Source organism: Carcharhinus amblyrhynchos, chromosome 6 (genome assembly GCF_965287045.1).
Source record: "Carcharhinus amblyrhynchos chromosome 6, sCarAmb.v2.hapA, whole genome shotgun sequence".
NCBI lineage: Eukaryota > Metazoa > Chordata > Chondrichthyes > Carcharhiniformes > Carcharhinidae > Carcharhinus > Carcharhinus amblyrhynchos.
In genome coordinates this window covers 6402700-6691057 of record NC_137329.1, presented here as the reverse complement: position 1 = coordinate 6691057, position 288358 = coordinate 6402700, and the positions used below count along the sequence as shown (strand labels likewise).

General features: G+C 43.3%; 2 protein-coding genes and 1 non-coding gene across 7 annotated transcripts in view; all 3 read right to left on the bottom strand.

Annotated features, from left to right (window-relative positions):
* Nucleotides 1-69554: 69554 nt before the first annotated feature.
* Nucleotides 69555-201496, bottom strand: ckap5 (cytoskeleton associated protein 5). 3 transcript variants are annotated; one of them, XM_080189866.1, is made up of 45 exons: nt 201366-201496; nt 173598-173687; nt 160039-160232; nt 157540-157746; nt 157060-157231; nt 156838-156967; nt 154328-154425; nt 153147-153260; nt 152019-152123; nt 149415-149504; nt 148742-148906; nt 148447-148575; nt 146763-146939; nt 146224-146322; nt 144543-144653; nt 143342-143434; nt 142231-142416; nt 141567-141661; nt 141210-141267; nt 141000-141125; nt 140012-140145; nt 135308-135482; nt 133806-133919; nt 129581-129709; nt 129311-129505; nt 128690-128810; nt 127585-127691; nt 125495-125620; nt 125136-125285; nt 122912-123115; nt 120583-120718; nt 118799-118992; nt 116542-116708; nt 104117-104140; nt 103145-103324; nt 101805-101925; nt 99917-100096; nt 95874-96061; nt 93102-93180; nt 92810-92998; nt 85920-86057; nt 79507-79590; nt 77654-77819; nt 74263-74420; nt 69555-70680 (listed from the first exon to the last, which is right to left on the bottom strand). In XM_080189866.1, the coding sequence occupies exons 2-45, from the start codon at nt 173652-173654 to the stop codon at nt 70447-70449; spliced, it is 6099 nt and encodes a 2032-aa protein (XP_080045992.1). In that variant the 5' UTR covers nt 173655-173687; nt 201366-201496; the 3' UTR covers nt 69555-70446. The 3 variants fall into 3 exon arrangements, with proteins under 3 accessions (XP_080045992.1, XP_080045994.1, XP_080045995.1); XM_080189868.1 differs by having other exon boundaries at nt 74263-74417; XM_080189869.1 differs by lacking the exon at nt 104117-104140 and having other exon boundaries at nt 201366-201495.
* On the bottom strand, nt 99418-99526 carry LOC145344636 (small nucleolar RNA SNORD67). The gene has a single exon (XR_013886932.1). It is a non-coding gene; the product is annotated as a small nucleolar RNA SNORD67 (small nucleolar RNA).
* Nucleotides 201497-220238: 18742 nt separating the features above from the next.
* The window catches only part of lrp4 (low density lipoprotein receptor-related protein 4), a 397853-nt gene continuing 329733 nt past the window's right edge, over nt 220239-288358 (bottom strand). For 2 of the 3 annotated variants that reach the window (XM_080189863.1, XM_080189864.1), the window contains exons 18-38: nt 288017-288098; nt 286968-287073; nt 286406-286607; nt 285114-285303; nt 284207-284338; nt 281609-281749; nt 280133-280219; nt 278487-278658; nt 276902-277064; nt 275094-275319; nt 272753-273056; nt 270045-270263; nt 268374-268508; nt 266149-266257; nt 261413-261557; nt 260109-260222; nt 257997-258111; nt 253744-253814; nt 248658-248745; nt 243506-243647; nt 220239-224566 (exon numbers count right to left, since the gene is read on the bottom strand). In XM_080189863.1, the coding sequence (XP_080045989.1) occupies nt 224231-224566; nt 243506-243647; nt 248658-248745; nt 253744-253814; nt 257997-258111; nt 260109-260222; nt 261413-261557; nt 266149-266257; nt 268374-268508; nt 270045-270263; nt 272753-273056; nt 275094-275319; nt 276902-277064; nt 278487-278658; nt 280133-280219; nt 281609-281749; nt 284207-284338; nt 285114-285303; nt 286406-286607; nt 286968-287073; nt 288017-288098 (3279 nt within the window). In that variant the 3' untranslated portion in view covers nt 220239-224230. Of the gene's footprint in view, nt 224567-239680; nt 239747-243505; nt 243648-248657; nt 248746-253743; nt 253815-257996; nt 258112-260108; nt 260223-261412; nt 261558-266148; nt 266258-268373; nt 268509-270044; nt 270264-272752; nt 273057-275093; nt 275320-276901; nt 277065-278486; nt 278659-280132; nt 280220-281608; nt 281750-284206; nt 284339-285113; nt 285304-286405; nt 286608-286967; nt 287074-288016; nt 288099-288358 lie in introns of all 3 variants that reach the window. The other variant, XM_080189865.1, reaches the window with a different exon arrangement.

The window sequence follows — 288358 nt, the reverse complement described above, 5'->3', positions numbered from 1 at the left end:
ATTAAAAAGGTTAAAACTGGCAGCGAGACTTACAGGAAGGAGACGTTACCATGATGACAAGTTGGCACTCCACGCGATGTCTTCAGCTGTACCTTGGATGACAGAAAAGCCACTGGAGACCATTCACAGAAAGGTTGAAGTGTGAAATTAGTTTGGCAAACTTTGAGCATTGACAATGTCATTCCGACAGGCCTCAGGATGTTTGGTATGAGAAGACAATGGCCGAGTGGTATTATCACTTAGATTATGGATGGCGCAGTGGTTAGCACTGTTGCCTCACAGTGCCAGGGATCTGGGTTCAATTCCAGCCTTGGGTGTCTGTCTATGTGGAAATTGCACATTCTCCCCTTGTCAACATGGGTTTCTTGTGGATGTGCTGGATTTCTCCCACATTCCAAAGATGTGTGGGTTAGGTTGATTGGCCATGCTAAATTGCCCTTGAGTGTCAGGAGGATTAGTAGGTAAATAAATGGGTTATGGGGATAGGGCCTGGGTGGGATTGTTGTTGGTGCAGACTTGATGGGTCAAGTAGCCTCCTTCTGCACAGTAGGGTCTCTATGATTTCTATGACTATTAACCCAAAATGTCAGCTTACGTTCTGGGGTCCTGGGTTCGAATCCCGCCACGGCAGATGGTGGAATTTGAATTCAAGACAAAATATCTGAAATTAAGAATCTACTGATGATCATGAAACCATTGTCGGAAAAACCCATTTGTTGCACCAGTGTCCTTTAGGGAAGGAAATCTGCCATCCTTATCTGGTCTGGCCTACATGTGACTCCAGAGCCATAGCAATGTGGTTGACTCTCAACTGTCCTCGGACAACTTGGGATGGGCAATAAATGCTGGCCAGCCAGCGTTGTCCATGTCCCATGAACTTTGGAAGTTGAGATTGGAGTTTGTTGTTAGAACAGAGTATCAGGGGCGTGCTCTACAGTAACTGGAGACCACTGCAATAAAAGTAAAATACCGTGGATACTGGAAATCTGAAATAAGGACAAACGGTGCTGGAAGTGTCCTGAATCAGAATCACATTGAACTCAAAACATTGGCTGGAATTCTCCAACCTTGCCTGCTGCTGGGATTCTCCAGTCCCGCTGCAGTGGATGGAGATTTGGCTGAGCGCTGGCAGTGATGGCAGGCTGTGTGAGGCCACTAACTCTATTTCTCTCTCCACAGGTCCTGATAGCCCTGCTAGGTATTTCCGTCTTTTTTCTGCTTTTGTTTGGAGACTCCACCAATAGATGAATGAAATTCAAACTATTCCACCCCCTAATGTTCAAATCCTTTATTATAATGATCACAAAAAATTAGAGAACAGAAGAAATCTTATCAGTTGAGCAAGTTCAAATTATAAGAATTAATGGGTGTGGGAACAAAGATCAAAGAACAGTACAGCACAGGAACAAGACCCTTCGGCCCATCAACCTGCACTGGTCACATTGTCTTTCTAGACCGATCACCCATATCCCTCTATTCCCTGTCTATCCAGATAAGTCTTAAATGTCACTAATGTATCTGCCTCAACCACCTCACTTGGCAGTGCATTCCAGGTCCCCACCACCCTCTGTGTAAAAATCTTCCCCTGCACATCTCCACTGAACCTTTCCCCCCTTACCTTGAACTTGTGTCTCCTTGTAATTGTCATTTCTGCCCTGGGAAAAAAAGCTTCCAACCACTTACTTTATCTATGTCCCTCATAATTTTATAAACTTCCACTAGGTCACTCCTTAACCTCCATCTTCCCAGGGAAATCAATCTCTCCTATTAATTAATACCCTCCATATCAGGCAACGTCCTGGTAAACATTTTCTTTACTCCTTCCAAAGTCACCATATCCTTCTGGTAGTGTGGAGACCAGAATTGGACACAGTATTCCAAATGCCGCCTAACCAACATTTTATACAACTGCAATATAATTTACCAACTTTTATGTACTCGATACCCTGACCAATGAAGGCTAGCAGGCCATATGCTTTCTTCACCATCTTTCCCACCTGTGCTGCCACTTTTAAGGATCTGTGGACCTGTACTTCGGGATCTCTCTGCGTCTCTATACTCCTGATGGTTCTGCCGTTTGTTTTCTACTCTCACTTGAATTGGATCTACCAAAATGCATCACCTCACATTCGTCTGAATTAAATTCTCTCTGATGTGGGTATGCCGGCGTTGGACTCACATTATCAGCCACTTCAGGTCTTGAACAGCAGGTTAGGTGTAAGGATTCGCATTCTAATCAGTAATCTCTAAACTGTCTGTGCTTTATATGCTCTGTCTGAGGCCAGAACTCTCCATTCACCTGACGAAGGGGCTAACCCGAAAGCTTGCGAGTATATTATCAAATAAATAGGTTGGACTAAAACCTGGTGTTGTCAGACTTTTTACTGTTATTAAATTCTCTCTGCCATTTCACTGCTCAATTTTCCAGCCTATCTCTGCCCTGCTGTATTCCCTGACAATCTTCATCACCATCTGCAACTCCTGCAATCTTAATGTCATCCACAAACTTACTAATCAGACCAGCTATGCTTTCTTCCGAGTCACTTATGTATATGACAAACAACAGATGTATTCTTTGGAACCCTGCTCAATATAATACATTTTTAAGAGAGAATGATGAGTTTGGGGGAGGGCATATTGGTGCATTTTAGCACAGGATATTAAGCATTCTCTCTTATCTTAAACTGGTGGGAGCTCTGCTAAATTGGGTACAAGGCATTGGGGTGTAGGTATTTGCGATCCCATGCCAATGTGGGACAGTACATGAATTGGGCAACTAATCTCGAAATCGCAAGTGTGTAGTTCAGGATGTTCTGATAAACCGTCCACTGAATTCAAAGCCCCTCTAAGGGTGCTTAGCCGCAGGAAATTTCTCCAAAGAACCTCTAAAAACCACAGCTGCAGTCAGGACCGAGTCCCTGATCTAACTCAAGGCAGATGTCCCTTGTTCGCTGTCTCCAAAAGCTGTAGGGAGGAGCCAAACCACATTCAAATGAAACACAGGGCAAAGTGATTTGCTTGTTTAATTGCAAGCTACTTTCAAATGTAGCTCCAGCATTCAATGACAGGTCACTAAAGGGGGAAACTTTAATCCTCTCGAGGATACTGAGAAACTGTAACTCTGCAACGCTCTGATTGGAGTCAACTGGAACGTTCAAAATCAGTGTTCACTGCGGCAAGTGGAAGGAGATATTCGACATGCGTTGAAGCTAACTACAAAATCACACAAACATCCAGTTACAGAGTGCCTTCAGTTTCACTTAATCCTTCGAGGATCGAAAGCAAACAAAATTTGACACTAAACCACGTCTTGAGAAATGCGTGCAGGCAAGAAAAAGGAGTGGGTGTGAGCAGGGTCTTAAAGGAGAAGAAAGAGGTGGAGAATGTTGTCATTTAGAACAGGTTAGAACAGGTCCAGAAGGTGGTCACTCAGTCTGTAGGGTCTATCCATCCTCTGAGAGAGCGATACCGTTAATCACCCCACCCCGCCATTTTCCAAATAACCCGATTAACGTTATCTCTTCAACCGCTTATCCTTTTTGCATTTCTTGCATTTGTCCTGATGAGTGCAAGTCAAAAAAGTTTCAGCAACATATCTCCCATTTCAGCAATATTCATTCGCTGTGATTTGATTGGCTCTGCCTCCGCTCTCAGGCTTTACAATCCAGATTCCCCGCAGGGAGGTATCTTCCCAAAACACGACACAGGGCTGGTTCCGGTGAGAAAAATGGTGTGGTTCTCGCCAGAGGGAGGCACATTTCACACCATCAAGTGGGTGGGGAGGATGGGGAAGGAGGGGATGGGGGTGGGGGGATGCGGGGGGTTTATGTATGTGTGGCATCAACACGCTGGCACAGCCCGGCTGCACTGAGATCGAGCTGCCATGTTTGAAGGGTGCCTTGATCGGAGCAAACGATCCCACCCCCCCCCCCCCCCGGCCCCACCACGGAGGTCTGAGGGGCTCCCCTCAACCAGTGCTCCCCCCTGTCTCCCCCAACCTCCTCTCCCCCTGACCCCCACCAATTGCAGACGCATCCTCCCCGCACCACCTCCCCCGCCGCACCCCCTCCCCCGCCGCGCCGCACCCCCCCCCCCCCCCCCCCCCCCCCCCCCCGCCTCCCTACCTCCGATACATTCACTCCTTCCTGCGGCATTTTTCCCTCCACTCCCACAAATCAGCTTCACGCCCGTGCCGGCCAGATCCACGGTGACTAGAGGTTCCACCGAATCTTGAAACTCCACCACCGTTCCCGCAGACACCGAGGGCAGCCTCAAGATCACCTCCCTACCCTCCCCCCCCCATTCCCAGCCCCCCGCAACCATGTCAAAATGTTTGTCCTCAAGACACAATTGACCCTTTGCTAAACACCTTAACTCTTGGCCTCTGGTTCTTTGAGAATTCCAACATTGGGAATGCTTTCTCTCCATCTCCTCTGTCTCGACCTCCCCCCCTATATTTTAACCTCGCTGGTAAATCTCCTCTCAACCTTTCCTTCTCTGGGGAACAGAACCCCAGCTTCTCCATGATTCGATGGGCCGAATTCTGCTCCTATATTTTATATCTCTTATGGTCTTCTCCTGTGTATCCTCATAACCAAAATCCCTCATCTCCTCAACTATTCTCATCAATCATTTCTGTCCCTTTCTAAACCTTCCAGCTCCCTCCTAAAGCATGATGCCCAGAATTGGACTCAACGGGGTGGATTTTGATGGAGCCGTGGGCTTTCGGCAACCTTTAAAACTGGCAAGTGGGATCCGATTCTGGGATTGCTGCCCCCGAGCCTGGCTCAGAAGCAGGGTGGTTGGCACTGAGCCTGAACCCAACCCTCCTGATCTGGCCAGCCCCATTGTAGGGGTGGCAGATCCTTGGCATATTCTTGGCCACCATAACTGTAGTGAAGTTAGGCCATCTTCCCAAGGACTCATGGTTTACTGCCCTTCAGAGGATTCACATAAAATAGTCTGGATGTGGGAACCTTTTTAACATTTTACACATGCCCCCATGCCAACTCATGGCCCACAGATCCATAATGGCCTCTCATATTCCCCATGGCAACACATGCCTCCCACAGTTCCCGGCGGGGCAGCACAGTAGCACAGTGGTTAGCACTGCTGCCTCACTCCTCCAGGGGTCCAGGTTCGATTCCCGGCTTGGGTCACTGTCTGTGTGGAGTTTACACATTCTCCCCATGTCTGCGTGGGTTTCCTCTGGGTGGTCGGATTTCCTCCCACAATCCAAAGATGTGCGGCTTAAGTGGATTAGCTGTGCTATATTTCCCCTTAGAGTCCTGGGATGCTTAGGTTAGAGGGATTAATGGGGTAAATATGTGGAGTTACAGGGATGGCTTCCTTCTGCAATGTAGGCTTTCTATGATTTCTATGACCTGTCATACTCTCCCTACACCAACTCAAGAATTTTTCTATGCCATTAACCAAGGCTACACTCTGTACAGCGCCAGTGAATCCAATAGTAACAATGCCATGTGTTGAAATACTTTAAAAAGGCCATGCATAATTTTCTTTTGAACAAAACTGCTGTTGCAACAATGATATAAAACTGTTGACCAACTGGATCTTTCAAGTATGAATAACATAAATTATAAGCATTTGATGCCTTTCTGTCTTGTGGAAATAAACATGAACCAGTGACCAAATAAATCACTGAACAAAATGCTTATCAATCAAACAATCGCTTTCCTTCTGTGCATTTGTTTCAACAAATTAAAGCATTAATGGAAGTATGGGCTCTCAGCCAAACCTCATTATGTATGCTTGCATTACTATTCCATTGTTCATAATAGGCAGACTACAGGCTGTACTCAACCAGCTCATGTTTGCAAAACCCAAAATGAAACATCTACGCTTAAATGTGATTCCACAATTGGAGAGCATTTTCTGTGTAATCCTGAATGCACCATTCACTACACAAACAAGCAGTCCAGTTTGTAATGTGGCTTATTTACACTTATTAGGAGCAACATGCATTCATATACAAGGACTTGTTCTCTCCAAACAAAAGGTATATGTTCATGGTTGTGCCTATTGCTCCCAATTGCTTTCTCCATAATATACCCTGTAATACCTTGGCCAATCAAGGTTGATTTGTTAACCAATCAATGCCCTTTTCTACTGTAGCATAGAATGTCACGATCATTTGAAATTTGGCATTCTTGCATTTGTCCCGATGAATGCGAGACAAAAAAGTTTCAGCAACATATCTCCCATTTCAGCAATATTCATTTACTCTGTATGTTATGTACTATATTTTACTGTACCACATCATTTATATTGACTATCTTTTGCTCAATAAATTAGCTTGCTAGTAAAGTTTAAATTGAGATCAGATGTTGTGGGGCTTTGTTGCTTTTTTAATTAGCAAGAAAGATTTCGTAAAAGCACAAGTTAGCTCTAGTAGCTAAAATGCTTTACTGAATTGTGTTTGTAATTTTTGCCTCCTTATTGTAAATTTACTGAGATAACTGGTCCAGTTCAGACACTATTGAGGCAGAGGGAACTTTAATTAGAATGGAAAACTCTAATTTAAATGGAACCTTCCACAAACTCGCCGGAGTTTTCCGGCCCTTCATGCGGTGGGATTTTCCAGACCTGCCGACGGCGCACCTCTGCTGCGGGTTTCCCAATGGTGAGGGTTGCATTCATCGGGAAACCCCATTGACAATGGCAGAATGAGAAGATCTCACTGTCAGTGGCAGCCACCTCCCACTGCCACAAAACACACAGCGGGTTACACGGTAAATCCTGCCCAGGATGTGCCAATGCGCCCGATAGCCAATGAATTGCTTTTCGAAATGTATTCTCTGAGATAATATAGGGAACGCAGAAGCCAATCTACATGCAGCAAGATCCCACAAACAAAAATATGACCATGGCCAGTTAATCAGTTATCAGACACTGATCACAGGACTGGATGAGTAATCCAGAGACCCAGGATCAGGTGTTGAAGAGCTGAGTTTGAATCCCACCATGTCAAATGGTGGAATTTGAATTCAACAGAAAATCTGGAATTAAAAGTCTGATGATGACCCTGGTTTATAAAATAATCATAGAATCATAGAAACCCCAAGTGCAGAAAGAGCCACTCGGCCCATCGAGTCCGCAAAATGGGCAATTTTAAGTTTGGCCAATCAACCTAACCCGCCACATCTTTGGACTGACTTTGGACAGTGTTCCCAGGTATCCACGCTGCCCTTGTTCTGCATGACTGTTGAAGCACCTTCACATTTATAACATTGTCTCAGTCCTCAATGTGTTGCCACAGTCTTGTCACTTTTCTGTAAGGCACATTACTCTCTATATAATGATGTGATCAATTTCAGACAAAAATGGCAACTTTCCAAATAATTCTGCACAGATTATAACGGTAGTGTACAGAGTAATCCTGGCACACATGAAAGAAATCCAATGCTTGAGACACGCTGAATCATCCTATGCAGATTAATGTCATGTAAAACGAAGGAGATTGTCATAGACTTTGGGAAGCGTAGTGGGGGACATGCCCCTGTCTACATCAACAGGGGTAAAGTGGAAAAGGTCAAGAGCTTCAAGTTTCTTGGTATCCATATCACTAACAGGCTGTCATGGTCCCTCCACACTGACACTATAGTTAAAATAGCACACTGATGCCTCTACTATCTCAGGAGGCTAAGGAAATTTAACATTTCAGCTACAATTCTCACCAACTTTCACAGATGCGCCATAAAAAGCATTTTTTCTGGTTATCACAGCCTGATAAGGCCCCTGCCCTGCCCTAGACTGCAATAAACTACAATGGGTCATGAACGAACGCCAGTCCATCACACAAACCAGCCTCCCGTCCACTGACTCCATCTACACCTCCCGCTGCTTTGGAAAAGTGGCCAGCATAATCAAGGATCACATGCACTCTGGACATTCTCTCCTCCACCTTCTTCCATCGGAAAAAGATACAAAAGCCTGAGATCACATCAATCAGGAACAGCTTCTTCCCTGCTGCCATCAGGCTTTTGAATGGACCGACCTTATATTACATTGATCTTTCTCTACACCCTAGCTATGACTGTATCACTACTTTCTGCACCCTCTCCTTTCTTTGTCTATGAATGGTATGCTTTGTCTGTACAGCGGGCAAGAAACAATACCGCTCGCTGTATGTTAATACATGTGACGATAATAAATCAAATCAAAAAAAAGCATTGGTAACTATATTTCACATATGCCTCTAGGTTCTATCACCTGAGGAAGGTTGTTGTAACTCAAAATGTTTGCTCCCTCCTCCCTATCGCATGTCATCTGCAAATGTAAACAGCCCTTCCTTCTCCACATGGTAAGCATTCAAATATGTTCCATCTTTACTGTGTGAACATCCTTAATCTTGTCAGAAGTACAGCCAAAGGAGCAGAAGGATTGGCTGTAAATCAAATGTTTACTGCTCTGAACATTCCTGCTGGCCTACTAGGTTTGATCGGTAGTTGGGAAAGTCCCCAGTCGCTCACGCTCCATTTTGAACTCATCTGCAGTGCAGTAGTTTGGCACACTGACTGATTGGTGTGGAGATGCCGGCGTTGGACTGGGGTAGAACAGAAAGAAATCCCACAACACGGGTTTAAAGTCCAAACAGGGTTATTTGTAGCAAAAGCCACAAGCTTTCGGGAGTTCAGAACTCCCAGCCACCTGACGAAGGGACAGGCTGTCCCGAAAGCTTGTGGCTCTTGCTACAAATAAACCTGTTTGGACTTTAACCTGGTGTTGTGGGATTTCTTTCCGTTTTACACTGACTGGTTACCAGGCCATCTTTGACCCATCTGATCTGACAATGGTCCCTTGACGATAGGGAGAGGAAAAATCCATTGGGCTTTTGGGGATTCATAAATAAAATTTTGAGGTGGCACGGGTGGCAGAGAGGTTAGCACTGCTGCCTCACAGTGCCAGGAATCCATGTTCAATTCCGGCCTCGGGTCACTGTCTGTGTGGAATCTGCACATTCTCCCTGTGTCTGCGTGGGTTTTCTCCGGGTGCTTCAGTTTCCTCTCACAGTCCAAAGAAATGCTGGTTAGGTGGATTGGGCAGTGCTAAATTCACCGTTGTGGCAGAGGGACTAGGAGGGTAAATCTGTAGGGTTATGGGAGTAGGATTGAGGTGAGTGTAGATGGGCCAAATGGCCTCCTTTTGCACTGTCGGGATTCTATGAATTTCAGAAACATTTTGCTCGGCATAATGGTCATGTTTTGTTATGCAGCCAGCTTCTATCTTGACCAACTTCAGTTGTTTTGCGATGTTTGTCTCCATCTTGCTCAGGCCTATCCTTCTTGAATACTACAAAACGAAGCTCAGACTTTACCTTTGACAGATTTCGCCAAACTGCTGCCTCCCACAGGACACCGAGCAAAACAAAACACCACCTATCTCTGTCACCGAGCCTAATCTCAGTTTCCCTTTATCACTACGGCCTTGTTCAGCTTGCTGCCATAGCAACCAAGCAAGCGTCTGCTCATCGCAATGGACACTTCACCAAGTGGAACACAAACCAATTCAGTTGTGTAACTCAGACACAGTTTGAGTGGAACAAGCAACAGTATATTAAAAGGTCAAAATCAAACTCACATACATTGAAAACTTGGATTGATTACAGGAGTTTATCTATAAATTATCCAGGAGACTTTTAAATACGCTAACTTGATGGCATTCCAAATTTCTAATTGCCAGATTAATGGTGATTAAAGATTAATCATAGAATCCTACAGTGCAGAAGGAGGCCATTCAGCCCATCGAGTCTGCACTAACCACAATCCCACCCAGGCCCTATCCCCATAACCCCATGCATTTACCCTAGCCAGTCCCCATGACACTAAGGGGCAAATTAGCATGGCCAATCCACCTTTCCTTCTCGATGAACAGTATGCTTTGTTTGTATAGTGCGCAAGAAACAATATTTTTCACTGTATACTAATACATGTGACAATAATAAATCAAATAAAACCTAATAACTCACACATCTTGGGAGGAAACCAGAGCACCCAGGGGGAAACCCAAGCAGACATGGGGAGAATTTGCAAGCTCCACACAGGCAGTGACCCGAGCTGGGAATTGAACCCCGGTCCCTGGTGCTGTGAGGCAGCAGTGCTAACCACTGTGCCACTGTGCCACCCCAATGTTTAATTTATTTGATGAAATATTCTGTTTTGGGTTTCACTTGACAAATTATTAGCATTATCAGAAAAGGTGGACCAATTAACACCAAAAGTACTCCAATATAGACAATGTATTGCTACGCAGACAGTCATAATTTAGTCAAGCATACAGAGTTTGCACATTCTCTCCATGTCTGCATGGGTTTCCTCCGGTACTCCCACATTCCAAAGGTCAGCTTTGACAAAGGGTTGAAACATCAGCTCTTTTCTCTCCTTACAGATGCTGCCAGACCTGCTGAGATTTTCCAGCATTTTCTTATTTGGTTTCAGAGTCCAGCATTAGCAGTAATTTGTTTTTATCAAAGGTTAGGTGGATTGGCCACGATAAATTGTCCTTTAGTGTCCAAAGGTGTGCAGGTGAGGGAGATTAACGGAGTGAATATATGAGGTTCCAGGCCTGGGTTGTATGCACTGCTGGAGAGTTGGCATAGCCTCGATGGGCCGAATGGCTTCCTTCTGCACTGTAGAGATTCTGTGATTCCATCAATGCCTTGATGAAATTACGCATGGGGAATAAAATTGAAAAATTAATTCTTAATTCTCACTTGACCATGAGCAGGGGTCATTAAAATGCCTAGGAATCATTTGAGGTAAGTGCGGAGACGTTCATTATCGTCCTCTGCTGTTTTTGTTGAATTATATTGCACCAAAAACCCAGCTCATGCAAACTGGTGCAAGCTGGAAATGTCCTCTCTTAGATCACGCGGAAAGGTGAGTTCGGAAATGATAGCTTATCAAAGAAACTCCACCACATTGAAGCCTTTGCTGACTGTTGGCTTTCCAAAGACAAGCTTCGTGGTGATGGGGGAGGGAGTGTTGGCGTCTCCTCAGCAAGCGTGAAGTGTGGCCTGAGAGGGCTGTGGGAGAAGACAAGTCAAACTCATTGCTCTCCCCCTGAGATCGTAAAAGGGTGCTGTTTCATAGCCCCGAGGGGGACCGTCCTTTTGTCCTTAAGAAAATATTTACACGCGCCACCAAGAGTGAGAAAAAAACAGTCTGAAGTTGGGATTCACGCTAAGCCTCCTGCGTCCGCAGTTTTTAACCCTGTAGCAATCTTTCAGACTGCACTGGAGAAACTCACAACTGGCAGGGTACAAGTTAATTCAAACACTCCATAAGTAAAGAGTTTTACAGATATAGCTCCTACATATAGCGTTAGCCTGTGTTAAAATACAACATAAGGGAATGGCATGTCAAGTAAGCATTCACCCGTTAACACAACAATAATAATTTCTAGGATTGTGTGTCCACCTCCAATTAAAGTATTGCAAAAAGGAATTCCACTCTTTCTGCACGATATAGAGAGATGCAGAAACTGACAATAGGTGCAGGAGTAGGCCATTTGGCCCTTCAATCCTGCACCACCATTCAATATGATCATGGCTAATCATGCACTTTGAGTATTTCATTCCCACTTTCTCTCCAAACCCCTTGATCCCATTAGCCAAGAGGGGCCATGTCCAGCTCTCTCTTGAACAAACTGGCCCCAACAGCTTTCTGTTGTAGAGAATTCCACAGGTTCACAACTCTCTGAGTGAAGAAGTTCTTCCCCATCTCAGTGCTGAGCGGTCTATCCCTTAGTCACAGACTGTGACCCGCTTGTTCTGCACTTCCCCAACATCAGGAATATTCTTCCCACATCTGGCCTGCCCAGTCCCAACAGGATTTTATATGTTTCTATGAGATTGCCTCTCTTTCTTCTAAATTCCAGTGAGTACAAGCCCAGTTGATCCATTCTCTCTTACTGTGTCAGCTCCGTCATGATGTTCCCTTACGTTACACCTTTATTGTGGAGCCCAAGAGGCGTGGGCAAAAGTCATAGGTAGAAGAAGGATTGGAATCAGGCACTCGCTGAGTGTTAAAATGGGCGACGCGGGCTTGTAGGGCCAAAGGGTCTGTTTCCTGTGCTGTGTTGTTCTCTGTTCTTTGTATTAAATCCATTGAAGGTAGATTCAACTCGAGAAAGGAGAAGTTGGAAATATTGCACATTTATTGATATATTTGGCAGCCAAAAAGCCTTGGAAATGACACCTCTGCCTCCAAATTAAGTTAGATATTTTACCATTGAATACATACACATTCAAATCATAGAGACATAGAGGTTTACAGCATGGAAACAGACCCAACTTGTCCATGCTGTCCATTCTTTTTAAACCACTAAGCAATTCCCAATAGCCTGTGTTTGGTCCATATCCCTCTATCTTACCCATGTAACTGCCTAAATGACTTTTAAAAGACAAAATTGTACTCGCCTCTACTACTACCCCTGGCAGCTCGTTCCAGACACTCACCACCCTCTATGTGAAAAAATTGTCCCTCTGGACATTTTTGTATCTCTCCCCTCTCACCTTAAACCTACGCCCTCTAGTTTTAGACTCCCCTACCTTTGGGAAAAGTTGTTGACTCTCTAGCTGATCTGTGCCACTCATCATTTTATAGGCCTCTATAAAGTCACCCCCCAGCCTTCTACGCTCCAGAGGAAAAAGTCTCAGTCTACCCAGTCTCTCCTTGTAACTCAAACATTGAGGTCTTTGAAGTTACAAAATTACCAGTATAATAAATGGGCGCGGCAAATGATAATTGTGAATTAGGTTCCTTCCAAGCAATGTTGGTTTATTGTTGAAAGATCTGCAGACTCACGAGTGGAACTTTTAACCAGATTCCCCAACAAAAATGCTAAAATTACAACATTACCAATGTAATCCCACATGGCTGTGTGAGGCAGAAAAATGCAAGTGTTGAAACAGACAGGTAAACATTATGGACATCTCAAATGTTTATTTACCTATTCCCAGTTCAAAGGAACCTCACTTAAGATCAAATTGAAATACCATCCTTTTGGAATGTACTACACTTTAACCAAATAAGGTCAAAGTAACATATGTATCCTTCTAATATCCTAAAACACACATGCATTACCCAGTTTCAATTCCTTCTATTATAGAAATTGGATACGATGGAAAATGTCCCCCGCCGGGAACCATACCCACTACAGTTAGGTTCCGAATTCACTGGCCTCAGTTTGGGTTTCACATGTCCTGATATGAACTGTGACAGTGCCCTTCTGGAAATTAGTTTGAAACTGAGTAGAGTTCGTCTCTGCAAAAAAATCTGTTATAAATAAATGGATTAATACCCAGTTAAGTATCACAGAGACAGAATGAGTTCCAACTCTCTGTCTCACGGCTGGGAGTTCCGTTCACAAAGAGCAGAATTTTTAATGCTGTTTCAAATAAATACCCATTCATTTGATGCCATCAGCACAAACCAGAGACGTTCTGACCGTCACCCAAGGGAGGAATGTTCTGTGTGAATTTTAGTGTTGGCACGTTGGCTGTGTGTCCCATCGATTGGCTGGTCGAATCGAAAAACATGATCCTCTGGATGTTCGTTGCAGTCAGAGTGCAGACCAAGCCTGCAAATTCCAAACCAAAACAGCTGCTTTTTAGATGTCATTCTGCGACTGGGGAGCACTAGCTAAACAACCTGAGAGTGCTAATCGTTATAACCAATAGTTGCAACCAGCTTAAGTCAAGCTCATAGTCTGGCTCATTTCATAAGAACATAAGAAATAGAAGCAGGAGTAGGCCATCTAGTCCCTCGAGCCTGGCCCGCCATTCAATAAGATCATGGCTGATCTGATAGTGGTTTGGTCCCACTTACCCGCCTGCTCCCCATAACTCTTAATTCCCTTATTGGTCAGAAATCTATCTGCCTGTGACTTAAACTCAGAAACCTATCTACCTGCGACTTCATAGAATCATAAGGCACTGAGGGAGGCCATTTGGCCCATTGAGTATGCACCAACTCTCTGATACAGTATCTACCCGAGCTCCTATCCCAATAATTTCACATATTTACCCCACTACTCCCCCTAGCCTGCACATCTTGGGACACCAAGGGGCAATTTATCCTGGCCAATCCACCTAACCTGCACATTTTTGGAATGTGGGAGGAAACCGGAGCACCCAGAGGAAACCCATGCAGACATGGGGAGAACATGCATATTCCACACAGACAGTTACTTAAGGCCGGAATCAAACCCGGGTCCCTGGCACTGTGAGGCAGCAGTGCTATCCACTCTGCCACTGTGCCACTCTGTTATTACCAGAAGCAACATACATTCATACACTAAGTCTTTTCCTCTGCAAACAAAAAGAATATGGTCAAATTTGTGATTTCTTGAATTACCCAGAAGCATGGGCAGCCTAAAGATGCCCATTGCTTTCTCGAGGACAATGTTTCATCCAATTAAAGCTGATTTCTCAAACAACCAGCAACCTTACTTCCTTTGGTACAAATTTGATTTGATTTATTGCGGATTCGCTAGGGTCTTTTAAGAGACTTTTGGATAAGTACATGGAACTTAGTAAGATAGAGGGTTATAGGTAAGCCTAGTAGGCAGGGACATGTTCAGCGCAACTTGTGGGCCGAAGGGCCTGTTTTGTGCTGTAGCTTTTCTATGTTTCTATTATTGCGACATGTATTGGTATACAGTGAAAAGTATTATTCCTTGCGTGCTATACAGACAAAGCATACCGTTCATGGAGTACATGGGGAGAAGGAAAGGAGAGAGTGCAGAAAGTAGTGTTCCAGACATCACTAGGGTGTAGCGAAAGATCAGCTTAATATAAATTAGATCCATTTAAAAGCCTGACAGCAGCATAGAAGAAGCTGTTCTTGAGTCAGTTGACCCATGACCTCAGACTTTTGTATCTTTTTCCCGATGAAAGAAAGTGGGAGAGAATGGACAGGATTCGATTTGATTTGGTTTATTATTGTCACATGTATTAGTATACAGTGAAAAGTATTGCTACTTGCATGCTATACAGGCAAAGCATGTCATACATAGAGAAGGAAATGAGAGAGTGCAGAATGTAGTGTTACAGTCAGAGCTAAGGTGTAGAGAAAGATCAACTTAATGTGAGGTAGGTCCATTCAAAAGTCTGACAGCAGCAGGGAAGAAGCTGTTCTTGAATCAGTTGGTACATGATCTCAAACTTTTATATCTTTTTCCTGATAGAAGAAGGTGGAAGAGAGAATGTACAGGGTGCGTGGGATCCTTAATTATACTGGCTGCTTTGCCAAGGCAGCGGGAAGTGTAGACAGAGTCAATGGATGGGAAGCTGATTTGTGTGGTGGATTGGGTAAAACATTCATAGTTCCTTGTGGTCTTGGTTAGAGAAGGAGCCATATCAAGCTGTGATACAACCAGAAAGAATGCTTTCTATGGTACATCTGTAACAGTTGGTGAGAGTCATAGCTGACATGCCAAATTTCCTTAGTCTTCTGAGAAAGTAGAGGCGTTGGTGGGCTTTCTTAATTATAGTGTCGGCATGCACAGCTGTTCATAGCTTTTTCAGCGGAAAAACCTTGGAAACAACCCTTGTGTCAAAAAAAGGATTATTTATTTTGCCCTCAAATATATTGTCATCTTGGAAATATAAGACAATCTCATTGCCACTGTGATAGACAATGACAGCAAACAATAATAGTGAGTTTGTTGCCTTTCTAAGAAAACGATTTCTGCTATTTACTCATTGCATCTCTTAAAGATATGGAAAATAGAATGTGCAAACAAGCTGGCCAATCAACATTGCACTGCTGCTTACACTTAGCACCAATTTTAGCAGCACAAGTTCTTATTTAAGACAGCTGTACTTACACAGCATTAACATTTAGCTAACCTCCACAGAATACTATTATATACTCCATAGAGCGGAGTTATTTTAAAATTATCCCCAAAGGATCGTTAGATATTAAGGTTATTGTGAATTCACATTGCGAGTTGTCCTCTTCTCAGCTGAATAAACCTCTCCTGGCCAATCAACCTTTTGGTAAAGGAATTCAAGGTACAAGTATAGGCGGCATGATGGCACAGTGGTTGGCACTGCTGCCTCACAGTGCCAGGGACCTGGGTTCGATTCCGGCCTTTGGTCACTGTCTGCGTGGAGTTTGCACATTCTCCGCATGGGTCTCCTCCCGTTCCCTCCCACACTCCAAAGAGATGTGCAGGTTAGATGGATTGGCCACGTTAAATTTCCCCTTAGTGCCCCGAGATGAGTGGGTTCGGCGAATTAAATGTGTGAGTTGGCGAGGGTGGGCTTGGGTAAGGTGCTCTGTTGGTGAGTCGGTGCAGACTTAATGGGCTGAATGGCCTGCTCCTGCTCTTTCGGAATTCTATGCTAAGCCTGTCCATATGATGCTGTATTCATAGTCAATAAAGCATGATTATAAATCATCTCCTACTCATCTAGTTAAAATATACTGCGGTGTGATATACAGACAGATCTGATTTCCTTATGGAGCATTGTAAACGCACCACTATAGTGTTCCCTCTATCTGGCAGTTAGTTACACCTCCACCTGCCCTGCTGTCAAGAGCAGATGAGGGTTTAAGCTAAGAATAAAAAAGAAAAACACAATCTCTCAATTTTCCAAAATATAATCGCAGGGTGAGTGCCTGACTTTCTCCCGCAATGAGGAAGAACAGTGCAGGACCAGCGTTGTGGGTGTGTGGCATGTTTGCAGTTGGTCTGCATTGAAATACAGCCTGCCATTCTGGGTAAAACTGAACTAAATCTGCAGGTTGGGGGCTAACACTTGTTCCATTTGTTCACAGCTGACTGCAACCTAGGATTCACTTTAATGATCATCTGGGATTCACTTCAATAAGGGGGTAGCACGTTGGCACAGTGGTCAGCACTGCTGCCTCACAGAACCAGAGACCAGGTTCGATCCCTGGCTTGTCTGTATGGAGGTTGCACGTTCTCCCCGTGCCTGCATGGGTTTCCTCCGGGTGCTCTGACTTCCTCCCACAGTCCAAAGATGTGCAGGTTAGGTGGACTGACCATGCTAAATTTCCCCTTTAGTGTCAAGGGGATTAACTAGGGTAAATGCATGGGATTCTGGGGATAGATCCTGGGGGGATGGGCCAAATGGCCTCCTTCTGCACGGTAAGGTTCTATGATCAGTTGAAACTTGTTTCCAGCATTTATTGGAACAATATAAATTGAAATGTAACTCCATTTTGGTAACACATTTTATTTAGATTTTTAAATCGACTGTTCTTGATGACAGAAGTGAAATCATAAGTCATCATACACTATTATACTGTATAATTAATCAGTGTACATATTCTATTCAAAAGAACAGTTAACAAATTAACAGGCACAGATTGAGCTCTTATACCATCATGTATAGAGTTCCAATACCCTACACTGGGTATTGTGTTACTGAGGGGGGGCAGAGAATGCTCGTTACCAGGTTTCTGCTTATAGTCAGAAAGAAGTTGATAATTTCTAAAGAAAATGGCCATTGAATCAGGAAATTCCTTCTCCATGTTGATCGCAGATATATCAAATCCATTACTTTGACAACATTGTAAATGGGGAGGCGATGGCCTAATGATATTATCTCTAGACTATTAATCCAGGAACTCAGCTAATGTTCTGGGGACCTGGGTTCAAATTCCACTTCAGTAGATTGTGGAATTTGAATTCAAAAACGACATCTGGAATTAAGAATTTACTGATACCACAAAATCATTTTCGATTGTTGTAGAAACCCATCTGGTTCACTAATGTCCTTCAGGGAAGGAAATTTTACCTGGTCTGGCCTATATGTGACTCTCAACTGCCCTTGGGCAACCAGGGTTGGGCAATGAATGTTGGTCAGCTGGTGATACCCATGTCCCACAAATGAATAAAAACTATATCCTCTAAAAGGAACTGAGGATTACTAGCAAATATCAAATTTCTATAGTAAGATCTATCTTGACAAACCTAAATTTGCTGGGTGGATTTAAGCAAGATCATAGAAAATAGGAACAGGAGGAGGCCATTTGGCCCTTCAAGCCTGCTCTGCCATTCACTATGATCATGGCTGATCATCCAACTCAATTGCCTGATCTTGCCTTTCCCCCACATCGTTTGATCCCCTTCACCTCGAGCGATTTAGAACCAGGAAGATAAAATGCTCAAGCGTCATTTCTGGAACGGCAGGTGAGTTTTCCATCATGTTATGAGCTCCTGCCTTTGGCCAGTCCTTGCTCAACCACAACAGGTTTTTTGTGTGATAGGAAGGCCCTTGCCAAGTTAATGTTCCATCACCCAAACCATCCCCGTCATTAAAATTTGATCTATCTGTTTTCAATGGGCATTGTATATGAAATTTCCAGTTCAGTGTCATCCCAAGACTCTAGATCCTTAATCCTTGGAGAGCACAAGGCAGTATAGAGCAATGTGTTGAATTGGTGTCCACTGCAAATGTACAACATGGGCTTGATCTGGTCATACATTGGGCCACTTATCAATAGTTACGAGGGCTTATTTCCAAATATAGTGATCATGAAGTTTTATTCAGCAACCTTCCAGTTCAGTATGCTTCTCTGAGCAGATAGGAAAGACCCCACACAAAAAAAACATTTTTATATAGGCACATCAGGCCTCCATGATGTCAATAGGACATAGAGGTTTACAGCTTGGAAACAGGCCCCTCAGCCTGGCGTGTCCATGCTGCTACTTTAACCATTGGCCTGAATGGGGAAACGGCACTAGTTTTCCAACCAAGGTAATTTCATGGAACTAAACAGTTGGGACCAGTTGCGCAGCACGGTGGCACAGTGGTTAGCACTGCTGCCTCAAATAAACTTGTTGGACGTTAAGCTGGTGTTGTGGGATTTCTTCCTGCCTTACAGCGCCAAGGACCCGGGTTCGATTCCCGCCTTGGGTCACTGTCTGTGTGGAGTTTGCATGTTCTCCCTGTATCTGCATGGGTTTCCTCCAGATGCCCCGGTTTCCTCCCACACTCCAAAGGTGTGCAGGTTAGGTGGATTGGCCATGGCCTCAGTATCAGGGGAACTGGCTAAGGTAAATACATGGAGTTACGGGGATAGGGCCTGGGTGTGATTGTGGTCGGTGAAGACTCGATGAGCTGAATGGCCTCCTTCGGCATTGTAGGGATTCTATGATTCAGATGCGGCCCAAACAGGCCAATTAGTAAGTTTTTTTTTGTTGAAAACTTGGCTTGCACATGCAGAGAGAGCAGCAATGGCCCTCAGGCCTTCTCAGCCCTCCCCGGTTGCCCTCACCCTGATTGTGAGGCTCCACAGAAATAGGCGGAGGATTATTCTTTGAGGCCTTGCCAGCAGCCTCCCTGTTGCCAAACCATCTGCTCCCAGTCCCTTGCCCTTTCTCCGATGCCCGTGTGTTTTCTCTCAGTAAGCTGCCAGTTCCAGCCGTTACAGGCCGGGTAACTGACTGGGGTCAGACAATCAATGGTAAGGAGTTACGTTTACCCATGGCCCCTTACATTGCCGAGGTCAGGAGAGTTTACCACTTGCCTGCCCGTCTGATTAGTGCAGAATTGAATTTGAGCCTGTGGTATTTTCAACATTTTCCTTCTGTAACCTTTCCTCTCTCTTTCTCTCTCTATTTCTGTACGACTGCCAGAGTCTAATCTCTCATTACTGGTACTCAGTCCTTTGGTCTCTCTATTTGTCTTAAATTCTCTCATCCAGTCTTGTTGACATTGCAGCGGGGCCTGACCCGAAACCACAGCAAACTGAGCGCTACAAAGTAGTTTGGCTTTCAACCTTTGACCATTGCAGGATATGAAATTGTACGTTGCATGTTATGAATTTACCATTCACGTCGCACTCACATCCAGTGTGGGTATGAAAAGAGATGTCATTATACCTTGTTTTCTTTGGGTCAGCTCGGTTTATAGTTTGCTTGTTCTTACCAACAGCTATTATTGGACTAGCTCAGTTGACTTGTCTGTCACTGAAAGCAGTCTGTCTTTAAGCAGCGCTGTGTGTAACTTCCACTTGCTTTGGGGAACTTCAAAAGCACGTTTTAAGCTTGGCATGCCTGGGAAAAATGAGAACGTTCGCTGCCCTGGACAAACAGACTAAAAATAGCCACAGGTAAAATGAAACTTGGAACTTGGGAAAGTCTCCAGAAAATGCACATTCCAGGGTTTGCACGGGGCCTCAGTGGATATCCTTCCCCAGTTTCACTGTGACTGATTAAAGGTGCCTACTTCAGTTTAGAAAATGCACAGCGGTCTACTTCAAGTGTTGTATATACAACATCTGGGGCCTCGACTCCAGTTTCCTTAAGATGTCAGTCAAAGCAAACTCCCTCTGAAGTTGCGCATGATCATGTGGAGGTAGTTCTAGCCATGGCTTTCCTCCAAAAGGAATCCCGAGAGTTTGGCTGTGATTCCATCTATACGAGCCTGCCACACTATAACTCCTGCCCTCCGAGCAGAGATACCACCTAACATCGGAACACAGGCCACGAAAGGAATGTAAGATGAAATTCTAATATTTCACAGTGTAATTCATTCTTCAGCCACCACCTCTCCACTGCCAACAATGAGATTGAGATAGTACAAACCTCTCTGTTGCTATCAATGTTGCACTGTTATTAATCTATCTACTACTACATATAATGGGTTCTGACAACTTTTCTTCCTTGAGATATGCTGCACCAGTGCAGAAAGTGCTCCATCTAATGGATACTCAAGATTCAACAAAAGGCCTCCTATTACAACAACTTAGCCAAGGATTGTATTTTACCTTTTCGCTTTTTGATTTAATTTGAAATATTACACCACAATCTTTTTTAATGGGAACCCATCTAGATTAAAAATAGGAAATGAAAAACTATCTCTTACTATTAGTGACTTTGTTTTAGTTAAGTCTTACAGTAGATTTGTATATAGCCAGCCACACTGAATAGGAAGTGTAGTGTCCCTGTCTACATCAACTGGGATGAGGTGGAGATGGTTGAGAGCTTCAGGGTTTCTAGGTGTCCAGGTCACCAACAACGTGTCCTGGTCCCCCTCCCCCCAATGCTGACACTATAGTTAAGAAAGCTTACGAATGCCTCTACTTTCTCAGAAGACTAAGGAAATTTGGCATGTCAGCTACAACTTTCACCAACTTTTACAGATGCCCCATAGAAAGCAATATTTCTGATTGTATCACAGCTTGGTATGGGCTCCTGCTCTGACAAGACTGCAAAAAACTACAAAGGGTCGTGAACGAACCCCAATCCACCAAGCAAACCAGCCTCCTATCCATTGACTCTGTCCACACTTCCTGCTGCCTCAGAAAAGCAGTCAGCGTAATCAAGGACCCCACGCACTCCAGACATTCTCTCTTCCACCTTAATCCATTGGGAAAAAGATACTAAAATCTGAGGTCATGTACCAACCAACTCGAGAATAGCTTCTTCCCTGCTGCTGACAGACTTTTGAATGGACTTACCCTGCATTGAGTTGATTGTTCTCTAGATCTTAGCTGTGACTGTAACACTACATTCTGCATCCTTTTGTTGCCTTCTCTATGAACAGTATGCTTTGTCTGTATAACACACAAGAAACAAAACTTTTCACTGTGTACTAATACATGTGACAATAATAAGCCAAATCAAATATTGGAGACCTCCTTAACGGTGATTTGATTATTGACAGACAAATGCCTTTTCTGGAGGTAGAAATGTGAGCCTTCGATTTTTGGTGTGGTAGTCACAGCACATTTCACCATCAACACTTCCGCTTCATGAAATAAAAAGCAAAAATGTTGGAAATCATCAGTACTGGACAGCAGCTGTTAGATAAGACTACAAGACCATAAGATATAAGAGCAGAATTACATTGGTGATTTTCCAGTCCTCTGATTCCAGTGAATCTTGAAAGATCAACACCAGTGCCTCCACTATCTCTTCAGCTATCTCCTTCAGAACTCTGCGTAGAAACATAGAATCTACAGTGCAGAAAGAGGCCATCTGGCCCATCGAGCCTTCATCAACACCAATCCTACCCAGGACATATCCCTGTAACCCCATTTATTTACCCTCCTAGTCCCCCTGACTCTAAGGGGCAACTTAGCCATGGCCAATCAGTCTAACCCACAAATCTTTGGGCTGTAGGAGGAAACCAGAGAACCCAGGGGAAAATTCACGCAGACACTTGAAAACTCCACATAGGCAGTGACCCGAGGGTGGAATCAAACCTGGGACCCTGGCGCTGTGAGGCAGCAGTGCCAACCACTGTGCCACCGTGCCACCTGGGTGATTCAACAGGATACAAAAGCAACATCATCTGGGCAAGTCTGTCACACATAACAAGGACAGTTTTATGCAGCAACAGAGTTGTACAGATTACGTGCTACATTTTCACCCAAAGCAAGACAGCAGAGTATTTTCATCTGCTATGTATTTATCATACCATTTCTCATCACACTGTGAATGTTACAATTTAATTTAAAGCACTATTGTGTCAGTGATTTATAAAATACCTGGTGTAAACATTGTAATTACCATAAAATCCAGCTGATAAGTTACACTGCTGGACAGGTTTTTGCCCTGGAGACTCAGAGGTATATCCCCTGTGTAATTGGCTAATTGTTGCTCCTTTCCATCACTATTTAATTGCCCAGTGTAATTTTGAAACCAGCATAACCAAAAGTAGTAAACAGGCATAAATTAATTTAGCTTAAATTTGTACTGTAGAGTTTAACCTCACATCAAGCCGCAGGGTTTTAAAGATTGCTGTTCTGCCATCACAGCTGACCTTTTTTTTATTCATTCATGGGACATGGGTGTCGCTGGCTGGCCAGCATTTATTGCCCATCCCTAGTTGCCCTTGTTCAGAGGGCAGTTGAGAGTCAACCACATTGCCGTGGGCCTGGAGTCACATGTAGACCAGACCAGGCTAAGGAGGGAAGATTTTCTTCCCTAAAGGGCATTAGTGAACCAGATGGGTTTTTCCAACATCCGACAATGGTTTCATGGTCATCGATAGATTCTCAATTCCAGATATATTTTATTGAATTCAAATTCCACTATTTGCTGTGGTAGGATTCGAACCTGGGTCCCCAGAACATTAGCTGAGTTTCTGGATTAATAGTGAGAAAAACCACTAGGCCATCATCTCCTCTTTGTCCTTCTTGATGTGCATGCAACCTCTGACATGACTGAACGCACTGTCCTCCTACAGTACCTCTCCATCAGCTGGATGTGACCATTCTAACCTGCTTTGTTCTCATTCATCGAATCATAGCTGGAGAATCAGCCACAATGGCCCCTCTAACCCATCTCATACCTTCCATATGGCTCACAGGCCCCGCTGCCAAGTTCAACTCCGACAGGATCGGGAGACCCCATCAACAAGTGGGCCGGAAAATCCCACCCACTGGATGGAATTTTCCTGTCCCGCCCACCATGGGAATTGTAGCGGGTGAAGGGAAGAATGATATGGATCAAAGTGGAGTCACCAGTGGACAGAGTGGTGAAGAAGGCATTCGGCATGCTTGGTTTCATCAGTCAGAACATTGAATACAGGAGTTGGGACGTCTTGTTGATGCTGTACAAGACATTGGTAAGGCCACACTTGGAAGACTGTGTGCAATTCTAGTCACCCTATTAGAGAAAGGATATTATTAAACTAGAAAGAGTGCAGAAAAGATTTACTAGGATGCTACCGGGACTTGATGGATTGAGTTATAAGGAGAGGCTGAATAGACTGGGACTTTTTTCTCTGGAGCGTAGGAGGCTGAAGGGTGACCTTATAAAATAATGAGGAATGTAGACAAGATAGATAATCAATATCTTTTCCCAAAGGTAGGGGAGTCTAAAACTAGAGGGCATAGGTTTAAAGTGAGAGGGGAGAGATACAAAAGTGTCCAGAGGAGCAATTATTTCACACAGAGGGTGGTGAGTGTCTGGAACAAGCTGCCAGTAGTAGTAAAGGCGGGTACAATTTTATCTTTTAAAAGGCATTTAGATAGTTACATGGGTATGATGGGTATAGAGGGATATGGGCCAAATGCGGGCAATTGGGATTAGCTTCGGAGTTTAAAATAAAGGATAGCATGGACAAGTTGGACCAAAGGGCCTGTTTCCATGCTGTAAATCTCTATGACTCTATGGCTCTATGTAAAGGCCTGTTGATCTCGGGTGGGATTTTCCAGCTTTGGGGCAAGAGCGGCTGGAAAACTTCACCCATTGCCTTCAATCCCCACCATAAACTTTGTTCCAAAACTATCAAAAGCGTAGACCGGGTGATCACTTTGCTGAGCACCTTCAGTCTGTGTGCAATCAGGACCCCGACATTCCGGTTACTTGCCATTTTAACACACGATCCTGCTCCCATGCCCACATGTCTGTCCCTGGCCTGCTGCAACGTTCCAGAGAAGTGCAACACAAACTGGAGGAAGAGCATCTCGTCTTCCACCGAGTCACTTTACAGCCTTCCAATCTCAACATCGAATCTAACAACTTCAGACAATTTGCTCTGTCCCACTTCCACCCCTTTGTTTTCATTCCATTTTGTTTAGTTGTTTACTCTTCTCTACCTTTTATTTCTTTATTGTCTTTCTTCATTTTTCTTCCCCCCCCCCACTCTTTCCCCTACTTCACCCCCCTTCCCTTAGCTTTCCCCCCGCTTCTCCTTTTCTACATTCTACCCATTCCACCCCCGCCCCCCACCCCCACCCCCACCCCCCCCCCCCCCCCCCCCCCACCTCCCAACATCTCCATCTGCCACAGTTTGCAGCTTCTCTGCCACTTGGCCATTCACACCCTTTATTCTCGCTGTGGACAGCTATTAGCAGTCTTTTCCTCTTGTATTTGTACCTATGACTCATCTTTCATTCCCTCAGACTGCAGTATAAATATCTCACACTTTCTCTGCCTTTTAGCTTTGTCCAAAGGTTCACCTGGACTTGAAACCTCAGGTCTTTTCTCCCCTTACAGATGCTGCCAGACCTGCTGAGATTTTCCAGCATTTTCTCTTTTGGTTCCAAAGATATCAAACTCTCTCTCCTGGAAAATGTCTGAGGTTGAACTGGATAGTTGGTAAACATGATGTCAACTATGATCCCAAGATTAAATTCTGTCCATAAAGCCCTACTACCACTAAAACAAACTATTTCCACCTCTATAATATCATCCAACTCTAATCCTGCCTCAGATCTGAAACCTTCAGGCCTTTGATACCTCTTAGATTTAACTATTCCAAGACTGGACGGTTAGAGGAATTCAACTAAAACACATACAGAGATTAGTAAAACAGAGTGGATTAATTTAGGGTAAGAACCATATATATTTTACAGAGGTATTGTCTGCATAGAAACAAATATAACCACAGTTAGAAAATGTAAACATGTATTTCTGAAACGTGTGCTACAGCTTGGCTAATCACACAGAATAATAAGGCATCATGGGAAAATAATCCGGTAAAGTGAATGACATTCTTTATAACAATACACTCACAGAATTAACTCTTATTGGCATGGAGTCCAGACAGTCCTTATAAATAGAAAACTCATAAGCCAAGAGCAAGGCTGGCAATCTCAGATGGCCTAATGAATAGAGAAAGCCTTCAACTAGGTAAGAGAGTCTGGAACAGGCAACAGAAGGCCATGGGAGAAATAGGCAGAAATCATTTGGATTCATTACCCCCATGCTGTCAGAGTATAATTGTAATTGGCCAAGGTATATGGCCTGTACTGATGATGATTGGTTCATGATGAGCCAGTGGGTGGGTTAAATGATTTTTAGGAATTGTATTATTGTATTGCCGATGTGACGTAAGTTCAGAGGAATGATCACTTACCCAGCCCTTCTCCCCCACCGTGTGTGGGTCAATAAAGGAATATCTTTCACCAGGGCACCGCGTTGTGAATTTTTGTATTAGTTAAAGTTAAGCTCAATATTTAGCCTCTGAAAAGACCCCCAACAACTGGTTTCTCACATTCTACAATATATAAACTCGAGGTTACAAAACTTTCCAAAACTTTCTACAAATATTGTAGAAATGCCAAATACTGATCACTTATCACCCTCCCCCATGGGGACAGTGGTACAGCGGTTAGCACTGCTGGCTCGCAGTGCCAGGGATCCGGGTTCTGTCTGCATACAGTTATGTCGATATGTTCAGTGGAACTAAGATCTGAATCCTGCTCAGTCACTGAAAGCACAGCTGACTGCTCTGAAAGGACAACACAGACCTCAGAAAGTGCACCCATCAATGACAAAGATTAATCATTCTCAACCTCAGCACAGTAGCACAATGGTTAGCATTGCTGTCTCACAGTGCCAGGTTCGATTCCAGCCTCGGGTCACTGTCTGTGTGTTGTTTGCATGTTCTCCCCGTGTTTGCGTGGGTTTCCTCTGGGTGCTCCAGTTTCCTCCCAGTCTAAAGATGTGTAGGCTAGGTGGATTGGCCATACTAAATTACCCCTTAGTGTCCAAAGACGTTGATGGGGTAAATATATGGGGTTATGGCGGTAGGGTCTGGGTAAGATGTACTATCGGAGAGAGTCAATGCAGACTCAAAGGGTGGAATGGCACTGTAGGGATTCTATGTTCTCTATGTAACTCCATAAACCTTCTGAGATATTTGCACTCCTGGAATCCTAATCTCTTGAACATCCCTCATTTTAATTCCTCCACCATTGATGGCTGTACTTTCAGACTAAACTCTGGGATTCTGTCCCTGAACCTTTCCCTCTCTAGATCCCAATTCTCCTTTAAGGAACTTCTTCAAATACTTCTCCTTTCGGCTGATCTTGCCAAATGTTTTCTTCCGTGGTTTAGTGACAAATTTTGTTTCTGGAAGATCTGACAAAGCACTTTGAGGCATTTCATTATGTGAAATGTGGTCCGTAAATCCAAGCTGTGGTTATTATGCTGACTTCAGTGTTTTAGTTTTTATATCCGAATGTCTGACGCTGGGAACACCTCTCCTTATATAAACATGCAAGACCAAAGAGTGGCTGAAAGAAAGGTGATGAAGTAGGAAGAGCAGAGAATTAACCCTGCAGAGGCAGCAAAGGAATGGGAAGTGCTTTCAGGGACACCAGGCCGGAGTGAAGACAGGGTGAAGCAAAGCCAAGGATTTTCTTAAGAGGGTGAGGATTTTATGATGAACCCATTTGGCTCGAGGAAGCCAGTGGAAATTGGCAAGGACTGAATGATGGAAATGTATGAACGGATGTCAGCTTAGGACTGGGGAGACATGGAGGGCAGCAAGTTGAGTTGAGAAACTCAAGCCTTGAGGTGATAAAGACACAAGGACAAATTTCCTTGCTGGATCAGGAGACGGATGCTGGGAACAAATGTCCTGGATCCCAAAGGGATGAAGTAAAGTTTAAAGTTTATTTATTAGTCACAAGTAGGTTTACATTAACACTGCAGTGAAGTTACTGTGAAAATCCCCTAGTCACCACAATCCGGTGCCTGTTCACTGAGGGATAATTTGGCATTGCCAGTGCACCTAACTAGCACATCTTTCGGACTGTGGGAGTGAACCGGAGAAAACCCACACAGGCACGGGGAGAAGGTGCAAACTCCACACAGTGACCCAAGCCCGGATTTGAACCCAGATTCCTGGTGCTCTGGATTGCTAACCACTGTGTCACCCCACTTCACAGAACTCAGAGGCTCTGAATTTTCACCAGGTCCCTGGCGCTGTGAGGTAGCAGGGCTAACCACTGTGTCACCGTGCCAGTTGAGTTTGATAACAGGATATAGTCCATCATGAAATGGGGTAAAAATGGTTTTCTAATAAAAAGGCACTAAATTGCTGTCCTTTGATCGTTACCAAGGATCAGGTACGACTCTAACCGAAGTACATCTTGCAACGTGTAAGAATGGTAAAGACAGCAACTACATCCCAATTTTCATATTGTACTTCTGAAAAAAAATCCTATAACATTTTGAGAGGTTGAAAATGTGCCGAATACATATCCAAACTGGAAAGCAATGGTGTCCAACTTATATGGTTTTCAAATAAAATTTGACAAAAAATATTCCTTCCTCAAAATTTAAAGAAGGAATATTATTGCCCCGTTCACCAGGCTTTGCTGGATTTTTTGTTCCCCATTGTCTGTCTTCAGATGGCGATACCCCAGGTGTAGACTGAAAGGGTGCTGGGTCCCTACAATTCTCCTCAAACACACAGAGGATAGAGAGAATCAATAAACTGTCAGCCCTCGTGGTGAAGAGGGGCTGTGACCCTGCCTTTGGTTGGAAGCTGTATGCCAGCTGGACCTTGTAACTTGATTTCTGATGGATAAAGGGTCATTGGCTGAAGCCAGTTGAGGTCAGCTGTTAATCTGTTAACAGCAGCTCCAGATCAATGTTAAAAAGCAACATCCATTGTTTGGACTGTAACTGCTCAATAGGAAGAAGTCTCACAAAACCAGGTTAAAGTCCAACAGGTTTATTTGGTAGCACGAGCTTTTGGAGTGTCGCTCCTTCATCAGTTCACTCACCTGAAGAAGGAGCGATACTCCAAAAGCTAGTGCAACCAAATAAACCTGTTAGACTTTAACCTGATGTTGCAAGATTTCTTACTGTGTTTACCCCAGTCCAACACCGGCATCTCCACATCATGACTGACCAATAGCCCAGACTCTCAGCTTCTCCTAGCAACTCTGGAATGTTGGCTTTTTCTTAACCTTCTGTTTCTTGGATAGAATGTGTTTCATAAATATCTCCTTGCCTTTGACTTTGAATACGATTGGTAGGCTTACAGAAATGTTTCAAATGTCCAGCTCTGCCTCACGGAAACATATCTCGCCCCCTGCTGGGCAGTCCTGGAGTTTACGTTGGATTTTCTTTCCTGCCCCTTTTTTTCCCAGTTTGGTGAGCATTCGTGAGCCCACGGACGGTGGCCCCACTCAGTCAATGGAACCGTGCGAACCCTCAAAGTCACATTGAGTTACAGGCTGATCCAGCATCCAACCTTCAGCCTGTGTCACAAACTGAACCAGTTGATTCTTTATGGGGTTCTGTGGAAAGCTGGAATATGTGTACAAGGCTTTATAAAGAGACTGAAAGTCAACAGTGCCCTCCTGAACTTAGAAAATGTTGTCTGTTGCTGGAGTGACTGTGGAAAGAAAGGAACTAATTTGAAGCTTGGTTCCTCTTTGTAAAGAACTGACGGTACTGGGGGAAAAGGTGTTTCCATAACTCCCACTGGCCCCACTGGCCCTTCAGTCACACATCCATGGGCAGAGTAAAGGCAGCGACACCTTGTTGGGTATGGTTATCATTCGTTACCTCTCTCCAGCATGGCCCCATCTCCCGCTGACTTTTTTCAAACTACTTTCAAAGGTTTCTTCCCTCTGTGGCTCCTTCAACAACACAGCTGTGTTTTTTTCACACTGATATCTCCACTGCTGGCACTGTGTCCTTCTTTCTTAGAATCTAGGCCTGGGACTTTGTCCTTAGGCAGACCATTGCTGTATCTGTTTAACACTTTAACACTCCTAAACTTGGGTCCAGCCTCTCTCAAGACAGTCTAACACATGACTGACTGGTGTCAATGCACATTATTCAGTCCAGGGACCTGGATTTCACTGACTAGACCAGCATCCATTGCCAATCCTTAACTGGTTCATACTCGATGGAGTTTAGACGAATGGGGGAGAGGGATCTCTTTGAGACTGGAACTCGAGGGCACAACCTCAGAGCTCCTTCAAAACTGAGATGAGGAGGAATTTCTTCAGCCAGGGAGGTGGCCTCAGAAGGCTGTGGAGGCCAAGTCATTGAGTGTCTTTAAGATAGAGATAGATAGGTTCTTGATCAATAAGCGTATAGGTTACAGGCAGGAGAATGGGGATGAGAATCATATCAGCCATGATTGAAAGGTGGAGCAGACTCGATGGGCCGAATGGCCCAATTCTGCTCTTATAGCTTCTGGTCTTATGATTATCATCTTTATCATCCATTTGTCTATCTCATCTACGAATGCAGTTTGTCCTCCGGTTAACATCAAGGCTGAATGCTGAATTTACTTTCTGTTCTTGAATTTGATTTGTCATTTGAAATTTGAATTCTATCCATGGTTACCCCAAGCAATAGACACCCAACAAAGAGGCAGCAAACTAAAGACAGGTTTAACAGCGATTCCAGGATCCTTCCATCATTAAAATGGACATCACCGGGGAGGCTGGTGCCTCTATTGATAGAAGCATGCCCCCTGCTGGCCAATCAAGAAGTTGCACAAGAAATTATCCAGAGGCCTCAAGTTGAAAACCATTGGACATTGGAGCAGAATTGGACTATTCTCATCTCATTCAATTAAAACAACTGTAAAGAACTTAAACAAGAAATGCCAATTCAAGATAATAATTAAAAATGAAGTCTACTTATTTGTCACAAGTGGGCTTACTTTAACATTGCAATGGAGTTACTGTGAAAATTGCGAAGGGAGTTATAAGCTGAAATACGGAGACTGGAGCTGGGATTTTGCAGTCTCACTGGGGTGAAACTGGAAATTTCCACCCGAGGCCAACAGAGATTTCCACTGTCGGACCCTCGCCGATTCCGTGAGGGGCAAGGTGGGAGCATTCTGGTCTATGTTTCAGTTAGACAGAGTATTGATGAGACTTGGAGTACTGTGCGCAGTTTTGGTCGCCTCATTACAAGAAGGATGTGGAAGCTATTGAGAGGGTGCAGAGGAGATTTACAAGGATGTTGCCTGGATTGGGAGGCATGCCTTATGAAGATAAGTTGAGGGAGCTCGGTCTCTTCTCCCTGGAGAGAGAGGAAGGATGAGAGGCGACCTGAAAAAGGTTTATAAGATGTTGAGAGGAATAGATAGGGCGGATTCTCGGAGGCTATTTCCCAGGGCTGAAATGGTCGCTATGAGAGGACACAGGTTTAAGGTGCTGGGGAGCAGGTACAGAGGAGATGTTAGGGGTAAGTTTTTCACTCAGAGGGTGGTGAGTGAGTGGAATCGGCTGCTGTCGGTGGTGGTAGAGGTGAACTCGCTGGGGTCTTTCAAGAGACTTCTGAATGAGTACATGGGATTTAATGAGATTGAGGGTTATAGATAGGCCTGGTAGGTAGGGATATGATCAGTGCAACTTGTGGGCCGAAGGGCCTGTTTGTGCTGTAGTGTTCTATGTTCTATGAGACACATCAGACACCGTGTACAGTATTGGACTCATTATATAAGATAATGAAGGGGATGGATAGGGTAGAGGTAGAGAGATTCTTCCAGCTTACAAAGGACAGCAGGACTAGAGGGCACAGCCTCAAAATAAGGGAGGGCCAGTTTAGATCGGAGTTGAAGAGGAACTTCTTCAGTCAAAGGGTGGCGAATCTCTGAAATTCTCTGCCCGTTGAAGTGGTGGAGGCTGCCTCGCTAAATAAATTTAAGACACAGGTAGATAGGTTTTTGATAGACAAGGGAATTAAGGGTTATGGGGAGAAAGCGGGAAAGTGGAACTGATCCACTTCAGATCAGCCATGATCTTATTGAATGGCGGGGCAGGCTCGAAGGGCTAGATGGCCTACTCCTGCTCCTATTTCTTATGTTCTTATTCAGATTCGAGGGGCTGCTCTTCATTCGTATGTTCCGATGTCCATGTCCTTGTACAAAATTTCCAACACTCAATTGAAAAGCAATGAACCTCCTACTTGGGTTTACTGGGTCCCAACAATTCCGCAAGCTGCATTTTCTGGATTTCAGCATCTATGATCCAGATATTAAAATGAACCTTGTTGGAGGCACTGAAACCTCCACTGTGCGAGTGCGTGAGCTCTGTCTGACCTGAAGGTGAATTTCACGTGAAGCTCAACTTCTAAATACACCACCTACAATTCATGTCCTTTGGGTAACAACTGACAGAGAGCATTGATTAGTTCAGAGACAGGGAGCACGATAGCAACTTCACGGCAGCAGAGTGAGCTGAGGAACCATTGTTCTCATTCGTATCCAAAACTGGGACCTGGTTAGTGTTTGAGATAGACTGAACAGGTTCCTGCACCGCCTGCCTCATGCTCTTAAACTGTCTGATATCATCCATTCCCTCTCAGCCCGTGTGTTCCTAACCTGCTGCATGACCACAGATCCATAGCAAGGCTGCAGCACAGAAGGAGGCCATTCAGCCCAACATGTCCATGCCAGCCCGAAGACATCCAGATGCTCTTTCTAATCTCACCTTCCCGCAGCCAGCCCATTGCCCTGTAACTTACAGCACTGAAGGTGCTGATCCAGGTACTTTTTCAACAGATTTCGGGTCTCTGCCTCCACCACAACTCGAATTCCAGACACCCACCGCCCTCTGTGTAAAAAGGATCTTTCCCTAAGCCCACTATTGGGGATGCAGTGCCAAAATTTAAGGTTGGGGGTTCTAAGACATTGGCCAGATCATTCCTAAATTGACTATGATGCTCTCCTGTGTCCAAATGAAGGTCACAGTGAGGAGCATCACAAAACCAGGTTAAAGTCCAACAGGTTTATTTGGAATCACGAGCTTTCGGAGCGCTGCTCCTTCATCAGGTGAGTATTCTGAAAACTTGCGATTCCAAATAAACCTGTTGGACTTTAACCTGGTGTTGTGAGGCTTCTGACTGTGCCTACCCCAGTCCAACACCGGCATCTCCACATCATAAACGAAAGTCAGTAAAACTGTGCTTTTTAAGTGAAAAATATTGACGCATTTTAGTTGAGTAGCATTTTGGAAATCAGTCTTTAGCAGAGTTTTATTGTGCAACTGTTTAATTATTTAAAAACACAAATTACAGAAAATGTTACTTACTTCCAGGGGTTGCTATCTCAAGGGAACCCTGATCTCCTGCTTTTAGATTTATTACCCAGACCCAGACATACAAGACACAATTTCAAAAACTGCAGATGATGCAAGTGTTGGGAGCACTGCGAACTGTGAGGAGAATATTGATTGGCTTTGAGCCGATGTAGACAGACTGGTGGAATGGGCAGACACATTGAAGATTAAATTTAATACAAGGAAGTGTGAAGTGATACATTTTGGTCAGAAGATAGAAAAGAGGTGACATAAGATAAAGGATGCAATTCAAAAGGAGTGTAGGAGCAGGGGGACATGTGTGTATAAATCATTGAAGGCGAGAGGGCACGTTGGAAAAGCACTCAATAAATTACTCCGGGTTTTATGCGTGGGGGCACAGAGTATAAAAAAAAAAGTTATGATCCTTCGAAAAGACCTGCTTGGGAAGTATGGGAAGGTTTTAGAAAGGGTGCGGGAAACATTCGTGAGACTGGTTCCAAGGGTGGGAGAATTCAGTAATGTGGATAGATTGGCTGGGGCTGTTCTCCTTGGGGAGGAAAGGTTGAGGGGAGATTTGTTAGAAATGTTCAAAATCATCAGAGAGTAAATGGAGAGAAACTGCTCCCACCAGCAGAGGTTCAAGAGTCCTGAAATGATTAACAAAAGAACCAGAGGCCACATACGGAAAAACTTCTTCACCCACGGAGTGGTTTGGGTTTGGGATGCACTGCCCGAGTGGGTGGTGGAGACAGATACAATTGAATCCTTTCTGTTTGATAACTTGTTCTGTGTCTTGATTCGGTTTAGAAAGAGTTATTTGTTAACTTTGTTAAAATAGCAGCCAGAGACATTACAGGAACAAGCATACATTACATTATATTACAAGCACATCAATGATTTGTCGACCATGTCTTTTGTTCCATTTATTTTGTCGTGGAACCATAATGGATAATCCTGGCCATTGGCCAATGGCAGATTGCTGCAGTATATTAAGTTTAACTGTTCAATATGGGAACCAGATACTGGAGACATTATCACAGGGAGTGATGTTATCTGATATGATCAAATCTCTTGTTACGTACCTGTTAAGTTCCTGTGTTATATACCTCTGTAGGCTTATTATATATTCCATTTTCATCAAGCAATAACAAGATTATTACATTCGGCAGAGCATGAAAGGCAGTTATAGAAATGTCTCTACCTTTGAGAATGTCACAGTCAGAACTGTTGTGATAGATTTCCACTAACTAGCCACAGGAGACTCAGTTGCGAATCAGAATTGTCTGTTCATGATTACAGCATGAGATCACAACCCCAGAGAAACCTCCGAAGAAACACCCTCCACCAGTACATTACCCTGCAAAATCGTAGCTACCAACCAACTCAAGACCAGCTTCTTCCCCTCTGCCCTCAGACTTTTGAATAGACCTACCTCGCATTAAGTTGGTCTTTCTCTACACCCTAGCTATGGCTGTGATACTACATTCTGATACAAACAACCAAGGCTGCACTGGAAAGTTCTTGCTGATCCCAAACCCAAGTGTGTGAATTCACTTAGGGCACATGTATTTGACTGGCATGTTATTACTTGGATTCAGGGCTGTTAGCTCTCACCACCCCCCCTTTTTTTTTACTAAATGTACCTTGTATGAATAAGATATAATGATCTTATTAATCATCATAATAAGATGACTATGGACCGAATCATCTTCTTCTGGACTGGAGAGATTCTGCGGTAACTCGATAATGTCGAGGACTGCCTGTGTATCAAACATATAAAAGGGAAATGGTTGTCAAAAAGCAAAGCGAACAGAAAGAGCATCCAGTGTCAGTCCCAGCTCGCTGGAATTGGGGCAGCAGGGAAAACCACAGATGTAAAAACTACCCTGCCAAAGAGACTGAATGCCATTTATTCATAAAGGTGGGCCCCTCCCAGGTCATACGCCCCCCCAGTGAGAAACCTGTACAGAACACAAAGGGAAGGAAGACTTCAATAGGTGCCGTGAGCCGTGAAGTAAATCCATGATATTGAGTTACCTTTCCTTGGGGAGATCCAGGAATCCAGATCAAACTCCTATAAGGCCATTAGATACAGGAACAGGAAGAGGCCATTCAGCCCCTTGTAGCTGTTCCGCCATTCAATAGGATCACAACTGCTCCGACATTCACTTTCCTGTAACTCTTGATTACTTTACTGATCAAAAAACTATCACAGCCTTAGATATAGAATCATAGAATTCCCACAGTGCAGAAGGAGGCCATTTGGCCCATCAAGCCTACACCAACACCCAGGTCCTATCCCTGGAAGTCCACTTATTTACCCTGCTGATCCCACTGATGCTAAGGGGCAATTTAGCATGGCCAATCAATGTGTCTAATGCGCACGTTTTCGGATGCCCCGGCAACTCTCTGTGGCACGCCGTTCCAAAGACTCAACCTTCTGGGAGAAGAAATTCCTCTTCATTTCAGTCTTATATTGGCTCTCCTTTATTCTGAGACTGTGCCCTCTGATCCCAGACTGTCCCATGAGGGAAAACAACCTCTCACATTTACCCTGAGAAGCCCCTTACAAATCCCCCGGGGGCGATTCTCCCCAAAAAAATTAAGTGTCTAATGAGTTGAAATGTGAGAGTTCAGTGGAATGACTCTCTGACACTCTGTGTATCACACAGTCAATAAAGCAATTCACCCAGTAAAGGGGGCAGGGCCTAATCCTGCCTGAGACGCCGGCTGAGTGGGCCATTACGCATGGGTTGATCTGTCAGAGGGGAGATCTGCGCATGTGCATTGGCTCCCCCCCCCATCGCCAACCTCCCAGCCACTGGCCTCCCAGTGTCTTCCCCGATTCCCACCACAACCGCCGACCTGTTAACCCACCCCTGCTCGCTGACCTCCATGACTCCCCACACCCATGTCCAGCCCGACCCCTCCTCCATGGCCAGCCCCACCCACCTCCCTCCCTCACAACCTCACCGATCCCTAATGCAGAGTGTGCTGTGGGTCTGCCCCCCCCCAAACAACCACTATCAATTGATGCCGGTTTCCTGAAGCCCTTCCCCCTTGGCACTGCCTAGTACCTGGTGGACTGTGCTAAGCTGGCAGTGCCAGGGTGCCAGGTTGACAGTGCCAAGATGACAGTCCCAAGGGGCACCCTCCCTGTCCCCGACCCCCTGGGGCTTCAATTGCCCATCAGTGGGGTGATCACACTTGTTGCCCTTAGATGGGGACCAGCCTTAATCCTCGCTGGTGGGGTGGGAGACACTAGCGAGCCTGGAGGATCCTGTTCCAGGTGCGTTAATGATATTGAATAAAATTTCAATACGGTAATTAGCCTCGCGCTGATTTCCAGCAAGAGACTGACAATGTTAAAAGAAATGGCCTGGGGAAGTCACGCTCGGCCGGATGCCTGTCACAAATCCCTTTACCCCCCCGCCCCACCCCCGCCCCCGCTGCTGTCTCCTGACCCACTGCGTTACTCGAGCAGCGGAACGGGCTGGGAGAATCACCCCCAATATGTTCCAATCAGATGCCCTCCCATCCTTCTAAATCCCAATGAATAGATTCCCCTTAGTGGAAGGGCTAAAAAAAAGTTGGAAAGAATTAGAAACTGTAGCTCATTTGCTCCCAATTACAGGCGGCACAGTGGCACAGTGGGTTAGCACTGCTGCCTCACAGCGCCAGGCACCCGGGTTCAATTCCCGCGTCAGGTCACTGCCTGTGTGGAGTTTGCACGTTCTCCCCGTGTCTGCGTGGGTTTCCTCCGGGTGCTCTGGCTTCCTCCCACAGGCTGAAAGATGGGTGGGTTAGGTGGATTGGCCATTGCTAACTTGCCCCTTTCGTAACCTGGGATTAGGGGGATTAAGATGTGGGGCTAAAGGGATAGGATAGGGCCTGGGTGGGACGCTCCAATGGAAAGTTGGTGCAGACTCGATGGGCCTCCTTCTGCCCTGTGAGGATTCTAAAACATCTGTAACTCTGAAGGAGCAGAAATTTTCACCTTGACCTGAACTGAAGTCAGGAATAGAGACTAGCTGTTTGATGCTATTAATCAATTTCCTGGCTGACATGTATGCCCCAGAGAAATCATTTGAGTGCAGTGTGTAAAACATGTCGAAGGAACACTGGAGAGTTAAGCGATTTCATAAGAACATACAAGAGCAGTGACAGGGATGAACGTACTGGACAGCCTGCAGTCCATGTGAGGACCAGCAAGAGCTGACTACTCTCTCCTGAGGGAAAGGAATATTCTTCTTTAAATTCAAATAACTCAACTCGCTGGCACCAAAAGTGACTTCACTCTTGTAGTAAGATCAACCATGGCTGAGACTATTGGAAAACAGATGATGAGTTCAAACCATGAAAGATTCTCACCTTCCGACTGAAACCACAACTCAGAAAGTTCATTTCACTGTTACTTGACGTAATAGCTTCAAAATAACTGAATCGGCCTCTTTGTAGCTTGGGGTAACCTTTCAATATGGCGATTGGATAAATATGAGCTGGAATTACACTTTCAATAAAAGCATTGCCTTACGCCAGTGGTAATCAGTATTCGAGTCAGAGGTATCACGCAGGTGAATTTAAGAAACAGATTGTGAACTCTACATAATATTTTATGGATCAGTATATCCAACTGCCAATATGTATCACTGAACTTCACTAATATTAGGGTGGCACAGTGGTTAGCACTGCCGCCTCGCAGCACCAGGGTCCCAGGTTCGATTCCCGGCTCAGGTCACTGCCTGTGTGGAGTTTGCACATTCTCCTCATGTCTGCATGGGTTTCCCCCGGGTGCTCCAGTTTCCTCCCACAGTCTGAAAAATGTGCTAGTTAGGCGGATTGGCCGTGCTAAATTCTCCCTCAGTGTACCGGAACAGGTGGCAACTGGGGGGACTTCCACGGTAACTTCATTGCAATGTTAATGTAAGCCTACTTGTGACAATAATAAATAAACTTAAGGTTTAATTGCTTCACAGACCCCAAGGATTTGACAACCCCCCCCAACCCCCATGACTGGGTCACAACCTCTTATTCTGCAAAAGATATCGTGAGTTTTCACAAGGTTAATAATCTCAAAGCATTTGCTGAAGTGTCCTTGTGAGTAAACAAGCAGGATTTTACAGCCTCGCTCGACCTGAGACTGGAAAATCCCCCTTCAGTTCAGTGGACCTTCTCATTGTCCGTCCCTCAGCCACTCCGATTCCCGAGGCAGGAGAATTCTGGCGACGGTATTTGTGACAAATGCTCAGTATTGGACAAAACTGCAGGACACATTACTGGGGTATATTTGGAGAAGATTCGTTCTTGCAAGAGGGAAATGTCTACCGAAGGCTAATTGTTCAAAAACTCCAAAGGTGTTTCTTCTCTCGGGCGAAGAATAGTAAGTAAGGGATACGGCAGAGAAACCGATCACCGTTCTGTTTTACAAACTGTCACTTGTTTTTATCCATTCATGGGATGTGGGCATCGCTGGCCAGGCCTTGAGAAGGTGCTGGTGAGCTGCCTTCTTGAACCACTGCAGTCCCTGTGGTGTAGGTACACCCACAGTGCTGTTAGGGAGGGAGGTCTTAGCAATATAGAACATGAATCTTGCTGAGAAGTTAGATGTGTCGCTGAGGTTTTTCATCTTGCACTCATCAGGGCAAATACAAGAATACAATCAAAACAATTTATACTACAGGAGAAATGGTGGCTGATTGTTTAGCAAGTCAACTCTGATTGGCTAGGACTTGCCATGGAGAAAGTAATGGGGAACTATAGGATTGAACTTATAAAGTGACTCATTTATACTTGCTTGAAGTGACACATGTTCATAGACGGGGATCTCTGCAACTTGAAGGAATATGTCCAAGTCTTGCCACTTCTTGTATTACCTGAGAGTTTGGGAGCCTATAGATTCCCCTTTGATTTCCCCACGGCAACACCTTGGCCACGCAGAGCCCACAAAACAGCCAATCAGCACCCTTTTCTCCTGGAGTATAAGTTGTTTTGCTTGTTTGAAATTTGGCATTCTGGTGCTTGTCCTGATGAGTGGAGGGTGAAAAGCTTCAGCGACACATCTCTCTTTCCTTCCAATCCTTCTGTTTTTGATGTGGTTAACCTGGACTAAGCTTTCTCCATGGCAATACCTAGCCAATCAGAGTTGACTTGCTAAACAATCAGCCACCATTTCTCCTGCAGTATAAATTGTTCTGGTTGTTTGAAATTTGGCATTCTTGTATTTGTCCTGCTATATGGTGGAACTGTAAAAGTCTGCAAGCGGGACCAGCTCATGCTCCAAAAAATACAGTTCTGAGTGTGTGGATTCTCATAATCACCTGGAACAGATAGTGGACACTCTCAGAGCAATCTGACAATTCAAGTGGTTTACTCACCAAAGCGTGACTCCCATCATGTACATTAGATGCTGTGTACGAGTCCCCTTTTTAACCTCTGTCATGGTAAACAAGTGGTGACTTGATCCAAGTAGCAGCAAGTGGTGCTCCAGGGGTGTGTAATAGAATCTCCCAGAAAGAATAGATTAAACAGTGGGAAGATTCATTGGATTTAACAATCCTCGGGTTAATTAGTACTCCCACAGAACTGCTGTGCCTCTTTGTTAATTTATGCTGATGTGTAAACCAAACACTGGCTGGTGGGTTGTACATTGTAGGGAGCAGGGTGAGAGAAAGCATAATAACAGAATTTCTTTTCTCCGTATTTAGACAGGTTAAATAATCAGGCAAAGATCTGGTGGAGGAAGTATAATGAGGAATAAAATGTGAGGTTGTGGGGAAAATAGGCAGATTATTTCAATGGAGACAGAGAGATAGACTGCAGAAATTTACAACACAGAAGCATCTGGGTGTCCTCATACATAAATCACAAAAAATCAAAATGTAAATGCAGCAGGTGAATGGATTGTTAACTGTGAGGGTGAGGGAGGGTAAAAGCAGTGATGGCTTGCTGCACCTGTACAGGGCACTGTAGTGAGACTGCATCTGCCTTGCTGTGTACAGATTGGTCTCCTTAGTTAAAGAGGGATATACAAGCAGTGGAGGCAGTGGTGTTGTCGCTGACCTCATAACCCAGAGCTTCAGGGCAGTGATCTGGGGGCACGGGTTCGAATCCCGCCGTGGCAAATAGTGGAATTTGAATTTTAAAAATAATCTGGAATTGTGAGGATGGTGTACTGGTATTATCGCTAGACAAATAATCCAGAGACCCAGGGCAAGATCTGAGGGCCTGGGTTCGAATCCCACCACGGCAGGTGAATTCAATAAAAATCTAGAATTAAAAATCCAGTGGTGACCATGAAACTATTGTCAATTGTTGCAAAATCTTATCTGGTTCACTAAGGCACTTTAAAGAGGGGAAATCTGTCCATCCTCACCTGGCCTGGCCATCATGAGACTTGACACTCAAATGCTTCTGAAATGGAGGGCAGTTAGTGGGGGGGGAGTGCTGGGCCCAGCCAGTGATACACACGCCCTGTAAATCAATAAAGAAAATAAAAATTCAGAGAGGCTGGTTCCTGGTCTTTTAGGGAAGGGTTGAGTAGGTTGGGCCTACACTCACTGGAGTTTAGAAGAGCAAGTGGTGATCTTATTGAAACACGGAAGGATGATTAACAGGATAGATGCTGAGGGAATGTTTCCCCTCGTGTGGGAACTTAGCACTAGGGAGCACAGTTTCGATACAAGGTTTCTCCCACTTAAGATGGAGATTAGGAGGAATTTCTTCTCTCGGTGGGTCACCAGCCTTTGGAATTCTCTTTCCCAGAGAGCTGTGGAGGATGGGTAATCGAAAGCTGAGTTTGACAGATCTTTCGATGTGTGAGGGAGTCAAGGGGCAGGATTTTCCAGCCTCACTTGCCACCTGGATTGCCCAGTCCCGCTGGAAACCAACATACTTGAGGCTGAGCCCCCCCTATCTCCACGATAGGACTGGGAACTCCGAGGCAAAGGTGATGACAGGGGTGGGCAGGGAAGTGGAATTAAGGTCATCATCCGGTCATCCATGATCTTACAAAATGGTGGGCCAGGCTCAAAGCGACCAATGGGCTACTACTGTCCCAATTCTTACATATCAGTGTCTTCGCTGTAGCTTCACTCAATCACAAAGCGTCAAGAAGTACCTTACATCAGGTTCTTTCAGGCATGGTTTGTGATTGGGTGATCATTATTCACATTGTTGCCTCCACTGAAAGTCTGACACATTTCCACAGCAGACAGCCTCATTGCGAAATGTACAACATACCGGCAAAACGATACAGACTTCCCCTTCCCTACATCGCAATACTTTACCAGATGTGTCAAGACATCAAAAGCATTCTTTTGCGAGGTTAAATGTCCTTTCAATAGCACATGTGCTGGTGAAATGTGAATGGTTGTAGCTGATTTGTACAGGGCTTTACGGATCTCCTCAAGGAATCCTCAGGCAGATTGTCAGTCTTCACCTGAAGAAGGAAAGGCCAGTCAGTCTCATTCAATCACATTGTTTGAGTTAACAGCCAAGAACACATTCCCAGAAATTCATAATAATTCCACTCACGTGACGTACTATTGTACATAGAACATAGAACACTACAGCACAAACAGGCCCTTCGGCCCACAAGTTGCACCGATCATATCCCTACCTACCAGGCCTATCTATAACCCTCAATCCCATTAGATCCCATATACTCATCCAGAAGTCTCTTAAAAGACCCCAGCGAGTTCGCCTCCACCACATAAGAACATAAGAACATAAGAAATAGGAGCAGGAGTAGGCCATCTAGCCCTTCGAGCCTGCCCCGCCATTCAATAAGATCATGGCTGATCTGTTGTGGCTCAGTTCCACTTTCCCGCCCTCTCCCCATAACCCTTAATCCCCTCTCTTATCAAGAACCCATCAACCCGCTTCTTAAAAATATTTAGCGAGGCAGCCTCCACCACTTCAACGGGCAGAGAATTCCAGAGATTCACCACCCTTTGAGTGAAGAAGTTCCTCCTCAACTCCGTTCTAAACCGCCTCCCCTTTATCTTGAGGCTGTGCCCCCTAGTCCTACTGTCTTTTTTGAGCGGGAAGAGTCTCTCCACCTCTATCCTATCCATCCCATTCATCATCTTATACGTCTCAATGAGATCTCCCCTCATTCTTCTAAACTCTAATGAGTACAAGCCTAGTTTATTCAGCCTCTCCTCATAGCTCAATCCCCTCAACTCCGGTATCAGCCTAGTAAACCTCCTCTGCACTCCCTCCAGGGCCAAAATATCCTTGCGCAGGTGCGGCGCCCAAAACTGCACACAGTACTCCAGCTGCGGCCTCACCAATGCCCTATACAGCTGCAGCAAGACCTCCCTACTTTTATATTCAATCCCCCTCGCTATGAAGGCCAGCATCCCATTCGCCTTCCTGACCACCTGCTGCACCTGCAAGCTGGGTTTTTGCGACTCATGCACAAGGACCCCGAGGTCCCTCTGCACCGTCGCCTGCTGCAGTTTTTCGCCACGTAAGTAATAGTCCTTCCTACCATTCTTCCTACCAAAGTGGACCACCTCACACTTGCCAACATTAAATTCCACCACCGACGGCAGCCGATTCCACTCACTCACCACCCTCTGAGTGAAAAACTTACCTCTAACATCTCCTCTGTACCTGCTCCCCAGCACCTTAAACCTGTGTCCTCTCATAGTGACCATTTCAGCCCTGGGAAATAGCCTCTGAGAATCCACCCTATCTATTCCTCTCAACATTTTATAAACCTCTATCAGGTCGCCTCTCAACCTTCGTCTCTCCAGGGAGAAGAGTCCCAGCTCCCTCAACCTATCTTCATAAGGCATGCCTCCCAATCCAGGCAACATCCTTGTAAATCTCCTCTGCACCCTCTCAATAGCTTCCACATATAAACCTCAGAATTGGTAATTAAAGCTTTTCCGTCCATGACAAATGTTCTCGAGGCAAATCGGATATATGTCTGTCTGTAGTGTACTGAACAAGAACAAAGAACAAAGAAAATAGCACAGGAACTGGCCCTTCAGCTCTCCAAGCCTACACCGACCATACTGCCTGTCTGAACTAAAACCCTTCTGGGGACTGTATCCCTCTATTCCCAACCTATTCATATATTTGCTCAGACACCCCTTAAAACTCACTGTCATATCTGCTTCCACTACTTCTCCTGGCAGCAGGTTCCAGGCACCCACCACCCTCTATGCAAAAAACTTGCCTCGTACATCTCCTTTAAACCTTGCCCCTCACACCATAAACCCATGCCCCCTAACATTGACTCTTCCATCCTGGGAAATTGGCCAGGATATGGAGCGTAAACGTGTTGGGTTCTGACAATAGGGACTGATAACGAAGGGTAGTTTATTCACGAGATTCACAGCTACTACATCCTGCACTCTCCCCATGTTCTCCGAGGATAGATCCGGCACTTCCACTACCTGACTTCTTTTGTAGCCACATCATCACATGACCACTCTGACTACATCTTAGTTGGAATGATGGGTGATGTGGGAATGTGACAGTGTGCGTAACCGGAAGCTGTGTACACACCATTTTGTAACATACAAATTAAACAGGTTAGCTACACACAATTACATACACAAGGAGGTACAGATTAAGCTGTTGCAGTTGGTGCAAAGCTCATCGTGTCTCCTTCCATCTCCCCCACCCCCCTTTACACTGTAGAAAAGTGAGATTCGAAAACCAGCTCTGGGCTGATTGGTAATGTAGTCCTGGAACCTTGTATTTGGTTTTTTTCAGGCACCCTGAGTGTGTGGTTATGCTGGTTGGTGGTTGTAGTCTCTGTCCATCCAGTGTATTCAGTGTGGAGATTCTGGAACATTCCGCCAGTGTCTTGTAGTCTTTCTCAGGCCAGAGTATAACAGTTGGCGTATGATGTTGCAGCTGTATAGAACGTTGGTTAGGCCACATTTGGAATACTGCGTCCAGTTCTGGTCGCCGCACCACCAGAAGGACATGGAGGCTTTGGACAGAGTGCAGAGGAGGTTTACCAGGATGCTGCCTGGTATGGAGGGTCTTAGCTATGAGGAAAGATTGGGTAGACTGGGGCTTTTCTCCCTGGAAAGACGGAGAATGAGGGGCAACTTAATAGAGGTGTATAAAATTATGAAGGGCATAGATAGGGTGAATAGTGGGAAACTTTTTCTCAGGTCGGAGATGACAGACACAAGGGGTCACAGGTTCAAGGTGAGAGGGGCAAGGTTTAACACAGATGTCAGAGGGACGTATTTTACACAGATTGTGGTGGGGGCCTGGAATGCACTGCCAAGCAAGGTGATAGAGGCGGACACACTGGGATCGTTTAAGACTTATCCGGATAGTCACAGACTGGGAATGGAGGGTTACAAACGAGTAGTCTAATTGGAAGCATGAGCGGTGCAGGCTTGGAGGGCCGAAGGGCCTGTTTCCTGTGCTATAATGTTCTTTGTTCTTTCGTGTCCTCAGTGTGGATAACTGAGAGTGTTCTGTCAGCTCTGTGGGTGAAAGGCTCACTTTGTTGGCTCCTGGAATGTTCTACATGTCCACTGGCATAGAGGGTCCCGTGCCAGCTGTTGGTGCTTGTTGTGGGAGTTGATAGCGGCTGTATACATGGGAGCACCATCTGAGGCTACCGTGTAACTGGTAAAAAAAATTGCAACAATTCCTCTCTGTATCGCCCTGACGTACTGAACTTCTGACAACAAGCTTTTCTCGTTGAGAAACTAAATAAAAGCCCCCTTAAATCACAACAGCTTTTAAAATATTCCTCCAATGTGATTGAATGTCTGCTGTATTTTAATCTTTTAGAACATTACTTTCTTTCCCTGTCACCATCTGGGTAGCTGCGATAATCCCATCGCCCGAACAATGGCTTGCAATGAACATAAGAAAATGGCTTTGGAAATATTGCAGACTGTTTGAATTAGAACAAGGTCTAGCTAAAGAAAAAGTCAGCAGGTTAACATTACACTACAATTCAATTACTGTTATTCTTTTATCGATGTATTTGCTCAGTAAAATTAAACTTGTACTCATGTTTAAAGCACCCTGAAGAGCAGCTGGTCAAACCTTCTACACGATCAGAACCGGCTATCTTACTGTTCTGTCCTCGGTCTCTCATCCACCTCGACCTCCCTGCAATATAAAAAAAACTACAGGAACAGTATTGGATTGCTGCAGCGGTGAAAGGTAATATTTGTTGCTTTATCAGTTGCAGGCTGTCACCATGTGGAATATTTCAGAAGGATATTTAACCTTCAATGTCAAATAATACAGTCTGAGCGCAGTGGCTATAGTGAGATGATCTGAGGTATGAACCTTCAATATCACGGCTCAGAAATCGGTACCTGTTGCCCCCGTTTTTCGGACATAACATGAGTGCAAAGCAGGTTGATTTAGCACTGGGCCTGCAACCAGTCTGTGCAGTGTTGGCCCCACTGCCAAACTTTGCGGCCTACTTTACTGAGGCATCCTGCCTAATAGGCCTCATAATCTTTCAGTCAGTAAATCAGGAGCCTCATGTCGGTAAAGGGTCAGTGGAATCATAGAAACTCTACAGCACAGAAGGCCATTTGGCCCATCGAGTCTGCACTGAAAAGGTATCTTATCCAGGCCCTTTCTCCTGCTCCATCACCATAACCCCATGCATTCATCACCGCTAATCCATCTAACCTATAAATCTTTTGACACTAAAGGGTAAGGTACCATGGTCAATCCACATCACCAATACATCTTTGGACACAAAGGGGCATTTTAGCATGGCAATCCACCTAACCTGCACATCTTTGGACACAAAGGGGCAACTTAGTATGGCCAATTCCCCTAACCTACATATCTTGGGACACTAAGGGGCAATTTAGCATGGCCAATCCATCTAACACGCACATCTTTGGACACGAAGGGGCAATTAGGCATGGCCGATTCACTTAGCTTGCACATCTCTGGATATTAGGGGACAATTTAGCATGGCCAACCCCCAAACTTACACATCGTGGGACATTAAGGGACAGTTTATCATTGTCGATCCCCCTAACCTACACATCTTTGGACACTTATCATGGTCGATCCCCCTAACCTACACATCTTTGGACACTTATCATGGTCGATCCCCCTAAACTACGCATCTTTGGACACTAGGGGACAATTTGGCATGGACAATCCACCCTAACCTACACATCCCTGCACACCAATGGGCAAGCTACCATGGCCGATCTCCCAACATGCACATCGTTGGATCCCTTGGGGAGATTTGATTGCTCAGGGTCTGACCCTGTGGCTCGCAATCAGAAGGTGTTTAAAGTATCCAGGATCCAGGGGGAGCAATGGATCTCTGTCAAATCCATCGGGAGTTGCACTCTCCCTTCTCGCCCAGGCCTCTGAAGCTTGTCAAACATGACTTCCTGAGACTGAGCTGAGGACCAGTGCTGTCCAGGTGTCTGCAGCTTGGGTATTCCCTGGGGAAGCTGCCTGGGGATGTGTAGCTGCGTCGGCAATTTCCTCAAAGGCCCGAGCCATTTTTATCCTGCCTCAGGAACCTTCTTTACAGCTTGATCAGGGTCACCAACAACCAAAGGATTATCCTGAGCTTTCCATAAATGGAAAACTGACATCTAGGAAACTGCCAAATTCAGGAGGAAAACTTTCGGGACAATAAAATCTTACCTTTACAATTTTTGAAGACTTTTGTTTGCTAGATTTAAGGATATTGGACAGGAGTTGGGCAGTTTGGGATGATAATGGGTGATAAAAGCAGGCCAGAACCATCCAATCAGTTTGATGAAGAATCTTTGCTTCATGAAGCTTTACGATTGGTCAAGAATGGGGATGGACACAATGGTGAACCAATGGTGGACGTGTGGGTGCCATGGCAACAGAACAAAGAACAAAGAACAATACAGCACAGGAAATAGGCCCTTCGGCCCTCCAAGCCAAGGAGGTAAAGGATTCAAGACGGCGCTGGAGTGAGACAACCTTTTGGTGAGCTGTCCCCAGCATAGCCTCAAATTCGATCTTTTACACTTGTTCTATGCTTTTAAAACTCTAACTGTCATAAAATCTCTCATACTCTTCTTTCTCTTCACCTGACCTATGATTGTGACACTGAATTCTGCACCGTCTCCTTTCCTTCTCCCCGATGTACACCAACACCACAAGAAACTACAAAAGGTCATGACTGTAGCCCAATCCATCACACAAACCAGCCTCCCATCCATTGACTCTGTCTACACTTCCCACTGCCTTGGAAAAGCAGCCGGTATAATTAACGACCCGGACATTCTCCCTTCCACCTTCCGTCGGGAAAAGTCTGAGTCTCACATCAACCGACTCAAGAACAGCTTCATCCCTGCTGCTGTCACACTTTTGATTGGACCTACCTTGCACTAAGTTGACCTTTCTCTACACCCTCGCTGTAACAGTACATTCTGCACTCTCTGCTTTCCTTCTCTATGTACGGTATGCTTTGTCTGTATAGTGCGCAAGAAATAATACTTTTCACTGTACACCGACATATGTGACAATACAAACTAAATCGAATCAAATCAGAATCAATGAACGGTGTGTTTTGTCTGTATAGCGCGTAAGAAATGATACTTATCACTGTATCCCAATACAGGTGACAATAATAAATCAAATAAAGAAACTGAAGAAAAGGAGATCATGTGACAATAATTTCAGGAATATGCCCAAAGTTCGTAGCCCTACCCGTGAATCCGGTAAGATTCATTTCTAATCCCCAGATTTTAGAAATGAGAAAGAAAATAGTATCGAAGGAATAAATAGTTTTTTGCTGCGTTTGAGTTAATGGCATGACAGAGTTTTGTTTCAATGAAATTCACAACATTCGCATGAAACTAGCGTTTAACTAGCCTTTAATTTGGACTTTCAAAAGGCTTTTGATAATATCCCACACAAGAGATTAGTGAGGAAAATTAAAGCTCGTGGCACTGGGGATAATGTGTTGAAATGTGTTGACGTGGGTAGAAAACTGGTTAGCAGGCAGAAAGCAGAGAGTGGGAAATAACAGATCCTTTTCAGAGTGGCAGGCAGTGACTAGTGGGTTACCACAGTGTTCAGTGCTGGGTCCCCAGCTATTCATAACATACATGAATGATTTGGACCAAGGAATTGAAAGCAATATCTCCAAATTTACAGATGACACTAAGCTGGGTGTCAGTGTGTGTGGTGAGGAGGATGTTAAGAGGCTGCAGGGTAACTTGGACAGGCTGGCTGAGTGGGCAAATACTTGGCAAATGCAATATAATGTGGATCAATGTGAGGTTATCCAATTTGGTGGCAAAAACAGGAAGGAAATTTTTCCCCATAACCCTTAATTCCCCTGTCTATCAGAAACCTATCTACCTGTGACTTATATATATTTAGCGAGGTAGCCTCCACCACTTCAACGGGCAGAGAATTCCAGAGATTCACCACCCTTTGAGTGAAGAAGTCCCTCCTCAACTCCGATCTAATCTGCCACCCCCTCTTATCTTGAGGCTGTGCCCCCTAGTCCTGCTGTCCTTTCTAAGCGGGGAGAATCTCTCTACCTCTACCCTATCCATCCCCTTCATTATCTTATACGTCTCTATAAGGTCCCCCCTCATCCTTCTAAACTCCAACGAGTACAGACCCAGTCTATTTAGTCTCTCTTCATAGGCCAACCCCCTCATCTCCGGTATCAGCCTAGTAAACCTCCTCTGCACTCCCTCCAAGGCCAATATATCCTTGCGCAAGTGCGGCGACCAAAACTGCACACAGTACTGCAGCTGCGGCCTCACCAGTGCCCTGTACAGTTGCAGCAAGACCTCCCTGCTTTTATATTCTATCCCCCTCGCTATAAAGGCCAGCATCCCATTCGCCTTCTTGATCACCTGCCGCACCTGCAGACTGGGTTTTTGCAACTCGTGCACAAGGACGCCCAGGTCCCTCTGCACCGTAGCATGTTGCAGCTTTTCGCCTTTTAAATAATAATCCCTCCTACTATTATTTCTGCCAAAGTGGATAACCTCACACTCGCTAACATTATACTCCAGTCGGTGAAGGTTGTCATGCAGGTGCAGCAGGCGGTGAGGAAAGCTAATGGCATGCTGGCCTTCATAGCAAGAGAAGTTGAGTGTCGGAGTTAGGATCTCTTGCTGCAGTTATACAGGGCAATGGTGAGGCCGCACCTTGAGTATTGTGTGCAGTTTTGTTCTCCGAGTCTGAGGAATGACATTCTTGCTATTGAGGAAATCCAGCGAAGGTTCACCAGACTGATTCCCGGAATGGCATCAGGCTGAAATGAAGAGAGACTGGGTCGACTGGGCTTGTACTGAGTGGAAAATAGAAGAATGAGAGGGGATCTCATAGAAACAAACAAAATCCTGACGAACTGGACAGGTTAGGTGTGGGAAGAATGTTTCTGATGTTGGGGAAGTGCTAAACTAGGGGGTCACAGTCTGTGAATAAGGGGGTAAGCCATTCAGGACCGAGATGAGGAAGAACTTTTTCACTCAGAGAGTTGTGAACCTGTGGAATTCTCCACCACAGAAAGCTGTTGGGGCCAGTTTGTTCACCAGGGAGCTGGACGTGGCTCTTGTGGCTAAAGGGATCAAGGGGTTTGGAGAGAAAGCAGGAGTGGGACACTGAAAATGCACGATTAGCCTTTATCATACTGAATGATGGTACAGGCTCGAAGGGCTGAATGGCCTACTCCTGCACCTATTTTCAGGGTTTCTATGTAAATCCAGCTGTGACACACATGACACAATGGACTGACATAGAAATGCCAACAATTAGACTTATTGCTGGACTTTCAAAACATGCGAGTCGAGATAATTAAGGCCAAATTAAAAAAAATCAATGTCAAAATAAATGAGGAATATAAAGTGTAATTTGAATAGCGCTTCCTTTTTTGCTTCTTCAAAGTGCATAAGACACACCAATTTAAAAATAAGCTATTGAAGAGAACAAAGATATTTTGGCCTTGGAGGGAGTGCAGAGGAGGTTTACTAGGCTGATACTGGAGTTGAGGGGGTTGAGCTATGAGGAGAGGCTGAATAAACTGGGCTTGTACTCGTTAGAGTTTAGAAGAATGAGGGGAGATCTCATTGAGACGTATAAGATGATGAATGGGATGGATAGGATAGAGGTGGAGAGACTCTTCCCGCTCAAAAAAGACAGTAGGACTAGAGGGCACAGCCTCAAGATAAAGGGGGGGTGGTTTAGAACGGAGTTGAGGAGGAACTTCTTCACTCAAAGGGTGGTGAATCTCTGGAATTCTCTGCCCGTTGAAGTGGTGGAGGCTGCCTCGCTAAATATTTTTAAGACGCGGGTTGATGGGTTTTTGATAAGAGAGGGGATTAAGGGTTATGGGGAGAGGACGGGAAAGTGGAACTGAGCCGTGACAGATCAGCCATGATCTTATTGAATGGCGGGGCAGGCTTGAAGGGCTAGATGGCCTACTCCTGCTCCTATTTCTTATGTTCTTATGTTCTTATTTATGTGAACTGATTGTAAAATAACAAAACTGTGTGTGTTTCATATGTGCTGACGTCTTTGAAATGCAATGGTCCCCAAGATAGTCTTATATCTAGACTTGTGTTTGAGATCTTATCCCTTGTCGCTCGTTAAGTGCCACATGAAACTACGTCTTTGATTATCTGAGTAACATTCAAAATCAATTACTATCTCCGCTCATAAAAACTGGAGACAGTCAAAATATTTGGTGCCATTGTACAACATCTAATGTGTAAGGACTTGAGCCAATAGTTCTCAGAAATTCATAACAGGACCAAGAGTAGGCCATTTGGCCCATCGAGCCTGCTCTGCTATTTAAGAAGAAACGTTAACTGATTTAACTTGATTTGATTTATTATTGTAGCATGTATTAATATACAGTGAGAAGTATTATTTCCTGCACGCTATACAGATAAAGCATTCTGTTCAGAGAGAAGGAAAGGAGAGAGTGCAGAATGTAGTGTTACAGTCACAGCGAGGGTGTAGAGAAAGATCAACTTAATGCGAGGTAGGTCCATTCAAAAGTTTGATGGCAGCGGGGAAGAAGCTGTTCTTGAGTCAGTTGGTACGTGATCTCAGACTTTTGTATCTTTTTCCTAAAAGGTGGAAGAGAGAATGGTCAGGGTGTGTGGAGTCCTTGATTATACTGGCTACTTCTCCGAAGCAGCAGGAAGTGTAGACGGGGTGAATGGATGGGGGGCTGGTTTGCGTGATGGACTGGGGACATTTACGATCTTTTCTAGTTTCTTGCAGCCTTAGATAGAGCAGGAGCCCATACCAAGCTGCGATAGAACCAGAAAGAAACTCCATGTTCCTGTCTGCTCTCCAGAATCCTCCACTCCTTTGCCCATCAGAAAAATTTCTAACTCAGCTTTCAGGGGAAGAGAATTCCACAGGCGAGCCTCTCAGAGTGGAAATTCTTCCACAGCTTTGTCTTAAATGGGAGATTCCTTGTTTTGAAAGCGTTTTTGATTCCCTAACAAGAGGAAGCATCTTCTCAGCATTTACCCAGCCGAGCCCCATCGCAATTTAATCTGTTTCAATAAGATCTCCCCTCGTCTGCTAAACTCCAGTGAATGTGGGCCCAACCTGTTCAACCTTTCCTCATAAGTCAAATCCCTCATCCCAGGAATCAGTGGAGTAAATCTTCTCTGAACTGCTGTGTGTAATGTAAGCATATTCCCTCCCTTAAGTTAGGAGACTAGAGTCATAGAGGTTTCCAGCATGGAAACAGGCCCTTTGGCCTAACTTGTCCATGCTGCCCTTTTCTTTTAAGCCACTAAGCTAATCCCAATTGCCCGCATTTGGCCCACATCCCTCTATAACCATCTTACTCATGTAACTGTCTAAAGGTCTTTTAAGAGTCAAAATTGTACCCACCTCTACTACTGCCTCTGGCAGCTTGTTCTGTGTGAAAAAATTGCCCCTCTCTCTCTGAGAATTAAAACGATATAAAATACAGTTATAGCAAGATTTGTCTACTCTGATGCTTTCATTTCATAGCAATACAGACCAACATTTAATTTGCCTTCCTAATCATTTGCTGTAATTGTAAGCTGACTCTTTGTTACAAAGCCACCCAGATCGCACTGTCCTGTCGCATTCGGATCATAGAATTCCTGCATTGCAGAAAGGAGGCCATTTGGCCCATCGCGCTGGCAACAATCCCATCCAGGGCCTATTCCTGTAACCCTACACATTTACTCTGCTAATGCCCCCGACACTGGGGCCAATAACCCACACACCTTTGGGCATTCTGCAGCCTCTCTCCATTCAGACAATGACCTGCTTTCCTCTTCTTTCTGCCAAAACGGACAACTTCACATTTTTACAAGAATGAGACAAATAATTTTCCCAAGTTATCCACTGTCTGTCAATATTTTCTCGCTCATTAAATCTACCGGGGGGTTGTGGGGGGAAATGAGGGCCTGCTGCAGACCGCAGAGTGCCTGCAGGAAGAACACAATTGTTTGCCAGGTGGTTTTGCCACATGGCAATCGGTCAACCTATTATCTGTAAAAGATGCCAGCATTGGCAAAAAAGGATCTTCAATTGGCACAATTGGCTTCTGGGCAGGTCCTCCACTTTGCCTCTGGCTGAATACATTGTTTCTTGGGATAGACCAGTTGAAATGTTGGCCGGATTCTCCAACCTCGCCCGTGGTGGGGATTCTCCAGTCCCGCTGCACCGGATGGAGTTTTGGCAACGCACCAAATTCTCCATTCCCGCCGGCAGTGTACAAGACTGGAGAACTCCGGCTGCCGTTAAACACAGCTGGTGTGAATTGTTCTTTTACTGAACGGCACCTCGCCATTTCATTGTTATAACTTTTATTCCGTCCTCTGATTTTATCACGTGGTAAAGTCGGGCGTGAGGCCATTAACACGATCCACGCCCGCGCAGATTGCCACTTTACCGAAAGCCAGGAATGGCCCCGATTCAATTTGCGCCCAAAACAGGCACAACGGTGATTTAAATGTACTTGCATGTATTTAAATTGAATTTAATGAACTGCTCGCCCAACTTTATCAGTATTTCACCCTTCACTGCTGCTTAGATAAGGGTCATGGGTGGAGGAGGGGGACCGGTAATGTTAAAATGGCGGCGCGGGCTCGTTGGGCCGAAGGGCCTGTTTCCCAGGCTGTTCTTGTTCTTTATCTGCCAATCCGGAATGGACCTGCTGAGTAAAAGTCTGAATCGGGCGCTCCAGCCGCTGAAGAGCGAGTTCAGAGCTTCCATCGGCTCCCTGGCTCAGATCGGTGATGGTGGGGGGGGGAGAAGAGGGAGGCGGGTCAGATCATGCTCTGGTTGCGGGGGGGAGGGAGGGGTGGGGGGCAGGAGGGGAGTGAGGCCAGATCGATGTCTGGTTGTGGGGGTGGGGGGGGAGGAGGAGGAGGAGGCAGGTCAGATGTTCCTCCGGGGGTGTGGTGAGGCCAGACCATTCTCTGGACGGGGATGGGCGGGGGGGGGGGGGGGGGGGGGGGTGATAAGTGAGGCCAGACCCTGGGGGGTTGGGGGGGGTGGATAAGTGCGATCGCTGTCTGGTGGGGGGAGGAGGAGATGGAGGCGGGTAAGGTGTATCTCTGGCGGTGGGGAGGGGGGAGGAGACCCGATCGCTCACTGGTGGGGAGGGGTCAGGTGGATCTCTGGTGGGGGCGTGGGGGGGGGGGCGGGGCGTCCGCTGCCATTCTGCGGGTGATCGGTGTGGGGGGGGGGGGGCAGGGGGCAGGGAGTCGCGACCGGTCTGGGTAGCAAGGGGAGGGTTTGATAAGGGGGACAGTGATGTCTGTGGGGACCATCACTCCCGCTTGTCGCTCTCAGGCCACTTTCTCCAATTTCTGTGGCTGGGAGCGATCCCACACGGGCTTTTTTGAATCCTTTTCTAACTGCGCATGCGCAGTTCACAGCCCCAATCATTTCGGCCGCACTGAGACCCAACCACAGCGCGAATGGAACCCACAATCTTTTTTTCAGGCTGAGTGCATATGGGGGGGTGCCTGAGAGCAGATTCCCAAGTCGGATCTGAATTACGCCCAGGTTCAGCACTTAGAATGAAAATGGTAAAATCAGGCCCAGTGACTGGTCTCCCAACTCCAGATTAAAGCCCAACAGGTTTATTTGGTAGCACGAGCTTTCGGAGCGCTGCCCCTTCATCTGGCGAGCGAAGGAGTGGATTCACAAACAGGGCATAGATAGACCCAGAAGGTGGGATTGTGGACGGCGCAGACTCGACGGGCTGAATGGCCTCCTTCTGCACTGTGGGGACTCTGTGATTCTTTACACGCAGGTTGAAAAAAATTGTTTTTTCAGCGTGCAAAGTCCACTTGAAACTGCAAATCTTTAGAGTTTTTTACTGTGCCAGGAATAAGCAAATTATTGGAGAAGTGCGTGGGGCAGGGGTGTGGGGGTGTGGGGGGGGGGGGAGCAGCGGGGAGGGGGTGCTTTTCCTTCCAAGAAGTTCAGTTCAAACCCAAAGGAATTTTTTTACACAAGATCTACACATGTACTTCCTCCATTTTGCCGGGATAAAGTTGGATGATGTAAGGTTGAGTATAAAGACTGTCAGCCTCTCTTTTCCCCTGCTCCGCAAAGGGTAGACAGATTTTTTCAATATCATCAGTTGACAAAGAAGTCAGAATAATGCTCAGATCTTTGCAATAAAAGTTGACCCATGTTCCAGTTCCAAGAACAAAATGGTCACGTTGGCAGATGTACCATTCCTTAACTTTTCCATTTGGTGATTGGGATTTTGCTTCATTTTTCCCTTTCCCCTTCTATCTTTCTCCCCCACGCTTACACTGCCAGGACGACGAACGTATCTTTAAGCAACTTTGGGTCTGCAGTTGTCAGGAAGGGAATAGCCACTAAGAGCTTTATCTCTCAGAGATTTTTATTTTAAAAAAGAGAAACCACTTCAGCGTGGTGGAAGTTATTTCCCACAGAATGTTTCCCTCAATGAATTAGTCACAAAACCCACAACGCAACTGCACAGAGCCGGCCTCTTTGAAGTAAAATCATCAAAAGAAGCAGTAGCGTCATCAGTAGGCTTGCATTAACACTGCAATGAAGTTACTGTGAAAAATCCCCTTGTCGCCACGGTCCGGCGCCTGTTGAGGATGAATTTAGCAAGGCCGTTGAACCTAACCTATACATTTTCCGGACTGTGGAGGAAGCAGGAGCACCCACAGGAAACCCACACAGACATGGGGGAAACATTGCAGACTCCGCACAGGTAGGGACCCAAGCTCGGAGCTGAACCCAGGCGCTGTGAGGCAGCAGTGAAAATCACTGTGCCGCCCAAAACAGCTTAAAACAGCCAACGTGGAACTGCCACCAGTTCTCCAGCCAGAGACAGAGACCCCTGAAATTCATCTAAATGGGGGAGACGATGGCAGAGGGGTAATATCGCTGGAAATCCAGAGATTCAGACTAATGGGACACGGGTTCAAATCTCTGCCTGACTTAAATTCAGTTAATTTTGATTTGATTTATTATTGTCGCACATATTTACAGTGAGAAAGTATTGTTTCTTGCTCACGATACAGGCTAAGCATACCGTTCATAGAGAAGGAAAGGAGAGAGTGTAGAATGTAGTGTTACAGTCATAGCTAGGGCGTAGAGAAAGATCAACTTAATGCGAGGCAGGCACATTCAAAAGTCTAATGGCAGCAGGGAAGAAGCTGTTCCTGAGTCGGTCAGTACGTGACCTCAAACGTTTGTATCTTTTCCCAGACAGAAGAAGGTGGAAGAGAGAATATCTGGGATGCGTGGGGTCCTTAATTATACTGGCTGCTTTTCCCCGAGGCAGCGGGAAGTGTAGACAGAGTCAATGGATGGGAGGCTGATTTGCGTGATGGATTGGGCTGCATTCACAGCCTTTTGTATTTCCTTGTGGTCTTGGGCAGAGCAGGAGCCCAGACCGAGCTGTGATACAACCAGAAAGAATGCTTTCTATGGTGCATCTGTAAAAGTTGGTGAGAGTCGTAGCTGACGTGCCAAATTTCCTCAGTCTTTTGAGAAAGTAGAGGCATTGGTAACAATAGTGTCGGCATGGAGGGATCAGGACAAGTTGTTGGTGACCTAGACACCTAAAACCTTGAATCTCTCAACCCTTTCTACTTCATCCCCGTTGATGTAGACAGGGGCATGTTCTCCTCTGCGCTTTCTGAAGTAGATGACAGTCTCCTTTGTTTTGTTGACATTGAGGGAGAGATTATTGTCGCCGCACCAGTTCACCAGATTCTCGATCTCAGTCCTGGACTCTGTCTTGTCATTGCTTGAGATCCGACCCACTACAGTGGTGTCATCAGCAAACTTGAAAATCGAATTGGAGGGAATTTGGCCGCACAGTCATAGACGTATAAAGAGAATAGTAGGGGGCTGAGAACACAGCCTTGTGGGGCACCGGTGTTGAGGATGATCGCAGAGGAGGAGTTGTTGCCTATCCTTACTGATTGTAGTCTGTGATTTAGGAAGTTCAGGATCCAGTCACAGAGGGAGGTGCCGAGACCCAGGCCATGGAGTTTGGAGGTGAGTTTCGTGGGAATAATAGTGTTGAAGGCTGAGCTGTAGTCAGTAAATAGGAGCCTGATGTAGGTGTCTTTGCTATCTTGGTGTTCCAGGGTTGAGTGCAGGGCCAGGGAAATGGACCTGTTGCGGCAATAGGCAAACTGCAGTGGATCCAGGTAGTCTGGGAGACTAGAATTGATCGTACCATGACTAACCTTTTGAGGCACTTCATAATGATGGATATCAGAGCCACCATTACTCAATGAATAAATCTGGAATATAAAGCTGGTCTCAGTAATGGTGACCATAACAGCTGTCAATGATTGTTGTAAAAATCCATCTGGTTCACTAATGTCCTTTAGGGAAGGAAATCTGCCGTCCTTTCCTGGTCCGGCCTACATGCGACTCCACAGCATATCTTTGGACCGTGGGAGGAAACCGGAGCACCCGGAGGAAATCCACACAGACACGAGGAGAATGTGCAAACTCCACACAGACAGTGACCCAAGCCGGGAATCGAACTCAGGTCACTAGCGCTGTGAAGCAGCAGTGCTAACCACTGTACTACCGCGCCATCCAGAGAAACAAGAACCAAGCAGTAGGCAAAAGCAGACATGTGCTGGTCACAGGTAGCACCTGCTGTGTGTCATCTCTGCATATCTCCAAGGCACAAGGCACTGCTGCTGCCATTGAGCCCATTTTACATCCACTTCACCACTTCTTGGACACCGTGGGTTTTTACCCTCCTGATAATCGCAAAGGAATCAACACCAAGTAATTAACTGAATGAATCTGATCCAATCTCACAGCCTGACAAGAGAGAGGAAACAGATGTTGTCAGTTTAGTCAGCTGACAGTTCCAGTTTCTTTCACATGAATGAAAACATTGTGAATTAAGAGTGAGGGGGAACAGGGATCGGAACAGAATCGCATCAACCGGATTGAGTCTGATGAATGTGTGTATTGATAGAAATTACAGAGACTTCCAGTGGGCTAGGGAAATAGCGGAATGGTAATGTGTTGCAAGAATGGAATACATTCAAGTGATTCAGATGACATCAAAAGCAGCGAGAACTTTGGTCTTATGATTTGTTAATCTAATCTGGACAAAATGATACTTCAGCTCACGGCACGGTGGACCAGTGGTTAGCACTGCTGCCTCACTGCTCCAGGACCTGGGTTCAGTTCTTGCCTCGGGTCACTGTCTGTGGAGCCTGCACGTTCTCTCCGTGTCTGCGTGGGTTTCCTCTCGGTGATCTGGTTGCCTGCTCAGGTGGATGTAAAAGGCCCCAGGGCACTAATCTGAAGAAGAGGCGGGGAGCTGTTTCCCTTGCTCTGGTCAACATTTATTGGCAAAGTGGTTAGCACTGCTGCTTCATAGTGCCAGGGACCTGGGTTCAATTCCAGCCTCGGGCCACTGTCTGTGTGAAGTCTGCACATTTACCCCGTGTCTGTGTGAGTTTCCACTGAGTGCTCCAGTTCCCTCCCAACGATGTGTGGGTTAGGTTGGTTGGCCATGTTAAATTGAGCCTAGTGTCAGGAGGAATTAGAAGGGTAAATGTGTGGGGTTATGTGAATAGGGACTGGATGGGATTGTGGTCAGTGCAGGCTCGATGGGCTGGATGGCCACCTTCTGCCCTGTAGGATTTACAGTGACCCCATTCTGCTGAACTTGGTGATCGGTGTTCAGTTCATTGCAATTGACTCCCACTCATTTCCATTCTCAATGTTGTGATCTTAAATACACATTGCAATGACATAGCAACTTCTTATTTGTTATTCTAACGATGGAAAATAGAATGGATATTGAATACTAAACAACGGTGGGTTTCAACCCATAAACAAACTAAAGCTTTGTATATTTTTCTGATTTAGCTTTACAATACAATGTTCTTGAGAGATTCGTAGGTTTGAATATTCCTAATGGTCTATTAGAGTAATCGTGGAAACTCTCTCACTGCCAACATAAACCAATATAGCAGCACCTCACTGGCCAGTTTGTCATATTGTAGTTATTTGCCTCCATCATGTCAAGTTAGATTGCTGAAGTCTTGCTTCAGTGTCCAAAGATGTGCAGGTTAGGTAGATCAGCCAAGATAAATTGCCCCTTAGGGACCCAGGATGCGCAGGTTAGGCGTATTAGCCATGGTAAATGTGCAGGGCTGCAACAGTGGGTGGATGGGCCTGGTTAAGATGCTCTTTCAAAGTGTTGATGCAGACTCGATGGGCTGAATGGCCTCCTTCCACACTGTAGGGATTCTATGGGATTCTGTATTAGTTCTTGTCAGAACCTGAGACCTGCACCATTCACAGCGACCCAAGGGTTCATAAAACAAAAGTCAGTCTATTGCTCATGCTAATGAGGGAAATCACACTTAGTTTCATCAATCATTCCAAATCCCCTGGATATAGCCAAGTGTCCCTCTAACCTGACCTCATTGCTCTGGTTTTACACATGTAAAATTGAGGCAACAAGGTTCAATTAACATTCTGTTAATTTGAATGGCTAGCAATGATCGTCATTGGTGTATAAACCACTGAAGATCTACATTCAATTACTCGGCGTAAATTGATGCTTTGCTTATAGGAAAATCTAAATGAGAATTTAGATATCTTTGTAATCAAATTGTTTGAGCCATAAAGCTGGTCAGTATCATCCAACTAGCTTGTCACTGTTCACATTAGATTCTCATCTATTCTCTCTGCCATGACAATGATGTTATGGTTTGTGTCCCATGTCTCGGAATCTTTATCTGACGCTCATTCGAACAAAACTCTTCCCCCTTTTCCTTTTGTTGCTGTTAATAGCTCCCCCTGCTGGCTCATCCCACTCATATCTTTTGCCAAATGCCAAGAATGAGTGAGCGAATGAATGCTTTTAATGTCCTCACGCCATCCCAAAATACTTCATAGAATTGTCTTTGAAATGTGACCACCATTACTACATGGGCAAACATTGCAGGTATTTGGCACATACACAAGGAGATAAATTACTTTTTTTTTAATTCATTCATGGGACATGGGCATCGCCGATTGGCCAGCATTTATTGCCCATCCCTAGTTGCCCTTGAGAAGGTGGTGGTGAGCTGCTTTCTTGAATCACTGCAGACCATGTCTTGTGGATTGATCCACAATGTCATTAGGGAAGGAATTCCAGGGTTTTGACCCAGTGACTGTGAAAGATTGGCGATATATTTCCAAGTCAGGATGGTGAGTGGCTTGGAGGGGAACGTGCAGGTGGTGGTGTTCCCCATGTATCTGCTGCCTTTGCCCTTCTAAATGGAAGCGGTCATGGGTTTGGAAGGTGCTGTCTAAGGATCTTTGGTGAATTGCTGCAGTGCATCTTGTAGATGGTACACATTGCTGCCACTGAGTGTCGATGTTAGAGAGATTGAATGTTTGTGGATGTGGTGCTAATCAAGCGGGCTGCTTTGTCCTGGATGGTGTTGAGCTTCTTGAATGTTGTTGGAACTGCACCAATCCAGACAAGTGGAGAGGATTCCATCACACTCCTGACTTGTGCCTTGTAGCTGGTGGACAGGCTCTGGGGAGTCAGGAGGTGATTTTGACCCCAGAATAGCTAGTAGATATTTATGATCTGTTATGAGCGTGAAGTTTCTATCTATTGAAGATGCTGAAATCTTTTTTGAAGCTATGAACGTATTGACATCTCTCACTGTGACAATGGGTAATGAGGGACTTTCCCTCACATTGAGCTCCTGCATGATTCTAATAATAGCAGATTTTCACTGAATCTACTCTCAGATTCCCATCACTGAGTTTGCTCTTGTATGTGCCTCCATTCATCATGGAACAATCCACAGCTGTACCAATGTGCCTGTATTGCTGATTTATCAACATCTTTGTGGGAGTCTGCGTCACTTGAGTGATTGCTAGTGGTATAAATACCACACAGGCCTAACCCTTCTTTGATTAGAAAACTGGATTCACTGCAAGATTGTAAACTCCGCCTTTGTTTCATCAATAGGACAGCACAGTGGTACAGTGGTTAGCACTGCTACCTCATAGTGCCAGGGACCAGGGTTCGATTCCTGGCTCGGGTCACTGCCTGTGTGGAGTTTGCACGTTTCCCCCATGTCTGCATGGGTTTTGTCCGGGTGCTCCGGTTTCCTCCCACATTCTGAAAGACGTGCTGGTTAGGCGCACTGACCTGAACAAGTGCCGGAGTGTGGCGACTAGGGGAATTCTGCAGTAATTTCATTGCAATGTTAATGTAAGCCTTACTTGTGACTAATATAAATAAATAAATCACTGCTTTCCATGAGAAAGAGCTCTTTTCCTGCTTTGCCCTTTGCTCAGCAGGCAACAGCAATATGGCCTTTTGTTTGGCATTAAAGGGTTTGGCATGTCTGGACTAACATGCCTTTGACCTTGTGGATTGATAACACGTCACTAAACTGCCAACACCTACACCTCTTCTAACGGTGTCTCTCCATCTTAGATGTGAGGAAAGCCTCCCAAGTGGACAGAAGCCACTCGCAGAGGAAGAAATCCTGAGTATTCTTTGATGGATTCTTTGATCCACCAATCCACACACAGAAATGTCTCACAAAGCAGGGTCTAAGACTGTGTCAAACATGCAACGGAGTGAGAAATTCTTCAATGTTGCAGTGCACTCATCATCTGTTCCACTGCTTTACTCACTTCTGGTTCCAAATTTATAGCTTTCTGCTATGTCTCATGGATTAGGGTTAAAATATCCCTCCAACCTTGTGCGGATTGTTTCGATTGGTGTATCTGACTTTGTTATTCGACTGTAAGCTTAAACCTATTTCCAGGTAAATGAAGGCCAGGAGTTGACTCAAATTCACTTAAATGAACTTTTGTTTATTTAACACTTCAGGTACCAAACTCAAACTTACACCAGTTGCAGCACAACGCATACACTTTCACTCTTAACACTAACTCTTGACTATTAAACTGAAATGATTAACCCTTTAACTGAAAACAGATACTACCACGGGTTTTGTAAAAACTGGCCAGGTTTGTTCCCAATATCAGTTCCTTAATGTGGTTGTTTTCTCTGGAGATGTTCCTTCAGGGCACACTTGTGATGGTTGCTCTCGTCATCACTGGAAACAAAGATTGAAACAAACCTCTTTGTCTCCAAATTTTACCAATCTTCCAGAAAGTTCTCTGGCACTCAGCCAATGGTATTTTTGCAAACTAATCACATTGTTCGATCCCAGCCCGAAAGTTACTCGTAAACAATAATTCACATCCCAAACTGCACGAAGGTCACGCAGTCTCAATCATATATGGACATGGCGAGAGATCTTGGTGCTAAGGAGTCTAGCATAACCAAAATACCTATCCATATTTGGTCAACACAGGAAGCATCAGGTCACAGTCCACATGACAGGTCACGACTTGCAGCAACTATCTGCAAAGCTGCATCTGTGTTTAATTATAACTTGATCAAAGTTCCCAACTTGCTTGCCTTTCATTGTCACAATTGCTTTTACAGCCAATATTTCCATTGCTGTTATTGTTAGGGGCGGCACGGTGACACAATGGTTAGCACTGCTGCCTCACAGCGCCAGGGATCCTGGTCCGATTCCCGGATGAGTCACTGTCTGTACGGAATCTAAACGTGCTCCCCCTCTGTCTGCATGGGTTTTCTTTGGGTGCTCCGGTTTCCTCCCACAGTCCAAAAGATGTGCTGATTAGGTGAAATGAGTTGCTAAACTCTCCCTCAGTGTAGCTGAACAGGCTCCAGAGGGTGGCAACTAGGAGATAGAACATAGAACATAGAACATTCCAGCGCAGTACAGGCCCTTCGGCCCTCGATGTTGCGCCGACCAGTGGAACCAATCTAATGACCCTCTAACTTAACTATTCCAATGTTATCCATATGCCTATCCACTGACCATTTGAATGCCCTTAAAGTTGACTAGTCCACAACTGCTGCAGGCAGGGCATTCCACGCCCTTACTACCCTCTGAGTAAAGACCTTCACAGTAACTTCATTGCAGTGTTAATATAAGCCTACTTGCGACACTAATGAATAAACTTTAAGCTTTTGCAATCAGTGTTGCAGTTGGCCCTCTGACCCCCACCTTGTTGGGAGCAAAAATGTTTATTAGTGTGTCACACACATCTGAGCCAATGTCCAGTAGCAAAATTATTTCCTGGCCCTCAGAAATTGCCTTACTCAAAGTGTGGGCCTCTTAACTTACACCTTCAAGTTCAAAGTATTACCAGTTCTGAAAAAAAAAATATGCCTATGTTTTCAATGTGCAAACTAAATGGTTCTCCAGCTCTCTCATCTGTTTCTAACCTTCAGTATGCAATGGGAAAATTCAGCAGGGACATACAAAAACATTTACCCCGGCCAGTGGGTGGTTGAAAATGTCCTCTTAACCAGATGAAGCATTTTAATTGGATGCACATTAGGACCCTGCAGCTATCCATTCACCAGAGGAGAGAGTTCCAAACTCTGATAAATGTACTTCTATCATTGTATACACATGTTCTTGCATTATGTCACTGATCTCCAGTTGGAAAATACTTGTCAGAGTTGTTCTTTAAATCCCTCACTGCACCTCTTTCCCAATCCCGCCCCTCTTGCCCCCTCCCCCACACTTCAGTTCTACCTGCTGAAGAATTCTGTTGACTATTGGAGAATTCTTGCCGCTTTGGGCTTGGCTAGGTTCTGCCCCAGCCTCCAGAGGACTGGCAACAGCACAGCTCCAATCACTCTCACACTTCCAGTCCGTGATGGTGCAGGCCATATCCTGGACACAAAGAAAAACATACCCGCGGCTAACCAAACTTTCCAGGCGTTTGATCAATCCTGGATAAAAGCAAATTACTGCGGATGCTGGAATCTGAAACCAGAAGAGAAAATGCTGGAAAATCTCAGCAGGTCTGGCAACATCTGTAAGGAGAGAAAAGAGCTGAAATTTCGAGTCTAGATGACCCTTTGTCAAAGCTCTAGCTTTGGATCAATCCTGGACCTGGTGACTTCAGCACATCTGTCCTTGTCGCCAATTTTGTGGCATGTCACAAGTGAAGTTGGACCATAACCAAATCACAAAAGCACGTTTATTGTACCATCAGTAGTGTGCATATTCCGAGGTCATATCACATCATGGTAATCTATAGATATATTACAGTCTTGTGTCTGAAGTTGGAACAGCGTACAAAAAAGTGTGAAATATTTTATAAAATCATAGCATTGTTGTACAACAGGGCAGCACAGTGGCACAGTGGTTAGCACTGTTGTCTCACAGTACCAGCGACCCAAGTTCGATTCCCAGGTCACTGTCTGTGTGGACTCTGCACATTCACCCTGTGTCTGCATGGGTTTCTTCTGGGTGCTTTTGTTTCCTCCCACAGTGCGAAGACATGCAGGTTAGGTGGATTGGCTATGCTAAATTGTCCCTTAGTGTTAGGGGAGCTAGTTGGAGTAAATGCATGGGGTTATGGGGATTAGGGCTATGGGGAATAGGCCTGGTAGGATTATGCTCGGTGCAGATTTGATGGGCTGAATGGCCTCTTTTTGTATTGTAGGAATTTATGACAACAATCATTGAGGTCCCATGCAATCTCTCTGCCAAAAATTTAGCTAATTTCACTTCCTCATCCTTTCCCCATAATTCTGGGAGCATTCTGGAAGGGAGGCTGTATATCCATGATTAACTAAATTGGGGGAAGGTTGATAAAGACAGCTGATCTGAGAGAGCTCGGGGATGAATAAACATACAAGATGCATGCATTTGTAATGAGAGGCTATGGTAAGTGGATTTACAAGTAAACAGGTTGAGTTTTAAAAATCTGCATTAGGAGATAGATAGGAATTTGGCTTTTCAGCTGTTAAATTTCAAAGAGGAGTTTGAGATTTTTTTTCCAATTTAAAAGTTGCACAAGTCAAAAAGGGAATGGTGTTAAATTTCATTTGACCTACAATTGGAGGCAATAGGGAAACATGAACAATTTTTATATTTTGCAAAAGTTGAAGTGCTGAGAATGATGAATTCTGAGATGAAAGGGGTAAAGGGTATTTAAGAACATAAGAACACAAGAAATAGGAGCAGGAGTAGGCCATCTAGCCCTTCAAGCCTGCCCCGCCATTCAATAAGATCATGGCTGATCTGTTGTGGCTCAGTTCCACATTCCCACCCTCTCCCCATAACCCTTAATCCCCTCTCTTATCAAAAACCCATCAACCCGTGTCTTAAAAATATTTAGCGAGGTAGCCTCCACCACTTCAACGGGCAGAGAATTCCAGAGATTCACCACCCTTTGAGTGAAGAAGTTCCTCCTCAACTCCGTTCTAAACCGCCCCCCCCCCCCTTTATCTTGAGGCTGTGCCCCCTAGTCCTACTGTCTTTTTTGAGCGGGAAGAGTCTCTCCACCTCTATCCCATTCATCATCTTATTTAAGATGCTGAGTTGAGCTGTGTGGCTATGGAGTGGGGGAGATGTCCTGAGGCCAGCTCTGGGCTGAGAGCAGGAATGAAATCTGAAACAGCTCTTCCAGTGCAATCAGGAAAGTCTTTGCTTTGGAAAACAATGTGTTTCTGAACTTTCTTCAATTACCACAGCAGAGTGCAAGGGCAGTAACAGTTCTCCTTTGGGGTAATATTACTGGATTCTTATAGTTAAAAATATAAGGGAGTTGCTGCCAAAAAGTTTCTTTGTGTGTTCTGACCGAGTGCTTTTTTGAGTGGTGGTGAGGTTTGGATGGAGAGGAGGTGATACGTTGTAAGACTGTTTTAACTGTATAATTTTAATCTTGCGTGCTTAAGGTTTTTCTCTTCTTGTTAATAAAACTTTTAGAGTTCCATGCTTTTGTGATCGATGTATTTTGAAAATGAGGAGAAATCTAAGAAAAAGGTTATGATCTTTAAGCTCCCCTCTGGGATTTGTCTTGCTTAGCAGATAACTTCTGCTGTGGTTGTAACACTTTTGAAGGCCACAATTGAATGCATCTCCGGTACATTCTCAGGCAGAGCATTCCAGACTCTAATCATGCACTGAGTAAAACAGGTTGCCTTTGGCCCTTTTGTCAATCAACTTCAATTGGCCTTCTCTGGTTCTCAACGCCAATACCAATGGGAACAATTTCTTGCTATCCATTCTGTCCAAATCGCTCATGTTTTTGAACATTTTCACCAAATTGCCTCTTAACCTTCTCTTTTCTCCAGAGCAGAACCTCAGGTCCCCCAGTCCATCTGGGTATCTGAAGTCCCATGAGCTTGGAGCTATACTTGTACAACCTTCACATTGCAACCAATTCTGGGCTACCAATTTAGAAACAATCTTTCAGTGAAGGCTCATTCAATATTTTACAAAAGGTTCAACATAACTTTCTTGTTTTTCTGTTCTGTGCTTCTATTTATAAAGTTCAAGACTATGTCTACACTTTAATTACATTCACAACATGCCCTGCCATCATCAGTAATGTATGCACATATAACCTGTTCTTTCTATTCCTGCTAACTCTTTAGAATTGTACTTTCATTGTATATCTTCTCTCTTCATTTTTCCTACCAAAATATATCAAGCCACATTTCTGTGTTTAAATTTAATCTGTCCATGTCTTTTTGAAGTCCATCACTATCCTCTGTACAAATCACAATACTTCTAAATTTTATGTCATCTGCAAAGTACACAGACAGTTTCTTTTAAAGCTCATTTAAGTTTTGATGTTGAGGGCAAAGTTGGTTACCTCTAGCCTTTCAACACTTAGGATCAGAATTTTACAGCAAGGAAGGAGGTTATTGTGCTTAAGCCATCTCTTTGAAAGAGCTATCCAATAATCTGTCCTATTGACCAGAAAATCTTCCATATCAAGTATTTATACTTTATAAAAGTTATAATTAGCCAAAGTCAACATAGAAAAAGGGGAAATCATGCTTGATGAATCTATTGGAATTCTCTAACGATGTAACTAGTTGAGTTGACCGAGGAGAGCCAGTGGATGTGGTTTATTTAGACTTTCAGATGACTTTCCACAAGGTCTCACATAACAGACTGCCACGTAGAGATAATGTCTTGAGATGGATAGAAAGTTGGGTGGCAGATAGGAAGCAAAACATTGGCACAAATGGGTCTTTTTCTCATTGGCAGTCAATGACTTGTGGGGTTCTGCAGGGATCTGTGCTAAAACCTCAAAATATTCACATTATATATTAACGATCTGAAAAAGGGAATGGGCAGCACAGTGATCAGCGCTGCTGTCTCAACGCCAGGGGCCCAGGTATGATTCGGGCTTCGGGTCACTGCCTGTGTGGAATTTGTACATTCCGTATCTGGGTTTCCTCCAGGCACTCCAATTTCCTTCGACACTCCAAAGATATGCAGATTGAGTTGATTGCTAGTCCTCCTGATGTTTAGCATAGCCAGAACAAAATAAGTAGGGTTAAGGGGATAGGGCTTGGGCAGGACTGTTGTTAGCACAGGCTTGATGGGGCAAATGGCCCCTTTCTACATTGTAAGAGATTCTATGAACTAAATGCATTATCTCCAAATTTGCAGATGATATACAGTTGAATAGGAGGGGGAGTTGTCAGGAGAATGTCATGATACTGCAGCATGATTTGGATAGGTTGCATGGTCATCTGCATGTATAATGATTTGATTTATTGTAACACACATAGTGAAAAGTATTGTTTCTGGCACCCTATACAAAACATACCATTCTGCACTCTCTTGTTTCCTTCTCCATGAATGTAGTGTTACATTCATAGCTAGGGTTTAGAGAAAGATCAACTTACTGGGAGGTAGATCCATTCAAAAGTCTGACAGTAGCAGGGAAGAAACTGTTCTTGAGTCAGTTGGTACATGACCTCAGACTTTTAAATCTTTTCCCTGACAGAAGGTGGTGGAAGAATGTGTCTGGGATGCATGGGGTCTTTTATAATGTGCATACATGAGAGATTATCACATTGTCACAATAATAGGAAGACAGATTAATATTTGAATGGGTGTAAAATTAAGCAAAATGTATACTCAGCAAGACCTTGGTGTCCTCGTGCATTAGTTGCTATAGTAAGTGTGCAAGTACAGCACACAGTAAAAGCACATGCTATGTTGGTCTGCATAAACTTATACAATTCTAACAGGGTTAGACAGGATAGATTCAGATTGAGAACAATTATGTTGGGGGAGGCCAGAATTAGGGGTCAGAGTTTGAGGGTAAAAAGGTAAACCTTTCAGAATTGAGGTAAAGAGAAATTTCTTAACCCAGTGGTGAACATGTGGAATTTTCCACTGAGGCTGAGGCCAAAATGTTGACTGATTTCAAGAAATTAGATATGGTACTGGGGACTAAAGGAATATGGGAGGGAAGGGCAGGGAAATAAACAGGATATTAATTTGATGATCAGCCATGATCAAAATGAATGGTGAAGGCTCAAACAGCATACTCCTTTTCTATTATTGAATCCATTTCTGTCACACAAACAGCACATCCTAGATCATATATCCCCATCTCACCTGTTATGTTGTTTGGCAATTACCTTGAATCTGAGTCCTCCTCTTAAGTTTCCACAGGTAGAAAAAGTCACTTCCTCACTTACTCTATCCCGAATGCCTCGATCAAGTCTCATTTCAACTTTCCATGCTCCAAGATCTAGTCACTTCAACTGAGTGCAAATGGAGGGATACTTCAGATACAAATGTAAACAAAGGACTAAACTAGTGATTTAACAGGTGGTTTAAAGGGCAAGATGATCTGCATTGTTCTGGGAAGGTAGGTTGTAGTGAATTTGATGGAATGGGAAAACACAAGGGAATGATGCACAAGAGCAAGAACAGGAACAAAATGTGTACCAATGCCTAGCAGCCAAAGACTTACTCCCACGTGGAAGCCAATAAGACATCAATCACTAAGATCTTAATACAAGCTAGGGTTTATGATGAACTGGGTAATACAAACAATGCTTATACTGCAGGTTATAACATAAAAGTGAAAAACGTCAAGGCAAATGTTAATGGATTCCAAAAACATGTTTGGAGGGATGGGCATCTTTCAGACAACTTGGTAACATTTCAAACATTAGTGGAAAAACCTTAATTTGCAAGAGAGGGCTGTAGTGACTCTCAAACTAGCATCCCGACTCCAGTGGATCTGTGGCGATTTTCTCAGGGCCCACAAAATAATCAGAAGACTGAAATTCTGACACCAAGGGTAGAAGACTATTCAATGTTATTGGGTGCATCAAGAAAACCGACAATGCTGCTTCTATCTTCTTGTGGCCATTCATTAAAGTTAGTGAATGAGCGACAGCAAAGGCAGGCTGGTGTGAGGTAGAAGTAGTGTGCATCCTCCATACAAGGAAGAATGTGTACATGGAAAAGCAACACAGAGTGCAATGACAATTTACAATGTGAATAAATCATTGGGCTTTTGATTTCTGCTGACTGCGTTAAACACTGGAACTGAATTCAATGACCTAGTTTGGAAGTGTCAGCAAGCACGGTGGTATTATATACTGCACCTATTATTTTCATTGATCTGAGATTCAGCGAGCATTCATTAGTAATCTATTCGGAAAAGTCCTTCAACCAAAAACGTTGAGAGCCACTGGGTTAGACAACTAAACAGTGCAAGTGACACTGGTGGGCATATTGCCAGAAAATCCCATTGGCAACACAAGATTCAGTGGTTGTTGACAGCAAAGGAGTTGTTGATTATTCGAGCAGCGTTCAATTGAATCCCTTATGTAGAACTACTAAACTGGTGTAAACAGAAGGAAAAGGAACCAGGCACAATTGGAACAAAGTCCCCAGTGTGGAGCAGGCTGACAGATTTTTTACATACATCATGCGAAAGGATGAATCATATTCGTTTCCCCTTGCTACTCATATATGGAATAATATATGTGCCATTCATTTTCAGGTGGATAAACACAACTTATTGGAAATCTTAAGACTTTTAAACAAGTGCCCACACAATCTAAAAGAAAATAAACAGCCATATTTTTGTCTTGTGACATTTAAGGACTTCACTGAAGTCCCCATGTTTCCACTAATCCATCTTTCCCAGTAGATTTTGGTACACATGCCTTAAAATCTAAGTCTGGGAAATCAATTCCCCAAAGCCATATTAGATATATATATGTCCAATTAAAAACCTTTGCTTAAAAAGGTCTGGTCCAATGCAACTCAGATTCACAAATTATTAAAAGCATGAACCCTACTTGTAAAACACCAATTTGCCTGACCTTACCTTGAATTTCACTGTTGATGCAATTTTTGTCATTCTTTGCAGATAATGTTCAGTTGAGTAATGCAAATTAATCCAAATCCGCTGAAATTAAATCTAATCAGGTTTGTGGGAAAACAATGAGTGGAACCCAAGCAGATTTAAATATTTATCATTTATTATGTTATGCTTCCCCAGTGCTTTGGGAGAGAAAAAAAAAGCATCTTCCAATGGTGAAATCTCTCTGGTCACGTTCCTTCCATGAAATCTATAAAAAGTGAGACTTACACAGCGCCCTAGCTATAAAAGTACCAAGTTAACAGCTACAACTATCCACAAGTTATTGCTTTAAAAATTCTTGAAATTATAATACAGTTTAATTTGGTTAACTTGTAACACAGATCTTTGTTTTAATTGTCTTTATTAAAAAAACACTTAAATATTCATAACCTCATGCCATGCTTCATGATTCCATACAGAATCAACACATTTCAAGTTGAGCTGATCACAGGGAATGAAAAACACAACAAGCAACAGTCAGAACTTTCTAAAAGGAACTAAACAGACAGATCTAGTCAGATAACAGACTTTCATCTCAATATTTAATAGATGGTGCTGCATTAGTCAAAATGAAAGTACAGGCAGCAAGGTCCGAAGTAAATGATCGGAGCCTCAATCTTATCACCTGATGCAATTAAAGTTTCAATTGGAGACATGAGCAATACACAGTAGCCAACAAGTTACTCTGATACTACCCAGATGTTCTTCAGTTTTTGAATGCGAGTGAGAACGTTAGAGAAGCTAACTGAATTATAGAAGTTTAACTGGTTCTAGAAGTCAGTGCGAATGTCACAAGTGCACAACAGTTCAGTATTTGTTGTTAATGCAGTCCAGAAGCCTATATACAGAAATGAATTATGTCACAATACATAGTTATCACTGTATTGTACATAAACCAAAAAAATTATACATACTAGGTCAATGGGAGGCCAATAGCTAGGAAGAGGCCGATGTCAAACTTCATGATTGCACCATTATTATAGACTATTTATTTACGACTGCTTTTTATTCGTTCCAGTCTTTTCTTCAGATCATCGAGGTTAGCTGCTGAAGTCGTGTTGCTGTTGGTCTGCACCGGTGGATGGTGAGATTCTGGTTCTTGGTTATATTCTCGAGAATCTCGAAGGTGGGCGAGTTTATTGTGTAGCAGCTCAGAGGATGATGCAACTGTGGGTACTGTGGGTTTGGACAGAAGTGAGGTTGCAGGCTGTCTTTCTTCAAGCTGTATCAAGATGGAAAAAGATGGTAGTCAGTTAATGCCATTCTGGGATACAAGTAAACAAACTCTAAACTAGCAAGTTATATTTTTGATGGGGAAGTGTAGCAATTATATTTTACAATAAATCCCAAAGCTGAAAGCACAGCTCCCTCATCACTGCCTGTGATTTTGCTGTAGCTCAGAGTTTTTGCTGTATACAGTGCATTAGGCAATTGTGTTATCACATGGACTAAATCAAATTGACCGAAAGCTACATTTGGGGATCTCAAAGATGATGGTGAAACAGATCATCCACCAGACACTTTTGGTTAAAGATGGTTACTAACACTTCAGCCTTGTCTTTTGCACTGACATGCTGGATTCTACCATTATGCAAGGTGGGGGTATTTGTCAAGCCTCTTCTTGTTATTTAATAGCCCAGCAGTCATGACAGCATCTGGCAGGACTGTAGAGCTTTGATCTGACCCACTGGTAATGGGATCACTAAGCTGCATCTTGTTTTTACAACAATTGATGATAATGTCTATGATCCAGACTCAGATGAATTTCAATTCCACCTGCATTGCCGTGACTGTCACTTGGGCCTGTGTTGTAGCTTAAACAGTTTGACAGCTCATTTTTATATACCTGATGCTTCTCCTGACAAGCCCTTCTACACACTGTTGAACGAGGGATGACCCCTGGATGTTTGATAATGTCAGAGTGAGGGATTTGACAGAGATTGTGATAGAATATAATTCTGCTGATTCCACATTGTCTAGTTGTGAGCTGCTGTATCTGTTCAGAATCTATCCCATTCAGAATGGTGGTGATGCCACACAACATGGAGCAGGTTGCTTCCACAAGGATAATCACCCCTAACAACGCTGGCACGGAAGTTGTATAGGCAACAGGAGGTTAAGTCAGTTTTGCCCTCCATCCCCGACGATCTGCCAGATATTTTCTTTAGGACTCAGCTAGCTTGGACAGTGCGAGCATACCACTCAATGACGGAAGGCTAAAAAGAATCACGAAAAGTCATTGGCCAGCAGGATTAAAGGAAAATCCTGCTTTTTATACATACATAAAAAGAGCAAGAGGGTAGCCAGGGAGAGGGCTGGCCCAGTCAAGGACAGGAGAGGGAATCTATGCATGGAGCAAGAGGAAATGGGCGAGATATTAAATGAGTACTCTGCGCCAGTATTCACCAAACAGAACTTAGTGGATGATGAGTCTGGGAAAGGATGGGTAGACAGTTTGAGTCATGTTGAGATCAGAAAGGTGGTGGCATTGAGGTATGTGAGAAATATTAAGGTAGACAAGTCCCCAGGGGCTGATGGGATATACCCCAGAATTCTGAGAGGGGCAAGGGAAGAAACTGCTGGGGCCTTGAGAGAAATCTTTGTATCCTCACTGGCAACAGGAGAGGTCCCAGAAGATTGCAGAATAGGCAATGTTGTTCCTTTAAGAAAGGTAGCAAGAATAATCCAGGTAATTACAGGCTGGTGTGTCTTACGTCAGTGGTAGGGAAATTATTGGAGAGAATTCTTTGAGACAGGATTTACTCCCACTTGGGAGTAACTGGACATATTAGTGAGAGGCAACATGGTTTTGTGAAGGGGAAGTCATGTCTCACGAACTTGATCAAGTTTTTCCAAGAAGCGATGAAGATGATTGATGAGGATAGGGTAGTGGATGTGTCTACATGGGTTTCAGTTAGGCTTTTGACAAGGTCTCTCATGGCAGACTGGTACACAAGATGAAGTCACATGGGATCAAAGGTGAGCTGGCAGGGTAGATACAGAACTGGCTCAGTCACTAAACAGAGAGGGTAGTAGTGGAAGGGTGTGTTTCTGAATGGAGGGCTGTGACAAGTGGTGTTCCTCAGGAATCAGTGCTGGGACCTTTGCTGCTTATATATATATATAATATATATATATATATATATATATATTATATATATATATATAAATAAATGATTTTTAGGAAAATGTAACTGGTTTGATTAGCAAGTTTGCTGACGACACCAACACTGGTGGATCTGTGAATAGTGATGAGGACCAGCAGAGGATAAAGCAGGATATAGCTTGGTTGGAGACTTGGCCGGAGAGATGGCAGATGGAGTTTAATCCGGACAAATGTGAGGTAATGCATTTTGGAAGGTCTAATACAGATAAGAAATATACAGTAAATGGCAGAAGGATCTGGGTGTATAGGTACACAGGTCACTGAAAGTGGTAATGCAGGTGGAGAAGGTAGTCAAGGAGGCATGTGGCCTTCATCGGCCGGGGCATTGAGTTTAAAAATTGTCAAGTCATGTTGTAGTTTTATGGAACATTATATTCCAAGTGTGGCATAACTAGTGTTCAATTCTGGTCACTACACCACCAGAAAGGTGTGGAGGCTTTGGAGAGCATACAGAAAAGATTTATCAGGTTGCTACCTGGTATGGAGGGCATTAGCTATGAGGAGAGGTTGGAAAAACTTGAGTTCGTTCTCACTGGAACGAGAGGTTGAGGTTGCAGGGCGAAGTCTAAACGTTTGAGGGGCATGGGCAGAGTGGATAGTCAAAAGCTTTCTCCCAGGGTGGAAGTCAATTAGTAGGGGGCATAGGTTTAAGGTGCAAGATTTAAAAGGAGATGTACGAGGCAATTTTTTTTTGAGTGGAAGCTGCTGGAACCTGCTGTCAGGGGAGGTAGTGGATACAATAGTGGCTTTTAAGGGGCGGGGGGTGGATCTTGACAAATACATGAAAAGGATGGGAATGGAGGGATATGGTCCCCGAAGGGTAGGGGGTTTTAGTTCAGTTGGGCAGCATGGTCAGCGTAGGCTTGGAGGGCCGAAGGGCCTGTTCCTATGCTGTCATTTTCTTTGTTCCCCAAATCAGAGTACATTCCATACCCCTGATGTGCGCAATGTTTCTTCCATGCAGTGTTCAATATGGAGAAGTACTAATTCATCAGCCAGGGAGGGAGGTTGGTCGGTCACATCAGGAAGTTCTGGATGCCATGAGACCTCATGGGGTCTCGAGGTCTATGTTGACGATTGCCCAGGCCATGTATGCAAATGGAACTGGAATCATATTGGCTATATGCTCCACACAGTATTAGAGGACCAGCTTGCAGCAGAACAAGCTATCCTACAAGATAGGCTATAGCTTTGCTCCAGTAGCCTGTGATATATTCTATAGCAGCAATTTGACATCAAATTCACAATGTTGCATTAATTTTGTATGTACAAAGTGATTAAGGCATGGAATGCCTTGGTGAAATGGAGCCACAAGAGTCTTGATTTCTTTATTCTTTTATGGGATGTGATGTCAGATGTGTTTTTACGACAAAAATAGTTTCTATGATCCAGACTCATTAGTTGAAAGTAAATTCCACTAAATGCCATGGTGTGATTGAACCCACATCCTTGGCCTCTGGATCGCTAATCTAGTGACATCTCCCCTTGCAATCTTGACAATATCGATAAATCATTTTGAATATTGAGTATCGTTTTGTGCTAATTGGGTAAAAAAAATTTCTGGAACCAACACTGACATTATTCTACCAAACACTAGTATTAGAACACCTTAAGACATTAGTCAAAAAGACTTGTTACCTTTGAATTATTTTCCAAGCCACAACGCTGCCGCAGAATTTTTAATCTTTCCAGGTACACAGCTGGACCAACTTCTTCTCCATTTGTGCTTCCTGCAGAAGGGATGGAAGTGGAACTTGCCACATACGGTGACTCATCTGGTGGTGATGAAAACCCTGCTAAATACAGAAATCAAGCACCCATTAAGGATCAAAAGCAAATGAGATTTTTGCATTGTCCATTCTCAATTTATGAGTAGAACTCCTTCCCAGCAAACCCTGTCAGTAACGCACTTGGTGAGCATGACAACTGGACTGTTGCTCTACTCCTTAATGCCTCTTCTGGTTGGCATGTTACCACCCCTCCATTTTTGGATGTGTTGCAGTGCTGCCATTGAATAAGCTCAGGCCTTACAATGGCAGCAAGTATGACTCAAGAGCTGCAGTGGTAACTTTATATACAAGCTGACACCAAACAAATAAAGAAGAGCGCTTCTCTGAACAAGGGACAAACACAGGTCTCAATTGGGGAAGAAAATTATGATCCTGGAGGGTCGAGAATTAACCACGCATCAACAACAGGATGGGCAGCTGCCTGGCTTCCTGGAAACAATTAGCCAGTTAACCCACTGAAACAACTTTGAAGCTTCTCAAGTGAAAATCATCAAGGGGAGACCAATCAGCTGATTGAGGGGCTACATGTATTGGCCAATTAATAGCCACAGAAATAACTGCATCACCCCAATGACATGAACCTTAATCAGATCATCTCACTGGAAGAGCGACATTCCAAAGCATTTTTGAACACTGACATTGTCCATGTGGCATTCTGCTTCAACCCAAACAGCAGAAAATTGTATTTAAATGTTTGAGTGTGGACTGATGGGGTGATAATTGGTCAGGTTAGATTTGTCCTACTATGTCCTGTACAGTACATACTGTGCAATTTGTCAGAGCTTAAGAATCAGGGGGCACAGGTGAATGTAGTGGCCATCACTAAGGAGAAGGTTCCGGTGAAACTGAAAGGCCCGAAAGTCAATAAATCACCTGGACCCAGATGGACTACATCCCCGTGTTCTAAAAGAGATAGCTGAGGAAATTGTGGAGGCGTTGATGGTGATCTTTCAGGAATCACTGGAGGCCGGGAGACTCCCAGAGGACTGGAAAGTAGTTATTGTAACACTGCTTTTTAAGAAGGGAGGGAGACAGCAGGCAGGAAATTATAGGCCGGCCAGCCTGACTTCAGTCATTGGCAAGATTTTAGACAGTCCATTATTAAAGGTGAGACGGTGGAATATTTGGAAGTGCATGATAAAGTAGGACTGAGTCAGCACGGCTTCATCAAGGGGAGGTCATGTCTAACAAATCTGTTAGAGTTCTTTGAGGAAGTAAGAAAGTTAGATGAAAGGAGAACCACTGGATGTGATTTATTTAAATTTCCAGAAGGCCTTTGACAAGGTGCTGCGTAGGAGACTGTTAAATAAGTTGCGTCCATGGTGTTAAGGACACAATCCTGGCCTGGACAAAGGATTGGTGACTGGTAGAAGGTGGAGTGGGGATGAAGGTCCTTTTCAGGATGGCAGCCAATGACTAGTGGTGTGCCTCAGGGGTCAGAGCTGGGACCACAACTTTTCACAATATACATTAACAATTTGTAAGAAGGAATTGAAGGCAGTGTTGCTAATTTTGCAGATGATACAAAGGTATGCAGCGGGACAATTGTATTGAGGAAACGGGGGGTTTGGACAGATTTGTACAGTGGGTAAAGACATGGCAGATGGGACACAACATGGAGAAGTGAGGTTATGCACTTTGGAAGGAGGAATGGAGGCAAAGACTATTTTCTAAATGGGGAGATACTTAGGAAATCAGAAGCACAAAGGGGCTTGGGAGTCACTGTTCCAGTGATTGATGTGCAGGTTCAGTCAGCAGTTTGGGAGGCAATGTTAGCATTCATGACAAGAAGGATAGAATACAAGAGTAGGGATGTACTTCTGGGGCTGTACAAGGCTTGGTCAAAACCAGCTGGAGTATTGTGAGCAGTTTTGGGCCATATCTAAGGAAAGATGTGCTGGCCTTGGAAAAGGATCCAGAGGAGGTTCACAAGAATGATCCCTGGAATGAACAGATTGTCTTATGAGGAACAGTTGAGGACTCTGGGTCTGTATTTGGAGTTTAGAAGGATGAGAGGGAATCTTATTGAAACTTACAGGATATTGCAAGTCCTGGATAGAACAGACGTGGAGAAGATTTAGTAGAAAGAGCACGACTTCAGGCTAAAGGGACAGCTTTTTAAAATAAGAACACAAGAAATAGGAGCAGGAGTAGGCCATCTAGCCCTTCGAGCCTGCCCCACCATTCAATAAGATCATGGCTGATCTGAAGTGGATCAGTTCCACTTTCCCACTTTCTCCCCATAACCCTTAATTCCCTTGTCTGTCAAAAACCTATCTACCCGTGACTTAAATATATTTAGCGAGGTAGCCTCCACCACTTCAATGGGCAGAGAATTCCAGAGATTCACCACCCTTTGAGTGAAGAAGTTCCTCCTCAACTCCGTTCTAAACTGCCTCCTCCCTTATTGAGGCAGTGCCCTCTAGTCCTGCTGTCCTTTGAGGAAGAATCTCTCTACCTCTACCCTATCCATCCTTTTCATTATCTTATACATCTCTATAAGATCCCCCCCATATCTTTCTAAACTCCAACGAGTAGACCCAGTCTATTTAATCTCTCTTCATAGTCTAACCCCCTCATCTCCAATATCAGCCTAGTGAACCTCCTCTGCACTCCCTCCAAGGCCAAAATATCCTTGCGCAAGTGCGGCGACCAAAACTGCACAGTACTCCAGCTGTGGACTCACCAGTGCCCTGTACAGTTGCAGCAAGATCTCCCTGCTTTTATATTCTATCCCCCTTGCTATAAAGGCCAGCATCCCATTCGCCTTCTTGATCACCTGCTGCACCTGCAGACTGGGTTTTTGCGACTCATGCACAAGGACCCCCAGTTCCCTCTGCACCGTAGCATGCTGCAGCTTTTCGCCCTTTAAATAGTAATCCCTCCTACTATTATTTATCCACTTTGGCAGAAATAGAGATGAGGAAGAATTTCTTCAGCCAGAGTGGTGAATCCGTGGAACTCTTTGCTGCAAAAGGCTGCAGAGGCTGGGTCATTGAGGGGCTTTAAGACAGAAATAGATAGGTTCTTGATTAATAAGGGGATCAGGGGCTATAGGGAAAAAGCATGAAAATGGGGATGAGAATAATATCAGCCATGATTGAATGGCAGAGCAGACTCAATGAGTCGAGTGGCCTAATTCTGCACCTATGTCTTATGGTCTTATTTTCCACTGGGTAGATGCCAACGCTGCGGCTGTTCTGAAACAATTTGTATAGTGGTGCAGCATTTACTCTTACCAGAACTGGATGACGAAGATATCCTTCCTTTCCCTTCTCTTTCATTCTCCACAAGCCGCAGACCTCTTTCAATGTAATTCTGAAAAAACTGAGATGATTTCCTTAAGAATGGCTCAATGTCCGCATCTGAATATTTTTTTCTGTACTCATAAAGTTCCGCTAATCCCTATGGAGAGAGAAGAATAAGGTTAGCTGTAGGGTAGAATTTAAAAGGTGATTAAAAACTAAAAAAAAACTCAAGTTAGGCAGCACTTGTGGGGAGAAACAAAATTAACGTTTCAGGTCTGCGGCCATTTCATCAGAATTGAGAAATTTTCAATCTTGTAAAAAAAGGGAATTGATAAGGTAAATGTAGTGAAGACACTGCCATTTGAGGGGAGACCATAATTAAGCTAATTAAATAGAAAACAATTACCAATAATTCCAATAGAAAATTCAGGAGAAATATATTTTTAGCTAAGATGGTGACTTAGTGGTGATGTCACTTGACTAATAATCTAGAGGCCAGGTTAATACCCGAGGACACGGGTTAAATCAGTTCCAAAAAGCCACATGGACACAAAACATTACTTTTTTGCCAGAGGTGCTGTCAGACTTGCTAGATTTTTCCGAAACTCTTTATTGCAATCCAACCATGGTAGTTAGTGGAATTTAAAATCAAATCAATAAAAATCTGGAATTGAAAGCTAGCCTCAGTAATTGTGACCATCATACTATAGATTGTCATAAAAACTCACTAATGTCCTCTGGAGAGGCGGCCTGCCTGGTCCAGCCTATATATCACTCCAGAACTACAGCAATGCGGTCGATCCTTAAATTAGCAAGCTGCCCAGCTGTACTAAACCACCACAGAAAAGTTCCCAGATGGACTACAGCGGTTCAAAATGGCACACCACCATCTTCAAGAACAATTAGGGATGGGCAACAAATGCTGGTCTATTCAGCAATGCCCACATCCCATGAATAACTTTTTTTTAAAATTACTCAACATGTGGTTAGAATGTGTCACCTTTTACCACTTGGAGCAGCAAGATGACTAGCAAAAGTACAGAGGACGAGCCTCAAAACATGCAGGAGAAAGGAACAGAAAAATGCTTCAATGAAGCAGGGTTGGAGGCAACCTGTGTGAATCACTGACCTACTGGTCTGAATGGTTTGTTTCTGAATTGTGAACAGGGGAGGGAGAAGGATGGGAGAGTTCTGCACCTGAACATGAATACTTTATTATTCACTACACAGGAGATAGGTGGGTGCTTGTGCTCAGATTGAAGATATCAAATCTGAAGATTTAAACGAGGCTGGAAGATTAGTCTAACTTTAGCTAGAGGTAGGAACCTCCAGGGTAACATCACGAAACTCAGTCCTAGAACTCTCAAGTCACTCAGCTGGGAAAGGAAATGCTGCTAGAAGCAGAGAATAGCTTTAGACTGGTTTGAAGAGAGTAAAGTGTCCAATTAAGGGACAAGTATAATTGCACTGGGAATTTTCAGTTGTTTATAAAGTTAACTGGGTGAGCACTTCTGTAATCTGGGGTTTAAGTTGCCCACAGAACCAGTGTGTTTTTAGTCAATGTTGCGTTTTGTTTGGTGCACTAAGTTTTAGAACTTAAAAATCTTGTCATTTGATCCTTTCAGTCAGTTACTGCCCTTTGAAAATTATTGGTCCCTGTAGGGAACACATCAGATGGCAAAGATCAAAGGTGGTTTAGTCACAAGTACAGAACTGAACTGAAATATTTCAGTAGTGGCACAGACATTGTTCATGACACAGGTCCATGGCATGTGAAATCCAACTCCAGCATTAAATGCACAAATCTGACGGTTTTTTTGAATGTTCAGAAAAATTCAACTTGCCTCCCTTGTGTTTTCTTTGGATCCAATCTTCTTGAATATTTCTGCCAAGGTTTCACTTATCTTTGCTTTTGATTCTTTATCTTCCTACAAGAAATATATGAATTTACAATACTGACAACATAAAAATCTAAACTGATGCTTGTTGTACCCAGAAATTTCAGTAGCTGTGGAATTTACACAAGATAATTCTGTAGAAACAGATCATCCCAATTCCAAGAAAATTGTTTTCGGCATTTGGTAGATCAACTCCTCTCTTAAAATCAATTAGATTGTGTAAACTTTGATCAGCATGTAGTTGGTTTGATAAGGTACCTCACAAGAGGTTACTGCAGAAGGTCAGAGGACATGGAGTTGGGGGTAGGGTGTTAGCGTGGATAGAGGATTGGTTGTCAAATAGGAGGCAGAGAGTGGGGGTCAATGGGTGCTATTCGGATTGGCGGTTGGTGACTAGTGGAGTGCCCCAGGGGTCGGTGCTGGGGCCTCAGCTATTTACCATTTATATAGATGATCTGGAGGAGGGAACCGAGTGTAGGGTGTCGAAATTTGCTGATGACACCAAGATTGGGGGAAAGGCAAATTGTGCGGAGGGTGTGGAGAGTCTGCAGAAGGATCTAGATAGGCTGGGCGAATGGGCCAGGAAATGGCAAATGGAATTTAATGTTGGCAAGTGTGAGGTGGTCCACTTTGGTAGGAAGAATGGTAGGAAGGACTATTACTTACGTGGCGAAAAACTGCAGCAGGCGACGGTGCAAAGGGACCTCGGGGTCCTTGTGCATGAGTCGCAAAAACCCAGCCTGCAGGTGCAGCAGGTGGTCAGGAAGGCGAATGGGATGCTGGCCTTCATAGCGAGGGGGATTGAATATAAAAGTAGGGAGGTCTTGCTGCAGCTGTATAGGGCATTGGTGAGGCCGCAGCTGGAGTACTGTGTGCAGTTTTGGGCGCCGCACCTGCGCAAGGATATTTTGGCCTTGGAGGGAGTGCAGAGGAGGTTTACTAGGCTGATACCGGAGTTGAGGGGGTTGAGCTATGAGGAGAGGCTGAATAAACTAGGCTTGTACTCGTTAGAGTTTAGAAGAATGAGGGGAGATCTCATTGAGACGTATAAGATGATGAATGGGATGGATAGGATAGAGGTGGACAGACTCTTCCCGCTCAAAAAAGACAGTAGGACTAGGGGGCACAGCCTCAAGATAAAGGGGGGGCAGTTCAGAACGGAGTTGAGGAGGAACTTCTTCACTCAAAGGGTGGTGAATCTCTGGAATTCTCTGCCCGTTGAAGTGGTGGAGGGTGCCTCGCTAAATATTTTTAAGAAGCGGGTTGATGGGTTTTTGATAAGAGAGGGGATTAAGGGTTATGGGGAGAGGGCGGGAAAGTGGAACTGAGCCACGACAGATCAGCCATGATCTTATTGAATGGCGGGGCAGGCTCGAAGGGCCAGATGGCCTACTCCTGCTCCTATTTCTTATGTTCTTATGTTCTTATGATTAGAAATTGAACATTATTCACTCCTTGACTGCTCTTCTCAATAAATTAGAAAATAAAAGGACCACGTTGTAGATATATGCAACACGGCTGAATCATACAACAATACTTATCAGCAGAAACATCTTCCTCATTCTGAAAGTTCAACCTCCACACATTCCTCCATGGTAAAATCTTCCTCAATTATGGGTGAGCAGCAAACTATAATGACATACTGCTATTTTGGCAAGTTGACTCTTTCTCTCTTTTGCTAAAGTTCATTCGGAAATGTAAGCCAAATCAACAAAGGAAAGGGAATATGTTCAGGGGTATTGTGCACATGATTTGCTCTCTCCCCACCCTCACCCATTTTTATATACCCTTTAAGGGGATGCTGCCACATTAATAAATTAACATTAATTTTCTCCACATACAGATGCTTCCCAAAGAGGTCAGAACCCTAAAGATTTTCCCCTCCCTCACATGAGGGTTAACCACACCACCTGGATTGGAATCAGCTAACTCAGTACATCTAAATGATTAAGCTAATGTTCTCTGATCTCATTTTTCTTAATTCTTTGGGAAGCCACGGAATACCCCAAAATAAGACAGACACACAATAAATTTGCATCTCTCTATTCGTGTGTCTTGACTATTGACTGATACAGGCTCTTAGTCACACCTATTGGGAAAGGAGAATTGTTCAACATAAAAACAAGTTTAGCCAAAAAAAGGAATGTGGACTATTGGATAGAAATAATTCAGACCCCTGTTCACAAAGCAACTGAAGGTCCCCAGACTATCATGGTCAGGGATAGATTGTGAAGGGAATGGATGCCAACCAATATCTATTACAGACAATGATTTTCTGCAGATTCATTGAACATTCTTTCTGTAAAGACGCTATTCCATTCTCCTAGTTTCTCCATCTCATCTCAGTGTCACTTATATTTTCTGCGAAGGTCGCCCACCATACTTGAGGCAGTCCTTGATCCATTGCATTGTGTTCTCATTTCTCCCCACCTCTCCCAGAACCACTATAAAAAGGTTCTCTGTGTCTTCAATCTACCTCCCAAGGAGCCTCCACATTCAAGGGATTTCTCCCCTCCTAGCATTCCAAAGGGAACATCCCCGTGACACCCAGGTCCATTCTTCAATCACACGCAAGGCATGTGCAGGAAAGAATGTGCCCTTTTACCTCCTGACTTCCCAATATCCAGAGTCTCAAACACTCCTTCCCAGGTGAAGCAATGATTTATTTGCACTTTCAATTGAAAACTTCTTTCAATTTAGTATATCGTATTCACAACTCAATGCAGTCTCACAGTGGTGAGATCACAGCCTGAGTGATAATTTTGAACACCTCTGTTCAGTCCACTACCATAAGATAAATAGGAGTAAGCCATTCAGCCCCTCAAACCTACTCTGCCATTCAATATCACAGCTGATTGAATTGGTTCTAGACTCCACCTCATTGCCTGCTCCCCCATAATAATTAAGTCTTTAGAGAATGAGAAAGGGGAGCTAGTGGTAGGGGATGGGGATGGGGATATGGCTAAGGTCTTGAATAACTTTTTTGTTTCTGTCTTCACGGAAGAGGACGTGAATAATTTGCCGGGTGTTAGCGATGGAAAGGTGGTAGGAATGGAGGGTCTTAATGACATTACTGTTACTAGAGAGGTGGTGCTCGACAGACTGGAGGGGCTGATTGTGGACAAGTCCCCAGGACCGGATGGAATGCATCCGAGGGTTCTGAAAGAAATGGCGGAGGTTATAGTGGATGCCTTGGTGGTTATTTTCCAGACGTCGCTGGATTCCGGGGAAGTGCCGGAAGATTGGAAAACGGCTAATGTTACGCCGTTGTTTAAGAAGGGTGCCAGGCAAAAGGCGGGGAATTATAGGCCGGTTAGTTTAACGTCTGTGGTAGGTAAAATGTTAGAATCCGTCATTAAGCAGGAAATTGCGAGGCATCTTGAAGGGAATTGCTTGATTGGGCGGACGCAACACGGTTTCATTAAAGGGAAGTCGTGTCTGACAAATTTACTGGAGTTCTATGAGGATGTGTCTAGGGCAGTGGATAGAGGAGAGCCGGTGGATGTGGCCTTTCTGGATTTTCAGAAGGCGTTTGACAAGGTACCTCACAAGAGGTTATTGCAGAAGGTCAGGGGACATGGAGTTGGGGGTAGGGTGTTAGCGTGGATAGAGGATTGGTTGTCAAATAGGAGGCAGAGAGTGGGGGTCAATGGGTGCTATTCGGATTGGCGGTTGGTGACTAGTGGGGTGCCCCAGGGGTCGGTGCTGGGGCCTCAGCTATTTACCATTTATATAGATGATCTGGAGGAGGGAACCGAGTGCAGGGTGTCGAAATTTGCTGATGACACCAAGATTGGGGGAAAGGCAAATTGTGCGGAGGGTGTGGAGAGTCTGCAGAAGGATCTAGATAGGCTGGACGAATGGGCCAGGAACTGGCAAATGGAATTTAATGTTGGCAAGTGTGAGGTGGTCCACTTTGGTAGGAATAATGGTAGGAAGGACTATTACTTACGTGGCGAAAAACTGCAGCAGGCGACGGTGCAGAGGGACCTCGGGGTCCTTGTGCATGAGTCGCAAAAACCCAGCTTGCAGGTGCAGCAGGTGGTCAGGAAGGCGAATGGGATGCTGGCCTTCATAGCGAGGGGGATTGAATATAAAAGTAGGGAGGTCTTGCTGCAGCTGTATAGGGCATTGGTGAGGCCGCAGCTGGAGTACTGTGTGCAGTTTTGGGCGCCGCACCTGCGCAAGGATATTTTGGCCCTGGAGGGAGTGCAGAGGAGGTTTACTAGGCTGATACCGGAGTTGAGGGGGTTGAGCTATGAGGAGAGGCTGAATAAACTAGGCTTGTACTCGCTAGAGTTTAGAAGAATGAGGGGAGATCTCATTGAGACGTATAAGATGATGAATGGGATGGATAGGATAGAGGTGGAGAGACTCTTCCCGCTCAAAAAAGACAGTAAGACTAGGGGGCACAGCCTCAAGATAAAGGGGAGGCGGTTTAGAACGGAGTTGAGGAGGAACTTCTTCACTCAAAGGGTGGTGAATCTCTGGAATTCTCTGCCCGTTGAAGTGGTGGAGGCTGCCTCGCTAAATATTTTTAAGAAGCGGGTTGATGGGTTTTTGATAAGAGAGGGGATTAAGGGTTATGGGGAGAGGGCGGGAAAGTGGAACTGAGCCACGACAGATCAGCCATGATCTTATTGAATGGCGGGGCAGGCTCGAAGGGCTAGATGGCCTACTCCTGCTCCTATTTCTTATGTTATGATGAAATCTGCCTAATTCAGCCCTAATATATTCAAATGAGTCAGCCTCCACTGCTCTCTGGAGGAGAGAATTCTACCTCAGGGGGAAAAAAAAAGAATCCTTTTCATCTTGGTCTTAAGTGGGAGAGCTCTTATTTTTAAGCTTTCTCCCCCACAAGGGGAAACATCCTCGCAGCACTCAGTCAAGCTCCTTTAATCTTACGTTTTAATAAGATTGCCTCACATTCTTCTAAACTCCAAGCCACAATGAGTATAAGCATATTCTGCATCAGCCTAATGAACTTTTTCTGAACTGTTCTTAAAGCAATTATATCCTTTTTCAAATGAGACTAAAACTGTACACAGTACTTCAGATGAGGTCACAAAGGCCTTGTACAATTGAGCAACATTTGCTTGTTTATATTGCATTATTCCTCTTGCAATAAAGGACAACATTCCAGTTGCCTTTCCAATGACTTGCTGTATCTGCATGTTAATGCTGTGATTCAGACAGTATGAATGAGCTTCTGGTTCCTTGCTATGATAATTCTCCATCCCCAGCCCTGATCTCTGCATTCCCAGCCATCTACCAAATAAACCAATGTGTTTTCCTCCAATTAAACTAAACAGAGACTAGAAAAAGTTTAGTTATTTGATTGAACAGCCTCCTTCTGGATTCAGTACTGAATTTAACAATTTCAGATGAAACGCTCCCATTCTTTCCTAATAGCAGTGCCGATGATTCTAGACATTGTTTCATTCTTTCCTGTCTCATTTCCATCTGCATTGCTTTCTCGTCATTAAACTACACCCACCTACCACCACATCAATGACCTCCCCCTCTGTTCTTTCCTCCATTCTTCATTCCCTACCTCTCCATCTGCTTTTTCTGATAGAAGGATAAAGATTACAAACATTAACTTACTTTCTTCTCAGATGTTACCCAACCTGAATAGTTACAGCATTATATGTTTATATGTCTAGAGAACCACATTTCAGTTCATGAGATGCTTACCCAGTAGGATACGTAGAACAGCACAGAAGAAGATGCGATGCTGATTAACCAGTGTAATACTGGAGCTAAAATAGTTAAATTATGTTTGCATTTGTTTAAGTACATAGAAAGTTAAGGGAGGAACCAACTGTGTTCAAAAAAAAAACAATCTTATAAAACTGATGAGAGAGAGAAAAACTATTTCCTTTTCTGAGAAAATCCAGAATGAAATCCGAATTGGAACTAGGTTCTCCTGGGGTGAGGTTAAAAAGCACGTGTCCATTAGGAATTAGAGATTTGGAAATACTTGCCACAAAAGGCTGTTGTGGCTAGACAAATGGATAATTTTCGAACTTGCTATAGTTAGGCAAGGATAATGGGGAGAGGTGGTGGTGGTGAAGATAATTTTCAAAACAAGGCCTTGGATAGTGAAGTTGTACCGCTTGGCCAAAATGGCAAAGGAAAGAAACAAACTTCTTTGATGTTTATGGCTTTACTTCCAACCCTCCCTCATTCCAAGGTAACAGCAACTCCAATTTACATACAATAGGTAACTGACGGTGGAAGAATTCAAATATTCTACTTTGCAGCTACATTAATGTTCTTACACATGCAAATATAGCTGCCATGGCTCAAAACTGCGATCAAGTTTTAGTTGCTCAAGTTTCCAGTTTGATACATACTATTGTAGAACCACCCTTTTCTGTTTCTGAATCAATCTTTCCACCTGACAAAGCCATGGAGTGTTTAGTGACACGTCGAAGATAGGCCTCCAGTTCCGATTCATTCTTGTTCTCAATCAGCACTAGATGATCCATAATCTGGTATAAAAGAGTAGTTGAGAAAGTTAAGCATCACACAGCATTTTAATTTGCCTGTTTCCAATTGTATTTAGAGGTGCAAATATCACATAACTGTTGCAATTTGTAATAACAATGAAATATTGAAATTATTCCTTCAACTTGTTCATTCTAACATTGCTTGGATTGAGAGAATGCATGAATATTGGCCATTTTTGAATTTTAAAACTTATTCAGAGACTATTAGCACTATTGCTCTTTCAATGCAGGCACTGAGAAGGAAAAAACATAACTCAACTTGGTGCCAGAGCACAAAAGGTTAACTAGTTCACAAAATAAGAAAGGAAATTCTTCACTTTCAGGTATAGTCTTGCTGTGAATGAATACTGGAGCTAAATAACATATACTTTGGGGAAGCAACTTTTCAAGAGATCTTTCAGCTGCAATTCATGCATTAACTACTCACAAAAAGTGGCATTTTGCTCTGGGTGATATTTGCCAGACTTCCGATCAAATAACAACTATGAAAGTCCACAGAAGTATAACATAGGAAACCTCATTGCTCCACAGCCTACGTACAAGCGATACTGCCCAATACATTGGGGCAAAATTCTGTGGATTCTTCCTTGACATCTGCAAAGAAAGTGAAATACCACAAAACACCAGCCCAGATTGGCATTTTGGAAGGATAGATAGGGAGGAAAAGGAGGTGGGATAGGTCTGTTAATTAAGGATAACATCAGAGCACTAGTGAGAGACAATATAGACACTAAGGAGCAAAATGTGGCGTTGTTGTGGGTGGAGATAAGAAATAGTAAGGGGAAAAAGTCACTGGTGGGCATGGTCTATAGGCCCCCAAATAATAACTTGAGGTGGGGTGGGCTATAAACAAGCAAACAACAGATGCGCGTAAAAAAAAGAACAGCAATAGTCATGGGGGATTTTAACCTACATATTGATTGGTCGACTCAAGTCGGACGCGGTGGACTTGAGGAAGAGTTCTTAGAGTGCTGTCGGGATAGTTTCCTGAAACAGTATGTTACAGAACCTACGAGGGAGCGAGCGAGCTATCTTGGATCTGGTCCTGTATAGTGAGACAGGTAAAATTAATGATCTTCTTGTGAGGGATCCTCTTGGAATGAGTGATCACAATATGGTTGAATTTCTAATACAGATGGAGGGTGAGAAAGTAGGGTCCCAAATCAGTGTCCTCTGCTTGAGCAAAGGGGAGTACGATAGGGTGTAGTTGGCTAATGTAGACTGGGAGCGCAGGCTAGTTGGTGGGACAGTTGAGGAAAAGTGGAGGATTTTTAAGGGGAACTTTTCTCAGTACTCAGCAAAAATATATTCCAGTGAATAAGGAGGAATGTAAGAAAAGGGATAACCAGCTGTGGATACCTAAGGAAATAAAAGAGTATCAAATCAAAAACCATTGCATACAGAGTGGCCAAAATTAGTGGGGAACTAGAAGATTGGGAAAGCTTCAAAAAAAACAAAAGAACTACTAAGAAAGCAATAAAGAAAGGAAAGCTAGATTATGAAACTACACTAACAAAATATAAAAATTGATAGTAAAGGTTTACAAACATATAAAACGGAAAAGAGTGGCTAAAGTAAATGTTGGATCCTTAGAAGATGAGAAGGGGGTTTAATACTGGGAAACGAGGAAATGGCCGAGGCCTTAAACAAGTTTTTTTGTATCAGTCTTCACAGTAGAGGACACAAATTGCGTACCAATAATTGATGGTCACGGGACTATAGGGGGCGAAGACCTTAAACCGATTACTAAAGAGATAGTGCTTGGTAGGCTAATGGGACTAAATTCAAAAATGGCCAATATTCATGCATTCTCTCAATCCAAGCAATGTTAGAATGAACAAGTTGAAGGAATAATTTCAATATTTCATTGTTATTACAAATTGCAAAGTGCTGGAATCCATCATTAAGGAAGAAATAGGAGGACACCTGGAAAAGGATGGTTGAATCAAGCAGATGCAGCATGGATTCACGAAGGGAAAGTCACATTTGACGAATTTACTGGATTTTTATGAAGATGTAACGAGTGCAGTTGACAGAGGGGAACCGGTGGATGTGCTGTTTTTAAGATTTCCAGAAGGCCTTCGATAAGGCGCCTTACAAAAGGGTGCTGCATAAGATTAAGGTACACGGAGTTAGGGGTAAAGTGCTAGCATGGATTGAGGATTGGCTATCTAACAAAGCATAGAGTTGGAATAAATGGGTGCTTTTCTGGTTGGCAATTGGTGACTAGTAGCGTGCCGCAGGGATCAGTGCTGGGGCTTCAACTGTTTACCATATACACAGACGATCTGGAGGAGGGGATCGAGTGTGGGATAAAGTTTGCAGATGACACAAAGATGAATGGGAAAGCAAATTGCTCGGAGGATGCGGAAAGTCTGCACAGAGGTTTCACAGGCTAAGTGAGTGGGCGAGGATCTGGCAGATGGAGTATAAAGTTGGCAAATGTGAGGTTGTCCACTTTGGAAGGAGTAATTATTTAAATGGTGAAAAATTACAACATGCTACTGTGCAGAGAGATTCGGGGGTTCTTGTGCATGAATCGCAAAAAAACTCAATTTGCAGGTGCAGCAGGTGATCAAGGCGGCAAATGGAATGTTGGCCTTTATCGCGAGAGGATTGGAGTATAAAAGCAGGGAGGTCTTGCTGCAATTGTACAAGATACTGGTGAGGCTGCAACTAGAGTACTGTGCACAATTTTGGTCCCCTTATTTGCGAAAGGATATATTGGCTTTGGAGGGAGTGCAGAGAAGGTTCACCAGATTGATTCTGGAGATGAGGGTGTTAGCTTATGAAGAGAGATTGAGTAGACTGGGCCTGTACTTGGAGTTTAGAAGGCTGAGGGGAGATCTTATAGAGACATACAAGATAATGAAGGCGGTAGAAGCAGAGAGATTATTTCCACTTAGAAAGGAATCAAGAACTAGAAGGCACAGCCTCAAAATAAGGGGGAGTCAGGAACAGAGTTGAGGAGGAACTTCTCCCAGAGGGTAGTGAATCTTTGGAATTCTCTGCCCATTGAAGCATTTACCTCGTTAAATGTGTTTAAGTCACAGATAGATTTTTTTACCAATAAGAGAATTAAGGCTTATGGGGAGCAGGTGAGTAAATGAACTGAACCACAATCAGATCAGCCATGATCTTATTGAATGGTGGGGCAGGCTTGAGGGGTAGATGGCCTACTCCTATTTCTTATGTTCAGATGCCTTGCTTGACATGGTATTCCCATGACGCCATCAGTTCAAGAAATAAATTTCCAGCATGTCAAAGTTATGATGAATATTTAGCTCTCATCAGGGTGCATGATGAATGGAAACTACATTTAAAGGCAGTCACAAAAATAGCAGAGTTTGCAATTACACAATAAGCCACATTCCTATCTCCATCTCAACACAACGCAGCCTGCTAAATGCTTAGCAACCCAAGTCAAGTGTATTTCAGGAATTCCACAAAGCTGTTTAAGAGCTGTCATCTGACATGTAGCTCAAACCGGTGTTAGTCCACGTCGATGGAAATCAACAGTCTGAATTTCTGACAGACTGTCAGTTTAGTGCAAATTATGGGTAGCTTGTTCTAAGACATCTTAATGCATCTATGCTGCATTAAGATACCTTAAAAGTAATTTTATATCAGATCCTTCCAGCTGCTAGATTTGCAAAGCATCCCTCTAGGTTGCAGCAAAACATTACTGGGAGATATCCAGCATTTCAAATTTTGCAATTATGGGGGACAGGGATTTTTCCATTTATCACAGATGATTAACACACCACTGACAAAGTGAAAGGGTCCTTTTTGTTAAAAAAGTAGCAAAAACTATTTTTTATTCATTCATGGAACATGGGCGTTGCTGGCTGGCCAGCATTTATTGCTCATCCCTAGTTGCCCTTGGAGGGTTGAGAGTTAACCACATTGCTGTGGCGCTGGAGTCACATGTAAGGGCAGTAGATTTCCTTCCCTAAAAGGGCATTATTGAACCAGATGGATTTTTCTGACAATCGACAATGGTTTCATGGTCATAAGATTCTTAATTCCAGATTTTTTTTTTAAATCTGCCGTGGTGGGACTCAAGCCCAGGTTCCCAGAACATAGGTTGAGTTTCTGGATTAATAGTTTAGCAATAATACCACTAGGCCATTGCCTTCCCAACTGTCCCTCAAAGGTGTTGAGCTGCCGCCTTGAATTGCTGCAGACCACGTGCTGTAGGTACAGCCACAGGGCTGTTAGATATTCAAGGATTTTTGACCCAGTGAAGGAACAGCAGTTATTTCCAAGTTCGGATGGTGAAAGGGTTGGAGAAGAACTTCCTGGTAGTGGTATTCCCACGTATCTGCTGCCCTTGTCTTTCAAGGTGATAGCGGCCATGGGTTTGGAAGGTGCTGTCTCAGGAGGCTCGGTGAGTTCTCACAGTGCATCTTGTAAACAGTACACACTGCTGCCACTGTGTGGTGTTGTGGATGTGATGCCAATCAAGTGGGCTGCTTTGCCCTGGATAACATTAAGCTTCTTGGAGTTTTTGGAGCTGCACTCATCCAAGTAGAGTATTCCATCACACTCCTGACATGTGCCTTATGAAATTGTGGATAGGCTTTGGGAGTCAGGAGATGAGTTACTCACTCATCGGCAGGATTCTGAACCTCTGATCTGCTCTTGTAGCTACAATATTTATGTGCCTAGTCCAATTCAGCTTCTAGTCAAAGATAACCCCTAGGATGGTGATGTTGGAGAACTCAGCAATGGTAATGCCATTGAATGTTATCGGGGATGGCTAGATTCTGTCATTGGAGATGATTATTGCCAAGCACAGATGTTACTAACCACCATCGGCCTCTGTCCAAGCCTCACTGCATTTGGACATGCATTGCTTCAGTATCCAGGGAGTTGTAAATGCTGCTAAACACAGTGATCATTCTACTTCTGACCTTATGAGGAAACATCATTGATGGAACAGCTGAAGATGGTTGGACCTAGGACACTAACCTGAGGAAGGCCAACAGTGATGTCCTAGAGCTGGAGGTGATTAATCTCCAACAACCACAACCTTTACGCCAGGTACGACTCCATTCATTAGAACTCAAACTGAGCATTTGTGGGCAGGTTGTTAAGCAAGTGCTACCTGATAGCATTGGTGACAACCCCCTCCATTATTTTACACATGATTGAGAACAGACCCATGGTGCAGTAATTGGCTGGGTTGGATTTGTCCTGTTTTTTGTGTAAAGGACATACTGGGCCAGTTTTCCAAATTGCTGGATAGATGCCAATGTTATAACTGTACTGGATCAGCTTGACTGGTCATGCAGCAGGACAAATCCAACCCAGCTAATTGCTGCTCCATTGGTCTACTCTCAATCAGCAGAGGAGCACTGGGTAAAATAGACACGATCCATGTTAGAGCAGAGTTTCTGATGACTGTTTACAATTGTTAGAGAGTGAGAAATTGGTAATACATATACTGGAATAATTTAGTCTAGAGGTAATGAAGGCTGACTTGAGGCAACAGCTGTCAAGGCAACATTATGGAAATTGAACCAGGTAGGCTAAATTATGAATTTGATACTTGCTCAGAGGCTGATTACAGGGGCAAGTGAGACACCAAGGTTGCAAAAGATTTGTTTCAGCCTCAGATTGAAGAAAACAGTTTGAGACAAGGACCAAAGGATCATGACCTCTGTCAGAAAAATTCTACTCGTCCAGTACGGCGTATCAGTCTAATGATTTAGTGACAGTGGAGGTATGCCACTTGGATCAATGTGTTCACCTATCACCCGTGTTCATTGACTGAGCAAGCTTTCATCCTCGCTTTGAAATTTCTCCTTCACCTTGCCCCTCCGTACTCCTCCAATTCTGGTATCTTGCACACCACTAATTCTTGATGGCTGGGGCACTGGCAGCTGATGGCACCTCAGCCTCCCTAAATTCTCTTCCTTCTGGATGCTCTTTAATGCCTACCTATAATCTAGTTTCTGCTCATCTGTTCCATTATCTACTTATGAGATTGTGTCAAATTTTGTTTGATACTGCTCCTGTGAATCACCTTGCAGCATTTTACTACATTAAAGGCACTATATAAATGCAAGTCTTTCCAAGTCCGATGGTGGATACAATTATATTACTGCTTCGAGAGAAATGAAGTGAAATCCAAACTCAAGGTATCTCATTTCTGGAAAGCATTTACCCTCATTTAGGCAACTGACCATCACAGACCTTTGTGCACATCTAAATTTAGCTATGTGAAGTGCAAGCCACAATTGTCGATTCAGGAGAAACAGCGGGGCATAAAAAGAGCACCCTCTCATTGGAGAGCAAACTGAAGACGAAGAGGCTCAATTTCCAAATGTAAAATCGTTAAAACCTGTTTCTCAATGAACATGTAAACTTTTCTTTATGGTATTTCTTATTCTGTGGGCAAAGAGTTCAACTGAGAAACTAGCACACCTACTGCAAGCAAGGTACCTAAGGCTTGGCGAGCACAACTATAATTTACTCTTTTCCAGATCTGGTGTCTAATGCAACAGTCGATCATTAAATACCTGGATAAATATAATAGAGGAAAAATCTGAAGATAGAAATTTACATAGAACCACAAAATCCTTTGTTTATTTTTCATCTTACTCTCGTTATGTCATACAACTAAAGAGACCGGCTTGGATACGACCTCCTGAAAACGCGCCCTCTTAACAGAGGCATCAATGACTGTATTGCTCATTCAACAATAAATAACAAATTAGTCGTCTAACCTTCGGTCCTAATAGCTTGCAAAGCGTATGAAGCAATGTTTTTTGTGTCCTCGTGGGAAGATCACACTTCATTTGTTTTAATCTCTCCCTTGGGAAAATCCGCATAAAGTTGTGTATGTCCAAAAGAATTCTGTCAACGTTGATAATATTCACAATATTTGGGAGAAGACGTATCATGCGCCACAAACACTAAAAATATAATGAACAAAAAACTTAACCAATTTGAATGCACAGAATTTTAGAAGCAAAAAAAAAGTTAAAATTCTATGTTTCAAGTGTTACGGCACATTACCTTCATAACCAGCTCAGAAAACTTTGGAGTGTTATTTGTTGTAGCCAGAAGACTATCCTGTAGAAGTACAATCAAGGAACTGCAAAGCAAAGATCATCTTTAGACAATGTAGATAAAGAATGCATGATAATTATAAAACTATACTACATTGGATAAAAAGTGATGATTTTTGATAAAGAAATATGTAACTGAATGGAGCGCCATACTTTAGTTTTTTTCTTCCATCTTCAGCCTCCAATGAATGTCTCATTAATGATCATTAGGCTGCTTATTATTTAGCTGCTCTCATCATGGGAGCTTTTTTCTCTCCAACCCTGGCTCACTCATGTCCTTCAGGGGAGGAAATCTGTTGTCCTTACTCGGTCTGGCCAACATGCGACTCCAAACAATCTTCTAGTTTTTCACATGAAAAAGTGATTCTTTATTCCAATAAATAACAGCCTCAAACAATACATCAGAACTAGATAACCATTGGAAAGTAAGCTCTAAAAAGAGATTACTTCCAAATTAAGACCACCATGAACCAAGAATAACTGCTATTTCTTCAGGAACAAAGTTAAACTCGTGAATTTGAGAGTTTCCAGTGGTTCGGGTCTGGGAAAAGAGAACATCCATTTAAGGTTAAACATAAAGATTAAAGCTGAGGTGACAATTTATTTGAAAGCGTGCTGAAAGCTGTGGAATTCCGTGATGTTTGAAGCCCACATCATGTCAACAGGAATAATTTACATCTGGCTGATAGCAAGTTAAAGAACTTGGACACTCAGAGGCTCCTTCAACAGCAGGGATGAAATGAATAAATGGCAAATCTAGCCATTTTCTCAAAATCTGCTTCCAGCCCAACAAACCTGCTCCAATCTGATTCAGTGACACTTTCCCCTGCCATCTCCAAATTCCTTGCTGTCACGTGTCTCCAGAAATTGCTGAACAATCGAGCTTTCATGACCCTATGGTCAAAAATTCCAAAAGGTTCACAATATCCACTCAGTGAAGAAATTTGTCCTCAGCTTAGTCTTAATTAGCTTACCCCTTAGTCCACAATTAAACAAATAAAATTACAGCACAAGAACAGGCCCTTTGGCCCTCCACCAGCCATACTGCCTGACTCAACTAAAACCACTTACCTTTCCAGGGACCATATCCCTCTATTCCCATCCTATTCATGTACTTGTCAAGACGACCCTTAAAAGTCACTACCGTATCTGCTTCCACTACCTCCCCTGGCAACAAGTTCCAGGCAGCCACTACTCAAAAAAAAATCTGCCTCGTACATCTCCTTTAAACCTTGCTCCTCACACCTTAAACCTATGCCCCCTAGTAATTGGTTCTTCCACCCTGGGGAAAAGCTTGTGACTATCCACTCTGTCCATGCCTCTCAATCTTGTAGACTTCTAATCAGGTGTCCCCTCAACCTCTGTCGCTCCAGTGAGAACAAACCAAGTTTCTCCAAGCTCTCCTCATAGCTAATACCCTCCATACCAGGCAACATCCTGGTAAATCTTTTCTGTACCCTCTCCAAAGTCTCCACATCCTTCTGGTAGCATGGAGACTATATTCCAAGTGCGGCCTAACTAAGGAGAATCTCTTCTTTTAAGACAATCCTGCCTTATCAGGAATTTGTTTGCGGAATCTCTGCTGCACTCCCCATACCTTTGTTTAGATAATGAGACCAAAGCTGTGCACAATACTCCAGGTGCAGTCTTACCAAGTTGTAGCAGGACATCTTTACTTCTGTACTCAGTTTAATAAAATCTTATGTAGTGCCAGATAGCAAGCTCAAGAAGCCGTAAAACTCGTGGACTTTGGAGGCAACGTATGTACGGAACAGGCATCTTGTACATTCTCTAGTGATTATTAGAAATTGGGATTAAACGGTAGACTTCATTCCACTGGTGCAGCCATGGCACAGAACAGTGCATGGGAGGCTTCCTTGATGGCAACTGCCTTGGAAAACGTTGGGAAAATATTATAAGAACCATGCTCTTAGTAAATAGTGAATGTCGTGGAGCAAAATGGACAGCATACTCAAACACTTGCATGCAATTAACTTAGTGACTGATGTAATTGTTGCTATTTTATGAGAAATGGACAGTAGACAGTGAATTTGGTCCATTTGATTAATCGAAAGATTGAATTGTGAAATCCAGCTTTCAAAACTGCTTTCATTAAGCTGCATCATTGAAAAGTGTCTCATGTCTGATTCAGAACAATCTTGCTTTCCTAGGGGCCAAATAAGGCATCGTTCCGGTCTGTTGACCTGTAACTGACCTTATTTTCCTGCCTTCTCTACAAGGAAGCATGTGGTACTCGTCTAGAATCTTGCCTTCATGTTGTGGCCCAGATCAGGTTTTAATCCAACCGATTTAATCGGCTGGATTAAAACCTGGTGTTGTCAGACTTTTTACTGTGTTTACGCCAGTCCAACGCCAGCATACCCACATCGTGGCCCAGATCAACAGAAGTAACGTGAATTAGTACGAATCAATTTTTTTTTAATGTTTCTATCCTGTTCCAGAAAGGCTCCCACTAATATTCACAAACACTTAAAATTTCAATACTCCACAGATACTGGTTGTCCTTAGTATTGCCACCATTTGCTTTTCTTGTTAAAACTTCAAATAGCATATTTTGAACCACAATGGGGTGCTTTTCAAATGTTGATGGCACTTGACTGAAATAATAGTTCTTAAACCAAGTTCCAAAGGAGACAAATTTCAAGAGCCTGTATATGTCCATGATCAAATATAGCTCAGCTCAGTTTTCCCCTTTTACCTCAAGATGTTGGTTGGGTCTGATTTTTCCAGAACTTTAACCATCAGCAGATTGACTGATCGTATAACTTGTGGACCTTCATCCAAGTCATCTAAACGGGAATCTAGCATCAATAATATTAATCCATGCATCAGATCTTTCAGAACTCCCATAGAAGCCTCCTTGGCCAACGTTTCCACTTGGAACAACTAAATAAAGACAAAAAATTTCTTAGCGGATCAAGGGAAAGAAAGTGATTATGTAAAAGCAATTTGTTTCTTTGATGTACTGGAGGCCAGCCAAGTGAACAAATCATTATAGTGAACTGCCTTATATGCAAAGGATTCTGCAATTAATAAATGTCATTTCAATAAATTACAAAATGGTCTGCTCCTCAAAAACACTTGGTACATTTCTTGATCACAATACAGAAAGAAAAAGATTCTTGTAATTCTCAGAGGCCTAGACCAACTAAATTAACCAAACCGTTACATCTGTACTCAATGCACAACAAGGGATTAACTAAACATACTAAGTCACAGAAGTTGCAATCTAAATCCAAACTGTCGCTATCGAACGCAGGAATGTTTTCCTAAGGCTCATCTTTTGCAGGCAGAGAACCATTTGAACTATCAAGCTACACTGCAATTCTTTTAGAAGCTACAGTAATGCTTTTCTAAACCCCATATTTTCACTTCTGAATACAACCATAACCTCCCTATGCTTAATTCAAAGGTGTTCAATTTTATTTATATAAAATGCTGGAAAATCTCAGCAGGTCTCGGTTTTACTTTTTACAATTATGTTGAGTTGAAATCACAAAAGCCTCCAGTGTCATTTCCTTATTTGAATTACTGAATAATTTAACCTTTATTTGAATGTTAGGATAACACGATATGGTGGCCTGGATTTCTCAATTGCCACTGACAGCAAATGTGATTTGGTAAAGCAAAGCCTATTAACTTCTTTGTATATCTGAGCTGATTTTGTATCTGTGAACCATTTTGTAAGGAAACCAAAGGTTTAAGGGATTTATATTTGTATGGGTAAACATTAGAAATAATATATAGCTGTTTCTGTGCCTGGAAGAAACCTATAGCTAGATTTTATGCTGGACAAAGGTGTTTTTTGTGCGGGGGATGGTTTTGATTCCAACTGGGATTCTATTGTGTTCAGAGAGCACTACAGCATGAAGAATAAATAAAAGGCATAAGTATAGAATGCCAACAGTGCACAAAGCTGCTATTCAGCCCATCCAGTCTGCATTGTTTGTCCAAAAGAGCATCGTACTCAGGCTTCCCCCCCCCCCGCTTACATTTAGCATGACTAATCCACCTAATCGACACATCTTTGGACACTATAGGGCAAATTTGCATGACAAATCCATCTAACCTGCATATCTTTGAACTGAGAGGAAACCCACACAGACATGGGGAGAGTATGCAGGCATTGCTGAGCAACTAAAGGCTCCACGGGAAAAAAGCTTTTCCTTTGTTCTTTTGAGAGGAGTTTCCAGGAAATCTCAAGTTAAAAGGAACAAGAGGAACTGGGTACAAAGGATACTGCCATTTCAAGTCACAAAACTGAAATGGAACTGGATAGTGAGAAGTCAGAAAAATATTTGAAGTGGTTCCCAGGTTTGAGATATCTTACTACAATTTGAGACATTAATTGAAATAACTGTGCAAGAATTGGTGCCCGAATAATAAGGGTGTGTGTGTAAAAGCTGTCAAGACAAAAATCCAAAAGGGATTGGTGCAAAATCCTGCAGTGGATTTGCTGAGCAGAAAATGGCCATTTGTAAAATCTGGGCTGGATGTTTGGAATGCAAACCATTATGTGAAAGTATTATTATATGTGAAGGCATGTTTTGGAAACAGAGTTTGGAAAATCATATGACAATCACCTGAGGGGGCATTCGGGGGAGAAATCCATGGGAGATTAATTTGTGTTCAAAGGAGTGTATCTTTTCCCACAACCAATTTGTGTACTTTAAAAAAGGTACATGCGTGTGAGTTAATGAGGCCATTGTAGATTCAATGTATTGTGTTATCCGCATTAAATCTTAAAACCTGCATGTATTTGTTAAACTAAAAGGGAGTAAAGGAGTATGGTATTATAATCCAACATTTATAGGTTTAATTAAAAAAATGTTATTAAACCTAATTAGCAGTGCTGTGACACTGTCTGCCCTTGAAAGAAAAAGTAAAAGTTACAGTTTTTGGAGTCAGAGTTCCATTCTAGGATCTTCCTGTCCAGTTATATCAACTGGAATTGTAACACTATTATGAAGTTTCACTGGATTCATTTTCCACCAGCTTAAATCTCACATGATAGCGTGTTCAAAGTTCGTATTCAAGAAAAAAGTTACTCCTGTGGACACAGCAAGCAGGTGGGTAACTGACACCTATTATTTTGTCTTATGTTTCTGTTAGCCTAATGAAATACACATTCTCCCACCCACTTTTCAGGGCACAGGCAATTTAGTCCAGAAAGTTTAATACAGATTAGCCGAGCCATACCATGTATATTGAGAAGTAATTTAACTGCTATCAGCACGGAAAATTAAAGTGATAAACTAAAATCACTCCTAATCAGACAGCAGTTTTCCTTTTTTTGTTGCCATTAGGAAGCAAAACTGAACCACAGGATGTGGGACACCTGCCCGGCTTAGGCAACAGGGCATCAATTCACCAAAGCCACTGACAGGAAACTGACAACTGTCTCAATAAAAGGCTGCAGTGTGGGAGACTGACCCAATCCAGATGGGTTAGGTGAAAATTACATCTATAGGTTAACATTTCCATTTCCAAGCACGTCACTTCAATGCCTTCCTTCCTCCCAATGCAGGAAGGCCACCATTAGTCATTAAACACTACAAGTATTGGTTTGAGTCCTCACTCAGCAAGAAGCAGATAATAAGATTTCCTCACTGACAGAGTGGTAAGCTGAAAAATGTATGAATCTTTCTTTGAATTCATCTTTTGATCCAATTCCTTTCCAGAGGATGCCTGAAAGGAATGGAATCCTGACTCCAAAAACTGTAACTATTACTTTGTATCATGTTCAGCATACCTCACTTCACAGCAGCAATCCCCACACACTGCCTATCTTTTTCCTTTGGCTACTTAAATATGCTGGTACCTTTTTTATTTTAGAAGTCTTCTAAAAGCATTATGTCACATTTTCATTTCAACAGCATTTATCAAAACTAATACTTTTCAGAGACTAACATTCTTGTTGCATATTGTCAGGGTTTTCTAATTTATTTCATTTTTGTTTTCTCGCATTGCTGTTTAAATTGCAGCTCTGCTTATGCTATATTTTGAATGCTTCAACTTCCCTTTGGATCCCAAGTCTAATTTTAGATCAAGTATAATTTTTAGTCAAGTCATACTAATGCTAAATGTGCATTTTTGCCTAGATATGTTAACAATGGTGTTGCTTCCCACCCCACCCCCCCCAACAGCTCCCAAATTGTTAATGGCTCGAGTGAAAAAGTCTCTCTTACATAAATTTAAGATGTTTCGCTTACATACCCTACTACTTGCGGCAACTGCACTGACGTGAGTCAGATGGCCCCTGTGCACATTGTTTAATCCTCAGGGTTCAGAGAGGACCAGCCATGTCACTGCACAACTGTTCCTTCATTAGTGCAACTCATCACTCTCACATGCTTGCCAGCAAAGACTACAGAAAACATTCAGATTTTCCCTCAATTGAACAGACATTTTTTAGACAAACGTTAGGCCCAGATTCATTTAAGCTTTAAAATACAGGTTAATACACTCAGTGGAATATTCTTTCTATTGAAATTTTAAGAATTACGGTTTATAAATTTAATAATGCCCACTACATTACTGATTGTTTAAAATTTAATGATTTGAATACTTGCCCATTTCTCTTAGTTGTTACATGTATTATGCCCACTGTTGTCAAATAGGCATCTATTTTGTCAGCTAAAAATTCATGCAGTATAAATTCAGAATAAGATTTTCCAAGTTCTAGCGTAGTAACATCTTACACAACGATAATAATTCAAAATAGCACATTAGAAACTATACCGTAATCATATTCCCGATGATACAGCTATAGAGTTTCAGGATTTCAGACTTGTTGAGTTTTTCATCAGCCATATGCGTGTTATAAATTAACCGAAGTTGCATGAAAGTTGCAATGAGAAATTGGTCAATGTGACCAGACATGGTATCAGCTTTATCCTCCTGTCGCAAAACTTCATCAATCTGAAAACCAAGCAAGATTACTTCATTTGCTACAATTCATGCAAGAGACATTGAATACCACTTAGACAACGGATTCTCATTGTACGAGCACAAGGGGCTGCCATTCAGCCAGTCTTGCCTGTGCCAGCTTTATTATTTTACATCCATAGCATCTGGTTACCAGCCTATTTGCCAGTGAAAGTATTCTCCCCAGTTTGATTAAAGCCTTTTATTATGAATAGTTTAAGTCTCCCTTAATTTTCTCAACTTGAAGAACGATCCCAGCTTTAGTCTCTACATATAGCTTGAAGCCAGTCATCCAATTATTTTAATTAATTTGTGGGATGCTAGCATCACTGCTAAGACGACCAGCGGTGTCCATTCCCAATTACCCCCAAGGAGGTAAGATAGTGAGCCGCTTTTTTGAACCACTAATTCATATGGTGTAGATACATCCACAGTTCAGTGAGGTAGGGAGTTCCAAGATTTTTGACCCAGCAACAAGAGAGCTGCATGCTATATTTCCAGGTCAGGTTGATGTATGTACAACTGCAGGAGAACTTGTAGTGCAACTGCTCCCATCTCTCTGCTGCCCTTTTTCTGCTAGCTGATAGAGGCCATGGTTTCAAAGAAGTCTTGATAAATTGCTGCAACGCATTCTGCTGATGGTACATACTGTTGCTACTATGTGTTAGTGGTGGAGGAAGTGAACATTTAAGATGGCAGACAGGCTACCAATCAAGTGGGCTATTTTGGTGTTAAGCTTCTTGAATGTTGTTGGAACAGAACTCATCCAAGCAAGTGGACAGCATTTCATCACAATCCTGACCTGTGCCTCAATGATAGTTAAAAAGGTTTTGGGGAAATCAGGGGTTGAGTTGATCCTGACCTGCTCATGTAATTGCTGTATTTATTTGATTGGTTCAGTTAAGTTTCAGGTCAACAGTGACCCCTGCAACATTAATGCCGATTTGCCCTGCCTTTGATTTCTTAGTAAGAAGTCTCACAACATCAGGTTAAAGTCCAACAGGTTTCTTTGGTAGCACAAGCCATTGCTCCAAAAGCTTGTGGCTCATGTTACCAAATAAATCTGTTGGACTTTAACCTGGTGCTGAGAGACTTCTTACTGTGCTTACCCAAGTCCAACGCCAGCATCTCCACATCACTGATTTCTTAAGCATCTGCTTTAATACAGTACCCCAGCATGACATCAATTCCTTAACAGCCATAATTTCCTCTTGCACTTAATACTCTATGCACTTGCCAATACTGTGCCCTGAGCTTATCTTTCTTGCTCAAGGATTTCTGCAAAACAAGCACCGACATCAGTTTGGTGTTATCAGTCCAAAAGAGCCAAGCATATTGCTCTTTAATTTGTTTGGACTGAGTTACTAGACTTGAGAAACAGGCAGGCAATCAGGTTTGCAGTTAATGAGAGTCCAGAAGTTTGAGTGCTGCAAGATTTGTCATCATTTGACTTGCTGAAAAAAAAAGTATCTTAGCCAAAGGCGTTATTTTCAGATTTCAGACTTCAAAAGGTACAAAATTCTTTGAGTCATGTCATTTACGAAGGCCAATGATTTGATGACAATTCCCAGTTTTTCAGCCCAAATGGGGAAGTAGGACATTAATACTTTGCCCAAAAGCTCAGATAGTAATAAAAAACCAGTAATAAAGTGTTAGAAATTCAGTTACATAGCCAACCTCTCAGAAAACACCAATTTCTTACCTGGGCAAGAGCCTGGATGCTGGTGTTAATATCACTACTTGCCACCTGCGACACAACAAAATTGATAGTAGAATCAGTGCTGCCATGTATCTCATCAAAGTGGGGAGAAACTGAACGATTTCTGAAAACATTTAAAGGAAATTAAAGAAGCTTAAAACTTCATATCAAAATTTCATCTCATACATCAACCTCAAAATAAGATTGCACATTTACAAATATTTAACATTCAGGATGTTTCTTGTGGCCGCCAGTTGCACTAATCCACTGTTTCAGTGGGGTTAATGTGGATGAAGTTTTAAAGTAAAGTTTATTAGTCACAAGTAAGGCTTACATTAACACTACAACAAAGTTAGTGAAATTCCCCTAAATGCCACATTCCAGCACCTGTTCGGATCAATGCATCTAACCAGCAAGTCTTTCAGACCATGGGGGGAATCCCAAAGCACGTGGAGGAAACCCTCGCAGACATGGGGATAACGTGCAAACTCCACACAGGCAGTGAACCAAGCCAGGAATCAAACCCAGATTCCTGGTGCTGAGAAGCAACAACACTAACCATTGTGCCACCCCTTTTAATTTTTAAATTATAGTTACCCCATACTTTAAATTCTATTGGCAGGGCTATTGGTACTAAGGTACCAAGGGTTCTGCCTCTCAAAAGGGTTTTCATATTTTAGCATTAATTTCCTAACAATTTTCTATGACGTGCAATGAAATTTGTAAAGCAACAGCATGAAGAAAACCAAAAGGAAATCAATGGCACAATGACATTTTACAGCATTTCCAACAGCTAGCTGTTGGCTGTGATTTACTTTCAATTAAACTATTTCTAAATGGACAGCTTTAAATGAAATTACCACTGACATAGTAAAGTGTCTCTTGTTGGCAACAATACTCAACTTGCAGGTCAAGTCAACCATTAAGACTTAGCAGAATGTATGAATTGATTTCGTAGATAGAGATGGAAAGATTGCATCACCAGAGTAATACATAACTATAGCTGTTACAATTGGAAAGAATTCACTTGTCAGGATCCTTGCTCTTCAATTCATACTTTATCCATAACGCAGTAGGATCATAATTTGATATATACTGGGAAATCACATGCAAAGTGCACAAAATAGCACTGCTTCCATTTCAATTGCCAGTTACGGGAAATATTGTTAAACTCCGCATAGACTCTGGTTTTCACCACATTCTAATGCATCATATTCATTTTATCCTCCATAAATTTAGAACAAAGGGATATAATGGACGGAGTACAGATACCAATAAAATTTTAAGCACGACTTTTCCTTTCAAAAGATCTTTCAATTCCGTTCAACATATCAGTGACTTACTTTGGTTCTGGAATGCAAACTGGCTCATAGAGCTCATCCAGTTTGTGCTGCACCAGATCCGGTAATTCACATCCGCCAGCGTTATTGTCATTTTCAATTTCATCGAGATCCAACTGGAACTCTCTTGGAATCATGGGCGCAGATTCAGATGTGGAATGCGAATTATTGGAACGTGCTTGACTGCAAAAAAAAAAGTGAACAAGTGTTAATAAATCAATATTTTTCTTTACAATGGGAAACACCTCCAATTGCTCCAAGTGGTACGCATCGCAAGGTCTGCAACTGATTGGGAACATGGTTCATTTCTTTTATTACATTATTTCCACCTCTCCCCATGCCACTCAAATGTTAACTCCTACTGAGCTAGGGTTCAACAAGCTCAGATACCTTTCTAATACTTTGGCCAAGACATTATTTTGAGCGAATTTCCTTCAGCAAATGCACATGAACAGAAATCAGCAAAACCACCCGCCAATTTTCCTCCTCCCTTGGCCAGGGGACATGGAAGCAAATTTTAACTTGCAACACCTGGTTAAGACCAAAAAGCAAATCTGGAAACTTCTGATTGATACAACTTAGTTATACATTCCTTTAAGCATCACTGTAATGTCAACTGAATACAAGCTATTCTAATAATAAGAAATCCAAAAAGGACATTGAAGGAATCAAGTACAGTTCATGACTGCCTTACTTGAAGCAAAAGTTAAATCTATCATAACAGTTTTAAATACTGCAGCTGAACTAAATTACACCAGACTGTGCACTTGCTATTGCTTCAGCACTTGGAACTTGCATACACCAATACAAAACGAACAAATTTAACAACTAAAAGTTTCTGGGAAATACTAACTACTTTTTCCTCTTGTAGGTAGATAAATAATCTACAGAATTTAGGAATTGTGAATTAAAGTTAGTATGCTGGTTCAATAGCACTACACGGTCAACCTACAACCAAGAACAAGTTTTACTTACATTCGATAGGTTCGATACATTATTCTTTCCAAGGAAATGCCATGAAAGAAGTCAGAAGACAGATTTAGACAATAGATACAATTATAAAACAGATAAAAAGCACAAAAACAGAGGTGTTAAACAAAGGAAACAGCATTCTGTCCTTAACACATTGAGTACAAACGTGATTCATTCAACACCAGCCTCCAAAACCTCACTTTTCCTAGTGAGTAACTGCTCATACATTAAGTGCAAAGCTTACAAAAGTAATCCTAAACAGAATGGATTCTATGGGGCAAAGCTGAGGAAAGCTACTTCAGAGTGAAGCTGAAAGACCAAATAAAGCATTATCATTACTTGGATCTTCAGTAAATGAAGAGTGACTACATGTCTATAAACCATGAGACAAGTTTGACTAAATATTAAACAGCTAAACAAAGAACTCTTTAAATAATTGATCAAAGTTATAAATCTCGTGTTGATTGGGGGGGGGGGGGGGGTGGTGGGGTACAGGTACAGCATCTTGCCAGACGTTGAACCTTGCCGATTTTCAGGTTGGGGCGGTTTGCGTCGGCGGTACTGAGGATATGCTTTTCATGTAAGGATTTCAAAGAGTACTTTTGAAAGATGTGCAGACATTGCTGCGAGATATGCCAGGAAATTCTTTGGAGCTGCTTCGGATCAGCGTTACTTTCTCAAAAGTGTAGCAGAAATCTCTGTTTAAGGATATAAGTGGGGTCCCCTTGTCACTTCAATGAAGTGTTGGTGATGGTGAGAGCAGCTCCAAAGAATTTCCCAGCCACAGTTAGACCGAAGACATTGGAGAGGAGGGAAAGTTAAGTGATGCAGCTTTAAAAAAAAAGTCTAGTTTTCAAGCCACTGATTTTGATTTCTCCCCCATTCGATGATCCTTGCCTCTCACTCTCTTTGATCTTCTGACCTGTCCCTGTCAAATTCCAATTTTTCCTCCCCTCATCCCTCATTTCTGCACTCTGGTTGTTCCATGATGTCCTGCCCATCTCACATCACCTGCTACCCTGTGCTGAAATTCTCTTCTCCCAGAAGAATGTGGATGCTAGGATAATTGATAATTGGAGCTATCAAGTCTGAATTAGATACATTTTTTTGTTAGGCAAGGCTGGAGCTAAGATAAACTGAATTGAAGTAGAGATCAGCCATCATCTAACAAAGCAGACTCAAGGGGGTGAACACCTTATTTCTATTCCTGAGTTATAACAAAATAGCAAAGCATTTTATTCTTTATACTAATCTTCAACTTTAAACCAATCATTGAATATGCTGTTTTCATTGGCTAGGTTGCATCCGAGCTTCAGATTTCTGTTTGTTTCAGAAAACTGCTGTGCACAAGATTTACTCAGCTAGAAATCTTTGGACCTCCAAAGAGACAGCAGTGGGACTCAACTGGCAACACACACACACCACTGAATCATAAGGTCATGCGTTCAAGTCCCATTTAAGAGACAAAAACAAAACCAAGGCTGACCCTTCAATGCATTACTGAGGGACTGCTGCACTTGACAGTGCTTTCTTTTCAGTGAGACATTAAACCTCACGATAAGTATGAAAGATCCTCAGACATCAGTTTGAAGATCAGCAGGGGAGTGCGCCCTGGCCAATTCTTATCCTTTAACCACCTTTATCTGAAGATAGATCACAAGGTCGAGAATAACAACCCAGCTTCTCTGGAGGTGTCACCTAAACTGCTCAATGTTTCCAATGTTGTGTTTATAGAAAGAATCACGGCTCTAATTCCTTGCACTTGTGCATTCAGACTTAAAGCACGTGCATGTTTAACTTTAATGGAATATCTTGGATTTATTTGTTCCAGCACCTGTCTCATTTTGAGGTGATCAGCCAGAATGTAATGTATATTGCAGACAGTTTGAAAAATTAGCTTTGAGTACTGTAGCTATAATGCACTGTCACCATCACAAATCAAAGGGGTAAAAACACTTTTTTTTGACCGATCCTATTTGTATGCACAGACATTGTTTGTGTTTTGTCAGATAAATAGGCTCCAGATCTCATTACAGCCTTGGTTCAGACATGGACTATGCTTGAACAGTGAGAGTGTGACCGATCTTCACATCAAGGCAGTATTTGGTTAAGTATGGCATCGTGGTCAAAGTCAAACTTGGTGGGAGACCAATTATCTCAGCCCAGAACATTATTGAAATTTCTCAAGGAATCACCCTAAACCCAACTATATTCAGCTGTTGTATCTATGATTTCCCCTCTAGCATGAGAAGTGCGACTTTAAACGAGTGACCCCTTCAGACCTTGCAAAATGCCATCCCGTTTTAAATCTTAATTTCCTATATAATTATGAGACGTGGGCATCTCTGGGTAGACCAGGGCAACAGTGGTTAGCACTGCTGCCTCTCAGCACCAGGGACCTGGGTTCAATTCCCAGCTTGGGTCACTGTCTGTATGGAGTTGGCATACAAAGAACAAAGAACAACACAGCACGGGAAACAGGCCCTTCGGCCCAACGAGCCCACGCCGCCGTCCTACTGTCTGTGACCTATTCCTGATTTTAGTCTACGCCTAACGTGCGAGGATCAGGGAGGTCCAATTTAGGGACAATTTAGTACCCAATCAATCAGCCTAAAAGCACATCTTTGGGGGGATGTGGGAGGAAACCGGAGCACCCAGAGGAAACCCACGCAACCACGGGGAGAACGTGCAAACTCCCACAGACACAGGCCCAACTCCATGTGTCCGCACAGCAACAGAGATAGTCTCTGAGCTGTCATGTTGCCCTCGAGATGGTCCAGTTTAAGCACACTAACGACATGAAGCAATAGGCAACTCCCGAAGCAACATCCAAGAGCAGCCCACTACAACCTGCCGCATGCATGCCCCTTGCTGGACTTAAATGCCTGTGGAGACAAAAAAATTCATTATTAAACAGGCAAAGACTAACATTCCTGAGGCAAAACGTATTCCCAAGCCTACAATGTTCAGTAAGGCCTACTATATCCCCCTATATGTAGCCCGCTCATATGGCTGTCTAAGTGACTCTTAAACAACCCTAGCGTGCCTGCTTCCACCACCTTACTCGGCAGTGCATTCCACACCCCCACTACCCTTTGCGTGAAAAAATGCCCTCTAATATTTGTCTTATACCTAGCCCCCCTCACCCTAAGCCCGTGACCCCTCGTTCTATCCATTTCTAATAGCGGAAAAAGCTTACCACCATTTACTCTATCTATCCCCTTCATAATCTTATAAACCTCTATTAGATCCCCCCTCAGCCGACGTCTCTCAAGGGAAAACAGCCCAAGTTCATTCAATCTTTCCTCGTAAGACAGCCCTTCCATACCAGGCAACATCCTGGTAAATCTCCCGTACCCCTGCTCCAGGGAGGCAGACTACCATCCTGGAGTCCCGCTTTTGCCCACAGAACCGCCTGTCAATCCCTTTGACTCTCCCATCCCCCACCACTATCTCACACCCTGCACTCTTCCCTTCCTCCGAGGTATTCTGATCTCCCTCCCTTGCCTTCTCTACCCCAGCTGTCACCCCACCCTTAATATTCTGGGGTAATTCCTCTGGGGTGGTCCTAGTGCCATGACTCCTTTTCTTTTTGCTCTTCCTAACTGTAACCCATCCATCCCTCCTCCTAGGTCCTGGTATCTGCTCAGTGTTACTGTCCCTATCCATTATTTCCTCATTTTCCCTAACTAAAAATGTTCTGTGTCTGCTTGGGTTTCCTCCAGGTGCTCCAGTTTCCCTCCAGTCTGAAAGATATGTTGGTTAGGTGCGCTGGCCATGCTAAATTCTCCCTCAGTGTTCCAGAACTGACACTGGAATGTGGCAACTAGGGGATTTTCAGAAACTTCATTGCAGTGTTAATGGAAATCTCCTTGTGATACTAATAAATAAACTTAAAGTTTACAAATTTATAGCCCATCCCTAGTTACTCTCAAGAACATGGCAGTGAGCTGCCTTCTTGAACTGCAATCTCCAAGGTGTAGATACATCCGCAATACTGTTGGAGAATGAGTTCCAGGATTTTAGCCCAGCGACAGTGAAGGAACAGGCGATACCATCCCTCCTTGAAAATGAGTGGTTGAGAGTAACCACCAGATGGTGTTCCAGGCATCTGCTGCTCTTGTTCTTCTAGATATTCGTGGTCACGGGTTTGGGAGGTGCTGCTTAAGAAGCCTTGGCAAGTTCCTGCAGTGCACGTTGTAGGCGATACACACTGCTGCCATTGTTCATCGATGGTGGAGGGATTGAATGTTTGTGGAAGGGGTAGCAATCAAGCAGGGGTTGCTTTATCCTGGATGATGCTGTGCTCTTGAGTTTTGTTGGAGCTGCATTCATCTAAATACATGGAGTATTCCATCACACTCTTGGCTTATGCCTTGCAGATGATGGACCAGCTTTGGGAGTTAGGTGTGGTACTCGCCACAGGATTCCTAGCCTCTGACCTGCTCTGGTAGCCACAGTATTTATTTGGCTGGTTCACATGTAGCAAAGCAATATCAAAGCTAAGGCATACAGTATTTCCACCAAACAATCTAGGCGACAACCATCTGAAACAAGAGACACTGCATCCTTTTCCCTAGTCATTCAATGACATTGCTGAAGAGTTCTTATAAATATCCAAGAGTCACTAGAAAAGCTGACAACACAAATGTAGACCAGATCAGGGGATTAGGTGGTGTGCCAAGTGGCTCCCCACTGGAACATCACTTGCCTGGATGAGTGCATTCAAGAAACTCGACTCTATTCATGACAATGCAACTCAGCGGATTGGCATTTCACTTAGCCAAACATTCATCCCTTCCTCCATCAGCACACTGTGGCTAAGGCTTTTCTGCAGCATCTTCTATACTCGTAACTGCAACCACCAAGTACAAGGGCAGCACGCACATGGAACATCAATTAAGTTTCCCCCTCAGTTGTACATCCTACCTACTTGGACTTGCACTGACATTCCTCCTTCAATTCTGGGGTAGAGTTCTGTAACTCCTACTTAATAGCTTGGTGAGGCCACGTACACCAAACAAACTGCAAATTCAACAGGAGAGCCCATCACCACCAGCTTTTGAAGGAAATGTGACAGACAATACATGCCAACTTTTTAGTGATGCTCACATCAAGAATTAACTGAGAAGTCTAGAATGCTTTATAACACATTCTGTATTATACATGGATGAGAACTTCAAATTGTTATTTAAGTGTGACAAGTCAAACATTGTGATTTATAGAATTTTCTTGCAGTCACCAGTCATTCGCTATAGCCGAGATGACAATGCAATCGGTTTAAGGTGGATAGTTGAGCAGTTTTACTTATTCCCATGAAATAAAAACTTAACTGCCTAGCCTTGAATGTGGGTATTTGCTGCTTGGATTCAATTTAATAGTCACACTAAGATGTGAAATCATATAGCATTCAGCCCCCGATGCCTTTTCCAACTCCAGTAAAATTTTCAATTAGTCCAAACACCTACTCTTGCCACTTGGCTATGCAAACATTCATATCTAATTCCCTTAATTAATCTTTCAGGCAGTACAATTAAACCACAGCTCTGTCAATTATTTTACACCTGTGCACCGTGATTTGTTAGGAAACCAAAGGTAGTTCATAGGATTTATATTTGGAAGGGTAAACAGCGGAAATAAAGTATATAGTTTTCGGTGGATTTAATTTAATGCTCGTGTTCAGAAGGGATTTCATGCTGGACAAAGATGTTTGCCTGATGTTATTTCAGTTCCAGCTGAAATATTATTGTGTTTAGAAAGCTTCAGCATGAAAGGAAAATATTGTTGCTTGACAACTAGACGGGTCTGTGGGTAGCAGGAAGCTTTCTTTCGTTTTTTTTAGTTTCAGCTGAAAGCAGTTGGAGTCAGGTAATGAAACAACCAACAACTCTTGGCTTTGCAAGAGGAAGCTAAAGGGCAACCAGCTCTTTTAGCTTTGCTGTAAGTAAAACCCTACACTGGAGTAATGGTTCAGACAACCAGTGCCAAAGATCTATCGAGCATCTAGCTAAGAAGCTAGAGAAAAGAAGTTTCCAGAACGCCTGGAGTAAAGGGAACAAAGAAGAGGCTGAGAAATAGAACAGGGTTCTGTTCAGGAACATCAAACAAAAGCTAAGAAATAATTTGGCAAGGATAGAGAAAATTGTTTTCTAAAAATGAACCTAAAGTTTCAAATACCTTATAAAATTGTATATAAACAAATTAAAGTACCATCTGGATATCAGAATGGGTGAAAGAGTGAAAAGCTGAAAGGATTAATTTGAAATCCTGGCATAGATTTACTGCTAAAAGTGGAGCAGAAAGAGGTCTGGTCAAACATAGAAGCTAGAAGCTGGAGTAGGTCATTCAACTCTGAGCCTGCTCCGCCATTAATTTTGATCATAGCTAATGGAATTCAACAATCTGAAACCAAAAGAGAAAATGCTGGAAAATCTCAGCAAGGAGAGAAAAGAGCTGACATTGAGTCCAGACAGCTCTTTGTCAAAGCCAAAAGGCTTAGAAAGTAGGAAATATTTATACTGCAGGGTGAGGGAATGAAAGATGAACCATAGCCACAGGAACCAGGGAAACCAGTTATTAGCTGTTTGAACTCAACATCATGATCTCCCCTTCTCCCCATATCCCTTTAGCCCCAAAAGTTGTATCTAATTGCTTGAGATCAGGCATTTTGACCCCAACTACTTTGTGGCAGTGAATTCCACACATTCACCACTCTCTGGGTGAAGAAATTTCTCCTTACTTCGGTTCTAAAAGGTTTACCCCTTATGCTCAAACTATGACCCCAAGTTCTGAACTCCTCCACTGTTGGGAACATTCTTTGAGTCTACCCTGTTAGAATTCTACAAGTTATGAGATTCCCTCTCACTCTAAATTCCAGAGATGAATATAATCCTAACCAACTTAGTCTCTCTTCATATGAAACCTGCCATCCCAGGAATCAGCCTGGTAAACATTCGCTGTACTCCCTCGATAGCAAGGGCATCCTTCCTCAGATAAGGACACCAAAACGGCATACAACACTCCAGGTATGGCCTCACCAACACCTATACAACAGCAAAACATCCTTATCCCAATACTCAAACCTTCTCGCTATGAAGGCCAACATACCATTTGCCTTCTTCACTGCCTGCTGTACCTGCATGCTTATTTTCAGTGACTAGTGCACGAAGACTCCAAGGTCTATTGAGCAGCCACCCCTCTCAGTTTACACTCCTTCAAGTAATAATCTATCTTCCGATTATTGCTCTCAAAGTGGATAACCTCACATTTATCCACATTATATTCCATCTGCCATACACACACACACACACAGCCAGTCCAAATCACTCCGAAGTATCTCTGCATCCTCCCACCAACCAGTAGGTGTTTTGGAAAATGTGAACTGGATTTTGGATTGCGGATCACTAAGTGAATCATTGCTATGGGAGAAGATCTTAAAAGCTTATTTTAGGAAGAGAATTTAGAAATTCTGATATGATAATCATCTGGGGAGGGATTTGGAGGAGAAATCCATCAACACTGTGTGCTAATGAGATCATTATAGCTTCAAACCTACTGTATCATCAGTGTTATCTTAAAATCTGTGTATTGGAGCACTAAAGGAGTATTGTATCAATCTATTTTTCATGTTCAATTTTATCTGGTTAAAACTAATTAGTCCTGTGACTGTTCCTCCACATTTGAGGAATCAAAAAATAAAAGTTAGTCTTCTAAGCCAAACTTCCATCTGGGATCTTCTCGAACAATTATATCAACTGAGATCAGAACAGATTACCAATCTTCCTGCCAGTGGACAGTTTCTCTACTTATAAAATTCAAATTCCTCATTATTTTGGTCACCTTTGTGAAATTTCCCTATACTTGCTCAAAGAAAATCCAGCTTTTTAAATTTTTCCACATCTGAAATCACTTAAGTCAGACACAACACTTCAAGGTGATGGATAGTCATGTAACAAGTTGCCAAGAACCAATTTGTGAACAGGTTACCTCAGGAGAATTGTATGCGACTTTGATGGAGATTAGAGAAATTTATAATTACTGTTTCTGTGGAGTCATGCACATTTACCTAGTTAATGGTCCATAAGATTCATCTGTGATACACAAAAGAAACATCCTCTATTCTGCTAACCAACTTTAAAATGGAATTATGGTACAATTTCCTCAGACCATCTCCGTGGTTGAAATATTTGGTTATATCTTTTTATACAAAGGCTTCCAAAATCAATGTTCTTCAATCCATATTGCGGTCCCACGAGCATCCAGAAGTACACTTTTTAATAATAGACCTACATGGGGCTCTCTTTAATTGCCATTCCCAAATGTGACTGAATAGATACAAAAGGTAAATTTGAATCACGCATTTGAATAAACGTTCCACTTGCAAGCTATCGAGTGGAGGCTTTTCTGAATTCCAGTACTGCAAGCAGCCAATGGATATTTTTCTTCTAGTCTAATTCTCAAGAGCCATCGTCCATTTAAATGGAGTTAGTGCCCTGATAATAAATCGGTCTTGCCTACATAGAAGCCTGACAGATTAACCTCCTGAAATATCCCAACATTCAGTAAGATCAACAATTCCTTGAAACAGATCTTCTGATGGAGACCTTTCTATTCAAAAGTCAAGCTTTCAGGGATGAGTATTCTACTGCCTTAAGACTCTGGAACATAATCTCAGCAGATTCTTCTAGAAATCTTCCGTATGTGGCTATACCAGTTAAGATGCTACAATCATAAAGCAAAGTCTTGTATGCTGCAGCTTCTCAATGAGAACAATCACTGTGCAAACAGGAAGTGATGGCAGCATTTTAATCAAGCCAATTGCACAAAATAGAGCAGCAGAGTTTTGTGCAATAGTATGGGCAAAGTTGTTATGATACCCCTAACCTTTGAATTCCAAAGTTGCCGCCACTGGATAACAGCTGCAGTGCCTCTGATGGTGTGGAGGAAGGAGGGGAAATTTAGAAAGGAGAAATCCAACCTGGCCCATCATTTACAATTCCTTTACAGATAGCACTTAAAGAACAACCCAGGAAAGTGCCAGCCACCGTCACAGAAGTGTTCTGCTGAAATAGCAACTATATACTTTGAAGCAGCGTTACTGGGGTGGTAAGCCCTGGCTTGGCCCATCAGTTATTGCTCAACCAAAAGAAACAACAGTGGAAATGACATACATAAACATCTCAACAATATCTTTAATCTAGCACAAGTCTTAGTTTCTAATCAAGTTGCATGATAACTTGCAACAGATGCACACTATTTCAGAATCTTTGGCTTTTTCATCAGGAGGGACGAAGTTCAAATATCCCTGCACATTTGCTCAAAAAGCCAAATATTTTTGAAAAACACATTGCAAGTGATGGCATCAAACACTAATGAACATCCCGGTCACTGGGAACCATCCACAACGTTCAATGCTGATTTAGAAACAGAGTAAGCACAAACCAACAATGTGCTGTCCATGTCCATGTAAAGCAAGACACTGGAGGTTTAAACTAAAAACCAAGTGCGGGAGGTTGATACTGCCTCTATCAATGCTGCAGTCTGGCAGCATTGATAGAGGGAGATGACATAGTCAAGTGATGTCGTCACTGATCTAGCAAACTAGGCTCTGGGGTCACACGTTTCCATCATGACAGCTGGTGTAATTTAAATTTTTAAAAAATTTAATGGGGAATTGAAAACTCGTCTCAGTAATGACGATCATGGATGGCCACTGGACTCAATGCTAATTGTTTCCTTCTCCACAGATCTGCCAAGCCTACTCAGTTTTTCAAAATTGTTGTTTTTATTCCCTAGTAAATTTGGCCCCAAACCTAAAACGTGAAACAGAACATGCAAAACAAATTTTCCACAAAGATTACAGGAAAAAGCACAACTATACTCCATTGAATGAAACCCAAATCATCTTTCTGGTGGGATACAAGTCTACCAAACATTAGAAATGAAGGAATTGGTTGGGTAGAAAGGAGCACAATAAAAACAACAGAACTCAGGCAAGCAAAACATAGAACATAGAACACTACAGCACAACCAGGCCCTTCGGCCCACAAGTTGCGCCAATCACATCTATACCGACTAAGCCATAGACCTATCTATAACCCCCAATCCCATTAGATCCCATGTACTCATCCAGAAGTCTTTTAAAAGACCCCAGCGAGTTTGCCTCCACCACCACCGATGGCAGCCGATTCCATTCACTCACCACCCTCTGAGTGAAAAACTTACCCCTAACATAGTGCGGGGACATGTCCCCGCACTATCTGTAATCCCTGTGACTTGCCTGGGTTTGCAAAACCTCACTTACTGTACTGTCCGGAGACAATACACATCTCTTTAACCTGTGATCAGTGCTCCTTCCACTCATATTGTTGGCCACTTTAAGACTTGAACAGCAGGTTAGGTGTAAAGATTCGCATTCTAATCAGTAATCTGTAGACTGTCTGTGCTTTATATGCCCTGAGGCCAGAACTCTCCATTCACCTGACGAAGGGACTAACCCCGAAAGCTAGTGAGTGTACTATCAAATAAATCGGTTGGACTTAAACCTGGTGTTGTCAGACCAGCAATACCCACTCCAAAACATTTGGGAGTTAGCATGTCACTTGCTCAGCTGCGTAATATTGTGTAAAGCTCAGACACGACTTAAAATCCAGGTGAAGAACAAAGAGGATACACCATACATTCCAGGAAGAAGAATGTTTTCAGAAAAGGTGAGAAAAAAAGCACGTCATATCATTTCACCTTAGATTCTACATAATTAGGCAAAACACATCTGTGTACCTGATTCTGGAAAGGTTACTCTGTGTTCCTGAATCTCATCAGTGCCCTGGTCAAAGAACCCCATGAAAAATCCCTGCCTCTAAACATACAAACTATTATATACTGAGCCTGGAGCCAAGAGACACTGATTTCCACAATCATAAATGTTCATACCCTTGGGTTAATGAAACGTGACCATCCTTAACATCAGAGAAGCCAGGTAAGCAAATACAAAGCCCATGCTAAATTTCAGCATACATGAGGCTTCAGACATCAGGAAGTCACTTGGCAAACTGATGTGACAACAAAAATACTGCTGGAACCAAAGCAAAACAAACCTCTGAGATGAAAGCTTAAAGCCAACTCCATAAAATGCTTCATGTAAAAAATGCCTGAAAAACTTTCCAAAATGAAAAATACATCACATAACCAACATTAACAGCAAAAACAGTTTAGCCATTTTAACTTACTAAGGACTATAAATCCAAGGCTGACCCTGTCCAGAACAATGCCTGGGAACAGCTCAATGCAGCAAGATCACCAAGGAATTATTAGGTAATGTTGTAGCGTAATTCTTCCTTCCTTTCTATCACTTTATCATTGCGAACCAAACTATTTATAAATCTCAGGTGGCTTGTTTGATCGAGTTCTATAAGCCTTTCCATCACAAAGACCACCTGCTACAATCTCTGGTGTGAAACCCAAGAGCAAAATATAATGGATGATGGAAATCCAAAATTAAAAATGGAGAACATGCTCAAAAAATTCAACAAGTCTGGCATCTGTGATGAGGGAAACAGTTAGCATTTCAGGGTGGTGACCTTTCATTAGAACTTGCAAGGGGGTGAGGGGGTGCTGGCAGGAACTTTTTAGGGGAAACAAAATCGAAAAGATCTATGACTGGCTGGAAAGAAAGGAGAAATAAAAGAGGTAATTGGTTTTTGGTGAATTGTTGGAGACTTCAAATTGATTTTTTATGCCAAGATTTATGATAGGTAAGACTAGTAGCAAAATTTGGAGCGCTCTTCTGCATTAATTCTGAAACTGAGATTGATAGTTTGTTTGTAAAGAATATGGCAAAAGGGCAGGTACATGGAATTAGGCCACAGATTAGCCATAATCTCAATGAATAATGGGATAGACTCAGGAGAGTTGAGAGTCTACTTGTGTTGATATATTCCTGCGACAACACATGGTAAAGTAAATCACTCCTTTGAACCTTCTAATTTTGCAACAAGGGCCAGTAATGTCAGATTAGAGACACACAGCTGGAATCATAGGTTAAACAACAGAACTTTTGCTACTATCCTATGAAGAACAAAGCTCTTCAGAAGAGCTACACTTTGAGGACAACTTTAAATCCATAGTAAGTGGGAAAATCACGTCTATTATAAATTGATCAATTGAGGTTAACTTGCATCAACACTTGCCAAATGACAAAATTACAGCTGCTTGGAGACAACTTTGCATATTCAGGTAGGGTAGGCCCTACCGCTCTTTAAAAAACTCTGAAGGAACTAAACATCCATTTGATTTTTCAGATGAAGTTTGCTTGTTGTCCAATCTTTGATCTTAAATCAAATCTTGTTACTAATTATCTCATTAATCTATCAGATTGAGATGATGCAAACATTGCTATTTAGATGACAAGGTAGCCATTATAAACATACTTCAGTTTGGATGGCACTTCATCACAGCCTTTCCGTGGCACAGCAGCATTTGGATTTAGTCCTTGTATCCTTGAAGTTTTCTCTTCCTGTTTTGTAGATACCGCTGAGGGTTTCTTAGCAGATCGTTTGATTCTTTCCTCCAACATGCTCATTTCTTTTTCAGAAAGCTAGGATCAAAGAGTTGAAGACCAAGAAGAAAGATCCAGTCAATTCCATCTTATCCTTGACACAGATTAAATAATCCTGCACTTACCAAAAACATCTGCACACTAAATAGAAAAGGCAAAGCAAAGGAGCTACTTCTCATACGAGTAAACTCGAGGTTTTATCAATGAAGCTGACAACTCAGAATTAAGACTTCTATAGCAGGAAGGAGAGAAATAAAGCTTTCAACACTAATTGTATGGAACAAAAAGGAAAGCAAAAATTGAGAACCTCCATCAAAACCAGCAAAGCTTTATGATCTTCAAAACTAATCAGTCAATTTGAGACCATCTGAAAGTTTAACAAAAGCAAAGCAGACAAAAGGCAACCAACGAAGCCCCTGTAAAACAGTCTGCAATGCTCCTGCTAAGTTGATGAAGCAACGCAGAAAAGATAAATCACTATTGGTTTATTAGTAATGGTCATCAGTAATATTTGGCTGCTCTAGTGTCGACTGGGGAACTGTGACTGTGCAAATCTTCTAGGCCACATCAAAACAAGATTAGGGACCCGACTGAGATTAAAGCTACTCCAATCAGTTTGGATGGACCCGGGATTCTTAAGTGAATATACCTTATTCTATGATGCTTTATCTTCATAAAATAGCATCTTAAAATAAACTGAACAAATGCCCTGCATAAGAACCATTTACAACTGCTAGCAAAATTAAGGATCTAATCTAGATTAAAATGACCCTAGGCAGTTTTGATTTATTTGGGATTACTTTATTCTACGATGCTTTAATGTATAATGTGGATGCAAGTACCATCTTCAATCCATAAAAAGACTGCATAATCCTTCACAGGACTAATACAAACCATATCATGAGTTCAACCCAATCCATTTGTAATCTTAAAACTTTTCCCTACTGTTTATCCCATTGTCAGATTGTCTCAACTGGTAATAATCTTCCCTTGAAACATCCACAAGAACCTAAAAAATAGTACAGGGTACGTGGTCCAGTGAACCTGTTCTGTCTTTCAATAGGATTATGACCGAACTTTTGCATCAAGGCCAGTTTCACATCCTATCCTTGTCTAACCTCCAGGGAATAGAGAACCATTCTGTTCAACCTCCTCACAAGGCAGCCCTTTCATCAGAGGAATAAATCTAGTGAGCAGTCATTGCACTTCCTTCAGCCGATTCTTCCTCAAAAAAAATGGAGAATAAAAATCTGCCCACAATACTACTTATAAAATTAATAAATTTACTTTTCATTGCATCCTTCTCCCCTTAATTAATTTAATTTAATCTAATACACGAGTTAGTGGATTCACCAGGATAATGGATCGGGACAAGTTTAAGAACAGTTTGTGTAATTAAATAGCAGGCTCTCCCCTGGTTTTGGCAGAGTCATGATGTGGGTATGCCGGCGTTGGACTGGCGTAAACACAGTAAAAAGTCTGACAACACCAGGTTTTAGTCCAACCTATTTATTTGATAATATTCTCACAAGCTTTCGAGGGGACAGCCTCTTCGTCAGGTGAATGGAGAGTTCTGGCCTCAGACAGAGCTGTCTGAGGCCAGAACTCTCCATTCACCTGACGAAGAGGCTGTCCCCTCGAAAGCTTGTGAGAATATTATCAAATAAATAGGTTGGACTAAAACCTGGTGTTGTCAGACTTTTTACTGTGTTTGGCAGAGTCAGCATAGTTTAATGAAAGGGAAGCATTTTAAATTGGTTACAATTTTTGAGGTTAAAAGCAGCAGGGGGTGTGGGGAGTGGTTGGATGTAGTACATCTGGATTCTCAAAAGGCATTCGATAAGATACCACACAAGAGGTTATATAAAACGTCTAGGTTCATTGGGTTGGAATAACACAGGGATTGATAATTGTTTAATGGACCCAAAACATTAAGAATGAAGTGCACCTTATTGGTCAATCTCCATTACAACTCCTTCAGCCATACATTTAAACCTCAGCTCGTTCCTATGCCAATGTGGACACGCCTCAGGTGGTAATCCAGAGCGTACCTATGTTGAGGCCCTTTAATTTGTACCAGCAGACAAAACAGCATTTCCTCACTCCTGTCCAAAAAGACAAATACTCACATTCCCAATCAATTTAAAAACTTGATCTCCACAGATGTTGTAGACAGTAACTACTGTATTTAAGGCAGCATTACGAACAGATGTATCTCGATCGCCAATCTGACTTGCAATTTCTTTCAGCGCTTTGGCTGGAGTTGGCTGGCAGACATTCAAATCATAAACTTCAATTAAAGCACCCAGCTCTTCCAAACATTCTGCAAAAAAAATCAACAAGAAGTTAGGTTCAAGTATCTGATGCTCACCCTGTTTGATCGTAACTTCCTCTGTGCCTGCAATGTGGGGAGAATAACCCTGTCAAGATTCACACATCCACAATTAAGTAAAATGGATCAGCCACCAGATTGGCAGGGCGGGGTGGGAAGGGGCAGGGCATGGGGGTGGAAAGAGAGGGGGAGACGAGACGAGACGAGACGAGACGAGACATGGAAAGAATTTTGTCTGGGGTAGTATTCCTCACCATCCTCCTCCATAGTGTGAATATCAAATAGAATGACAATGCTCCAGCCTTAAGAGGCGGCTTCATCACATCCACGAGATGAAAAGTCAATTTTGTTGTCCACCTGTGACTTTCCTTCAAGAAGTAGTGCTGGATTACCTTCTTAAACTGCTATAACCAATGTGGCATAGTACATCATGATGCAGGATTTTGATCCAACAACAAAGGCACAACAGTACCATTTCCCATTCAGATAGAGATTTGGAGAGGAACTTAGATGGAATTCCAATACATCTTTTGTAGCAATAGCAGCTGCAGGTTTGGAAGGTGCTCTCACAGGAGCCTTGACAAGATGCTGCAGCGCATTTGGTGGCAAAACAATGTTGCTACAATGTGCCATTAGTGGAGGTGAATGTTAAATAGTAGGGATATGCCATTGCTACTGTATAGGGTATTGGTGAGACTGGATCAATTTTGGCCTCCTTACTTGTGGAAGAATGTGCACGCGTTAGAGGCGCTTCGGAGAACGGTCACTAGGTTGATTCCAGGGATGAAGATCTTGTCTTATGCAAATTGATTAGTTTAGGCTCATCCCTTGAATTGAGGTATATAAATATGATAAAAGGGATGACAGGGTAGACATTGAGCAGATGTTTCCCCTTGCTGTGCGTTCAAGAACGAGCGGCCATTGTTTTAGACTCGGGGTGGCAGATTTAAAACAGAAACGATAAGGAATTTTTCAAAGTGCCATAAACGCGTGGCATTCTTTACTCAGAGTGCAGTGGATGCCGGACCACTCAAATTTGAGGGGATAGCTGGGTTTCTAAATTGGTAGCAGGATGAAGGGTGAGATGTGGTTGAAACGAGATCATCCATGATCATATTGAACGATGAAGCAGATGGAAGGGACTGAATTGCCTACTCTTGCGCCTAGTTCTTATGCTGATCCCCACCTTGATGGTAATGACAGAATGAGGATAATATTGATCATGAGAATGTAGTTTCACTGTTCACGGACCAGTGGATATCTAGTTTGGTGCAATGGGATCGGTTCTGGATTATCCCATTTAGCATGGTAAAGTGCTACATATGTTGGAAGGTATTGTGACGACTGGAATTTTTCTCCACAAGATCTGTAGGATGGCTGCATCTGCAACAGGTACACTGACGAGGTCAGATAGTTTGGTGTTCTCAATATATGTCACATGCCCAGTCTAGCAAATATATTCTTTAGGCCTTGGTCAGTAGGGACCTAGGGATTCTAGGTGACAGTCATCACCCATCAGCTCCAAGCTCACATCAGTTCAGAAGGAAAATGAACACAGCAAAATGCATCCGATATACTCACCTGCTCGCTGTTTTGAATTTTTAGATTTCAGTCCTTCCATAATAAAATTAAACATTTTACTAGCTGGATAGACCTTGCACATCATGTTCAGGATGCAGCGAACATCTTTACGAATGAGGTCTTTTGGTTCTCCAACCTATGATTGCAAAAAGTTATCCATAAGTTATTCTTTTATCTCGCCAATCAGAACAATTATAGTAAGTAACCTGTTGTTTGACTGCATGCACCCGTTAAATATAGTGAATTTTCATTATGAAATATCTGGTTTCAATAATCATCTACTAGTCCCATTCAAAATGGCTATTTTAAATAAAAGGAACCATTCAGCTTTTGAGTTTTCTGAAAAAAGCTTCATGCAGAATATATGCATATTTTTGACAATGCTTAGAAGGCTCAAAAACCACCAGCTCAATTTCTACAATAAAATCCCAGCTCGAGATCTGATAAAAACGATCACAGAATCCTCCTCTCCCATCCCAGCCGTTGGTTGAAATTTCCCCTGTCCAACACATTCAACACCACACACTGCTTCATAGCAGAAAAACAGAACCACTTTCAATGCATGGGGTGGAATATACTCTTTACTGGCTGAGTATCCTACTGGCTACGCTGAGGGCAGGTAGCCTAATTAGTACATTTAGCAGAACCATGACGTCAAATCCTAGAGTTCTACTTCTTGGAATTGATCTTTAACAAACCTCCAACTAATTTGATTCACAAGATCTCATAGATTTTCCTTTCTGTTCAATTTCTGTCGCAGTTACTTTAAGACACAAGTAATGTGCTTTGACTCCAAAAATGATGGTCCTAATCCAACTATGGTACTTTTATCTATATAAGTACATTCTGAACTTTATCTTTCTGGTAAATTAAAAATAATTTCCATGACGTAAGGCAAAGCCAGCATTCAGCACCCACCCCTCAAGGCTCTCATGAAGATAGCTTCTTCAACTGCTGCAGTTCATGTGAAGGTTCACTCAATGTTAAGGAGGGAGTCCCAAGATTTTGGTACAGCAATGATAAGGAATTGCAGTACGTTCCAAGTCAGCAATAGAGACTTAAGAGGTGAACTTTCAGGTGATGGTATTCTCATGTGCTGCTCCCCTTGATCTTTTGGCATTAGTTACAAGTTTGGGGTTCTGTCAAAAGAGGCTTAATGAGATGTTGCTGTACATCTTTTAGAAAGTACACATTGTAGTCATGGTATGCTATTCTGGAGGTCGCAAATGTTTAAGGATGGCAGATAGGGTGGATGGTGTCGAAGTTCAGTGTTGTCACAGCTTCACTCATCCAGGAAATTGAAGAATATTCCAATACGCCTGACTTGTTCCTTGTGGATGGCAGAAAGGCTTTGCAATTGTCAGGTAGTGCGTCACTCACCATAAGCACATCTAAGACCCTATTTTACATTTTGATTCTCAGTGCAGGATGGATTTGAAACTGGGAGTGTTTCAGATCCGACTTTAGACCTGTTCTCAGGCACCCCCATAATTCCGAATCGCGCTGCAGAAGCCTGTGCACAGGGCTTAAATGCGCCCGAAACCCTACAGCTCCAATTGCCGCTTGTAACTGCACATGCGCAGAAAAACACAATGGAATGCTGCTCCCCTGCCGCATCATTTAAGGCCAGATAATGACTCCCCCTGGCCCCCCACAGATATTGCTCCATCCCCACAACATTACTGACCTCCTTATTCCCCCCAGACCAATCGTGCCCCTCTATCAATCTCAAGCGGCGAGCTGTCGGTTATTCATCACTTACCTCCTCACTAATGGAGTGCCCAAATTGGGCCTTTGTGGAGCATGTCTGTTTTGTGCTGATTCTGAACGGGCAAATGCGGTGATAAAGGGGGAAGTGCCAGAAAGGTTGGGCATAGTCCCGATTGTGGCCATTTTCAGGCCTTGGTAAAGGAGGAACAGGCATGCATCACGCCACTTGCCTCACGCCCTACTTTACCAAGTTTCCATGCCCGAAAACAGGCACAACGCAATGGTAAAATAGTCTGTGACCCATTCCTATATGTAACTGGTTGAGTTATGTTTCTAGTCAATGGTGACTGCCAGGATGTTGCTCTGGGACAAACCGTGCTGGTAATGCCACTGAGGCAGAGAGAGGTGGTGAGATTCTCATTGAAAATGATCATTGTGCAATTTTTGTAGTTTTACTTGCCACTGAGTAGCTAAGCTTGGGTGTTGTCCAGTACATGTGTGCATGGACTGCATTTGAAGTATTCCAATACATTATTGTATATCACTGCTTTAAAATCCTTGATCAATTCTCATCTTCAGTGCAAAGTTTATTCCATTTAAAAACTCAATAGCAAGTTACCTTGTTAATTAGGTATGGGATAAACGAAGAGGCCTCGTTATCAGTTAGATGATAGTCTTCTTTGCTCAGCACAGTAAATATTAGCTTCAAGTATTCCAGGACTTTCATCAGTACACTTGTGTTGGTGTCAAAAAACCGCAACGTCAACCACTTCAAGATAAGATCCAGGCAAGCAACAGTCCCCTCTGTTTCACTTTCCAAGTGCTAAGAGAAAATAAAATGCAATTTTATCCAACAGTTACCATAAGATCTTGTTCCCTTGACTCTTCCAAGCTGCAAGTAACATGATGCACATGAAACCCTCAATCCCGAAAACGATTTCTTCTCCAAAGTACTTTTCTGCCTCCTGAAAAACTCTGCTAAGATGCAGCTATAATCAACTATATTAACTTCTTACAAGTTAATTTTTTGAATGATTTTCATGGAGAGGAAAGACGATACCTCAATAAGATCCATTTTCAAAAACCGGTAAAGCACAAACAAATTAAACTTACTTAACTGTTGAGCTAATGAGCCAGAACCTACCGTACAATAACTGAGGCCAAGGGCATGTTTTATGCAGAAATTAACAGTGACTTCGGATGGGCTCTGGTGCACAGCGAAGTGAGAAAATCCAGAAGCAGCATTCAGCAATGCATAAAAAAGGAAATGCCGTATAGTTCTCCATTCGAACAGCATCCTTTGAGTGACAAATATGAACCAAGCAGCAGACAAAGTACGGGCATATTTGTTCCAAGTACCCTTTTAACAGCATGATGATACCAATTACTATCAAACTATCCCTCTGGCACTTTATAAATATAGATATCATTCCATCGGCTTAATTGTGGTGGTTGTTTTTTTTTAAAAAGGCTCCCCTACTTTTGAGAAAAGATATTAACTATCTAGCTGATCTGTGCTCCTCATTTTATAGACCCATATAATATCACCCCTCAGCCTTCCACACTCCAGAGAAAAAAAGTCCCAGGCTACCTAGTCTCTCCTTGTAACTCAAACCATCAAGTCCTGGTAGCATCCTAGTAAACTTTTTTTCTGCAGTATTTCTAGTTTGTCAGTCAGAATGATCAGGGAGTCTAAAACTCGAGGGCATAGGTTTAAGGTGAGAGGGGAGAGAAATACACAAGAGTGTCCTGAGGGGCAATTTTTTCACACAGGGTAGTGAGTGTCTGGAACAAGCTGCCAGAGATAGTAAGAGATAGGTACAATATTGTCTTTTAAAAAGCATTTAGATAGTTACACAGGTAAGATGGGTAGAGGGATATGGGCCAAATGTGGGCATTTGGGATTAGCTTATGGGGTTTGAAATAAAAGGGTCAGCATGGACAACTTGGGCCAAAGGACCTGTTCCCATGCTGTAAACCTCTATGATTATGATATCAACTTCCACACTTATCAAAAAAAAATCTCCCCAAAACAGTGTCTCCTGATGTCAATGCTTTGGGAATAGCCTGTGAAAATTCTACAAATATTTTAAACAACCAGGAAGCAGTTCAGGTGATTGGAATGATATTTGTACTTAGAAATATAGGAGTAGGAGGTTATTAGGCCTTTTGTGCCTGCTCTTTTAATATGATCATGGCTGACCCTCTAAGCTCAATGTCATACTCCAGTGCTGTCCTCATACCCATTGAGTCTAGAAATCTATTTCCTTTTTAAATGTATGGTGATTTGGCCTCAATAGCCCTCTGTGGTACATAATTCAATACGTTTACCACACTGAAGAAATTTCACCTCACCCCAGTCCTAAACGGCTTCCTCAGATCCTGAGAATGTCACCCCATGTTCTAGACCCTCCAGCCAGGGGAAATATTTCTGCACAGGTTTGAAAGTGGGCATCAGATTTGGCATATTTAAAATGAGTATGTGCAAGTACAAAAACAATATTACTGTGCTAGAAACTTCCATCCTTAATATTTGGAATTAGCTAGGCTAAATTGGCAATTCCAGAAAACGACTCCTTTAAAAAGCTTAAAAATAATGTTCCCTAGTATGCAATCAAACACTGATATGCATATAATTAAAAAATATACAGAAAAAATTTGATATTTAACAAACTTTTAAATACACACCATAAAAACAGCTGTGACTGGACAAGTAGAAGACTAAGTCGCATAAATCAATAGATTAAACAAAACAAAAATCACTGGACATAAATGCAGGAAGAAAAAAAGTATGTTAGATGAATTTGGAGAATTCCTTTCTTATCCCTCTCAAATCTGTTTACCTCCAGCAAAGCTGTTAAAGCTTTAATGTGATGATGAAAGTCTGGATGAAACATTTCATCTTGCAACCACTTGGCTACACAGCTAGACATCTGAGTTTTCAGTTGCTCTGTATACTCATCTCGTGGCGTTGTGAAGTTCCATTTCAACACCTATTGTAAACACAAGCACAGCTTTCATTGTGCATACATCCAAGTACAATTTTATAATTCAAAGCAAAGGTGTTTTGGAGTACAATCCATTAAAATCATTCTACAATGCTGAATCTGTTCAGAATAGAGGAAGTCATTTTGAATTGCTGGGCAACATTACCCAGAAAAGTCATTTTAAATGAAGGGACAAAGATGGTTCGAAATCTCACCTTTAAAGCTCTCTCATCCTTTACTCGCTGCTCTTTTGCATTGGGAATAATTATGAAGATTGGTCCTGATTTATCATCATCATCCTTAAGATTTGGCTTACTTGGCACTTTCTTACCAATTCCAGGCTGGAAAAATAAAATCACTTCATAACAAAACCATTATATCCACCAACACTTGCATATACTAAACTGCTTGAATAAAGGCATGGAACATTACACAATGCAAGGCCAGGAATAAGACAGGCGCCCTACATAATACTCCACAACATCCACGCTCTACAATGTTCTCAGAGTGGCAAACAGTGGCGGATTGCTACTCAATACCCAATTCCTGCACTTAAAATGTAAAGTGCCTATCTTGCCACCATCCTGAGTCAGCAGCAAAATGTAATATGAGCAGAGCAAGGAAGGCATACCCCCATTTTTATTGCATGAGCTGCTGTAACTAGGTCTTAAAAATAGTTAGGCTGAAATCAAACTTTTTTTGCCTTTTAACTCGATTAACTATGAATGTGAAAAGTAGGAGCAGCAGCAATTTAAATCTCTGCCAAATGGTTCCCAGTGTAGCTCAATTGCCCAGGGGAAGTTAACCTTTCTGGACGATTACTGAGTAAACTGTGAGCTGGAAACTTTCCAGATAGATTCCCCAGTGCATTTTTGGGAAACTGGGACAAATTACTGTTCAGTAGTCACAGGAGTTGAAAAGTCATTGGATTCTGTAAGGTCAGAAAGATACCTGCAGTGGCACTAAAGTATGTGAGAAATTACTGCAGTTTGGGAAGCATGATCTGAAATAATTGTGAAAATTGGTGGCCAGACCATGGATTTTGTGTAAAAATCTTGAAGACAAAGGAAACAGGAAGGGAGAAGAAGTGCAAAACCCTGATGGAAGCAGAGGAGGAAAAGGATAATTTAAATGATTTGAAAGTGTGACTTTTGAAAGTGGAATTTGGAACCACGTGTGGAAGCTGGATTTCAGTGAAGGTGATCCATGGTGAAAGAATCAGCTGGGGGAGGGGGATTCTTGAGGAGAAATCCACAGAAATTCATTTTGGGTTCAAAGAGAAATGCATCTTACCACGGTCCTTTTTAGTGCACAAGGTGACTGAGTATTAAATGAGGCCATTGCAGCTTAAAGTGTACTTTGTAATCGGTGCTCATTTTAAAATCTGTATGTAATTGTTAAGCTAAGGATGAGAACAAAGTTAGCTAATAAGTAGAATTATTACAAGCAAGTATCAGATATTAGTTAGCAAGATAACAATACATTTTAAGTTGTATAGGGAGGGTACTTTACAAATAGTGGAACAAATTATACAATGCCTTCATGGAAAAGAATAAGCAGGAAATGTTAAATGTACTGAAGATTAAGCAAATTCCAGATTCTGACCACTTTAGTTTGACTAATACATGGCTGTCTGCTTTTACAAGAGAATTTAATATCTCGAATTATCCAAAAATACATTATAAAAGGCCAATTAATTTTAAAGATCTAACTATTGATCTCAGTTCAAACACTGATTTATTGGCTCAGGATCTTTTATAAAGGCTGAAAAAAAGGCAGTTGGTGTTCAATGGAATATAAATGCAAAATACAGACTATAACTTAAAGGGCACAACTGAATACTGAAAGAATCAAATGCAAGGCAAATAAAGGTGAACAAAAAAGGAGTTGACTGAAATTCAAAGCAAGTTATTTTAATCAAGGTCCTAATACCAAGATCTGGGGCAACCTATTTAGTAATGTCCCCTCCCCACCACAGAATGAATTTGCTATGTTTGCAATTTCTTATCCATTGCCATAGTTAATCAAATTTCTACATTCAAGTTCAACTAATAGATGTGTGTGCAATTATTCTTTCAGATGTCTTTTTCATTAACTGCAGTTAAACTACAACATGGTTCTTCCCATGGGGAACAAGCAATACCTCGGTGATCCTCTGGAACAGGTAAGGTGGGAGCAGTGAGAAGGCAGCTTGAATGAAAGAGCAGGGACAGCGGAAGACAGTCCGAGGGAAGTCAAGTGGCTCCCAATTGATGAAAAAAAAAACAAAAAATACTTCCAAATATTTATTTATAACAAAGCTTACCTTGACTTTGGCAGTAGACCCAGCTGTTTTATTCTTCTTAGGGTCGTTTTTAAGTGCAATAGCATCTGTATCATCATTTGTGGTGGCACTGTGTGCACGCACGGAGGCTGGCAAAGAAATTGATAGGCATGTATAAATTGTAAGGAACACTATGCACTGTTTATGCATATAGAACATACTACAAAATTTAAATAGAGGTTGTACAACATTACAGACAATTTGTTGCAATACAGAAAGAACAGGGTCACAGTTTAAATGACTGACCTCAAAAGGGATATGACATGCATAGGACGCCAGGAAACATAGTTTTAAGTCATCTATATTTGTATTTGTGGGTATTATAAACAAGATATAGCGTCAAGTTTAATTCTGTGTTTCTAGAAACAGAGAAACATAGAACATTACAGCACAGTACAGGCCCTTCGGCCCTCAATGTAGTGCCAAGCTATGTCCAATCCCAAGATCAAGCTATCCCCTCCTTATCAGATTGTGGATCACGTAAATGAGACATGCAAGAAGAAAAAGATTTGGAGAAGCTCAAGGAAATCACATTGAAGTTACCAATGTATTCGTGTGGACTTGTGCAACACAAATACTTCAAGCCAACTAAAACAACATTAGCAAAAACAAACTTAGCAAGAAACAAGAGTGGATCTCGGTAAAAGAAATCTTTTAAATGAGGGAAGCACTTCAAACTACTGGGCAAGATAGTGGAGTATATATTTATATCTAAAATATTGTAGTGTTGGATACTAATTTGATATCTTAACATTGAGTAGGGTCAAAAGAACAAATATTTTCCCTGTTTTTGATATTCTCATATTCAAAAATGGAGTTTGAGGGGGAAGGTACTCACTGAACTACAGCATATAAAATTTAACAGCGAGGAAATTTAGGTCTCTCACTAATATTTCCGTTTTGGTTAAAAATCCCATCTCAACGTGTAGAAGTTTTTGCTTGTAAAGGGAATATTAACATGTATTGAGCTTATACATTGGACAATGAATTTAATGGTCTGCAAAATAAGAGTGAAAGGGAGCAGCAAGGCTAGAAAAGATTAGACTATTATATTCAGTAACGAATAATAGGTGAAGACATTTGTTACCTGTACTAGATGGCCTGGTTGCATTAGATTTTGAAGATGTTTTAGCTGGTGCTGCTGGTTTAGCTGGCACAATAGCTTGAGCCTTCTCAAGAGCTGCCACCACTTGGTCTTTTGATGTAGGCTGCGGTAAGAAGCAATAAAGTACCATGTGTAGTTATACTGATTCCATAAGCATTTTCAGAATTTCACACTTAAAACGCAAAAACAAAAATTTTGCTGCTACAACATTTATATTGAGTAGCACTGATTAACAAATAAATTTAAATGACTATGGCACACTAAACAACAACAAAAAAAAAATCAGCAGATATTGGTCAAATGGTGAAGCAAGGCTTCGTGACAATTAGGGTATGGGCAGCAGAGTTTTGAATGAGCTCAAATTCTTGGTGGGTACAAGGTGGAAAGCCGATCAGGGCAAGATGGAATGCTCCAAGTCTCAACGTGGCAGCTTCAATTACCTAAACGCTCTCCTGATGTGTAATAGGCATGAAAGGCACAACCACCTGATTCTCTGGGCAAATCCAAGTGTATAAGGATATTCGATCAGTTCAGTTGGAATTTGCAAATAAATCCCACATATAAATAATCACGATTCACATTTTAAAAAAATTAAACCAATACCTTCAACTTGCCAGCAGCCCTAACCATTTTTTCATAACCAAGATGCATCATGAAAGTTGGCAGCGCATCTTGGGCTTTTTTTCGGACATCTCCATTTCTGTCTTCCAAGCAAGAATAAAGATGAGGCAAACAAAGAATCAAATCAGGGGATGTAGATCGCAGTGTAGGTAGTTTCTCTGCCAGCCAACCTAACAACTAAGCAATAAACAAAACGTAAGCATTCTGGTCAGATAAATGCTCAAATTAAGCTAATAGGTAGCCTGGGTTTACCTCCTGCCTGAGGAAAGGATTTTCTTTCTTCAACTCTTCCGAAAGGTCTTCACCGTCTAGCCATTCCTTCATGCCCGTTTTCTCAACCCAAGAATTCAAAGTTGAGAGCGCTGCTGCCCGAACATTACTCTGAGAAACAAACGGTCCTTCAAGTTACGACACAAACTTGCAATTAAAATTAACCTATTTCTTGAAGGTAGCTGGACTTAGGCAACTGGTATTTATTCCAAAAGTTTATTAACTTTCATAAGAACATAAGTAGGAGCAGGAGTAGGCCATCTAGCCCTTCGAGCCTGCCCCGCCATTCAATAAGATCATGGCTGATCTGAAGTGGCTCAGTTCCACTTTCCCGCTTTCTCCCCATAACTCTTAATCCCCTTGCCCACCAAAAACCTATCTACCCGTGTCTTAAATATATTCAGCGAGGTAGCCTCCACCACTTCAACGGGCACAGAATTCCAGAGATTCACTGCCCTTTGAGTGAAGAAGTTCCTCCTCAACTCCGTTCTACACTGCTGGCCCCCACCCCCTTATCTTGAGGCTGTACCCTCTAGTCCTGCTGTCCTTTGAGCGGGAAGAATCTCTCTATCTCTATCCTATCCATCCCCTTCATTATCTTATACGTCTCTATAAGATCCCCCCTCATCCTTCTAAACTCCAACGAGTACAGACCTAGTCTATTTAGTCTCTCTTCACAGTCCAACCCCCTCATCTCCAGTATCAGCCTAATGAACCTCCTCTGCACTCCCTCCAAGGCCAAAATATCCTTGCGCAAGTGTGGCAACCAAAACTGCACACAGTATTCCAGCTGCAGTCTCACCAGTGCCTTGTACAGTTGCAGCAAGACCTCCCTCCCTGCTTTTATATTCTATCCCCCTCACTATAAAGGCCAGCATCCCATTCACCTTCTTGATCACCTGCTGCATCAGCAGACTGGGTTTTTGCAACTCATGCACAAGGACCCTCAGGTCCCTCTGCACCGCAGCATGCTGCAGCTTTTCACCCTTTAAATAGTAATCCCTCCTACTATTATTCCTGCCAAAGTGGATAACCTCACGCTTGCTAACATTGTACTCCATCTGCCAGGTCCTCGCCCACTCGCTCAGCCTATCTAGATCCCTCTGCAGACTTTCCAGACCCTCCGCACAATTTGCTTTTCCACTCATCTTTGTGTCATCAGCAAATTTCGACACCCTACACTCTGCCCCCTCCTCCAGATCATCTATATAAATGGTAAACAGCTGAGGCCCCAGCACCGATCCCTGCGGCACTCCACTAGTTACCAACCGCCAATCAGAATAGCACCCATTGATACCAACTGTCTACCTCTTATTAGACAGCCAATCCTCTATCCACACTAACACCTCACCCCCAACTCCATGCCCCCTAACCTTCTGAAGCAACCTTTTGTGCGGCACCTTATCAAACGCCTTCTGAAAATCGAGAAACACCACATCCACCGGTTCCCCTCTGTCTACCGCACTAGTCACATCCTCAGAATTCCAATAAATTTGTCAAACACGACTTCCCTTTAACGAATCCGTGCTGCGTCTGCTCTATCAAACAATTCTTCTCTAGGTGCCTCGCTATTTCTTCCTTGATGGCAGATTCCAGCATTTTTCCAACAACAGACGTGAAATTAACCGGCCTATAATTCCCTGCCTTTTGCCTGCTACCTTTTTTAAACAGCGGCGAAACATTAGCTGTTTTCCAATCTTCCGGCACTTCCTTGAAATCCAGCGAAGTTTGGTAAATAATCACTAAGGCGTCTACTATCACCTCTGCCATTTCCTTCAGAACCCTGGGATGCATTCCATCTGGTCAAAAACTAACATTTACACCAATAAAATGTTGACTTATGAACTCAAAAGGAAACAAAATTCCTGAGAATAGAGTGAAACCCCGATTTAGCGCGAGTTCAGATATAACACGATGAAACATCGGACCCGTTTATTGCTCTCTCCAATGTTTTCTAGTCTGTTTCTCCATTTCTGCTTTTATTTCCAATTCCCAGCACTCTGATGATTTTATTTCAATAATATTAGAAATGTCAGCTTGTGAAATTATATCTAACATCACTGATTAAAATAAGGTGCTTAAAAATAATTACTGAAAATAATTCTACCTTTAACCAATTAAGTGTCCTGGTGCCTGTGTTGGACATTATAATACTCTGGCATTAATTATCTAATTACAAGAGAGAGTGTGTAAGGGCAAATACCTAATAATGTCTTTTCCACTATATTCACCATTCCTCCTTTGGAAAGAAGCAAAGTGTGCAAACGCACATAGCTCTCCACCTTCCAAAAATGATAGGGCAAGGTCCAATTGGCAATCTTACAATTCAGTGCGGATGAATGGTTAACAAAGAGACGGAGGCCAAGTTAAATGAAAAGTGCCGCCTCCCTCTGCCCAGGTCTCAAATCAATCCACAACTGTTAAAAGGTAGACAGTGAACCTGCAGGTGATGCGGGTTGAGAGGTTACAAGTCTACAGCCGATTTGCAGAATCTATGGGGTGACTGCAGGGGAATCCCGATTCCCACTGAGGAAACATGGCGTATTTCAAGAATTAAGATCTGAGGTTTGTGAAACAAAGCACATTTACTTCCTTTTAAAACTATCCATTAACTAAAACATTAAAAATACAAGTCACTGTGGTGAGAAAATAGGTAGCCGTTTCCTCATTCCAACAGTACTTTGCAGCTTAGAGTACAGGCAGAGCTGTGTTTGTTGTCCAGTCTTCAGAAATTCTTTTTACAGTTTGTTAGGTCATTTAAGAACACGTTATGGGTGAACCAGATTTCTGGCCTGTTGTTGATTTTCCTCAACTCTGATTTAGCGCGACCCTGCTTTTTTCGCGATAACATTTTATGGATCCCAACCATCACATTATGACGGGGTGGCTCTGTCCTTGGTAAAATGGCAAGCCAAATTGGAGTTAAACTTAACCCATATAAACAAATGCTCAATCTGAACCAATATCAACTCCAATAACCTGGTTTAGAAGTAAAATAAAAAGCAGTTTCATTGACACAAATTTAACTGATTTGAATTAACTTCAGGCATCAGAAAATTAAAACACTTCAGTCACAATAAAGTATCAAGATATTAATAGAATAAGACATGACTTGATGAAAACCATTAAGATCTTGAGAACACCCCATTTCTCCCCCCCCCCCCCAACTCCACATTCCCCTTCCCTTACCTTACCTTTTTTCTCCTCCACTTCCCCTTTTCTATATTCTACCTCTGTCCCATTTCTCCCCTCCTCCAACATCTTCGTCTGTCACAGCTTTTTTGCTATTTGGCCATTCACACCTTTTATTCTCTGGACAGCTATTAGCAGTCTTTTCCCCTGGTTTCTATGACTATGACTCATTTTTCATTCCCTCACCCTGCAGTATAAATATCTCCCACCTTCTATGCCTTTTAACTTTGACAAAGGGTCACCTGGACTCAAAACTTTTCTCTCCTTACAGATGTTACCAGGCCTACTGATATTTTCCAGCGTTTTCTCTCACAGTGGTGTGGTTGACTCTTAAATATTCTTGGAAATGGAGGGAAGTTAGGGATGGGCAATATATGCTGACCCAGCCAGCGATTCCCACATCCCTTAAATGAATAATAGTCAAACAGGGAATGCAGAAGAAACCTCTTTACTCAGTGTATAATGCACTATTAATGGCTGAGTTAAATAACTCGGTGTTTTTAAAGGAGGAGCTGGGTGAGCATGAGGGAGAAGGGAATGCAGAATTGTGCCAATAATTAGACGAGGGAGAAGACTTCAGTGGAGCAAACCACTACCGTAGACTGATTGCACCAAATAACCTTATATGCACTGTATATTCCATATACATACTGTGACAGTGGTGCACACAATCTCCTTGTCCTTCTCATCCTGACTGGAGCTTTTGACACGATCAACCACACACAACCTGGACCCCCAACACCTCTTCTCAGTTACCCATCTGTGGTGTTTCCTTCATTTAATCCTACTCTTACATATTCCAACTGAAGTCAGAAGGTTATGTTGCTACAATTTACAGAGGGAGGATAGGAAGCAAATGGGGCATGAGGTCACTATGGACAGAATAGACCGAATATCTTGCTGTACATTATGTTCAATTCTATTTAACTGGCCTAGAACACTTTGCATATTGTAATCATAGCCCCCTTGAAACAGAACAGTCCCAACTACTTTCATTTAATCTTTAAACTCTTACCTTGCTATCACCAAACACCGTGATAATTGGTATACCCAGGACTTTCACATGTTGCTTAATATGTGGCCCCATAGCAGTTGCCATCTGCTGTAAGATTGTAAGTGTTTGCTGAACCTGAAGAGAATCAAGTAACAGGTTCAGATCTGCAAAGTTTCAAAAATGCAGAACACAAGATTTTACACCAATAAATGAGGTTAACTACAGCTAAGGTATTTCTCCATTCTGATTGCTCAGCAGCATGAAAGAGGGTCTGCATTCTAGGTGATGCTCAAAAATTTAAAAATGCAAGCCTTTGTTACAATTCAGTTTAATTCAAATGTGGATTACGATGTCATATTCTGTGTCATAGCATCATTGGAGAAATACCAAGATCACATGTAGCTTGCCCATGGGGAATGCAATGACATTTTTTTGTCAAAGCTAACTTTTATCTCATGTTGTAAATGCTGCATCAGGTTGGATCCCTGCAGGAAAGTTGAAATCATTTTCATCTCAACCAACCTGCTCAGTTACACAAGGATGCAGAAAAGGTCTCTGCAAGTTTGAAAAATAAAAATCAGCTGATACTGTCCTTGACTGGGAAAATTTAAATTTCAAAATTATATCTAATGATCATTGAGAAAGCATGCATGTCTTAAGTCTACTCTCAAATTGCTTAACACTCAAAGACCAAGTTTACATCAATAGTGGTCATTTATGGAACTCAAGACTGCCAATTCAGTATTCTTGAACAAAGGAATGTGGAAGAATATTTGGGGGACAGACAAAGAAACTCCCCATCAGTCTGTAACCTCAATACTGGTTTAAATGAAAACTGTCCCTTGTCCTCCAGAAGAGCTTTCGCAGCTATAGCCACGCAATCAAGTCACCGCACCACCAAAGATGGAAACAGATTGTTTAAAATTTGGATACAATCCCAAATGAATCAAATAACCGTCCATCTCAGATTCTAGCAGCTGGAATCATGCAAAATTAACAGTTGCTTTTAATACTTCAAAAACCAAACCAAGTTGAATTAGCCAGGCATTTTTAAAGGAGGAGCTAGGTAAACAAACAAGAGAGAAGGAAATACAGAATTATGCATAGGAGACTTAGGTTGGTATAAGATCATCTCTATAAAATAATGAGGGAGATAGATCAGCTAGATAGTCAACATCTCTTCCCAAAAGTAGGGGCATCTAAAACTAGAAGGCATAGATTTAAGATGAGATACACATAAGGGTCCAGAGGGGCAATTTTTTTCCACACAGGTGGTGCTGAGTGATTGGAACAAGCTGCCAGAGGTGGTAGTAGAGGCAGGTTCAATTTTGTCTTTTAAAAAGCATTAAGACAGTTACATGGGTAAGATGGGTATAGAGAGATGGGTCAAATGTGAGAAATTGGGACTAGCTCAGTGGTTAAACAAAAAGGCAGCATTGGCCAAGTTGGGCCAAAGGGCTTGTTTCCATGCTGTAAACCCGTGACTCTAAATACACCGAAGTTTTTAAAACACAAGGACTTACCAAAATCTTATTTGAGTCATTTAGCCGTCCTTTCAGTACTCCTGGAAGTTCTCCAATATTTGGTTGAATAAGTTTAGCCTCATTTAGAATTGTACTTAATTCATCCAAACCTTCCTTTCTGATCTTCCAGTTCTTATCTCCCAGCTTTTCTATAAGCTCTGACGTAATCTTGTCACTGTTCATTTAAAAATAAAGATCGATTAAAATGCCTTATCAAATTCTTCTCATACAGAAAATCCACCCAATACCTATAGGTATCTAATTAAAATCCATCAAGTCCTTAACAAGCAGGTTAATAGATTTGATTTGACCAGAATACTTGTCATAGAACACTACAGCACAAACAGGCCCTTCGGCCCACGAGTTGCGCCGATCACATCAACACCTACCAATCTATAGACCTATCTATAACCCCCAATCCCATTAAACCCCATATACTCATCCAGAAGTCTTTTAAAAGACCCCAGCAAGTTCGCCTCCACCACCACTGACGGCAGCCGATTCCATTCACTCACCACCCTGAGTGAAAAACTTACCCCTAACATTACTTCTGTACTTTCCTCCCCGCACCTTAAATCTGTGTCCTCTCGTAGCGACCATTTCAACCCGGGGAAATAGCCTCTGAGAATCCACCCTATCTATTCCTCTCAACATTTTATAAACTTCTATCAGGTCGCCTCTCAACCTCCGTCTCTCCAGGGAAAAGAGACCCAGCTCCCTCAACCTAACTTCATAAGGCATGCCTCCCAGTCCAGGCAACATCCTTGTAAATCTCCTCTGTTACCCTTTCAATAGCTTCTACGTCTTTCCTATGGTGAGGCGACCCGAACTGCGCACAGTACTCCAAATGAGGCCTGACAAGGGTCTTATGAAGTTGCAGCATTACCTCCCGACTCCTAAACTCAATCCCTCGATTAATGAAGGCCAGCACACCATACGCCTTCTTGACCACCTCTTCCACCTGCGAGGCCGATTTAAGAGTCCTGTGGACCCGGACCCCAAGATCCTTCTGCTCTTCAACACTACTAAGACTCCTGCCCTTGATAGTGTACTCGTTCATCCCGTTGGTCCTGCCAAAATGGACGACTGCACATTTATCCGCGTTGAAGTCCATCTGCCACTTCTCCGCCCAGTCCTGCATCCTATTTATGTCCTGCTGCAACTTTTGACATCCTTCCAGACCATCCACAACACCACTGACCTTCGTGTCGTTTGAAAGTCTTTTATAAGCTGTGGGCATCACTGGCTAGGCCAACATTTGTCGTTCATTCCCAATCGTTTGGGAAGCTGTTGTTGATCTGCCATCTTGGGCCTCTGCAGTCATCTGGCATAGACATATCTGCAGTGCTGATGGGACGGGTGTTCCAGGATTTTGATTCAAGAGCAATGAAGGAACAGCAATACTGTTCCAAGATGACTACAGTATCTGAGTTGCAAATGGTATTGAATACACAATCATTTATGACCTTATGATGGAGGGAAAATCGTTGATGTAGTGAATGAAGATGGTTGGGCCTACCACACCACCCTAAAGAACTTCTGCACTAATATCCTGGGCTGAGATGACTGACCTCAAACAATCAAATTCCTTTGTTCTAGCTGAGACACCAACCAGTGGAGATCTGCCCTGTCATTGGAGTGTTTGTGCACATTTGTGCAGCCATACCCTCCGGTTAGTTGTTTAATTGACCACCAACATTCATTAGATATGGCAGGCTTCGATCTGAGCCCTTGGTTCTAAGATTGTTTAGCTCTTTTACATGTTGTTTCTCCCATTGAACATGTAACTGTGGTCAAACATGGGCAAGGAAACCTACAGATTACCACGTACCCATTCACACCCTCCCTCAGCTGATGAATCAGTACTCCTCCACAACGAGCACCACTCGGAGGAAGCACCGAGGATGGGAAGGATACAGAATGCACTCTGACTGGAGGATTCAATGTCCATCACTAAGAGTGACTGAATTGTACATTCACAGCCAGAGACAGGCAGCTCCTAAAGGATATAGCTGCTAGACTGGAGTTGTAGCATGTGGCGAGGGAACTGAAAGATAAAAACATACTTGATCTCTTCCTCATCAACTTGCCTGCCACAACTTAATCTGTCAGCATTGGTAGGAGTGATCACGTTTGTGTAGTCAAAATCCCATCTTCACATTGGGGATATCCCTCCATCATGTGTGGCACTACCATCAGACTAAATGGGATAAATTTCAACCAGATCGCAACTCAAGACTGGGCATTCCTGTGGTGTTGTGGGCCATCAGCAGAATTGTACTTGACTACAACCTGCAACCTCATGGCCTAGCATATCCCCCAATCTATTACCACCAAGCCAGCAAATCAAATATAGTTCAAAGAGTGCAGGAAGGAGGGCATGCCAGGAACATCAAGCATCCCTAAAAATGAGGTGCCAACATGGTGAAATTACAACAGTAGTACTTGCATGCCAAGTAGAATAAGCAGCAAGAAATAAACACAGTTAAGCAATTCTACAACCAACAGATCAGATCTAAGCTTTGCAGTCCTGCCACATCCAGGAGTGGTGGTGGACAACTAAACAACTCACTGGAAGAGAAAGCTCCACAAATAACCCTATCTTCAAAAATTGCAGGAGCTCAACAACTGATGCAAAAGGCTGAAACATCTGCAACAATCTTCAGCCAGAAGAATTAAGTGGATGATCCAACATGGCTTCCATTGGAAGACCCCAGCATCACAGATGTCAGTTTTCAGCAAGTTGATTCACTCCACATGAAGACCTGCTCTCAGATACTCAGTCTGGGTTTCGCCAGGGGTGGTCAGTTCCAAGGCTCATTACAGTCTTGGTTCAAACATGGACAACGATGCCAGAGATGAGGCGAGTGTGACTGCTCTTGATATAAAGGAAGCATTCGGCTGAGTATGACATCAAGAACAAAGAACAAAATCAGCCCAGGAAACAGGCACTTTGGCCCAACGAGCCCGCGCCGCCATTTTAACATTACCAGTCCCCCCCCCCCTCCACCCATGACCTATGCTTATGGCATTCCACATTGAGGGAAAACTAATTTAGGGACAATTTATTACCTTCAATCAGCCTAATAGCACACCTTTGGGGTGTGGGAGGAAACTGGAGCACCCGGAGAAAACCCACGCAAGCACGGGGAGAATGCGCAAACTCCCACAGACACTGGCCCAAATTCATGTGTCTGCACAGCAAACAGTGATAGTCACTGAGCTGTCGTGTTGCCCAGCATCTGGTCCAGTTTAAGCGTACACTAACGACATGAAGTACTAGGCTATTCTTGAACATCCAAGAGCAGCCCTTGTACGACCCATCGCGTGTATGTCCCTCGTTGGACAACAAGGCGGACCGACTTAAAACCTGTGAATTAAAGAGAAAAACAATAGTATCATTCCACATCCTTGTACATTACCAGGGACATCCCAATGCTACTGAACCTTATTTAAAACAATCTCCTATATCCTTCCATCTCCAACCCACTCACGTGCCTGTCTAAGTAACTCAAACTCCTCCAGCGTTGCCACTTGCCTCCACCACCTTGCTTGGCAGAGCATTCCATACCCCCACTACCCTCTGTGAAAAACCAGCCCTAGCAAGACTGAAATTAATGGAAATCAGGGGGAAATTATGGAGTCATACCTGACACAAAAGAGAGTTGTGGTGGGGGGAGGTCAATCATTTCAGCTCCAAATCACACTGCAGGAGCTCATCAAGGTAATGTCATAGGCAAACCATCTTCAACTACTTCAATGACCTTCTTTCCATCATAATGTCAGAAGTGGGGATGTTTTCTAATGACTGTACAATATCCAGCTCCATTTGTGACTCCTCAGATACTGAAGCAGTTTACGTTCAAATGCAGCAAGACTTGGGCTGACAAGTAGCAAGTAATATTCACGCCACTCAAGTGCCGATCTCCAAGGAGGATCTAACCATTACCCCTTGACATTCATTGGCATTACCATCACTCTATCCATAACTATCAACATCCTGAGGGTTACCATTGACCAGAAACTGGAATGGACTAGCCATATAAATACTGTGGCTACCAGAGAAGGTCAGAAGCTCAGAACCATGTGGCAGGTAATTCACCTCCTGATCCCCAAAGCCTCTCCAGGACCCAAGACACAACTCAGGAATTATGATGGAATACTCTCCCCTTGCCTGGATGAGTGCAGCTCCGACTTGCTTCATCCCCACAGGGGTTGCGCAGTGGTCACACCAGCAATCATGGGCAGATGCAGCTGTAACAGGTGGAATGATGAGGATGAGGCCAAGTACATTGTCCCTTGTTGCTTTCCTCAGCCTCCACTGAATCTCAATCTAGCAAATCGAGATGGTCAAGCCTTTAGGACCCATCAGCGGGGGTGCTACTGAGTCACTTTGATTTATGTTGAAGCCACGCAGCATATATTTGTACCCTTGCTACCCTCAGTTTCTTCAAGTTGCTCAACGTGGAGGGATACTATGCCATCAGCGAGTCTTGGCAGTAGTTGGTAACTAGCAGGGAGTTTTCTTGCTTCTGAGCTAATGCCATAAGATTTCATGGGTGACAATGCCCTCCTGGCTTTGTTGATTACTTTGTATTGGCTAGATGGGTTAAATAGTGGGCCCAATACAGTTAGGTCTCCTTGGCTTTTTCAACACAAAATTTAGCAAAAATACTTGACGCTTCAGGACCAAAATGAACTGACCTTATGTCAGTTCGTGGCAAGAGATCCTGAATATGTCCATTTTCTTCCTCATCCTGTTCTTCAGGGACCTCCTCTTCAGCAGCATCACGTTTAACCAGTCTTCTGATTGGAGCAGGAGGAGTTTGCCCTTGCATCTGCGAATACAAGAGTTTGCAAGTTCTACTTGTGACCTCCAAACAGGCTTAACTTTTTTTTAAAGCTAGCATTGAGCTAACATTTTAGATGTTACTACTAAAACATCACAAGCAACGAATGGTTTAATTACCCAACTGTGACGATAGTCATGAAATTGATATATAGTTTTTATGTTCAAAAGGGAATGTTTAAATATTCAGCTTTATTCTAGTCAACATGTCTGGAAAATCTTTAGTTCACATGTTATAAAAGCAGGACAATTACTCATTTTAACCGTGCAAGTATTTATTTAGGAGGTAATGGACTTGTGCTCTGATGCTCATTTTCTCACAAAGGTTCAATACAGTTTACACTCATTACAGCAAATATGTTTATACTTGCTAACTGTATTTAAGTGACATTTAAGTCTGAAAAGAGACTATTGCTTATTTGGAACTGGAACAGTGATAAGTTAGAAATTAAAGAGGCTTCCTTTTCATTTTTAATGATTGTTCAACTGTTAATACTTAAGCTGCTTCATTTGTTATATTTAAAATATATTAAATAAAGCTTGTTTTACTATAAAAAAAATCCCTACTTTGGCAGTGGAATCACTTCTGGAAGGAAATATCTTATCTTCCATTTATGCCAAAAAAATTGCTGGGAGCTAGTCTGGCTTCCTAATGTAATTTGGGGTGCTGGTTTTGGACCCTAATACAACCAAAAAACAATTTGCAGTATTAATGCAATCTTGATTCATAAAATGCTAAACTAGCATTCTGCAATCAGAAGTGTTCTACCTTTTATAGAGTCAAGTAAGAGAGGACAACAAAGAACCAAGAATGGGAAGACTCCATATTTGTGTGAAATTTACCTTCTCAAACTCAGCATCAATTTGAGATAACAAAGCTGGCTTCTCATCTTCAAAAAACATTCTCAACGGTGCTCCCATGTACAGGTACATCACACCCAACAAAGTGATTGCAGATGTCCGTACAGCCTACAGTAACGGTAAAAGGAGTCAGATTTCAGGAGCCAGAGTTGCAACATGCATAAAACAGATTATAAACACAGCCCTACTTACAGGATTTGTTGCAGCCAATGCAATTTTCACATTACTGATGAAAGCTTTCACATTTAGCCTGCAAAAAAAATTAGCAAAAGATTAAGGAATTCCAAAAAGTAGCCAGCAATCAACAAATTAGGGTTATCTATAATTACTCTGCACAGTTAAAGCATGCTTACTGAAGTTAATAAATTGTAATGCCAAAATGTCGAGCCTCCAAAACATTAAAATCAAGATATTTTTCTCAAGTATTTGTTAGATTCAATCTAATGACGTTCAGAAATTTCTAACATTCAAAAGTGAAGCGAATCAAGTAATTAAAACAGCTGTAACACAAATCACTCGAAAGGAGTTTGAGCTCAAAAGCAATCTTACCCAGCAAACCCAAACTCCTTGATAGCAGTTGCCAACCAGTTTAAAACTTCAGCTTGGTTTTTGGGATTTTTTTGTGCAAACGCCATAGCAACAACCTGCAAACATTTTAAACATGAAAACTGATAGCGGATCCAACACTTAATACATTTAAATATTGCCTTAATTAGGTTTTTATTTGTAGCAAAAAAATCAATACAAGCGTACTTTTTGTATTAATCAAACATTCAATCTTGGTTCTAAATGGTCAGTCTCTGCAGCAGTTAGGATCTGGGGTTAGCCATCAAAATGTAGCAACATCTCAAAAAAGCCTCAATGCTATGAACTATTCCCACCTCATTTTTAGCTGTAATTTTTAATTTACTGCCATTACTCTTACAATGTACATCTTGAAATTCTGCTCTTCTCTCAAATGAAATATTCATTCACCTCATTCAGGAGGTGCAGTCATGTTCATCTCCTTGAGTTTTTGCTTTCTTTACTTGTATTTGTCTGATTTTGTAAATGACTAGAAGCTGTCCAATTGCCCAATCTTCCAAGTTCTAACAAAAGGACATTGATCTCAAAAGTCAACACTTTGGCTCTACGATGCTGCCTGACCCAAGATTTAGATTTGAACTGAATTATTACCTACTTGAAACTAATCAAACATTCCAGCTGTACTAACCTGTTCAGCAGTCCAAGGGAGGGAACATGCCTCAGCTATCGCAGTGAGCGCTTCTTTTGCTTTCATTCCACATTTTATATCTCCACTCTTGTCAACCAGCCCATCTAGCACAACCTCGGCAGATGTTCTAGAAAAGCTCCCTTTCTGAGCAATCAGTGCAACAATATACAGTTTCATCTGCATCACCTGAAGGAGTAAATTGATTAGTTTCAGTCATCTAAGTATATGGTTTTCTAGCTGGCTGCGAACAGATGTCCAGTACCTAATTAGCATTTATGGTTAAATGATGGAGGAAAGAACTGCAATTGGGCCTGTTTCAGTAGCTAGTTGGCATTTCAGAGTAATGTTCAAAACCAATTGCCTGGTCTCAAATGAATAGCCTCTTGGGCACTGGAGGCCAATAACCACTTGTAGACCCGTCAAAACACGACGCGCTTCCAAAAAAGCAAGCGCGAGAGATGCTAATGGGGGGGATTTTAGTACATCTTTAAAATGATTAATATAGATTCAATGGAATAAATGCACTTCTAGTGGTAGAATAGGACAAGGCCAGAGAGAAGTGAAATTAGGACACAATTATTCTACAAAATAAATAGGGCAGTCAGCTTCTTCAGCTTATTCTGCCATCCAATTATATGGTTGATCTGCATCTCAAGTCCATCTGCTTTGGTCTCACGCCCTTTTATACATTTAACTAACAAAAAGTGAGTTGCTTCGTGTAACAGCATTTTCCACTTCCACCACTCTTTCCTATTTTTCTTGAGTGCTCCGGCTCTAAGGGTAGTGAAACATCTGTACATCTGGGGTGGACAAAATGAAGTTGATTTACAAACCACAATCTGAATAAATGGCAGCCGATAAGGCATTTCAGTTGTGTTATTGGTTAGGGCATCAGAACTCTGCTGCTCCTTTTCAAACAATGGTGTGAAATGTTACGCGCAAAAGGTATAGACCTGAGGCCTTGCAACAACTCCCCCATACTGCACATCAGCCTAGATCAACATTAAAAATGGGCTCTGCAGTACAGAATTATTCTATTAAATGCTGCCTGAATATTTTCTGCAAAGAAAATACACATTCAATATGCAGCTTATATTTTAAATGATCATACCTGGAAATTGGTTTCCTTCCAGCCTGGTTTTTTAGCTAGCATCCGCACTAGTGCCTGGCAAGGCAATTCTCTCTTATCAGTGACTTCTACTCCCTGTAAAATGTACGTATATCAGTATTAAATGATATTTCGGCTAGATACACATTCTATTTCAAAAATACGTCTGAGGTCCTGCTCAAGCTGCTTAGTTACAATCTTGAGAGCAACATAGAATCATATAATCAAACAAATAAAAATTCCCCAGATATCTATTTTCCAGGAATATTTAAAAACATTACCAATGCACAAAAAAATCCCCAAATCAAGCCAATGTGAAAATCCATTGATTCAACTCAATATCATGAATGGTCGTGTACATCAAGGTGTGGGGAGGACAGAAAAATATTCCAAATGGTATAATCGCAGGGATCAATACCAAGACTAAAGCATTCCAAACTTACATAATTTTGCTTCAAATATTTGTTAAATCTGCATAATCAAACTATGCAGTTAATCAGGCACTTCAAAAAATGCAAAATGAATTGAACAAAATGTAAAATTAAAAAGCACATTGTGCATAAAACTGAGACAAAAATGTGTAACATATATACAAAGATTGAGGTTAAAAAAAGGATGAAGTTGAAAGGCCAGAAACTCCCAAGGGCAGGTCTTTTTTAAAGTCTGTTCTGTAAACTGTTCTGGTCAGACCAGAGAACACCAAGTAGCAAGTCTAGTCTGGTCACTAACACTGAAGTTCAGAATAATCCAAGGCTGATTCCCAGCACAAGACCTGCACAATGATGAAACAACATAATAAAACACAAGAGGAAAGTAATTGCAACTTGAGGGGATAAAGGTTTAAGCAAATGAGGAGTATAGATAACACTCATGCTAGCAAGTTCCCCACAGGAAAAGGACATGATTGGACTTCTTGGTGGACGATGGAGCCAAGAGCCCTAGAATTATTTAGCTGAAAGCTATAATCCAGGGTTCTTTCCACAAGAGTTACATTTAGCAAACTGATAGTTAAGCTGGCAGAGAGCAGCACTAGCATGCCAAAAACTGAACATAAACAGTGGCAAGACTATAGCCATGCTTTAGGCAGTGTAGCTGCTTGATTCTACACAATAGTAATGTATTGCTACACCGGGCTTAGTGGTAGCCATTACCCCTCATTTACATGGAATATATTTGAAGCCTATTAAATACTGATATGAGGTACCTTCTGGAACTCCTCCATGCTGGCTAACCTTTCCTTCCAGTTGCTACTGTCAAGCTGCTGTAGACAGGAAGCAGGTAGCACAGCTGAAGCTCTCTCTTCGCACACTTCAATCTTTTAAAAAACAGAAAAACTTTAACAATAAATGTCACAAGTATGTTTATATGCATGTGGAGGGGGACTGATTGTTAACATTTCAGGTATGTGACTTTTCATCATCTTTACCACATCACCTATTTTATCATTTAATCTCTCCTGCTTTCCACCAATCAAATATTTTCCCCTTTTTAGTTGGACCCCACTTTCCCTTATCGCTAAGCACTCCCAATTCTGCTGATGGATTGCCAATCTGAAACATTATTTTTTCTCTCCACAGATGCTGCTGCCGTGCATAATAAGTATATCCAATTACAGAAAGTCATTGTTTTTGGGTGCTCTTTGGCACAGATCACAAAATAAATAATGTTGCATCTATTTGACAATATCCATTTTTTTGCACTGGGGTGGATTAGTCCAGGATCCAATACCTCATTTCTTTGTAGATTCTTCTTTGGAGTAAGCAGCCTTTTACTGAAACCTCTAAAAACCTTTCTACTAGAATAGGACTCTTGATCAAATTATTAAAACGACGCCACAAGGTATTTCTGGATGTTACTAGAATAACTAAAATAACCTAATTCTTGACCCACTTTGCTAATTCCCCTATACATGGGACAATTAATCCATCTGAACAAAAAAACCAGTAAGTTAGTTAATTTTGTCTATTTTGAATGCAGAGTACCCTCCGCGTTGGCAGAAAAGCTACTGGTGAGTTGAAAAAACCCACAGGTGTAATCTCAAACAATAGATATATTGCAATATTCAGAAAACTGAAAACAGGCAAATCCTGATGGAAAGGAAGCCCTCCTGTCCTATTTTTGAGCACACACTTGCAGGTTTAAAAAACACAGCAATACTGGTGCATTTTCTAAGGCACATCACAATGTAGCAGAAAAATAAGTATACCAATATTGGACTAGCATATTACATTCATTTACTGAGTATAGTAGAATCCTAGAGTCAAACTGTTGTTAATCAAACTTATTCTTGCTCAGTTCCGCCAAAATGACTTTTCAGGGTTTGCTGTTTTATTTGTAGACAGAATAGATGTCTCTCATAATAGAAACGGCGCTTAAAACCAGATCTGCAGGCAGATTTAACTACCATTTTCACTTCCTTAAAGGATCTTTGGTGTTGCTGCAGGGCAAATGGTCCATCCCTATTTGCTCATGAAGGTGACATTGGTCACTTTTTTGAACACAACCAATGACTTGCCAAGTCATTTTCAGATCACAGTGGGTCTTGAGTAGTATTTAGGCCAGGCCAGGCAGATAAGGACAGATTTCCTTTACTAAAACGACATGAGTGAACTCATCAGTTTTTAATCATAATTCAGTTGTTTCCATAATCACCATTATGGATTTTTTTTTAGTTCCAGATTTGATCACATTCCCCAGCTGCCTTGCTGAGTTTTGAACTATCATCTCCAGACCACAGCAAAACCACTATCCTCCCATGCCTCTAATTAAAGGTAACTTAAACTTTCTGTTTAGCCTTCTGCGCAAATTTTAAAATGATCTCCCATACAAAACTGTAAAGAGCATGTTAATATGAATATTGCTGTCTTGCTGGAAGTTATACTTACACTAAGTTCTGGTTCAACCTCTCTGATTTCTGTTGCTTTTTTCCCTTTCCCACCTGGACCAGAAGCAGGCCCTGGTCCTTTTTTGGATTGTGCACCAGGCTGCAGAACACAATGTTACTCTTTAATAAGACAGTCTGTCCCAAAATAGGCAACTGGTTTACTTAGGCAGTTGCAAATTACTAAACATTCATATTTAGCTAATCACCACATTAAAATATACCAGCCAAAGTTACAGGCATGGCAAGTTAAATAGGCTGAGTATGCTTCATGTTACAGAGGTCCTTATAAACTACACTACCATAGAAACTCCGGTTTGAAGCACAAAGCTGTATGACAAAGTAAAAGGGCAATTCCATACATTGAAACTTTCTGAATTAAAAATCAACATTAAAAGTTTGTTTTATTCAAATAACAAACACTACGATAGAGAATGCACCCTGCAGTTATGCAAAAGCTGGTAATAATCAAACTTCATAATTAACAGAAGTGCAAATATATTAAGTATACAAATCCGAATGCAAATCTTCAAAACGCCCCACCTTGCTTGTGGAAGGTTTCTTTGATGGCCCAGATTTGGTTGTATGAGCATCAACTTTGTCACCAGAGCTTGAAGATGGCGCAACTTTGCCCTGCCCCCCAGGCTTTGCCGTTTTTGATGCGCCAGCACTGCTTTTCTTCCCATGAATCAGTTCTACCTTACTGGAACATTCTTTTATCTGAAAATGAGTAATAAATCAGATTTGTGACATAAATGGGAGAAGTAGCAAGCCATTTATCAACTTGCACACTGCCCTTGCTCCCACTCCCACCCCCTTCCACAAACATCCATTCACAAGTCTGTACTGCCATGCAATTAGACCATAGCAGCTACATACCCAAAATTAATTTACCCACTATTGCTTCTTTATTTATAGTGATTTGCGTCACAAGTGGGCTTATATTAACACTGCAAAGAAGTTACTGCCATTAAAATCCCTTAGTTGCAACACTCCGGCGCCGGTTCGGGTACAGAGGAAGAATTTAACATGACCAATGCGCCTGACCTACATCTCTTTCGGACTGAGAGAGAAAACCAGAGCACCCCCAGGAAACTTTGCACAGACAGGTGACCTAAGCAGGGAATCAAACCTGGGCCCAACACTGAGACAGCAGTGCTAACCACTGTGCCATCATGCCACCTTTCAACTCACAAACCTATCAATCCAGCACCAAATCAAATACTGTTCAGTTTTGGCCTCCTAGTCTGAAGGAGGACATTCTTGCTATGAAGGGAGTCCAGCGAAGGTTCACCAGGCTGATTCCCTGAAGGGCAGGGTGTTGTTGTTGGTGGTGGTCGCATTGTTACATACAAAATCCTGACAGTTAGATGCAGAAGAATGTTCCCGACATTGGAAGTACAAAACTAAAGGTCACAGTTTAATAATAAGGGGTAAACCATTCATGACTGAAATGAGAAAAGCTCCTTCACTCAGAATTGTGAACCTGTGGAATTCCTATCACCGAAGGGTATTGGGGCCAGTTCGTTAGATATGCTCAATAGGGAGCTGGGTGTGGCCCTTGTGGCTAAAGGGATCAAAAGGAAATAGCGAGAAAGCAGGAATGGCATACTGAAAGTGCTGATTAGTCATTATCATGTAGAATGTTGGTGCAGGCTCAAAGGACCAAATGGCCTACCCCTGCACCTATTTTCTACGTTTCTATATTTTAGCAATGCACTTAATTCCAGTTGAATTTATTTTCCTTAAAATCAAATTTTAAAAAGTGCCAATTGCAAACAACCATATATTTTATGTAAAGAAAATTTAGTAAGTTCAGATTTAGATTAATAATTGTGGAAGAAATCAAATAAATACTTTGGGTAGAGTGCATGAGGACGTACATGGAGTTGTGATACCATTAAACGCTTGTGCAGTAATTCCACATGGATCTAAAATCTGCATTCAAAAAACTAAATGCCCATTTTGCATTTACACATGGACACAAGTTCAACTCCACCACTAATTTAAGTACACAATTACATTCCCTAATTGCACAAAACAATGCACAGGTTACTGCTCGTCTCGATACAAGAGAAAGACTTAACATAATTTCAAACAAGTTAGTAAACCATTAAACCAAAATTAATCAATTATGTTTTGCATCTGATTTCTGGATCATCATCTTTGGAATGTATGACTTTTACTTCAAAATGTGAGGAACCTGCAAGTTTATACATTAACTCACCTTGTCAAGTTTCAGTTTATCGACATCAACAAGAAAAGGATTCATTAATCTTTCACCAACAACTTTTAGAGCTGTCCCTAGTGCTTCAAAGGCAGCATCCCTCACCTCGGATGCAGAATCATTAATTTGCTGTGGAGAATTAGATTACGTTAGTTCGGCTGGCTCAAATCTTTTAATAAAATTTTTTTTAAAGTATTACATTTTTTATTAAACTAATAGCAGCAAAATTCTGAAACACAAATGCTAACCACAAATTAGTGAAGATAGAGAAGCAATACAAGCCTGTGTTACATACCTTAAGCAGCGCAGCACAAAGTGGTTTTAAAAGACTTTTTGGCAATGTGGAGGGAGTACAGTAACGGAAGCTTCTAGCCAAGAAGAGTGATGCTTGTTGCTTGATTGATGGGTTTTTGTTCTCCATTACACCCAGCACATCTTCACTTAGGTTCTGTAATGTGGTCTGAATCCAAACATATTATTAATCTGTGCAATTAAATTCTTAAAATCCATTTCAGAACATTTTATCCCAAGTTTCAAAAGAATTGCGAACAAAATACCTCTTATAGCACAAAGGATAGTAATATTAGCAATGCTGTCTACACTACATTTAGTCAACCATAGTCTCCAAAAATTAAGTTAACTAATTTAATGATCCAATTATATGGGTGAACTGGCAATAAACAAGTGGTTTCTCGATGCTAGCTAAATTTCAACGTATAAAGGGTGCAGAAAAAGGACAGTGCCTCAAATGTGAAACTAACTACAGCACAGGTGAAAACTGACCTTATTATACCTTGAAATTTGTCAATGTATGATGACCACTACAAGTCCTGCATATGCTGTTAAATATCCATAAATTTAGCATCAAAAGTAGTATTAGAGTTGAAATTACCAAATTTAAATTTTCAAGGTTTTGCCAGAAGTTTCAAAAACAAAATTTCAGACACAAGTGTTAATGTTGAACTTACTGTGAGAAAAACAGCATCAATAGCTTCCTGCAAAGCTTGAACTACTTGAGGTTTCTTCTCTTTAAACTTTTCCAGGAGTGTTGGCACCACCTGAAAAAATTGAATCCAGATGCATAATACCCAACAATATGTTTTGAACAAATGACGCTGATAGTAAAGCTTGCTTACAAATGCAATTTAAAAATTAACCAATTCACATCATTTTGAACTATTATGGCCCCACGTTTAATTCTGGACCTCTATGGAGTCAGCTCATTTTCAAACAAAATCTGACAGGAGGAAAGGGAAAAGGAAATGGCACAGTAATTTGGCATCAGCATTTAAAGTAGAGAGAGGTCAGCCTTCCACACTTCCTTAAGTAAACTACTACTGAATTGGGGACCAGGAGCTCAACAAAATTAACAAGCAAAATAATAATAATACATAAAGTGTTTTCCATCTCAGGGGTTTAAAGGAAGTAGGTGAAAACATAGATGGCCAATTAATCTTCCAAAATTATTTCTATTCAAGAACTTATCCCTTGTATTGGAAAATTACACCTGCCAATCTTCTTCAATAAGAAAAAACAGAGACACCAGAGAATTATTTGCTTATTAGCCGAATATCTATTCAAGAAATTGCTCGAGTACGTATAACTAGGGATACAGGTGGTGATTGAGAGTCAACATGGACTTGGGATATTGATAGATTAAAATGAATCTTAAATGAATGAGCAAAACATGGCAAATAGATTTCAATTTTGGTAAATTCGCTGATCTAAAAGTGATAAGCCATGTACATTCCAAATGGCAAAAAGCTAGACAGGGGGGAGGGGGCAGGGACACAGATTAAAACATTATTACATCAGGTGCAGAAAATAATCAGAGGCTTAGGAATGCTGGCTTTTCTATGTACAACAGCAGGCAGGTTGAAGTCACACCTCAGTTATACAAAAACTTGGTTATGCCACACCTGCTATACTGTAAGCAATTCAGGGCCTTAGGAATGATGTGCTGGCCTTGGAGAAAGCGCAGCATTGATTTACAGAAATGAACCTAGACTTCCAAGGGCTAAATTACAAGGGAAGATTAAACCAGGGTTGCATTTCTTGGATTTGAGAAAGTTATGAGTTGATTTGATCGTGGGTTTCAAGATATTAAAGGGGAATGGATAGGTTAGATTAGGAGAAATGATTTGCGCTAGTTGGGGACTCTAGGATGTGAAGTAAAATCTTCCAAGCCTAACCACCGAGGAATGAAATGCATCACGTAAAAAGCTTGGAACTCACCCATAAATAGCAATTGATGCAGATCAACTGTTACATTTGAGATATGGGATAAAAGTGCTAAAATGGAATATGATCCAGATCAACCATGATCTCATGGAATGAGGAAGGGACTCAGGGGGTTAAATAGCCTCTTGTTCCTATGAGGATGGGGTGGAAGGAAAGTTAGCCACAAAATCTAGTTAGTTTGCAGCACTCACACTGATTACAATAAAGTATAGTCCTCCAAGCCTGTGTTGATCATAATGCCCTAGCTAAAGGAAAAAAGTCTTCTGCCCTTACTTGGTCTGTATCCCTCTATTCCCTCCCTATTCATGTACCATCCAGATGCCTCTTAAAATGTTACTAGTGTGCCTGCTTTATCACGTCCTCTGGCAGCACATTCCAGGCTCCCACCACACCATGAAAAACTTTCCCCACACATTTTCTTTAAACATTCCTCCTCTCACCTTGAGCCAGTGCCCCCATGTAATTGACACTTCCACCCTTGGAGAAAGCCTCTGACTATCCACCCTGTCTATGCTTCAGAACTTTGTAGACCTCTATCAGGTCTCACCTCAACCTCTGTCTTTCCAGTGAAAACAATCCTAGTTTAACCTCTTTTTGCCAACACCTTCAATTCCAGGCAACATCCTGGTTAATGTTCTTTGCACTCTCTCCAAAGCTTCCGCATTCTTCTGGTAGGGTGGTTTCATGCTCAAGTCTTACTCCACAGCCTGAGCACAAACACTGCCGCACAGTATCAAAGGAGTTCTACAACGTCACAGGCGGCATCTTTCACATAGAACATTAAACTGTCACCTCATTTGCCTGTTTGAGAGAATGTTAAAGATTCCATTGCATTGTTTTGAACTATGAGTTACCCCCAGTGTTCTGACCAAAATTGATTCCCCATTCAAGACCACAAATTCAGCTTATCTGCTCATTATCAACTTGCTGCTTGAGGGTTTGCTGTGTACAAATTAACTGCTACATTTCCTACATTATTACACCAACTAAACTTCAAATGTACGTCATTGACTGTAAAGTGCTTTGAGGCTCAATAATTATGAAAATGTGCTACATAATTGCAAGTTTCTCTTTATCTGACTAGAAAATCATATTCAGGCAGATGTTAAAAATTCTACGACACTGTACGAAGAGCAAATTCTTCAGCTCCGACCCAATAGTCCTCTATCAATCTCTAGTAAAAAAAGTTACATACCACAAATCTCACTGCCACTATTAGCACCTTTCCCAATTCCAAGGAATCAGCAATAAAAATTGGTTGCAAATAACAAAATGTATGCAAATTTCCTTCTACAGATTGCACTGGAGTCCCACGCTCATTTGAAACTTACGTGAGTAGCGTAGGTCTGGAACTTCTTCCTAAGTCCAGAAGCCAAACCAGCGAGACATTTTGCACCCAAAGCTACAAGCAGTACATTGGAGTCCTTTCCAATAACCTAGAAGGGACAGTTCAAGTTAAAAAAAACTTGAAAACAGTTCAAGACAACATATTCTCATTTGTCTGCAAGCATGATTACTTTGAACCCAAGGTTAAACTAACTTTTCTAGAATTGATGGGGGTGAGGGAGCACCAAGGTGTCATACAGCACCATGACTAGGTGGGTTCAACTGCCTTGTTTTTTATTTTCATAAGTTTCTAAGGGACCATATTTCTAATGCTTATTGTATTAATTCCCATGGATTACAAGTGATGGAAATATTAACTGAAAGTTCCTGATTCTTTTGAATGTCTACATGGCAAAAATATGCCATGATGCTGTGAACAGGTGGAGGAAAGCTCCCTGCAGAAATGTTACTGTTGGACACAAATCAAAGCTTCAAGTACACTCATGAGATAAAAAGACAGGCTTGGTTGAGTGACCCATAGCCAAGTTCAAAAGACTTGTTTATCAGGCACCGATAAGGAAAGCAATGCAGCCATCCAGTCAGTGTCTTTATTGGGAAATTAACATTTACCATGAAAAATTAATAAAGTCAAACTTTCCAGTTCTCAGTACAGAAATTTAAATTATATGATCAGAAAGGCAAATTAAAAATTGTAGGTATTTAAATATCACAAAATAGAATAGAAAGGGGAACCCCTGTACAAAAATTCTAGTAGCACCCCAACATCTTGGGCAGCATGGTGGCACAATGGTTAGCACTGCTGCCTCTCAGCACCAGGAACCCCAGTTCAATTCTGACCTCAGGTCACTGTCCACGTGGAGTTTGCACGGTCAGTACAGACTCGATGGGCCAAAATGACCTCAAAAATGTACTGGAGGACATCTTAACAATTCGCCCATTTTGAAACATTAAAAACCCTGATCATCACATACTGCTCCTGGTTTCATGCTCAGCATCACTTTCAGAACAGAGTTTGGCAACAAAATATTTAATGTTGTATGCAGCAGCACCATTCACATGCCATGTACAATTTGTCACAAGACTGAAACACAGTTTGGCTCGTATATAATTACTTTTTTAAGTGCTCTCACAACATCCGCATAATCTCCGGATTCTAGCTTGGGGTTTTTCACAAGCCCCTCAAGTGCTTCCAGAGCTTCTTTCCGCTCCTGCCATTTTTTGGCCTCCTATTTTAAATTAGACAAGAAAAAAAAGTCATGAAGTTTGTTTGAACAATACAGGATTTAGGGTGCTAACAGATAACTTAATTGAGGGTAATAAGATTTGCAGGTGGTCAGTTACCACCGCCAGGTTGTTGGGGCCCATCTGCAGTCACAACTTTGAATTAAGCTCCTGTTGTAACAAGTGGATAGTTCAGAACTACTCATGTAAAAAAAATTCCCACTAAGAAAACCCCAGTCAGCATTTAAGCTAACTGATCCAGCACCCAAGGATATAAACACTTGGTAATTAGCTTTAGCAAGATTTCTTACAAATACCATCTTGAATATTCTCAATCACAAAAACCTATAATAAAATCAAAGCAACCAAAAAAAGTGAATTGAACTTAGAATGTTGTAATATACCTACTAACCTGCCAAAACCATATTTTAAAGAGACTTGCTAAGCGGACTATAACAATTTCATTTACAAGGCAAAGAACATATGAAAGAGAATTAGCCTCAAGTGAACGTTCACCAAGAAGAAACAGTCCCTCAAAATCAACCAAATCTTCAATTAGAACCACAATGTGGCACAAAGTGGTTCTAAAGCTGCAGCTTTTATTTTCTTACAATCCAGGTGTACAGTCTTTTTTTAAAACCACTCCCCAAGTCGGACAATAGTAAAGTGATGAAACCCCTCAGGACGAGAAAAGCAGTGAAGATCAAATTCTAAATGTTAAAAGATCAGATGATCCACTAGTATTCTATGACTGGGGTAGTGGATTCAAAGAAATCGTCACCCTATAACAAATGCCTTGACTAAAAAAACTGCAAAAACATCAACTTACCGAAAGACGCCGTGAATAATCCAGTGTCTCAATTGCTATGCAACTCTGCCATTCTCAAATTACAAATTTTTGATAGTTTCAAATTGCAACGTAAATGCATACATAGTTTATTCTTAACATTCAGAACATAAATGTCAAATTTGTAACAAAAATATTTCTGAACTTAGCACTTAAATTGAACTATGAAAGGAGGAAACTACAATTCTCCTGATAAATCAGCCACTAGAATCTGCTGGTACTTACAATTTTTTCATAAAAATCTTTTGGAAGCTTTGAAAGAATCTCAACAGGCTCCAGAAGATCGTAAGCATCCACTACAGGGGCTTCAGCTTCCTCTTCACCTATGAAGAAAACCACAAGGCATCTTTGTACCAAAATACATCACATCCTTTTAGTAAGCTGCAACTAGGGCTTTGCTTCCAAGATGTTTTCCTCCCAAAAGGTTATCATCTATTTTCCATTAATTTATAGCAAGAACAATTTTTTTTCTTCCAAATTTTACAAAAACTGACAACAGAAAAGCATGGGTATATATATTGGGAATCAGTTGGCAGGCTGGGTCTCCTCTCTCAAGAGCTGGTATGTCCTTTAAAATTATGGAAGTTTTGGATAGAGTGCATACAGAATTTTTTTCATTCTTTCACAGGATATGGGCATCATTGGCTGTATTATTATTAATCATCAATTGCCTTTGAACTGAGTGGCTTAGTAGGCCCAGAGGACGGTGGACAGTCAACCACATTGCTTTGGGTCTGGGGTTACACGTGGGTCACGCCAGATTAGAGATACTGCCATCCTTAAGGACAATAGTGAAACAGATGTATTTTTACACCAACCAGTGCTACATTCATAGTCACTTTTCTTGACACTAGCTTTATATTCCAGACTTTTCATGAACTGAATTCAAATTCCACCAGCTTCCATGGTGGGATTTGAAACATGTCCCTACAGGATTAGACTGTGCCGTTGGATGATTAGTCCTGCAGCATTACCACTAGGCCACCACCTCATGAATGTTTCCTCTTAGGGGGAGAAGGCCGAAACCAGAGGCCATCAATGTAACGTAGTCACAAGTAAAGCCAATATTTTGTTCGTGGGACATGGGCATTGTTGGCTGGTCAGCATATATTACCCATTCCTCGTTGTTCTTAAGACGGTGGTGAGTTGCCTTCTTGAATTGCTGCAGTCCATGTTTGGTGGGTTGACCCACAATGCCATGAGGAAAGGAATTCCAGGATTCCAGCGACTGCGAAGGAATGGCAATATATTTCCAAGTCAGGAAGTTGACTGGCTTGGAGGGGAACTTGTCGGTGATGGTGTTCCCATGTATCTGCTGCCCTTATTCTTCGAGTTGGAATCGGTCATGGGTTTGGACGTTGCTGCCTTAGGATTTTTGGTGAATTGTAGATTGTACACACTGCTGCTATTGAGCATCAGTGGTGGAGGGATTGAATGTTTGTAGATGTGGTACCAATCAAGTGGGGTGGCTTTGTTCTGGATGGATGTCAAACTTCTTTGAGTGCTATGGAGCTACACCCACCCAGGCAAGTGGAGAGTATTCCAACACGCTCCTAACTTGTGCCTTGTAGATGGTAGATAGGCTTTGGGGAGTTAAGAGGCGAGTTATTCACCGCACTATTCCTAGCCTCTGACCTACTCTTGTAGCCACTGTGTTTATACGCTGAGTCCAGTTGAGTTTCTGGTCAATGGTAACCCAGAGGATGTTGACAGTGGGAGATTCAGTAATGCCAACACCATTGAATGTCATGGGGTGATGGTTAAGAGTATTTCTTATTGGTGATGGTCATTGCCTGGTAATTGTGTGGTGCGAACGTTACTTGCCACTTGTCAGCCCAAGTCTGGATATTGTCCAAATCTTGTTGCATTTGAACATGTACTGCTTCAGTATCTGTGTTGTGAATGATGCTGAATATTGCACAATCAGCAAACAGCCCCACTAACTTTATGACAAAGGGAAAATCATTGATGAAGCAGCTGAAGATTGTTGAGCCTAGAACATTACCCTCAGGGATTCCTGCAGAGATGTCCGATCCTCCACAACCATGTACCAGGTATGACTCCAACCAGCAGAAAGTTTGCTCCCTGATACCCACTGATTCCAGTTTTGCTGGGGCTCCTTGACGCCACACTTGGTCGAATGCAGCCTTGTCGTCAAGGGCTGTCACTCACCTCATCTCTGGAATTCAGCCCTTTCGTCCATGTTTGAACCAAGGCTGTAATGAAGTCAGGATCTGAGTGACCCTGGCAAAACCCAAACTGACCATGACTGAGCACGTGCTGCTTGACAGGGTATGCAGAAAAGTTTTTTGGTCTAGAATCGCAAGAGATTGTGGAACTTGTTGGCATGGAGTTGTTGCAGTGAATCTTTCAGCCTTTCAATCTATTAGGGTGTTGTTTTACTCATCCATACACCCCTCTCCAAGTCCTTGCTCAAAGCTAATTATATTTGACTATTTCTATCTTCCTTCAGTTTTGAAAAGACCTTGATCTGAAACATTAACTGTTTCTTGCTCTCTCCGCACATGCTGCCAGACCTGAGAATTTCCATTTTAATCTCAACTTATATTAATGCTTTAATTCACCAAATGGAAGTTTTTGTAACCTGACATCAAACTATCACCGTCATCTTGACTCTAGACTAATCAAAGTTGTAGTGAAGTGTTCAAAAGACAAGATCCTAAATTTGAGCATTAAAGTGGAAAGATTTTCTTTAATCAATGTACTTAACTGACCTTCCTCATCATCGCCTGCTGCTTGATGCTGTTCAAACTTCGTTTTGAGATCTTGTTGAGAACGCAAAAACCGCGTTTGTCTGGGAGCAGTAGTTGGCAATTTAACCCATTCTTCTTCAAGCTCTTTCAACTGAGGGGAAAAGATATCCAAATTCTCATCAGCTTCAATATTCAGCAGTTGAGATGCAATTATAAATATGACTGTACAAAGATAAAATATACCTGCACAGAATTAATATTTTGCAGTGGCGGTCGCAAAGCATCACGAATCCACTTGTAGACTTCCACTGCCAATAATTTGGCTTCATCTCGAACAGCTTTTTCTCGCGATTCAAATAATTTTGGCAAAGCCTTGACAATTGGCTTCAGCTGGACTATTTTTGAACCAAATTCACTGAAAGGAAATTAGAAAAATTGGTAAGACTTGTGATTATCATGGATTTCCAGCAAGAGACAATATGTTTTAGATTAAGGCAGATTTTACATGATTAATTCCCAGATATTGTGTCACACATCTGAACTAAAAGCAGAAAATGTCTACATTTGATGCAAGGCAACTGAAACTTAGAGAACTCAAAGTGGTTACAACTTGGTCTTTTGACGTTCGCTGATGTATGTTTTTGTTGAACTGTCAACTTCTCTAGGAGGCAAAATATTTTCAGTTATAGGGCATTCAAACAGTAGGATACATCCTATACTTACCCAAGGGCCTTCCTTATTGTTTCTATACAGGCCACAACAATCTTGGGGTTTTTATTATCCAGTCCTTTAAGCAGCTCCTCTTGAACAGGCTCAGCCTTTTCTATTTCTATGTACATTAGACATATTTCCATCCCCAACTCCTTGGCTCTTGCTTTTGGTTGGTTAAACACTTTATTTACAACCCCAGATGCCACTTCTCCAGTCGTTCTGTAAAATACAAAAGGCAGTAATTAGTTTGATACTTTCAAAAGGAGGCCAACCAATGTATAATTCTACATTAAGGGGTAGCACCTTTTTGATAAGATCTTGTACTTAAACTTCCTTCTTCAGTGGATGTGAAATAGCTACAAGGAAAGAACAGGGAAGTCCCCTTGTATCCTGCCCCAATCAACATGGCATAACAGAGACTGAGTCATTTATTGTGGTTGTGGGATCTTGCTTTGTGGAAATTGGAAGCCTCACTCCTTGTTTTACAACAGTGGCCACATTTTGAAAAAGTACTTAGTGCTTTGCCACATCCTGGCGGTTCTGAAAAGTTTTGCTTAAATGAAATTGAAAGCACAAGAATGTAAAGATTGCAAGAGCTTTTAATTGTATAAGATAGCTCAGTAAACATGTTGGTTCTTTAGAAGTAGAAACAGGAGAAATTACCGAGGGAATGACTGCCATCACTGTCAAAGACAAATTCCATATGATAAATAGAAATAAGCAAATAAAATGAGCAAGGAAATTAAAAGGGGTAAAATATGGAGAAATCCAAGGGGCCAACACAAATCCCTGGGACCGTATGAACATAGAACACTGCAGCACAAACAGGCCCTTCGGCCCACAAGTTGCGCCGATCACATCTATACCTACTGAGCCACAGACCTATCTATAACCCCCAATCCCATATACTCATCTAGAAGTCTTTTAAAAGACCCCAGCGAGTTCGCCTCCATGGTATGGTCTACACCCAAGGGTTCTAAAATGGGTAACTGCAGAGATAGTCAATGTGCCAGGTGTGGATTTTCCCAGATTCCTCACAATCGTGAATGGTCACACTAGATTGCAAGGTAATAAATGTTACACTGCTTTTCAACAAAGGGAGAGAAGGAGAAATGAACTACAAGCCTATTGGCCGATCTCTAAAAATGGTGAATCTGGAGGAGCATGTGTAAACTTCACACAGAGTGCCCCAACACTGGGATTGAACCTGGGTCCCTGGCAGTGAGACGGCAGTGCTAACCACTATGCCACCTTGCTGCCAAGATTGTTTTACAGAAAGCAAACAGTAATAGTGGTATGCTGCAAGCATCAGTACTAGGGGCTGTTTAGCTACATACAATCATTATTGATGACTTAGAGATAGGAAATAATGCATCTATGCTTGTAGATGAAACTTAGCTAAGTGAAAAGGTAAGCTGTGGGGAGTACAGAGGGTATACGAAGAGCAATAGATAGGTTATGTGAGTGGGCAGTAAGGTGGAGTGTGATATAGGGAAATGTGAAGTTATTCACTTTGGTTGCAAGAAGTAAAAAATGAATTTTTTAAAAAGGGGATAACATGCAAATATTATGTTCAAAAAAAAAGACATGCGTATGCAAGGGACAAAGTTAGCTAGCGTGCAGGTGCAGCAAGCAATTAAGACAGCAGATAGCATGCTGGCCTTTATTGCAAGGAGACCCGAGTACAAGGATAAAGAAACCTTGTTACAATTGTAAAGAATTTCGGTGAAATCCCACCTACAATACCATTTGCAGTTTTGGTTTGCATATTTAATAAAGGGCATTCTTGCATTAAAGGCACTACAGTGTAGGTGCATTAAATTGAGGATATTGCCCACTGATGAGATGCCAAGTGGGTTTATATTCTCTGGATAAAAAAGGAGGGGCCATCCCTTGGATACCTACAAAATTCTGATTTTTGAATGGGCTTAGAGTGGAAACTAAGATTGTTTCTATTGGTTGGGGAATCTAAAAACATGGAGGCACAGCCCCAGTATCAGGGGCTAATCATTTAGGACTGAGATGAAGAGAAATTTCTTCAAAAGGGTTGTGAATGTTTGCAATTCTATATTGGAGTGTTGAGTGCTCTATTATGGAATAGATTTGGGGCAGGGACAAACATATACTTGGTCTCTCAGGAAAGGCATATAGAGAAGAGTGTAGGAAATCGGAGTTGAAACCAACTTCAGCCATGATTGTATTGAATGGCAGAGCAGGTTTGAAGGGTCATGTGGTCTACTCTTGTTCCTACATCTTTTGGAGATTACATTTTTAATACTGATTTAACTCCCACATTATGAAAGTGTGTTGACATGCTGTTTAAGATTTTGGTTAACTGTGGTTTCATCTAACAAAGCTCAAACCCATCCTAAAATGATATACAAGATTGTAAAATCCTGTTCAAAAGCAAAAATGCAATTTATTTGTAAAAACGTCTTTATAATGAGAATCTCTGTATACTACCAATTTGTGAATTTAAAAAACTAGTCTGGTGGAATTTTAGGAACTTACTTTCCTGCAACATGAGCATTTTCTATATAAACAAGTGCTGCTTCCAGTCCTTTGAGCTGAGCTACTGCATTTGAATCGGTTACAAATTTTTTGATCAGTCCTAAATATTTGGACCACTCTGGGCTTTTTTCATCTTGTATCTTCTGGAACAGTTTGGCGGCTTCTTCATAGCCATTTAATCGGGCTTTCCATACCTGAAAGACATTATACTTGGTCAACATCAACAGATTAAGCATTGCTACTTTCCTTGTACTGTTTAATTCCATTTGCGCATACTCCTTCTACCCCAATAGCCCACAACCACCTCCTTGTTCTCTTTTTAATCTTTAATTTCACAGGTTCAAGTAGAATTTCAGCACAAGATTTTCATGACTGCTGACTGCCATCCTTTTTCACCCAATATCCAAGGACATGTACTTTCCAGATCATAAGAACAAGGGTTAGCAGTCATTTTGATTTATTGCCACATGTACTAGGATATAGTAAGTAGTATTGTTTCTTGCACATGAAACAGACAAAGCATACCATTCATAGAATACATAAGGGAGAAAGGAAAGGGTGTAGAATAGTATTACAGTCATAGCTAAGGAATACAGAAGAATCAACTTAATGCAAGATAGTTCCATTCAAAAGTCTGGCAGCAGGGAAGAAGCTGTTCTTGAGTCGTTTGGTACATGACCTCAGACTTTTGTATCTTTTTCCCAACAGAAGGTGGTGGTTAAGAGAATGACCGGGGTGGGTAGAGTCCTTGATTATACCGGCTGCTTTTCCCAGGCAACAGGAGGTATAGATGGACTTAATTGGATGGGTGGCTGGTTTCATGATGGAGTATGTTCACAATCCTTTGTGTGGTTTTTTTGCAGACTTGGACAGAGCAGGAGCCCTAGCAAGCTGTGATACATCCAGAAAGACTGGTTTCTATGATGCATCTGTAAAAGGTCAGTGAATCATGCCAAATTTCCTTAGCCCCTTAAGTAGAGGCATTGGTAGGCATTTTAACCAGAGCTTTAATTTTGTCTGAAATTCAACTCAATGCTTACAATATTAATTAGAAGCCTAATATTTTTGTTTGTACCATACCAACAGGGGTCATATTAGTTATAAAAAAGCCTGTCCTGAAATCAAGTTTCAATGTTGCAGTAGTTTCCATTTGTTATTTTAATAACCTGTTTTATTCTATCTTAAATTTATTATCACAATGTTTCAATGAGGCTCCTCAACTGTTTTATCGATTTAAAGTTTTCAGAAAAATGAGGCAGCACAGTGGTTAGCACTGCTACTTCACTGCTCTGGGGACCTGCATTCGATTCCCAGCTTGGATCATTGTCTGTGTGGAGTTTGCACGTTCTACTCGTGCCTGCATGGGTTTCCTCCAGGTGTTCCGATTTCCTCCCACAGTCCAAAGATGTGCAGGTTAGGTGCACTGGCCATGCTAAATTGTCTCTTAGTGTCCCAGGATGCATTGATTAGAGGGATTAGTGGGATAAGTACAGGGAAAGACCTAGGTGGGATCATTGCCTGTGCAGACTCAATGGGTCAAATGGCCTCCTTCTGCACTGCAGGGTTTCTGTGAAAGAAAGTTTTAGTGTCACAACTAACATTTACTGTGAAAAGTCCCCTAGGTCGCCACACTACAGCACCTGCTCGAGTACACAGAGGGACGATTTAAGCATGGCCAATGCACTAGCCAGCACGTCTTTCGGACTGTGGGAGGAAACCCAGACCACTCAGGAGGAAACCCACACAGACACGGGGAAAACGTGCAGACTCTGCAGAGTGACCCAAGCCAGGAATTGAACCTGGGTCCCTGGCGCTAACCACTGTGCCACCCCGTTATATCATTCAGCACAGGAGGCTAATTGTATCATCCACCTCTTCAAAAGGGCTACCTAATCAGTCCCACTCCCCTGAACATCAATATCCTATTATCTTTAGGAAGTACTATTAAATCTATTTCCACAAGTCTTTCAGGAGGTGCAGTCCAGATCGTCATAGCTTGCTTCAAAAAACTTTTGCCAATGATCTTAAACAGTGTCCTCTGCCTAGTGATTCTCCTGCCAATGTCTCACTATTTTTTGGATGCCAGTGCATGTCATGTGATGGACAAGCCTTTGCCAAAATCAGCTGTTACTTTCTATTCTGCAAAAGGGGATGGTACATTGAACAAAACATTTTGCTTCTCGTTTAAGCTGCTGTAAACTTTGCCTTAGATGGGAATCAGTCTTGTTGCTATAGGTACTGTTTCAATCTACGTTTGCTTTCTTTGGTAGCCTGGTGATGGAACTGAACACAATCGTCCAGTGGGTCCTGAGAGCTAGATAATAAATTCAACTTTTGTTGGTTGCAAAACACACCCCACATAAACACTGAGTTAGTATTTTTAGCTTGCACATTTTAGGTACTGTAGATTGCAGAATAGGTGACATTCCATGCCATGAAAAATCCTTCTAGAAGGCAAGGGCTGACATATGTGAAGTATACAAAGTGAACAAACACACCAATAATTCACACATCAATACAACAACATTTTATTCATTGAATTAATTCTACAAGGTTGCAAGCCTCTAAAAAGTCATATTGATCGTTATCTGATTGAATTAATTGAATAGATGCCAAGTCTGCACTGTAAAGATCCCACTCTGGATTAGATATGGTAGACTTGTTTCAGAATCTCTCTACATCCACTGAATAGGAACAATTTAATGGCAATTTGTGTACTGTTAGCATTTGATAACATTACCACACACATCAGGTGATGCTACAACAGCTATTTGCTTTGTTTTCCCCTCTGTGAAATGTCCATCGATTTCATTTGCATTAAGATCCTTGAACGGTTTAAGGCACAGATCCAAAGGTTGACATATGGATGTTAGACCGCAGTATAATTGCAATTTGGATGCTATTCCTCACGGACACCTCCATCTCATCAGTTTTAGGGGTGTGAATGTGTTCGTTGTCACCAGAGTGGCTACTGCAGACAATTTACATCATTCCATCCTCACCTTCCCAACCTCTGATGGTTGTAATTGCTTTCATGTTAAAAATCATGAAGACCGGGACCATCCCAACTAAATCTTCTCACACATTGTGGTTCTCACTTCAAACCTCTCCACCCTGGAGTTCGGTCACTTTGTACATTGAAATTCATGGGCATTTCATCTAATGGTGTCATAATGGTACTCATTTTTTGCCACTGCCTGTTGATAAATCGCCAGAAACTGGCAATTTTGGCAGACGTCTTTTGATAGTCTGAGTAACCTTCGCCTTCTGCAGCAATATTCATAAAGCAGCTAGACCAACAAGCTGTTCTGCTCAAGTTTTTGCTGGATTCAGTTAAGAACATAAGAAATAGGAGGAGGAGTAGGCCATCTAACCCTTCAAGTCTGCCCCGCCATTCAATAAGATCATGGCTGATCTGAAGTGGATCAGTTCCACTTTCCCGCTTTCTCCCCATAACCCTTAATTCCCTTGTCTGTCAAAAACCTATCTACCCGTGACGTAAATATATTTAGTGAGGTAGCCTCCACCACTTCAACGGGCAGAGAATTCCAGAGATTCACCACCCTTTGAGTGAAGAAGTTCCTCCACAAGTCCGTTCTAAACATCCCCCCCCCACCGCCCTTATCTTGAGGCTGTGCCCTCTATAGTCCTACTGTCCTCTGAGCGGGAAGAATCTCTCTACCTCCACCCTATCCATCCCTTTCATTATCTTACACGTCTCTATAAGATCCCCCCTCATCCTTCTAAACTCCAACAAGTACAGACCCAGTCTATTTAGTCTCTCTTCATAGTCCAACCCCCCTCATCTCCGGTATCCCCCTCACCACCAGCCTGCAGGTGCAGCAGGTGGTCAGGAAGGCGAATGGGATGCTGGCCTTCATAGCGAGGGGGATTGAATATAAAAGTAGGGAGGTCTTGCTGCAGCTGTATAGGGCATTGGTGAGGCCGCAGCTGGAGTACTGTGTGCAGTTTTGGGCGCCGCACCTGCGCAAGGATATTTTGGCCTTGGAGGGAGTGCAGAGGAGGTTTACTAGGCTGATACCGGAGTTGAGGGGGTTGAGCTATGAGGAGAGGCTGAATAAACTAGGCTTGTACTCGTTAGAGTTAAGAAGAATGAGGGGAGATCTCATTGAGACGTATAAGATGATGAATGGGATGGATAGGATAGAGGTGGAGAGACTCTTCCCGCTCAAAAAAGACAGTAGGACTAGGGGGCACAGCCTCAAGATAAAGGGGGGGCGGTTTAGAACGGAGTTGAGGAGGAACTTCTTCACTCAAAGGGTGGTGAATCTCTGGAATTCTCTGCCCGTTGAAGTGGTGGAGGCTGCCTCGCTAAATATTTTTAAGAAGCGGGTTGATGGGTTTTTGATAAGAGAGGGGATTAAGGGTTATGGGGAGAGGGCGGGAAAGTGGAACTGAGCCACGACAGATCAGCCATGATCTTATTGAATGGCGGGGCAGGCTCGAAGGGCCAGATGGCCTACTCCTGCTCCTATTTCTTATGTTCTTATGGTATCAGCCTAGTGAACCTCCTCTGCACTCCCTCCAAGGCCAAAATATCCTTGCGCAAGTGCGGTGACCAAAACTGCACACAGTACTCCAGCTGTGGCCTCACCACTGCCCTGTACAGTTGCAGCAAGACCTCCCTGCTTTTATATTCTATCCCCCTCGCTATATATAGTTTGATTTGACCCACTGAATTGTGTATAAATGCAATGCATTTCTGGTGACATGTAAACAGTCTGACAATTTTTGAAGGGTCATCCAGTACATGCTTCTCAAGTTCAGGCCAATAGCTGGGTAACTTCTTCAGAATGGATTTCTTCTTCCATTCTCTAGTTTTTGCACTGCCACCAAAATTCCTCCTTGCCACAGTTAATTGATAAGTTAGCAAATGTTATTACTTTTAGCTTGAAGCCAGGTTAGTACTTCATTCTATTTGCAGTCAACCCATTTTTTCACCCCCCCACTGGGTGCAGTTGATTCTATTGTGGGTGTGCTTTAACTCCCCTGTATCTTTTGGCAACATGGGCTTGTCATCTGCTTGATCCTACATGCTGACACAAAGGGAGTAAAACTTGCATTTCTGACGAGAAAAAAAAAGAGGCTAACGCCAAATGTGAGAAGGATTTCTTAGCAGAAAAAGATGGGGGGCAGCAATGGTTGACTTATTCAGGGATTATAGACCTAAATATGACTTTTGCACCACAATCTTACATATTACATCCCTTTGAGCTTTTATCTCAATTCTAGTCCTGCTGTCCACCATACTGTTTGATCTGAATTGCATGCATTTACTATTGGTCTGCCCAATCATACAACTGACTATGTTTAAAAAAAATGAGAGAGTATCATGGATTGGAACCTAGTCCGGGACTCGCGCGCTTAACGGTCGACGAAGCAGCGCGTGCGGCAGCCTGTGCGAGGCGGCGCATCCCATTCGGCTGGCTGGCTGCACAGCCTGTTTCCCCATGGCCACAGCAGAGTCTATCTCCATACAGACTTGGCTCGGTGGGGCCGTGTTCTGGGTGCTGGCGGTAGAGCGGTATCTCCCAAAAGAGCCCGGAGCCAGCCGATATGACTTGACGCTTTGCGGGGGAGGGGACAGGGAGCGGGCGCCGCTGAAATGTGCGCTATCCCCGCAGCTGAACCGCCTGGTGCAGAGAAATCTGCTGCGCTCGGGCTGCCGGCTCAGAGTGAGCTGCGTCTCAGCGCTGGAGGACGGCCGAGGTGCTGAGGGAAGCCTCTCCTCTGCCCGCTTGTGTTGCTGCCCTGCCTCTCCTTCGTTCTTTCCTCTGCTCCAGCAAGTACTACCTGCCCCTTTGGGAGGAGAGTGACTACTACAGGGAGGAGTGGATTGTGCAAACCTGCAGTCAGGAACTTGTCAACCCTGAAGGTGTAGTATATATCAGCTATTTACCATTTATATAGATGATCTGGAGGAGGGAACCGAGTGTATGGTGTCGAAATTTGCTGATGACACCAAGATTGGTGAAACGGCAAATTGCGCGGAGGGTGTGGAGAGTCTGCAGAAGGTTCTAGATAGGCTGGGCGAATGGGCCAGGAAATGGCAAATGGAATTTAATGTTGGCAAGTGCGAGGTGGTCCACTTTGGTAGGAAGAATGGTAGGAAGGACTATTGCTTACGGGGCGAAAAACTGCAGCAGGCGACGGTGCAGAGGGACCTCGGGGTCCTTGTGCATGAGTCGCAAAAACCCAGCTTGCAGGTGCAGCAGGTGGTCAGGAAGGCGAATGGGATGCTGGCCTTCATAGCGAGGGGGATTGAATATAAAAGTAGGGAGGTCTTGCTGCAGCTGTATAGGGCATTGGTGAGGCCGCAGCTGGAGTACTGTGTGCAGTTTTGGGCGCCGCACCTGCGCAAGGATATTTTGGCCTTGGAGGGAGTGCAGAGGAGGTTTACTAGGCTGATACCGGAGTTGAGGGGGTTGAGCTATGAGGAGAGGCTGAATAAACTAGGCTTGTACTCGTTAGAGTTTAGAAGAATGAGGGGAGATCTCATTGAGACGTATAAGATGATGAACGGGATGGATAGAATAGAGGTGGAGAGACTCTTCCCGCTCAAAGACAGTAGGACTAGGGGGCACAGCCTCAAGATAAAGGGGAGGTGGTTTAGAACAGAGTTGAGGAGGAACTTCTTCACTCAAAGGGTGGTGAATCTCTGGAATTCTCTGCCCGTTGAAGTGGTGGAGGCTGCCTCGCTCAATATTTTTAAGACGCGGGTTGATGGGTTTTTGATAAGCGAGGGGATTAAGGGTTATGGGGAGAGGGCGGGAATGTGGAACTGAGCCACGACAGATCAGCCATAATCTTATTGAATGGCGGAGCAGGCTCGAAGGGCTAGATGGCCTACTCCTGCTCCTATTTCTTATGTTCTTATTACGTCCTTTATTTACTATTCTTATTTCAGTGCCAGCAAATGGCAAGTTTACTGTTGGTTTCAGTATCCAGTTCATTTACTTCGGCTAGAAGTCTGGTTCCTTCTAAAGCAGGGCTTTTTAAACAGAGATCTGGGAATTTAAAGACATCTACCAAAAATAACCAGAGTGCAGGAAAATATGGACTTGATATTCAAACAACCACAACTGAGTCAAGACAGACAGAAGCCATCAAGGTTCGTCAATAAAGGAATAGTGTTCAGAAAGTGCGAATTAAAACTAAAGGTCTCAATGCTCACAGGTTTTGGCTGAAAGAAAGAACAACCCAGACAGGGTGTATAACGTTTAGCCCCTTGAACCTTTACTTCCATTCAATGAGATGATGGCTTATGCCCGTCTTTTCTCATATACCTTAATGGCCTTGATTAATAAAAATCCCAAATTTTAAATTAACAAGTGATCTAGCATCAAACATCATTTGCAGTAAGTGCTTCCTAATTTCATTCCTGAAAGGTTGGTTCTAATTTTGATTATGTCCCTTGTCTGAACTACCCAAATAGCAGAAATCTTTTCTCAATCTGTTACCCTTATTAAATGGAAAACCCTTGATCAAAACACCCCTTAACCTCAGTTCCACAGAACACGATCCTAGTTCAGGTCACTTAACCATTGTAGTCTAGATATCAGTCTCATAAAGCTAAGATTCATTCTACCCAAGGACAATATGTATTGTACAAGCATGTCTGCTATCTCCTTATGTACGAGTCCTCTACATAATACCAGCATTCCATTAGTGCTGGATTATTTTCTGCACCTTTTCAGGACGCTTCTGAATGCTCTTATACCTGGAACCTAAATTCTTTGAATCTCCACTGTTTCTAGCTTTTCACCAGATAGAACGTACCCTGTTCAAGTGGACAATTTCACATTCAACTACATTGAAATGTGTTTCCAGTTTTGTCCAGTCACTTAATTTCATGCTTACGTTATATTACTTGCAATAATGCATCTTTGTCATTATCAGCAATTTTGGATGCAGCTCTCTAACCCATCACCTCAGGTGTTGATAGTCAATAGTAAAGCTCCACAGATTCTTGCAGGACACCACAAATCACATTCTGCCAATTAAACTATCTTCCCTATATCCCTATTTTCTCTCCTATTATTTAGCCAATTCCCTAACTAGGCTAAAAATATGCCTTTGATTCCAAAAGCTTCGACTTCAGCTCATGGTCTCTTGCAAGGAACTTTCTGGATATTATTTCTAGCCTTCTAAAGGTTTGAATGTCAGAGGGATTATTCCCATTTACTATGCACCATAGTCTGCTACAATTATTTGGGAAAGTGTTATCTGTTCTTAATTTAAGACTAGAGGTTCATTTATATAAAGGTCTAACACTCACTTTAAATGAATAATTAACAAGGTATTTTATCTAAATAACCAGAAAATTTAAACAACATACTAAGGTACATTTTAACTAAAATGTTGTTCAAATAATACAAGGAACAGACATTGCCAAAACACCAAAGCAACAAAAGGTTAGTCACTCAAAAAATATATATATGCCCAGGTCTGATAGCATTTGGAAGCTATGGAGTTCTTTGGTAGTTGTCTGCTGTATGGTCTTTCTGACTCTGTATCCTTCTGTTAGATAGCTGGATAATTCTCTTAAGATATTTAAACTGGCAGGGGTGGAGAGGTGCTCCAGCAATGAATGTGTGCTTTGTCTGGCTGCCCTGGCCTCTGGAAATGTTCTTCCAAGATGTTCTTTCGAAATGGCTGTTGCTTTGGCCTTTATACCTGCTATGACATCGCAATTTTCTTACACCACGACTGGTTTGAAGCTGTCGACACGATCAAATTCGAATCTGATTGGTTTTAATCGTTTTCTTTAAACTCACAGGCTAAGAAAAATGCAAAACCTGCAGAGCCAATTACCAAGGTAACCTTGACGCTTTTGGTCCTTTTGAAAAGGAATGTTGCCAGCTGCGGTTGTGTATTCTGCATTTTAGCACAGAACTCAAAAACAGCTTTTAAAGGGACCATGCTCTTTCCTTCAAGCACTTTTTGAAAAATAATTCTTTTATACCTTTATAAAACATTTATATCTTTACAAACACAACTTCACAACAATAGTCATTCCCCTTCCATTACTTTACTCATCTCTTCAAAAAATGTTCATGCTTGTTCATAATACGACTTAGCCTTTACAAATCCATGCTGCCCCCGATGAGCTGAAAATTTTCAAGGTGTTTAGTCACCCCACCCTTAATTATAGGCTTGAGCAAGAATCTGACCATAGATGGTGGCTAATTGGCACACAATGTAATTTCCCGATTTTCCTCCATCACTTGCTTAAGCAACAAAATGAGATGCATAAATTTCCAATCTGAAGAGTGGTTTTTATATCAAGAGAATGTTGCATGTTTGGTTTAAAGTTTTAGTACCATCACAAGTAGGCTTACATTAACAGCAGTGAAATTACCACGAAAATCCCCATGGCATCTACAATGCTCACAACTAAATTCTTTAAAACCAAGTTGTAAACTATCTTTCCTGGGAATTTGTCTCTCAAGAAGCATTGCTTTCTTCATTATAATATTGTTTACATCAATTTCAGCAAATCCCTGTTTTTTGGATTGGTCAGCCATGGCTCAGTTGGTAGCACGCTTACCCAAGTCACAAGGTTTGAGTAAAAACCCCACACTGTGGCTGACAAAAGACAGAACCAACTCTCCAGTGTAGTACTAAGGTGTTGGAGGTGCTGTTTTCAGATATGGCATTAAACCAAAGTCCCATGGCACAATTTTGAAGAAAACAGGTGAACATTCCCCAATGTTTTAGCCAATGTTTTCCCTTAATTATTACTCAAGAAATACTAGATAATTGGTCCACCACATTGCTGTTTGTGGGAATTTGTTGTGGCTCTTTTTTATAAAAGAGCAACGACACTTCAAAGTATTTCATTGGGTATAAACAGCTTAGGGGTGCCCAGTGAAAAGCACTATATAGATGCAAATACATGCTTCTTTCAAATATTACGTTCTTTGAGATTTTCAAAACGCTGACCTCTGCGTCAATAATTATTATAGAGGAAAAGTAATCACTCAATACTCCAAATTGTGTGTACTTCATCCAACTTAAACAGGTTAATTTGAGACATTCATAAACTACATCAAGTGTTTCAGGTCTGAACCTGTTGCCAAAACCATCAGAACAACCAATGACTTCTGAAACACCTCTCTCCTGAGCCCTCTAACACACACAGGCTCACGTACTGGTCAGGAAAATTGAGATCTATCTGCTCTTCCTACTTCTTACCCCAGTCACTTGCCTGAAAGCCAATTCCCTCAAATGCTGCTGTGACTCTGAATTCTTTCATTAGCTTCACTCCCATTCCTTTTCACATCCTTTTCCACCATCTCTAGTTTCTCATTTGCTTGATGCCATTCCCATGGAACTGCTAAATCACCAAATTCCCCAACCTACATCCTCACCACCTCCTTGCCATTGGATTCCATTTTTGAGATGCTGTTCCTTTCCTTTCAAAGGAGATTTGTTCCTTTTTCTTGTTCATTGCCCTGACAAAATTTAGTATATTTGCAATGTGGATATTGTTGGTATAGGCAGCATTTGTTGCCTTGAGGTGAAAATGCAGTTTCATGGAACTGAGAATGATTGACGAGGGGAGGGTTGTGGATATCATCTACATGGATTTTAGTAAAGCATTTGATAAGGTCCCTCATGGTGCAAAAGATTAAATCTCTCAGGATCAAAGGTGAACTAGTTAGATGGCCACAGAAGATAGAGGGTAGCAGTGGCGGGGTCTTTTTCTGATTGGAGGGAGGTCTGTAAAAAGTAGTTCCGCAGGGCTGTGTACTGGGACCTCTGCTGTTTGCGATGATATATATATGATTTGGACGATGGTGTAGCTGGTCTAATTAGTAAGTTTGCCGACGACAAAGATTGCTGGAGTTGCAGATAGTGATGATCATTGTCAGAGAATACAGCAGGACTATAGATAGGCTGGAAAATTGGGTGGAGAAATGGCAGATGGAATTTAATCCAGATAAATGCAAAGTGATGCATTTTGGTAGATCTAATGCAGGAGTGAGCTATACAATAAATGGCAGAACCATCAGGAGTATAGACACATGGAGGGATCTGGGTGTGCGAGTCCACAGATCCTTAAAGGTGGCAGCATAAGTGGAAAAGGGGTGAAGGTGACATGGCGTGCCTGCCTTTATTGGACAGGGCATAGAGTATAAAAGTTGGCACGTAATGTTGTAGTTAAATAGAACGTTGGTTAGGCCACATCTGGAGTACCGCGTCCAATTCTGGTTGCCACACTACCGGGAGGACGTGGAGGCTTTGGAGAGAACGCAGAAGAGTTTACCAGGATGTTGCCCGGTATGGAGGGGTATTAGCTATTAGGCGAGATTGAGTAAACTAGGGTTGTTCTCCCTGGAAAGACAGAGGTTGAGGGGAAACTTAATAGATTGTTTATAAATTTATGAAGGGCATAGATAGGGTGAACAGTTGGAAGCTCTCCCCCAGGTCAGAAATGACAAACACAAGGGGTCACAAGTTCAAGATAAGGGGGGCATGGTTCAATACGAATACACGGGGGAACGTATTTTACACAGAGGTGATGAGGGCCTGGAACGCACTACCAAGTAAGGTGGTTGAGGCAGATACGCTAGGATCATTCAAGACTTAGATAGCCACATGAACAGACTGGGAATATAGGGATACAAACAGATGGTCTAATTAGAAACACATGATCGGTGCAGGCTTGGAGGGCTGAAGGGCTTGTTCCTGTGCTGTACTGTTTTGTTCTACTGGCAGTCAGCCGTGTTGGTGTAGTATCTGAGTTACATATAAATGATAAAATGGCAGATTTCTTTCTCTTTAGACTTGAAGCAGTCTTCTACAACAGTTTTATGATCATTTTTATAGATACCCGCCCAGTTTTATAACCTGTCCCACAACAGAACGGCCCTGATCAAAATCACATGACACCCGACTTATCTAAATCTCTTTTGAATGTTACTATTGAATTAGATCTCACTACCCTTTCAAGCAATGCACTTCAGATCACAACAACTGCTGTGTTCAAAATGTTTCCTCATGTCACCTATACTTCTTTAGCAAAACGGTTCATATCTATGCCTTCTGTAACTGGCCACCTTTATCAAACTCCTCTTAACCTTTGCACAATTCCAGTGAAACTCTGTGCCCTTTCCAGCACCTCACCATCCTTCCTGTGGGGCCTAGCCAGTTTAAGGTTTAGCAGAAGTTACTTTCTTTAGCATGCTATTCCTCCAATACTAAAACTAAGCAACTTTTAAAATCAGTCAGCCACCTTCAAAGATTCAATCCCAATCCCCAGATCTCCAGTCCTGCACGCCTTATAAAATTGTACTATTTAGTTCATATTCCCCTGAATATTCTCGTGACCATAAAGCGCCACTCAAAGCACATTTTTACAGATGTACCACAGAAATTTCCAGATGTATCACAACTTGGTATGGTTCCTGCTCTGACCAAGACTGCAAGAAACTACAAAGGGTTGTGAATGTAGCCCAGTCCATCACGCAAACCAGCCTCCCATCTACTGACTATCTATACTTCCTGCTCCCTCAAAATCAGCCAGCACAAATCAAGGATCTCATGCACCCCAGACATACCATATTCCATCTTGTTCTATCAGGAAAAGTATACAAAAGCCCGAGGTCACGTACCAAATCAATTCAAGAACAGCTTTTTCCCTGCTGCCATCAGATTTCTGAATGGACCTAATATATATTAAGCTGATCTTTCTCTACATTCTAGCTATGATTGTAACATTATATTCTGCACCTCCTTTCCTTCTTCCCTCTGTATTTTATGAGCGGTATGGCTTGTCTATGTAGCATACAAAAAACAATATTTCTCACTTTATCCCAATACATGACAAGAATAAACCAAAACATTTTTTCCTACGTTGAATTTAATTTCCTGTGCATCTGCCTCTCACACCAGCTTATGCTCTCCTAACGGCTGAAACAGTACATCAAGTTTTGCATCATTTGCAAACTCAAATTATATCCACATACCCAAAAAAGCTCAACGATGCACAAACATGTAGTTCAAATAGTGAATTATGGGGGTACACCACTGTGTGGTTTCCTTCAATCACTCACCATTACTCCACCATGGCCAGTCGTGAACACATGCTTAACGAATACTAATATCTTACAATACGCAGATTTAAATGAGGATTAACTCCAAGTGAAGTCTTTGATGTAATAGGATTGTGTGAAATTCACTAGTTTCAATTTTCTGCCCCGAGTTCCATTACACAATTCCAGTATATATTGGTGATGCTTGGATTTTGTTTCTGCAGAAGATTTAAGGTAATCAGGGGGGTGGGGGGTGGTTTGTGCATGCGCACATGCGTAAGTAAAGCAGCACAAACTGCATCAAATCTTATTTCTTTAGCTTATTACAAACAAAAAGGTTTCAAAAAGCAAGCAAAAAACTTTTTGCTCCCAAATCATGTGGAGCCCAGGAAGCTTGTAAATATATTATCTACCTGAAATTTGACTAAAGCTTTAATTATCAATGCTCTACATTCAATCATTCCAATTATACTTGCACCTCATCTTACAAATACATACCTTATGCTCACACTTCTGGTCAATTGGCAATTTCATCCATTCACATTCATCTGCCATGGTGGTTATGTAATATGCTCAGTGAGCAGTAACCTAGAGAAAGAAACACATGTTACTATCCAAAACAGTTTTTACTGCAACAATATAGATTGAATCCCACAGTTTGCACTGGGATAACGGCCCTTTGCCCAACTCTTCTATGCAGTCGCAATTCACTAGTATACAAGTATCCAGCTATATCCTGGGTTCGGTCATGATCCAGTTCGTGTGTGATCCCACCGCAGGACAACACCACAAAAGTAGTGTGGGCTCCCAAACAGTTGTATTTTTATTCAACATATTGCGTTAAACAAATTAAATGTTTAAAGAAACTATATAACTTGACTTGAAAGAGTTTGCTACTGTAATAATGGATATCAATTTTAAGTGGCCAGCAACAATTTAGCTTTTTTTTTATAACATTTGAGCCAGATTTTTTTTAATGTTAGCAAAGGTGATATGCCAAATGATATTACCAAGAATGAAGACAAGTCAACACAGGGGTAGTCTAGGAACTGGACAAATAGCAAGGTGGAAACCGATTTGGGCAGTCCTGAGTGTGAACTCAGATCAAAGCCATTATTTCAGGCTTTGGGAAGACATCCTAGTGTGCCAGAAATTCTGGAAAGATGCGTGCAAAACTGGGAGGACTAGGATCACAGATCACTGGGAATGGAATCTAGCATACTGAGGGGAGTCTAGGATATGAATTGGAGAAAGTAGACAAAAGCAAAGCTATAAAGGACTTTGCACACAAGGAGATAAAGTAGCTCATTTTTAGATGCAAAGGGATTTAGTAATATTGGGAGCAACAGCTTTGACGTATCGATCCTTCATAGCGAGGGGGATTGAGTATAAAAGTAAGGAGGTCTTGCTGCAGCTGTATAGGGCACTGGTGAGGCCGCAGCTGGAGTACTGTGTGCAGTTTTGGTCGCCGCACTTACGCAAGGATATTTTGGCCTTGGAGGGAGTGCAGAGGTGGTTTACTAGGCTGATTCCAGAGTTGAGGGGGTTGAACTATGAGGAGAGGCTGAATAAACTAGGCTTGTACTCGTTAGAGTTTAGAAGAATGAGGGGAGATCTCATTGAGACGTATAAGATGTTGAATGGGATGGATAGGATAGAGGTGGAGGCGCTCTTCACGCTCAGTAAGGGCAGTAGGACGAGAGGGCACAGCCTCAAGATAAGGGGGGGGGGGGTTTAGAACAGAGTTGAGGAGGAACTTCTTCACTCAAAGGGTGGTGAATCTCTGGAATTCTCTGCCCGTTGAAGTGGTGGAGGCTGCCTCGCTCAATATTTTTAAGACTCGGGTTGATAGGTTTTTGATAGGCAAGGGGATTAAGGGTTATGGGGAGAGGGCGGGAATGTGGAACTGAGCCACGACAGATCAGCCATGATCTTATTGAATGGCGGGGCAAGCTCGAGGGGCTAGATGGCCTACTCCTGCTCCTATTTCTTATGTTCTTATGATCCGGGAGAACAGCACCAAAATATCCCTAGAATTCAACAACGCCCCCACACACACAGGCCACTCAAGCCTCTTCCCCATCCAATCCAAAGCCTTTTACGCTTCAAGTATTTCATTTCTTCTAGCTTCCTTTTGTTTTTACAATACTACCTTAAAGGTAGAAATTCCACTTAAAAAATGGACAAATAGTCAAATGCAGTTGAGAGTTTTACCAATATGATCTTGGGATGCATCAGCAGCACAAAAGCAGAAAAACTATTCAGCGTAGAGACTTTTTCAAGGTACTAATATTTCAGTAAACCAAGATGTTCAAAAATTTATGATTTAAGTTTTTGATTAAAAATTTTTCAAGCCAATAAAAAATTTATCAGCTTGAAAAATTAACAGCAATAAAAAAGGTGATTAAAAGGAGAAATCCATTATCAATGAATATTGTTGATTAATTAGAATTGCAATTACAGGTACTTCCAGTAGTAGCTAATAAAAGCTAAGAGTTTTTGAACTCCACTTCTTGCCCACTCCCCATTTCCCTTCATTCCTGAGACCCAAGATCTTCCAACCCAGCCTTCAATGCATTTAATAGTGGAATATCCATTGCCTTCTGAGATAGAGAATTCCAAAGATTCATAATGCTTTAAATAAAACAATTCCTCATCAGTTCTAAATAATAGGATTTGATTTGCACTATACAAACACCAGTCAACAACTCTCCAGCATGGTGCACTAGCTCGTCCCTGAACTTCAGCAGCACCATCTTTGCAAAGTCTTAGATCAACAAATGTAGTGAACATCATGATGCTCAGTTATGTAGTTTAAAACTCGCTTGCTGCTGTTAGGAATTCCAGGATTTTGACCCAGTTAACGTCAAAAGAAAACCCATATATTTCAAAGTCAGGATAGTGAGTCTTGAAAGAGGAACTTGAAGGTGGTATTTCCATGCATTTGTAACTAGTACATACCTCCAGCCATAGAACTGCACTGATGGCTCTATTTTCCATTCATTCATAGGACATGGATGCCACTGGCTAAGCCAGCATTTACTGCCCACGCCCAATTGTCCTGAAGCCAAACGTCTTGTTAGGAGTCAACCACATTGCTGTGGATTGGGAGTCATATGTAAGGATGGCAGATTTCCGTCCTTACATGATTAGTAAATCAGATGGGGTTTTAAGCCCAATCGTTTCATGGACATTCACCAATGGGGGATTTGAATCCAGGTCCCTAGAGCTGGACCTGAGTGTTTGGAGTCGATAGTTCTCTTTCTGTCAACTTCCCCTTTCGAATGACGGGCTTGCATTGGTTCCTACAGATTACAAAGTAGCTATTCAAGAGTTCAAAGAGTTTTGGAAAATGACCACCACTGGATCTACTATTTCTGGGGCCACTTCCTTAAGTAGCATGTCCCTGGTGATGGAGGGAGTCCAGAACTAGGGGTCATGGTTTGAGGATAAGGGGCAAACCTTTTACAAGTGAGGTGAGGAGAAATTTCTTCACTCAGAGTGGTGAATCTGTGGAATTCACTACCACAGGAAGTAGCTGAGGCCAAAATGTTAAGTTTAATTAGTAGGCTTACATTAACACTGCAATGAAGTTACTGGAAATCCCAGAATCACCACACTGGCATCTGTTTGAATAGAGTGAGGGAGAACTTACATAGCCAATGCACCGAACCATCATGTCTTTCAGATGGTGGGAGGAAACCAGAGGAAACCCACGCTGGGAATCGAACCTGGGTCCCTGGTGCTATGAGGCAGCAGTGCTGACCACTGTGCTACCCCATGTGCAATTTCAAAGGGGGGGGGGGGGGCAGGATTTTTGACTAGTCCAGCTGAGTTATTAGTCGCTGGCAATACCCAGGTTGTTACTGATTTCAACAACTGTTATAAAATGGTTAGGCTCCTGCTGAGGTATGATCAGCTATCCTATGAAAGTAATATTTGTACTAGGTAATGTGGTATCATTATTCAAGGGCAGCAAGAATATGTCAGGTAATTACAAACTAGTCAGTGGTTGGGATAAGATTCTGAGAGATAGGCAAGGATTGATCAAGAATGGTCAGCATGGATTTGTTGGTGTGAGATCCTGTCGAAGTAATTTGAATTTTTTGAAAAGGTAAGTAAATACAGTGATGACTGCAGTGTAATTCATACAATTTATATGGACTTCAATAAGGCTTTTGACAAGGTCCCACATGGAAGGCTGGTAGAACTTTTAAAACTATTGGTTTGGTCATAGATGGAATATATGCGCAGTTCTGGTTGCCACACTAAGGACGTGATTGCACTGGAGGGTGTAGAGGAGATCCACCAGGATGGAAAATTTCAGCTATGAGAGACTGAGTTTGTTTTCCCTTGAGCAGGGAAGACTGAGGCAGCTCTGCTAGAAGCATACAAAATAAGAGGCACAGATAGAATAGGTCATAGGAATCTTTTCCCCATTGCCAAGGCATCTAAGACCAAAGAGCATAGGTTTAAGGTGACAAATAAATGGATAGAAGGGATCTGAGGAAACATTTTTTCCAACCAGAGGGTGGTGGAAAGCACTGCCTGAGGGATGTTGGAGGCAGGGACTCTTGCAACATTTAAGCAGCATCTGGAAGAGTACTTAAAATTGCCGAAGCATAGTACAATATTGATTAAGTGTTGATAAATGAAGTTAGTATAGATTAATATTTGATGCTTGACATAGACATGGTGAGACGAACGGCCAGTTTCTGTGCTGCCTGATTCTATGTCATGATGTCATTACTCCTGACAGTACAAATAGGTCAGTCCAAGGGACGTGGTTAGAAATGCATGTTAGAAAACACTGAAAACGTATGTCTATTTAATTGACAGCATCCCCCCCCTCCTATATTCAGCTCTGCACACAAGGTATCATTCTAACTGATTAAAGTCCCAAAGCTAGACACTGCAGAACAGCAGTTTATTTTCCAAATCCAGAGCTAGAAGTAACCAAACACCAGTGATCTGGCTCAAGGAAAGCCAAGACTACACAGATCTGGTAACCAAATGTGACTACGCAATGAGAATATTGGCATATTGACAAGATAGGTGCGTGCAAGTTTATGAAAAACAGCATTTAAACAAGGATCAAACATTTGGGTTTTCCAAAATGCACCCTATCAAGGTTGAAGTTACTGCTCTGGAATTTTAAGTGAAAGAGAAAATTATTCAAAGGAATTCTCCCACATAAATATTAACGTACATAAAAGAGCACAATTATAATTCACCCACACAATCACAAGTTGTGTCAGTAGCCAGATGTACCTACGAACGTTTAGAACAGTGACTTCTGACAATTAAACAAGTTACAGATCAGAAAACTAACTACAACAGCAATGCATAAATCATTCAGGGCAAACACATCACGTAAGCTTCAAGATCACAAAACATATAATTACGAAGGTCCACATGATTCATCCAACCAGAAATAACCTGCTGGCAATCTACACCAATACCCCCAAAGCACCTTCCCACCCCACTAACCAAATTGTTTTCTTTACATATTTCAGGATTTTTAATCCACTTTACCATGACTGGCAGTTGATTCACATGTCAATTGTTCTTCATGAACAACTTGAATAAAAAGGGATTACTGAATGTGAATCAATAATGCTTTAGGTTGCAAGTTAGTGGTTTTGGTTTGTATGAAAACAGTCTTTTTAGATGGTGTCCAAAAGAGGGGTTGGGAAAAGGTTTGAAAAAGTAATGAGGGAATGCACAATCGCTTCTCGGTCTTTTGGCTAAGATCAAGTATAGTATCAACATGCTGTGTTTGGTTGAAGTCATTAGGTTACATTTCAGCTTCATCTGAAGCAATTTTTAAAAAGCAGCATCTTGGCATTATGGCTAAGATGCAAATGAGATCAAGCCTTGGAAGAGGAGCTATGCCTACTCCAAGCAGCTTGGATCATGTAGTTAAGCCCAAGGCAGGAGGTGAGAGCCCTGTCTTGTCAGTTTGGATCAGGAACTTTAGACTGAATTGGACTTGATTGGATTGGAACCTGCCCTGCCCCCCCCCCACCGCACTTGCTAAAACCAAAAGCAGAAAATGCAAACATTGCCTGACTCGAGGACAAACACAGAAATAAATGTTTCAAATCGATGACATCTCAGAATATTATGACAAAAGGTAAATGCATTTGATTAATAAACATCTGGCACAACAACTTCCTCATTTACTACTAAACCTGAATGGGGTAACAACCATGGCTGCAGAATCTAAATGTGATAGCCATTGAAATTCAGTGCTTAAACAAAGAGACATCAAAATATGCAAGTGAAATATGCATGTTCCTTCCAAGAATAAAACAAATAAAAGCTATTGCTCACGAGGATGGGAATTTCATTTCAAACTATGTGGGAGAAACAATGAATTCCTTTGTTTCAATTACACACTTTCAAATCTGGCTAACATTTCCAACTTCAAATTCAACTTTGGCATTAAAGAATAGATCAGATAATATGATTGTATCTTTGGACAAGCCTCAAATTTCCAAATAACATGCACCACCATCCTTAATTTGTTCCCATTTTATGCACCCATCTGTAAACCATTACCCTCGACCTACTACTGCATTTAAATAGCTGGTCTAGTTCAGGTTTGAGTCAATGGTAACCTACCCCTCGAGGTGTTTATAACGGGCAATTCAGTAATAATGTCACTGAATGTCTTGGGGCAATGGTTAAATTCTACAAATATATGACGTTTAGGCCACTCAGCCCCTCAAACCTGATCCATCATTCAAAATGATCATAGCTGATCTGACACATCAACTCCACATTTCCACCTTCAAAAAGATTCAAAAGATACTGCTAAAAAGAGTTGAGACTTTCGACCCTCAAAAAGATCATCTAGATGTATCCGTAAACAGAACTGCTTCAGTATCAGGAGTGACGACTGATGCTGAGCATTGTGCAATCATCTGGGAACATTCCAATTCTGACTTATGACGGAAGGAAGCTCATTTATGAAGCAGCTGAAGGTGGTTAGGCCGATGACACTACCCACAGAAACTCCCGTAGTGATGTCCTGGAACTGAGATGGTTGATCAACAACCACAACCATCTTTGTCCTAGGTATGACACAACCAATAGAGAGTTTCCAACAATTCCCGATGACTCCAGTTTTGCCAGAGTTCCTTGATGCCACATTTGGTCAAGTGTGGCTTTGATGTCAAGGACAGTCACTCTCACCACACCTGTCCATATTTGGACTAAGGTTACATTGATCAGGTGCTGAGTGACCCTGGCAGAACACAAACTGAGCCACTGAAAGTTCTTGCTGAGCAAATGTTGCCTAACAGCACTGAACAATTCCATCACTTCGTTGATATTGAGTAGACACATGGGGCAGTAATTAGTTGGGTTGAATCTATTTTTTTTTGTGGAAAGGATACACGTTTGCAATTTTCCACATCGCTGGGTAGATGCTGTTGCTGCAGTTGTAATCAGCCAGCCTGAATAGGGGCATGGCTAATTTTGGAGTCTTCAGTATGATGACTGAAATGTTGTCAAAGTGCATAGCCTTAGCAGTAGAGTGCCTCCAACCATTTCTTCAAATGGAGGGGAGTGGAGCAAATAGAATTGGCTGAAGACTGGCACCTGTGATGTTGGGGACCTCAGGAGGCAGCGGTGATGAATCAATGGCGCTTCTGGCTGAAGATGGCTGCAAAATGCTTCGTCTTGTTTTGTCCTTTGCACTCTTGTGCTTGGCTCCGTCATCACTGAGAATGTGGACATTTGCAGAGCTCAGATCTGAGCTGTTGGGGGATCTCTTAACTCTTATCATAAAAGAGCATAAGAAATAGGAGCAGGAGTAGGCCATCTAGCCCCTCGAGCCTGCCCCACCATTCAATAAGATCATGGCTGATCTGAAGTGGCTCAGTTCCACTTTCCCGCTTTCTCCCCATAACCCTTAATCCCCTTGCCTACCAAAAACCTATCTATCTGCGTTTTAAATATATTTAGTGAGGTAGCCTCCACCACTTCAACAGGCAGAGATTCACCACCCTTTGAGTGAAGAAGTTCCTCAACTCCATTCTAAACTGCCCCCCCCCCCCCCCACTTATCCTGAGGCTGTGCCCTCTAGTCCTGCTGTCCTTTGAGCGGGAAGAACCTCTCAACCTCTACCCTATCCATCCCCTTCATCATCTTACATGTCTCAAATAAGATCCCCCCTCATCCTTCTAAACTCCGGTACAAGCCCAGTCTATTCAGCCTCTCTTCATAGTTCAACCCCCTCAACTCCGGTATCAGCCTAGTGAACCTTCTCTGCACTCCCTCCAAGGCCAAAATATCCTTGCGCAAGTGCAGTGACCAAAACTGCACTCAGTACTCCAGCTGCGGCCTCACCAGTGCCCTGTACAGTTGCAGCAAGACCTCCCTACTCTTGTATTCAATCCCCCTCGCTATGAAGGCCAGCATCCCATTCACCTTCCTGATCACCTGCTGCACCTGTAGGCTGGGTTTTTGCGATTCATGCACAAGGACCCCCAGGTCCCTCTGCACCGTAGCATGCTGCAGCTTTTTGCCCTTTAAATAATAGTCCCTCCTACTATTATTCCTGCCAAAGTGGATAACCTCACACTTGCCAACATTGTATTCCATCTGCCAGGTCCTCGCCCACTCACTTAGCCTATCTAGATCCCTCTGCAGACTTTCTACACCCTCCGCCCAATTTGCTTTTCCACATCTTTGTGTCATCAGCAAATTTCGACACCCTACACTCAGCTCCCTCCTCCAGGTCATCTGTATTAATGGTAAATAGCTGAGGCCCCAGCACCGATCCCTGGGGCACTCCACTAGTCACCAACCGCCAATCCGAATAGCACCCATTGACACCTACTCTCTGCCTCCTATTTGACAGCCAATCCTCTAGCCACGCTAACACCTTACCCCTAACTCCATGCCCCCTAACCTTCTGTAACAACCTTTTGTGCGGCACCTTATCAAACGCCTTCTGAAAAATCGAGAAACACCACATCCACCGGTTCCCCTCCGTCCATCGCACTAGACATCCTCATAGAATTCCAATAAATTCATCAGATGCAACTTCCCCTTAACGAATCCGTGCTGCGTCTGCTCTATCAAACAATTCTTCTCAAGGTGCCTCGCTATTTCTTCTGCTCCCTCTCGATGACATGCATGAAATCCTATGTTCTAGTTTCACCTGTTACGATCCTTGGCCAGATATCCAATTTGTTGATGAGATTTAGTTAGGGACTAGTAGCTTGGATCAAGAAGAGACAATGAGATTCAGTGTACTTGCTATTAGAATAAAGCCACAAAATTCCAAGTGTTGTATAATAAAGTTTATCTTTGTTTTACAAGGTCAGAAAGATCAAATAAGTTACAGCATCCACCTTAAGAGTGAGGTACATGTAACATTAACAAGCAAACTGGTCAATTTGTTAACACACACAGTCGCTGAATGAATCGCCTTCTGAAATTTTCTCAAGGGATTCCAATCCTCATCTTCGAAGATCTTGCTTGAAACTCTCTCCCAAAAATTCACACCAACTAGGCTGCTTCAGCAACAGCCCATCTCGTAGGGTTTCAATCTCACCTGCAGAAACTCCAAATCTCTGAATTCTCAAATACACACTCAAGTATCAACTGATAAGCACAAGTTCAGCTCTTCAGCAACACCAAGCAGAACACTACTGCTCCAAAATCACCATTTTTGCCCAACTGGCCCACAGCACATAATCACCAACATTCTGCTGCCTTCTTGGATCTTTGGGGCTTCTCCTGAGCCATCAATCACCAGATTCAGATGGCATCAGTGACCCATGTCTAGAATTTCAATCTTATCCGAGATTCTAGTTCCTGGATACACCAAATTACAGCACAACTTCAGATCTTTGACCACAACAAGCAGAACACCAGTACTCAAAAGGGGTATCTTTCCCAAACCCTCTTAAATTCTGTTCCCTGCAGCTCCTTTCTTAATTGAAACTAACTAGGACCTGTATTGGAGCAATGTCTTTGCCCCTTATCTGGGATCTCCTTCACGGACCTTTGGATTCCATTGCTTGAATGATCTGTTGCACAGTGCTTCTAATTTAGGTAGAAGTCCCAGGTGCTCGCAAGGACTTTGCGGGGTGCTGCATTACTATTTCTGGTGTCTATATCTATACAGGTGGTCAAGCCAGTTACAATCCTTTATGCCTTTGCAACAGTTTGATAGTACTGAGTGGCTTGCTAGGCCATTTCAGAGGACAGTTAAGAGTCACTTAACTGTCCTCTGAAATGGCCTAGCAAGCCACTAATATCAAACTGTTGCTATGGGTCTGGAATCAGATGTAGGCCATACCAAGCAAGTACCGATTTCCTATTAGTGAACCAGGTGTTTTTTTTAAAATGACACCATTAGACTAGCTGATGGTCACCATTAAACTTACCCTGTAATACAATCTGGAATTAGAAGTAATTGAATTTAGATTCCACCAGTTGCCATGATGGGATTTGAACACTGTCACTAGAGCATTAGCCCACACCTCTGGATTACTAATAGTGACATTAACACTGCACTTTTCCTTATTAGGATTGGGCAATAAATGTTAACCAGCAAAGCCCACGTCTTGTGAACAACTAAATAAATCACTAAGTGTAACTCAAGTGGTAAATTCCAGTCACCACACATGCTATTAATTGACAAAGTTTCTATCCAAGGTGCCCTGTTCCTTAAACAATGAGTCATGCAGTGTCTCACTATTCAAGCATATTAAACTGCATTAAATGGGTAAGGGTACTGTTCACAAATATAATGTTGGGAAATGTCCACTCTTAAGTAACCTTTGTAATGAATGACATGATAAGTCTCAATTACCTCCAAACAACGTCTCTAGCACTGAAATTGTACTTGAAATATGAAGCCTCATTTCCTTTTCAACTGACTTTTCTTCATTGTCAATACAGAATACAAAAGAATCATTTTACTTAAGATGACCATGCTGGTTCTACATCAAACAATCCAGTCGATCCCATTGATTCCCTCCCCTGATCAATCCTTGCTGTCCAACAAGTTTATCTGTCAAATGCCAAGCTAATATCCTCTTGAAATCATTGATCATTCCCATTTCCACCATCATATTAAGTAGTTCCAGGTAATTACCATCCCTGGGTAAAAAAAAATAAAGTTTTTCCTCACATCCCTCCAATGTCTCTCTTGCCTAAAACCTTAGATTTATGTGCCTTGTCACCATTCTATCTGCTAGTGGAAACAGCTTTTCTTTGTCACTCTTATCTAAGCCTGCCATAATCTTGCACACCTCCCTTGGACACAATACTCTACTTGTTACCCAGAGCTTTACAAAGCTTCCAAATCACTTATCTGCTCTGGTACTCAACATATGTTGTTATGACAGACAAGATCCCAAATGCTTTGCTAATCAATCTTAAACTACCCTGCCGCCTTCTACATACACGAATCCTCTGCTCTTTGTCCCTTCACACACACTAATAACTGTGCCACACACAGTTAGGGAGAGGCAATATTGCCTCTCCCTAACCTTTCTCCAAAATAAAATCTACTTGCCACTTGTCTGACCATTCTATAACCCATTTATGTCCTGTGGCAGTTGGTTTGTATCAGCCTCAGTTTGGCAAATTCTGATATTTTACTATTGGGTATTCCAATACCCAAATCCTTAATATAGAATTAAGGAAAAGGGCCCATACACTGAACTTTGGGAAACACGACTGTCAACCATCCCCTAACTTGAAAAACCACCATTAACCAACACTCACTGTGTTTCACATTTAAGCAAACTTTTATCCAAGCTGACACCAGTCCTCCTATTTCATGAGTCTCTAATGTTGTTAACTTGCCTTCTGTGGTACTTTAAGTACTTTCTTAAAATCCATATACACATCCATTGCATTCCCTTTATCAAAGTGTTTTGCTACTCCAAAAAATTCAATTAAGCACAATCTCAAATGTTTTATTTCTTCAAATGTTTAAAACTTTTCCGCCATTGATGTTAAACTGAGTGACTAGTAATTATTAGGATTGCCCTCAAGTCCTTCCCCGAATAACATTTTCTACTCTCCAATCCTCTGGCACCTCCCCTCAATTTGGAAACTTGCTCACTCATTATCAATATACCATCTACTGATATTTCATCAGCATCCTTTCTTAGCAATACAAAGCATTTAGGGGAGGCAGTGGCCCAGTTCTTTGATCACTGCCCTGCACCTGATATCACTGTCCTTGTTTCTAATAGGCCTACCTCACCACTTACTACCCGATTATGAATTATATGGTAGAGAATTTTAGGGTTATCTTCTATGTTAGCTTCCATTCTATTCTCAAATTCCCTCTCAATTGTATTTATCTCTCCACTACCTATCTTTTTTCATCACGGGCTCCACCTCCCTAATCACCCAAGAAGCCCTTACCCTCTTGTCAGAATGTACTTAGTACGTATCCAAAATATTGCACCCTTAAAAGAGCAACCATTGTCCTGGCTGATCCTTTTTCTTAACAAACTTGGATTTTGTTTTACCCTGGCTAGTTCCCCTATTATCCTTTTAAAGTTAGCCCTCTTCTAATTCAAATGCCAGCTGACTTTAGATTTTTCTTTATGCCTCTCCAATACTGATCCAAGCCTTCCGATGATCACACCTACCCAAGTGTTTCCCCACAGACAGTCATTTCCCAGCGTCAAATTCATTAATGCCTCCTTGATAACTAGACCAAGAGTGTAATGAATAAGCAAGTTCCACTGAAGTAATTTCAGAAATTCCACTCTCTCCCTCCCCCCGCTTATTCTAACACTACTTGAATCAATATTTGACAGAATTAAAGACACACACACACACACACACCCCTGCCTTCCCTGCAAGACATGCTCCACTTTGACTATTTAGAAGGCTATGAATATCCCCAGTAGTGCCATCATCCTCATTTTGCTTCTGAGCATCTACCAAACAGATTCTTGTCCCTTCAAAAGGCATTAAAAAGCACAATACTGCAGATGTTGGAAAGATCTGAAAGAGAAAGTATGGAAATGCTCAGGAGGTCTGGCAGCATCTATGAAAAGAGAAAACAAATGAGTCAAATATGACTCTTCTTCAGGACCGACGGAGGGAGGAAAACTAAAGGGAAGATGTGAAACAGGGTAGAGGGCATCATGGAACAAAAGCAAGGGAGTGGTAAAGAAGCAGATAATTTGTCCAGTCAGTTTTAATGGCAAAATTAAAGCTTTGTCTAAAAGCAAACACATGAAAATCAAGACTCAGGCTACAACATGGCAACAAAGAGAATTGAAATGGGAGACAGAGTTCATGTCTAAAGTTGTTCAAGTCAATGTTGAGCACTGAGCTGAAAGGTGGGATGCTATTGTTTCATAAGAACATAAGAAATAGGAGCAGGAGTAGGCCATCTAGCCCTTCGAGCCTGCCCCGCCATTCGATAAGATCATGGCTGATCTGTCGTGGCTCAGTTCCACCTTCCCGCCCTCTCCCCATAACCCTTAATCCCCTCTCTTATCAAAAACCCATCAACCCTCATCTTAAAAATATTTAGCGAGGCAGCTTCCACCACTTCAACGGGCAGAGAATTCCAGAGATTCACCACCCTTTGAGTGAAGAAGTTCCTCCTCAACTCCGTTCTAAACCGCACCCCCCTTTATCTTGAGGCTGTGCCCCCTAGTCCTACTTGAGCGGGAAGAGTCTCTCCACCTCTATCCTATCCATCCCATTCATCATCTTATACGTCTCAATGAGATCTCCCCTCATTCTTCTAAACTCTAACGAGTACAAGCCTAGTTTATTCAGCCTCTCCTCATAGCTCAACCCCCTCAACTCCGGTATCAGCCTAGTAAACCTCCTCTGCACTCCCTCCAAGGCCAAAATATCTTTGCGCAGGTGCAGCGCCCAAAACTGCACACAGTACTCCAGCTGCGGCCTCACCAATGCCCTATACAGCTGCAGCAAGACCTCCCTACTTTTATATTCAATCCCCCTCGCTATGAAGGCCAGCATCCCATTCGCCTTCCTGACCACCTGCTGCACCTGCAAGCTGGGTTTTTGCGACTCATGCACAAGGACCCCGAGGTCTCTCTGCACCACCGCCTGCTGCAGTTTTTCGCCCCGTAAGTAATAGTCCTTCCTACCATTATTCCTACCAAAGTGGACCACCTCACACTTGCCAACATTAAATTCCATTTGCCATTTCCTGGCCCATTCGCCCAGCCTATCTAGATCCTTCTGCAGACTCTCCACACCCTCCGCACAATTTGCCGTTCCCCCAATCTTGGTGTCATCAGCAAATTTCGACACCCTACACTCAGTTCCCTCCTCCAGATCATCTATGTAAATGGTAAAAAGCTGAGGCCCCAGCACCGACCCCGGGGCACTCCACTAGTCACCATCCGCCAATCCGAAGAGCACCCGTTGACCCCCACTCTCTGCCTCCTATTTGACAACCAATCCTCTATCCACGCTAACACCCTACCCCCAACTCCATGTCCCTCGACCTTCTGCAATAACCTCTTGTGAGGCACTTTGTCAAACGCCTTCTGAAAATCTAGAAAGACCACATCCACCGGCTCTCCTCTATCCACCGCCCTAGACACATCCTCATAGAACTCCAGTAAATTTGTCAGACACGACTTCCCTTTAATGAAACCATGCTGCGTCTGCTCTATCAAGCAATTCCCTTCAAGATGCCTCGCAATTTCCTCCTTAATGACAGATTCTAACATTTTACCTACCACAGACGTTAAACTAACCGGCCTATAATTCCCCGCCTTTTGCCTGGCACCCTTCTTAAACAACGGCGTAACATTAGCCGTTTTCCAATCATCCGGCACTTCCCCGGAATCCAGCGACGTCTGGAAAATAACCACCAAGGCATCCACTATCACCTCCGCCATTTCTTTCAGAACCCTCGGATGCATTCCATCCGGTCCTGGGGACTTGTCCACAATCAGCCCCTCCAGTCTGTCGAGCACCACCTCTCTCGTAACGGTAATGTCATTAAGACCCTCCAGTCCTACCACCTTTCCATCGCTAACACCCGGCAAATTATTCACGTCCTCCTCCGTGAAGACAGAAACAAAAAAGTTATTCAATATCTTAGCCATATCCCCATCCCCTACCACTAGGTCCCCTTTCTCATCCTCTAAAGGACCAACGTTCACCCTAGCCAGCCTCTTCCTTTTTATATATTTATAAAAACTCTTGCTATCTTTTTTATATTAAGTGCTAGCCCAGCTTCACAGTTTCTCCTACCCTTCTTTATCAACTTCTTTGTCAATCTTTGTTGACATTTAAACTTCTCCCAATCCTCTTCTCGCCCACTACTCTTAGCTACTCTAAATTCCTCCGCTTTTAATTTAACACTTTCCTTCACCTCCTTCATTATCCACGGCTTATTACCTCTCCTCCTACAGTCCTTTTTGACCATCGGAATAAATTTCCGCTGAGCACCAAGAAAGATCTCCTTCAAGATCCTCCACTGCTCCTCAGCAGACCCTCCCTCCAACGTGCTCCCCCAGTCCACATTCGCCAATTCTTCTCTCATCCTACCGTACTCCCCTCTATTCAAACAAAGTACGCGTGTCCGGGAACCCACTTTCTCCTCCTCCATCTGCACCAGAAACTCCACCATACAATGATCACTCTCCCCAAGAGGATCCTTCACCGCAAGGTCCCTAATTCTACCCGCCTCATTACATAGCACCAGATCCAAGATAGCTCGCTCCCTCGTCGGCTCCAACACACACTGTTCAAGGAAACTATCCCGGCAGCATTCCAAGAACTCCTCCTCGAGCCCACCACGTCCAACATGGGTCGACCAATCAATATGCAGATTGAAATCCCCCATAACTACAGCCATCCCATTCTTGCACGCCGCACTTATTAGCGCGTTAACAGCCCGCCCCACCTCCAGATCATTATTCGGGGGCCTATAGACGACACCCACCAGCGTCTTCCTCCCTTTGCTGTTCCTAATCTCCACCCACAACAATTCCACCCTCTGCTCCTTGGCTCCAATATCATCCCTTGCTACCACCGTGATGCTATCCTTAATCAGCAGAGCTACGCCCCCCCCTTTTCCCTCCTGCCTATCCCTTCTAAACACTTGATAGCCCTGTACATTCAGCTCCCAGTCCCTGTCACCCTGCAGCCACGTCTCTGTAACAGCCACCAGATCGTATCCATTTGTGTCGATCTGCGCCACCAGCTCATCCACTTTATTCCGAATGCTTCGTGCATTCAGATAAAGTGCTTTCATCCCAGCCTTCACCTGGACCCTATTTGCCGTAACGCCACCAACCATACTTACGCCCCCACTCCCTCTATTATTGGGACATCCTCGGCCTCTTCCCTTACCTGTACCCTCTCCTTAACTTTAGACCTCGTAACATTCAGCTTTTGTTGAGTCATTGGAGCATGGTAGCAGGCCAAATGCAGAATAATCAGCATGGACACATGCTGGAGAAGTGCAATGACAAGCAATAGGAAGCTTGGGGTTGTGTTTGTGGAACATCTCCCTTCAGTCTCAAAGTGATCTCCCAATCTGCATCTGATCAGCGATCAAGGAAACCAGATTACAAGTGGCAAATACAGAATACAAAATTCAAAAAAGCCCAAATCAATCTCTGCTTCGCCTGGAAGGAACGTTTAAGGCTTGGCGGGTGAGGAGATAGAAGGTAAGAGAGCAAGTGTTACTACCTCTTACCCTTACATGAGATGGTGCCATGGGGAGGGGAATGTGTTCAGGGTGATTGAGGAATGGGCCAGAATGTAACAGAGGAACAGTCCCTTCAGAATGCTGACAGGGAAGGGAAGAGGAAGATATGCATGGCAATTGTGTCATGCTGGAAGTGACTACAATAGTGAAGGATTGACTATGGAGGCTGGTTGGATGAAAAGAGGAAAGGGGGAACCTTACCATGGATGGTCTGTGGATTTTTTAATTTGTTCCTTGGACAGAGGTGTAACTAATCTCCATCTACCATCACCCCATTTCTGTTTCTATCTGGCTGAACCTGTTCAGTGAACAATGACTCCTTTAAATTATTTCACTTCCTCCAAATAAAAGGTGTTGCTATGGATGCTAGTTATGCCAATCTTTTTCTCGGATTTGTGGAACAATTGCTTTTTTACTATAACCATAACTGCTGCTTTGCTTTTGTTCAATGGTACCTTCTACCCTATTCCAGACCTTCCCTTTTGTTTCTCCACCTTCCCCATCCCCCCTTCAGTTCTGAAGGTATATTTGACACTATATTAATTGTTTCTGTTTCCACAGATGCTGCCAGACCTGAGTATTTCCATACTTCTGATTTGTTACATGTATTAGCATACAGTGAAAAGTATTTTCTTGCACGCTACATAGACAAAACATACTATTCATAGAGCACACAAGGGAGAAGGATAGAATATAACATTACAGTCATAGCTAGGGTGTAGAGAAAGATCAGCTTAATATGGTAGGTCCATTCAAAAGTCTGATGGCAGCAAGGAAGAAGCTGTCCTTTGAGTTTGTTGGTACATGTTCTCAGACTTTTGTATCTTTTTCCTGAAAAGGTGGTGGAGGAAGAGAACATGCTTGGGGTCCTTGATTATATTGGCTGCTTTTCCAAGATAGTGGTGTGTAGACAGTGTCATGGATGGGAGGTTGGTTTGCGTGATGGATTGATATTGAGGGAGGTATTGTCATTGCAACATTTCACAATTCTCTATCCGTCTCGTCATTGCTTGAGATCAGACCTACTATGGTGGTATCAGCAAATTTGAAAGTGGAGTTGGAGTGGAATTTGGGCCACAGTCATAAGTGTATTAGTAAGGGGCACTTGCAGAGCACTGCTGTTGAGGATAATCGTGGAGGTGATATTGCCTATCCTTATTGATTATGGTCTATGGGTCAGAAAGTCTAGGATCTAGTTGCGGAGGGAGGAGCCAAACCCCAGGCCACGGAACTTGGAGATAGGTTTTGTTGGAGATAGTGGTGCTGAAGACCGAGCTGTAGTCGATAAATAGTCTGACGTGTGTTGTTGTTATCCAGGTGTTTTAGGGTTGAGTGTAGGGCCAGGGAGATAGTGTCTGCAGTTGACCTGCTGCAGCAATAGGCAAACTTTGGAGTTGATGCATGCCATGATTAACTTTTCGAAGCAGTTCATAACAATGGCTGTCAAAAGCAACTGGGTGGTCAGCATTAAGGCACAGTACCTGGCTTTTCTGTGGTACAGGAATGATGGTCATCTTCTTGAAGCTGTTAGGAACTTCAAATTGGAGCAAGTAGGGGGAAGCTAAAGACATCTGCGAATACCTCACCAACTAGCCTGTGCAGGAGCTGAGTGCTCAAATGGGCACCCCAACTGGGCTAGTTGCTTTCCTCAAGTTAATTTTCAAGAAGGCCAATCTGACGTCTACGATGGTGACCTCGGATATTAGTTCGACCAAGTCTTCCAGGGTGGATATCGTCTTCTTGCTGACTTTTTGCTCAAAACGGGCACAGAATGTGCTGAACTCATGGGGAAGGGTGCACAACTTGCAGCCTGTTATGTCATGCAGACTGAGCCATAATCGGTTAACATTCCTATGGCTAGCCTGGGATTCTAGCTTGGTTAGGAACTTTCTCTTGGCATCTGATAATTCTCCGTAGAGAATTTCTTGTTTGGTCAGGGTCACCTGTATCTGAATTTCTTGTATTGGTCAGGGTCACCTGATTTGATCCATGGTTTATGTTTGTTTCTATTTCAGATTTCTTTCTAACGTCAGCAGTATACTGCTTCTGCCTCTTTGGGAGACAAGAATAATAATCTATTTGGTTGGAGTTGAGAAGCAAAAAAAAAAGGGGTTGGGGAAGAGAGAAGAAAGTGGATTATACTTAGTGAGAGCCCTGTCAATCACAGTGGGCGGGCAGGGAGTGATGATCCTCTACTGAGGAAAAAGGAAGATATATCACAAATGTCATTGTGGAAGGCTAGATCAGAAGTGTATTAGTAAGGAGCACTTGCAGAGCACTGCTGTTGAGGATAATCGTGGAGGTGATATTGCCTATCCTTACTGATTATGGTCTATGGGTCAGAAAGTCTAGGATCTAGTTGTGGAGGGAGGAGCCAAACCCTAGGCCATGGAACTTGGAGATAGATTTTGTTGGAGATAATGGTGCTGAAGACCGAGCTGTAGTTGTTGTTATCCAGGTGTTTTAGGGTTGAGTGTAGGGCCAGGGAAATGGTGTCTGCAGTGGCGGGGGGGGTGCATTCATCCTCTGTACACAAGCAAACAACAGCACCACCCTGGTCAGCAGGTCTGATAACAATGTTGGGGCTGTTTTACATGTTTTTGCTTTCAGACAGAGCTGCTCATTATTCTATGAATCACACACACTCTGGACAAACGCTTTGTTTGCCTTTACTATAACCATTACAACTGCAACATTGCTAAATAGAGAGACATGTTGCCGAAGCATTACCATTCCCTTTGGCTTTCCTATCTTATTAAAACATTTTGCATTCATGAATATTAAGCATCCAGACCTCACCATTTTCAAGTCACAACTCAGTAATTGCCAATGCATATTCTAACACAGCCAATGGTGGCACAGTGGTTAGCACTGCTGCCGCAGCACCAGGGACCTGGGTTCAATTCCTGCCTTGGGTGACTGTGTGGAGTTTGCATGTTGTGTGTTTCCTCCAGGTGCTTCGGTTCCCCTCCCCCACTTCCAAAGAAATGTAGGTTCAGTAGATGGGCTACACTGAAGTACCTCCTCGTGTCAGGGTGAATAGCAGGTTAAATATGGGTCTACACACACACACACACACACACACACACACAATAAGGGCTGAGTGGGATTGCTGTAGGTGCAGACTCAATTGGCTGAATGGCCACTTTCTGCACTGTAAGAATTCTATGATACTCTATTTGCGCTTATAATAGATTACTTTATTCATTGGACTATTTTCCACATATATTCTAGACTTATTGTATTCACCTCAGTCTGTTTTTATCTGCTATGGCACAATAGTTAGTACTGCTGCATCACAGCACCAGGGACCTAGGTTTGATTCCAGTCTTGGGTGACTGTGTGTGGCACCCCCCCTCACCGCCCAATCTCTGGAGGTTCTTTCCAGGTCCTCCTGTTTACTCCCACACTCCAAAGATGTGCATGTTAGGTGGATTAACCGTACTAAATTGGCCATTAGCGTCAAAGGTACATTAGCCACTTCCATGGTGTCCACCCATCTGCCAACTTAGTTGAAACTCTGACATGAGTAAAGTTCGATGGTCTCACTCTTGGCGAATCCACATCTCCTTCCCAGAACTTGTCCCAACACCTTAACAGTCCAAAACACACACTCCTGTAGCATGCCTGAAGCCACACATTGATTTTCCATTAGATGTGGGAGTAGGCCATTCAGCCCATTAAATTTTGAAATCATGACTGATCTATCTTCCTATTTTTACTGGTATGTGGTAAGCACAGTGAGAAGTCTCACAACACCAGATTAAAGTCCAACAGATTTATTTGGTAGCATAAGCTTTCAGAGTGTCGCTCCTACAGGTGAGCAAGGAGCTGTGTTCACAAACAGGGCATATACAGACAAACTCAATTTACAAGATAATGGTTGGAATGCCAGTCAGGTTTACAGCATGGAAACAGGTCCTTCGGCCCAACTTGTCCATGCCACTGTTTTTTTAAAGCCCCAAAGCTAATTCCAATTGTCTGCATTCGGCCCATATCCCTCTATACCCATCGTACCCATGTAACTATCTAAATGCTTCTTAAAAGACAAAATGTACCCACCTCTACTATCACCTCAGGCAGCTTGCTGCAGACACACCACCCTCTGAAAAAACTGTCCCTGTATCTCTCCCCTCTCTTCTTAAATCTATGACCTCTAGTTTTAGACTCCCTTACCTCTGGGAAAAGATATGACTATCTAGCTGATCTGTGCCCCTCATTATTTTGTAGGCCTCTAAGATTATCCCTCAGCCTATGATCCAGAGGAAAAATGTCCCAGTCTATCCAGCCTCTCCTTATAGCTCAAACCATCAAGTCCCAGTAGCATCCTAGTAAATCTTTTCTGCGCTCTAATTTAATGATATCCTTCCTATAATAGGACGGCCAGAACTGCACAAAGTATTCCAAGTGTGGCCTTACAAATGTCTTGTATAACTTCAACAAGACATTTCAACTCCTGTATTCAATGTTCAGACCGATAAAACCAAACATGCCAAATGCCTTCTTCACCACTGTCCACCTGTGACTCCACTTTCAAGGAGCTATGAACATGTACCCCTAGATCTCTTTGTTCTAAACTCTCCCCAATGCCCTACCATTAACTGACTAAGTCCTGCCCTGGTTCAATCTACCAAAATGCATTTGTCTAAATTAAACTCTATCTGCCATTCGTCAGCCCACTGGCCCAATTGATCAAGATCCTGTTGCAATTGGAGGCAACTTTCTTCACTGTTCACTATGCCAATCTTGGTGTCATCTGCAAACTTATTAACCATGCCTCCTACATTCTCATCCAAATCATTATTATAAATGACAAATAAGTGGACTCAGCACTGATCCCTGAGGCAAACTGCTGGTCATCGGCCTCCAGTTTGAAAAAACTGCTCTCTACAACCACTCTCTGGCTCAAGAAGCCAATTTTGTATCCATTTAGATACCTCACCCCAGATCCTGTGAGTTAATTTTATACAACCACCTACCATTTGGTACCTTGTCAAAGGCCTTGCTAAAGTCCACGCAGACAACATCAACTGCGCTGCCCTCATCTACTTTCTTGGTTATGCCTCCAAAAAACTCAAATTTGAGAGACATGATTTTCCACTCACAAAGCCATGTTGACTGTGCCTAATCAGTCCTTGCGGCTTTAAATGCCTGTAGACCCTGTCTCTCAAAATACCTTCCAACAATTTACCCACCACTGGCCTGTAATTTCCAGGCTTTTTTAAACAAAGGCACAACATTTGCTAATCTTCAGGCACCTCACCCATGACTATCGATGATTCAAATATCACGGCTAGGGGACCTGCAATTCCCTCCCTCACCTTCCACAATGTTCTGGGATACACTTCATGAGGTCCCAGGGATTTATCTACCTTGATGTACTTTTAAGACTTCCTGCACCTCCTCCTCTGCAAGTTGTACACTCCTCTTTACAGATAAAGAAATCTTAAAAGGTACAATGTGAGCTGAGAGAGTGTTAAACACAGGTTAAAGAGGTGTGCACCGTCTCCAGCCAGGACAGTTAGTGAGATTTTGCAAGCCCAGGTAAGTTGTGGAGGTTACAAAAAGTGTGACGTGAATCTAAGATCCCAGTTGAGGCCATCCTCATGTGTGCAGAACTTGGCTATCAGTTTCTGCTCAGCGATCCTGCAATGTTGTGTGTCGTGAAGGCCGCCTTGGAGAACGCTTACCCAAAGATCACAGGCTGAATGCCCGTGACTGCTGAAGTGTTCCCAACAGAAGGAGAACACTCCTGTCTGGTGATTGTCAAGCAGTGTTCATTCATCCGTTGTCACAGCATCTGCATGGTCTCCCCAATGTCCAATGCAGGAAAAATGTCCTGAGGCAATGTATCAGGTAGACGACATTGGCTGAGTCGCAAGAGTATGTATCGTGTACCTGATGGATGCTGTTCTCATGTGAGATGATAGCATCCGTGCCGATGATCTAGCACGTCTTGCAGAGGTTGCTGTGGCAGGCTTGTGTGAAAATAAGAACATAAGAAATAGGAGCAGGAGTAGGCCATCTAGCCCTTCGAGCCTGCCCCGCCATTCAATAAGATCATGGCTGATCTGTCGCGGCTCAGTTCCACTTTCCCGCCCTCTCCCCATAACCCTTAATCCCCTCTCTCATCAAAAACCCATCAACCCGCGTCTTAAAAATATTTAGCGAGGCAGCTTCCACCACTTCAACGGGCAGAGAATTCCAGAGATTCACCACCCTTTGAGTGAAGAAGTTCCTCCTCAACTCCGTTCTAAACCGCACCCCCTTTATCTTGAGGCTGTGCCCCCTAGTCCTACTGTCCTTTTTGAGCGGGAAGAGTCTCTCCACCTCTATCCTATCCATCCCATTCATCATCTTATACGTCTCAATGAGATCTCCCCTCATTCTTCTAAACGCTAACGAGTACAAGCCTAGTTTATTCAGCCTCTCTTCATAGCTCAACCCCCTCAACTCCGGTATCAGCCTAGTAAACCTCCTCTGCACTCCCTCCAAGGCCAAAATATCTTTGCGCAGGTGCGGCGCCCAAAACTGCACACAGTACTCCAGCTGCGGCCTCACCAATGCCCTATACAGCTGCAGCAAGACCTCCCTACTTTTATATTCAATCCCCCTCGCCATGAAGGCCAGCATCCCATTCGCCTTCCTGACCACCTGCTGCACCTGCAAGCTGGGTTTTTGCGACTCATGCACAAGGACCCCGAGGTCCCTCTGCACCGTCGCCTGCTGCAGTTTTTCACCACGTAAGTAATAGTCCTTCCTACCATTATTCCTACCAAAGTGGACCACCTCACACTTGCCAACATTAAATTCCATTTGCCATTTCCTGGCCCATTCGCCCAGCCTATCTAGATCCTTCTGCAGACTCTCCACACCCTCCACACAATTTGCCGTTCCCCCAATCTTGGTGTCATCAGCAAATTTTGACACTCTACACTCGGTTCCCTCCTCCAGATCATCTATATAAATGGGAAAAAGCTGAGGCCCCAGCACTGACCCCTGGGGCACTGTCATGGTCACTTCTCCTGAAGGCTGGGTTAAGATAATAACAAAAGAAATAGGAGCAGGAGTAGGCCATCTAGCCCTTTGAGCCTGCTCTGCCATTCAATAAGATCATGGCTGATCTGAAGTGGATTAGTTCCACTTTCCCGCTTTCTCCCCATAACCCTTAATTCCCTTGACTATCAAAAACCTATCTACCCGTGACTTAAATATATTTAGTAAGGTAGCCTCCACCACTTCAATGGGCAGAGAATTCCAGAGATTCACCACCCTTTGAATGAAGAAGTTCCTCCTCAACTCCGATCTAATCTGCCCTCCCCCCCTTATCTTGAGGCTGTGCCCTCTAGTCCTGCTATCCTTTCTAAGTGGGAAGAATCTCTCTACTTCTACCCTATCCATCCCTTTCATTATCTTATACGTCTCTGTAAGATCCGCCCTCAGCCTTCTAAACTCCAACGAGTACAAACCCAGTCTATTTAGTCTCTCTTCATAGTCCAACTCCCTCATCTCTGGTATCAGCCTAGTGAGCCTCCTGTGTACTCCCTCCAGGGAGGAAATATCCTTGTGCAAGTGCGGCGACCAAAACTGCACACAGTACTCCAACTGCGGCCTCACCAGTACCCTGTACAGTTGCAGCAAGACCTCCCTGCTTTATATTCTATCCCCCTCGCTTCTTGATCACCCGCAGACTGGGTTTTTGCAACTCCTGCACAAGGACCCCCAGGTCCATCTGCACCGTAGCATGCTGCAGATTTTCGCCTTTTAAATAGTAATCCCTCCTGTTATTTCTGCCAAAGCGGATAACCTCACACTTGCTAACATTATACTCCATCTGCCAGGTCCTTGCCCACTCGCTCAGAGATCCCTCTGCAGACTTTCCATACCCTCCACGCAGTTTGTTTGCTGCGGACAATGGTCTGTAATCCAGAGATCATCACCTTTGAAGTCCTGTTTTAATTCATCTCTCTCTAGCTCACTGGGTGGCACAGTTGTTAGCACTGCTGTCTCACAGCACCAGGGACCTGGGATTCAGTTCCCAGCTGGAGTCACTGCCTGTGCAGAGACTGCTTAGGTTTCCTCCCACAGTCCAAAATATGTGCTGGTTAGGTGCACTGGCAGGTTAAATTCTCCCTCAATGTGCCCAAACAGGTGCCACTGTGTGGCTAGAGAATTTTCACAGTAATTTCATTGCAGTGTTAATGTAAGCCTATTTGTGACACTAATAAAATCTGCCCATCACTGGTACAAACATATCAGCATCTTCTGGCTCACTCCCTTCCCCCTCTGCAGAATATGCTAATTGTGTCCTTTCTCCTGTTACCAGGGAGGAAAGCCATCATGCAAGACACACATTGATGTTTATAGAAACACTTGTCAGAATTAGATTTACAACACAGGATGGGTAACTGGCTCTGCCAGCCATCAATTGATTCCACTTCCCAGTTCTTGGTCCACAGTCTTGAAGGTTACACTTCAAGTACATATCCAAGCATCTTAAGAGAGGGGACTTCTACCTCTAACAATCTTTCAAACAGAGTTCTAGGTACCACCATGTGTTGGATGAATGAATTTCTCCTTGCATCCATTCTAAACCTCACACCTCTTATTCCAAATCTAACATCCCTGGTTATGAACTCAAAAGGGAAATTGGGCATTCTTCTCTTTTCTATCCAGATACCTCGTGATTATATACACTTCAATTCAGGCTTCCCTCAGCTGTCTCAGTTTGAAAGAAAATCTAGTCTAGTCGATCTTTCCACAGTACCAAAATTGTCCAGTCTAGACAGCCTCCTCCTCAGCCTAACTTCTTGTAAATCGTCTGTGCCCTTTCCCCTACGAAATTGCCCATGATAATTTCGTTTCTACATGAGCTGCTCCTCCTTGAACGGTCCGTTCCCCATTGATATCGTGGTGTCAACTACATTCCTTCAAGGTGTCATAAATCCCAGCAATCACCATTTTGATGCGTGATCTAACTGGCACACATTCCCAAAAAACTCCTGCACTTCCTCTCTGCCTGAGGTGTGGCCAGCCCCTAAAGTGAATGAGACAGGAAACTCAGTGGTCCCAATGCCCCACAGACACTCTTGCCTCAAAGTTTTAGTTCAAGCAGTTGGTAATACTGCCTACACCAGTGGTCTTTCAAGTTGCATGAATCATCCTGAGGTCTCCACATGGCACAGGAATTGCAAGCAAGAGATTTCAGCTGATCATCTATGATCCTCAAATTATTCTTACAGATATGTTGCTCATATTGTGACTTCTAAACCTCAACTTTCAGGTCTCACTGTCTTATGCTTCCTCTCGGTTTGTTCCTTGTGTTCACTCTAAATACTACAGCAGCTTTCATTCTGAATCTCTTCACTCTGCCCAAGTTTAAATAGAGTCCAATTCTACTGATTATTTCTATGTCTATGCTACTTCATACAACCACATTTTGGAAAGTGATCACTCAAAAATTCCCTCATTCACTAAATTAAACTACTTTTTTTGTATTAATCCAATGCATGCACACACTATTTCATTTCTGATTCAATTTATCATTGTCATATGTATACAGTGAAAAGTATTGCTTCCTGTGCACTATACAGACAAAACACCATAGAGAAGAAAGAGAGTGCAGAATGTAGTGTTACAGTCAGGGAATTTAAAAGAGATAAAATAAAGTTTCAGAAGCATAGAACAAGCGTAAGTGTAAAAGATAGAATTAAAGGATAAGCTGGATACAGCTAGCAAAAGTTGCCACGTTCCAGTGCCATTTTGGAATTTCAAGTAACTATTGATCTGTACCTTGTACCTCAAATTTAAATCTCAATTAATATCTCCTGATTCAGACTCTACACTACAAGAACAACTGTTCAACCTAATTAGTTAAGGGAACAAAGCTCCAGATACTCCTTTTCAAAAGTTTTATTTTGGCCATACAAAAGTCCATAAAGTCTTCTGGTAACTGCAAGTCAATTAAATGACCAGTAACATTTGCTCACTCAGAACAAGATCAGACCCATTAACGAAAGTGCTTTAGGAACTCTAGACAGTTAAGTACAGTACTTAAGTATCAAGGCTATACTTTCATTTAAGAGCTCCTTGGACTTTAAGGTGACAATATTTATTCATTGAAACCAAGACAATTGAGGAATTACCCCAAAAGGTTGCCACAGAAATACTCACTCAGTCCTGACACAAATCATGTGCAAATATCCTTCAAAACCAAAACAAATTCACAAGCAAATAAGATACAAAGTTGATGCGTGTTTTTTTAAAACTTGTACTCCATTCTTAAAAGTTGCAAAGCCAACGCGCAGAATGGTTCTAAATCCCTCGCTTTTCCACAAACCAATTCAAATTGAATCCAATGCACGATCCCCAGAGAGGTATACATGATCCAAGCTGACAAGAAAAGGCATTGCACCTGATCTTGAGCTCGATCTGAGCCAAAAGGCTGAGAAGCCATGGTTTCACCCCTTAGCTCTGCGCAGGTATTTAAACTGCATCCCCTCCAGTCACATTCTCCCTCCTCCCTGTATGACGGGGGGGGGGGGGGGGAAGAGAGATAGAGGGAGGGAAGGAAGGGGACAAGGCAACGCCGCTCACAGGTGCGGCAACAGACACCTGGCTACGATGTCAACATTATTTTAAAAACCATCATGTGCGAATAAATCATGTTTTATTTTTAAGCCATGTTTAAGCCGCCTGACTGCCCCGGGAGGGGGGGGGGGGGGGTGCGGCCTGGGGAAACGCAGACAACAAACGCCCGCCACTTAAACAATAGACCGCCTCGGGAAAGGACAGGGGAGGTGAGCTAGGGGTGTGGAAACCGCCCAGACTGGGACATCAATGGGAGGGGGAAGAGAGAGAGAGAGAGAGGGGGGGGGAGCTGCCTCCCCCACACCCCATCCTGCTTCCCTCCCCAGTGGGCTAGGGCACCGAGATAGGGAGGGAGCCGGTCGCAGGAAAGGCGCGGAACACCCTCCCCAGATGTGGACATTTATAGAGAAGGGGCGGGTGTGTGTGTAGTACCGGGGGCCTGGCATTACCCCCTCCCCAAATAATATCCCCATTCTCCTGTCTCCCACCCCCACATCATTCTCATGGAGGAAGGGGTACAAAAATGAACGGTCACTCAGTACCGCTGGCGGGACACAGAACAGGGTTCTCCCCCCACCCACCCACCCACCCACCCAGACACACAGTCAGCACCCCTCACTCAGTCAGGTAGTCCTCCCCTCCCCATCCCCATCAGCCGTGCAGCGACGCCCCCGGTCCCTGCTATCATCAAGACTGCGGACGCCAGGCTCTGGCAGCGGGAACAGGCCGGGCTTCTGCACCCACCCCCCCCCCCCATCCCCCATCAGGGAGGAGGAGGGGGTGTAAGATGGTGAGGGTAAGATGCCGCCTCTCGCACCCCCCCCCCCCCCCCCCGGGGCCTCATTGTGTCCGCTCGGAGGGAAAATGGAGCTCCTTCACCTTTCTCCATGACGCCTTATTTTATATAAGAGAGAATTCCGGGCCTCCACCTCCCTCCCGCTCCATTTCCCCCCCCCCCGCCTTACCGATCCGGATTCTGCGGCCGGGATCTCGGCTCGGCAGCGATCACCTGCTCTCCCACCCTCCCACCGCTGGCAGCCGCTCCGGGTGTGAGGCGACGGGCGCAGTTAAACGGAACCGTTAGTGAGGCGGCGGTTTGAAATCCTCCCCCACCACTGAGCAACAACCCACCCCATTGGCCCGCAGCCCCGAAACTAACCGCCTCTCCCATTGGCCCGATTCAAATCCGCCAGCTAACCGCCCGGAGAGTGAGGAGGCGGTGCCCGGGCCCAGGCTGGCAGGTCGGCCAGCCAATCAGACCGCCGATGGGCGGCTTCGGTTCGGATTGACAGCCCGAATACCCAATCAATCTGTGGGAGCCAGCTTCAAGTCCAGATTGACAGTCCAATCAGCCAATCAATCAGTGGGAAAGATTTCAACACAGGTTGACAACACGATAAGCCAATCCATCCGCTGGAGGGCGGTTTCATTCCAGATAGACAGTACGGTTAGCCAATTAAACCGAGGAATGATGTCTTAGCATAGATTGACAGCTCGGTCAGCCAATCATATTGCAAGACCCAATCAGCTCAAGCATCTAGTTTGACCAACCTCACCATCAACAACAACTCAAATGAGGGACAATCTCAGGGCAGTGCTGAGAGGATGCTTCTGAGGGATCATCCAGCCAGGCTATATGGATGGAACTGAGAACCTGAGTTCGAATCTAGCCACAGCAGATGGTGAACTAAGAATCTACTGATGACCATGAGTCATATGACCATGGGCTATGAAGAGATGCTGAATAGACTGGGTCTGTACCCGTTGGAGTTTAGAAGGATGAGGGGGGATCTTATAGAGGGATGGATAGGGTAGAGGTAGAGAGATTCTTCATGCTCAGAAAGGACAGCAGGACTAGAGGGCACAGCCTCAAGATAAGGGGGGGGGGCAGTGTAGAACGGAGTTGAGGAGGAACTTCTTCACTCAAAGAGTGGTGAATCTCTGGAATTCTCTGCCCGTTGAAGCGGTAGAGGCTACCTCACTAAATATATTTAAGACACAGGTAGATGGGTTTTTGGTAGGCAAGGGAATTAAGGGTTATGGGGAGAAAGCGGGAAAGTGGAACTGATCCACTTCAGATCAGCCATGATCTTATTGAATGGCGGGGCAGGCTCGAAGGGCTAGATGGCCTACTCCTGCTCCTATTTCTTATGTTCTTATGAGACCATTGTCGATTGTTGGAAAAACCCATCAGGTTCACTAATGTCCTGTATAGAAGGAAATCTGCCGTCCTTACCTGGTCTGGCCAACATGTGACTCCAGACCCACAGCAATGTGGCTGACTCTTAAATGCCCTCCAAGGGCAATTAGGGATGGGCCATAAATGCTGGAGAGCCAGCGAAGCCTGTGTCCATGAATGACTAAAAAAAAGTAATTTGATTTATTATTGTCACGTGTATTATACAGTGAAAAGTATTGTTTCTTGCGCTATACAGACAAAGCATATCGTTCGTAGGGAAGGAAACGAGAGAGAGCAGAATGTCGTGTTACAGTCATAACTAGGGTGTAGAGAAAGATCAACTTAATGCAAGGTAAATCCATTCAAAAGTCTGACAGCAGCAGGGAAGAAGCTGTTCTTGAGTCAGCTGGAATGTGACCTCAGACTTTTGTATCTTTTTCCTGAAGGAATGAGGTGGAAGAGAGAATGTCCGGGGTGCATGGGGTCCTTAATTATGCTGGCTGCTTTGCCTAGGCAGCGGTAAGTGTAGACAAAGTCAATGGATGGGAGGTTGGTATATCAGGTATAGGCAGCTGGAGTCAAGTGAATTCCTTGAGGAGTTTAGGGGGTGTAGGAAACACTTAAAAGGGAAATCAGGAGGGAAAAAAAGGCAACATGAGATAGCTTTGGCAGAAAAGGTAAAGGAGAATCCAAAAAGATTCTACAGGCATATTAAGGGCAAAAGAGTAACCTGATGAAGGAGCAGCACTTCGAAAGCTCGTGTTTCCAAATAAACCTGTTGTTTTAATCTGGTGTTGTGAGACTTTTTACTGTGCCCACCCCAGTCCAACGCCAACATCTCCTTATCAAAAGAGTAACTAGGAAGAGAATAAAGTTTAGGACAGTCATCTGTGTGGAACTATAGGAGATGCATGAGATCTTAAACAAATATTTCTCATTGATATTTACAGTGAAGAAAGAAATGGAAGCAAGGGAACTTAAGGATATAAATAGTGATGTCTTCAAAAGTGTCCACATTACAGAAGAGGAGGTGCTGGAGGTCTTAAAACGCATAAAGGTACATAACTCTCTGGGACTGGATCCAGTGTATCTCAGAGCATTGTGAGAAGTTAGGGAAGAAATTGCAGGGCCCCAAGTGGAGATATTTGAATCACGGCAGCCACAGAGAAGATACCGGAAGACTGGAGGGATAGCAATGTTGTACTGTTATTTAAGAAAAGCGGCAGGGAAAAGCTACACACCGATGGGTAATGTCAGTGGTGGGTAAGTTTTTTTTAAAAGCTTCTTTATTAGTCACAAGCAAGGCTTACAGTAACACTGCAATGAAGTTACTTTGAAATTCCACCAGTTGCCACAGTCCGGCGCTTGTTCCAGTCAATGTTCGGGTCACATCTTTCAGAATGTGGGAGGAAGCCAAGCCAGGAATCGATCCCGGGTTCTTGGCACTGTGAAGCAGCAGTGCTAACCACTGTGCCACGATGCCGTCATTTTTAGGGGGGATTCTGACAGAAAGGCTCTACATGCATTTGGATGGCAAGGACTGATTAGGGATAGTCTGCACGCTTTTGTTTGTGGGAAATTGTGTCTTACACATTTGATAGAGTTCTTTGAAAGAAGAAAGTGACCAAGAAAAATAGATGAAGGCAGAGCAGTAGATATTGTCTATATGGACTTTAGCAAGGCCTTCGACAAGGTACAGCATGGTAGACTAGTCAGTAAGACTACACCAACACCATCGCCAACAACAATTCAGACACCAACAACTACATCAACATCACTACCAGCAACAACTTAAAAATCAACAACTCAAACATCAACTTACACCAACATCACTGCCAACAACAACTCAAACACCAACAACTGCATCAACAACAACTCAAACACCAACAACTACAACAACTCAAATACCAACAACTACACCACCAATACTGGCAAAAGCAACTCAAACACCAGTACTGACATGATGGGCTGAATGGCCATTTTCTGCTCCGTAATGTTTCTATAGTTCTAAGGAACTGTATGAAAGATAAGTGCTAAAGTTGTTACCTGCTTTGTATGTTATTATAAAATGCTACAGCGTAAGTTGTATATATTTTTACTAAAGTAAGTGCTAAATGACGGTGCTATGATTTGAAAAGGTCAGTGACCATTAAATAATGTAGTTGCCAGGTTCTTCTGATAAGTGGCAAGCTGTCAAGGGAAAGAACAACACTATAAAAGTGAAAAAGTCTTCATGGAATCATATAATCCCTATAGTGCAGAAGGAGGCCATTCTGCCTATCATGTCTGCACCAACTCTCCAACAGAGCATCTTATCCAGGCATACCACCCATCCCATATCCCTAACCCCACGCATTTACCCTGCTAATTCCCCTAACCTACACAATTTGGGACACTAATTTAGCATGACCAATCCACCTAACCTGCACATCTTTGGATGCATTAAAGTATCTTATCTATTGGATAGCATAACATTTTACATTGTATAACATTGGAAGGCTAGCCCAGTTTGAAATACAGAGCTAGTTGTGTGAAATTTTTGGCTCCGCTATCTGTTTGGCTCTTCCAGAGCTTTGACTGATATGTGAGCTTTTGGCTGCCTTGCAAATCATGAGTGGATTCAGCAGGGTTTGTTTACACAGTTGTTCAGGGAAATGTGAGTTGGTTTATTTTATCAGATTTTTGAGCTTCTGAAGAAGATAATCATTTTTAAGTGTCTTTTCAGGTTATGTTTGCTTATTTTGATATATTTATGAGCTTTCAAAGATTTCCAAAATATATAGGGCTCATGAGTTCCATTTACAGTGGATACTGGGTGGGTGAGGAGTTGGGCAGGGGGCGTGGGTTAGCGGGTGGGGCCCCCAAACTCCCTAGGTTAGGATCAGATGTTTCTGTGAATGGAAGTTGACCTTTGAACTTAGCTGCCACAGCATCAGCTTGCCTCTGTCTCCAGAGGCAGAAGGTCCAGCTAGAGGCTGCCCCCACGTACATAAGACAAAAAAGCTGCACTCTCAGAACCAAAGCTACATCATAAATTTGGAAAAAAATCCCTGACTCCAAGTGTCCGCTCATGATGAAAATCTAGCTAAGGTTCTATGATGAAGTGCGACTAATGTTGTATTTTATTTATGCAGCATTATAGATGGCTGTTGTGTGAATGTGGTACTGTTACAATTTAAAAGGAAATAGCTTTGAATGCTGCAGAGTAGTGGCAGTAACATCTAACAGCATCATGCCAGTTGTGTCAGAAGCACCAAGCCCACACATTTGAGTTTGAAATCTCAGAAGCTTTTCAATGTGAATATCAAGTGCTACACAGTGGGAGGGATTGTAGAGAGACTTCATTGCCATTCTTTCAAGCTGCTAAAAGCTGCCGAGCAACGCACATGGAAGGACATGAGCAGGTCAACTTCCCACTCTTTCAACAACAAGTTATGTATTGCTCGAGGAGGCTGGGGTACGAAGGAAAAGTAAAAATAAAAGGAAAGTTATGAATCACAAATGGACACTTGCATCCAATGCTCCTTGTACTGCAGAGACATTTTTGAATGCCTAAGGACAGTTGTCATTATGATACACATGATAGTGGGCGTCATTGAGAGTACAATTGAGGACTGCAGGCTAGAAATTGATCTGTGGCTTGCTAAATGGTTTGCTGTGGCTAACTGCGTAATTTTCCTACGAGAAGGTTGTCATTGTTTCTCTTCTAGCTTCTGTCCCCATAGTGCAGTTTGTCTTGGAACAAGTCACTACTCTGTCACCAGAGGCTTAAAGCTTGCAAGGTGCCACTAAAGTTGATGAGGAGGAGCCAGTGGATGTAGTTTATTTGGACTTTCAGATGGTTTTTAACATAAGAGATTAGTTTGTAAAGTTCAAGCGCATGGGATTGGGGGTAGTGTATTGTAATGGATAGAAAACTGGTTGGCAGACAGGAGACAGTAGGAATAAATAGGTATTTTTCCAAATGGTAGGTAATGACTACTGGGGTACCATAAGGATCAGTGCTGGGACCCCAGCTATTCACTATATATATTAATGATTTAGATTAGGGAACAAAGTTGGGTGGGAAGGTGAGCTGTGAGGAAGATGCATTGTGATTCAGACAAGTTGAATGAGTGAATAAATGATTGGCAGATGCAATACAATGCGGATAAATATCAGGTTACCAGCTTTGGTAGCAAAAATGGGAAGGCAGATTATTATTAACTAAATAGCCATAAATTAGAGAGGGGAATGTGCAACGAGACCTGGATAGCCTTGTATACCAGTCTTTGAAGGTAAGCATGTAGGTACAACTGGCAATAAAAAATGGAAATGGTAGGTTGGCCTTCATAGTGAAAAGATTCAAGTACAGGAGCAGGGATGTCTTGCTGCAACTTGGAATATTATGTGCAGTTTCTGTCTCCTCATCTGAGGAAGGATGTCCTTGCTCCAGAGAGAATGCAGAGAAAGTTCACCAGACTGATTCCTGGGATGACAGGGCTAATGTATGAGGAGACATTGAGTCAGTTTCGCTGGAGTTCAGAAGAATGAGGGCAGATCTCAGAGAAATCTGTTTAATTCTAACAGACTAGACAAATGCAGGAAGGATGCTCCTGATGGTGGATGTGGCCAGAACTGGGGAGGTCACTGTCTGAGGATACGGGGTAAACCATTTAGGACAGAGATGAGGAGAAATTTCTTCACCCTAGCTGAGAACAAAACATTGTTTATTTTCAAGGAGTTGGTGGGATCAGGCCATTGAGTTGGATGATTAGCTATGATCATTATGGATGGTGGAACAGGTCCAGAGGGCTGAATAGCCTCCCCCTGCTCCTATTTTCTATGTTTCTGCATTAAGCATGGCTAACCAGGGTTCTCTCCCACTCTTACTGCACATTGGAAAGATTTTTGCAGGTTGATACACAGTCTGTTTGGCTGCATGAATAACGCACCTTCCTGGGCTATCAAAACCTCACAAATGTCAAAGTAACATTTACATGTGCCAGGCAATGATAATCTCCAGCAAGGGAGAATCTAACCATTGCCCTTTAACATTCAATGGCATTACTATCGCTGAATCCCCTGCCAATAACATCCTGGGGGTTACCAATGGCTAGAAACAGATCTAGACCAGTGATATAAACACAGTGGCTGCAAGAGTAGATCAGAAACTGGGAATCCTGTGGTGTGTAACTCAGTTCCTGACTCTCCAAAGCCAGCCCACTGTGGACAGGCACAAGTCAGGGATGTGATGGAAAATTCTCCACTTGCCTGGATGAATGCAACTCCAACAACACTAAAGAAACTTGACACCATCCAGGACAAAGCAGCCCGCTTGATTAGCAGTACATCCACAAACATTCACTTCCTCCACCACGATCCTAGTAGCAACCATGCGTACCATCTACGAGAAGCACTGCAAGAATTCACTAATGGACAGCGCCTTCCAAATCCATAACCACTATCATCTAGAAGATTAAGAGTAGCAGATACATGGGAATGCCACCATAAGACCACAAGACGTAGAAGCAGAATTAGGCCTCTTGGCCCATCGAGTCTGCTCCGCCATTCAATCATGGCTGATATTTTTTCTGATCCTCATTCTCCTGCCTTTTTCCCATAACCCCTGGTCTCCTTATCAATCAAGAACCTATCTATCTCTGTCTTAAATACACTCAATGACCTGGCCTCCACAGCCTTCTGTGACAAGAAGCTCCACAGATTTACCACTCTCTGGCTGAAGAAATTCCTCCTCATCTCTGTTTTAAAGGATTGTCCCTTTAGCCTGAGGTTGTGCCCTCTGGTTCTAGATTTTCCTACTAGTGGAAGCATCCTCTCCATGTCCACTCTATCCAGGCCTCACAGTATCCTGTCAGTTTCAATAAGATCCCCCCTCAAACACTAGAAGGTTTCCTTCCAAGCCAGTTACCATCCTGACTGGGAACCATATTGTTGTCCACTGTCACTGCGTCAACATCCTGGAACACCCTCCCTAACAGCATCACTCCACTGGGACTGCAACAGTTTAAGAAGGCTGTTCACCACCACCTTCTCAAGGGTAATCAGGAATGAAGAATAAATGCTGGCTTAGCCAGGCATGCCCACTTCCAGGAATGAATTTAAAATATCTCATTTGCAAGATTTTCTATCACACCATAACAGCAGAGGGGATAAATTAAACAGTGCCCAAAAAAGGTGCAGGAATTATGATTCACAGTTTTCCCATTGCCATTCATTACAATGGCAACCTTGTGATGGTTTGAATTATTTCAGCATTCAATCAGGATGAATCACTCTATTATTTGGTTAGATGGTTCAGCAGACAATCAGTATTGTGAATGCCAAGTTCCACTTAGAGCTTGCCAGTACTGCTTAAGGCAGCACGGTGACACAGTGGTTCGCACATCTGCTTCATAGCGCCAGGGACCTGTGTTCGATTCCTGGCTTGAGTCACTGTCTGTGCAGAGTCTGCACATTCTCCTTGTGTCTGCGTGGGTTTCCTCCCACAGTCCAAATGACGTGCTGGTTAGATGCACTGACCATGCTAAATTCTCTCTCAGTGTACCTGAACAGGCGCTGGAGTGTGGCAACTAGGGGATTTTCACTGTAACTTCATTTCAGTGTTAACGTAAGCCTACTTATAACATCAATAAATAAACTTTAAGCTATTCCTGCCTTAAAAGTATTCAATGATGGATGATCCAGAACCCTCTGGAGTAGAAAATTCCAAAGATTCACAACCCTTCAACCCAACAAGAAACTTCTCCTCATTTCAGTCCAAATAATTGGCTCCTTGTCCTGGGACTGTGCCCCCATGTTTTAGACATTTGAATCTCCTTGCAATAAAGGCCAACTTGCAATTTACCTTCCTAATTGCTTGCTGCACCGACATGCCAACTTGCAATTTTTCTTGTACAAGCGTACCCAAGCTCCTTTGAACATTAGCGCCCACACATTTCTCACCATTTAGAAAATATTCTGGCTGGTATTTAAGCCCAGGTTCACCAGCGAGATCTTGTTTTCTGATTTTTCCCGTCATTCGCCAGTAACATAATGGGTTCCGGAAGGTTGGGAACTTAATTTCCATAATTTAAATATAATTAGTGGGCTTTGTGGAGTTTGCACATTCTCCCCGTGTCTGTATGGGTTTCTTCTGGGTGCTCCAGTTTCCTTCCACAGTCCAAAGATGTGCAGGTTTGATTGATTGGCCATGTTAAATTCTCCAGAGTCTTCAACATATCATTGATGAAGACAAACAACTCACCAGGGCCATCCCCACACCCCCACTTCTTGCCTTCAGACAACCACACAACCTCAAACAGACCATTGTTCTCAGCAAACTACCCAGCCTTCAGGAGAACAGTGACCACAATACCACACAACCCTGCCACAGCAACCTCTGCAAGACATGCCGGATCATCGACATGGATACCATCATCACACGTGGGAATACCATCCACCAGGTACACGGTAAATACTCTTGCAACTCAGCCAACATTGTCTACCTGATACGTTGCAAGAAAGAATGTCTTGAAGCATGGTACATTGGGGAGACCATGCAGACGCTACGACAACGGATGAATGAACATCGCTCGACAATCACCAGGCAAGACTGTTCCCTTCCTGTTGGCGAACACTTCAGTGGTCATGGGCGTTCAGCCTCTGACCTTCGGGTAAGCATTCTCCAAGGCCGCCTTCACGACACACGACAGCGCGGAGTCGCTGAGCAGAGACTGATAACCAAGTTCCGCACACATGAGGACGGTCTCAACAGGGATCTTGGGTTCATGTCGCACTATCTGTAACCCCCGTGACTTGCCTGGGTTTGCAAAACCTCACTTACTGTACTGTCTGGAGACAATACACATCTCTTTAAGCTGTGATCAGTGCTCCTTCTGCTCACATTGTTCGCCACTTTAAGACTTGAACAGCAGGTTAGGTGTAAAGATTCGCATTCTAATCAGTAATCTGTAAACTGTCTGTGCTTTATATGCTTGTCTGAGGCCAGAACTCTCCATTCACCTGACGAAGGGGGTAATCTCAAAAGCTAGTGAGTTTACTATCAAATAAATTGGTTGGACTTAAACCTGGTGTTGTCAGACTTTTTAACCATGTTAAATTGCCCCTAGTGTCCCAGAATAGGTTTGAGAGTTTAGTGGGGTAAATGTGTGGGCAGTTGCGTGGTGGGATTGTTGTCATTGCAGACTCGATGGGCTGAATGGCCTTCTTCTGCAATGTAGGGATTGTAGGGGTCTCCATGCACATGCGTGGTTAGTTATTTTTATTATCGGAGATCGTGGCACCATTTCACTCGGGATTCCCAGCGTTTCCAACTTCTTCTGGCCCCATCCCCACAGTGTGATGACATCAGACCTGTCGACAGATATTTTCGTGTCAAGTGCTTGATTATTTGGTGAGAAAGTCAGCTTGCAGCCAGCGATCTGCATGTCGGATTTCTCAGCTCAGCTGGCACTCTGCAAAAATTTAAAAATTCCGCCCTTTTGTTTGTTTCATCTTACAACCAAGGTGAATAATTTCACATTTCCCTACATTATACTCAACCTGTCATTTTGTTGCCTACTCATCTAACCTGTCTATCTCTCTTTGCAGCATTTCTGTGTCCTTCTCGCAGCTTACCTTCCCACCTGTTTTGGTATAATCTGCAAACTTAAATACTTACTCCCTGTCTCTGCATCTAAATCATTATCGTATAAATAGTTGAAGTCCCAGCACTAATCCTTGCGGCACTCCTTTGTTCATTGTTTGTCAACTTGATAAAAGGACAGCCTAATTTGAATTTTGTGTGCTTGGAGTTTGAAAAGAGCTGTTCCTAATACCACTGCCTTTGGTGGGGAAATCTCCAATCAGTGCGCGAAAATCTATAGGCAACGAGATAAATATTTATGAATAAGAATTATAACGAAAATTTATAGGAGACTCCTGAGGTTCCATGCATCATCTGTACAGCTCACAGAAACAAAAAAGATCGGTCAGAATACTCTTCTAAAGTTGGAGCCAAGAAACATTCGGAAACTGGATCCAACAGTGTAAAGCCACAGAATCCTGACAATGCAGAAGGAGGCCTTTCAGCTCATTAAGTCTGCACCAACACTCTGAAAGAGTATTCCACTCAGGCCCTCCCCACCGCCCCTCCCCGTAACCCTGTGTATTTACCAAGGCCAATCCGCCTAAACTACACATCTTTGGACTGTGGGAGGAAACTAGAACACCCGAAGAAACGCACGCAGACATAGGGAGAACATGTAGACTCCACACAGACAGTGACCGAAGCTGGGAATTGAACCTGTGACCCTCGCACTGTGAGACAGCAGTACTGGCCACTAAACCATTCCAAAAAAGAGGCTGAACTGCCAGTCTATTTTGTTTTTATGTATTTTTTCTAAAAAGACAATCATAATTGCAAAAAATCCATTGAAGTTTAATGTGCAAAAATGTGGATCGCTGTAGAACACCATATTTGCTGTAGTCATCAATTGATTCTGACATTTCCACAATAGGCAGTGTGATCTATTGTTGGAATTTGCCAGTGTAAAAATGCAAAGGCTTTGAGCTAACCCACACAGGCAACTCTTTTGAAGACAATAGATTTTCTGCATGAGATGCCTGAGTAATCCAAAAGCACTGATCAAGTGAATCCCTTGTATTATAGGAGGCCAGCTTCAGCTGAAGCATAGAAACATAAAAAAGTACAGCACAGTACAGGCCCTTCAGCCCTCGATGTCGTGCCGAGCTTTGTCCGAAACCAAGATCAAGCTGTCCCACTCCCTATCATTCTGGTATGCTCCATGTGCCTATCCAATAACTGCTTGAAAGTTCCTAAAGTGTCCGACCCCACTATCATAGCAGGCAATCACTCTGAGTAAAGAACCTACCTCGGACATCCCTCCTATACCTCCCACCATGAACCTTACAGTTATGCCCCTTAGTAACAGCTGCATCCACCCAAGGCAATAGTCTCTGAACGTCCACTCTATCTATTCCCCTCATCATCTTATAAACCTCTATTAAGTCGCCACTGATTCTCCTCCGCTCTAAAGAGAAAAGCCCTAACTCCCTCAACCTTTCCTTCTAAGACCTACCCTCCAAACCAGGCAGCATCCTGGTAAATCTCCTCTGCACTCTCTCCAATGCTTCCACATCCTTCTTATACTGAGGTGACCAGAACTGAACACAATATTTCAAATGTGGTCTCGCCAACGTCCAGTACAGTTGCAGCATAACCCCACGGCTCTTAAACTCAAACCCCCCGTTAATAAACGCTAACACACTATAGGTCTTCTTCACGGCTTTATCCACATGACTGGCAACCTTCAAAGATCTGTGGATATGAACCCCAAGATCTCTCTGTTCCTCCACATTTCTCGGAACCTTGCCATTGACCCTGTAATTCAAATTTGTCCTACCAAAATGAATCACCTCGTACTTATCAGGGTTAAACTCCATCTGCCATTTTTCGGCCCAGCTCTGCATCCTGTCAATGTCTCTTTGCAGCTTGCAAGAGCCCTCCACCTCATCCACTAGTCCACCAATCTTGGTGTCATCAGCAAATTTACTGACCCATCCTTCAGCGTCCCCCTCCAAGTCATTGATAAAAGTCACAAATAGCAGAGGACCCAGCACTGATCCCTGTGGTACACCGCTGGTAACTGGTCTCTGGTCTGAAAATTTTCCACCCACCACCACCCTCTGTCTTCTATGAAATAGCCAGTTACTTATCCAGTTGGCCAACTGTCCCTCTATCCCACACCTCCTTACTTTCTTCATGAGTCGACCATGGAGAACCTTATCAAACGCCTTACTAAAATCCATGTATACGACATTAACTGCTCCACCTTCAGCCACATACTTAGTTACTTCCTCAAAGAATTCAATCAAATTTGTGAGGCAAGACTTACCCTTCATGAATCCATGTTGACTATCCCGGATTAAGCTGCATCTTTCCAAATGTTATTTGGATCCTATCCCTCAGGACCTTTTCCATTAACTTACCGACCACCAAAGTAAGACTGACCAGCCTATAATTACCAGGGTCATTCCCAATTCCTTTCTTTAACAGAGGAACAGCATTCGCCACTCTCCAGTCCTCTGGCACTATCCCCGAGGACAGTGAGGACCCAAAGATCAAAGCCAAAGGCTCTGCAATTTCCACCCTTGCTTCCCAAAGAATCCTAGGATATATCCCATCTGGCCCAGGGGACTTATCAACCCTCAGGTTTTTCAGAATTGCTAATACATCTTCCCTCAGAACATCTAGTTCTGGAACACTCCTCCAGCCTATCAGCCTGTATCATACTCTCATCCTCAAAAACATGACCCCTCTCCTATCCCTTCTGGCTCCACGCACAAGTTCCCACTACTATCCTTGACCGGCCCAACCTCACCCTGGTCATTCTTTTATTTCTCACTTAACAGTAAAAAGCCTTGGGGTTTTCCTTGATCCGACCTGCCAAAGACATCTCATGCCCCCTCCTGGCTGTCCTGAGTCCTTTTTTAGCTCATTCCTTGTTATCTTGTAACCCTCAAGCGACCCAACTGAACCTCGTTTTCTCATCCTTACATATGCTTCCTTTTTCTTCTTGACAAGACATTCAACCTTTTTTGTGAACCATGGTTCCCTCACTCGACCATTTCCTCCCTGCCTGACAGGGACATACCAATCAAGGACACATAGTATTTGTTCCTTGAACAAGCTCCACTTTTCATTTGTGCCTTTCCCTGACAGTTTCTGTTTCCATCTTATGCTCCCTAATTCTTGCCTAATCGCATCATAGTTACCCCTCCCCCAATTATAAGCCTTGCCCTGCCATATGGCCCTATCCTTCTCCGTTGCAATAATGAAAGACACTGAATTGTGGTCACTATCGCCACTGCTCTCAGCTAAAAACATTGCAAAGATTGTGTAGATATTTTGATTGTTTAGGCTTTATTACTGACTGTAACTAATAGTGTAAGATGAAATGAACAAGCATAAAGATTAAAATGTGTACATATAAATGGGAAATGAATTACATTTGGCATACACCCAGTCCAATTATCAAACTGTCCCTCACATGAAAACTACACATGACTTTGACTGCCTGGGATCATCCTGCGAGTGCCCATTTCTACCTAAAACAAATAGTGATGGGACCACAACTGAATTCAATGGAGAGGGAAATCAGATCGACTACTTGATGGGCAACCAATCTGCCAACACCAGTTTTCTGCCCAATGGAATGGGGCTAAATCTACTCATTGGCCGAGTGCTGTTATTTTGGCATTTCCATTCTTTGTTAGAATTTGAATTTCTCTGAGCGCAATCCAGAGAGATGCAGGTTCTTGTTTGTTCATACCATCTGGGTGTTGCTGGCTAGGTCAACGTTGACTGCCCATCCCTAAATACTCTTGGAAAAGTGGCGATGAGCTATTTTCTCAGACCACCACAGTCCCTGTTGTGTAGGTACACCCAGCGTACTGTTAGGAGGTTCCAGGGTTTTGACTCAGCGACAGTGAAGGAACGGCCAGTATGTTCCCAATTCAGGATGGTGAGTAACTCGGTGAGGAACCTCCAGATGACAGTGTTCCCATTTGTGTGCTGCCCTTGTCCTTCTAGATGGTAGTAGTCATGAATTTGGAGGAAGCTGTCTAATGACTCTTGGTAGTACCTTCAGTGTATCTTGTAGATCGAACACACAGCTGTCACTGTGCTTTGGTGATGGAGGGAATGAATATTTGTGAATAGGGTACCAATCAAGCAGGCTTTGTTCTGGCTGGTGTTGAGTTTCTTGTGTGCTGGTAGAGCTGCACTCATGCAGGAAAGTGGAGTGCATTCCACCACACTCCTGACTAGGGCAGCATGGTGGCAGAGTGGTTAGCACTACTGCCTCACAGCGCCAGGGACACGGATTTGATTCCCGGCTTGGGTCACTGTCTGTGTGGAGTTTGCACATTCTCCCCATGTCCACATGGATTTTCTCCAGGTGCTCCGGTTTCCTCCACAGTCCAAAGATGTGGGGGTTAAGTGGATTGGCAATGCTAAATTGCCCCTTAGTGTCAGGGGGACTAGCAGGGTAAATACGTCGGGTTATGGGCATAGGATCTGGGTAGAAGTGTGGTCGATGCAGACTCAATGGGCTGAATGGCCTCTTTTGGCACTGCAGGGATTCTATGATTTGTGCCTTGTAGATGGTGGACAGGCTTTGGTGAATCAGTGCTCACTACACGATTCTTCGCTTCTGAGCTGGTCTTGTAACCAAAGTGTTTATATGACTAGTACAGTTCAGTTTTTGGTCAATGGTAACCCTGGGGGTGTTAATAGTGGGGGGAATTCAGCAATGGTAATGCCATTGAATGTCAAGGGCCCTCGTTAATAGATGCAATGTAAATCAAGAGCATATTTAAGACACCATTTCAATCTGTATCTGTGTGTTGCTTTCATGATTCCTTCAACGTTTTCACAAAGGGTGGATGCTACTAATTGGGAGCTGGCTAATTTCAGTGGTATTTTAAAGGAATATTCACCTTCTTTGAGCTAAAAAGCTGCAAAGATTTGGAGAGATTGTGGCTGGAATTTTACTGGCCGTCTGCCCCTGGATTGGGGCGGGTGTGGCTCACAGAACGGCATTCTGTATTGGCCTTGGGTGGGACCTTATGGACCTCGGGCGAGCGAGGCGGTAAAATTCCAACATATTTGTTTGTGTTATATGGCGTTCAGATTCTGACTGTTTCTATGAACTAGTGTTTAAACAACGTTCTGAACTCTTAAAGTACCTCTAGTAACTCTTCTTTGTTCCTCAATGGAGTCCTTATGGTACTGATGAGTTGGAGGATCAAAAACAGCAAAGAGGAGAAAGTAGAGAGACCAAATAGAGGAAATCATGATTGCTGAACTTTAATCTTAGCATTGAACGTATAGGCCTAGTCTAACATACTGATAATATCCTGGGGAGGTGTCACTGCCTGTTGCAGCCAAGGTCACAATTGATCACAACCTCTTTAGCCCCAGCTCTTTGCAAAGTGCTACAGAGGTTATCAGCAATTTTAATTTGCAGTGCATGGTTAGAATCAATAATCAGGTGATTGATGCCATTTTTCCCATTTATTCATTGACAGGATGTGGGTGTTGTTGAAAAGGCCATTCCTGCTTCTCTTGATGGGGTGATGGAGAATGGCAATGTTGCTCTGACAACACCAAGTTAAAGTCCAACAGGTTTATTTGGTAACAAACGCCACTGGCTTTTGGAGCGCTGCTCCTTCGTCCCACTCACCTGATGAAGGAATAAGCCTGTTGGACTTTAACCTGGTGTTGTGAGACTTCTTACTGTGTTTACTCCAGTCCAACACCGGCATCTCCATTAATGTTGCTCTGAGTCATAGCTGTCTGCGTGATGGAGATACTCTCACCAGGCTGTTCAACATGACGTTCCAGGATATTGACCCAATGATATGACTAAATGACGTACAGGATGGTGTGTGACTTTGAGGGTTTACTTTGAGGTGTTGATGTTCCCATGCGCCGACTTCTCGAGTAAGTGGTATCCCTAAATCAGGCGTATATATAAGCAAGCACCTATAGCTTGTTAACTAGGTAACTAGCTGAAACTGTTTTTAAAAAGCTTGAATTAGTTGTTTTTCAGAGAGCATAAAAAGACTTCCTCAGTGTCTGCACTGAGCGCTACCTGGAGTGCATAGTGTGTAAAGGGTGAGACCTAGGTGGCAAAGTGGTTAGCACTGGTGCCTCACAGCGCCAGGGACCCGGGTTTGATTCCCAGTATGGGTCACTGACTGTGTGGAGTCTGTATGTTCTCCCCATGTCTGCATGGGTTTCCTCCGGGTGCTCCGGTTTCCTCCCATATCCTGAAAGACATGGTGGTTAGGTGCATTGACCCAACAGGCATCGAAATGTGGCGACGAGAGGAATTTCACAGTAACTTCATTGCAGTGTCAATGTAAGCCTTACTCGTGATTAATAAATAAACTTTACTTACTCTACATGAAGTGATTCAGTCAGTGTAGAGGGAAAGGAGATGCTGCTTTCTTTTAATATCTTTTTTCACCCTCCAGAAGCTGGCTCTTACTTTGATGAGAGAAGCTGATTAATGAGCAATTGGTAAATTATGGTATGGTAGGTCAACTGGGTCCAGTGGAATGTATATCCTGTGGTATGTGGGAAATCGTGGATGTGTTCCAGACAAACACACTTTCTGGATCAGTCAGCAGCTGCAGAAACTTGAACTTCAGGTTTCAGAACTCAAGCAGTGGCTAGAGTCTAAAGTTTATTTATTAGTGTCACAAATAGGCTTACATTAACACTACAATGAAGTTACTGTAAAAATCTCCTAGTCACCACCCAGAGAAAACACACGCAGACACAGGGAGAACATGCAAATTCCACACAGACAGTGACCAAGCTGGGAAGCAAACTCAGGTCCCTGGAGCTGTGAGGCAGCAGTGTTAACCACTGTGCTACCGTGCCACTCCAACCTAGTTGCACATCCGTGAGTCTATGATCTATGTGAATAGCATGTTTAGGGAGGTGGTCACAACCACAGCTTTGGAGCCTACAGGCAGAGAGGGAATGGGTGACCAGGAGGCAGTTTGAGAATCTAAGGCAGGGAGTGCAGGAGTCCCCTTGGTCTATCTTGCTTGCAAATCGGCTTTCCATTTTGAATACTGGCGAGGGTGATGGTTCCACAGGCAGCCAGAGCCAAGTCCATGGAACCATGGGTAACTCTGCTGCACAAGAGAGGAAGAAGAGGAATAGAAAAGCCATAGTGACAGGGAATTTGATAATTAAGGCTTCAGATAACTGTTCATTTTGGCAGCAAACTTGACTCCAGAATGGTGTGTTGCCTCCCTGGTGCCAGGGTCAAGGATATCATGGAGCTGCTGCAGGATATCCTCCTGTAGGAGGGTGAACTGTCAGAGGTTATGGTGCATATTGGTGACAATAACAGAGGTGAGAAGAGGAAAGAGCTTCTGAAAGCAGTTGTTAGGGAGTTCGGAAGAAAATTAAAAACCCTCAAAAGCAATAATTTCAGAATTACATCCAGTGCCACACATTAATGGACGTCGAGGTAGGAGGATTGACCAAATGAATAGGTGGTTGGAGAATTGGTGTAGAGGGAGGACATCAGATTTCCAAGGCGCTGGGACTGAGTCTGAGGCAGGGAGGGCCTCTTCAAGATGGACGGATTACACCTTATTAGAACTGCCACTAATATCCTTAGCAGGGAAGTTTGATTGTGCTTTTGGGAATTAGCTTGTCCAGTGGACGGCAACTCAAGCTGTAGCTCAAATCAGAAGGAGGTAAACTGGTAACATGAAATAGAAAAGATGCAAGCAAAGCTAGAAGGCAGGAGAACAAATGTGAGCATCAACTAGAATTAGAAAGTGGAATAATGTCAAAAAGACAAAGTTAAGGGCGCTCTGCAAATATCATGTGCGGGTAACAACAATCTGTCCTGGTCCCCCACCATGCTGACACTATAGTTAATTAAAGCCTACCAACGCCTCTACTTTCTCAGAAGACGAAAGAAATTTGGCATGTTAGCTACCACTCTCATCAACTTTTACAGAGACACCATAGAAAGCATTCTTTCTGGTTGTATCACAGCTTGGTATGGGCTCCTGCTCTGACCAAGACCTCAAGGAACTACAAAGGTCATGAATGTAGCCCAATCCACCACGCAAACCAGTCTCCCATCCATTGACTCTGTCTATACTTCCCGCTGCCTTGGAAAAGCAGCCAGCATATTTAAGGATCCCATGCATCCCGAGCATTCTCTCTTCCACCTTCTTCTGTCAGGAAAAAGAAACAAAGACTGAGGTCACATACCAATCGACTCAAGAACAACTTCTTCCCTGTTGCCATCAGACGCTTGTTTCCTTCTCTATGATCGGTATGCTTTGACTATATACGCGCTACAATCAATACTTTTCATTATATGCTAATACATGTGACAATAGTCAATCAAATCAAATCAAAGTAGATGATTTAAAGACACATATGGACTTAATTGAAGATGATCTAATTGCCATTATGGAAACATGGTACAGGGTGACTATGACTGGGAACTGAATGTTCAAAGATACTCAACATTTAGAAAGGGCAGGCAAGAAGGAAAATGAAGTGACATTGCACTGATAATAAGGCATGGGATCTGTACATTAGTATGGGAGGATCTCAGATCAGCTCTGATCGTCCCTCCTTTCCCATTGCAGAGTGGCAATGGTTCCTCCTTGCCCCCTATAACGATTGTAACTGCAGAGTGAGCAGCGGGTTCCCCCCCACCCCATTCCCCACTGGCTGGCCTCTCCCCTCTAGTAGGCTGGAAATGGACGCAGGGCTGACCTCACCAGATAGCCGGTGCTGGTAAGATCACGAGAGGCGAGAAATTGTTGCGAACTTGATTTCTCGGCTCTTGCGCGATCTTATCAGCCCGCCCCGTTCATCGGCCAGCAGGTCACAACAGTAAGATCATCCCCTTGGTGTTGGACCTGAATTTAGAGCTTCTGGTCCAGTAAGAGAGACACTACCCACTGCACCACAAGGCCACCTTGGCGTATTTAGTAAAAGTTAGTAGAAACTAGAATCATGACAGAGGCACTGAAAGGAATAATCAATGTATAATTTCACAGAGTTCACAGTTTCAAACATTACACAAATGAGACAAAATGTAGAAAACATTCAATTTTAATAATCAATTCATTTTATATACACACAGATATATAGTTCACACTAAACAATTGTTCTGTAAACACTTTCTATCTGAGCAAAGTTAGCAGTTTCAAGACTGTCTTAAATATTACAGATTTTAATTTGGGATAATTACAAAGACCCAGATTAGTTATGCAGCTTCTCAACAGTAATATATTATAACACAACTGGAAGACAAATGCATGACTGATACCCAAAATGCAATATGTACGTTTCAGTCTATTTATTCTGCTTTCCCTTCTATTGGATGTAAAATAATATTCAAAACCATTTAAAATCCTTTATGCTTTTTATAGTATTTTCTAAGTTGAAAAGTAGAATACAAGATGTTCCAGTGAGTGCAACGGAAGTACCTAGTTTCCTCCACAAAGAAAATAATGATGTGCTTTGTTAAAATGCTAGGTAATATGGACCATAAAGCTGGTAGTTAAAATCAAAAATCTGTACATTATAATCAGTTAATTACCTAGGATTGTGCCATTTATTATCCTAAACTGACCAATTCGCCTGACTATTCCCACAGTTAGCTTACTACCTGAGTATTTCAACCCATTGAGTACCAAAACTCGCCCGCCCCCCCGCAACTCCCGCACAGTCTCCCCCTGATAATTTGAAGTCATTTTGCCTTAAACAAATGGTGAAAATGACTTGAGTTAAGCAATGTAAGTAACACAGCAATGCCAAAAAAAACAGAAGCAGGTAATTTGCATTAAATAACTCTGGATTAAGAGTAAACTGCACACCATGCAACAAAACCCTTTTGTGTCATTATTTAACAATCTGGAGTCCACAAAGTTAGAAAGTTCAATACTACAAAAGAGGATGGTGGCATACAGCATAAAAAATAATCAAATAAATCTTAAAATATTTTTCTTATTAAAAAAACTTCCCTTATTGAAACACTATAAAATGATAACATTGCACTCAAAGGATTAAAAGGCTTGGTGCAGTACTTCCTCATAAAGTTAACTGTATTCATTATTACTGATACTCTGGTCACTGGTAATGATAAAAGAATATGATGAGCTTTTGAGTTGTTCTTTATTTAATAAGGAATAAATTCTAAACCATTTTCAGGTGCATCACAATTTATGTCTTTTTTACAATTCCAGAACTTTATCACATATTTACATATTTAAAATCTTTTGTCATAATTATATCATAGAAAGTTGCTTTGTTCTGTTAATAATCCAGTTAATATATTTTTGTTTTAAAAAATGCAAGTTTAAATGCGTACACAATCATGAAGAGCAGCCCAAACTTGTGGTCTGGATAAAATAGCACCATTTCAGACATTGAGGTTGAAGCGACAGGCACTCAAAAGGTTAAAACATTAGGCATTTGGTCAAAGAAATGCATTTCTAAGCAAATAAACCAAGATACGTGATTTGCAAACAAAACACCCTCAAGTCATGGTTCTATTTCCAGCATTGACCACTTGTTGGCAAAAACTGATGAGGAAGGAAAGAGAACAAGCAGGACTTTTGTCAACAGCACATTGTTCCAATACCTGGTGGAAGTGGTAAATCAAGCAGTAATTCTCCATCAACTTAAGTTACTCCAATTGACCATGCTATAATTTTCCTTCCTTGTTTGATGGTAAGCAACACTGTAAACGCAGCAATCAAAAAGCATGCAAATAGCATACTAATGAAGCAGCTGACCTTTCAAAGTTTGTTCCAAAGACTATGTAAGAATGTTAGTGGAATCGAGATGAAAATGTTTTGGAATAGTAAATAGTATTTGGATGTGGTGCTCTGCAACGTGTACAGTAATTAGAGAGAGGATAATTAATAGCTGAAATGCTGAGGTATCAATGGAATTTGAAGCAAATCGAGTAACTTGTCCGTTTCTTATGAAGCCAGGATTTATACTGATAAATTAAGTCATTATTATCCAGATGATATTGGCAGCATCATAAAATGGCCATTAAATTATAATCTTTTCATTGAAAAAAGTACTTTAATTTGGATGATCGATTTCATGTTCAAATTGTGCAGTTAGATGGGGAAGTGTCACTCAATAGTTCTTGCTGGAGATTTAAGGAAGGAACAATTTTTCTCCTCTCTTATTCAAAGTAACTATAACATGGATCAAAACACAGCAGGCAATTGGACAGCAGCAATGGAAATTAGGCAGTTCTAACATCCCATTGTCAATTCCACTGTTACCTGTGAAATTTCACTTACTTATTTTCGACTATGCTATACAAGTGATCATCTGTGCACTGTGCTGAAGTTCCTGAGACAATCTCACTTCACTGCGACTAACAGCATTTCTACACTTAAAGGAGGCAAAGGTGACAAGGAACTCTTCCAGTGAAACATACGCCACTGCTTTGTGAACAAAGCAAATGTGGAGCTTGCCTCCTAACTTGTGGAATAGCTTTGACCTGGTGTACTACTTCACTCCCTCTGAAGCCTCGATTTACATCTTGTACATTCAGGGGATCAAACTGATTGTGAAACCATTGGAATGACTGACTTCCACAAAAATGAGTGGATATTTGGGACAGACTTAAAAGGTTACTCCTCTGAGACACATCATTGAAAGAGCCATAAGTTAAGAGCTTGGGAAAATTCATTATAACTTCTATGAGAGTCAATTAACTACTAAATTAACAAACCTTTATGGAAACTACTTTGTCCTTGCGGTACTTGACTTACCAATCCTTATTCCTTTCAAAGTCGAAATTCAAGTCATGGAGTATCAATATTAAATATAGTAGAGACAGGTAGAGAAATCTCACCTATGATTGGAACTGAATGTGTCTAATGAGTTGTTTTTGTTCGATACTTCAATTTTTAAAAGGTGATTTGATTTTAATTTTCTTCCCCAGTATACTGATCAGAGTTCCTGTCATTCAAAGTCAACATCAATTCAAATTAACGACCTCTCACTTATCGCATCATGGTCTACTCCCCATTGATAATTTCACTCCCATTCGCCACATCTGCTTTGCCACTCAATAGTATGAAATAACACTGCCATACTTCACCAGATCCAATATTGAAATGTTGAATTCTGACCTACAATTGCAACCAACATATTTGCCTGTATAATAGATGGTCTGTACAGTGTTTAGAAACTATTAAATGTAATAATTTTGCTCAGGCCTAACATTTATACACTTCATCTAACGTGCATAGTGGTTACAAGCAGGGCTAAGGCTTGGTAGCTGAATTAGTCTTGTTAATAATCACTGAAGGCAGCAACTTAAACAAAGTACAAAATTCAAATCTTAGTTGTCAGTCAGTGCTTAGACAGATAGTCAGAGGGCAAATGCAGCTTGTTCTGTACAATAATTTGCCAATTTCTTTATCTTCCGTTCAAAGCAACAGGACAATACAGGTCACATTTACAACTTCAGCTGTGTCCAAATGTCAAAGTGAGGTCGAAAGGGCGAATTAAAGTCCGTCCTTTCGAGATTCTCCCTTCTGTTCAGAAGTCTTACCTGAGACTACAAGGATTTTCACACGGTTCCTCGAGAGAGCGAGCTCAGAGAGGCTGGCGGACAGCGCAAAAAGTCTTTTCCAGAAAGATGACTTTGCTCCACGTACAAAATTACATCCATTTTAACAGCAGAACCCTCTAGAGTAGAAAAGTGGGCCGACACATGCTACAGATAACCATCTGTACATTCATGCTTTAACCAGACACATACTTAATGTAAATCTGAGAACAAAAACTGTTAACATTGTGTATCAGACATTTTGAGAGATTGTGATCCCTTGGCTTCTATCCAGTCTTGTTAAGCACTGTGTTGTAGCTGGCGAAAGCCAGCAGTACTATTCAGTTCTCAGTTGAGATGTTGAGTGTGTTGTTTTTTCATATATCAGAATCCGAGCCCCCACACTGTCTGGAGCATGCCCAGTCACTGTCTGAGGTTGCCATAGACACATATTTTAAATAGAACATAGGAGAAAGAGGAAAATAAAAGCTATTTCCGATCAGACCTCACTTTCAGTTGAGGGTTTGCGATTGTGCTTCCAGCCAGTGTCGGGCAAGGGGAGGCCACTTCTCTCCTGTGTGCTTGCATTCACACTGCTGCACTCGGACACTGGCTCATCCTGTAGTAGCTGCTCTGTCTCTGTGTCACCGAGTGAGTCTGTGCTGCCTTGGATAGACAGAGTCTCTGCCTTCATGCAAGTGTGATCTCGAAGGATTCCTCCTCGCGTGATCTTAATCTGTTTCAAGTCATCCCAGTACATGTCATCATTTGACAGCAAGCAAATGCCTTCGACAATTTTTATCTTTCCTTTCGTGTAATTATTATCTGTAACTGTCTGTAAAAGAAAAGGCAATCAGTTTGAATCTCTACTCAATAACCTTTTATCCAAAGAATGCATCACAAGCTGGCCACAAGACATTTGCATGGATGTGATGGGATTTTCTTGATGATCTACATATTTTACACTATACGCACTAGTTATGCTTCCAGTCTCCTGATATTTTAATTCTCTGTCTCTCTGACAATTCTACCTTCAGCCTTATACATGATTCCATTGAAACTCAATATAATCCTGACGAAAAGCACTACATTTTGAGATTGGCCATTTTACAACCTACATGACCCAACTCTGATTTCAATAACTCTGGGTAGTTACTATTGCTTTCACGTTTTCAGGTAACAGGTTACTGGTTCTGATGTTTTTTTCATTTGTGGGACTTGGGTGTCACTGGCTGGCCAGCATTTGTTGCCCGACCCTAGTTGCCTGAGGGCAGTTTAAAGTCAACCACATTGCTGTGGCTCTGGAGTCACAGGTAGGCCAGACCAGTTAAGGACGGCAGACTTCCTTTCCTAAAGGACAGGAGTGAACCAGATGGGTTTTTCCAACAATTGACAATGGTTTCATGGTCATCAGTAGATTCTTAATTCCAGATATTTTTTATTGAATTCAAAATTCTACTACCTGCCATGGTGGGACTCGAACCCAGGTCCCCAGAATATTGGCTGAGTTTCTGGATTAATAGTCTAGTGATAATACCAGTAGGCCATCGCCTCCCCATTTCCATTTCACTAGACCCATTGCCACTCCCTTCTGCTCATCACCATTCTTCCCTTTCATCATTTAATCAATGCCCTACAACCAATCATAGACCTTCCCTTGTGTTCTTTGCTCCCCCTCCCTTCTCTCTTGATTCTGTACTTGCTCATCAACGATTAAACCTTTAACATCTCCTGATTCTGATGAAAAGTCAATGACATCAAAGATAACTTTGTTCCCACAGTTATTGCCTGACCTGCTGAGTATCTTCAGCACTTTCGATTTTATTTCAGATTCCACATCTTTAGATTTTGTTGTTGTGCATGTATGTATGTAAATGTTTTTGATACATCATGTCCTCACTTAGCATGTTTTTAATTGCTTCCGTCTATATTTTGTAAAACACGATTTGTGTACAGCGACACTATATTTCTAACAGATAAAAATGGCTGTGTTTGCTGCCAATATTATGTATTGACATGGAAACATAGAAACTAGAAGCAGGAGTAGGCCGTTTGGCCCTTCAAAGCCTGCTCTGCCATTCATTATGATCATGGCTGATCATCAATTTCAATATCCCGATTTTCCCCCCCTTCTCCCCCATATCCCTTGATGCTTTTTGCTCCAAGAGCTATATCTAATTTCTCCTTGAGATCACAGGGTATTGAAGAGACAGGATGATCAGACAGTGAAGCAGCGAGAGGGAGAGAGTTTTCCTGTGGGAGGAAACAGGAGCACTTGAAGGAAACCCACGCAGACATGGGGAGAATGTGCAAACTCCGCACAGACAGCGACCCAAGCTGGGAATCAAACCCGGGTCCCTGGCGCTGTGAGGCAGCAGTGCTAACCACTGTGCCGCCGTGCCGCCCTGGCAAGGCAAGCGCTCAGAGTGCACAAGTAAGGAAATTTCAAACAGTTACAGAAACTTTGATTTCACCTGCTGCAATCAAAATGGCTGAAATAATGTTTGGAGAGGAACAGGCAAAGAGACTTGTTACAGGGCCCCACACAAATAACGCAGCAGAATTCAGCCAATAGCAGCAGAGCAGGATTCAGTGCTGGTGCAGCAGCTGAAATGTACACCTGCTTTTCCTATTCAAATTGATGTGAGTGCTGAGAGGCACGATGCATGCAGACTGGCTTCTCTGTGATACATGCAGGAAAACAGCATTCTTTAACACCATCTGTTTTGTCCTCCCGTTTCCTGTACATGGAACAGGCACAGGGAGTATTCAGTGTGGCTACTCAGAAGAATAAATATTCCCTGGGGTTGGCTGGTTGGCTTTTGTACCAAAGGCACTGCAGCTATGGCAGGCTGCGAGTGAGGCCTGCGTGCCTTAGTGCTGAGATTTGCTCCATCTGTTATTTGGACTGGCTGCAGGATTCACAGAGCAGCTCGCAATGAAAGAACGCAGCACTGAACCAGCTGATGTATTGCACCAGCTCCCACCAACTATCTTTTTATTCAGTCAAGGGATGTGGGTGTTGCTGGCAAGGCCAGTGTTTATTGCGTATACCTAATTGCCCTTGAGAAGGGGGTGGTGAGCTGCCTTCTTGAACCCGCTGCAATCTGTGTGGTGTACATACACCCACAGCACTGTTAGGAAAGGAGTTGCAGCAACAGTGAAGGAACAGCAATATATTTCCAACAGGGGAGGAGGTGATGGCCTAGTGGTATTATCGCTAGATTATTAATCCAGAAATTCAGCTAATGTTCTGGGAACCTGAGTTTGAATCCTGCAACAACAGATGTATAATTTGAATTCAATAAGAAAATCTGGAATTAAAAATCTACTGATGACCGTGAAACCATTGTTGATTGTCGGAAAAATCCATCTGGTTCACTCATGTCCCTTAGAGAAGAAAATTTGCCATCCTTACCCAGTCTGGCCTCCATGAGACTCCAGAGCCACAGCAATCTGGTTGACTCTCAACTGCCCTTCAAGGGCAGCCAGAGATGGGCAATAAGTGCTGGCCAGCCAGCCATACCCATGTCCCATTAATTAAATAAAAAATAAAGTCAGGATGGTGAGTGACTTGGAGGGGATTGTGCAGGTGGTGGTGTTCCCAGGTATCTGCTGTCCTTGTCCTTCCAGAAGTTGAGGGTTTGGAAGGTGCTGCCTAAGGAGTCTCGGTGAATTATGAACAGTGTTATCCTCCACAATTTCGTGCACATCTGTTTGCAAAGCCATACGCAGATTTGGGGTCTGATGAGTCATTGCTGCTTTACACTGGTGTCCACTAGCTGTCATGAGGAAGGATGTTTATAAAGCTGTTTGGAACAGAGGGATCAACAGTTTTGCATTTGCAATCGACTGCCAAAAAAAGCAACTTATTGGTTTCCTCTCTGACCAAAACACGATGCGCCTCTTTGCAAATGTCACAGATATATTTAGGACTGAAAAAATGCAAGGCGGCAAATATTCTATAACTGAATAATCAGTCCAGCATTTGTGAAGAAAATTATATTTTGTCAGAGCAATAGGTTAAAGGTGAACTATGACTCATATCTCCACATTGCAAAGTTTACCTCTGAGGATGACACTGAGCAGTGTCCATCTGTGTTGGTATTTGAATAATTAAATAATGATGGTTACTATACTGCAGTTTTGTGTTACCCAGCACTGCCCCCTCCCCCACCCTACAAATTCTCTGGCGTCCTACTAAGGCATTTAAATGAGACCACATTAAAGCCAGGATCTTCCCATACCACCATGGTGGGACCCACCATTGGGAATCTGGCAGGCCAACAATAGTCCCTTGATTTTCGGCAGGACTGGATGATCCTGCGGGTGGATAGAGCTGGAAAATCGCATCCTGGGAAAAGTTTGGGAAACACTGCTGTATACAATTTGTCTGCGGAAACCAGTTTCACATTCTCTTCACTCTCTGGGTAAAGACGTTCCTTTGCAATGCCTCGCTGGATTTCATGGTGACTGTCGTCTTGATGGCACTTTGCTATTCTCCGCAAGCGGAATTACCCCATTTCTACTCTGTCAAAGTGTTTTATAGTTTTGAAAGACTTATGGTCACCCCTTAACCTTAGCTTTTCAAGAAATTATTTCTTGATAACTATTTGAATTTCTGCTACCTCCTTGTGAATCAGTTTTTTCACCCTCTCCAGTCATTTTGTATCTTTTTTTAAAACTCATTGGTGGGACATGGGCATCGCTGGCTGGCCATTATTTATTGCCCACCTCTAATTGCTCTTCGAGGGCAGTTGAGAGTCAACCACATTGCTGTGGCTCTGGAGTCACAGGTAAGCCAGATCGAGTAAGGAAGGCAGATTTCCTTCCCTGAAGGACATTAGTGACACAACACCAGGTTAAAATCCAACAGGTTTAGTTGGTAGCACAAGCGACTAGCTTTCAGAGCGCTGCCCCTTCATCAGGTAAGTGAGAGTTCTGTTCACAAACAGGGCATATAAAGACACAAACTCAATTTACAAAATAATAGTTGGAATGTGAGTTGGAATGGAATGCGCATTCCAACCATTATTTTGTAAATTGAGTTTGTGTCATTTGTGAACAGAACTCCCACTTACCTGATGAAGGGGCAGCGCTCTGAAAGCTTGTGCTACCAACTAAACCTGTTGGACTTTAACCTGGTATTGTGAGACTTCTTACTGTGTTTACCCCAGTCCAACGCCGGCATCTCCACATCATGGATATTAGTGAACCAGATGGGTTTTTCCAACAATTGACAATGGTTTCATGGTTATCAGTAGATTCTTTATTCCAGATTTTTTTACTGAGTTCAAATTCCACCATCTGCCGTGGTCCCAGAACATTAGCTGAGTTTCTGGATTAATAGTTTAGTGATAAAACCACTAGGCCATTGCTTCCCCATAAATTATATGACAACCAGGACTGTACATAGTGTGGCACAGCTTCTCTACTTTTCAATCCCCTCCCTCTGGAAATACATCCTAGTGCTTTGTTTGCTTTTGTTATGGCTTCACTGAGCTGAATTGCATCTTTTAATCCTCTCAGATCCACCCCAGGTGAAGCCTTGGTTTCATCCAGGAAATGGGCAGTGCAGCAAGATTCCTTATCAGGATCTTGAGGAAGCAGGGGATTTAACCCCAGGTGTCCTGTCCCGGCCAAGACTTATCTCTGAATTGACATCACTAAAACAGATTGCCGGGATGCTCCGGCCTCCCAGCTGCATGTTTCCCAGCGGTGGAAGTTGGCATGCTGTTTGCTGGCATTGAGATTATCTGGGCCGCTACTACCAATGGGATTTCCCATTGATGTCACTCCATGCTGCCAGGAAACACATGAGTGGGGTTGCACTGCTGGCAGGACCACAGAATCCCACTGGTGCGAACGGCCAGAGAATTCCAGTCTTTGTTTACTTATTGTCATCTAGCTGTTTGCATAGAGTCATAGAGGTTTACAGCATGGAAACAGGCCCTTCGGTCCAAATTGTCCATGCCACCCTTTTTTTTAAATGCCTAAGCTAATCCCAATTGCTTGCCTTTGGCCCATATTCCTCTCTACCCATCTTACCCATGTAACTGTCTAAATGCTTTTTAAAATACAAAAGTGTACCCGCCTCTACTACTACCTCTGGCAGCTTGTTCCAGACACTCACCACCCTCTGTGTGTAAAAATTGCCTCTCTGGACCGTCTCATCTTAAACCTATGCCGTCTAGTTTTAGATTCCCCTACCTTTGGGAGTTTGTAGGGGCCTGCTGTGCAGAGATTGGCTGCCACATTTATACATAATGTGTCTCGACAGACTGAAGGGGGGGGGGTGCTGATTGTGGACAAGTCCCCAGGACCGGTTGGAATGCATCCGAGGGTTCTGAAAGAAATGGCGGAGGTGATAGTGGATGCCTTGGTGGTTATTTTCCAGACATCGCTGGATTCCAGGGAAGTGCCGGAAGATTGGAAAGCGGCTAATGTTATGCCGTTGTTTAAGAAGAGTGCCAGGCAAAAGGCGGGGAATTATAGGCCGGTTAGTTTAACGTCTGTTGTAGGTAAAATGTTAGAATCCGTCATCAAGGAGGAAATAGCGAAGCATCTTGAGGGGAATTGCTTGATAGAGCAGACGTAGCACGGTTTCGTTAAGGGGAAGTCGTGTCTGACAAATTTACTGGAATTCTATGAGGATGCGTCTTGGGTGGTGGATAGAGGAGAGCCGGTAGATGTGGTGTTTCTTGATTTTCAGAAGGCGTTTGACAAGGTACCTCACAAGAGGTTATTGCAGAAGGTCAGGGGACATGGAGTTGGGGGTAGGGTGTTAGCGTGGATAGAGGACTGGTTGTCAAATAGGAGGCAGAGAGTGGGGGTCAATGGGTGCTATTCGGATTGGCGGATGGTGACTAGTGGAGTGCCCCAGGGGTCGGTGCTGGGGCCTCAGCTATTTACCATTTATATAGATGATCTGGAGGAGGGAACCGAGTGTATGGTGTCGAAATTTGCTGATGACACCAAGATTGGTGGAACGGCAAATTGCGCGGAGGGTGTGGAGAGTCTACAGAAGGATCTAGATAGGCTGGGCGAATGGGCCAGGAACTGGCAAATGGAATTTAATGTTGGCAAGTGTGAGGTGGTCCACTTTGGTAGGAATAATGGTAGGAAGGATTATTACTTACATGGAGAAAAACTGCAGCAGGCGACGGTGCAGAGGGACCTCGGGGTCCTTGTGCATGAGTCGCAAAAACCCAGCTTGCAGGTGCAGCAGGTGGTCAGGAAGGTGAATGGGATGCTGGCCTTCATAGCGAGGGGGATTGAATATAAAAGTAGGGAGGTCTTGCTGTGGCTATATAGGGCATTGGTGAGGCCGCAGCTGGAGTACTGTGTGCAGTTTTGGGCGCCGTACTTACGCAAGGATATTTTGGCCTTGGAGGGAGTGCAGAGGAGGTTTACTAGGCTGATGCCGGAGTTGAGGGGGTTGAGCTATGAGGAGAGGCTGAATAAACTAGGCTTGTACTCGTTAGAGTTTAGAAGAATGAGGGGAGATCTCATTGAGACGTATAAGATGATGAATGGGATGGATAGGATAGAGGTGGAGAGACTCTTCCCGCTCAGAAAGGACAGTAGGACTAGGGGGCACAGCCTCAAGATAAGGGGGGGGTGCGGTTTAGAACGGAGTTGAGGAAGAATTTCTTCACTCAAAGGGTGGTGAATTTCTGGAATTCTCTGCCTGTTGAAGTGGTGGAGGCTACCTCGCTAAATATTTTTAAGACGCGGGTTGATGGGCTTTTGATAAGAGAGGGGATTAAGGGTTATGGGGAGAGGGCGGGAATGTGGAACTGAGCCGTGACAGATCAGCCATGATCTTATTGAATGGCAGGGCAGGCTCGAAGGGCCAGATGGCCTACTCCTGCTCCTATTTCTTATGTTCTTATAACATTTTAAAAGCATTTCTTTAACTGTAAAGAATTTTGGGATGTCCCGACGTGATGAGAGTCACTATATATAATACAAAATCTTTCTTTTCTTATCTCCTAATTTATCCATGGAGTCCACTCATGTTTGTTCTCATTAATGACATGTATCTCATTTTGGGCTCTGTTAAACACTGTTTTAAATGTCTCCCTGTTGCTCTGCTTTCTCACTGCTACTCATTTTACTTTAGTCAAATTCTTTAGATTACAGGGCGATATAGTCGGGCTGGTCAGATGGGCAGAACAGTGGCGAGTGAAATTTAACAGTGAAAAGTGTGAAGTGATGCATTTTGGGAGGATGAACAAGGCAAGGGAGTACACAATGGATGGTAGGATGCTAAAACAGAGGATCAGAGGGACCGTGGGGTGCATGTCCATAGATTGCCGAAGGCAGTAAGTTTGTTTATTAGTCGAGGCATAGAATATAAGAATAGGGAAGTCATGATGGCACTGTATAAAACGTTTGTTAGGCTAGAGTACTGTGTGCAGTTGTCACACGATAGGAAGGGTGTGATTGCACTGGAGAGGGTGCAAAAAAGATTCACCAGAATATTGCCTAGGTTGGAGCATTTCAACTATGAAGAGAGGCTGGTTAGGCTGGGGTTGTTTTCCTTAGAGCAGAGAAGGCTGAGAAAGGATATGATTGAGGTGTACAAAATAATGAAGGACATGGATAAGATAAATATCAAGGAACTTTTCTCCTTAGCCCGAGGGGTCAATAACAAGGGAGAGCAGGTTTAAGGTAAGGGACAGGGGACTTGAGGAAAAACCTTTTCACGCAGAGGGTGGTGGGAATCTGCAACTCACTGCCTGAAAGGGTGGCAAGAAGCATTTAAGTGAGCACTTGAAACGCCACAGCATATAAGATAATGGGATCAGGATAGGTACTTGATAACCAGAGCAGACACGATGGGCCAAAGGGCCTCTTTCTGTGCTATAAAAATCTATGATTATATGATGGTTCTATGGTGGGCCGCCACAGTCAATGGGATTTCTCATTGATGTCACCGCATCGGGCAGTGCGGTGGCACAGTGAGGTTGGCACGGTGGCACAGTGGTTTGCACTGCTGCCTCACAGCTCCAGGGACTTGGGTTCAATTCCAGCTTCAGGTCACTGTCTGTGTGGTGTTTGCACATTCTGCCTGTGTCTGCGTGGGTTTCCTCTGGGTGCTCCGGTTTCTTCTCACAGTCCAAAGATGTTTGGGTTAGGTGGATTAGCCATGCTAAATTGCCCTTTAGTGTCAAGGGGACTAGCTAGAGTAAATGTCTGGGGTTATGGGGATAGGGCCCGGGTGGGATTGTGGTCAGTGCAGACTCGATGGACCGAGTAGCCTCCTTCTGCACTGTAGGATTTCTATGATTCCATTTACAAGTTTCTATTTGGGAATATTCCTTTAATGGAAACGAAGAAAATTGAACCCGATTTCTGAGATGTAAAGAAAGATAAACACTGAGTTCACAGGGCAAAACTAATCGGATTAATTACAGACTGAAAAAGGCATGCAATTAAACATAGCCTTGGTAACTTTTCATTTTAGAGCTATGCATTACTAATTATAGCTGAGCAGTACAAGAATATGGAATACAGAAGCATGAAAAAACCGATATGAAAACTTCTGCACCGACAAGATTAGTAATTATTCAGCAAACCTCCAGTTACCAAATCAATGTGGGTCCTATCAGACGCTTTGTAGCCCTATATATTAATTTGCTTACCCTCATCACCTTAGCCAGAAGACAATAAAGAATACGGTTATTTGGGAAGTATCAACAGCTGTCAATAAATGACCCATTTTTCTGGCTTCTGGAACATTGGTTGGTTTTATGTCTGTGTAGTAACATTGAAGTCTGGAAGCTTCCATTCAATTTTAATCTGAGGCCTGATGCTGTGATTTTTTTTGCTCCATCCTGTTGTTTGCATCCTAATGCTGAGACTGTGATAACTGTTTTAAAAACGTACCTAATTACCATTTCCAATAGCCGCACTGACTGGCTCCTCTCTGTCTCTTTTACTTCGTGAATTGTAAATGACTTCACAAATCTCTGGGGAGGGGGGTGGTGTAGTGGAATTGTCACTGGACCAGTTATTCAGGGTTCAAATCCCAGCGTGAATTCAATAAAACATCCAAAATTAAGGGCAGGAGGGTGGCACAGTGGTGAGCACTGCTGCCTCACAGCACCAGGGACCTGGGTTCGATTCTGGCTTCAGGTCACTGTCTGTGTGGAGTTTGCACATTCTCTGTCTGGGTTTCCTCTGGGTGCTCCACTTTCCTCTCACAGTACAGGTTAGCTGCATTGGCCATGTTAAATTGCCCCGTAGTGTCCCAGGATGTGAAAGTTAGGGGGATTAACCATGGTAAATATGTGGAATTATGGACATAGGATGGAGGTAAGGACCTGAGCCAGATACTCTCTCTGTCAGATAGGTCAAATGGCCTCCTTCTGCACTGTAGGGATTGAATAATTCCAAAAGTCTAATGATGACCACGAAACCATTGTAAAGACCCACAGGTGGCCCTTTCAGGGAAGGAAATCTGCTGACCTCACCTGGTCTGCCCTATACGTGACTCCAGACCCACGGAAAGTCACTCAGTTTTAGGGCGATTAGGAATAGATGATAAATGTTAGCCAGCGATGCCCACATACCATGAATTTAAATGTAACATATTTTAGTTTTTTCTGTTTTATCAGTTGTATCATTTATTTCCCAATCCTGTCTACTCCAATTTGTAACTCTGTCGCAGCCAATAACATCACTCAAACTTTTTTTCCTTGAAACCTAATTATGTGCTTTGAAAATGTGTAACCAGTTCACTGTTAATGCTGATAAAAAGCAATGGAAATTATAATAACAGCCATTTCAAAATGCTCATTCCAACTCCCTCCTGAATAAATCAATTTGAACTGAAGCAGAATCCCAAAATTTCTCTAGGTTCTTCTGCTGGCCAGCACTGTCAGTACCTGGACATGTTTTAATTTGATTTGATTTGATTTATAACTATCACATGTATAAACATACAGTGAAAAGGATTGTTCCTTACGTGCTATACAGACAAAGCAAACCATTCATAAGAAAGGAAAGGAGAGAGTGGAGAATGTAGTGTTATAGTCATAGCTAGGATGTAGAGAAAGATCAACTTAGTGCAAGGTAGGTCCGTTCAAAAATCTGACAGCACCAGGGAACAAGCTGTTCTTGACTCAGTGAACTAGACTTTTGTATCTTTATCCCTATGGAAGAAGATGGAAGAGAGAATGTCCAGGGTGTGTGGGGTCCTTAATTATGCTGGCTGCTTTGAGGCAGCAGGAAGTGTGGACAGTGTCAATGGATAGGAGGCTGGTTTGTGTGATGGATTGGGCTACATTCATAACCTTTTGTAGTTCCTTGCAGTCTTGGGCAGAGCAGGAACTAACTAAGCTGTGATACAATCAGAAAGAATGCTTTTTATGGTGCATCTGTAAAAGTTGGTGAGAGTCGTAGGTGACATGCCAAATTTCCTTTATTTTCTGAGAAAGTAGAGGCGTTGGTGGGCTTTTTTAACTATAGCTTCGGCCTGGGGGGATCCAGGACAGGTTGTTGGTGGTGTGGACACCTAAAAACTTGAAGCTCTTGACTCTTTCTACTTCATCCCCATTGATGTAGACAGGGGCATGTTCTCCTTTACACTTCCTGAAGTCGATGACAATCTCCTTCATTTTGTTGATATTGCGGGAGAGATTATTGTTGCTGCACCGGTTCACCAGATTCTCTATCTCATTTCTGTACTCTGTCTCATCTTTGTTTGAGATCCGACTCACTACAGTGCTGTCATCAGCTAACTTGAAAATCGAATTGGAGGGGAATTTGGCCACACAATCATGGGTATATAAGGAGTATAGTTGGTGGCTGAGAACACAGCCTTGTGAGGCACCGGTGTTGAGGATGATTGTGGAGGAGGTGTTGTTGCCTATCCTTACTAATTATGGTCTATGCATTAGGAAGTTCAGGATCCAGTTGCAGAGGGAGCTGCCGAGGCCCAGGCCACAGAATCTGGGAATAAGTTTCATGAGAATAATGCTGTTGAAGGCTGAGCTGTAGTCAATAAATAGGAGTCTGACATAGGTATCTTTATTATCTAGGTATTCCAGGGTTGAGTGCAGGACCGTGGAGATAGCGTCTGCTGTGAACGTGTTGTGGTGGTAGGCAAACTGTAGTGGATCCAGGTAGTCCAGGAGGCTGGAATTGACTCGTGCCATGACTAGCCTTTTGAAGCACTTCATAATGATGGATGTCAGAGCCACCGGCTGATAGTCATTAAGGCACACTACTTGGGTTTTCTTAGGTTCCAGGATGAAGCAGTTAGGGACCTCAGATTGTTGATGATGTCTGCGAATATTCTCGCCAGCTGATCCATGCAGGATCTGAGTGCTCACCTGGGTACCCCATCTGGGCCAGTCACTTTCCATGGGTTGACCTTTGAGAAAACTGCTTTGACATCTGCAGTGGTGACCCCAGATACAAGTTCATTCAGGGCTTCCAGGGTAGAGGGCATGCTCTCGCTGACTTCTTGCTGAAAACTGGTGTAGAGTGTATTGATCTCATCCTGTAGCCTGATATGTTTTACAGACCTTGCCATCGTCAGCGGGGGTTGGTGTGGCTGGCCTGGGACTCGAGCTTGATCTGCTTTTGTCTTTTGGCATCTTTGATGGATCTCCTTAGATCATATCTGGCTTTCTTTTTTACATTAGTGTCGCCTGACTTGAACGCCTCAGCCTGTTTAAATCACTGGGAAAATCCACTTCCTATACTGAGAATTCTAAAATGCAGCTCAAGTCTGTCATTACGGTGACCTGTAATGAGCTCTTGTCATTCCTGGATAGGTGCGTGTGTGTCTCTGAACATAACCTCAATGGTAACAGTGGGTTATGCATCCAATCATGCCCCGCCTATCTTTCATCTTTTGTCCTTTCCCTCCAAAAACGCATGCACACATGATCATTATTTCCAATAATTATTGTAGCAATCAAAAATATATATTTCCCTTTAATGAGCCACTTCTAGTGCTAAGTCAGAATGTCCCTAATCTTTACATCTGAGAATTCCAACAGTGCAGAAGGAGGCCATTTGGCCCATCGATTCTGCACCGACCATAATCCCACCAAGGCCCTATTCCCATAACCCCTCATATTTACCCTGTTAAACCCCCTGATAGTAGGGTTAATTTAACATGGCCAATCAACTTAATCGACATATCTTTGGACTGTGGGAGGAAACCGGAGCACCCAGAGGAAACCCACACAGGCAGAGGGAGAACGTGCAAACTCTGCAAAGACAGTGACACAAGTTGGAATTGAACTCAGATTCCTGGCACTGTGAAGTAGCGGTGTTAACCTCTATGCCACCATGCTACCATCTAATATTGTGTTGTGCTACCACTTTCTCACTATTTGTGCTTTTCCTTCTCACCTCTTTCACTGAATACACGTTTCTCCAATTATGAACTAACAATGATCAATTTTAACCAGTGGTCATGTAGATCTTTCACTAATATTAGGCTGCAAAGGATGTGGGTTTCCTCCTGGTGCTCCGGTTTTCTCTTAGTCCAAAGATGGGCGGGTTAGGTTGATTGGCCATGCTAAAATTGCCCCTTAGTGTCCTGAGATGTGTAGGTTAGAGGGATTTTGTGGGTAAAATATGTAGGGATATGGGGGTAGGGCCTGGGTGGGATTGTGTTTGGTGCAGACTTGATGGGCCGAATGGCCTCTTTCTGTAGTGTAGGGTTTCTATGATTTCTACGATGTATACCTTTTTGTTAGCTGCCCATATCTTATCGTTCATGTGCATTCTGCACGTTCTGTTCCTCCTTCCCAACCCATTATAATCTTCTCCACACAAGTTTCTTCATTGGGAACAATGAACGGTGCATCCACCCCACGCTACAAAGCCCTCCTCCATCTTAAATTCCCACTCGAATCAAGAATCAACAACAGTTTATTAATTTATGTGACATTATTTAATGTCATCTTTTTTCTATTGAGAACAAGCCTAATTTCTTCAATCTATTCTGATCAGAGATAGGAACATAGGAACACTTAGTAGGCCATTCAGCCCCTCGAGCCTGTTCGTCATTCAGTGAGATCATGGCTGATCTGTGGTCTAACTCCATGTACCTGCTTTTCGCCTATATCCCTCAATAACTCACTAACAAAAATAACCTACCTCAAATTTTAAATTAGCAACTGATCTAGCATCAACTGCCGTTTGTGGAAAAGAGTTCTAAATTCCGATTACCATTTGTCTATAGAAGTTCTTCCTAATATCTCCTGAATAATCTGGCCCCCTCGATCTAGAATCTCCAACCAGTGGAAATTATTTACTTTTATCTATCCTGTCTTTTCCTGTTAGTATCTCGAAGACTTTGAGCTGATCACCCCATAACCTTGTAAATTATAGAGAAAACAGGTCTAATTTGTAGAATCTCTCCTTAAAACTGAAGCCTAGGTATCGTTATTGTAATCCTATGCTGCCCTCTCCCCCAAGGCCAATATATCCTTCCTAAGGTGTGGTGCCCAAATTTGCTCACAGTGACTCCATGTGGGGTCTAAACGAGGTTTGGTACACTGCAGCATAACATCTGTGCTCCTATATTCCAGTCCTCTCGATATAAAGTACAGCATTCCATTAGCCTTTTGATTATTTTCTACATCTGAATCTGACATTTTAAAGATCTACGCACCTGAACCCAGAAGGCTCTCTCATGGAACCTCATAAATTAAGCTTCAGAGCATTCAATTGGAAATGCAAAAAGAAATAAAACTAAACACATATTCAATCCAACTGCTTCAAAAAAAAGTTTGCTCCTTAAATCTTAATGTAGTTTGCTAGTAAAACAAGGCCAGCCAGTGAGCATTCTGTCGAAATATTGGCAGAGATTGTCACCTTTGTTGGCAGGGTGTTAACCATCATTTGGATGGAGCACAGACAGAAAACTTTGGAAGGATGGACTCACATATGCCTCCTTCACACAACCCCTTAATTTTACTTCAATTACTTCCAACTGAAGAACAATCATGTATTTAGTGTAATTATGTTAGATGATTTGCAACAGACTGTCCTTTCTGCGTTGCACTCAGGTAATAAGGCTGAGGGGTTAAAGATGAAAATACCCCCTATTTTATTGAAAAACAAAAGTAATATTACTAAGGAATAATTATGTCTGGTGGTGAATAAAAAAGAGTTACTAATGTCACCTGTTTACTGTATATATTTACTATATATATAAAACTGGAAGTGTTTCATAATCATGATTCTGTTCTGTGGCTGACTGGAAGGAGAGGAGATAAAAAACGGCAGTTGTACAAAGCTGCATGCACAATTTGCTTGGTTTTCATGCTACAACAAGCACTTATCCAGTTAGTAAAAAGGATGAAAAGCAGACTTAAAATGCCGCGGAGTTTCAAATCGTTTTGTGATGGAAGCATTTTGCATTTTGCAAACTGTAAAAAGGTTGAACAAAAAATTATCGGAGATATTCTGGGTGCTACTGCGTTGCAATGATCTGAAACTTCTAAAACTGTGCTGATGTTAAACATTGTCAAATGTTACGGTATCTCTTTAGCAAAACAGAGGAGACATGTATATTGTTATTTTACTGGAACAAACATAGTTTTACCTAACATTTCTCTCGCTGTATACAGAGTAATATTTAACAATGGGTTACATTTCATTATGTGTAAGTGTGTAAGATTTGACAACGGAATTAATCTAAGGAAGCATGCACCATAACATTTGGATGAATTTAAAATTCTCTACTCAACAGCACTGTGCCAAGTTTGCATTCTCCTTTAATATTAATATTTCTTTAGATTTGCTTTTTTTTTTCAATTAGTCTATTTTCTAAGAAAATACAGCTATTGACACCAAAAACATGGTGATCCTTTTCCAGATTTGCAAAACACCACAATGCATTGTGCCAGCCCATGTCAAAAGGATGGAAGGTGCTGGGTTATGGGGGTCACACACTCATGCTGACGTGTACCTGAGGTGATGTTTGAAGTAGAAGTCAGAAAATGAAAGGTGAAAGACTATCAGATGGACCAGAAAGCTGCAGCAGAGGAAAAAGATTTCCAAAACACAACACATCAGTGATTTTGAATCTTCCCTTTAGTAATGTTCAGTAGTTTTGTGTTTTCTATTACACATTATGTTATTATAAATATATATACACACATATATATGATATATTTATTTATTACTATTTATTAGTCACAAGTAGGCTTACATTAATGCTGTAATGAAGTTACTGTGAAAATCCCCTAGTCGCCACACTCCAGTGCCTATTTAGGTACACTGAGGGAAAATGTGGCATGGCCAATGCTCCTAACCAGCATGTCTTTCGGACTATGGGAGGAAACGCACGCAGACATGGGGAGAACGTGCGGACTCTGCACAGACTGTGACCCAAGGCTAAAATCAAACCTGGCACTATGAGGCAGCAGTGCTAACCACTGTGCCGCTATGCCACTCCTATATACAAACAAAACAGGATAACTTTTTTATTCAAAAGACACACTATTGTAAAATTAATAAACTTGTCCCAACACATACCACAGCTGAATCTCTAAGCCAGAACATTACCTACCCTTTTCAGGGATTGTAACAGAGGACTGGATATGGACTGTGAAGCATGACCTTGGACATCATGGCCTTGGGAAAAATAAAGGAGATTGCACAGAGATGACTGGGGCTTTGCTTCGACCACAATCTTTGTGTGACCAACACTTTCCTTCAGGACAAACCATGCCCACAAGGTGTCCTGGAGACATCCAAAATCAGGGTATTGGGACCAACTGGACCTGATTATCACCAAAGGTGACTCTCTGAACAACATTCTCAACACGCACAGCTAACCCCAGCACTGACTGTAATACACACGAGTCCCTAGTGTACACTAACACAGATCTCCCAGCACTGATTGTGATACACATCAGTCTCCAGTGTACACTAACACCCACAGATACCCCAGCATGACTGTGATACACATCATTCCTCAGTGTACACTAACATACAGATATCTCAGTGTGATATGGGCTATGAAGAAAGGTTGAACAAACTTGGATTGTTTTCATTGGAGCATCAGAGGATGAGGGGGACCTGATAGAGGTTTACAAGATTATTCTTCTCATTATATTATTAAGATTTTTATTCTCCTCCCCTTCTTAGACTCACCAACCGTATTCTTTGGACATTTCCTCTTCCTGCCAATGTTCTATCCTATTGGGTATATTTTCAGCCAATGATGGATGTTTACAAATAGTCAGTTGTAATAAGGAGTCATGTCAACATATTGCTATCAGATAGCAGAGAGTCAGTTTCATTTTTCATATGTTCCTTATGTCATTCTGTACCACCTGTTCTGTCCGTGTTTATAACAGTCTCCCCTCTGTACCAAACCCATGATCACATTGGGCAATGCATTCACACAGGCTCACTCCACACAAAGTGCCCAGTGGATCAAATCACTCTTATACTAACTAGGAACTACTCCAACTCTGTGGAGGACACACATCAGCAATCGCGATAACACTCAGTATTCTGGGAGCAGAACAAGGACACTTTCCCCTGTAAATAACCCTAACCTTAACCCACATACTGTTTCAAATGGAAGAAATCCCAAACACTGCACAATTAGACAGGAATTCTAATAAAAACAGGAATTCCCACAACATGCCCTGAATCTGACTGCACTAAAGTAGGAGTGACACTAAACAGGTGGAGCAGGGAGGGGAAATGGGTGGAAAGTGGGGGAATGGGTGGAAAGGGGGCAAATGGGTGGAAAGGGGCAAATGGGTGGAAAGGGGGGCAAATGGGTGGAAAGGGGAATGGGCGGAAAAGGGGTAATGGATGGCAATGGGGATAAGGGGCAAATGTTTTGTGGGAAAGGGGTAGGAAGCTAACACTTTGGGGTAGGAAAGCTTTGTTTCAACATTAAATAGGGGGTGGGAATGAAGAATGAGTGTCAGATTAACTGAGGGGAGAAGGGTAAGAGCCTGTATAAATGGGAGAGCGGACAGTAAAGTGTAGAGCAGGGGGTGGGGGAGAGAGAGAGGGTGACCAGAATCAGCTGGAGGGGTTTTACGACAGGGTAAAGAAGACAAACAACTGGAAGTGGGCTTGGGGGGGAGGCGGGGGGGCGGTGCGGAGGGGAGGAATGTGGAGAATATAAAACTGAAATGGAAGTATGTGCATTGTGCCGGAAAGCTGTAAAAGCTGGAGACAGAAACAAAGCGGCTGGGAACGGGTGCAGAGTGGTTTGTTTGAACTGGGCTGCTGGGTTGTGGCCGAGGAATAACCCAATGATCCGGAATCTTCCAAACTCATTGTCAAATATCCGGTTGTTTTCTCTTTTTTTATTTGACATTTTAAAAAATGACCAATTGTGAAATATGGAAGTGCTGACAATTAGTCAGAACTCTCTGTTATTCACGAGAATCTCCCAGCCAAGTACATTCTGGACCCAGCTAAAAATAAGCTGCTAGTTTTGTGTCATCGGTATTTGCATGTTTTTCTCCCAGTCTTTTGCACTCATTGATTTCTTTCTAACGCGAAAGAAGAAACATTGGATACACTTATTACTTAGAAGCTAAAATCCATTCTAACTACTTGTGTTGATAAGCCATTGATTTATAATCTGGGTGGGTGGGGGATTGTCTGGTTTTTGGAGGCAGTATTCGCCGTTTGGAAACAGTTGCCAAGATGTTGTTTGCTTGCTTGGCAAGTATGAGAGCATCAGGAGAACACCAATCTGCATTGCAAATTCAGCACAGATATTAAACATTCAGACAGGAATATGTGTTAGAGAGGGGACAAATGATGCCATGCCACAGCTTAAAATACATCAGTTACATTTGCTATCGCTGACATAGTGCACTCATAATTGTTAATAATGTAGAATCATAGAATCCCTACAGTACAGAAGGAGGCCATTCAGCCCATCAAGCCTACACCGAACACATTCCCCCCCATAGCCCCCACATATTAACCCTGCTAATCTCCTGGCACAAAGATGCAATCTATCAAGGCCAATTCCCCTAACCCGCACATCTTTGGACTGTGGGAGGAAACCAGAGCACCCAGAGGAAACCCACGCAGATACGGGGAGAATGTGCTGACTCCACACAGACAGTGACCCAAGGTTGGAGATTGAACCCGGGTCCCTGGCGCTGCGAGGCGGCAGTGCTAACCACTGTGCCATCGTGCTGCCCTAATGAGTCTCATCCAACTTCAACGTGTTATTGAATTGAATCCTAAAACACTGAGGTGGCTGGGGTCGGAAATTTCCAATTTATTTCCTGCCCCACCTCTTGAGGAGTTGGCAGGGGACACATCCCCTTTAATTACAGCAGCCTTCCAGTTGGTTGACATTTTATTGTCACATGAGTCACTATTTTGAGAGGTCTGGTGGCACAGTGGGTAGTGGCCCTGCCTCAGGAGCGGAAGGTCAGTATTCGAATCCTACCCAAGGACTTGACGGCCGTGGAAGGTGTGCTCGCAATGTGGCCAAACAGGTTGATTATCAACCTGCAAAAATCCATCCATCGTAAACCAATGCTAGAGAGATTCCTGGTCAGCTATGCGATGGAGAGAATGTTGAAGCCTCCACCATCACCATCCAGAGCTCCAGGCTACATGGAAAAGTGCCTGTTTCCACAGCAACTCAGGGCTCCCCGCTGATCACTATTTCCTGATCCACATTCCATTTTTGCTCTTCCCAACTCCCCCAACAACTATGATTTTCAACATAGATTTTAAAAGCTGGATGATGAGACATAATTCCAGCAATGCTCTCGTTTCTGCAGTTTACCTCCTTCTTATAGCGAAGCTGGTTGTATATTGCTGGCTTCTGAACAGTTTCAATTTTCACTTCCTGTGTCGATGTACGATACGATGGATTGCTGTAGGTTAGGTTGCTCACAACAGGATCATTAAACTTTGATTTCTTATGTCTGAAAGTGGGAACAGGGAAGTTATTTGCACAGTGCAGAAAAATATTTCATCTTTACATCCAAAATTATCCAACTTGTTTTCAATAAGAAGGCTCAAAACACCAGGTTAAAGTCCGAGAGGATTATTTGGAATTTCAGAGCGCTGCCCCTTCATCAAGAGAGCAGAGAGTTTTTTCAGGTAAAGATTTGATTAACTGAAAACACATTCCACATTTACCACATTCCAACCATCATCTTGCAATTGTGTCTCTGTCTATATATGCTGTGTTTGTGAAACCTACCTCTCCACTCACCTGATGAAGGAGTAGCACTCTGAAAGCTCGTGATTCCAAATAAACCTGTTGGACGTTAACCAGGTGTTGTGGGACTTTTTACTGTGCCCACCCCACTCCAACGCCAGCATCTCTACACCACTTTTTTATTCATTCATGAGACATGGCCGGTCAGCGTTTATTGCCCATGTCTAGTTGCCCCTAAATTGAGTGGCTTGCTAGATCATTTCAGAGGGCAGTTGAGAGTCAAGCACATTGCTGTGGCTCTGGAGTCACATATAGGCCAGACCGGGTAAGGATGGCAGATTTCCTTCCCTAAAGGACATCAGTGAACCAGATGGGTTTTTCCGACAATTGAAAATAGTTTCATGGTCATCAGTTGATTCTCAATTCCAGATATTTTTTGTTGCGTGCAAATTCCACCATCTGCTGTGGCGGGATTCGAACCCGGGTCCCCAGCTGAGTCTCTAGATTAATAGTCCAGCAATAATGCACTTATTGCTAGACTATCACCTCCCTAATGCCTCCCTGTCTCCAAGAATCTGATGTGAAAGTTGGATAAGGTGAAGGATTTACAAGGTCATTGTTTGGCTGGGTGACTGTTCCACCCACACACTGCCAACACCATCTGACACCTCAGCCACTGTCCCAAAGGCTGGGTGAGGGATGGAATGGGCACCCACTAAATGCAGGGGGGAGGGGGGGTCACCCACTGATCTGAATTAAAGGCAAATTGAAGCCAATTGTCAGACGCGGACTGGAATTTTCCGATCAGCCTGCAGGCACAGCCACGCTGTCAGGAGATCGGATGCATTCTCGGGACATCCTCCTAGTGACAGACTTGCAGGCCAGCTTTCCAGGCTGTCCTTAACTCCCAGCGCCAGGGACCCGGGTTCAATCCTGGCCTCGGGTCACTGCCTGTGTGGAATTTGCACGTTCCCCCCTTCTCTGCGTGTGTTTCCTCCGGGTGCTCCGGTTTCCTCCCACAGTACAAAGACGTGTAGATTAGATGGATTGGCCATGGTGAATGCGCGGCGTTACAGAGATATGGTTGGGGGAGAGAATCTGGGTGAGATGCTCTGTTGGGGAGTTGGTGCAGACTCGATGGGCCATATAGCCTTGTTCTGCATTGAGGGGATTGATGTAAAACCCCTCGCTACCTCACCCCCTACAAGCCCCTTCCCCAACCCCTCCCCAGCCAATCTGGTTACAGTTGAGGCCAGAGAGGTCCACAATGCTGGCCTAGCAGTTTGGCCATTTTCAACATTTCAAAAGTTGCTGGGGGGGGGGGGGCATCTCAAGATGGAGGTCGCAGTTTCTTCCATACTCGATGGGGGCGGGACGGGGGGGGGTCTTCTATTGATCCCCTGCAGCTTCCAGAGCTTGCTTGCTGTCCTTAATTTGGACAAGAAGTACACCTTCTGTCCTCTAACTGGTCAATTCTGCCAACGTCACCATCGGGTGACTGGAGCCAACACAAGTGCCAAGTTGGGATCTGCACCTTGAGCCAAGATGGAGATCCCGACCCAAAAGCCAAAGTCCCACTTCCGGTGCCCACGTAGAAAACCCCAAGAGGAATTTCTGTTTTGATATTCCTGCCCTACATGGGAGAACACATTGTGGAATTCTGTATTCCTGCCCCCGATCACCGGTCTGCTGCTACAATAGACAGAAAAGCCTCGGGATGGGTGCACCAATTTTACAATTTGCCCTCGAGACAGCTTCCAGCTTCTTCTGACTTCCGGAAAATCACCAAAGTATGTCTGGAGTCACTTGCAACAAATAGCTCTGTTCACCCAATACCTGAAACAGCCTCAGTAACTGGCCTCCAGTCCCAATCTGCCTGTTTCCCTCACTGGTTCCATCATTTCAATCATCCCTGACAGGAAGACAGCGGGTCCATACTGAGCAAAACGATATTAATTTAATTTTAATCCAATATTTATACTGAAGATTTCACTCCCACTCTGCACTATCCAAAAATAGAATCTACTGACGTCTACAAACATCCGCTCCCTCCACCACCGTCGCTCAACAGCAGCAGTGTGTACAAGATGCACGGGAGCAATTCACCAAAGATCCTTAGACAGCACCTTCCAAATTCACAACCATTTTCATTTAGAAGGACAAGGGCAGCAGATACATGGGAACACCACCACATGCAAGTTCCCCTCCAAGCCACTCGCCATCCTGACTTGGAAATATATCACCGTTCCTTCACAGTTGCTGGGTCAAAATCTTGGAATTCCCTCCCTAACGGCATTGTGGGTCAACCCACAGCACGTGGACTGCAGCGATTCAGGAAGGCTGCTCATCATCACCTTCTCAAGGGCAACTAGGGATAGGCAATAAATGCTGGCCAGCCAGCGATGCCCATGTCCCACGGATGAATAAAGAACATTCAGCGCTTAGGGACTATCCAAACCGGAAACACGGCACTCCATTTGCAAGAAATCATTTCATCAGCTGAAATAACGTTAAATCACCAAAGTGACAGGTTTGCAATGATCACTTCCCTTTTTTAAAAGTTCATTCATGAGACCTGGGTATCACCAGCTGGCCAGGACTTATTGCCCATCCCTCGTTGCCCTTTGCTGTTGTCCTCTCTGTGACGTTACCCAATTATCACATGACCCGCTGCTCTCCACATTCCTGAAAATGCCAACCCTGCTTTGAACCCCCCAATTCCACTCCTGTCCTGTTGGTGAAGTGCCAATCCCAGTCTCCACCAAATGCCACTCTCAATGCCATCTTCTGCCCACGTGCAGGGTGAGGGTCAAGTACAGACGGCCAATGAAAGAGTTACACTGACCATCAGACATTTGAAAGTGGAAGGGCTGTATTTGCAAAACGCAGAGCTGTTTACAGTTCATTAATCATATCATTGGCTGCCTTTATTACACAAGAATGCTGTTATTTATGTATAACCAGCATCCGGTTCTGACAAACTCTCAAATTAGCAAAATACTGTGGATGTTGGAACCATGACAGGATTTTTCTTGTCCTCACTTTCCACCCCACCAGCCTCTGCATTCAAAAGATCATCTTCTGCCATTTGCGCCAACTCGAGCCTGATGCCACCATGAAGCAGATCTTTCCCTCACCACCCACATCAGTATTTCACAGGAACCACTCCCTCCGTAACACCCTGGCCCACTCATCTATCATGCACAGCTCCTCATCCACTTCCCATACAATCACAGAAGGTGCAACACCTGCCTCTTTACCTCCTCCCTGCTCACCATTCAAGGCCCAAAATATTCCTTTCAGGTTGAAGCAACATTTCACTTGCACCTTCTTCAACATGGTTTACTGTATTTGCTGCTCCCAGTGAGATGTCCTGTACAGAGGGGAGACTATGACGTGGAGATGCCAGCATTGGAGTGGGGTGGGCACAGTAAGAAATTTCACAACACCAGGATAAAGTCCAACAGGTATATTTGGTAGCTTCACAAACACGGCACGTATAGACAAAGATGCTATGTTTGTGAAATCTACCTTTTCACTCACCTGATGAAGGACCAGCGCTCCGAAACCTCGTGATCCCAAATAAACCTGTTGGACTTTAACCTGGTGTTGTGAGACTTCTTATTGGGGAGACTAAAAGCAGGCTGGGTGACTGCTTTGTGAAACACCTTCACTGAGCACACAAGCATGACCCCAATCTTGCTTGCTATTTTAACTCAGCATCTTGCTGTCATGCCCAAATGCTCACCTGTTGCAATTTTATAGTGATGCCCAATGTAAACCAGAGGAGCAGCGGCTCAGCTTCCAGTTAGGTACATTACAACCCTAGAATCATAGAATCCCTACAACACAGAAGTCTGCACCGACCACAATCCCACCCATACCCCATGCATTTACCCTAGCTAGTCCCCTTGACACCAGGGGGCAATTCAGCATGGTCAATCCACCTAATCCGCACATCTTTGGACTGTGGGAGGAAACTGGAGCACCCGGAGGAAACCCACAGACAAGGGAGAATGTGCTGAGTCTGCACTGACAGTGACCCATGCCAGGAATCGTACCTGGGTCCCTGGCGCTGTGAGGCAGCAGTGCTAACCACTGTGCCACCGTGCCATCCCAGGACCCTCAGGGTCAATACTGAGTTCAACAACTTTAAGCAGTGACCTAAAGTCGGAAGCATTGGAAAGGGTGCAGAGGAGATTTACCAGGATATTGCCTGGTATGGTGGGAAGGTCTTATGAGGAAAGGCTGAGGGACTTGAGGCTGTTTTCGTTAGAGAGAAGGTTAGGAAGTGACCTAACAGAGGCATATAAGATGATCAGAGGATTAAATAGGGTGGACAGTGAGAGCCTTTTTCCCCAGGTGAAGATAGCTAGCATAAGGAGAAAGCTTTGAATTGAGGGGTGATAGATATAGGACAGATGTCAGAGGTAGGTTCTTTACCCAGAGAGTAGTAAGGGCGTGGAATGCCCTGCCTGCAATAGTAGTGCATTCGCCAACATTAAGGGCATTTAAATGGTCATTGGATAAACATATGGATGATATTGGAATAGTGTCGGTTAGATGGGCTTTAGATTGGTTTTCACAGATCGGCGCTACATCGAGGGCCGAAGGGCCTGTACTGCGCTGTAATGTTCTGTGTTCTTTCTCCTCCAATCCAAACCCTTTTTTTATATCCATACTCATTCTCTGCAGGACCTCTGGTACACATTGCCTGTAAAGTTAAGAGGAATATTAGGATGTTCCAAAGAATGATTTACAAATCCGGTACCTGTAGATAATGACAGCAGCGATGAGAATCAGGATCGCCAGTATCGACAGGATAGCTCCAATGATGTAACTTATGTGCAATCCTTCACCTGCAACAGTGCCAAGGTCAGTCCGTCAGTTACAATGAAAGATAATGCTCAACCCTAACCGATCCAGCCCACTGCTCCTGAACCTGCCAGGAGGAGTTCTGGGGAAAAGTGGAAGCAAGCTGTTTTTCGAGGGGATGGGAAGACAGATATCCTGGGCAGAATTTTCACATCCTGCCTGCCACGAGAATTGTAATGGGCGGGACACAGTCCATGCAAAAGCTCGTTGGCCTCGGGCGGGAATTTCCAGCCTTGGGGTTGAGTGCAGCTGGAAAATCCCATTCCCTGAGCTCCTCTTCCGCATCATCAGAAAGACAGAGGCGGAAAACTGGTGTCATAAGACCATAAAAGCAGAATTAGGTCACTCGGCCCATCAAGTCTGTTCCGCCATTCAGTTGAATCATAAAATCCTACAGTGCAGTAAAAGGCCACTCGGCCTGTCGACTTTGCACTGACCACAATCCCACCTATCCCCATAATCGCATGTATTTACCCTGCTAGTCCCCCTGACAGTAAGGGGCAATTTAGCATTCCCAAACCAGCTAACCTGCACACCTTTGGACTGAGGAAGGAAACTGGAGCACCCGGAGAAAACCCACGCAGACACGGAGAGAATGTGCAAACTCCACATAGACAGTGACCCAAGCCAGGAATCAAACCCTGGGCCCCTGGTGCCGTGAGGGAATGGTCTGAACTGCTGTGCTACTGTGCCGCCAAATCATGGCTGATATTTTTCTCATCCCCATTCTCCTGCCTTTTCCCCATAACCCCTGACCCCGTTATCAACCAAGATCCTATCTATCTCCGTCTTAAAGACAGTCAATGACCTGGCCTCCACAGCCTTCTGTGGCAAAGAGTTCCACAGATTCACCACTCCCTCTCAGGATCCTTTCCTCCTCGCACCCACCTGGGATAACTGAATAACAAATATATCCCTCGCTGCTACCCCTTCACTCCAGAAAATAAATACAGGGAGAACAATCTCAGAACTAAAATAAAAAATTCTGAATTTTAACTTGATTCTTTCTCATTCTCTCTGCTGTTATCAGAATCACTCTCGCCTTTTTCAATAGTGATGCAAAGCCTCGCAAATCGTGCTGTTATTCAGCGCATCTCTTTTTACAATGGCCTGGATTTTAAAGGCCTGAAGTAGGTCCAGGGGGAAGAGAAGATGGATTTCGGAGCCAGGGGATCCAGCGGGGAGTGGGTGTGGGGAGCTGCTCCCGGAAACCTGGTGTCGAGAAACAAGGGGGGGTGGGGGTAAATCTTTTAAAACTTTATTATGGCGGTGGGGGGAGCAATGTGCCGCTGGTGTACACAGGGCATTCCCCCAAAGAAATGCATCCCTCCCTGTTCTCTTAAATATTTGTGTTTAAAAAATGGTCAATGCCATTCTGGCCTGGGCAGCGTGCTAGCCCCGGCAGCTGGCTTGATGGCTGCGTTCTGGGAGGACAGCCCTCAGGGTGGGTGAGAGGACGGTGGGCTTTCTGTATGGAAATGATGCAAAATGTTTGTGACTGCAAATAGGCCACTGTTTGACGTTGAGAACCTCCGCTGTGTCGTTGACAGCTGTTTAAACTTTAAAGTGAAAGACTGGGCTGCCTCTCGCTTTTATTGGCAGAGAGTTGCCAGGACTATTGGAGCTCTGGCCATTTACAGTTTTCTCTGCCTGTGAAACTACACCGTTTCAAGCTGGTTGTAAGTGTGGGGGATCTCATTGAAACTTACAGAGTACTGAAAGGCCTGGCTAGAGTAGATGTGGAAAAGATGTTTCCATTAGGAGGAGTGACTAGAATCTGAGGGCACAGCCTCAAGAGTAAAGGCGCGACCCTTTAAAACAGAGTTGAGGAGGAATTTCTTTAGCCAGAGGTGGTGAATCTGTGGAACTCATTTCCACAGAGGGCTGTGAGTAGCAGGTCATTGAGTGTCTATAAGACGGAGATAGATAGGTTCTTGATCGATAAGGGGATCAAAGGTTACCGGGAAAAGGCAGGAGAATGAGGGTTGAGAAACATATCAGTCATGATTGAATGATGGTGCAGATTCGATGGGCCAAATGGCCTAATCCTGCGCTTACATCTCATGGAAAACTCAGAGTTTGGATAGATGGGATGCTAAAAAATGGTGTAATCACAACCAGATATAAAAGAAACACCAGCGGGGCAGGAGTGGGATTCGTGTGACTAAAGAATGTTTTTACGAGTGAGATGCAGCAAACCAGCTTACAAATTTAAACCAAAATGAATTGACTCAGGATAAATCCGACGCCACTACTTCTCCCAGGGAAATTCTTCCCTTATTTTCCGGTGGTAAAGTGCTCCATCTAGTGGCCTGGCTGAGTTAGCAGATGCTGAACAAATGAAGTTTTTACAAAGCTAGACAGGTCACAGGACAGTCTCCACAGGAGGTGGATGGGCAGAGGGGGTTTGGGTGGTGCTTTAAGTTGTTATTGCTGCCAATGAAAGGAGCAAAAACTCAATCCACCTTTCACTGACTATTTCAAAATCGACAATGTGGATTTTAAATGGTAAGGGCTTCAATAGTTTAAAGTAAGAACATAAGAAATAGGAGCAGGAGTAGGCCATCTAGCCCTTCGAGCCTGCCCCGCCATTCAAGTAAAGCTCATGTAATACCTTAAAAATCCACTCCTGATGTACATCCAAGCCCTTTACTATCAATGGGGAGTTCTACAGTAATGGACCCAGATTTCTACACTAGCATCTCCCAAACTTGCAAGTTTCATTAGAGTAACAGCAGCAGGTAAATGGGAATACCATCACCTATACCCTTCACTCCGAATCTCTCACCATCCCAACTTGGACATTTATGTCAGCCTTCACTAGTGACAGCCGTATACTTATCTGCCCAGTCCCTCAGAAACATAGAAACTAGAAGCAGGAGTAGGCCATTCAGCCCTTCGAGCCTGCTCTGCCCTTCATTTTGATCATGGCTGATCATCGAATTCAATATCCTGATCCCCCCTCCCCCCATATCCCTTGATCCCTTTAGCCCCAAGAGCTATATCTAATTTCTTCTTGAAATCGCACGACATTTTGGCCTCAGCTACATTCTGTGGGAGTGAATTCCACACATTCACCACCCTTTCTCCTCCCCTCAGCACTGAAAGGTTTACCCCTTATCCTCAAACTATGACCTCCAGATCTGGACTCCCCCACCATTGGGAACATTCTTTCTGAATCTACCCTGTCTAACCCTGTTAGAATTTTATAAGTGAGATCCCCTCTCACTCTCTTAAACTCTAATGAATATGATCCTAACTGACTTAGTCTTTCCTCGTATGACTGACCTGCCATCCCGGGAGTCAGCCTGGGAATCCCTGCTGTAAATCTCTCCACTTCTGCTCTTCAGATTCCTCCTTGCCCAAGTTTTTGGTCACCTGTCTCTCATCCCTCCTCACATGGCCATGTTTGCCATTGAGAGAGTGCAGTGGAGGTTCACCAGATCCATTCCTGGGATGGCGGGATTAGTTTATGAGGAAAGATTGAGGAAACTGGGTCTGTAATCTGTAGAGTTACGGGGCGGCACATTGGCACATGGATGATTCCGTGAGTTTTGAAGAATGAGAGTGATCTCATTGAAACTTACAGAATTCTGGCAATGTGTGACATGGTGGATAGGGACAGGATGTTTCATCTGGCTGCTGAGTCTAGAACTAGGGACACAGTTTCAGGATAAGGGGAGGATCATTTAAGATTGAGATAAACAGCTTCATAGAATCCCTACAGTGTAGAAGGAGACTGTTCGGCCCATTGAGCCTGCACTGACAACAATCCCACCCAGGCCCTATCCCCATAACCCCACTTATTTATCCTTCTAGTCCCCCTGACACTAAGGGGCAATTTAGCATGGCCAATCCGCCTTACCCATACATCTTTGGGCTGTGGGAGGAAAGTGAGGTAGTGGAAGCAGACACGATAGTGACTTTTAAGGGGTGTCTTGACAAATACATGAATAGGATGGGAATAGAGGGATACGGTCCCTGGAAAGGTAAGGGTTTTAGTTTCATCGGGCAGCCTGGTCAGTGCAGACTTGGAGGGCCAAAGCGCCTGTTCCTGTGCTGTAATTTTATTTGTTCTGTGAAACCGGAGCGCCCAGAGGAAACCCACACAGACATGGGGAGAATGTGTAAACTCCACACAGACCTGAGGCTGGAACTGAACCCGGATTCTTCAGTCAGAGGGTGGTGAATCTTTGGGATTCTCTACCCCAGAGTGCTGTAGAAGCTCAATCACTGAACATGTTCAAGACAGAACTCAGTAGATTCCTGGAGACTGACATCGAGGGGTATGGAGATAGTGCAGGAAATTGGCATTGAGGTAGATGATTAATTGTGATCTGATTGAATGGTGGAGCAGGCTTGAAGGCCTGAATGACCTTCTCCTACTCCTATATGGCTCAGTGTGAAATTTGATTTGCTTGAGTGAGGTATTTTGGGGCATTGTGCAGATGCTTTGTAAATACAGCTGCAGTTCCTTAACCATGACTCCTTAACCTCACCATGTGGGCCATAGCAGTTCAAGAGGATTCGCCAGCACCTTGTCAAAGGTAACTAAGGATAGACAATAAATACTGCTCCTTTTAATAATGCCCATAACCCAAAGTGAGTGCAAATAAACAATGTGGGAACTGATCACTGTGTAACACAGAAGATCTTGGTTAGCACTGCTGCCTCACAGCGCCAGGGAGCCGGGTTCGATTCCTGGCTTGGGTCACTGTCTGTATGTCCACAGACAAACTCCACTGTCTGCACATTCCCCATGCCTGCATGGGTTTCCTCTGAGTGCTTCAGTTTCCTCCCACAGTCTGAAAGACGTGCTGGTTAGGTGCATTGGCTATGCTAAATTCTCCCCCAGTGTACCTGAACAGCTGCCGGAGTGTGGTGACTCAGTGATTTTCACAGTAACATCATTGCAGTGTGAATGTAAGCCTACTTGTGACACTAATAAATAAACTTTTCCTTTGAATGTGAGTGAAACGTACCACTTATTGCAGGTAACACCTGGTTCACATTCTTCTCACAGAGACCTTGACTCGCATCTTCCTGAGAACAGCTGGAGACAAGACATTGTATTTAGCAACTTACATTAAATTTACATTCAGCAACATAACCACTGAGCGATTCAATACTTAGAATTAGCACCAAAGGTTCCAGATGCAGATTATTTAATGATTGATTTGAATGGTGAATCATTTACCAAGGATTTTACACAAGCTTTTCAAATCATAATAGAACCCTACAGTACAGAGTGAGGCTATTTGGCCCATTGAGTCTGCGTCGACCATAATCCCACCCAGGACCTACTCCCACATCCCTACATATTTTACCCACTAATCCCTCTAATTTACGCATCTCAGGACATTAAGGGACAATTTAGCATGGCCAATCAACCTAACCCGCACGTCTTTGGACTATGGGAGGAACTGGAGCACCTGGAGGAAACCCACACAGACACAGAGAGAATGTGCAAACTCCACACAGACAGTGACCCAAGCCGGGAATTAAACCAAGGTCCCTGGAGCTATGAAGCAGCAGTGCTAACCCACTGTGCTACGGTGCTGCCTGTGCCTATTCATGTATTTGTCAAGACACCCCTTAAAAATCACTATTGTATCTGCTTCCACTACCTCACTTTCCTCCCACAGTCCAAAGATGTATGGGTTAGGTGGATTGGCCATGCTAAATTGCCCCTTAGTGTCAGGGGGACTGGAAGGGTAAATATTAAAGTAATATTTCAATACATTCATAACAATGCAACACACTCCTAGCAATTACCATACAAATGCTGCGCTCAAATAGTTACAGCCATGAATCCTCTCTCTTCAATGTTTCAATCCCTCCGCCTGTTCAGAGTGTGAACGGGTGGTGTGTCTGCAATGAGCTGCCACAGGTAGTAGAAGAGCCGGGGCACAGTCTTGTCTTTTAAGAAGCATTTAGACAATTACATGGGTAAGATGGGTCTAGAGGGATATGGGCCAAACTCGAGCAATTGGGACTAGCTTCATGGTTTAAAAAAGGGCAGCATGGACAAGTTGGGCTGAAGGGCCTGTTTCCATGCTGTAAACCTCTATGACTCAATGACTCTAAGTATTATCTCCTTTTACTAGTCAGGGTTACACAGCTAGCAAACAGCCCATGTACATCACTGAAGGTTGAGCCTTGACAGCAAACTGTCAGCCAGTTACAGATATTACAATTGACACAGGGATGTAAGAAATGAGAGGCCATTCAGCCCTTCGAGCCGGTGCTGCCTTTAGCTTAATAAGATCATGACTGATCTAAATTGTGGCCTCAATTCCACTTTCCAGCCTGTGTCCCACAACCTCAGTCAATCAAAACTCTGTCTAACTCAGTCTTGGATGTATTTAATGTTCCAGCCTCCACTACTCGCTGGGGGATAGAAGTCCAAACATAAACAATGCTCTGAAGAAATTCCTCCTCATCACCGTGGAAGATCCCATTTTTTTAAAAAAAGTTCAGATTCCCCCGAGAGGAAACATTCATCCTGGCAAGCCTCTCACATTCTTCTGTTTCAATAAGATCATCTCTCACTCTTCTAAACTCCAATCAGTATAGGCCCAAGCTGAATCATAGAATCTATGGCACAGAGACAGGCCCTTCGGCCCAAACTGGTCCATGCTGACCAAACTGCCCATCGAAGCTAACCCTATTTGCCTGCACTTGGCCCATATCCCTCTAAACCTTTCCTATCTATTTATCTGTCCAGACGCCTTTTAAATGTTGTCAATGTTCCTGCCTCAACCACTTCCTCCAGCAGCTCATTCCACACACGTACCACCCTCTGTGTAAAAAGGTTGCTCCTCAGGTTCCCATTAATTCTTTCCCTCTCTTAAACCTATGCCCTCTAGTTCTTGATTCTCTGACTGGGAAAAACATGAGTGCGTTCACCCTCTCCATGCCTCTCATGATCTTACACACCTCTATAAGATCACCCCTCAGTCTCCTACGCTCCAAAGACATAAGTCCTAGCCTGTCAATCTCTTCCTATAACTCAGTCCCTTAAGTCCTGGCAACATCCTGTGAATCTCTTCTGCACTCTCACCCGTTTAAGAATCCGCTTGACTTTTCCTTCATAAGATAAGCCCCTTATATCCCAGGAATCAGCTTCTCTGAGCTGTTTCTAATGTAGGTATGTTCCTCCTTAAATATGTTGACCAAAACCGCACAGTAGTCTTCGGTACCGTATCATCAATACCCTGTACAGTTGTAACAAGATTTATCTATTTTCATATTCCATCCCCTTTGCAATAAATGTCAATATTCCAATTTCCTTCCTAGTTACTTGCTGTACTTGCACACTGACTCTTTGTGATTCATATACAAGGACACCCAGATCCCTCTGTACGGCAGCTTGCCACAGTCCCCCTCCATTTAAATAGCAACTTGGGCTTATTCGCATTTGCTCACAGATGGGGTCAGTGGGAGAGAGCACAACCAGACTCCAGGCAAAATTGCGTCACGCAATTTGCAAGTTCTGCTTATAATCTGACATCTCCCTTTAATGGTCTCGGGTTCCTGAAACTCAAGGTAATTATTAAGATCACAATGTGCAACATTTCAACTTTGAGGCACAAAGGTGTAAATAGCGTCTGTGATATCCGCAGCTTTCAGATAATTTATCAGACGAAAATATAATTTAATTCCCCTTGAGATCAGAGCTGGTTTTCAGTGTCCTGTTAGCCAGAGATTGTCTGCCATCCCATGATGTGATAAACACTCTTACACTTGCATGAGCCTTAGCGCAATGTCACTATTATTAGTGAGTGTTGCTGCACGATTTCAATTTCTGATGTGGCATAAAACTACAGATTCTATTATCGGGTCTGGGATTCGCATCAGATTTGTGGTGTTTTCAATAATTTTGCTGAATTATTTTTGAAGAAAGAAATGCTTCCAGCACTGACAGGAGACATTCCATTCCACTCTGGTGCTCGAGCCCTCACTAACAGCGGATGCCAGACAGAGATACATATAAATGATAGTGCACATACACAGTGCACACTCCACTGCACTGCCAAACATAAATCTGTATCCAACGGCAAAGATGTTCCCAATTTGTGTTGACAGTAAGAACAATATTGGCTGTGATAATAATACAGAATCCACAGACAGCAATAAGATTCGTAATATCTCTCATATGTTAGGAGTTATGGCCCATTTCCCTCTCAGTCCTCAGCACCATAACGATAACGAGAAAATAACCTTTTTGCCACTGTTTGAACAGGTTTCAGAGTCACTGTAACAATTCCACTGACAAAAATCACAGAGTTGGAACGCAGAGAATCCCAACAGTGGAGAAGGAGGCCATTCGGCCCATTGAGTCTCCAACAGAGCATCTTCCTCAGGCCGAATGCCCGTAATTCCACATATTTACCCTGCTAATCCCCCTAACCGACACATCATGGGACACGAAGGGGCAAATTAGCATGGCCAGTCCACCTAATATGCACATCTTTGGAGTGTGGGATGAAACTGGAGCACCCGGAGGAAACCCACACAGACACAGGGAGAACATGCAGATGCCACACAGACAGTGACCCAAGCTGGGAATTGCAAGCCGAGGCAGCAGTACTTACCACAGTGCTACAGTGCCAGTCAGCCTTGGGTCACTGTGTGGTATCTATACCCCCCGTGTCTGTGTGGGTTTTGTCCGGGTGCCCCGGTTTCCTCCCACACTCCAAAGGTGTGCAAGTTAGGTGGCTTGGTCATTGACGGCACAGTGGCAGTTAACACTGCTGTCTCACAGTGCCAGGGACCCAGGTTCGATTCTTGGCTTGGGTCACTGACTGTGTGGAGTCTGCACATTCTCCCCATGTCTGCATGGATTTCCTCCGGGTGCTCTGGTTTCTTCCCACAGTCCAAGGATGTGCAAGTTAGGTGTATTGGCCATGCTAAATTACCTCTTAATGTCAGGGGGATTAGCAAGGTAAATACATGGGGTTATGGGGATAGGGCCTGGGTGGGACTGTGATTGGTCCAGGCTCAATGGACTGAATGGTCTCCTTCTGCACTGTAGTGATTCTATGAACTGCCAACTGGAAGATCAGAGTGTTTCTGCTATAATCTGTTTTGCAAATTACAATGTTAGAGTCCAGGGTGGAGACAATCTGAGTGTTGGTGGCCTTCAGAATTTACCCTTGAATAAACTTGAATAAAAACAGAACCATATCGCTGGAGGCATAGTGCAACAAAAGGTTATGATCTGCACACTTACTTATCGCTGGTATTCTCCACAGAATCTGTGGGCTTTGCAAGGAAAGAATCAATGCTTTTGTCACGTTTCTCATTGGAGCTGGTGGTTTCTGGAAATGGGGGCATATATCCGGGAACTGCAAAGAATTATTCACGGATTAATCATTATGTTTAAATAGCATCACACCACCTTTAACCACAGGAGCACCTATACAGTCCATATTAATGGGCATGGGGAATGAATAGGAAAATGGCAATGGGTTGGGTTGCTTATGTGAAGAATACAAGTACAACTGGAGCCAATGGGAATTGGGGAAAACTCTCCATTGATTGGAGTCACACCCAGCACAAAGGAAGATGGTCGTGGTGGTTAAAGATCAATCATCTCAGCTCCAGGACATCACTGAAGGAGTCTCTCAGGTTAGTTTCCTAGGCTGAAACATCTTCAGCTGCTTTATCAATGCCCTTCCTTCCGTCATGAGGTCAGAAGTGGGGGCATTCACAGATGATTTCACAATGCTCATTCACGACTCCTCAGACACTGACGCAGTCCATGTCCAAGGACCACAACCTGGGCAATATCCAAGCTTGGGCTGACAAGTGGCAAGTAACATCTGTGCCTCAAAAGTGCCATGATCTCCAACAAAAGAGGATCGAACCATCTCCCCATTGGTGTTCTAGACTGATCTACAGGTTTGGAGGAGCCACTGATGGCAATGAAGAATTGGGCTGATATTTGGGTTTCGAAATTGGCCCTTAAGCCTGGCTTTGGCAAAGACCCACCTCCATCCCCACTTCCAGGTTATCTCACCCTCCAGGAGATGAAAATCCTGCCCACTGGCACTGCCGAGACAAAGGCAGAATCACAAGGTTGGGATTAATCCCAACTTCCACTTTCCAATGGGAAAATTCCAGCCAATGTTTTTAAGGAGGAAAATGGATACACAATTTGTAAGCTGCCAGGGAAAATATTCAATAAATATTTCAGTCACATGGTCACCAGGTAATCAAGAAAAAACATCTCCCTGGACAACTATGGAAACCAAATACAACAAAACCAGAGAGAAAGCACTTTTTAAAAAACTGACTCTTTCCATCCACTGATAGATAAACAGCAACATACAGACAAGAGTGAAGGCTTTTTAATGATTAACTGAAGCAGTCCATGAACACAAAATGATCCAATAGTTGAACAGAATTGGAAGAATGAGGATAATTGTGTGACAAAACATGGTGACATTCTAAAAGAATAATCCTTCTGAATCGGCACAAAATTTAGTTCCTTTTTTTCATTTCAAACTCATTCTTTTAAGTATATATTAAGAAGAATGCATCTTATTTGTGCCTGAAATGTTCCACTGATTTCGGAAAGCCTTTTGCACAGGTATTTATAAACATAGAAACCAGAAGCAGGAGTGGGCCATTCAGCCCTTCGAGTCTGCTCTGCCACTCATTTTGTCACGGCTGATCATCAAATTCAATATCCTGATCCCCCCTTCGCCCCCTCTAATCCTGTGAGCCCTTTAACACCCCCAAGACCTATATCTAATTTCTTCTTGAATTCAGACAATATTTTGGCCTCAGCTACTTTCTATGGGAGTGAATTTCACACATTCACCAGCCTCTGGGTGAAGAAATTTCTCCTCACCTCAGTTCTAAAAGGTTTACCCGTTATCCTCAAACTATGACCCCCTAGTTCTGGACTCCCCCACCATCGGGAACATTCTTTCTGCATCTACCCTGTCTAACGTTAGAATTTTATAAGTTTCTATGAGATCCCCTCTCACACTTCTAAACTCCAGTGAATATAATCCTAACCGACTTAGTCTCTCCTCATATGACAGAGCTGCCGTCCCAGGAATCAGCCTGGGAATCTCAGTAAATCTCTCCACTTCTGTTCTTTTGATTCCTCCCTGACCACGTTTTTGGGCATCTGTCCCTAATCCCTCCTCACGTGGCCACGTTTGCCATCGAGAGAATACAGTGGAAGTTCACCAGTATCCACAAGCTATGACCCCTAGTTCTGGACTCCCCCACATCGGGAACACCTGTCAGTGTTATTTCTGTCAATGCTTTCTGCCGCAGCGATTTAGGAGTTATTTTTCCAGTTTACAGCTTTAAGATTGTTACTCACCCACTGAGCACAGCCGCCCATCTGGCTCATCAGGACACGCGCACACAAAGTCTGCTGCCCTGGCAAAGCAAAGATGTGTGCATCCTCCATTATTGACTCCACACGAGTTGGTACCTGAAACAAAATCAACCGTTGAAAGTAACCTTTGGATGTATTTGTAACAGTCAGTCCTTTACAGCAGCACCACCTCGCAATGTAGCAACAACCAGAAAATTAATGGAAGTTATTAATCTATTCAATTATTTATTACACTATTGATTAATTTGATCAATTTATTCAAGAATTGGATGGAACTTTGGTGAGGCCACAGCTAGAGTACTGGGTGCAGTTCTGGTCGGCACATTATAGGAAGGGTATGATTGCACTGGGGGGGTGCAGAGGAGATTCACCAGAGCCTGGGATAGAACATTTAAGTTATGAAGAGAGGTTGGGAAGGCTTGGGTTGTTTTCTCTGGAGCAGAGAAGACTGAGGTGTGACTCGGTTGAGGCTGTTCCCCTTAGTTGAAGAGTCAGTTGCAAGGGGACACAAGTTAAATGTCTGGGGTGGGAGGTTTAGGGGGAATTGAGGAAAATATTTTTTACCCAGAGGGTGGTGACGGCCTGGAATGCGCTGCCTGGGAAGGTAGTGGAGGCAGGATGCCTCACATCCTTTAAGAAGTGTCTGGGTGAGCACCTGGCATGTCATAACATTCAGGGCTATGGGCCAAGTGCCGGCAAGTGGGATTAGGTGGACAGGTCAAGGCCTTTCATGCGTCAGTGCAGGCTCGATGGGCCAAAGGGCCTCTTCTGTACTGTATTATTCTGTGATTCTGTGAAGTTAATGATCCAATAATTGTTGTTCTGCCACACTTGCCTATATAACTTTAAACTTTATATTCTGAATTTCCTCATCCTTCAATCTGATTAATCAAAGGGATGTGCAGTTGCTGACCTGTTCAATCATGTATCCATTAAGTGACCTGACACAAGAAATTACAGCCCAATATCGTTGCTTATTATTGTCACAAGTAGGCTCACATTAACACTGCAGTGAAGTTACTACGAAAATCCCCCAGTCGCCACACTCCGGTGCCTGTTTGGGCACACTCAGGGAGAATTTAGCATGGCCAATGCACCTAACCAGCACATCTTCCACAGTAGGGGGGGTAGGAAACCGGAGCATCCGAGGGAGACCCATGCAGAGTCTGCATAGACAGTGACCCGATCCGGGAATCGAACCTGAGTCTCTGGTGCTCTGAGGCAGCAGTGCTAACCACTGTGCCACTGTACCGCACCGTTGTTGCCCACTCTTCCTCTTTCTCTACCTGTTTGTCTTTGTGGGGAGACCACAATGATGTCCATCAGTCCCTCCACATTAGCCAGGATGGTTTCCTTGTTCCGACCTGTGTACTTGTCCACACGCTGCACTGATTTTGTTTGCCAGTCCGTCCAGTAAATCCAGCGATCGTGCTAATTGTGAAAATAATGATTTCAGTTTTCAAATGGAGAAATGCAGTTAATTTATAGCTATAGAATTGAAGTTTATAGGGGTCAACAAAAAGCTCTCTTATAATCGAACACTTCCAGGGGCTCATGCTCAGGGCTGGAGAAGTGATCAAGCCAGATTGCATCATTCCTACTGGTGCCAACCTGCCCCACTCACCACACCCCTTTATATTAGTACTCAGTTTGTATCGGAAATACATAAATACATCTGGAATTCTACCGCCCTACCCACCACAGAATCGGAGCAGCCGAGGAGTGGACAATGGAAATGTCCGTTGATCTGGGCAGGATTTCCTGGTCTAGCTTGAGCGAGGCTGTAAAAACCCACCCAAAGTCTTTGAGAAACCGTCATGTTATAATACGCAATGGGAATATATTAGTACGTCCCAACTTCACTGGAGTGTTCTCCCTGCACCTGCCCCAACACCACTGCCCCCCCTTCACCTGTCAATCATTTCACCTGTCGAATTGCTGACATTAGATTTGAGTTTAACTTCAGCTTAAGGGAGGAGTTGGATTTTATGGGTGGAATTCTCCAGCCGTGCTGGTCTGAAAGCCGTAAATTCCCGCCCAGCTGTCAATAGGCTTTCGCAATCTCTGCAACACGCCCGCTAAAATCCTAGTGGCAGCTGGGATGGGAGAATTCTTGTTCAGTGTTCCAAACTGCACATCAAAATTGTGAGTTCATTTTCCCAAACCCATTGGCCATTTGGGTCAAGCTCCTTCACCTGGAGTCTCCACACTTCTGATTGATAGCCCTTCTGTGTCCCCTCCGGTCAGTTACCCAACCCTCTTCCAATCCTGATGTTTTCCAGTCACATCAGCATACATTCCTATCTGCTCTTAGCCCTTCATATTCTTCCTCTTCTGGTCTCTCCCATCTCCATCACTCGCCCCACCACCATCCGTTTCTCTTTCTCCGCAGCAGGCGAGCAGACCATTTTAATCTCTTCTCGGCTAGTCTCTTCCCACAATCCGCACTGACTCCCCCGATGTGCTGCTTCCTGGCTTTGTCCTTTCATTTTACTCCACACACCCATCGGGATTGCCCCTTTAACAGGCTCAGACCCTTCCTCTCTCTCCATTTAATAATCTGCATTGCTACTCTTCCTGCCAGAGTGGATAACTTCACATTTTCCCACATTAAATTGCTGTTAGCTATTCCCTGTTTCTCCATAAGATAGCAGTGTTACATCTAAAATCATATTGAAGTTACAGAGCCCACTCTGTGGCAATGCAGACTAACTCCTGTTCACTGTGTTTCCCGTTGAGATAAACTCTGACCAAGCCTGTTACAACAAATGTGGCTAAACTGACGACTGCCTTTTGCTAAAGTACATGTGACAAATAAAGAAATTTAATCTAAAAGAAGCAGAATTTTTACTGATTTTCTCCATCGCTTTTGATAAAGGATGAAATCTCATGAGAAACAGTGTGAGCAGCTGTCCAGTGGGGGTTTCCCCTCACATTGTGTTAGGAAATCAGATCCTCAAAGGAATTCTTTGTTATTCATCCATGGGACATGGGCGTCGCTGGCTGGCCAGCATTTATTGCTCATCCTAGTTGCCCTTGAGAAGGTGGTGGTGAGCTGCCTTCTTGAATCTTTGCAGTCTACGTGCTGTGGGTTGATCCACAATGCAGTTAATATTCCAGGATTTTGACCCAGCGACTGTGAAGGAACAGGGATATATTCCCAAGTCAGGATGGTGAGTGGCTTGGAGGGGAGCTTGCAGGTGGTGGTGTTCCCATGTACCTGCTGCCCTTGTCCTTCTAGATGGAAGTGGTCGTGGGTTTGGAAGGTGCTGTCTAAGGATCTTTGGTGAATTGCTGCAGTGCATCTTGTAGATAGTACACACTGCTGCTACTGAGCGTGGTGGAGGGATTGAATGTTTATAGATGTGGTGCCAATCAAGCGGGCTGCTTTGTCCTGGATGGCGTCAAGCTTCTTGAGTGTTGTTGGAGCCGCACCCATCCAGGCAAGTGGGGAGTATTTCATCTCACTCCTGACTTGTGCCTTGTAGATGGTGGATAGGCTTTGGGGGTCAGGAGGTGAGTTACTCGCTACAGGATTCCTAGCCTCTGACCTGCTCTCATAGCCACTGTGTTTATGTGGTGAATCCAGGTGAGGTTCTGGTCAATGGTAACCCCAAGGATGTTGACAGTAGTGGATTCAGTGATGGCAACACCACTGAATGTCAAGGGGCAGTGGTTAGAGGGTCTCTTATTGGTGATGGTCACTGTCTGGCATTTGTGTGGCACGAATGTTATTTGCCACTTCTCAGCCTAAGCCTGAATGTTGTCCAAATCTTGCTGCACTTGAACATGGACTGCTTCAGTATCCGAGTCACGAATGGTGCTGAACATTGTTCGCCGATGATTACACATCGCCACTTCTAACTTTATGACAGAGATGAAATAGTTATGATGCAGCTGAAGATTGTTGGGCCTAGAACATTATCCTGAGGGACTCCTGCAGAGATGTCCTGGAGCTGAGATGACTGACCCTCCATAACCACAACCATCTTCCTATGTACCAGGTTTGACTCCAACTAGCGGAGAGTTTACTCCCTGACACCTACTGATTCCAGTTTTGCTGGGGCTCCTTGACGCCACACTTGGTCGAATGCGGCCTTGATGTCAAGGGCTGTCACTCTCACCTCATCTCTGGAATTCAGTTCTTTCATCCATGTTTGAACCGAGACTGTAATGAGGTCAGGAGCTGAGTGACTCTGGCGAAACCCAAACTGGGCATTACCGAGCAGGTTATTGCTGAGCTGGTGCTGTTTGACAGCACCGTCGATGACCCCTTCCGTCACTTTACTGATGATTGAAAGTAGACTGATTGGGCGGTATTTGGCCGGTTTGGGTTTGTCCTGTTTTTTGTGTACAGGACATACCTGAGCAATTTTCCACACCGCTGGGTGGATGCCAGTGTTGTAGCTGCACTGGAAGAACTTAGCTAGGGGAGCAGCAAGTTCTGGAGCCCAAGTCTTCAGTACTATTTACTGTGACTAACCATGAGCGTGTTGTGACCCAGTGGAAATGTCACTGGACTAGTAATCTGGTTCTGAAGAAGAGTCACATGGACTTGGAAAGTTAATGCTGCTTTTTCTTTCCATAGATGTTGACAGACCTGCTGAGTATTTCCAACATTTTCTGTTTTTATTTTCGTAATCCAGAGGCACAATCTCACGACACAGGTTCGCATGCCACCAAGGTAGCTGGTGGAATTGAAATACATCTGGAATATAAAGCTGCTCTAATAATGGTGACCATGACAACTATCATAGAGGAATCATGGAATCCCTACAGTGCAGAAGGAGGCCATTTGGCCCATTGAGTCTGTGTCAACTCTCTGAAAGTGTATCTTTACCCAGGCCTTATTCCTGTAAGCCCTCATATTTCCCATGGTTAATCCCCCTAACTTACACACCTTGGGACACAAAGGGACAATTTAGCATGGCCAATCCACCTAACCTGCACATGTTCCGAGCACCCGAAGCAAACTCACACAGACGTGGGGAGAACATGCAAACTCCACACAGACAGTGACCCAAGACTGGAATCGAACTGGGTGACTGGTGCTGTGAGGTAGCAGCGCTAATCACTGTGCCACCATGCACAGTGAACCAGATGGGTTGTAAAAATCCATCTGTTTCATTAATGTCCTTTAGGGAAGGAAATCTGCCGTCTTTACGTGGCCTGGCCTACATGTGACTCCTGACCCACAGCAGTTTGGTTGAGCCTAACTGCCCTCTGAAATGTACACTGCGATTTAGTGAATGTGTACTCCTGGTAGAAATCAGGAGCGTGAAGGAAACTTCCAAGACTTCCATTCATCCATTATACATTGTTGGATATATCCATGTTCGAGACGTAATGGGGATGATATTCTGACCCCTTGGACTCAGGCGCAGATTGCGCTGGAGATGCGCGGGGTTGGAAAATTGTGGGGAAGGGGCTAAATGCATTCAATTCCGGCAAGAAACCGGTTTGAGATTCTCCCAGCACCCCCCAGACAGAATCTGTTTCCTGTTCAGTTTTGATAATAAGACAGCACCGCGCAGCAAGCGACTGAGCTATGCAAGGTGGCAAATTCCACACTTTCCAGAGCTTCAGGACAGATGCATGGGGTGGGGAAGAGGGGGCGAAAGGGGAGGGGACAGTGGGTAAAACCTTAAAGGAGGTCACTCCTGGGGCTCGGGGCCCAATAAGGAGTCCCTCCTCTACCAGACAGGGTGCTTAGCCTCTCCCTTTCAGCCCCTCAGTGGGTGCTAATTGCTTCCTTAAGGGTCTCAGTTGGCCTCTGCTGTGGATATAATTGCAGTGGGGGCACAAGTGGGCGGGTGGGTGGGCAGCGGGAAAACCGCCACTGGATTTAACTATCACCCTTCCTTCAAATTCACTGGTGCAGGAACCTTAATTGCACCCTGATGTCCATCTTCTTCTTTTGTGTTACTGGCATTGTGTGTTTGTATTCTCTGTCACTTCCAACCTTGCTTCGACTCTCCCAAAGTACAGATCTTGACGGATTGTTAACAAAGCGTTTCCTTACCTGAGTTAAGGCAAAGGGATGTGTAACTTGGCCAACCAGAACTTGGCGTAGTTTTCCATTTAAATCACAACTTTCTATTCTGTCTAAGTGGGCGTCCACCCAGTAGATCCTGTTGGAAAAGATTTCTATTGATTAAGATTAAATTTCAGATTGCTTACTGCATATATAGCCCGAGGGTGTGAGGAAAGTTTTATTTTTTAACATTTTTGACCTTTACTATGATATTCTGTGCAACAAGATCATGGGGGCTATATGTGTGTCTCTGTGTATGACTAATTTAGTTAAAGTGGGGACTGAATGTCTATGGAGTTAAGACAATCAAAGGGGTTAGGTGTGAAAGCCAGGAATTTGAAGTGAAAAATGCCAGATTGTTCTACACATAAACACAAGAGGGATAGAAATGTGCATTAGGAGATAAGGGAGGGTTTTGGATTTTTAGTTGTTGAATCTCAAAGAGGGGTAAGGGATTTACAGCCTAGGAATGGGCATAAATAATAACGGCAAAGTTTAACCCAAAAAGATCTTTATATTCTGGGAAAGATAAAAGTTCAAAGGAGGATCAGAACAATGAGAAAAGATGAAAAAGAAATAAAAGATTTAAAGTGACATTGGGAGCTGTATTGAGGTATAGCTGTGTAACATCCCCTGAAGAGAGTGATCGTGCTGGGACAGAACAGTAAGCACGTGAAGTGAACTGGCTTCAGCCATCCCAGAGAAGTGTCTGTCTGTTCCAGAAAGAAAGGTTTTAGTTTAAAGTCTTGAATTTTTACAACGGAAGGAGAGACAGAAGCCCTGTGAAATTCCTCCCCTACAGCAACAGAGTATTGTGACATGTGATAATATTACTGGAATTATCTAGATTAAATATCTATAAGGATTATTGCGTAATGGGATATTTATTTGTGAGTTCAACCAAGTAAGAAGCTTTTGGGGAATATTTCCATAAGAGCAACTGTGTAAATGTAATCATGTGTGCTTAAGTTTCTTTTGTTAATAAATGTTTTAATTTTAGTTAGTTAATTTTAATTGCAGTTAGTGTCTCAACTTAGCAATGTATTTTCTTGTGGTAAAACACAAACAGAAAACAGTTGCGATCGTTTGTCAAGTTTCCTTTTCTGGAATTCTCTGCCCGTTGAGGTGGTGGAGGCTGCCTCGCTAAATATTTTTAAGACGCGGGTTGATGGGTTTTTGATAAGCAAGGGGATTAAGGGTTATGGGGAGAGGGCGGGAATGTGGAACTGAGCCACGACAGATCAGCCACGATCTTATTGAGTGGCGGGGCAGGCTCGAAGGGCTAGATGGCCTACTCCTGCTCCTATTTCTTATGTTCTTATGTTATGTTCTTACACGGCACTTACTATCTACCGGATCAGAACGGTGATTGGGGCGGAGTGGGACGAGGGTAAAAAAGGACTGTTCATAATCTGCAATTTAACATCATAAGTTCATAAAATTCACAACATATAAGAGCAGAATTAGGCCATTTGGCCCATCGAGTCTGCTCCACCATTCAATCATGGCTGACATGCTCCTCATCCCCATTTTCCTGCCCTTTCCCCATACCCCTTCAACCCATTACCAATTAAAATTCTGTCTAACTCCTCCTTAAATTTACTACTCACTGTCCCAGCATTCCCCGCACTTCAGGGTAACAAATTCCACAGATTCACAACCCTTTGGGAGAAGTCGTTGTCCTCAACTCTGTTTTAAATTTGCTGATGTGGGTATGCCGGCGTTGGACTGGCGTAAACACAGTAAAAAGTAATTTTAAATTTAAAATTAACTTAAATTTGCTGCCCCTTATCCTATGACTATGTCCTAGAATGCCCCACAAGAGGAGGCAACCGCTCCACATCAACTTTATCCATACCTTTTATCATCTTGTACACCTCAGTTTGATCTCCCCTCATTCTTCTAAATTCCAGACAGTATAGACCTAAACTTCAATCAGTGGAAAGCTATCACCCAACAGTATCACACTGCAGTTGTATGAATTCAGTAATTCCCATGTCCCACAAACCACATTCAAAGGCGACCAGAGTGCTATTTTACTGTAAGATTGAATGATTCTGATTAACCTTACGATGTTAGTAAAAGAGATTACTGGCAGATAGCCAGGGTAAAATAAAGCTTTCCTTCATAGTCTATGCAGCTTCATTAAATTTCTCCTTACTCACTGATTATCTCATGGCCATTTTTCATATCTTTGCTGTTTTGTAGCTCACCTTCTTGTATCATAATCCAAGGTCAGGCCATTAGGCCATCCCAAATCAGTATTAATAAGGACCTTCCGATCTGTGCCATCCAACTGTGCACGCTCAATTTTGGCAAGATTTCCCCAGTCTGTCCAGAACAGATACCTAGCAAAACATAAGGATAGTGTTCATATTTTTATATTTAAATGGCTTGCTTTACATTTAATCTCAATTCTTTTAAACAGCTCTGTTAAAACGTGAAACATCACTTTTTTCAACTGCTTACACTCCAGGTCAGCAATGTGATGACATACTCAGAGACTGCCTGGCGCTGGGGGTGGATTCACCTTGGGATTTCGCTCAACCTGAACCATGGGGTAAAGGTTGATGTTTTGTATTAGCACGATAAGCGGCCTAACACAGAGGCTCAGAAAGAAGTAAAATGTTTCTTTAAAAGTTGGGCATATTTTACTGAAATGTCTAACATTGCAGATTTCAGATGTTCTTACTTTTGAATTGATATTGGAGAGACTGTGGGAAGAGATGCCCCCTGGATCTCTCGTGATGAGACTATGCTGTGCTCCAATTAAAGTATCTGCCCAGACAATTTCCAGCTCTGATAAACTTGGTTGAATTTAAGTTGATTTGAACTGAAGGTTACCAAGAATCATGCAATATCATAAATCCTTACACTGCAGAAGGAGGCCATTCAGCCCATCAAATCTGCACCGAGTCTCCAACGGAGTACCACTCCCCACCCTATCCCTGTAACCCCGTGCATTTACCATAGTCAATTCCCTTAACCTACAAAGCTTTGGACACTAATGAGCAATTTAGCTAATCCACCTAACCGGCACATCTTTGGACTGTAGGAGGAAACCCACATAAACACAGGAAGATCATGCAAACTCCAGTCACCCAAGGCAGGAATTGAACCCGGGTCCCTGGCATTGTGAGGCAGCAGTGCCAACCACTGTGCCACCGTGTCACTTGTGGTGAGTCACTAAATGTCCAGATAGATCTTGGTTCACTTTCTTAAGCGGATGAAGAAAATTAACCCATTTGTCTCAAATTTATGTGGATAGTAGCAAGATACGATGAAGTCACACCCAGAGCTGAGAAAACATTTGACCTGTTCTCTATTCTTATGACATTGACAACTTTCTTTCCCTTTGTTCTTCTACAGGATTGGGGGAGTCACTGGCAAGGCCAGCATTTATTGGCCATTCCTAATTTCCCTTGAAACTGAGTGGCTTGATGGGCCATTTCAGTGGGGAAATTGAGACCACATTTGAGACAACTGTCAATCACATTGCTGTGGCTCTGAAGTCACATGTAGGCCAGACTGGGTAAGGATGGCAGATTTCCTTCCCTAAAAGACATGGCTGAACCAGATGGGTTTTTACAAAGATCAATGATCATTGTCATGGTCACCATAACTGAGATTAGGTTTATATTCCAGATTTATTGATTGAATTGAAATGCCAAGGTGGGATTTGAACTCATGTCCCCAGACTCTCTTCCTCCGGATTACCAGTCCAGTGATATGACCATTAGCCACCATTTCATTCTAAGTATTATTCCAGTTTAGAAAGTAGGTGGATGTTGTTTTAGTACAGTTATAAGGAATGTGACGTCACTACACAAAATGTCAACCTCCTACTGAACAGGACCCTGGTCCTCCAAAGAAGATTTCCTTACCCTTTTCTAGGGAATACAGCAATTGCCCTTGGTTCATCCAGGCTATTGTTGATGAGCACTTTCCGGCAGTTTCCATCAAGCCAGGACACTTCAATGGTATTCCTGCCAGTGTCTGTCCAGTAGAGATTCCTTGCTACCCAGTCAATGGCCAAACCATCAGTTGTTTGTAAACCCTGACCAATGACTGTCACCATACCACTGCCATTGAGGTTGGCACTTCTGAGGAGACAAAAAGCATTGTTTACATTACAAAGGCTGGAGTCTGTGGGGAAAGAGAGGAATTTGGATGTCCGATCTCCATTTAGGTTTCATGAGAAGAAGGCAGCTGGAAGAATTGCTCTAGCCCTTGGGAGAAATCTGTCGTGGTCCTCACAGAGCATTGTGACAGAAAGCAGTCAGCAGTGTTAGCTTGATAAACTGTGGGAAGGACATTTAGATATCTGCCTGAACAAAGGACTGAGGCATCCACAATCCTGTGACTGGTAAAGAAATTGGTAGCCAAAAGCTAAGGACAGGACCAACATAGAATCTTACCTTGAGAATGGCTGGAGTACCAAGGAGAATTACAGTAAATTCCATAGGGCTGTGGCATGCTTTTGGGTGGGTCCCACTGAGTTTATAGCTTAAGCCTTTATAAGATAGGGTGTTAAATTAGTGGTGCCCGCTCTGAGCGGGTCAGTGCAATAGTTACCCAGAGAAGAGTTAGAAGAATTGAAAGTACTTTTGGCTTCTAAGTAACTATAGCACTGATCCACCCCAAATCCCCACAGAACTCCAGCCAACCCCAAGATATCCTCCCCACCGCTGGGCTATCCCCCCAGCCCCTTCACTCACAGAGTTGTGAATCTTTGTATTCTTGACCCAATTCCCCCCTCGACATCCCCCCCCTCCTCCACCCCCCACCCCCACCCCAAAATCATAGGAATGCAGAGAGAGGTAGGAAAATGGAGTTGAAGCCATCATCATATTGAATAGGTTTGATGGGCTGAATGGCCTACTGCTCCTATCTCTTATGTTCTGACAGGGTAGAATCTCTTGATTTTGCACCAAGATACACCACATTGAGGAGGAAATATCAGAAACATTGGTGGGATTCAAGCTATTGCCTGTTAAAGGACTTGCAACTTTCTGTTGCTAATTTATACTCGGGAAAATCTGATAGGTACCTTTGCAGATGTGTGGTTCAAACAGGACGGTTTTCCACTATGTGTTTTACGTAGGCCAGGGTGCCTGACACCAAAAAAATCTCCCCTCATTGCTTTGAATGAAAATCTCTCACCTTAACTGCATTGCCAGCAGATTGCAGACAGAACATTATTTTTTCCCTTCCTTAACCAGAGGCGCTGTGGTCATTGACAAATCCTCCGCTTGGCTGAGATCAGGCCACACAATAAATATTAATCCTGAGACAATTCAGGTCTTTTTGGCTCAAGGATGAGCCTTAAGAATGAAATTATAAAAACCAGCACAGAGAGATGATGCAGTTTTGTTTAGTAACTAGGCAATCTTTTAGTGTGTTTTTATTGTATTTTTCCAGCCTTTCTGAGGGACTCTCTCATGTAGAGTAAAAACAAAACATATTATTATTTAATTTTTAAAAAATTCATTCATGGGATGGGGCATCGCTGACTGTCCAGCATTTATTGCCCATCCCTAATTGACCTTGGAGGGTAGTTGAGAGTCAACCACATTGCTGTGACTCTGGAGTCACATGTAGGCCAGACCAGGTAAGGATAGCAGATTTCCTTCCCTAAAGAACATTAGTGAACCAGATGGATTTTTCCCAACAATCAACAATGGTTTCATGGTCACCAATAGATTCTTAATTCCAGATATTTTTTATTGAATTCAAATTCCACCATCTGCCGTGGCAGGATTTGAACCCAGGTCCCCAGAATCTTAGCTGACTTTTAAGATTAATAGTCTAGTGATAATACCACTAGGCCATTGCCTCCCTGCTATCACCTCCCCTGTTTACATCCCAAACCCCAAATCCCGATGAACGCAGCTCGGTTGCAGTGCTCTGATTGGACACTAAGTGTTCTGTAATCGGGGTGTCCGTGTAACAGAACCTGGGCTCAACTTCCACTTGTCCCTCTCTCAGGAAGAAAATTCTCATCTTCATTAGGCACATTTCCCAGCAGAATGTTGAATTCAGTGTGTGTGAAATGGAGTCAGGGAAGGCAAGGAAGGGAAGAGTCAGGAATGCAGGCGAGGGAGGGGTAGAAACTGGAAAGAAAAGTCAATGGATTTCTTTAGTCCAGGGTGAGAGCATGAAACAGCACCAATGCAGACATTCGCTGTTCATAGGGTCAATACTCGTGTGTACTATCTACAAGATGCACTGTGGAAGCCCACTGAAGATCCTTAGACAGCACCTTCCAAACTCACAACCACTTACATCTCGAAGGACAAGGGCAGCCGATATATGGGGACACCACTATCTGCAAATTCCCCTCCAAGCCACTCACCATTCTGACTTGGAAATACATCGCCGTTCCTTCACTGTCGCTGGGTCAAAATCCTGGAATTACCTCCCTAACGGCATTGTGGATCCAGCCACAGCACACGGACTGCAGCGATTCAAGAAGGCAGCTCACCACCACCTTCTCAAGGGGCAACTAGGGATGGGCAATAAATACTGGCCCAGCCAGTGATGCCCATGTCCCACAAACGAATAAAAAAATTGACAATTGTTACATCATTACCTGATCACATCCAGGTAGACATCTGTATAATAAACCTTCATCTCCACACTGTCATAATCCAAGGAAATGACGTTATGTAACTCAGGAACTGGAACATGCACATCCGTGTAATCGGTTGTATCCAGAGAGATCCGGCGAATGCTGCCTCGGCTGGAGAAGAGAAGATAGGTCTCGGGAGCATTGTCACAGGTCCTCCCATCGCTCTTCATTTGGATTCCTGTTGGGCACGCACAGGTGATGCCGCTGGGTCGCGGCAGGCAGAGATGGCTGCAGCCCCCATTCCTGACACTACACTTGTTAAAACCTGGGCAGAAACAAAGCAAAACTTCTTTCAACAGAGTGCGGGAGCATCCATTCAGCTGGACTCTGGGGACGATGAGTGAACCATTAGACGGGAAGCAAGTGTACCTGGAATTCAATCAATTCCTATCAACATTTCACTCTTCGTAAATCAAAGTCATCCAATTTAAATTTTTGGATAAAACAAATTGAATTTGCTTATTGTAACTTTTTAATCCAATGGTTTAATTCCAATTTCTGAAGAACGCAAATTATTTTTGGTGAAAAATGACTGAGTTATCAATATTTGGCAGTAATATTTTTGTCACTTCTCAAATAAAATTCTATCACATAATTGCAGCACGGTAGCACAGTGGTTAGCACTGCTGCCCCACAGCGCCAGTGACCCAGGTTCAGTTCTGGCCTTGGGTGACTGTCTGTATGAAGTTCTCTGCGTGGGTCTCCTCCGGGTGCTCCAGTTTCCTCCCACAGTCCAAAATGTGCAGGTTAGGTAGATTGACCATGCGAAATTGCCCCTTAATGTCAGGGTAAATATGTGCGGTTCTGTGGATAGGGCCTGGGTGGGATTGTTGTCGGTGCAGGCTCAATGGGCTGAATGGCCACCTTCTTAACTGTAGGGACTCTATGATCTTATTCTGTTCAAGCATAGGGGGTTGTCACAGGGTGTACCCACTGGCTGGCCAGTGGATGGAATGATTACACGGCATGGCTGATGGCACCAGTGACAGGGTCAAAGTAAGGCTGCGTCTCATAAAGCATTACTGAAAGGAAGTTCACAGGGTGGACTGGGAAGTGGGAAATCCAGCAGGAGTCCTACGTAGAGACGCTTACAGTGGATAAGAGGGAGAAAAGGGATCTGCAGTGGGGCCATCGAGGGACTGCTAGCTGTCTTGTAAATACATTGGGGGTCAGAAAGAACTCTCACCCAATTCTCAGCCCTACAGGAAAAAGCAGCACCACAGTTATTTCCTTCATTTTTTTGGAACAACGTTCAAGAGTCCCTTTAGGACCCAGCCTAGCAATGTCCAATTGCATTGAGCAGAGCAAATGAATCATAAAGTCAAGGTTCAAACTATTTCCAGTGGTTACACAGCAAGATCCCAGAGTTTTATTGTATAAAAAGAGGCCTTTTGGCCCATCATGTTTGCACCAGCCATCAAGCACCTACCTATTCTGATCCGATTTTTCAGCACTTGCTCTGTAGTTTTGTACGCTGTGGCATTTCAGGTGCTGATCTACCACACTTTCAGGCAGTGAGTTCCAGATTCTCGCCAGCCTCTGGGTGAAAAAGCTTTCCGTCAATCCCCTCTAAATCCCCTGTCTCTTATCTTAAATCTATACCACTGGTTAATAGAGTCATAAAGATTTACAGCATGGGAGCAGGCCCATGGGTCCAACTTATCCGTGCCGCCCAGTTTTACCATGAAGTTAGTCCCAGTTGCCTGCGTTTGGCCCATATCCCTCTATAACAAGGGGAAAAGTTTCTTCCTAACTACCCTATCTATTTCCTTTATAACTTTGTACACTCCAATCAGTTTCCCCCTCAGCCTTCTCTGCTCTAAGGAAAACAACCCCAGCCTAACCAGCTGAAACACTCCAGCCCAGGCAATATCCTGGTGAATCTCCTCTGCACCCTCTCTGGTGCAGTCACATCCTTCCTACAGTGTGGCAACCAGAACTGCACACAGTACTCTAGCTGTGGCCTAACCAGCATTTTATACAGCTCCATCATAACTTCCCTGCTCTTATATTCTATGTCTTGGCTAATAAAGGCAAGAATCCCATATGATTGCTTAATCACCCTACCCACTAGTCCATGCACCCCAAGATCCCTCTGATCCTCTGTACTTCCTAGTGTCCTACTGTTCATTGTGTCTTCCCTCTTCTTGTTCGTCCTCTCAAAACACATCACCTCCCGTTTCTCTGGGTTAAATTCCATTTGCCACTGCTCTGCCCATCTGACCAGAGAGTCTAACTCTCGACATACATTGAGTAGAATCTAAGTAGCAAGAAACGCACTAAAATATCAAGGGTTACATACCAACAGGTCGAATTCTGTCAATAGCTTGGATGTCCATTAGCCCTGGCAAGTTGCCCCGCACTGTAATGATATCACCACCTGTGTTTTTGTCAGCTCGCTGGATACTGCGGGTTTGCCAGTCCGTCCAGTAAATGTGGGGGTCCAGCAGGGTCAGCCCATAGGGGTGCTGGACTGGGGTGATTAGAGTCCGTCGCTCACCACCATTCAGGTCCGCTGCCTCGATTCGCTGCACAAAAAAAATCAATAAACACCATCAGATTTCTCCTCACACACAGCTCTTTACTCAAGCAGACAAGAAGGATGTCACAGCAAAGTACAGGAAATAATCGACACATTAGCGGTTTCCATTCAGAGCTTTGTCCAGGTTGAATACAGATTATAACAAGGGCAATTAAAGTTTATTTATTAGTCAGTTGAGGATGGACAATCGCTGTGACCCGGTAGTTAGTGCTCACATTCCCGCAAATAAATAATTTAAAAAATGATAGCTATTGAGGAACACCCCATGGCTGGGATTTTCCATTCCCGACTGGGATTTTCCATTCCCGACTGGGATTTTCCGTTCCTGACCGGGATTTTCCGTTCCTGACCGGGATTTTCCGTTCCCGACCGAGACAGGCAGGTTTGACAATGTGAGTGGAAAATCTCAGGAGAGCGATCAAACTGTGTTTCACCTCCGTGCGAGTGCGTGACATGATTGTACTCGCAGTCCCGTCAGTGACGTTGGAAATGCCATTTGCATTAATTAGCTTATCATTATCAGGCTGCGACACCTGAATCCTTCCCCCAAACCCCACCCCCCCACCCCACACCCATCAGAATAAACACCCTCTTCAGTGCGAGGGCAGGACCATGTGAAACCTGACTGGTCTCCCAAGCTGTGCACCGAGAGAGCAGGGTGTCGCTCAGGGGAAGATGCCTAGGCATTACCTGGACACTGTGTACGTGTGGGCAGTGCCCAGCGGAGGGTGCGGGAAGGATGAACTCCTTCACGCTAGGCTGACCTTTAAAGATGACCTATCCCTGAGGGATCGGTTGCAAGTGGGACGGGCAAATCAGACACCACTCTGCTCGTGATAAATCACGTCCCTTGATTTTTCTTTTGTAAGTGTGGGACTATATGGCGAAGAAAGCTGCCATTGATCCATACAAAATAGGAGCAGATGTGGGCCATTCGGCCCCTCAAGCATGTTCGGCCATTCAATGGGATCATGGCTGACCCGACATTCCTGATGTCCACTTTCCTGCCCTTTCCCCTTGATTCTGATACTGATCAAAAATCTATCAATCTCAGCCTTAAATACAAGGATTCTGCCCCCACTGCTCTGGGTAGCAAGGAGATCCAAAGACATACAACCCTCTGAGAGAAGAAATTCCTCCTCGGCTCAGTCTCAAACTGGCACCCCTTCGTTCTGAGACTCTGCCCTCTGTTCCTAGACTCTCCCACAAGGGAAAACATCCTCTCAGCAGCTATCCCGTCAAGGCTGTTACGAATTCTATGTCACTGTCAGCAGCTCCAACGCCGCTTGTACTGCCCACCACTGGTCTTTGTCAATACCTGGGAAAAGCCAGCCCAGTGTTTTATCGCAGAGATTCGGCGCTATCTTAATATCACAACTAGGCACTGGGAGTAATCTCACAGTGAGGACAAGACAACTTCCATTTAAATACACTTTGGGGAAATATTTTAAATGTTTACAATACACTTGCTCTCCCTCTCCACACACACACACACACGTGCGTGCACACACACACACATATATAATATATTGTCTGTACTGGTATTGACACAGGAAGATTCTATGTACCTCCGTGTGTGCATCAGCCCACAGCAGCCTGGATCCCACTTTGTCAATGGCCAGACCATTAGGCCATCCCAGGTTACTATTGATTAGAACCACTCTGTCTGATCCGTCCATTGCAGCACGTTCCAGTTTGGCATGTTCCCCCCAGTCTGTCCAGTACATGAATCTAGCAAAATACAACAGGAATAGATCAGTAATCAGCATCGGAACTGCGCAATGTCAGATAACAACCCTTTCTGCCTAAAGGGATACAGTCTGAATGATTTGTGTATTGGTTCACACTAATCTTACTGACTATTAGGGGATGAGGAGATTTATGCTCTTGAACGGATTATCAACCCTATTACAATAGCAACAGCTATAATTTCCTGCAATTAGCCACCGTGTTAAAAGAGCAGAGAATGACACAAAGAACTTGGATTTATTTTGTATCTTTCACACACTGAGAACGTCAAAAAGTATTTCACAGCCAATGAATTACTTCTTTTTTGAGCTGCAGATACTGTTATTATCCTGAGTTCAGTGCTAACAGTCTTGGCTCCCACTCAAAGGAAATGGGTTTAAGACTCAGGCCTGGTCTTCAGCATATAAACTAGGCTGATGCCTTTACTGCAATACCGTGGTAGTGCTGCATTGTCAGAGGTACTATTTTCCACCTAACCTGCACATCTTTGGACACTAAGGGGCAATTTAGCATGGCCAATCCACCTGACCTACACATCTTTGGACACTAAGGGGCAAGTTAGCATGGCCAATCCACTAACCTGCAGATCTTTGGACACTAAGGGGCAATTTAGCAAGGTCAATCCACCTAACTCACACACCTTTGGACACCAAGAGGCAATTTAGCAAGGCCAATCCACGTAACCTGCACATCTTTGGACACTAAGGAGCAATTTAGCATGGCCAATCCACGTAACCTGCACATGCCTGGATATTAAGGGGCAATTTAGCATGGCCAATCCATCTAACCTGCACATCTTTAGACACTAAGAAGCAATTTAGAATGGCCAATCCACATAGCCTGCACATCTTTGGACACTAAGGAGCAATTTAGCATTGCTAATCCATCTAACCTGCACATCTTTGGATTGTGGGGGTCCCTAATAGACAGGGACAGGGTTAAAATCACATCGGGAAGATGGCATGTCTGACAATAAAGCACCCCTCATGACAGCACTGAAGAATAGGCCCAGATTATGAGCTCAAGGTCTGGAGATAATGAGGTACTGGAGCCAGATGATAAACACTGGAGTGCCAGCTTGAACCTTCTGCCTGAGAGACAAGACCGTGATTGACTCAGGTAAGCTGAGCCAAGCATCACTAACAATCACAGCACGGCGACGAGACTGGAATATATAAGGCAGCTTTCTTCATGTTCTTCAGCTTCCTGAGGGCGGCTCAGTACAAGGAGACCGGGTGACAGGGAGTGGTGGGGGGGGGGGGGGTTAATAAAACAAATCCACACGCCACTTAAACAGAGCTCATTTCTGATACTTTGATTTATGTTTTATGCAAAAGTGAGGTGACGATAACAAATTGAAGAAGTTGCCACACATCTGAGCAGGTTCTCGATCGGCCTACGCACCCTTTCTCGTGGTGAAGGGCGATGGCTCGCGGGCTGTCCAAATTCTGCCAAATCAGAACTTTCCTCATCGTTCCGTCCAAGTTCGCCACCTCAATCCGGTTCGTCCCCGTGTCGGTCCAGTATATCTTCCGGCCGGTTGCATCCACTGCCAGCCCATCAGTTGTCATCAGTCCTGAGAAAACACCATCTATAAGACACACCCTTCGAACGAGAGCTCATTTCCCAATAATTACAGCACTGCTCTCCCTTCCAATAGCAAACGTGTCCTGAGTGAACATTGCTGTTGAGGAAACCAAGCTATCATAGCATGTTATGCTAGCTTGCTTGCACAGAGGTGTGAATCAACCTGGTGCCACACTGCTGTGTAGGCATTGACAGCCTATGCATACTAAAACACAGCTTCAAAGTACAAATCGTGGCTGATTTGTATGGTTTTTTTGGACACAAAGTAATTCTACAGTTTAAAGTTTAAACAGTCTAGAGTGTCACAGGCAGGCTTACATTAATAAACACTGCAATGAAGTTATTGTGAAAATCCCCTAGTCGCCACACTCCGGCACCTGTTCGGATACACTGAGGGAGAATTAGGCTGACGTGCCTAATCAGCACATTTTTCAGACTGTGGAAGGAAACCAGACCCCCCCTGAGGAAACCCACGCAGACACGGGGAGAACATGCAGACTCCACACAGAGAGTGACCCAAGCTGAGAATCGAACCTGGGTCCCCAGCCCTGTGAAGCAGCAGTGCTAACCACGTACTTTTTATGTCCTGTTGTTGGTAGAGAAACAAGAGACCCAATCAATATTGCTCCCAACAAAATGCATTTTTAACAGCCCTCCCTCAGACTTTGGGCGGCATTTACCGGAAGCGATGGTGGTGTCTCCTGCCAGCTAGCGAGCTGTCGAGACCCTCGCATCATCTCGTTTTGCTGAATTCAAAATGTGCCACGGTGGGATTCGAACAGAGCGTTCGTCTGGCTCTCTGGATTACGAGTCCAGTGACACTGCAGTGCTGCGACCTTGCCTCTTTTTGGGAGGGGCCCCTGAATCAAGCGTCAATCGGTGATTTGACAGGCCGGGAGTGGGCCCTCCCCAGGATCAAGGGGTGTCCCGCCAGCAAATCAGAGGCCAATAGCTGTCATTGCTCAGCAGCACCGCCAGGAAGGCTGTGGCCACTTCTGGTATTACTCCCATCCAAGGCCGAGGATTGTTGACATAGCCAGGCCATGGGGAGGTGGGGGGGGGCGTAGTCAGCAGCAATGGCAGGCGTGACTCAGCACCTCACACATCCCATTCCCAATACCAGGCCTTTTGATCAAGCACTGAGTGCCCGACAACAATAGACAGCTCCCCCTCCACCCAATGAGAAGCCCAACATGGCTTCCTTTTCTGGGATCCCTACATGTATCGGTGGGGGGGGGAGGGGGGGTGGCGTTCACAGGCCTCGTTGTCACGGGCTTCAACAGGGCAGGAAGGCAGGTCCTCATCTCCCACTCCGCACCCCAATTAATGTCATCCCACCCCCGCCAACACCTGGCCCAGCCATCAGGGCCTGCTCAGGGGAAGGCACTAAACTCTGCCCAGTGTTCTGCAGAGGTGCTGGTGAATCCCTGTATGAGATGTGCCGGCTTGTCCTGACCCCTCACCTGTCGTTACAATGTCTTCCTGCTGCGATCCGTTCAGGTTGGCCCGGCTGATTTTATTCAGCGTGCTGTCCGACCAATACACCTTGCCTGGAGTAAAAAGACAATGCTTCAGTTCCACTAGGAGTGGGTCCATTTGTGAAAGGTCCAATGACCCTCTTGTTTGCTCCTATTTATATATATTTCACTCACAGGGTGACGAGGCTCGTGAAAGTTCGTTGAGGTTACAAAACCGTGGGCAAAAAACAACTTTATCCAAACGGGAGTTAAATCAAAGTTGACAACCAATTAATTCCGATGTATTTTCAACTTAAGCTTTGTTGTGAAACAGTTTGGACAATGCAGCTTTGGATTTTTAGCACAGAATTTTCCTTCCCATTTGCCACAGGAATCATTATGGGCAGGACACAGGCCATGCAGAGGTCACAGGATCATAGAATCCTACAGTGCAGAAGGAGGTCATTCGGCCCATCGAATCCACATCGACAACTGGGCCGAACGTGAGTAAGTCACAAGCCCAGACTATTGAGAAAGGTTTACTATTATCGGGGTAAAACTTCCAGTCCCGTCCTAGCCACCACGGGAATCATTAGGGGCGAGGTGGAAAATGTGTCGGATCATTTGGAGGACGGTTGACCACAGGTGGAATTCCCGGTCTCGGAACGGGCGCTACGGGAAAATTCCACCCACAGTCCTCGGCCTGATTTTACACGTGGCTTTATTCCGAGAAGGAAGTTCTCATTCTGTTAAAGTCTTTGTTGAAAGAGTAACTGGAATCCTGTAATTAAAATTTCATAGAATCCCTACAATGTACAAGCAGGCCCTTTGGCCCATTGAGTCTGCACTGACCCTCTGACAGCAACCGTAACACGACGTATTTACCCCAGTAATCCACCTAACCTACACATCTTTGGACACTAAGGGGTAATTTATCATGGCCAATCCACCCTAACCCGCACACATTTGGACTGTGGGAGGAAACCAGAGCACCCCAGAGGAAACCCACGCAGACACGGGGAGAATGTACAAACACCAGATAGTCACCCAAGGCTGGAATTGAACCCGGGTCCCTGGCGCTGTGAGGCAGCAGTGCTAACCACTGTGCCACCACTGATACAAAAAAGGATATTAACTTGACCGCGGAGGCTTTGTGGGTCTCTGCTAGAATTAATTGGTAAATTCATGCCTCGGTTTAACAGATTTTTGGATGCTAAGGGAATCTAGGGGTGGGGTGTTAGTGTGGGAAGGTGTTGCTGTGTTAGATGATCATCCACAGTCTGACTAAATGACAGCAGCAAAGAGGGGCTGAATGGCCTAATTCTACCCCCACATCCTCAAATCTCAATGTCAAAGAAAGTACAACTCTAGCTTAGGTTTGGCAATGGGAAAGCAATGAATAAATCAATAATTCAGTGACGTTCATTCATTTATATCTCAATAAGGTGTCAGTACAAAGCGTTCACATCAATTAAAATTCACCTTCTTTGGGATCCACGCCAATTGCAATTGTATTTTTCATCGATCCATTGACGGGCATCACCACATCAGCAAAGTAAGGAATATCGAGGGACACCATTCGAATGTCAGTTCTCCGTGCAAATATGAGGAAGCTAGTCATACCTGAAATCATGTGGAAAAAGCAGTTAATGTAAAAGAATCACAGTTACATGAAAAAAAATTCTTAAACTATTCAATAATCTTTCAAAGTAAAGTTTATTTATTAGTCACAAGTAGGCTTACATTAACACTGCAACGAAGTTACTGTGAAAATTCCCTAGTCGCCACACTCCAGCGCCTGTTCGGGTACACCGAGGGAGAATTTAGCATGGCCAAGGCACCTAACCAGTACGTCTTTTGGACTGTGGGAGGAAACCGGAGCACCTCGAGGAAACCCACACAGACACAGACAAAACTTGCAGACTCCGCACAGAGTGACCCAAGCCAGGAAGCCAGCAGGGTTTTCCTGACACTGTGAAGCAGCAGCGTTCATCACTGTGCCACCTTGCTGCTCCACTGAGCCTTTACAAAATATATTTAGATCACGTTTCTTGTAAGAGGTAGTGTTTTGTTGCAGGGAGTTGATTTGTCTGAAAAACAAGCAGCTCCCTGCTGAGAATGCAGGATAATAACTCATTTTAGCTAATGGTGTGTTTGTGTAAACAGAGTTAATTCATTTGTGTTTATTTGTTTCTCTTCCCCTTGGGGTTTCAGAGTAGAGTTTTTGATTAGCTTGATAGAGATAAAGTTGTGAGTGTAATGGGAAGAGCTAAGCTTGCAGGGAAAAACAGTTTCTCTTTTTTTTTAAACAGTTACTGCTTGGTTCTGAAAGAAACAAAATGCATCTTTTTGTCTTTCTCTGGAGGTTGCCTGTGTGCTCAGGGGTTGGCAACCGAAGTACAAATACGTAAGCCTATGTTTTGATAACTGATTTGAAGAGAGGTTTTCATCCTGTAAGAGGAATATTGCTTGAATTAGAACTCACAGGTGTAGGTTAGCAGTTAAGGATTGTATCTTGTCATGTTTAAGTATTGTTCAATACAGTTAGTTTTGATAAAAGCTTCCTAGTTTGTCAGTAGAATCGCACCTGGGGTGAAACATCATATCCTCACATTAATGCCAAAAACCAGATTGTTGGTGTCCAATCTAACTTCATGACTGAGCTTAGGATTTCTGATCCTTATCCAAACAGCAATCACTAAAATACCTCACTGAAGATGCTATGCTATTCTTTCAGGAGCAGGCTGTTATCTAGCTTTTTGAGATGTTTATTCTAGTCACCGGGCCCTCCAATGTCAGAGTTAACTCCCAAGCCTGGCTGTAAAGACAACATGGAGTCTAGACATGGAGTCTAGACATGGAGACTAGAAATTGTTTGCTGCTCATTACAGAACTTACGTCTATACTCTCGCACAATCTCTCCCCACTGCGCGCTGACTCTACTTTATATACACATCTGAGTATAATTAACTCATTAATACTCAATACCCGTTACCTTATTACCTTAAACTATGCATTGTTTAACATCCTGCATGGCAGCCATTGGCAGACTGAGTCTGATGTGTGGACGCTGCCGAGATTCTTCAGTAAATTATTGGCAGCTGCGCCTTTTGTTGCTTCTAGAAAGATCCAGTGGATTCGACATCGCAGATTCACACGTTTCCCCAGCTACGTGGCTGGTTCGGAAGCTGCCCCCCCCTACACTGGACCAAGTGTAATGTTCCTGGGCCCTTTTCCTGCTGCCTACACCTACCCAGAAGAGCTGTCATGGGTCACTCACTGGCTGCAGCTGTCCCCCTCCAGGGTCACTGGAGCCTGGGGGAGATAGTCACAGATTATGTGAACAGAGAGGCCAAGGTGAATGGGCCTCCAAACAAAGTCAGCTGTTTACTGGTTTGTGTTACTTCAGTTACCACCACATGGGGATGTGCAAAGCCGCTGCGATGGTCTAGAACCTCCCATTCTGTGAGTGATCAGGACGTTGGACATCCAGCTAAACCATTTCTGGGCCCACTTTGGATTAAAAGATATATTATATATTTCTTCATTGACAAATCCTGATAATTATTTCTTCCCAAAGAGCGGACAAAATGGAACCATTTTTCCAAGTGTATCTTTTTGAAACCTTTGTCCGCACGGAACAGAGATGTTGTCCTTTGTTATCCGGTCATACCGCTGGTCTCGTAACTCAATAATACTTCCTAAAAAAGAACATCCATCAACAGAACCTAATAGACACTCACACCCAACAGCCCATGTTCTCTGCAGAATGGAAACAAAGAGCGATATATTCACACCTAGCAACTCGAGTCACTTTTGCTGGTTAATAATAGCAACATCACATCGCTATCATTACCCACTGAAGTTCAAATACAGTTCAGCTCACAGCTCAGAAGCATTTTTCAAATGGAAATCTTGAACCTTGGCACATTACTGTGCAGCAAAGAGAAAAGTTACTCCCTTTCCAGGCACTCATTATCCACCTTTTCCAAAAAATATTCCGCTTGCCCTTCATCTGAAACAGACTTTGTTTATTTCAAACACCTTCCTCCGCCAACCGAGGTGGGAGTCACAGCTTACCAGGTGCACAGGTTTTTCTGTCTGAGAGGAGGTTGATGCCGGTGGGACACGCACAGCTGTAGGCCTTGGGCAAAGGGGCAAGGAGGCAGAGGTGACTGCAGCCACCATTGTTTATCTTGCACATGGACGCCACTGTAAATAAATAAATGAAGCATTAATCTTTTACAAATAACATCCTAAGGCACTAGTTAAAAGGCTCATTCAGTCTAGTTACAATAAACCACAGGTTATTTTGAAGCTAGTTAAGGGTGGTGAAGAAAGCCTATGGCATGCTTGCCTTCATCGCCGGGGCATTGAGTATAAAAGTTGGCAAATTATGTTAGAGTTAATAAAACGCTGGCTATGCCACATTTGGAATACCGTGTCCAATTCTGGTCACCACACTATCAGAAGGATGTGGATGCTTTGGAGAGAGTACAGGAAAGATTTATCAGGGTGTTGCCTGGTATGGAAGGTATCGACTATGAAGAGAGATTGAATAAACTGGGATTGTTCTCCTGGAAAGATGGAGGCTGAGGGGGCAACCTGATAGAAATTGATAAAATTATGAGGAGCATAGATAGGGTGATCATTTGGAAGCTTTTTTCTCAGGACAAAAATGACGATTACAAGGGGGGCGCAAGTTCAAGGTAGGGCGGGAAAGGTTGGAGATGTGCGGGGGAAGATTTTTACACAGAGGGTGGTGGGGGCCTGGAATGCACTGCCAAGTGAGGTAGTTGAGGCAGATACATTAGCCACATTTAAGACTTATCTGGATAGACACATGAAGAGATGGGGAATAGAGGGATATAAGCAGTCGGTCTCGATAGGACAATGTGTTCGGCGCAGGCTTGGAGGTCCGAAGGGCCTCTCCTCTGATGTTTATTGTTCTTAGTCCTGAATCACAGGTTGCACTTTCTTTCTTTACCTGGCGTCCTGTGCCGATGGAACATGTGAATGTCCATGAGGTTTTCCAGGTTCTCTCGCAGCATCAGTCGTCCCAGGCCATTGTTTTTATCTGCACTCTGAATGCTCTTTGACTGCCAGTCAGTCCAATAAATCTTATCTTCGTGTAGAGTCAATCCGAAAGGATGGGGCAACTGACTACCAATCAGCACCTAGAAGAGAAAATCGCAACAAGTGGGGAAAAGACAGTTTGAATCACGTGGAATCGTTGTTGCGTTAAACGTGGATTTGCAACGTAATCTCGGAAGTACAAAGATACCAAGTTGAGGCAACTCAATTGTGGTATAAATTTCAAAAAGCTATCCATCTATTGGAACTGGATGGTTATTCTTTGCTTTTAAGAAACCATTGTGTTTTATCCTGAATGAGTAACTACATTCAATTAATATTCAGTACAACCATGTTTAATTTCATTCATTCATGGGATGTGGGCATGTATTGGCCACATCCCATTCAGATAACCACATTGCTGTGTCTCTGGAGTCACATGTAGTCCACTCACCTGATGAAGGAGCAGCGCTCCGAAAGCTCGTGATTCCAAACAAGCTTGTCGGACTTTAACCTGGTTTTGTGAGACTTCTAACATGTAGGCCAGACCAAGTAAGGAGGGCAGATTTCCTTCTCTAAAGGACATTAGTAAACTAGATGGGTTTTTACGACAATCAACAATGTTTTCATGGTCATCAGTAGACTTTTAGTTCCAGAGTTTTATTGAACTCAAATTTCCCCATTTGCTGTGGTGGGATTCAAACCTGATAAATATTAAATATTTATTAAATTAACCTCTTAAATATAAGCACCAGCCACAGATGGACGGAAGCAAAATTATAAAATCTCTTTGCTGAGTGAACTTAATATGACAATGAAAATAATTTGAATCCATATTGTACAAAGACATACTGCTTTTATCGCTAGACTATTAATCCAGAAACTCAGCTAATGATCTGTGGACACGGGTTCAAATCCCACTGTAGCAAATGGTGAAATTTGAATTCAATCTGGAACGACTGATGACCATGAAACCATTGTCGATTGTCAGAAAAACCCATCTGGTTGCCTTTAGGGAAGGCCATCTTTATCTGGTCTGGCCTACATGTGACTCCAGAGGCACAGCAATGTGGCTGACTCTCAACTGCCCTCTGAACAAGGGCAACTAGGGATGGGCAATAAATGCTGGCCAGCCAGCGACACCCATGAATGAATTTAAAAATATGTTTTTTCAGAACAAAACGAGCGGTGATTATGTTCTCATACCCGCCTATCAGTGCCATTGAGGTTGGCATACTCAATTGTCTTCATGCCCGCATCGGCCCAGTACAGTCTCTCGGTCTCATAGTCCACTGCTAAACCATTGGGCCAAGTGAGATTGGAGGAGATGATGACAATCCGCTCAGAGGCGTCCAGCCCCGCTCGCTCAATTTTGGGATTCGCCCCCCAGTCTGTCCAGTACATGTACCTTCAGAGAAAGAAAGAATCAAAAGGAACTAGTTCGAATTGTGGAATCGTTAAGCGTTGAAGTCCCGCCCCACATTTCAGCTTCAACGTTAGCGGAATTATTAACAGTTTCTGGTGCGGCCAGTAGAACGCTGTAATCTAATCAGCAAGGCCCGGCTGGGGTCAGGTAACCCCACTGACAGGAAACAGCCAAAAGGTGAAACCGGACAGCAAAATTTGCCTCACGTTGGACTGAATCGCAACAGAAATGGAAAATGAAATTACCATTTTACAAATAAATCAGTGAAATGTTTTTTGGACTCGTAATTTATACTCAGTTTGCTGAACATTCAAACTACTTAGCAAAGGCAAATCAACAAACCCTCCGATTGGATCCACCACAATGTCCCTGGGCCTGTCCAAGTTCTCCCAGATAAGCACCGTGCGCATGCTGCCATCTAGATTGGAGGCCTCGATTCTGTCAGTACCTAAAACAAGGAGATGAATGATTAAAATGAATGTTTGCCTTGTGGAACACTGCTGAGCATGCTGGGTAATGGACACCAGACTCCGGAAAGACCTGCTCCACTTCGAACTCAGCCACAGCAGGAAACTCCCAGGAAGACCGTGGGAATGCTTCAGCGATGCCCTCAGAGCATCCCCGTGGACTGGGCGATCCTGGCTTGTGGCCGTCCAAAACTGAGAAGGTTCACTCGGGAAGGCACGGCGAGGCTTGATCGGGAATGTGAAGAGGTGAAGAATGAGGCATTGGCGGGAGCGCGCAAACCTCCAAACAGCCCAGCCACCCAACCCGCCGAGCAACCCCACGCCCCCCTTGTGTCAGAGTCTGCGGATCGCGTGCTGGGATTATCAGAGGGTGGCACAGTGGTTAGCACTGTTGCTTCACAGTGCCAGGGACCTGGGTTCGATTCCCGGCTTGGGTCACTGTCTGTGTGGAGTTTGCATGTTCTCCCCGTGTTTGCGTGCGTTTCCTCCGGGTGCTCCGGTTTCCTCCCACAGTCCAAAAACATGCAGGTTAGGTGAATTGTAAAAAAAAAACCCTTTAATATCTCAAAATGTGTAGGTTAGATGGATTAGCTTTGGTAAATGTGCAGGGTTACAGGAATAGGATGGGGGAGAAGGTAAGATATTCTGTCAGAAAGCTGGTGCAAATTAATGGGCTGAGTGGTCTCCTTCTGCTCTGCAGGGATTCTATAGTGCAAACGTCCGTTGACTTTGTCAGGACTGGAAGATACCGCTAGTGGAAGGGACTGTAAAATCCAGAGCTCTCCCCGTCTCTCCACTCCAAAAGCTTTAGAAAGGAAATGATTATTGATTGCTTTGTCTCCTGGTAATTCTCACTTCGACGAGGCTGTATTTGAAACAGACAATGACAGATACACTGAACGTCACTTCATTGGGTTGGGTTACCTGCATCTGTCCAGTAAAGCTTGCTTGTTACCCAATCAACAGCTAGACCCGCAGGACTTTCCAGACTGGTGTCTAAGACAGCCTGAACAAAAACAGATTGGAAAGATTATAAAACGTTGCTTCATAAAGTCTCTTAAGGTCTAAAAAAAAACTTCAAAAATGAAGCCCCTACTTAACAAATCACCAGCACACGGTCACGGATATATTACAGTCTTCCTCGCGGTTAAATTAATTAGGTAAAATATTCTGTCTATAAAACTCATTTTGCTGGAACATATTTATACATTGTCCACACAATACCAGCGACCTAGAGAGAATTCACAATGTCCAAGACAATATATC

Bases quoted from the DNA above. Each gene is read 5' to 3' on its own strand.
- ckap5 (XM_080189866.1), bottom strand. From the start codon at position 173,654: ATGGCAGATGAATGTGAATGGATGAAATTGCCAATTGACCAGAAGTGT. The intron at 141,268-141,566 runs GTAAGATTGCTT...TTTTTTTTGCAG, and splicing joins AAGGAGTTTGGGTTTGCTGG to GCTAAATGTGAAAGCTTTCA. The intron at 104,141-116,541 runs GTATGTTTATAA...TTCCTTGGAAAG, and splicing joins GAAGTGCCATCCAAACTGAA to AATAATGTATCGAACCTATC.